Genomic DNA, 261,942 nt, shown 5'->3' with positions numbered 1-261,942 from the left:
TCCTAGAGGATAGGGAATGACACTGATGAGGCTCTTGTGTTGTTTTCTGGAGGCACTTCATCCAGATTCTTCACTCTGCCAGTGGGGAGGTTCTACCTTTTTCATTATCAATGTCAGCCATATCTCTGAAGAGGGCATTAGAGAGTATGTCCTCCTGAGCAGCTTTCTGAAGTTGGGGACACAAAGATCTTTTTACGTGTACAACAGTCACAGTCTTGGTTTTGGTTTTGGTTTTGTTTTTTTGAGACGGAGTCACTGTGTTTCCCAGGCTGAAGTGCAATGGTGCCATCTCAGCTCACTGCAACCTCCACATCTCAGGTTCAAGGGATTCTCCTGCCTCAACCTCCTGAGGAGCTGGGACTACAGGTGCACACCACCATGTCTGGCTTTTTTTTTTTTTTTTTGAGACAGAATCTCACTCTGTTGCCCAGGCTGGAATGCAGTGGCACAATCTCAATCTCAGCTCACTGCAACTTCTGCCTCCTGGGTTCAAGCCATTCTCCTGCCTCAGCCTCCCAAGTAGCTGGAATTATAATCAGGCATGCGGCACTGTGCCCAGCTAATTTTTGTAGTTTTAGTAGAGACAGGGTTTCACCATGTTGGCCGGACTGGTCTTGAACTCCTGACCTCAGCTGATCCATCTGGCTTGGCCTCCCAAAGTGCTGGGATTACAGGTGTGAGCCACCATGCCTGGCCCGGCTAATTTTTTTGTATTTTTAGTAGACATGGGGTTTTACCATGTTGGCCAGGCTGGTCTCAAACTCCTGATCTCAAGAGATCTGCCTGCCTCAGCCTCCCAACATGCTGAGATTACAGGGATGAGCCACTGTCCCCAGGCTTGCAGTAGATATATTATCTATGTGGTTTTTTTTCTTTATATGGAGTAGATACATTTTCTAAGGCCAGAAAACCTACCCATGGATTATATTCTACAAAAAGGACAGAAGAACTAACCTGCTAAGATGACATCGTATCACTAACAAACTCAGTGATCTGGGCATGGTGGTATGTAGTCCCAGCTGCTCAGGAGGCTGGGGCAGAAGAACTGCTTGAACTGGGGAGTTTGAGGCTGCAATGAGCTATAATGGTGCCAGTGTGCTCCAGCCTGGGTGACAGAGACCCTGTCTCAAAACAAAAACTGGGTGCAGTGGCTCACGCCTGTAATCCCAGCACTTTTGGGAGGCTGAGGCGGGCAGATCATGAGGTCTGGAGATTGAGACCATCCTGGCTAATACGGTGAAACCTTGTCTCTACTAAAAATACAAAAAATTAGCTGGGTGTGGTGGCGGGCGCCTGTAGTCCCAGCTACTCCGGAGGCTGAGGCAGGAGAATGGCGTGAATTCGGGAGGCGGAGCTTGCAGTGAGCCGAGATCGTGCCACTGCACTCCAGCCTGGGTGACAGCGAGACTCCATCTCAAAAAACCTCAGTGGTAGTTATCTGCTATCTAAGGCTAACAATAAAAGGCTGTTACAGAGCTGTATGGCAGGGCCACCCCTGTATGGAGGGCAGACTCCAGACCTGTAGAGCCATCAGCATGCAATACTTGCCTGAGAGAGCCCAGGTACCTCTCTTCAACTGCTGAGAGCTGCTGGGTTGGAACTGTGCCCATCAAAACCATGGGGTAGGGCTGCCCCGGGGCTTTGGGGGTCCAACCCCCAGCCCAATGCATCCTGAAGGCAAGATACTGAGTCAAGAATTATTCTCAAGCTTCAAGAGTTAATGTTGTTTGCCCTGTTGGGTTTTTAACTTACTTGGGACCTATTACTCCTTTCTTCTTGCCTATTTCTCCCTCTTGGAATGGGAATGTCAGTCCTGTTCCTGACCCATCATTGTGTTTTGGAAGCACATGTATTTGATTTCACAGGCTCACAGCTGCAGGAGAAGTTGCCTCAGGATGAGTCATGCCTTGAGTCTCATCCATATCTGATTTAGGTGAGACTCTGGACTTTATAGTTTTGAGTTGGTGCTGGAATGAGTTGAGACTTTTGGGGCTACTGGGATGGATAAATGTATTTTTGGGTTTTTTTTGTTTGTCTTTTGAGACAGTGTTTCCCTTTGTCCCCCAGGCTGAAGTGCAGTGGTACGATCTTGGCTCACTGTGAACAACTTCCGCCTCCCAGGTTCAAGCAATTCTCATGCCTCGGCTTCCAAGTAGCTGGGATTATAGGCATACACCACCACGCTCAGCTAATTTTTTTTATTTTTAGTAGAGACAGGGTTTCACCGTGTTGGCCAGGCTGGCCTGGAATTCGTGACCTCAAGTGATCCGTCTGCCTCAGCCTCCCAAAGTGCTGGGATTACAGGTGTGAGCAACAAGTGTCCGATAAATGTATTTTGCATGTGAGTAGGACATAAATTTGGGGGGCCAAAGGCGGTAAACTATGGTCTGACTGTGTCCTTCAAAATTCATCTGTTGAAAATTGCTAATGTGACAATACGAAAAGGTATTGGAAATGATTAAATCATGAGTACAGAGCCGTCATGGATGAGATTAAGGCCCTTAAAAAAAGGTTTGAGGGCCAGGCACAATGGCTCACACCTGTAATCCCAGCATTTTGGGCGGCCAAAGTGGGCCGATCACCTGAGGTCAGGAGTTCAAAGCCAGCCTGTCCAACATGGCAAAACCCCATCTCTACTAAAAATACAAAAATTAGCTGGGTGCGGTGGAGGGCGCCTGTAATCCCAGCTACTTGGGAGGCTGCAACAGGAGAATCGCTTGAACCCAGGAGATGGAGGTTGCAGTGAGCCGAGATTGTGCCACTGCACTCCAGCCTGGGTGACAGAACAAGACTGTCTCCAAAAAAAAAAAAAAAAAAAAAGGTTTGAGGGAATGGGTTCCTTCTCTTCTGCCCTTATGCCATGTGAGCACACAGTGTTAAACCCCTCGGATGAAGCAGTGTTCAAAGCACCATCTTGGAAGAAAAGACTGAGCCCTCACAAAACACCGAAACTGCTGGTACTTTGATCTTAGACTTTTGAGCCTCCTGAACATGAGAAATAAATTTATGTGGTTATAAATTACCCATACTAAGGTATTTTGTTACAGTAGCACACATGGACTAACAGAGGAGCTAATCAACATTTATAGAAAACTCCACCAAACAACAGCAGAACACTCTTTTCAAGTGCTTACAGAACATAAACAACATAGACCATATCCTGGATGACAAAATATCAACAAATATAAAAGAATTGAAATTATACAGACTGTGTTCTGACTACAAGGGAATCAAATGAGGAATCAGTAACAGTCAGATAACAGGAAAATTTCCAAATACTTGGAAACTGAACACACTTTTAAATGAGGCATAGGTCAAAGGAGTCTCAAATGAAAATTTTTTAAAAAGCATTGAACTGGGCCAGGTGCAGTGGCTCACACCTGTAATCCCAGCACTTTGGGAGGCCAAGGTGGGCGGATCACCTGAGGTCAGGAGTTTGAGATCAGCCTGGCCAACACGGAGAAACCCTGTCTCTACTAAAAATACAAAAATTAGCTGGGCGTGGTGGTGGGCACCTGTAATCCCAGCCACTCAGGAGGATGAGGCAGGAGAATCAGTTGAACCCAGGAGGCAGAGGTTGCATTGAGCTGAGATCATGCCACTGCATCCAGCCTGGGTGTCACAGCGAGACTCTGTCTCAAAAAAAAAAAAAAAAAAAAAAAAAAATTATCGGCTGGGCACGGTGGCTCACACCTGTAATCCCAGCACTTTGGGAGGCTGAGGCGGGCAGATCACGAGGTCAGGAGATGGAGACTATCCTGGCTAACACGGTGAAACCCTGTCTCTACTAAAAATACAAAAAAATTAGCCTGGTGTGGTGGCGGGTGCCTGTAGTCCCAGCTACCTGGGAGGCTGAGGTGGGAGAATGGTGTGAACCAGGGAGGCGGAGCTTGCAGTGAGCCGAGTTGGCACCACTGCACTCCAGCCTGGGTGACAGAGCAAGACTCTGTCTCAAAAAAAAAAGAATTACCACAGATGAATGGATAAGCAAAATGTGGTATACACATATAATGGGATTTTTTCAGCCTTAAAAAAGAAAGAAATTCTGACACATTCTACAACATGAATGAACTCTGAAGACATGCTAAGTGAAACAAGCTAATTACAAAAGGACAAATACTGTTATGGCTCCACGTACATTAAGTACCTACAGTAGTCAAATTCATAGAAAGTAAAATGATAGTTGTCAGAGGCTGAGGGAAGGAGGAATAAGTTTTTGTTTAATGGGTACAGTTTCTGAAGATGGTAACAATTGCCCAACAATGTGAATGTACTTAATGTGACTGAACTGCACATTTGAAAATAATTAAAATGGGGCCAGGCGCAGTGGCTCACGCCTGTAATACCAGCACTTAGGGAGGCTGAGGTGGGTGGATCACTTGAGGCCAGGAGTTGGAGATTAGTCTGGCCAATATGGTGAAACTCTGTCTCTACCAAAAATACAAAAATTAGCCAGGCGTGGTGGCGGGTGTCTGTAATCCCAGCTACTGGGGAGGCTGAGGCTGGAGAATTGCTTGAATCCAGGAGGCAAAGGTTGCAGTGACCTGAGATCACGCCACAGCACTCCAGGCTGGGCAACAGAGCGAGACTCCGTCTCAAAAAAAAAAAAACCACAAAAACAAAACAAAACAAAACGGGTTAATGGCCTCTCTACAGTCACTGAATCCCAATAGACCATACCTGGGTTCAGTAATTTATATTTCTAAAAAGATCCCAAGACTTAGAAATCACTGATGTATATCATCAAACACATTGGTCAAGCTTACAATACTATATATAACCTAAGCATTATCACAGAACGTAATGTAACTGTTTTTTTTTTTTGAGACGGAGTCTCCCTCTGTCGCTCAGGCTGGAGTGCAGTGGCACACTCTCGGCTTACTGCAACCTCTGCCTTCTGGGTTCAAGCAATTCTCCTGCCTCACCTCCTGAGTAGCTGGGACTACAGGCGCCCGCCACCACGCCCGGCTAATTTTTGTATTTTTAGTAGAGACAGGGTTTTACAATGTTGGCCAGTCTGGTGTCGAACTCCTGACCTCAAGTGATCCGCCCGCCTCAGCCTCCCAAAGTGCTGGGATTACAGGCGTGAGCCATAGCGCCCCGCCCGTAATGTAACTTTGGGGGAAAGATATGAGTGGCTTACGTTTCAAATATTTCTGAATTTTTGAGTTATCTCAACTTGAAGCAAAGGCCCAGCAGTTCGATATCAGGAGTAATAAACGGTAAAGAAAACAGAAACAAATTACAATCAAGCAATGCCAATGAGCAAGAGAGTGTGACATGGCCCTTTTTAAGCCAGAGTAAACTCTTGTGAGCTTGCCACTAACTCCCATTTTAACAAAATTATTCGTTTTAGGAAACCGCAAGGTTTTTTTTTTGTTTTTCTTTAATTTTTTTAATCTTTGCAAGAGCTGTCAGATAAGAAGGTTGTATTATTTATTTGGTTCCAGATAAAATTTTGAACTATATCGAAATTATAGACTGGCTTTCTGGAAAGGAAATGGTCCTAGACAATTTATAGGCTAATGAGCAGAGACCCACCTTAACAAAATTTTGTCCCCAAAACGAAACAATAGAACACACGTGGGTGGATCCTAGTAGGGAGAAGGGGTGGGCGGGGTCAGGCACAGGGGGCGGAGCCAGCGCCACGGCGGAGGAGAGCCCAGTCCGGTCTCCGCCTCCGTGACGTCCCGGGAAGCACCGCCCACAGCTGCCCGGGACTCCAGTGATCGCCGCGGCTCGCTCGCGCCCCGGAAACTGCCCCTTCTCGGGGGTCATGATGGGCAGCAAGATGGCGTCTGCTAGTAGGGTCGTTCAGGTAAAGCAATTTGTCGCGTTTCCGCATCTTGGGCGGTAGGGACGGTGCTGACTATGGCGACGGCGTCGGGGAGTAAAGGCGGTGGCAGAGGCAGAGCGGTGACCGCGCCTCTGCGGAGGGCCAGTGACGGCGCCCGCGGGTGTGTGTGAGGATGGGACTTTGAGCCTGTTGGACCGGGCAGTGAGGTGGGTCCGGCGCCGAGGGTTCGAGCCTTGCGGCAACCGTGCAGCATCTTGGCAGGTAGGTCCTGTACCTACTGCCGGGATCCCCCGCTCCTCCGCCAGGACCTTGTTAGTCTTAGGCGTGTGCGGGTGAGGCGACCCTGGCGGTAGCCTGGCCAATCGCCGTCTAGGATTGGCTGTGGTGCCCCCGATCAGCCAATCGGAAGGAAGGCGGTAGCGGGGCGTGGAAGGAAGCGAACCCTGGATCTGACCCACTGTCCCTTCAAGGTCTCGGGAATGGTCGGGCAACTGGCCCCGCGTACTGCGTCCTCGCCGGAGCGGGTTCTCCCCAACCTCTCCAAGCGTCTGGCTACAGGCCAGATGAGGGAAATAGAAAAGTAAACTTAAGTTTAATTAGTATGTGTGTATATTAATGTGTGTGTGTGTGTATAAGCGTTGGTTTCACAAGCCTATTTTCCCCTGGTTTAGATAGACAGCTAAAGTAACTGTTAATCCACCTATCAGCTACTAACTCCTGATAGCCTTTTTATTTGTTTCTTCAGCTGTGGTTCTAACTTAGGTAAAATTATTATATAAGTGGAACACAACCTCCACTTTTGTGGTTGGTTTACATAGTCTTTGAAACTATATTATTTTATAATTGACTTTTATCTTTGATATGAGAAGTACATTCCGCTTTATATAAGTACATCTCTTAAAAGACCTTTTTCTAAATTCCTGAAATTGTTGTCTGAATGATAATCCTAGATCCCAGTCTTTGGTCCCATTGCAATGAATGATCCTTACTTATTCAGTGGGTAGTTACTGAGCATCAACTAGTTAAAGATTCTGTAAGGACTGAGAGACTGACAAAGGTCTGTTATCCATAATATATAACCATATGTATCAATAATATATAACAATTTAAAAATGGGTAAAAGACTTGGCGTGTTGCACAAAAGATACCCAAATGAGCAATGAACATTTTAAAAGGTGCTCAATATCATTACTTGCCAGGAAAATAAAAATTAAAACCATGAGGTCCTACACATCCACCAAAATGACTAAAATTTAGACGTCAGTGGTGATGAGAATGTGAAGCATCTGAAACCCTCAGTATTGCTGGTGGGAATATAAAATGTTATAGCCACTTTGGAAAGCTGTCAGTGTCTAATAGTTAAGCATGTATCTACCGTATGACCCAGCAATTCTACTCATAGGTTTATTGCCCAAGAGAAGTGAATGCACATACTGTCTCTGTACGTAAATGTTCACAGAAAAAAAAGAGTTACTAGCAAAGAACTGGGGTCCAGAGCTGAGGGGTTCCAGCCTGGCAGCAGGAGTGTGGCATCTCAGCAGGCAGGTACTATATATACTGCCATGGGGTCCCTGGCTCTATTTCTGATAGCCCCCAAACCACAAACAATCTCTATGTCTGTCTTTTGCATAAACAAATTGTGGTAGTTTGTTAAAATAGTACAGTCCAAAGCAATACTAACAGCTGATGTGTGCAAACAAATGAAGAAACTGTGAGATATACAGTAAGGAATGGTCTGTGCCCTTCTAACATAGGAACAAAGACCTGTACTCACCTATTTAGAATTCAAATCAGGTTCGTGATTGCGCTCTTAAAAAAAAAGAAAAAAGAGAGAATACAACCAATATGCTAATATAATATCACTTGAGCCTAGGAGTTTGACGCTGCAGTGAACCACAATCACCCCACTGCACCCCAGCCTGTGTAACAGAGCAAGACCTGGTCTCGAAAAATAAATAATAAAGTATGTGCTAATATTATGTAATAATTACATATAACATTAGCAAAATTTGTTGAGTATCTCTGTGACAGGCCTATAAAGCTAGGACTACAGTGCCAGTTAGAGTTTAGGCCAGGCTCACTGGTGCATGCCTGTAATCCCAACACTTTGGTAGTTTGAGGCAGGAGGATGGCTTGAGCCCAGGAGTTCAAGACCAACCTGGGCAACATAGCAAGACCCCATCTCTATAAAAATTTTAAAAAATTAGCTGAGCATGGTGACGTGCACCTGTGGTCCCAGCTACTCAGGAGGCTGAGGTGGGAAGATTGAGCCTGGGTGATCAAGGCTACAGTGAGCCATAATCATGCCACTGCATTCCAGCCTGGACAGTAGAGCTAGACCCTGACTCAAAAAAAAAAAAAAAAAACATAGAGCTTAGAATTTGGTTGTTGATCCATATCTTGAAGGAAGAGAAGAGTGCCAAAAGACTGATTGGTACAAACTGATAGGAAGTCACAAAGCGTGGTCTCAGAACATTAAGTAAAGACAAAGCCAGCTGGGCACGGTGGCTCACACCTGTACTCCCAACACTTTGGAAAGCCAAGGTGGGAAGATTGCTTGAGCCAGGAGTTCAAGATTAGCCTAGGCAACATAGCAAGACCCCATCTCTATAAAAATTAGCCAGGCAGCCGTCCCGTCTGGGATGTGAGGAGCGCCTCTGCCCGGCCGCCACCCCGTCTGGGAAGTGAGGCGCGCCTCTGCCTGGCCGCAGTGCAATCTTCCAAGTGTGAAGTGACAGCCTTTCTGCAGGTGTACCCAACAGCTCGGAAGAGACAGCAACCATCGAGAACGGGCCATGATGACGATGGCGGTTTTGTCGAAAAGAAAAGGGGGAAATGTGGGGAAAAGAAAGAGAGATCAGATTGTTACTGTGTCTGTGTAGAAAGAAGTAGACATAGGAGACTCCATTTTGTTCTGTACTAAGAAAAATTCTTCTGCCTTGGGATGCTGTTAATCTATAACCTTACCCCCAACCCCGTGCTCTCTGAAACATGTGCTGTGTCAACTCAGGGTTAAATGGATTAAGGGCGGTGCAAGATGTGCTTTGTTAAACAGATGCTTGAAGGCAGCATGCTCGTTAAGAGTCATCACTACTCCCTAATCTCAAGTACCCAGGGACGTAAACACTGCGGAAGGAAGGCCGCAGGGACCTCTGCCTAGGAAAACCAGAGACCTTTTTGTTCACGTGTTTATCTGCTGACCTTCTCTCCACTATTATCCTATGACCCTGCCACATCCCCCTCTCCGAGAAACACCCAAGAATGATCAATAAATACTAAAAAAAAAAAAAAAAAATTAGCCAGGCAGGAGGGGTAGTGTGTGGGTGTGTACCTGTAGTCCTAGCTACTTAGGAGGCTGAGGTGGAAAGATCACTTGAGCCCTGGAGTTTGACGCTGCAGTGAACCACGATCACTCCACTGCACCCCAGCCTGTGTAACAGAGCAAGACCTGGTCTCAAAAAATAAATAATGAAGTAAAACATTTTCAGACTGGCTAACAAATGAAAATCCAGTGCTATGCTGTTTATAAGAGGCATAGCTAAAACTAAGATTTGGAAAGGTAAAAATAAAGAGATAGTCAACTGATCTTTGACAAAACGAGCAAAGGGAATACAATGGAGAAAAGATAGTCTTTTCAACATAGTGCTGAAAAAATTGGATATCCATCTAGACACAGACCTCATGTTCTTCACAAAAATTAACTCAAAATGGATCCTAGACCTAAATGCAAAATGCAAAACTATAAAACCCTTAGAATATAACATAGGAGAAAATAAAAATAACCTTAGGTTTAGGAATGACTCTTTAGATATAACACCAAAGGCATGATCCATGAAAAATTAATTGATAAGCTGGACTTCATTAAAATAAAAAATTCTGCTCTGTGAGACACTGTCAAAAAAAGGCAAGCCACATATTGGGAGAAAATACTTTCAAAAGACATATCTGATAAAAGACTATTATAGAAAACATAAGGCTGGGCACGGTGACTCATGCCTGTAATCCCAGCACTTTGGGAGACCAAGGCGGGCAGATCACCTGAGGTCAGGAGTTCGAGACCAGCCTGGCCAACATGGCAAAACCCCATATCTATTAAAAGTACAAAAATTAGCTGGGCGTGGTGGCAGGTGCCTATAATCCCAGCTACAGGAGGCCAAGGCAGGAGAATCACTTGAACCTGGGAGGCGGAGGTTGCAGTAAGCCCACTGCACTCCAGCTGGGTGACAGAGCAAGACTCCATCTCAAAAAAAAAAAGAAAAGAAAAGAAAACAGAAGAACTCAACAATAAGAAAATAAATAAAAATAAATGACTGAATTTTAAAATGGGCAAAACAGCTGAACAGACACCTCATCAAAGAAAATACATTTTGGGAGGCTGAAGTAGGTGGATTGCTGGAGTCCAGGAGTTCAAGACCAGCCTGGCCAACATGGTGAAACCCTGTCTCTACAAAAAATACAAAAGTTAACTGGGTGTGGTGGTGCACCCCTGTAGTCCCAGCTACTTGGGAGGCTGAAGTGGGAGGATCGCTTTAAGTGGGAGGATTGCTTGAGCCTGGGAGGTTGAGGTTGCAGTGAGCTGAGATCATACCACTGTACTCCAGTCTGGGCAACAGAGTGTAACCTTGTCTCAAAAAAAAAAAAAAAAAGATATATTTAGATGACATATAAAATAGGTGTCATGAGTGACACCTAGGTCTAATGAAAAGATACTCAGCCAGGCATGGTGGCTCATGCCTGTAATCCCAGCACTTTGGGAGGCCGAGGTAGACGGTTCACCTGAGGTCAGGAGTTCGAGACCAGCCTGGCCAACGTGGCAAAACCCCATCTCTACTAAAAGTACAAAAATTAGCCAGGTGTGGTGGTGTGCACCTGTAATCCCAGCTACTTGGGAGGCTGAGGCAGGAGAACTGCTTGAACCTGGGAGGCGGAGGTTGCAGTGAGCCGAGATCATGCCATTGCACTCTAGCCTGGGCGACAGAATGAGACTCCGTCTCAAAAAAAAAAAAAAAAAGTTAGATGGATAGTTTGACCTTTTCTAGAATGTCGTATGGTTGCAGTCATACAGTGGGAGCCTTTTCAGATTGTCTTCTTAGTTATCCAGCTAATATACAGTTGGAGTTATTTTTTGTCATATTTGTATTTAGAATCTAAAAAGACAATTGAGAAGGGGAAATTTTTGTTTTGTTTGAGACAGGGTCTCACTTTATCACACATACTGGAGTGTAGTGGCATGATCATGGCTCACTGCAGCCTTGACCTCCCAAGGTTCAAGTGATCCTCCTGCCTCAGCCCCCCAAATAGCTGGGACTGAAGGTGTGCAGCACCACTCGCAGCTAAGTTTTTGGTATTTTTTGTAGAGACAGAGTTTCGCCATGTTGCCCAGGCTGGTTTCAAACTCCTGAGCTCAAGAAATCCACCTGCCTCAGACTCCCAAATTGCTGAGATTACAGGTGTGAGTCACCACACCCAATCAAGAAGGGGAAATGTGAGCATAAGCTAAATATCAGATGATAGTAGGAATTATTGTTAGTTAAGTGTGGCAAAAGTATTGGGGCTCACCTGAACAAAAACTAGGATGAACTAAGGTGTCTACCATGATTATATTTGGAATCTTGTTAGTTAATAAAGTGACTTTTTTTTTTTTTTTTTTGAGATAAGATCTTGCTGTTTTCCAGGCTGCAGTGCAGTAGCATGATCTTGGCTGATTTACTATAGCCTCAACCTCTCGGGTTCAAGTGATCTTCCCACCTAAGCGTTCCAAGTAGCTGGGACTACAGGCCCACGCCACCATGCCCGGCTAACTTTTTAAATTTTTAGTAGAGACAGGGTCTGACTATATTGCCCAGGCTGGTCTTGAACTCCTGGGCTCAAGTGATCCTCCTGCCTCAGCCTCTCAAAGTGCTGGGATTACATGCATGAGCCACTGAGCCTGGCTTCACTGCTTTCAAATTGGAAAAAAAAAAAGTATTGGAGTTATGATTTAACAAAAATTCTGTTTGTCAGTAATGTGTGGAAGATATTAACAGATGAGATGGGATTAAATGTATGGGATTTGTTTAATCAGGGAAGGGATGATGAAATAAGATTGACTATATTATTGTTGAAGTTGTGTGATGAATATATCAGGGTTTATTGTATTTATTTATTTATTATTAATTTTTTTTTGAGATGGAGTCTTGCTCTGTCACCCAGGCTGGAGTGCAGTGGCGCCATCTCGGCTCACTGCAAGCTCCGCCTCCTGGGTTCACGCCATTCTCCTGCCTCAGCCTCCCAAGTAGCTGGGACTACAGGTGCCCGCCACCACGCCCGGCTAATTTTTGTATTTTTAGTAGAGATGAGGTTTCACCATGTTAGCCAGGATGGTCTCAAACTCCTGACCTCATGATCCACCCACCTCGGCCTCCCAAAGTGCTGGGATTACAGGCGTGAGCCACTGCGCCCGGCCTATATCAGGGTTTATTTTATACCATTCTACTTTTTTGCATTTAAAACACTTTCTAGGGCTGGGTGTAGTGGCTCATGCCTGTAATCCCTGTACTTTGGGCGGCCAAGGCAGGAGGATTGCTTAAGCCCAAGAGTTCAAGACCCACCTAAGGAACATAGGGAGATCCCATCTCCACAAAAAATTTTAAAAATTAGCCAGGCATGGTGGTGCACACTTGTAGTCCCAGTTACTTTGGAGGCTAAGGTGGGAGGATCCCTTGAGCCTGGGAGGTTGAGGCTGTAATGAGCTGTGATCATACCACTGCACTAGGTGACAAGAGCAAGACCCTATCTCAAAATAAAAATTTTTTTTGTTAAAAAGTAGGGATACCAAACAGTGGGAATTTAATTTATAGGACCGTATTATTATTATTATTGGTTGTTTTTTGTTTTTGTTTTTTGTTTTTTTAGATGGAGTCTTGCTCTGTTGCCCAGGCTGGAGTGCAGTGGTACAGTCTTGGCTCACTGCAACCTCCGCCTCCTGAGTTCAAGTGATTTCTCATGCCCCAGCCTCCTGAGTAGCTGGGATCACAGGCGTGCGCCACCACACGCAGCTAATTTTTGTATTTTTAGTAGAGACGGGGTTTCACCATGTTGACCAGGTTGGTCTTGAACTCCTGACCTCAAGTGATCTGTCCACTTCAGCCTTCCAAAGTGCTGGGATTACAGGTGTTAGACACCGTGCCCAGCCTATAAGGCCATATTAAATCATGTTTTTAAGTATATAAAAGCAATGTTGCAAATGATTCCTTCTCTGCAGTGTATGTACATTTGTATAAGTATATAATACATATTTACATGCCTATACAGTTAGACCTAACTTACAAATGGTTTATTCACGTATTTGGCAACTGTTACTTGGGCATTTACCATGTAACAGGAGTGCTACTGCAGAAGTGCTTAGTTTTCTGTCTCTGACTGTCCAGGAGCTTAGTGCTCTTCTATAATCATTGGCTAACTTATCTGTCCTCTGAAAACATAAGGAGAGTTTTTAACTCAGACTTTGGAATTTGGGAAAGGTTCTTAGAGAAGAGTGACATTTGAGCTGTTGCAAAGGATAAGCAGTCAGAAGGATAGGCATGGAAGTGGAATGGGATGGGAGGGAGATTTCATGGCAGAGGACGTAAGCTGTAGATGGAATGAGGATAAATAGGATGAATTGGGGAAAGGAAAAATACTTCAGAATACTTGGAGCAATAGGTACATAAGAGAGTAGGGGAGAAAGGCTGGCAAAGTAGGGAGAGGCCAGATCACAATGGGTGTTGTGAGTGCCAGATAAGAGTTTGAACTTTATCCTAAAAGCTGTGGAACATTTTTCAAACTTCTTTTTTTTTTCTTTTAAGTTGTAGAGAGGGAGTCTCATTTTCTTGTTCAGGCTGGTCTCAAACTCCTGGGCTTAAGCCATCTTCCCAAAGTGCTGGGATTACAGGCATGAGCCACTGACCTCAGCCAGTTTTCAAACTTCTAAATAGGGGAGTGATGATAGGATAGATAGAACATTCTCTTAAGAAGCTTGGCTATGAAAGTGAAGAAACAGTTAATAGGGAAGTTTTTTTTTTTTGAGACAGAGCCTCTCTCTGTCACTCAGGCTGGAGTGCAGTGGCTCGATCTCGGACTTCCACTCCAGGGTTCAAGCAATTTTCTGCCTTAGCCTCCCGAGTAGCTGGGATTACAGGCGCCCACCACCACGCCCGGCTAATTTTTTTATTTTTTTAGTAGAGACAGGGTTTCACCGTCTTGGCCAGGCTGGTCTTGAATTCGTGACCTCATGATCCACACGCCTTGGCCTCCCAAAGTGCTGGGATGATAGGTGTGAGCCACGGTGTGCAGCTTTTTTTTTTTTTTTTTTTTTTTTTTTTTGAGACAAAGTCTTGCTCTTTCACCTAGGCTGGAGTGCAGTGGCACAATCTCGGCTCACTGCAACCTCTGCCTCCCAGGTTCAAGCGATTCTCCTGCCTCAGCCTCCCGAGTACCTGGGACTACAGGTGTGTGCCACCACGCCTGGCTACTTTTTTTGTATTTTTACTAGAGACGGGGTTTCTCCGTGTTAGCCAGAATGGTCTCGATCTCCTGACCTCATGATCCACCCACCTCGGCCTCTCAAAGTGCTGGCATTACAAGTGTGAGCCACCATGCCCGGCCGAGAAGTTTTTTAGCATGGAAGACTTGAGCATGATTTTATGGTGAGGGAGAGAACACATTCCAGCATTTTCTCACAGCCACAGAATTACAGTGGTGAATTTTTAGGCCAATCCCATACCTATTTGCTTCTGTGCCCACATAAAATGCATAATATGTACTACAAATATATAAATATATTGCAGATAAACCCACCTCAGTCTCATTCGTTACATAGCAATTTATAGATTAGTTGAAAATAGTACTTTGTTCATTAGATTCTTAGCATTGTATATTCAGAAGATTTCATATTGACAGGTCCATTTAAGGTCCTCTGTACCACTATCTGGAATTTTACGGACAAAAATGTTAATACTTTTCAAACATCTGTTCCAAAAACAGTATTCCAAAAATATGTATTCCAGGCCAGGCATGGTGGCTCATGCCTGTAATCCCAGCACTTTGGGAGGCCGTTCGAAACCAGCCTGGCCAACATGGTGAAACCCTGTCTCTACTAAAAATATAAAAATTAGCCGGGCGTGGTGACGGGCACCTGTAATCCCAGCTACTCGGGAGGCGGAGGCAGGAGAATCACTTGAACCCTTGAGGCGGAGGTTGCAGTGAGCCGTGATTGCAGCACTGTACTCCAGTCTGAGTGACACAGCAAGACTCTGTCTCAAAAAAAAAAAAAAAAAAAGTATTCCTATGGGTATAGGAAAAAGACTAAAATAAAGTGCTATCAAATGTTTTAATTTGGGCCGGGCATGGTGGCCCATGCCTGTAATCCCAGCACTTTGGGAAGCCGAAGCAGGTGGATCATTTGAGGTCAGGAGTTCAAGACCAGCCTGGGTAAAATGGGGAAACTCCATATCTACTAAAAATACAAAAATTAGCGGGGTGTGGTGGCGCAGGCCTGTAATCCTGGCTACTCAGGAGGCTGAGGCAGGAGAATTGCTTGAACCTGGGAGGCGGAGGTTGCAGTGAACAGAGATTACGCCACTACATTCCAGCCTGGGTGACAGAGGGAGACTCCATCTCAAAAAAAAAAAAAGTCTTTTATTTGTTTTACGTGGGTCTTGGGATTATAGTGTTTTCTTCTTTGTGCTTTTCTGTGTTCTTCCAAATGTTTTACACAGAATTTGTGTTACTTTTGTAGTCAAAAAAAGTATTCTTTAATTTTCTAATTTTCAAAATGATTGTTTTTTCTTCCCTGTTAGGTATTAATATAGTAGGGAAATAACACTCAAAACAAGTCAGGAGGCCAGGTGCAGTGGTTCATGCCTGAAATCCTAGCACTTTGGGAGGCTAAGGCAAGAAGATTGCTTGTACCTAGGAGCAGGAGGCGGAGGTTGCGGTAAGGCCACATCATGCCAGTGCACTCCATCCTGGGCAACAAGCCAGACGCTGTCTCAACAAAAAATTTAAAAAGTCAGTAAATTTCTGCCGGGTGCGGTGGCTCACACCTGTAATCCCAGCACTTTAGGAGGCCAAGGTGGGCGGATCATGAGGTCAGGAGATTGAGACCACCTTGGCTAACACGGTGAAACCCCGTCTCTACTAAAAGTGAAAAAAACTAGCTGGGCGTGGTGGCACGTGCCTATAGTCCCAGCTACTCGGGAGGCTGGGGCAGGAGAATCGCTTGAACACAGGAGGTGGAGGTTCCAGTGAGCTGAGATCGTGCCGCTGCACTCCAGCCTGGGCGACAGAGTGAGACTCCGTCTGAAAAAAGAAAAAAAAAAAAAAAAAAGGCAGTAAATTTCCAGTGTTTTTTCTTTGAGATGGGGTCTCACTCTGTTGCCCAGGCTGGAGTGCAGTGGCAAGATCTGAGCTCACTGCAACCTCTGCCTCCTTGGTTCAAGTGATCCTCCCACCTCAGCCTCCCAAGTAGCTGGAACTACAGGCACATAGCACCACATTTTTTTTTTTTTTTTTTTTTTGAGACGGAGTCTCGCTCTGTGGTCAGACTGAAGTATGGTGGCACTATCTCTGCTCACTGCAACCTCTGCCTCCTGCGTTCAAGCGATTCTCCTGCCTCAGCCTCCTGAGTAGCTGGGATTACAGGTGTGCACTACCACCATGCCCTGCTAATTTTTGTATTTTTAGTAGATACGAGGTTTCACCCTGTTGGTCAGGCTGCTCTCGAACTCCTGACCTCGTGATCCACCTGCCTCGGCCTTCCAAAGTGCTGGGATTACAGGTGTGAGCCACCATGCCCAGCCACCTTTTTTTTTCTTTTTTTAAGATGGAGTCTCACTCTGTAGCCCAGGCTAGAGTGCAGTGGCACGATCTCAGCTCACTGCAACCTCTGCCTCCGGAGTCCCGGTTGGTTCAAGCAGTTCTCCTGCCTCAGCCTCCCAAGTAGCTAGGATTACAGGCACGCATCACCATGCCCAGCTAATTTTTGTATTTTTAGTAGAGATGGGGTTTCACCATGTTGGCCAGGCTGGTCTTGAACTCCTGACCTCGTGATCCGCCCGCCTCGGCCTCCCAAAGTGTTGGGATTATAGGCGTGAGCCATCACACTGGGCCTTGTTTTTCTTTTTGTTTTTGTTTTAATTTTTGGTAGAGACGGGGTTTCACCATGTTGCCCAGGCTGGTCTCAAACTCCTGCACTCACGCAATCTGCCCGTCTGGGCCTCCCAAAATGTTGGGATTACAGGCATAAGCCACTGCACCCAGCCAGCTTTCATTCTTACCGATCTATAAGTCATGCAACATAAACTCTACATCATCTCCTCCATTGGGTTGCTTTGAAGTGAAGTACACCTTCGATAGTACAATGAAAGTCTTGTGATATATAAAGTACAAAGTTGTGTTTACCAGGTAGACCAGTTAATAATTCATAGACCAGCTTTCCTGGTTGGGGAAGAGTATAATTTAAAGTTGCTGTAAAATAGTAATTTTAACAAAAGTATCTACTTATGAGGTTTAGTAGATCATTTCTTTTAGTTAATGAGATTGTTTTTCATGCATATTACTTTTCATTTAGGTAGTCAAACCACACACTCCATTAATAAGGTTTCCTGACAGAAGAGACAATCCTAAACCCAATGGTGAGTTGTATTTTATTTAAATTTCTTTTAAAATTGTGTACATGAATATTTATAAATGAGTATTTTATTATAGGCAATATTTCTCATTTTAAAATCAGTTAAGACTATTGTAGCTTAGATCAAAATAGTGCCTTATGTAGCATGCAAGTAGAAATTAACTTATGGCTGGGCGCGGTGGCTCACGCCTGTCATCCCAGCACTTTGGGAGGCCGAGGCAGGCGGATCACCTGAGGTCAGGAGTTCAAGACCATCCTGGCCAACATGGTGAAACCCTGTCTCTACTAAAAAATACAAAAAATTAGCCAGGCGTGGTGGCGGGCTCCTATAGTCCCAGCTACTCGGGAGGCTGAGGCATAGAATTGCTTGAACCCACGAGGCGGAGGTTGCAGTGAGCCAAGATCATGCCACTGCACTCCAGCCTGGGTGACAGGGCAAGACTTTGTCTCAAAAAAAAAAAAAAATTATTACCTCTATTTTATTTTATTTTTTGAGACAGGGTCTTGCTCTGTCGCCCAGGCTGGAGTGCAGTGGTGCTATCTTGGCACACTGCAGTCTCCCCCTCCCGGGTTAAAGCAATTCTCATGCTTCAGCATCCTTAGTAGCTGGGATTACAGGCATACACCAGCACGCCTGGCTAATTTTTGTATTTTTAGTAGAGACAGGGTTTCACCATGTTGCCTAGGCTGGTCTCGACTCCTGATCTCAGGTGATCTGCCTGCCTCCGCCTCCCAAAGTGCTGGGATTACAGGCGTGAGCCACTCACCTGGCCTTTATTACCCCTATTTTAAAAGGTAGTGACTCAACAGAAGATGTCTCTGAATTTCTAGTGAGTTTATATGGGCAAAATTTTGTCCTACCTTTATTCTCTCCTATCCTTTAGAAGATTCTCCCATGCTTACATTTGCAGAGACTGGGAAAATAATAACCATTCCTGTTTCTCTCCTCACCAACCATCTTTTCTTTCATTCATTCATTTATCTATTCATCTAGTCAGTAAATATTTTTTGGATTGCCTTAATCCTTAGCATTTATTCAAAATTAATGGGAGAAGATTCTGAAAGGGTTCTGTTTTTCTTTGATTCCCGCCCTTTTTTAAAAAAACCAGATCCTCTGTGCCTCTCTTGATCTTTAATTCAGGCAATTTTAACACATTTTATAGGTATATTTTTAGCTTATTGTAACTATTGAAGAATTAAGATGTTTAAACAAGTGTAAAGATATTGAGAAAACTACCCTCATTTACATTTACTGACTTTCTTATTCCTTATTGTAAGATATTACCTGTAAACTCCACCATGTGTTGGCCTATGAGGGGTTATGTGACATAAGCTTAAGTAGTGTAGGTTCCCCTAAAGGGTTGAATTCCACTAACTAGAAATTTCATTATTTTACATTTTTGTAATTCATTTACTTAAGACTGCCCCTTAGCTGGGTGCAGTGGCACATGCCTATAATCCTGACTACTCACAGGCTGAGGTGGGATGGCTGGCAGGATGTTTGCTTGAGCCCAGGAGTTCAAGATCAGCCTGGGCAACAAAGCAAGACCCCATCTGTAAACAATAAATGTATAAAAATTTTAAAGCTACCTCCTTATTTGTTTTTAAAAACCTTTATGAAATTATATATAGCCAACTGAGTTACTCTACAATATTTACCTTTTGGAATTATAATACTTCAAGAGTTATTTGAAGAATGACTTCATTTCAAGAATGACTTGATTATTTGATAGTATTTTAAGACTCAGTATTTTGACATCTGAACAATTTCTCTAATAAGGTCTTTTTTTTTTTTAATTTCAGTATCAGAAGCTTTGAGATCAGCAGGGCTACCATCTCACTCTTCTGTAATTTCACAACATTCTAAAGGAAGTAAATCACCAGATTTGCTGATGTATCAGGGTCCACCAGACACTGCAGAAATAATAAAAACATTACCTCAGAAATACAGAAGGAAACTTGTGTCTCAAGAAGAAATGGAATTTATCCAAGTATGTCGTTGCTCTTTATCCCAAGACTACGCAAAACACCATAACATTTGGGCTTTGGGGATTTCATTTGCTGATTTACATGCTATTCCTATTGTCTTGTCAGAGTGTGGTCAGAGCTAAGACAGGATGGTCAGGTAGGCCAAGACTATGAGAAAGAAACCATAGTCAAATCCCTCTGTAAATATGCATGATATATCAATATCAATAGATATAATCACATAAAAAACAGCTCTTTGGGGTCCTGAATAATTTTTCAGAGTGTAAAGAGCTTCTGATACCAAGAAATTTAAGGACAGGTCAACCTTGAGTCCCTTCCAGGTCTGAAATTATAAGAATTGATAAGAGGGCTGGGCATGGTGGCTCACGCCTGTAATCCCAGCACTTTGGGAGGCCAAGGCAGGTGGGTCACCTGAGGTCAGGACTTGGAAACCAGCCTGGCCAATGTGGTGAAACCTCGTCTCTACTAAAAATACAAAAATTAGCTGGGTGTGGTGGCGGGTACCTGTAATCCCAGCTACTCGGGAGGCTGAGGCAGGAGAATCTCTTGAACCCGGGAGGCGGAGGTTGCAGTGAGCCAAGGTCACGCCACTGCACTCTAGCTTGGGCAAGAGTGAAACTCTGGAAACTCCATCTCAAAAAAAAAAAAAAAAAAAAGAATTGATATGAGTGCCCAAAAGTTTTGACTAATTCAAAACTATTTTTTAAAAACCAAAGATTACTTACTGAAGATTGTATAAATTTGTAAAATTGCCATCAAAACATTTCCTGAGTCAATTTAACATCTAATCTTACTGCTTTATTTTTTCCTTTTCAGCGTGGAGGTCCTGAATAACCATGGTGGCTGCTGTTTGTCATCAGACAATAGAATTGTCTTTACAATAAAGGACTTCCAAAATGACAGATGAGAAACTGTATATTAAACACCTTTAATAAATATTATGAAAAAAATGAAATATAGAAAATTTAGATGGACACTTGTATTTGCTAATTTATGTATCTTGGTCAGCTTCTCCACAAGCTTACCTAATTGTTTATATACTTTATACTTATTAAAGTATACATTTTTAAATGTTAGCCTATTAATTTACTCTTGATTATCAAACATTACCAGTGTTGAACTATTAAAAGCACACAATGTGTAGTAAACTATCATAGGATTCCCATAATTTCACTTTACTTTCTGTTTAGGCATGGAAAAATTTATCAGTCAGAATTGCTGTTTTAGGGACATGATTTTCCTGAAATTGGGTGAGGATCAGTGAAATAATTACTCTATTACTTGTTCTTAATTCTCTGTTCTCTAATGTTTTTTCATTCACAAGTTTACTGGAGTATAACTGGCTTAGTAAGTATATCCTACTCTGAATGATAAAAATATAGTCAAGTTAAAATAGGTGACTATACTATTAAGATAGAGATCATACAAAAGATTCCAAAGAAAGTCAAAAAGTGTAAAATGGAAAATAAGAGAGCAAAATGAATATAGCATAGGAATAAAGATTTCACTAGAAATTGCAATTTATTATGTTTTGGAGGTTGTAAGGAAGTCTTGTTTTTTGGTTTGTTTTACTGTTTTGTGATCTTGTATGCAAATCCTGATAACCATTAACCTTCTCAAACTTAATGTCTGAGAGCCTCATAAAATCAACATAAATATTTACTTATTAAGCAGTTTATGAAACTTTAATGGGGCCCCTCCTGTGCCAAGGGTACGTATATTGTGAATTAAAGCCTCACAAAGCTAAATAAATTCTCTTCCATACCTTTAATGATTTCTAGAATATGCTTTAAAGAAGTCCTCCCTGAGAGTTAAGGGTAGGTCATGAGCAAGAAATAGAATTGGCTTCGAGTATGCTTCTGTATTTACTCAGTTGACTGTGGGTTAATTTTTACTTATTTCTACTACTCCACAGAGTTGATCTACTTCTCTTATAAATTTTTTGCTGTGGCCTAGTGTAAATGTTGTTCAGCACAAATATGAGAGTTTGATGCTGGCAATAAGCTGTTCAGGTGACTCATTGAAAAACATGATTCAGGCCAGGTGCAGTGGCTCATGCTTTGTTAATACCAGCACTTTGGGGAGCCAAGGCAGGTTGATCACCTGAGGTCAGGAGTTCAAGACCAGCCTGGCCGACAGGTGAAACCCCGCCTCTACTAAAAATACAAAAATTAGCCAGGCAATGTGACACACCTATAATCTCAGCTACAGGGAAGCTGAGGCCAGAGAATCACTTGAACCCAGGAGGCAGAGGTTGCAGTGAGCCAACATTGTGCCACTGCATTCTAGCCTGGTCAACGGAGTGAGACTCCATCCAAAAAAAAAGAAAAGAAAAACATAATTCATTTCTTTTTTTTATTATTTAAAAATTTATTGCCAGGCACGGTGGCTCACGCCTGTAATCCCATCACTTTGGGAGGCCAAGGCAGGTGGACCACCTGATGTCAGGAGTTCAAGACCAGCCTGGCCAACATGGTGAAACCCCATCTCTACTAAAAATACAAAAATTAGCTGGGCATGGTGGCAGGCACCTGTAATCCCAGCTACTCAGGAGGCTGAGGCAGGAGAATTGCTTGAACCCAGGAAGTGGAGGTTGTAGTGAGTGGAGGTCACACCACTGCACTCCAGCCTAGGCGACAGAGCAAGACTCTGTCTAAAAAAAAAAAACAATTATTTGGGAAAATTACTTTAGCAAAAGAAAGCCCAGGGCCGGGCCGGGTGTGGTGGCTCATGTCTGTAATCCCAGCACTTTGGGAGGCCGAGGCGGGCAGATCACCTGAGATCAGGAGTTCAAGACCAGCCTAGCCAACATGGTGAAACCCCATCTCTACTAAAAATACAAAAAATCAGCTGGGCATGGTGGCGGGCGCATGTAATCCCAGCTACTCAGGAGGCTGAGGCAGGAGAATTGCTTGAACCTGGGAGCTAGAGGTTGCGGTGAGCTGAGATTGCACCATTGCACTCCAGCCTCTCCAGCCTGGACAATAAGAGAAAAACTCCGTCTCAAAAAAAAAAAAAGCCCAGGACCATTATTTTGCTTTCAGAAACACATTCGGATTCAGGTAGTGAAGAGTGGTATGAGTAATACTGTGAGCCAACAGTTAGAAATCCTAATACCGAACTGTGGATGTATATCTGAGGGCAATCTTTACTACAGCTGCTGCCGTGAAAGTCAGAATGAAGAAAATCTGTCACTGTTACAGAATTTGTGAGTATAGGTAAGGCAAAAGGTACGCCAGTGGGAATTGCTGTCACAGGATGAGCTCCCAAGGAGAGTATTATAGACTTCTGGTGAGGCTTACAGTTAAATAGCCTGTATTTTCATTTAGAGGTTAGGCACTTAAATATATGTAATCAGCCAATTGCTTAATTTGTCCAAGTTTCCGTTTTTCTTTCCAGTACTACACAGTGGGATAGTCAGGATCAAATTAGTGTATTATCTATTACTTTGTAACAAATGACCCCAAAATTAAGTGGCTAAACTCTTAATTTCTCTGGTTTCTCTGGGTCAGGAATTCAGAAGCAGCTTCACTGGGCAGTTTTGACTTAGTGCCTAATGCGGTTGCAATTAGAAGCCACTGAGGCTACAGTCATCTGAAGGCTTGGCTGAGGCTGGCTGATCCACCTCCAAGATGGCTCACTCACAGAGCTGACAAGCCGATGCTAGCTGTTGGCAAGAGGCCTTAGTTTCTCTCCACATGGTTGCCTGAGTGAATTCATGACATGGCTGACTTTCACCAGAGCAAATAATCCAAGCATGCCAGTCAACAGCATCCTTTTATGTTCTAGCCTCATAAATCACACTTCAGCCATATTCTATTGGTCACACAGAACAACCTGTTTCATTGTGGGAGAAGACCACACAACAGGATTAATACCGGAAGGCAAGGATCATCATGGCCATCTTACAAGCTGGCTAATACAGATGCATGGAAGTGCTTTAAACTGAAAAATGCTTTGCAAATGTGTAATGCTATTTTCTTTTTTTTTCTTTTGGTTCAAAGTGCTCAAATGATATTTTATATATACAGTATCTCACTGTCTCAGAATATCATCTAAACGCTGTCTTCATTATCCTATTTTAAATGTCCCAGAATGGGAATTTACTTGTCAGCAGCACGCTGTAATACACTGATTATCAACTCATACGCCATGGCACACTTGGGGACCTCAAGTCTCACAACGGCATCATCAAATTTAGCTCACTAGCTTCTCTCTCTCTCTTTTCTTCCTTTCTTCCCTTCTTTCTTTCTTTTGATGGAGTTTTCACTCTTGTTGCCCAAGCTGGAGTCCAATGGTGCTATCTCTGCTCACTGCAACCTCCGCCTCGCAGGTTCAAGTGATTCTTCTGCCTCAGCCTCCCTAGTAGCTGGGATTACAGGTGCCTGCCACCACACCCAACTAATTTTTGTATTTTTAGTGGAGATGGGGTTTCACCATGTTGGCCAGGCTGGTTTGGAACTCCTGACTTAAGGTGATCCACCTGCCTCGGCATCCCAAAGTGCTGGATTACAGGTGTGAGCCACTGCACCTGCCGCTCACTAGCTTATTTCTACAAGTGAGGTTAAATTATTATTTCAATGATACCTGTCAGAAGAAACTATGACAACAGCATCACTAGGTATGACTTGCCTCAAGAGAGATGGTGTCTTTTCTGCAATGTGTGAGTTTTGCCTAGACCCAAGTAATGACAAGGGACTGAAAGATAATGGCTAACATATAGTAAACACTTAACTGTCAAACATTATTCTAAGGGCTTTGCAGGTGTGAGGTCATTTAAGCCTTGGAACAATCCTTTGAGTAGATCCTATTAGGGATGAAGAAACTGGAAACAAAGTAAGTAATTTGCCCTAGTTGTATCTAGTGGCTGAATACTGATAGGGCCACTATTCAAATGCAAGCAGTCTGATTCCAGAGTTAAAAAAAATAACTAAATTATTGGCCTTGGTATTTTGCTACTTTCTTCAACATATCTCTGAAACTTAGGATTTTCAACTCTTAGAAATATCAAATGTAGGCTGGGCGCAGTGGCTTACACTTACAAATACCAGCACTTTGGGAGGCCGAGGAGGGTGGATCACCTGAGGTCAGGAGATTGAGACTAGCCTGGCCAACAAGGTGAAACCCCGTCTCTACTAAAAATACAAAAATTAGCTGGGTGTGGTGGAGCAGGCCAGTAATCCCAGCTAATCGGGAAGCTGAGGCAGGAGAATCGCTTGAATCCGGGAGGCAGAGGTTGCAGTGAGCTCAGATCGGGCCAGCGTACTCCAGCCTGAGCAACAGAGTGAGACTGTCTCAAAAACAAACAAACAAAACAAGGCAGGGGGAGGGGGGCACATTTCCATGTTGACAGCTGCTCTGGCTCAGAAACTTTTAATTATCCACTAGTAGAGCCATCTGGATTACTGCAATAGTTCTCTAATAGGCCTTCTTTCTTTTTCTTGTCCCTCAAAATCTATAATATAGTCTCCCAACAGCAAGAGTGAACCTTTTAAAAGCGAGTCAGGTCATATCAGTTGTCTGCTCCAATCCCTCCAGTGGGTTTTCAGTGATGACTTTCTTGTACCACCCTATTTAAAACCTCCAACCCTGCCCCTGCCCTGATTTGTTATCCTTTATCTGCTTTATTATCTCTATAGCACTTATCACCTATGTATCATAACACATATTTGACTTATTTTTTTATCTCCTCCCATTGGAAGGTAGGGATCTTTGCTCCCTGCTATCTCAGATTCTACAATGGTGCTTGGCACATGGATAACACTCAATATCAGCATCCTAAGAGAGAGAAAAATGAAAAAGGAAAAGCACTCAATATGTTTTTGAATAAATGAATTAGTGTGTTTGTTATGACAATTTATGATAATCAAGGGGTTGGGTACTCATTACTGCTAAGTTAATAGAGCACTGTCTCAATTAATTGAGTTAATGTCTAAGCTTTCTGCATGTTTCATTTAATACCCACAATCTCCTGTGATGTAGTTCATTATTTTTTCCATTCTACCGAGTAGAAAACTGAGGACTAGAAGCTGATTCCCACAGCACGTTTCAGTTGAGTTGGATTTTGTTTTCCTGGGCCTGCTTCTTCATAAAGGGACTGGACTAAGAATACTCTTGACCAGCCCGTAAGAACTTGGCACTCGTCTCAGTAATCTGAGATAGCAGGGTTTGGCGTCCATAGCAACCACGGCGACAGGACGCGCTCGAGCAAGAACCAAAAAGCGAGAACAGGTACAAGGCCAAACCTTCTACATTCACAGACACCTACCAAACCCCGAACATGGAACACCAAATTAGAACGCTGAGCAGTCCCTGGTAATGTAGAAAACACTCAAGTTAAAACGGCAACAGAGTGACACAGCAGCCATTGAAGATGCCCCACTTCAGGCACCGACAGGCGTCACGTGACGGGTGGGGAACGCCAACCGCCTGGGCCTAGCGCAGCTTCCTCCGCCCACCACGGAAGTGAGGCGGGGATACTAAAGCGACGGAGCCCGGTGGACGGAAGTGGGTGTTGGAGGCTTTAAGGTAGCTTTAAATTCGTGTTGTCCTGGGAGCTCGCCCTTTTCGGCTGGAGTCGGGCTTTACGGCGCCGGATGGCTCTGGACGTGAAGTCTCGGGCAAAGCGTTATGAGAAGCTGGACTTCCTTGGGGAGGGACAGGTGAGGCTCTCTGGAAGGACGGGGAGGGCCCCAAGCGGACAGCCCCGCGCCGCCTCCACCTTTGCGGGTTTTCCCGTGGAGGCCAGAGGTCTGGCTTGGCTGCTCGTTCTCGTTGGGGGAAACCGTCCAGACGCACTTGCTGCCCATTCTTTACATCCTGGGGGTGAATCCTTGAGGGGCCTCTCCTTGCTGAAGAGTAGCCTGGAGCTGGACGGAGACTGACCCGCCACGTTTCCAGCCGCCGCGAGTCTGCTCAGGAACTCTGGGCTCTTTGCTTCGCGAAATGTAAAAATGCAAAAAGGCAAACACAAAAACTCCCATAAACTTATGTTATTTCTATTTTTCTTTCTAGTTTGCCACCGTTTACAAGGCCAGAGATAAGAATACCAACCAAATTGTCGCCATTAAGAAAGTGAGTTACCTTTTTATGTTGTTTTTAAGTCTCCTTGAAGATGTCTGTATTATTAATTGACTGATAGCCATTTTATTAGTCTTGACCGTACTCTGATAATGAGTTACTCATGTCATTTTCAGAGACAAAATAATTAATTAGTGCTTTGTGTTCCCAAACGGAACTCTAGGGTTGAACCCGTTTTAATTTCTATTGAAATGAAGAAGAAGCTGTATGTTATTTTCACTGCATAAATTCATATGTTGTGGGCAAGTACTGCCCATCTTTTCGGTCCTCAGAACTATTGGATACCATGATCTTTCTAGGTCACTGTTTATACCTCACCTGCATCCACTCAGTGTGTCGTATCTGTATTTTCTGTGTAAGGATTTACCATGAAAGACTTTCACTAGCATTAACAACATTGATGTGAAGTCTAAAATGAGTTCAGTAGCTTCTTATATTCATTCAAAAGACCTGGGTCGGATTCGGTAGCTTCTTATATTCATTCAAAAGACTTGGGTCGGGCCGGCCGCGGTGGCTCACGCCTGTAATCCCAGCACTTTGGGAGGCCGAGGTGGGCGGGTCACTTGGGGTCAAGAGATCCAGACCATCCTGGCCAACATGGTGAAACCCTGTCTCTACTAAAAATACAAATATTAGCTGGGTGTGGTGGCACCTGTCTGTAATCCCAGCTACTCGGGAGGCTGAGGCAGGAGAATCACTTGAACCTGGGAGGTGGAGGTTGTAATGAGCCGAGATGGCGCCACTGTGCTCCAGCCTGGTGACAGAGGGAGACTCCATCTTAAAAAAAAAAAAAAAAAGATTTGGGTCATAATTACATAACTCACGTTCACCTACATTGTTTCTTTTAACCTTCAAAACAATCTATAAAGTGGTTAAAAGCAACCCTATTTTATACTTGAGGTACCTGAGACTGAGTGATTAGGTGACTTGTCAAGATCACACAGCTAGTGATTGCTGAAGCTGGGATTTAAATCCAGGTGTCCTGATGTTGCTTTTGTTACTGTTGCTACTTTGAATCTGCTTCTCCTGCTTCAAAAACCCTAACTCCTTGGAAGTTATCCATATTTAACATTAATTCCCCCTTTTTTTGGTCATCTTCCAGCCTCCAAGTACTGTCTTGCATTCATTTAAAACCTGGCTGACTACTTCTTCTCAATTATTCCTGCCATAATTTTTTTATTTTTTATTTTTATTTTATTTTATTTTTTATTTTTTTTGAGACAGAATTTTGCTTGTTGCCCAGGCTGGAGTGCAATTGTGCGATTTCGGCTCACTGGAACCTCTGCCTCCCGGGTTCAAGCACTTCTCCTATCTCAGCCTCTCCATTAGCTGGGACTACAGGAACCTGCCACCACACCCAGCTAATATTTGTATTTTTAGTAGAGACAGGGTTTCGCCATGTCGGCCAGGCTGGTCTCGAACTCCTGACCTCAGTTGATCCACCCACTTCGGCCTCCCAAAATGCTGGGATTACAGGTGTGAGCCACTGTGCCTGGCCTTTTTTTTTTTTTTTTTTTTTTTTAAACTTTTTTACTTTTTTTATGTCCGTGTTTTCTGGTTTATGTTTTATGATCCACCACTACAGCCACTCCCTTTAAAACCCTTAACTCTACTGAATCTTTCTTCATCTTTCTTTCTTTTGTGGTAGCGGGGCAGGAGGAGGTCTCACTCTGTCGCCCAGGTGGAAGTGTTGGAGTGCAGTGGCACAGCCATAGCTCACTGCAGCCACCAACTCCTGGACTAAAGTAATCCTTCCACCCCAGCCTCCAAGGTAGCTGGGACTATAGACACATGCCACCAAGCCTGGCCTAGTCATCTTTTTAATTCTGTCTCTGGTTCACTATATCATAGCCACACTGACTTTTCTGTCCCTGTACAAATTAAATTTATTCCAGTCCCAGAATCACAGGATCATTGCATTTGGTCTGGCTTCTTGGTTGGTATATTTTCCATCTAGAACATGGCATGGCTGATTCCTTATCATCCAGGCTTCACTCAAATGCCTCCTCCATAGAGGCCTTCTTTGTTCATTCCAGCTACATGTATGCCTCCCTCCTTCCCTATGCTTTGCTATATTTCTGTCATCGATGTGGCATTTGTCGAAATTTGAAATCCTCCTATCTATGAGTTTATTGTCTGTTTAATTCCATTCACACTGTACCTAGGGCCATGGCTAGTACATTTGTAGACACTGTTAAAAATGTATTGGCCTTTCAGCTGGGCGCGGTGGCTCATGTTTGTAATACCAGCACTTTGGGAGCTCGAGGCAGGCGGATCACCTGAGGTCAGGAGTTCAAGACCAGCCTGGTCAACATGGCGAAACCCCTGTCTCTACTAAAATACAAAAATTAGCCAGGCATGGTGCCCCTGCTAGTCTCCTGGCCTCAAGTGATTGTCCTGCCTAGGCCTCCCTAATTGCTGGGATTACACGTGTGAGTCACTATGCCTGGCCTATTTCTTGAGGTGTTTTTTCTCCCCCAGTTTTAGGCGTTGTCTATACTTTCTACTATGAACATTGAGGATTTGGTGTTGTAGACCTTATTCCAACACTCATAATTTCTACTCCCGTTCATTTGCTAGGATGTGTTTAATTTTATAAAAAGGGAAGGAATCAATAAATGAGTTACTCTGTACTCATTCACCTGTTGAGTCTTGGACTTTAGAAATACTGATGTATCTCATCCTTTTAAAAAGATTATGTGGAATTTGTTTCCCAATTTATTTAACCAATCACCTATTGATGGCCTTTTGGGTTATATCTCATTTTTCAGTGTGTGTCTTAAATCTGTGTATCTCAAAACAATATATAGTATTGCATACTTTTTTTTTCCTTTTTTTTTTTTTTTTTTTTTTTGAGACAGCAACTTGCTGTGTGTTTCCCTGGCTGGAGTGTAGTGGTACAATCATAGCTCACTGAAGCCTTGACCTCCTGGTCTCAAGCATTCCATCTGCTTCAGCCTCCCAACCAGCTAGGAGTACAGGTGCATGCCACTGTGCCCCACTAAATTTGTTCTTCTTCTTGTAGAGACAGGGTCTCACTATGTTGACTAGGCTGGTCTTCAACTCCTGGGCTCAAGTGATCCTTCCACCTTAGCCTCCCAAAGTGCTGAGATTACAGGTGTGAGCCCCTGTACTCAGCCAGTATTGCATACTTTAAGCTATATATGTATATTTGGTATATTCTTATGCAACTTGTTATTCTTTTTTTTTTTTTTTTTTTTTTTGAGACAGGGTCCCACTCTGTCGCACAGGCTGGAGTGCAGTGGCGTGATCTCGGCTCACTGCAACCTCCACCTCCCCAGGCTCAAGCAGTTCTCCTGCCACAGCCTCTCAACTGCTGACCTCAACTGATCTGCCCACCTCAGCCTCCCAAAGTGCTGAGATTACAGGCTTGAGCCACCACACCCAGCCTGCAACTTGTTATTCTGAGTCAACATTATTTCCGAAATCCTCTATATCGTATGATACATGTAGATCCAGTTGATTCATGCTTGTTGATTATTAGATTCCATTATATGACTACACTGAAATTTTCTATCCAAACTCTCGTTGATAAACATTTAGGCTGCTTTTTAATGTTTTCCTTTAATACATTCCTTCTCTGGATAGTCATCTGTGAGTCATCTTGTATGCAGGTTTGAGTTTCTCTAGAGAATGTATCTATAATTGAAACAAATTATGAATTGTTGCTTCAGAGTATCACAACCATCAGCTTTACCAGATATGGTCAAATTGCTCTCCAGAATGATTGGACCAGTTTACTGTCCCACCACATTCTCAACATCATTTGCATTGTCAGACTTTAAAACATTTGTCAATTACGTAGATTGAAAATGGTATGTACTTATTGTTTCAATTAACATTTCTCTGATTACTGGTAAAGTTCATCATCTTTTCTTACACTTACTGGCTTCTTAGATTTTCTCCTGTTTTCTGTTGGATTACGTACTTTTTTTGTCCTATTGATTTATTGGACTTATTCATACTTTTTATTTTTTTTAATAGAGACAAGGTTTCACTTTGTTGTCCAGTCTGGTGTCAAACTCCTGGCTGTAAGCAATCCTCCAGCATCGGCCTCCCAAAGAACTGGGATTACAGGTGTGAGCCACAGCAACCAGCCAGAATTCTTTTATATTCTGGATATTGATCCTTTGTCAGAAATACACATTGCGTATATCATTTCCCAGTCTTTGGCAAGGCTTTTAGTTTATTTATGGTATCTTTGAGGTACTGAAAGTTAAATTTTAATATGATTGAATTTGTTAATTTTTTTGAAACCTTTAAAGGCTTCCTTTTTATGTGCTTTCCTGTTTCTGGATTACAAAGAATTCTGTACTTCTAAAATTTTTAAAATATTGATTTTAATACTTAGATCTTTATTCCATCAACAAGTTTTTCCTTTGTTGTATGATATGAGGATCCAGTATTTTTTTTTTTTTCAATAGAGACAGGGTCTTTCTATGTTGGCCAGGCTGGTCTTGAACTCCTGGCCTCAAGCCATCCTCCTGCCTCAGTCTCCCAAAGTGCTTGGATTACAGGCATGAGACACTGTGCCTGGCTAAGATTGAGTATTTTTTCTTCAGTTGTCCCAGTACTATTAATAGTCTGTCCTTTTCCCAATGAGTTGTAATGCCAAATTCCCCATACCCTTGCAATACCAAGTTCCAGTATTGGAACTTGGGTCCAATTTCTGGGCACACTATTCTGTTCCAGTGGTGGGTTTGTTTGTTTTTTTTCCCATTGCTGTTGAAATACTACAGTGACTTTAATAAGTCTTAAAATCTGTCAACTTCCATACACCTTGTTTTTCTTCTTCAAAATCATTTTGGCTACTCTATGAGACAGTTGGGAAATGTGAATCAGGAAAATTTGAATAGCAACTAGATATTAGATGCTACTGTGGCATTATTGTTAATTTTGTTAGGTGTCAAAGTGGCATGGTTATGTAAGAATGTCTGTATTTTAGAGATGCTTAAGTACGTTGGAGTGAAATGACATGAAGTCTGGGGTTTTAAAATATTTTAGGCAACAAAAAGGAGAGGCTGGATGAATGAAGTAAGTGTGGCAAAATATTGGTCACTGTTGAATCTGGGTGATGGAGTAGAGGGCTTTATGAAATTACTCTATTTTTTATTATGTGTGGAAAATGTTAAGAATTTTAAAATCAACTGTTCTTAGCTCCTTCCTTTTTTTTTTTTTTTTTTTTTTTTTGAAGCGGAGTCTCCCTCTGTCGCCAGGCTGGAGTGCAATGGCGCGATCTCGGCTCACTGCAACCCCCGCCTCCCAGGTTCAAGCAGTTCTCCTGCCTCAGCCTCCCAAGTAGCTGGGATTACAGACACATGCCACCACACCCAGCTAATTTTTTGTATTTTTAGTAGAGACGGGGTTTCCATGTTGACCAGGATGGTCTCTATCTCCTGACCTCAAGTGATCTGCCTGCCTTGGCCTCCCAAAGTGCTGGGATTACAGGTGTGAGCCACCGCACCTGGCCTCTTTTTTATTTTTGAATGGTACTCTTTGTGTATATGCACCACATTTTCTTTATTCATTCATTTGTTGACGGACGCATAGATTGCCTCCAAATCTTGGCTATTCTGAATAGTGCTGCAATAAACATGGGAGTTCAGATATCTCTTGGACATACAGATTCTGTTGGCATATATACATAGCAATGGAATTGCTAGATCAAATGATAGTTCTATTTTTAGTTTTTTGAGGAACCTCCTAACTGTCCTCCATAGTGGTTGTACTAATTTACATTCCCACCAACAGTGTACCTAGGGTTCCCTTTTCTCCACATCCCTCACCAGGATTCATCCTTATCTTTTGGATAAAAGCCATTTAAACTTAGGTGAGATGCTCTCTCATTGTAGGTTTTTTTTTTGTTTTTGTTTTTGTTTTTTGAGACGGAGTCTTGCTCTGTCACCCAGGCTGGAGTGCAGTGGCGCAATCTCGGTTTACTGCAACCTCCGCCTCCCGGGTTCAAGCAATTCTCCTGCCTCAGCCTCCTGAGTAGCTGGGATTACAGGTGCACACTGCATCACCACACCCGGCTAATTTTTGTATTTTTAGTAGAGACGTGGTTTCACCTTGTTGGCCAGGCTGGTCTCGAACTCCTGACCGTGTGATCCGCCTGCCTCAGCCTACCAAAGTGCTGGGATTACAGACATGAGCCAACGGGCCCGGCCCTCATTGTAGTTTTCATTTGAATTTTTCTGATGCTCAGTGATGTTGGCACCTTTTCTTATGCTGTCTGCCATTTGTATGTCTTCTTTTGAGAAATACCTACTCAGATCTTTTGCCCATTTTTAAATTGGATTATTAGATTTTTTTCATATAGAGTTGTTTGAGCTTCTTATATATTCTGGATATTAATCTCTTATCAGATGGATAGTTTGCAAATATTTTCTCTCATTCTGTGGGTTTTCTCTTCACTGTGTTGTTTCCTTTGCTCTGCAGAAGCATCTTGATGTGATCCCATTTGTCCATTTTTGCATTGGTTGCCTGTGCTTGTGGGGTATTACTCTAGAACTCTACCCAGTCCAATGTCCTGGAGAGGTTTTCCACTGTTTTCTTTTAGTAGTTTCATAGTTTGAAGTCTTCAACTTAAGTCTTTAATCCATTTTGATTTGATTTTTGTATATGATGAGAGATATGGGTCTAGTTTCATTCTTCTGCATATGGATATCCAGTTTTCCCAGCACCACTTATTTATTTTGTTTGCAACAAAGAAAGAGTTTAATTGTCACAGGGCCAACCAAGTGAGGAATACAGTAGATAATTCTCAAATCTGCCTCCCTGAGAATTAGGAGGCTAGGGTTTTTCAAGGATAGTTTGGTAGGCAGTGGGCTAAGGAATGGGGAATGCTGATTGGTTGGGTCTTGGATAAAATTGTAGGGAGTTGAAACTGTCTTCTTGCCCTGACACAGTTCCTAAGTAGTGGTCACAGAACCAGTTGAGTCAGTTTCTTCATACAGGCTCCTGGTCCAAGTGGCACCAGTTGGTCCATCAAAATGCAAGGTCTGAAAGATACCCCAACCACCAGTTTTACGTTTTACAATAGTGATGTTATCTATAGGAGCAATTGTGGAGGTTGCAAAATTCTTGTTACTTTTGGCTACATAACTCCTAAACAATAATTCTAACCTCATGTAATTTTACAAAGATGCTTTTAGTCTCTGAGCAAGGAGTGGGTTAATTTTGGGAAAGGAGTGTTAATCATCTTTGTTTTAAAGCTAAACTCTAAACTGAATTTCTCCCATAGTTAGCATTGCCAACACTCAGGAATGAGCAAAGAGCTTGTGAGATTAAAAGCAAAGATAGGGCCAGGCGCAGTGGCTCATGTCTGTAATCCCAGCACTTTGGGAGGTGGAGGCAGGCGGATCACCTGAGGTTGGGAGTTTGAGACCAGCCTGACCAACATGGAGAAACCCCGTCTCTACTAAAAATACAAAATTATCCGGGCGTGGTGGTGCATGCCTGTAATTCCAGCTACTCTGGAGGCTGAGGCAGGAGAATTGCTTGAACCCAGGAGGCGGAGGTTGCAGTAAGCTGAGATTGCACCTTTGCACTCCAGCCTGGGCAACAAGAGCAAAAACTCTGTCTCAAAAAAAAAGCAAAGATGGAGTCAGCTATATCACGTTTTACTCACTGTCGTAATTTTTGCAAAGGTGGTTTCAAAAATATGCCTTTTTGGCATGTTGATTGTTGTGAGCTGGTTATCCTGAGAAACTGCAGATACAGGAGTAGTTCTGAAAAGTTGCCCTTTTTTAAGGGAAGTGTACATTTGTAAAGGAGTATCTCTTTGACAGGGTGTCTCCCTCTGCACCAGGAAGAGAAGAAAGACTAGAAAGACTAAATCTCTAGAGACTATCAATGCAGAAGGCATCAACTTAAGTCTGTACAGCAAACCTAACCTCTGCTTAAGGCACAGCACCATTTATTGAAGAAACTGTCTTTTCCTCATTGTATGTTATTGGCACCATTGTTGAAAATGAGTTTGCTGTAGATGTATGGATTTTTTTCTGGGTTCTCTATTCTGTTCCGTTGGTCTGTGTGTCTGTTTTTATGCCAATATCATGCTGTTTTGGTTATTATAGCTTTGTTGTATGAAGTCGGGTAATGTGATTCCTCCCTTTTATTCTTTTTTCTTAGGATAGCTTTGGCTATTCTGGGTCTTTGTGGTTCTACACAAATTTTAGGATTGTTTTTCCTATTTCCATGACGAATGTCATTGGTATATTGATAGAGATTACATTGAATCTATAGATTGCTTTAGGTTGTATGGACATTTTAACAATATTGATTCTTCCAATCCATGAATATGAATTATCTTTCCATTTTTTTGGTGTGTTGTCTTCAATTTCTTTCACCAATGATAGTTGTTGTTGTCTTTTTTTTTTTTTTTTTTGAGATGGAGTCTCGCACTGTTGCCTGGGCTGGAGTTCAATGGTGCGATCTCAGCTCACTGCAACCTCTGCCTCCCGGGTTTGCACCATTCTCCTGCCTCAGCTTCCTGAGTACCTGGGATTACAGGCGCATACCACCACAGCCGGCTAATTTTTTGTATTTTTAGTAGAGACGGGGTTTCACTATGTTGGCCAGACTAGTCTTGAACTCCTGACCTCGTGATCCGCCTGCCTTGGCCTCCCAAAATGCGGGGATTACAGGCATGAGCCACCGTACCCGTTCAGTAGTTTTTATTTTAGAGATCTTTCACTTAATTTGGTTAATTCCTAGATATTTAATTTTATTTGTAGCTGTTGTGAATGGGATTACTTTCTTGATTTCTTTTTCAGATTGTTCACTGTGGGCATATAGCAGGGCTACTGATTTTTGTATGTTGATTTTTGTATCCTGCAACTTTTGTGAATTATCAGTTCTAGTCGTTTTTTGGTGGAGTCTTTAGGTTTTCCCAAATATAAGATCATATTGTCACCAGGTGTGGTGGCTCATGCCTGTAATACCAGCACTTTGGGAGGCCGAGGTGGGCGGATCACCTGACCAACATGGAGAAACCTCGTCTCTACTAAAAGTACAAAAAAAATTAGCCAGGCTTGATGGCGCATGCCTGTAATCCCAGCTACTCCGGAGGCTGAGGCGGGAGAATTGCTTGAACCTGGGCGGCGGAGGTTGTGGTGAGCCAAGATCACACCATTGCACTCCAGCCTGGGCAACAAGAGCAAAACTCCGTCTCAAAAAAAAAAAAAAAAGATCATATCGTCTACAAACAAGAAGAATTTCACTTCTTTGCTTGCTCTTGCTAGGACTTCCAGTACTATATTGAATAACAGTGGTGAAAGTGGGCATTCTTGGTGTGTTCAAGCTCTTAAAGGAAATCAGTTTTTCCCCATTCTGTATACTGACCGTGGGTCTGTAGTATATGGCTTTTATTATGTTGAGGTATGTTCCTTCTATACCCAGTTTTTTAAGAGTTTTTATCATGAAGGGATGTTAGATTTTATCAAATGCTTTTTCAGCATCAATTGAAATGATTATATAGTTTCTGTCCTTCATTTGTTGATATGATGTATCACGTTGATTGATTATAGCATATGTTGAACCATCCTTGCATCCCCAGGATAAATCCCACTTGGTCATGATGATCTTTTTACGTATTGTTGAATTCAGTTTGCTAGTATTTTTTGAGGATTTTTACATGAATGTACATCAGGATATTGGCCTGTAGTTTTCTTACTTTGATGTGTCTTTGTCTGATTTTGGTATCAGGGTAATACTGGCCCCATAGAATGAGTTTGGAAGTATTTACTTCTCTGTTTTTTTGGAATAGTTTGAGTAGTATTGGTATTAGCCCCCTCCCCTCCCCCGTACTCCCTCCTTTTCCCCTCCCTTCCCCCTCCCCTTCCCCTCCCTTACCCTACCCTCTTATTTTTTTAATTTTTTTTCCTCGCTCTATTGCCTACCCAGGCCCTGGAGTGCAGTGGCGTCATCTCAGCTCATTGCAACCTCCACCTCCTGGGTTCAAGTATTCTCCTGCCTCAGCCTCCCAAGTAGCTGGGATTACAGGCATGCACCACCACGCCTGGCTACTTTTTATATTTTTAGTAGCGATGGGGTTTCACTATATTGCCCAGGCTGGTCTCGAACTCCTGACCTCAAGTGATCGGCCTGCCTCAGCCTCCTAAAGTGCTGGGATAGCCACTGTGCCCAGCCTAGCCCTTCTTCAAATGTTTGGTAAAATTCAGCATTGAAGCCATCAGGTCTTGGGCTTTTTGCTGGGAGATTTTTTATTATGGCATCAATCTCATTACTTGTTACTGGCCTGTTTAGGTTTTCAGTTTTTTCATGGTTCAATCTTGGTAGGTTGTTTGTGTCTAGGAATGTATCTGTTTCTTCTAGGTTTTCCAGTTTCTTGGCGTATAGTAACTCATAGTAGCCACTAATGATCCTTTGGATTTCTGCGGTATTGGTTGTAGTGTCCCCTTTTTTCACATCTGTTTTTATTTATTTGCATCTTCTCTCCTTTTCTTTTAGTCTAAAGGTTGGGTAAGTTTTTTAGTGGTCAGGGTTTTTATTGGGACTGGTCATGCAGGCATTTTCTGCCTGGCATGTACCAAAAATCCAGACTTAATCATGGCGAAAGGTGAAAGGGAAGCAAGGCACCTCTTATGGTGGCAGGAGAGATTTTTTTTTCTAGAGCAGGAGTGGAAGTTTGTTTGTTTGTTTGTTTATTTTTTGAGATGGAGTCTCGCTCTGTCGCCAGGCTGGGAGTGCAGTGGCGCGATCTTGGCTCACTGCAATCTCCGCCTCCCAGGTTCAAGTGATTCTCCTGCCTCAGCCTCCTGAGTAGCTGGGATTACAGGCGCATGCCACCACGCCCGGCCGATGTTTGTATTTTTAGTAGAGATGGGGTTTCACCATGTTGGCCAGGATGGTCTCAATCTTCTGACCTCGTGATCTGCCCACCTCCGCCTTCCAAAGTGCTGGGATTACAGGTGTGAGCCACCGCACCCGGCCAGAAGTTTATTAAAAAGCTCTAGAAGAGTAGGAAAGAAATGAAAGTGCACTTGGGAGAGATCCAAGTGGGCAACTTGAAGAACATGTGTCCAATTTTGATGGTCTTTTCAAAACACCAACTTGTTATTTTGTTGATCTTTTGTATTTTTTTGTTTCAATTTCATTTATTTCTGCTCTGATTTTTATTATTTTCTTCTAACTTTGGGATTGGTTTGCTCCTGCTTTTCTAGTTCTTTAAGATGCATCATTGTTTATTTGAAGGTTTTGTTTTTGGTTTTTTTTTTCATGTAGGCAGTTACAGCTATAAACTTCCCTCTGAGTACTGCTTTCCCCGTATCCCAAGGTTTTTGGTATGTTGTGTTTCCATTATAATTTCTTTGAAGAAATTTTTCAGTTTTCTTCTTCATCTGTCCATTGACCCACTGGTCATTCAGGAGTGTATTGGTTAATTTTCGTGTATTACATAGTTTCCAAAATTCCTCTTGTTATTGATTTCTGGTTTTATCCCATTGTGGTCAGAAAAGATACTTGATATGGTTTCAGTTTTTTGGAATGTTTTAAGACTTGTTTTGTGGCCTAACATATGGTCTGTCCTTGAGAATCATTCATTTGCTGAGGAGAAGAATGTTTAATCTACAGCCATTGGATGACATTTTCTATAAATATCTATTAGGTCCATGTGGTCTGTAGTGTGGATTAAGTCCAATGTGTCTTTGTTGATTTTCTGCATTGATCTGTCCAATGGTGAAAGTGGGGGTGTTGAAGCCTCCAGCTATTATTGTATGGGGTCTGCCTCTTTAGTGCTAAAAATATTTTATATATCTGAGTGCTCCATTGTTGGGTGCATATATATTTTCAATTTTTATATCCTCTTACTGAATTGACGCCTTTATCATTATATAGTGACTTTGTCTTATTTTACAGTTTTTGCTTGAAATCTATTTTATTTAATATAACTACTCCTGTTCTTTTTTGGTTTCCATTGGCAGTGAATATCTTTTTTCCATGTCTTTCAGTCTGTGTGTGTCTTTATAGTTAAAGTGTGCTTCTTGTAGGCAACAGATCTTTGGGGCTTTTTTTTTTTTTATCCATTCAGTCACTCTGTGTCTTATGATTGAAGCGTTTAGCCTATTTATATTCAGTGATATTATTGATAAGAACTTTTATTCCTGCCATTTTCTTACTTGTTTTCTGGTTGTTTTGTGGTCTTTTCTTCCTTCTGTCCTTCCTTCCTGTCTTCCTTGTAGTAAAGGTGATTTTCTCTGGTGGTATGTTTTAATTTCTTAATTTTTATTTTTTTGTGTATCTATTGTTATGTTTTTAGATTCGAGGTTACATGAGGCTTGCAAATAATATAACCCATTATTTTAAACTGATGACAACACTGATTACATAAACAAACCAACAAGCAAAAAGAAAACTAATAAAACTCTACGTTTTAACTTTGTCTCCCCACTTTGTTGTACTATGTCTTGAAAAATTGTTATTGTTTTTGATTGGTTCATTTTTTATCTTTCTGCTGGATATGAGTAGTTTACATACCACAATTACAGTGTTATAATATTATGTGTTTTTCTGTGTACTTACTATTACCAGTGAGTTTTGTACCTTCAGATGATTTCATATTGCTCATTAACGTCTTTTCTTTCTGATTGAAGAACTCCCTTTAGCATTTCTTGTAGGACAGGCCTGGTGTTTATAAAATCTCTCAGCTTTTGTTTGTCTGGGAAAGTCTTTATTTCTCCTTCCTGTTTGAAGGATATTTTTGCTGAATATACTATTCTAGGTTAAAAGTTATTTTCCTTCAGCACTTTATATCATGCCAGTCTCTCCTGTCCTGTAAAGTTTCTACTGAAAAGTCTGCTGCCAGACATATTGGGGGCTCCATTATATGTTACTGGTTTCTTTTTTCTTCTTGCTGCTTTTAGGATCCTTTCTTTTTCTTTTCTTTTTTTTCTTTTTGAGATGGAGTTTCATTCTTGTTTCCCAGGCTGGAGTGTGGAGTGCAATGGCATGTCCTTGGCTCACCGCAACCTCCTCCTCCCGGGTTCAAGCGATTCTCCTGCCTCAGCCTTCCCAAGTAGCTGGGATTACAGTCATGTGCCACCACGCCCAGCTAATTTTGTATTTTTAGTAGAGACGGGGTTTCTCCATGTTGGTCAGGCTGGTCTTGAATTCCCTACCTCAGGTGACCCACCCTCCTCGGCCTCCCAAAGTGCTGGAATTACAGGTGTGAGCCACAGTGCCTGGCCTAGGATCCTTTCTTATTCCTTGACTTTTAGAGTTTGATTATTAAATGTGTTGAGGTAGTCTTCTTTGAGTTAAACCTGCTTGGTATTCTATAACCTTCTTTTCTTTTTTTTTTTTTTTTGGAGACGGAGTCTTGTTTTTCTTGCCCAGGCTGGAGTGCAGTGGCACAGTCTTGGCTCACTGCAACCTCTGCCTCCTGGGTTCAAGTGATTCTCCTGCCTTAGCCTCCTGAGTAGCTGGGATTACCGGCGTGAGCCACCGTCCCCAGGTCCCAGTGTTCCATAACTTTCTTGTACTTGAATATTGGTACCTATTTCTGCATTTGGGAAGTTTCCCATTATCCCTTTGAATTAACTTTCTTCTTTGCCTCTCTCTCTCTACCTCCTTTTTAAGGCCCAAAACACTTAGATTTGCCCTTTTGAGCCTGTCTTCTAGATCTTGTAGGCACGTCTCATTTCTTTATTTTTTTTCTTTTGTCTCCTCTGTTTTCAAATAGCCTGTCTTCAAGCTCATTAATTCTGCCTTCTGCTTTATCAATTCTGCTATCAAAAGGCTGATGCGGCTGGACACAGTGGCTCATGCCTGTAATCCCAGCACTTTGGGAGGCCAAGGTGGGTGGATCACTTGAGCTCAGGAGTTTGAGACCAGCCTGGGAGACATGGTGAAACCCCATCTCTACAGAATATAGAAAAATTAGCTTGACATGGTGGTTTGTGCCTGTGGTCCCAGCTTCTTGGGGGGGTCTGAGTGGAGAGGATGGCTTTAGCCTGGGAGGCGGAGGTTGCAGTGAGCCGAGATTGCACCACTGCACTCCAGCTTGGGTGACAGAGTGACAGAGCAAGACTCTGTTTCAAAAAAGGGAAAAAAGTTTGGGTATGGTGGCTGACACTAGTAATCCCAGCACTTTGGGAGGCCACGGTGGGTGGATCATTTAGGTCAGGAGTTCGAGACCAGCCTGACCAACATGGTGAAGCCTCATCTCTACTAAAAATACAAAATTAGCTGGGCATGGTGGTTCATGCCTATAATTCCAGCTACCTGGGAGGCTAAGGCAGAAGAATTGCTTGAACCCAGGAGGCAGAGGTTGCAGTGAGCTGAGATTGTGCCATTGCACTCCAGCCTGGGCAATAAGAGCAAAACTCCGTCTCCAAAAAACAAAGACTGATGCATTCTTGAGTATGTCACTTGCATCTTTCCACTCCAGAATTTCTGCTTAATTCTTTTTAATTCTTTCAAGTATTTGTTGAATTTACCTGATAGGATTCTGAATTCCTTCTCTGTGTTATCTTGAATTTCTTTGAGTTTTCTGAAAACAGCTATTTCGAATTCTCTGACTAAAAGGTCACATATCTTTCTCTGCAGGATTGACCCTTAGTGCCTAATTTAGTTCATTTGGTGAGGGTATGTTTTCCTGGATGGCCTTAATGCTTGTGAGTGTTCACTGCCATCTGTACATTGAAGAGTCAGGTATTTATTATAGTCTTCACAGTCTGGACTTGTTTGTACCATTCTTATTGGAAGGTATTCCAAGTATTCAAAGGGAATAGAGTGTTGCAGTCTATGTCTTTGGTCACTGTAATCGTATCTGCATTAGGGGGTACCCCGAACCCAGTAATGCTGTAGTTCTTCTAGACTCATAGAGGTACCATCTTGGTGGTCTTGGATAAGGTCCAGAATTCTCTGTATTACCAGACTCTGTATTACCATTCTTTCTTCCCCTTTCTTCAGGCAGAGGAGTTGCTCCTGTGTCCATCAGCACCACAGGCCCATGAAGAGGGGATTATTGCCAGGGTACCACCAGTGTTCACTTAAGGCCCAGGGCTCCTCAGTCAGCTTATGCTGGATGCTGCCAGGCCTGGGACTCATCTTCAGGGTAGTGGGTTCCCCTCTGTTCCAGGGGTAGGTCCAGAAATGCCATCCAAGAGCCAAGGCCTGGATTCATGGACCCTAGTAGCCCACCTGGTGCTCTTCCCCAGGGCAACCAAGCTGGTCCCTAAGCTGCAAGACAGAATCTCCTTTACTATTCCCTCTCATTTTCTCAAACAGGAGTCTCTCCTGGTAGCCACTACAGCTGTGAATGTGCTGTGTCATACCTGAAGCCAATATGTCTCGGAGTTTCACCTGAGGCCCATGGTGAGGCCCTGGTTACCACTGCTGATTATTCAGGGCCCAGGGGCTCTATAGTGAGCAAATCATGAATCCTAAATGGTCTACTTTAAGAAATTCTGTGGGTTTTTTTGTTTGTTAGAAGTAGAATCGCCTGTTCTGTTGCCCAGGCTGGAATGCAGTGGTGCAATCATAGCTCACTGCAGCCTCGAACTCCTGGGCTCAAGCAATCCTCCCACTTCAGCCTTCCAAGTAGATGGAACTACAGGCACATGCAACCATGCCCCGGTAACTTTTTTTTTTTTTTTTTTTCGAGACAGAGTCTCGCTCTGTCACCCAGGCTGGAGTGCAGTGGCACGATCTCAGCTCACTGCAAGCTCCGCCTCCTGGGTTCAAGCGATTCTTCTGCCTCAGCCTCCCAAGTAGCTGGGACTACAGGCGTGTGCCACCATGCCTGGCTAATTTCTGTGTTTTTTTAATAGAGACGGGGTTTCACCATATTGTCCAGGCTGGTCTTGAACTCCTGACCTCGTGATCCACCTGCCTCGGCCTCCCAAAGTGCTGGGATTACAGGCATGAGCCGCTGCACCCAGCCAATGCCCCAGTAACTTTTTACATTTTTTGTAGAGACAGGGTCTTGCTATGTTGCCCAGACTGATCTTTAACTCCTGTACTCAAGCGATCCTCCTACCCAGACCTCCCAAAATACTGGGATTGCAGGCATGAGCCACTTGTGTTTTTGTTTGTTTGTTTGTTTGAGACAGTCTCTCTCTGTTGCCTAGGCTGGAGTACAGCAGTGTGATCATGGCTCACTGTAGCCTGGGCTCAAGCAATCCTCCTGCTTCAGCCTCCTGAGTACTTGGGACTGTAGGCACGTGCCACCACTCCTGGCTAATTTTAAAAAATGTTTAGTAGACACAAGGTCTTGCTATGTTGCCCAGGCTGGTCTTAAACTCCTGGGATCAAGCGATCCTCCCACCTTGGCCTGTCAAAGTGTTGGAATTTACAAGTGTGAGCCACTACACCCCGCCAGTCTTTTCTTGATTACTGACAGTTTTCTAAAAAGCAGTGAGAGAATGTTCTTTACCCAGGTAATTTATTTTGTGTAAGACTAAACCTGTTAATGTAATTTGTTATGTTTATTCAGAGTAACAACATTTTAACCATCACAATTTGTAATTTTGCTTTTTGAAAAATGTGGTGTCTAAGAGCATATTATTGGGCTTATTACCAACTATACAGCATGATATTTTCTGTATCTTTCCTCCCAAGTAGCCTAATTTGAAGTTACGTATTTATTTTTAATCAGGATACCCTTAGTTATTTGGTCCACATTGAACCTTGAAAAGGTAAAATAGATTTTTCTTAATTTTATTATTTGAATGTGTAGTTCAGAAACGTAAGGGACAAGGGTAGGTATTTGATTCTCTCTTATATTGTTAATTTTATCTTTCTGATCATGATTCCTACTCTCTTTTTGCCTAGTAGGTACATATCGGTTGCTAATTGTTTTTTTTCTGTGGCGAAGTATTTGAAGTATTTACACATTATTCATTGATTCTAAATAATTTAACACATTTTTAATATATTTGGGTTTTTTTCCGTTTCTACCAGATCAAACTTGGACATAGATCAGAAGCTAAAGATGGTAAGTATTTCATGTAATCTGACAGATAGGAAAAGTTTTCTCCTTTTTTTTTTTTTTTAAAAAAAAAAGACAGGGTCTTGCTCTGTCACCCAGGCTGGAGTACAGAGACACAATCGTAGCTCACTGCAGCCTCAGACTTATGTACTCAAGCAGTTCTCCCACCTCAGCCTCTTGAGTAGCTAGGGCTGTAAACATGTGCCACCACTTGTGGTTAATGTTTTATTTTTTGTAGAGATGAGGTCTGGCTGTGTTGCTCAGGCTTCTCTCAAACTCCTGGCCTCAAGCTGTCCTCCCACCTCGGCCTCCCAAAGTGCTGGGATTACAGGCTTGAGCCACCATGCCCAGCATAAAGTTTTCATTCTCACTGAAGAAACGAGCAAAGTATGAATTAATAAGTTAGTAATGGTTCTGGATAGAGTTACTGCAGGGTCCCCGAAGAGTAAAGATAGACTCAGCATAGAGAAGGAGTATTTGGTGATTTTTACCTACTGGATATTCAGAGAAACATTCCAAATCACCCACATAAATGGAAGGCAGCAAGCTTAATTAGTTTGTCTTTCTGTCTTCATTACTGTTTTAGGTGTTACAAGCCATTGTTTTTTCTGTTTCTGAGTTTCTAATTACTTTGAAAATTCAGGATACATTTTCATGAAAGTACATAAAGCTTACTATGGAATAGATACATGAGGAAATTATTTCATTAAACTTTCTTCCAAAGTCTTATTTATTAGGAGTCATCATATAATAGCTCTTACAAAAGAGACCCATTGTCTGTGTAAGTGCCAATACTATATCTTATTTTTATTTTGTTCATTTTTTTTGAGACAGAGTCATGCTCTGTTGCCCAGGCTGGAGTGCAGTATCGTGATCTCGGCTCACCGCAACCTCTACCTCCCGGGTTCAAGCGATTCTCCTGCCTCAGCTTCCTGAGTAGCTAGGATTACAGGTGCACATCACCATGCCCAGCCAATTTTTTGTATTTTTAGTAGAGATGGGGTTTTGCCACGTTGGCCAGGCTGGTCTCGATCTCCTGGCCTCAAGTGATCTGCCCACCTAGGCCTCCCAAAGTGCTGGGATTACGAGCCACTGCGCCTGGCCTGTATCTAATTTTTAATTTTGAAATCTGTCATTTGTATTGGAAAATATACTATCTTATCACTAGTTTGCTTTTAGCACAAACAATATGCCACTAATATTTGTAGGGCAAGAGTAGGGAAGCTTATCACCTATATGCTGCACACTTATATATGTTGTTAGTCTAGTAGTGGTGTTCAGATCCTGGTATAGATAAGGTGAAATATTTTTCACCATTTGTTGTAGTCTTTGTTAAGCTATTTTAAAAGTAAAGCAATGTAGGCCTGGTGCCATGGCTTACGCCTGTAACCCCAGCACTTTGGGAGGGTGAGGTGGGTAGATCGCCTGAGCTCAGGAGTTCGAAACCAGCCTGGCCAATATGGCAAAACCCCGTCTCTAACGAAAATACAAAAAATTAGCCAGGCGTGGAGGTGTGCACACCTGTGGTCCCAGCTACTCGGGAGGCTGAGGTGGGAAAATTACTTGAGTCTGGGAGGTGGAGGCTGCTGTGAGCCGAGATCATGCCACTGCACTCCAACCTGGCTGACAGGGTGAAACCCCATCTCAAAAAAAATAAATAAATAAAAATAAAGCAATGTAAAAGAACAACAGATTTGACATAAAAATTGTCAAAGTAGCCCTTATTTTTGTGTGTAATGTTCACTATTTTCTGAGATTACTAACCTTTCTTTAAAAATATGTGTTTGTGGCTGGGTGTGGTGGCTCACGCCTGTAATCCCAGCACTTCAGGAGGCCAAAGCGGGTGGATCACGAGGTCAGGAGTTCGAGACCAGCCTGACCAACATGGTGAAACCCCGTCTTTACTAAAAATACAAAAATTAGCCGGGCGTGGTGGCGCGTGCCTGTAATCCCTGCTACTCTGGAGGCTGAGGCAGGAGAGTTGCTTGAACCCGGGAAGCGGAGGTTGCAGTGAGCCGAGATCACGCCACTACACTCTAGCCTGGGCGACAGAGCGACTCCATCTCAAAAAAAAAAAAAAAAAAGAAGTGTTTGTAAGGTTTGAGATTTCAGAATTATTCACTTCTTGCTTTGCCTTTTTATATAGGTATAAATAGAACCGCCTTAAGAGAGATAAAATTATTACAGGAGCTAAGTCATCCAAATATAATTGGTGTGAGTATGATCAAAACTGTTACTGGGATTTGGGACTCTGCCTTTTCTTGATATAATGGATGTTGATTAAAGGCTCAGCAAGATGACTTGTTCTAGATGAGCCTTGTAGAAGCTTAAAGGAAATACATTTTCTATCCCAGTTGTTTTGGTAGGCATTGTCTTCAAAACTATACCACTGATTAAATAAATGAAATATTGACATGTAGGCTAATTTTGTCGGAAATAATTTTGAAGTCTAGGGAGCTCTAGCATGTAGTGGCTGAGAGTGTCAACCTGAATTCAAAACCTTTCTTTCTGCCTGTGTGAGACCTTGAGTGTGTTCACTCACAACTCCCCAGAGTCCCTGCCTCATAGGGAAGTTGTGAGACTAGCCAATTGAGTAGATGTAAAGTATCTGGAATAGTGCCTACCATAGAAAATGTATTCATTCATTCAGTGATAGCTGCTGTTATTTAGAGGATTTCTTAAGAATCACATTTGGGACTTTTCTTTTGAGTTGGAGACTGGAATGAGGTTTTCATTGGTTAATTTCTTAATTCTAACTCCAAATATTTGGGGAAAGAGGTTGGGTATTTTTTTTAAGTAAAATTTAATATTTTTATGCTTCAAAATACTAATTCCTTTAGTACTGTCCAAAAAAGGACAAATGTCAAATTTAATCAAATGATTTAAGCTTTATAGGGAATTACCAACAGTTTAAATGCTTTTTAAATTTTTAAAAATTGCCTCAGTTGCTATGATACTGTCAGGTATTAAATAGTGAATCACATTTTAATTTTTTAACTTTGCAGCTCCTTGATGCTTTTGGACATAAATCTAATATTAGCCTTGTCTTTGATTTTATGGAAACTGATCTAGAGGTAAGATTAAGATTCCTGGAGAAATTCCTTTGTCCCAGTTTATCAAACAAGAACCTAAATATTTGTTTTCTACCTAAGAAGATACTGGTAGTAAAATAAAAAAAGCTTAATTTTGTTGAAATTTGGATGTACTCTGAGGCAAAAGGATCTCGAGTTATTTTCTTCTAATCATTTAGTGATATCCCCAGTGTTACATACAAAGATTTGGATTTCATTGGCATTTCTGCCTTCTAAGTTCCCATAGCTAGTTGACGTCATTTTTGGAGAAATGAGCATTAGACCTATAAGATTTGTTTGCTTTTTTTTTTTTTGTGATGGAGTCTCAGTCTGTTCACCCAGCCTGGAGTGCAATGGCGTGATCTCGGCTCTCTGCAGCCATCACTTCCTGGGTTCCAGTGATTCTCTCACTTCAGCCTCCCAAGTAGCTGGGATTACAGGTGCCACCACGCCCGGCTAAATTTTATATTTTAAGTAGAGACGGGGTGTCACCATGTTGGCCAGGCTGGTCTTGAACTCCTGACCTCAAGTGATCTGCCCGCCTCAGCCTCCCAAAGTGCTAGGATTACAGGCATGAGTCACCATGCCTAGCAACCTATAAGAATTTAAAATTTATTTCTGGCCAGTGCAGTGACTCACGCCTGTAATCTCAGCACTTTGAGAGGCCAAGGCAAGAGGATTGCTTAAGCCCAGGAGTTCAAGACCAGCCCGGACCACATAGATCCTGTCTCAACTTTACAAATTATATTAAAAAATAAAGAAACTTATTTCCATATAATCAGAGTAATGTCATTCTTTTGAAAGCCAAGTTTTTTTGTTTGTTTTTGTTTTGTTTTTTTGAGACAGAGTCTTGCTTTGTTACCCGTGCTGGAGTACAGTGGCGCGATCTCAACTCACTGCAACCTCTGCCTCCCAGGTTCAAGCAATTCTTGTGCCTCAGCCTCCTGAGTAGCTGGGATTACAAGCGCCCATCACCATGCCCAGCTAAAATAGAGATGGGATTTCACTATGTTGGACGGGATGGTTTCAAACTCTTGACCTCTGGCGATCTGCCTGCCTGAGCCTCCCAAAGTGCTGGGATTATAAGCGTGAGCCACCGTGCCCGGCCTCTTTCTTTTAGATAAATACCTAGCAGTGGTATTGCTAGATCACAAGATTATTGATTAGTGGTATCGATCACAATATTAGTGATGCTGTTATAGATCACAATACTAATGGTATTGATCCTGGAAGGACCTATCATAATAGGCTATGGGCTCACCACTAGGCTATGGATTGCACCACTGCACTCCATCCTGGGTGACAGAGTGAGACTCCCATCTCGAAAAAAGAAAAAAAAAAGAAACAAAAACGTATGCCAGAATTCAGTTGGTACACAGATGTTTGGCTTTATTAATAATTGTCAAAACTGGAACAATCCAAACATCCCTCATTCTAACTGTACAAACAAACTGAAATACTACTCAGGAATAGAAACACACTATTGATAAATGCAGCAACATAGATGAATCTGAAATGCATTATACTAAGTGAAAGAAGCCAGGCTAAAAAGACTATGTATTGAACCATTTCATTTATATGATATTCTGGAAAAGGCAAAATGAAAGGAACCAGAAACCAGATCAGCGGTTATGGGGGCTTTGGGGTAAAGGAAAGGAGTAAGTACAGAGGGGCCTCAGGGAATTTGGGGAGGTTACGGAACTATGCTTTGATTATAGTGGTGGTTACATGACTGGATGCATTTGTCAAAACTCATGGAACTATACACTAAAAAGGGTATGCTTTACCTTAAATCTGATTTTAAAAAAAGAAAAGGGGAACTTTTAGTTCCTAACTGATAAATCTAGAATAAACTGACATTAGGCACAGCTCATAAATATTGCCATCAAAACTCAGTCTTACGCTTTAACTAAGCTCCATTTTCTTCTCTGTTGCATTCTTCATGTGTACAGTTCTCAATATGGTGTTCCAGATGCTTCTAGGTATATGTTTGTAGAGTTTAATAATACGTGAGGAACGAAAGTGCTTTCTTTTCTTTGATTCTAGCACAAGTACTTGGCCTGGTTGATTGACTTGTCTTGTATCCCTGAACCAATCACTTGGCCAGGAGACTGCAGTGTGATAATGGGGATGCCTGGGTCATGTGCCTACCTCTGGAGGCCTTAGGTTGACTCAGTCCTACCTTAACCATGTGGACTAAGCTGAGAAGAGATGGCTTCCCAAAGGAACACTAACTGCTATTGTCAGAAGATGCAAGCAGAAACAACAGGTGTTTGCTACTTTCATGCGAAAGCAGTAGAGGACAAAGCACTGCTTTCTTTGCAAACCAGAAATGCTCTCCCTACCCATCTAACTCTGGAGATTTTGACAGGGCTTCCTGAGGAAACTTAGATAACCTCTCTTGAGAGTCTCCTGTATTGATACTTAACATTTTAAGTCTGTAAATTGTTTTATGTGGTAGAGTTTATTTGAAATAATAAAGGGTACCTGTATATTGTATACTTGCTTTACAGGTTATAATAAAGGATAATAGTCTTGTGCTGACACCATCACACATCAAAGCCTACATGTTGATGACTCTTCAAGGATTAGAATATTTACATCAACATTGGATCCTACATAGGGTAAGGTTTTTAATATTGCTTCTTTATACTAGTCAAGTTTTATATAGCCAATTTGGTACATAGTGGTCTGAATATGTAAATTGTTTAACAATGAATTTATAGCTGACCGTTTTATCCCATCTTTTTCCTATATATTGTTCCCTTCACTTGTTCTAGCAGTTGGTGCTGTAAGGACTCCATATTACTTTGTGAAATTTAGAACTGGAAGAGATCCAGTCCCTCATTTTTATTTTTATTTTTTTTTTGAGATGGAATCTTGCTCTGTCACCCAGGCTGGAGTGCAGTGGCGCGATCTCTTGCTCACTGCAAGCTCCGTCTCCTGGTTTCATGCCATTCTCCTGCCTCAGCCTCCCGAGTAGCTGGGACCACAGGTGCCCGCCACCACGCCCAGCTAATTTTTTGTATTTTTTTTAGTAGAGACGGGGTTTCACCATGTTAGCCAGAATGGTCTCGATCTCCTGGCCTCGTGATCTGCCCATCTTGGCCTCCCAAAGTGCTGGGATTACAGGCGTGAGCCATTGCGCCCGGCCTCCTCATTTTTTAATAGATGAAGAGCTAAGTTGCTAAGTGACCTGACCATGGTTATATTTTTTTTCAAGGTTGGCTGCTGATAATGGACAGAGTATTAAAACATAGGTTTTGACCCAGGCATGGTGGCTCACTTTTGTGTTCCCAGCACTTTGGGAGGCTGAGGCAAGTAGATATCTCGAGCCCAGGAGTTCTAGACCAGCCTGGGCAATATAGTGAAAACTCATCTCTACAAAAAATACAGAAATTAGCTGGGTGTAGTGGTGCACACCTGTAGTCCCAGCTGCTCAGGAGGCTGAGGTCGGGGGATCACCTGAGCCCAGGAGGTGGGGGTTGCAGTGAGCTGAGACCTCACCACTGCACTCTAGTCTGGGTGACAGAGTGAAACCCTGTCTCAAAAAAAAAAAAAAAGAACATAGGTCTTTTGGCTTTAAGTTCAGTATTCTTTGTGCTACAATGTTGTTGTGGGGAAAAAAATATAGTGATGGTCTTGGATTAACTCATACAATGCCAAAATACTAGAAAAGTAATGTTTCTTGTAGCTCTAAACTTCAAGGTACAAAATACAGTTTATGAAATAGTGGGAACATTCAGCTTTTAGAACAAAGCTGATAATTTAGCTAGGTAGATGCTAGCTACCTAGCTATTTAGATAAGTAGCTAAGAATATATAACTTATAACTAGTAATTCTCATATCATAAGTTTGGAATCCCTCTTAGGTTATTGCTGATGTCTTTTTAGCATGGATTTTGAAGAATGTCATCCTCATTCTTATATTATACATTAACCACGTATACTATGAAAGTTCATATTTATTATTAATAGTAGGAACCATTTATTGAGTGCCTACTATGAGCCAGTTATTACACTAGACTACAGAAAATATCAGATTTAATCCTCACAGAAACTCTATGAAGTATGTAAATTATGGCTTAGTGAAATTAAGTTCCTTACCAAGGTTATATATTATAACCAATCCAATTTTGCTTTGATGGGATTTTATATCAGTGGAAAAAAAATTGATTGTTTAGATTTCAGGTGTTACCTTGTTTTTGCTAAGTTTAAAGTTATGCCAACTAAATGTAGCACTACAGTGTTGTCCCCTACCCTGCTTATTTGTTTGTTTAAAACTTCCGTCATATAGGATCTGAAACCAAACAACTTGTTGCTAGATGAAAATGGAGTTCTAAAACTGGCAGATTTTGGCCTGGCCAAATCTTTTGGGAGCCCCAATAGAGCTTATACACATCAGGTTGTAACCAGGTAAGAATCTCTTAAAGCTACATGTGCAGGAGGTTGATCAGAAATGAGCATCAACTGGCTTCTCTGAACTATCTTGGCAGAGTTAAGGAATCATTGTTGATAGATATCGTCTTAAAAAATACTGCCATTTGGCCAGGCGCGGTGACTCATGCCTGTAATCCCAGCACTTTGGGAGGCCAAGGCAGGCAGATCACGAGGTCAGGAGTTTGAGACCAGCCTGGCCAACATGGTGAAACCCCGTCTCTACTAAAAATACAAAAGAATTAGCTGGGCATGGTGGCGCACGCCTGTAATCCTAGCTGCTCAGGAGGCTGAGGCAGGAGAATTGCTTGAACCAGAGAGGCAGAAGTTGCAGTGAGCAGAGATCGCACCACTGCACTCCAGCCTGGGCGACAGAGAAAGACTCCCTCTCAGGAAAAAACAAAAAACAAACAAACAAAAAAACTGTCGTTTTTATGTTAGGTATACTTTACCACGATGAAAAAATACATAGCCCCTTTTCCAACAGAGTTTAACTCAATCCTAAGACATTTACCTTGTAAATGGGAACAATTTATACTTTAACATTTTAGTTAGATAATCTAGAATTTCAGTGGATATTCTTCTACCTAATCATCTGATTTATTGGACCCATTTTTATTATGTTGGTCAGTGCTGATTCTGTATCCTTCTATGTAAATGAAAATTCTCTAAACAGCAATGTCTTAATATTTGAATTTTTCATATTGGTAATTATATTTTCCATTTGTATTTTTGATGTGAAAAAACAGAAAATCACATTAAATAGGAATGATAGATTTTATAATTTTTGTCCCAGTGGCATTTTGTTAATTTCCAAGACCGTTTTAAGGATCTGCAAAGATTTTCAAATTCTGTATTTTTTCTTTTTCTTTTTTGAGACAGAATCTCGCTCTGTTGCCCAGGCTGAAGTGCGGTTGTGCAAACAGTACTCACTGCTGCCTTGACCTCCTGGGTTCAAGCAATCCTGCTACCTCAGCCTTCCAAGTATCTGGGGCCACAGGCACGCCCCACCATGGCTGGCTAATTTTTTAAAGTTTTTATAGAGATGGGTTTCGCCATGTTGCCCAGGCTGGTCTCAAAGTCCTGCACTCAAGCGATCCTCCCACCTCAGCCTCCAATAGTTTTGGGATTACAGGTGTGAGCCATTGTGCCTGGCCCCAAATTCTCTATTTTAAATTATTTTGCCACCTTCTTCCAAATAGATGTCACTGAGTATAAATCACCTAAGCCCTGAGTAAGAAGTAGGGGATGTGAGTAATTGTTTATGTAATTACTAGAGCAGTTAAGCTCAACATTCAGGAACTCATAGAAACAGGGACCTGTGTACAAGAGCATTGTTAACAGAGCTTTCTCATCTACCAGTTTCTTATATTTTCTCTGTCTGTAAATCAAATGCTGCTGGTAAATCAAATTAAGATGAAGACTCTGGGAATTGACAATGGGATTTAGCAGTGTGGACGTGACTGATAAGCTTGATAAGAGCAGTTTTGATGGAATGGTAAGGATGAAAGCCTGATTGAAAAGGTTCTGTGTGTGTGTGTGTGTGTGTGTGTGTATGTGTATGTGTGTGTGGTGTTTTGTTTTGAGACGGAATCTGGCACTGTCGCCCAGGCTGGGGTGCAATGGCGCGATCTCTGCTCACTGCAACCTCTGCCTCCCGGGTTCAAGCAATTTTCCTGCCTCAGCCTCCCAAGTAGCTGGGATTACAGGCGCCCACCACCACGCCCGGTTAATTTTTTGTATTTTTAGTAGAGACGGGTTTCACTATGTTGGCCAGGCTGGTCTCAAACTCCTGACCTCGTGATCCGCCCGCCTCGGCCTCCCAAAGTGCTGGGATTACAGGCGTGAGCCACCACACCCGGCCTGAAAAGGTTTTAAGAGAGGATGGAAGAAAAGGAATTGGAGACAGTAAGAATAGACAATTCTTTGAACTAGGCAGAGAATGAGGAGGCACCTATTAGGGGAGGTAGGGTCCAGAGAAGTTTAAGACTGGAAAAATACTAGTATGTTTGTACATTGTTGGGAAAAGTCTAGTAGAAAACAAAAGACTGCTGTAGGAGAAAAAGGAGAGAACTGCAAGAGTATTATATTTAAAACTTCATGAAAGAGTATGGTATCTGGTCCTTAAAGTAAGGGATTGCCTTTAAAAACAGAAAACAGACAAGGATCGTTCATCTCTAGAGATAGAAGTGCTTTGATAATTTCATGCTAAAATGATACTAATTCTTTTTGTTCTTTAGATGGTATCGGGCCCCTGAGTTACTATTTGGAGCTAGGATGTATGGTGTAGGTGTGGACATGTGGGCTGTTGGCTGTATATTAGCAGAGTTACTTCTAAGGGTAAGTCTAAATTAATGTATGCACTTTAATATTGTTGTTGCAGTTATTTGTTCTGACAGTTTGTATAAGAATTCTTGTCCTAGGCCAGGCATGGTGGCTCACGCCTGTAATCCCAGCACTTTGGGAGGCCGAGGCAGGTGGATCACTTGAGGTCAGGAGTTCGAAGCCAGCCCGGCCAACATGGTGAAACCCCATCTCTACTAAAAATAGAAAAATTAGCTGGGCGTGGTGGCGGGTGCCTGTAGTCCCAGCTACTCGGGAGGCTGAGACAGGAGAATCGCTTGAACCTGGGAGGCAGAGGTTGTAATGAGCCAAGATTGTGCCACTGCACTCCAGCCTGGGCAACAGAGCAAGGCTCCATCTCAAAAAAAAAAAAAAGAAAAAAAGAAAAGAATTCTTGTCCTGCCAATGTCATTACAACAAAAAGCCTACAAATAGTCCAATTTTTAAAAAGCCAAATGTCGCATTTTTTAATGTTAATATGAAATGAGAATATCTTCCATTTAGGACAATACGAACTTTATTGTAGAAGTTTTATACTTCAGAACATAGAAATTCACTTGTAATATGGCAGTATCTCTATAACAACTAAATATGTTCAGATAAACTTTTGTCCTCCTGAGGGTTTTTTTGTTTGGGTCTGTTTTAAGTGCGCTTTAGGAGATGTATAATACCAACCACTGCAGCTACTACTCTGTATAACTTAAACCTTGTGTGAGACCATTATTTTAGTCTGTTGAAACAGAACAGATACAATGTTACTATAGCATTTCTGTGACTGAGACCATCATCTTACAGTAAAAAAATTCCCTGCTTCCCCTCACCAGAGAGAAAGATGCTGACTTGGAAACTTCTCTTTAGCTATGAAGTTTAGATCTCCAGAAAGACTAGCCCTTACGAATGATGAAGGTAAAGGGATACAGGGGAGTCCTTCTGAAGCTAGTTTTTTTCTCTCCATATTCTGACCCCTGCTCTCCTTCTCCTTAAGCCATATGTATTTAAAGAAATTCAAACCAAGATTGAATAGCTTTTTTATCTCCTTGAACACAGAAAACAACTTCTGTACACCAAAGAGAAAAACACTAAACTAAAAATGTTTAGTTTAAGCATAGTGGTGGCTCACGCCTATAGTCCCAGCTACTTGGGAAGCTGAGGTGGGAGGATCACTTGTACTCAGGAGTTTGAGGCAAGCCTGGACAATATAGCAAGACCCCAATCTCTTAAAATAAAAAAAAGTAAATTCTGTGCATCATTTTGAGAAACTTACCCAATGGGCATTTGTAGAAGAAACCCACACATTCAAACTTGGAAGGTAATATGGGAATCACAGTGCTAACGGGGGGTCCTGTGAATCAGCTGGCATGATAACTGCTACTTACCTGAACATAGAGTATACCAGAAATTCACACTGAGAATTTATCAACCACCACAATCCATTCATGGCCAAGAAGAAAACAGAATTCCATAGCCCCTAATGTTATGACTGATCACTCCATTGAGAAAGCAAGTGAAGAGAGACAGCAGTTGAGAGTAGACAGGTTAGAGATTGTGGACCTGTTAACAATCATACTTGGAAATTTATTAGCCATTGGCATTGTTGCTGGAATCATCTTTAAAGTTATAAGGAAAATGACATGCAGGCTAAAGAATTGTACTCTTCTGCCATACCTTTTGTCCTATTTTAAGCTGTTCTTGTGCTCAATTGAAAAGGTAGAAATGTTGCCCATATGAATGCTTAGCCAGGGATCACCAGATAGTTATTAAGGATCTTCAGATAGTAATGAATACTTCCAAAATGAAAGGCAGACTGAAACAAACTAAAAAGAAACTTGGAAAAAATGGAAACAACCAAAGCAGAAGAAAATTCACTGCCCCCAGCCCCCTTTCCAAATATTCAGAGATCTAAGAGATTATAGTGCATCTATAGAATAAGCACACCATACTTTTTTAAAAGGGGAACAATCAAATAAGAGACACTTGAACTATTAAAAATAGAAGATAGCCAAAAGCAAACAAAAACAGTGAAAGGAATGGGAAAGTAAGCTGCAAAACTCTTTCATTAACCAAAATCAAAAGATGAAGAGATGGCTAGGCACAGTGGTACATACCTGTGGTCCCAGCTACGTGCGAGGCTGAGGCAGGAGAATCTCTTGAGCCCAGCAGTTCAAGACCAGCCTGGATAACATTGTGAAACCCTGTCTCAATAAAAAGATAGATGGACTATAGTAGAGAAAAGATAAAATTAACAGATTGATCCAGGATTCTAGAATGTACCAAGAGAAGGAAAATGGAAGGTAGGAAATCTCAAAATAGTGAAGCACTGCTAGATGTGAATCGTCAGACTAAAAGTGCCATGAAGAGTACAATTATGAGGCCGGGCGCAGTAGCTCATGCCTGTAATCCCAGCACTTTGGGAGGCCGAGGTGGGTGGATCACCCGAGGTTGGGAGTTTGAGACCAGCCTGGCCAACATGGAGAAACCCTATCTCTACTAAAAATGCAAAATTAGTTGGGTTTGGTGGCACATGCCTGTAATCCCAGCTACTCAGGAGGCTGAGGCAGGAGAATCACTTGAACCCGGGAGGTGGAGGTTGCAGTGAGCCGGAGATCACACCATTGCACTCCAGCCTGGGCAACAAATGTGAAATTCCGTCTAAAAAAAAAAAGGCCAGGCGCGGTGGCTCACGCCTGCAATCCCAGCACTTTGGGAGGCTGAGGCAGGCAGATCACGAGGTGAGGAGATCGAGACCATCCTGGCTAACACAGTGAAACCCCGTCTCTGTTGAAAATACAAAAAAAAATTAGCCAGGTGTGGTGGCGGGCACCTGTAGTTCCAGCTACTCGGGAGACTGAGGCAGGAGAATGGCATGAACCTGGGAGGTAGAGCTTGCAGTGAGCCAAGATCGCACCACTGCACTCCAGCCTGGGTGACAGAGCGAGACTCCGTCTCAAAAAATAAAAAAAATAAATGAGTACAATTATGAAAATTACAAAGAAAACTTTCAAAAAAAAATTCTAAAGGCTCTGCATAAATACATGAAAAAAAAAACCTGTGCCAAGACACACTGTTGTGAAATTTCAGAATACGAAGGGATAAGAAAAATATTTTATTTCCACAGAGAAGAAAAGCAGCATACATAGAAAAGAAAATAAAGTATTAGGGAAAAAGAATGGCATGAGCCTTCTCAACAGCAGCACTGGAATCTGGAAGTGTTCACATTGTGAGGGAAAATGATGCTCAACCTAGAATTCTTTGCCTGTTCATATTTTCAGTTTGCTCTGAGGGTAACTACAATTTATTACATCAGAAATTTACATCTAGGCCAGGCAGGGCAGCTCACTCCTGTAATCCCAGCACTTTGGGAGGCCAAGGCGGGTGGATCACTTGAGCTCAGGAGTTTGAGACCCACTTGGGCAATGTGGTGAAACACTGTCTCTACCAAAAATATAAAAATTAGCCGGGCATGGTATTGAGTGCGTGTTTTCCCAGCTACTCAGGAGGCTGAGTTGGCAGGATCACTGGAACCTGGGAATTTGAGGCTGCAGTGAGGTGATATCGTGCCACATCACTCCAGCCTGGGTGACAGAGCAAGACACTATCTAAAAAAAAAAAAAGAAATCAAGAAATTAGCCAGACATGGTAGTGCATGCCTGTAGTCCCAGCTGCGTGGGAGGATTGCTTGAGCCTGGTTGTCAAGGCTGCAATGAGCCACGTTTGTGCCACTGCATTCCAGCCTGGGTAACAGGCTGGGGTTCACCTTTAATTGGGCTCTGCAGGCGCTTCCGCACTCTCCACCTGGTGTGTATAGGGCATTTGGGGCCTTTAGAGGGCGCACTTGCGGTCAGCAGGCTGAAGAGGCTGCGGCGGCAAAGGCTGGGGAGCTGAGCTGAGCTGGTGCAGAGACAGCACAGGAGAAAAACAGAACCGAAAAATTCGCACCGAGTTAGAGGAGACAGACCTTGTCTCAAAAAAAAAGTTTAGGGCTGGGTGCGGTGGCTTATGCCTGTAATCCCAGCACTTTGGGAGGCCGAGGCAGGTGGATCACCTGAGGTCAGGAGTTCGAGACCAGCCTGGCCAACATGGTGAGACCCGGTCTCTACTAAAAATACAAAAATTAGCTGGGCATGGTGGTGGGCGCCTGTAATCCCAGCTACTCGGGAAGGTGAGGTGCTTGAACCCACAAGGCAGAGGTTGCAGAGAGTAAACCAACGGGAAGACATGAGATGCAGGGAACATAAGATTCAACACAGGAAAAAGGCAGTTCAAATTCTCATTTAATAGTGAAGGAAAGTTCTGGGAAAGCAGGTATGCATCAGGCCTGGAGAGTAGCTAGTCCAGATTGGAGCAGGTGGGGTGAGGACTTCAGTAGGGGTGGCTTCCAGGAAAAAAAAAAAGGAACCGATGGATATGATTGGTTTAGTCATATAGAAATTGATATTTAATAACTGGAATATTTAGCTTTTATATAAACCAAGTTGTCAAAGAGCAGGCATTAGGAGTTGGTGGCGGAGGGCTAGGAAATCATTACCTTTAGGAAAACCAAATTGTATAAGAAGGGGAATTAATCTTAATTTTGGCTCTGCACTGAGCAAAAGTTATGTAATTATCAAAAATGAGAGGGAGATGATGGGTCAAAGAACCAATTTTTATTATAAGTCTTTAGTACTATTTAGCGTTTTAACAAGGTTCATGTATTTAATACAAATAAGACATTTTAAACACACAGCTTAAGTCCCAAAGCAGCTCTTTCTTTAGGGAAAAATAGTTTTTTTAGTATGGATATTTTCAAACATGCAAAAGCAAAGACTAGTAAAATGAGCCTCTATCTATACTCATCAACCAGTTTCAATAGTTTCAACATATGATTCATTTTATCAGTACTCTCCCACACTAGATATTTTTGCCACAAATCCCAAACATGTAATTTTATCCATGTTTCTTTAGTATTTTTCTCTATAAGGATTCCTTTTTTTTTTTTTTTTTTTTTTTTGAGACAGAGTCTTTGTCGCCCAGGCTGGAGTGCGGTGGCGTGATCTCAGCTCACTGCAACCTCTGCCTCCCAGGCTGAAGCGATTCTCGTGCCTCAGCCTCCCAAGTAGCTGGGATTACAGCCATGCACCATGACACTCGCCTAGTTTTTGTATTTTTTAGTAAAAATGGTTTTGTGATGTTGACCAGCTGGTCTCAAACTCCTAGCCTCAATTGATCCACTCGCCTCACCCTCCTAAAGTGCTGGGATTACAGGAGTGAGCCACCACACCTGGCCATCTATAAGGATTCTTTAATCATAACCACAATACCATTGTCATCTGAAAAAAGTGAACATTAATTCCTTAATAAAATCAAGTCTGTATTCAGATTTTCCTCCTTTTTCTCATAAATGTCTTTTTACATAGGCTTGTTCAAATTGGAGTGTGAAATCCATACATCAGACAGCTTAGTTTCATTTTTACATCATACAAAAGCACACCAATTCTTAAAATTTGTTTAAATTACAACCTTGTCCACAATTTGGCCTGCAAAGTGAGGGTACAGGTGCCCTACAAAAAACAAAAGATAATCCTTTTGGGTTTAAGAAGAAAATTAGCATGTCTAAAAATAGTTGTAATATTATTTAATATCCTTTTAGTTTTTTTGTTTTTTGTTTTTAAGATGGATTCTTTTTCTGTCGCCCAAGCTGGAGTGCAGTGGCTCCATCTCTGCTCACTGCAGCCTCCATCTCCCAGTTCAAGTGATTCTCCTGCCTCAGCCTCCTGAGGAGCTGGGACTACAGGCATGCACCACCACGCCTGGCTGATTTTTGTATGTTTGGTAGAGACAGGGTTTCAGCATGTTGGCCAGACTGGTCTTGAACTCCTGACCCATCTAGAGTAAGTTAGGTGCTCTTTCCATGTGGTCTAGGATCTCATACTTACTCAACACACCGAATTGTAAATGCTTGTTTATGTGTATCAGCACTGCTTACCACCTCCACCTAAGGGGAGGGCAGGAATGTCTCGTTTTCCTCTTTTAATTCCTGAGGCTTAGCACAATGCCTGTTATATGGGGAGTGTTTATTAAAATTTGGAGTGAATAAAATGGATAGTAAAGGTGCTGTTTTGTTGGTTAGCAGTGGTAGGATCTAATAACGTACCTAATACACTTCGTACTAAATTTTCAATATTCGTTGCAGAGTTTTTAAGTTTTTCTTATTAAATTTATAGTATTTGTCTAACAGGTATCAAAAACCACCTTGAAGGCCAGGCATGGTGGCTGACGCCTGTAATCCCAGCACTTTGGGAGGCCGAGGCAGGCAAATCACAATGTCAGGAGATCGAGACCATTCTGGCTAACACGGTGAAACCCCATCTCTACTAAAAATACAAAAAAAAAAAAAAAATTAGCCAGGCGTGGTGGCAGGCGCCTGTAGTCCCAGCTACTCTGGAGGCTGAGGCAGGAGAATGACCTGAACCCAGGAGGCGGAGCTTGAACTCCTGCACTCCAGCCTGGGCAACAGAGTGAGACTGTCTCAAAAAAAAAAAAAAAAAAAAAAAAACCCATCTCTAAGTCTGGCGTGGTGGCTCACGCCTGTAATCCCAGCACTTTGGGAGGCTGAAGTGGGTGGATCACTTGAGGTCAGGACTTCGAGACCAGCCTGGCCAACATGGCAAAACCCCATCTCTACTAAAAATACAAAAATTAGCCAGGCATGGTGGCATGCCCCTGCAGTCCCAGCTACTCGGGAGGCTGAGGCAGGAGAATCGCTTGAAGTGAGGAGGAAGTTGCAGTGAGCCAGGATTGCATTACTCACTGCAGCCTGGGTGACAGAGCGAGACTCTGTCTCTCTAAAAAAAGAAAAAAATTAAAAAAAAAAAACCCACCTTGAAAAGTCTCCCTCTTACTTTCTTTCAGGTTCCTTTTTTGCCGGGAGATTCAGACCTTGATCAGCTAACAAGAATATTTGAAACTTTGGGCACACCAACTGAGGAACAGTGGCCGGTAAGCCTTTATGCATTTTCTTTGAAATGTAATTAGGACTCTGTAAAGTTCTTAAACTGTCATATACTTTATATAGTGCTGTCACGTGAATATTAAAGACATTCATTATAATATGTACTCAGAACACTTTAAATGATAAAATATATAAAGTAAGAAGTTACAATTGTGATATACCATCAACCTCTTGTATACATGTAGTCCTTCCCCCCACCCCAGTAATCCTGACCTCAGGGTAATCACTATTAACAATTCATTATAAAGTCATGTTAGGAGTTTATAAGCACACTACGAACATAAAAGGGTTGCATGTTCTTTGACTCCTTGACAAAAATGGGTTCATGTCGTATATATACACGGTGTGAAGCCATTATATATATAAAACCCATTACACACACATGCACACACGTAGGTGTACATATATGTATATATGATGTTTCTCTTAGATTTTTTTAAAATTAATTTTTTTTTTTTTAATAGAGATGGGGTTTCACCGTGATGCCCAGGCTGGTCTCAAACTCCTCGTCTCAAGCAGTTCTGCCTCGGCCTCCCAAAGTGCTGGCATTACAGGCATGAGCCAGCACACTTGGCTAACATGATTTTCTAAATAGTAATTGCTTACTGATGTTTCTCTTTGATTTTTTAAAAATTAAACTTCTTGGTGGGTGCAATGGCTCACGCCTGTAATCCCAGCACTTTGGGAGGCTGAGGCGGGCAGATCATTTGAGGCCAGGAGTTTGAGACCAGCCTGGGCTACAGAGTGACACTCTTGTCTCCAAAAAAAAAAAAAAAAAATTAAACTTCTTACTTTGAGAATATTATTCACGTGCAATTGTGAATATATAATTCACAATTATATATTGTGGCTGGGCACAATGGCTCACACCTGTAATCCCAGCACTTTGGGAGACTGAGGTAAATGGGTCACTTGAGCCCAGGAGTTTAAGACCAGCCTGGGCAACATAGTGAGACTTCGTGTCTATAAAAAACAAAAATTAAAAAAATTTAGCCAGGCTTGGTGGTGCACACATTATGGTCCCAGCTACTCAGGAGGCTGAGGTAGGAGGATTGCTTGAGCCCAGGAAGTCAAGGCTGCAGTGAGCTGTGATTGCACCACTGCGCTTTACCAGCATGAGTAACTGAGTGAGTCCCTGTCTCAAAACTATAATAGTAATACTACAGACATATTTCACGGACCCTTTACCTAGCTTTTACAAGATGGGAGCATCTTATAAAATCAGTACAGTATCACACCAGGATGCTACAGTCAAGATACAGAATATCACCACAAGAATCTCTCATGGTATTCTTTTATAGCTATGCTTACTTTCCTTCTACCTACTCCTTAACTCTTGGCAATCACTAATTTGTTCTCCAGCTCTGTAATTTTGTCATTTCAAGAATGTTATGTAAATGGATAAATGGAATCACACAATATATAACTTTGTGGGATTAACTTTTTCATATCCATCATAAATGGAAGTTCATTCAGGTCATTGCATGTTAATAATTCATTCTCTCTTTTGTTAACTGCTGAGTATTGTGTGGATTTATTTCAGTTTCTTCAACCGTTCACCCATTGAAGGACATCTGTATTTGTGTTGTTTCCAATGTGGGGCTATTACCAATAAAACTGCTCTAAACATTTATGTACAGTTTTTTATATAAGAATATATTTTTATTTCTCTGGGATAAATGCCCAGGAGTTCAGTTCTTGAGTCATATGGTAGTTACATATTAATTTTTAAATAACCTGCAAAACTCCAGAGCAGCTATACTGTTTTACATTCTCATCAGCAGTAAATGAATGCTCCAGTTTCTTGGAATCCTCTCCAGCATTTGGTGTTGTCACTTTTTAATTTTAGGCATTCTAATGAGTGTGTCATGATAGCTCATTTTGATTTTAATTTTCACTGCTCTAATGGTTAATGGTGTTGAATATCTTTTCTTGTGGTTATTTGCCATCTTTAGTTAAATGTCTCTTCCCCATTTTCTGATTGGATTCTTTGATTTTTGACTGTTGAGTATTGAGAGCTCTTCATATATTCTAGATAGTAGTCCAAAAAGTGTATGTAGTTTGCAGATGTTTTCCCTCGTGCTGCCTTTTCATCCTCTGCAAAATTGTAATCAGGTTTGTCACTTTTTCTTTAATTGATCATCCTTTTGGTGTCAAGTCAAAGAGCTCTTTTGCCCAGCCCAAAGATTTTTTGACAATTTTTTTTTTCAAGACAAGATCTGGCTCTGTTGCCCAGGCTGCAGTGCAGTGGTGTGATCTCAGCTCACTGCAACTTCCACTTCCCAGGCTCAAGCCATCCTCCCACCTCAGCCTCTTGAGTAGCTGGGGCTGTAGGCGTGCACCACCACGCCCAGCTAGTTTTTGTGTTTTTTGTAGAGACAGGGTTTCTGCATGTTTCCCAGGCTGGTCTGAAACTCGTGAGCTCAAACGATTTGCCCACCTTGGCCTCCCAAAGTGCTGGGATTACAGGCATGAGCCACTATGCCCTTGGCTGTGACAATTTTTTTTGTATTTTTTTCTACAAGTTTTGTAGTTTTATACTTAAGTCTAAGATCTGTTTAGAGTTTACCTTTATATGATGTGTGAGACTTAGGGCAAGGTTCAGTTTTTGTTTTTTTTTTTCTTTGAGACAGTCTCACTCTGTTCCCCAGGTTGGAGTGGGGTCTCACTTTCTTGTCCAGGCTGGTCTCGAACTCCTGAGCTCAAGTGACCCTCCTGCCTCAATCTCCCAAAGTGCTGAGATTACAAGCGTGAGCTGCCACACCCAGCCAAGTTCAGATTTTTGCACATGTATGTCGAAGTGCTCCAGCAGTATTTGTTGAAATGACGGTCTCTTCATTGATTTAGTTTTTCACTTTTTTCAAAAATCCTTTTGGCAGATTTGTGTGGATTTCTAAGTCCTTTACTGAGTTCCATTGATTTATGTATCTCTCTCTCTGCCAATACAACAGAGTCTTAATCAAAGTAGCTATATGTTAAATCTTGAAATCAGGTAAAATGAGTCCTCCCACTTTATTGTTCTTTTTCAAAATCATTTTAGCTACTGTAGTCCTTTGCCTTTCCATGTAAATTGTAGAATAATTGGTCCTATATCTAAGATAATTTTGCTAGGATTTTGATAAAAATTACATTAGACTTGCAAATCAATTTGAGGATAATTAACATCCTTCCTCTGTTGAATATTCCAATATGTGAACATGATATGTTTCACCATTTATTGAGATCTTTTGATGACTTTCATCAGCATTGTATAGCTTATAGTATATTACCCTATACATGTTTTGTTACATTTTTCACCTGTTTCATTTTTCTTTTTGGGGTGATTATAAATAGTACTGTGTTTTTAATTTTGATGTCCACATATTTATTGCTAGTGTACAAAATTACAATTGATTTTTAAATTTTCAATTTATATCCTTTTCAGCCTTGTCTTACTACTAGTTCTAGGACTTTTTAATAGATTTCTTGGAATTTTCTATATAAACCATCATATCACCTGAAAATGATTTATTTCATTTGCAATCTATATGCCTTTAATCCTTAAGTTTGAATTACAAAATTATTTTTACAGGACATGTGTAGTCTTCCAGATTATGTGACATTTAAGAGTTTCCCTGGAATCCCGTTGCATCACATCTTCAGTGCAGCAGGAGACGACTTACTAGATCTCATACAAGGCTTATTCTTATTTAATCCATGTGCTCGAATTACGGCCACACAGGTATTTTGGTGTATCTTTTTTATACTAGGAAATATAAAAATAATCTTAACTGTAGCATTGATAAAAATAGAATTTCATAAAATTAACATTTTTTAAATACTGGAAAGATGTGTTTTTGTTTTAAGAAATAACAAACTTTGTATCTTTTCCCCAAACTACAAACACTATTAAGACTGAGATTAAATTATATGCACACAGAGATACAGGAGAGTTTACACTTATTACACTTGCTTAGGGACATTTAAATACATGTCTATTTCATATAATTGGCTTGTAAATACTTTACTTAGAAAAAGAAAACCAAGGCTTTTTATTTGTTAAGAAACTGGTATATTTCAGTTGAGCTCTTACAAATTCATTTAAATCTTGTAGCAATGCTGAAAGTAGTTTGTTCGGCTTATTTTTTCTTCCCTATATAATGCAATCCAGGTATGCATGCTGATCATTTTCACATTCAGAACATGGTAATGGGGAGGAAATGGTATAGTCAGATATAATTGTATGCTTACAAAAGCTTGAAAAATATTTGAAATAAAACAAAAACTGAAACTAACTGCTGTTTAAAGGAAATAAACAAACTCATGAAAAATTTGGAAGACCTAGAATAACTTAGGGTAGAGCACTGTACAACACAGTGCAGTGATTTTACCTCATGAAGGGAGAGACTAATGAAAGTGAGATCACAGGTCTTTGTGGAAACATATTAATGTACAGTAATATTAAGCATACAAAATAGATTTTTTTCTCTTTAGGTTTGTTCCAGGCTACAAAATCATTGTTTAATGCATTTGCTTGTATAAGCCTTCTCTTTTTAGCAATATGTGCTATGTGAATATATATGGAGATAGATGGATGGATGGATGGATAGATAGATATAGATGGATAGGTAGGTAGGTATATGCTGGGTATTTACCATTAGAATTATTCTTCTAATTTCTTTTTTAAAAATTTTTCTTTATTATTTTTATGTCCATGTGTACACGTACTCTTTTAATTTCAAACAAGTAATTTGTTGCCTTTTCACTCATACTTCTATGTATATTATTTCCATCATAATAAACTTGAGACCACATTTAATTATCTAGAAAGTTGTTTTCATTGGTAGTATAGTTTGAAACTTAACAGAAAAATACTAGTTGTTGTATTTGGGTTGTATTTTAATAGAATGAAGTTTTTAAAGTGAGTTTTGTTTCATGGATGTCTTTATTAAAGTTGGAATGAGGTATTTTCTTAGATCTTTAGCCCAGAATTAGCCTAATTTGCATATAGAACTGCTGTGATTTAGACGTAATGCTTTAAAAATGCAGCTGTAGGCTGGTGCATCGGCTCACACCTGTAATCCCAGCACTTTGGGAGGTGAAGGAGCAAGGATAGCTTGAGCCCAGGAGTTGGAGCCCAGCCTGGGCAACATGACAAAACATCATCTCTACAAAAAATAAATAAATAAAAAATGAAAATGCAACTGTTGAAGTAAGGAATCTCTAAATTACTGCAAATAATATTGGGAGTGGTGAGGAATGCTTGCAAAGTTTATATGGGCTTCATCTTTCTTAAAGGATTATCCTAAAGGAAGTATTTATTTATTTATTTATTTTTGAGACGAAGTCTTGCTCTGTCACCCAGGCTGGAGTGCAGTGGCACGATCTTGACTCACTGCAACCTCTACCTCCCAGGTACAAGTGATTCTCCTGTCTCAGCCTCCCTAGTAGCTGGGATTACAGGTGCACACCACCATGCCTGGCTAATTTTTGGATTTTTAGTAGAGACAGGGTTTCACCATGTTATCGAGGCTGATCTCGAACTCCTGACCTCAGGTGATCCATCTGCCTCGGCCTCCCAAAGTGCTGGGATTACAGGCATGAGCCACCCCGCCCTGCCAGAAGTATTTTAAATCATTGTAGCCACTGGACAGCACTATGCTGCTGATGTAAATAGACAAGCATGTGAACCCGGGAGGTGGAGGTTGCAGTGAGCCAAGATTGTGCCACTGCACTCCAGCCTGGGCAACAGGGTGAGACTCTGTATCCAAAAAAAAAAAAAAAATAGACAAGCATGACCTGACAAACTTGTCATTTAGGATATAATTATTTTTATCAGAATTGTGGACCCAAGTCAAGAAAATGTATTGTATCTACAGCACTGTAGTAGGGGGGAAAAAAGAGAAAATGTATTATAGAACGTTGGCCTGGTAATTAATAGAAATAATCTTGGAGAAGCCCTTCCAAGTAAAATTTCTGTCCATTTGCAATGGATTGTTGAATTAGAATCCATTGGTTCCAACCTACTGTATTTTTTAAAAAGCCTTATTTTTTAAGAATTTATATTTTACATGACTTGGAATTTGAATATATATGGATAGTGTGGCCAACTTGTAAGTTCTTTTTAAGTTTCTCTCTTTGCATTTTGAACTGTAGAGTTCAATATGTAGAGAATGGAAATGTACAATATTTCACTAAGGATAGCTCATAATTAGTATAGGTTGAGCATCCTTAATCCAAATATCCGAAATCTGAAATGCTCCAAAATCCAAAGCTTTTTGAATGATGACATGATGCCACAAGTGGAAAATTCTACACATAAGGACATTAACACAAACTTTGTTTTATGTACAAAATTAAAAATTTTGTCAAATTAAAAATATTTTATAAAATTACCTTCAGCCAGGCGTGGTGGCTCACGCCTGTAATCCCAGCTCTTAGGGAGGCGGAGGCGGGAGGATAGCTTGAGCCCAGGAGTTCAAGACAAGCCTGGCCAATATAGCAAGACCCCATTCTCCACAAAAAATAAGTGTAAAATTACCTTCAGTTTATATGTATAAGCTGTATATGAAACATAAGTTTCATTTTTAATCTTGGCTTCCATCCCCAAGGTACGTCATGTATATGCAAATGCTCCACAGTCCAAAATCTGAAGCACTTCTGGTCCCAAGCATTTTAGATAAGATATATTCAGCCTGTATAGGCTATTTAATTATGGAAAAATTAGAAGGGAGTCTTTTTTTCTTTTCTTTTTTTGATATGGAGCCTCGCTCTGTCGCCCAGGCTGGAGTGCAGTGGTGCGATCTCGGCTCACTGCAACCTCTGCCTCTGGGTTCAAGCGATTCTCCTACCTCAGCCTCCCGAGTAGTGGGGACTACAGACATGCACCACCACGCCCAGCTTATTTTTGTATTTTTAGTAGAGATGGAGTTTCGCCACGTTGGCCAAGCTGATCTCGAACTTCTGACCTCATGTGATCCACCGGCCTCAGCCTCCCAAGGTGCTGGGATTACAGGCATGAGCTACTGTGCCCGGCCAGTCTTTTAATGGAATTATCAGCCAATCTTAGGATCCTAGGTATTTATTTGTAGTAATTTCCATTTGCAAATACTTGACATTAATTTTGTTTTGTTGGGAATGAGGGCATTCACATAGTATTTTTAATGCTTCCTATAATCTTGAAGGTAAGATTTTCCTTAACACATTTCGGATACTCACCTACCTTACTTTTGGTATCTTTTCTTTTAAAAGGCACTGAAAATGAAGTATTTCAGTAATCGGCCAGGGCCAACACCTGGATGTCAGCTGCCAAGACCAAACTGTCCAGTGGAAACCTTAAAGGAGCAATCAAATCCAGCTTTGGCAATAAAAAGGAAAAGAACAGAAGCCTTAGAACAAGGTAAGATTCCCACTTTTATAAGAAATTAAATGAATTTAGAAAACTCCAAATAGCTCATGTATGGCTAGCGACTGAACAACAGCAAAGAAATGTAGCTTGCTAGCTATTTAATTTTTATAAATTTAATTGTATAAAGTAGAGAGACTGTGCTGTTTTAGGTATGTTTACTTTCATTGTGAATACTTCGGAAGCTTTTGTGTATACCTCAGAATTATGGGAACTATGTATGTGTACCTTGTTCCCTTCATAAATTCCTTCTGTAAACTACATGCTAAATGTTTAACAAGTGCTACTGGAAAAAATGTGTCAGTGAAATAATGTAGTTGGAATGCAGTGACTGGTTAAAATTGCTATGAGAATGTGAACTTTGTTAAATGTGAACAACTTTTTTTTTTTCTTGTTCTTTTTGCTTCCTAGGAGGATTGCCCAAGAAACTAATTTTTTAAAGAGAACACTGGACAACATTTTACTACTGAGGGAAATAGCCAAAAAGGCAAATAATGGAAAAATAGTAAACATTAAGTAAATGCTGTAGAAGTGAGTTTGTAAATATTCTACACATGTAAAATATGTAAAACTATGGGTTATTTTTATTAAATGTATTTTAAAATAAAAATTTAATTCTGGTTTTTCTGATTAGAGTGCAAAAGTGAGAAAAGTTCAATACTCTTGAAATGTAGAACTGAAAATGCATTAGGGAAAACTTAATAAAAATTATTACCAGTTATTTGGAAGATCTGACCCATATAGTATCACAAATCTGTAGTAGCATGGGTAGTGTTTAAAAATAAAAATGTTGGCCGGGCGCGGTGGCTCACGCCTGTATTCCCAGCACTTTGGGAGGCCGAGGCAGGCGGATCACAGGTCAGGAGATCGAGACCATCCTGGCTAACACGGTGAAACCCCGTCTCTACTAAAAATACAAAAAAAATTAGCCGGGCGTGGTCATGGGCGCCTGTAGTCCCAGCTACTCAGGAGGCTGAGGCAGGAGAATGGCGAGAACCCGGGAGGCAGAGCTTGCAGTGAGCCAAGATGGCGCCACTGTACTCCAGCCTGGGTGACAGGGCAAGACACAGTCTCAAAAAAAAAAAAAATGTAGTAGTGGTGTAGTAAATACTACCCAAACTTAACAAATATTAATATACGGAATGTACTAAAAAAAGAAAACATTACAGATAAAATTGAGATTCCCCTCAACCTTTTTTCTGAGGCGGGGGACAAAGTCTCACTCTGTCACTCAGGTTGGAGTGCAGGGGCACAATCCCAGCTCACTGCAAACTCTGCCTCCCAGTTTCAAGTGATTCACTTGCTTCAGCCTCCCGAGCAGCTGGGATTATGGGCACGCACCACTACACCTGCCTAATTTTTTTAAATATTTTTAGTAGAGACAGGATTTCACCATGTTGGCCAGGCTGGCCTCTAATTCCTGACCTGAAGTGATCTGCCCACCTCGGCTTCCCAAAGTGCTGGGATTACAGGCATGAGCCACTGCACCTGGCCAGAGGTTCCCTCTTAATAATTCACTTTATTTTATTTTATTTTTTTTTGAGATGGAGTCTCGCTCTGTCACCCAGGCTGGAGTGCAGTGGTGCGATCTTGGCTCACTGCAACCTCCACCTCCTGGATTCAAGCAGTTCTCCTGCCTCAGCCTCCCAAGTAGCTGGGGTTACAGGTATGTGCCACCACGCCTGGCTAATTTTTTTTTTTTTTTTGTATTTTTAGTAGAGATGGGGTTTCACCATATTGGCCAGGCTGGTCTCGAACTCCTGACCTTTTCATCCACCTGCCTTGACCTCCCAAAGTGCTGGGATTACAGGTGTGAGCCACCGCGCCCAGCCAATACTTCACTTTATTTCTATTTTTTCCTTTTCACTTTCCCCAGAGGGAAATGACTCTATGAAATTGGTGTGTATCTTTCCATGATTTTATGCTAGTATTCTGTAAGAGTGCATGTAGTGAGATGCATAACAATGTACAGCATTGTTTTGGGTCTCAAAATTGTATATAAATTGATAGAATCTCTCTCTCCTTTTTTTTTTTTTTTTTTTTTGTGAGATAGTCTCTGTTGCCCAGGTTGGAGTGTAGTAGTGCAATCATGGCTCACTGCAGCTTCGAACTCCTGGGCTCAAGCCATCCTTCCACCTCAGTGTCCCCAGTAGCTGGGACTACAGGTGCATACCACCATGCCTGGTTAATTTTTTTTTTTTTTTTTAATGGGACAGAGTCTTGCTCTGTTGCCCAGGCTGGAGTGCAGTGGTGCAATCTCAGCTCACTGTAACCTCTGCATCCTGGGGTTCAGGTGATCCTCCCACCTTAGCCTCCCAAGTAGCTGGGATTACAAATGTGTACCACCATGCCCAGCTAATTAAAGTAACACAAATGTATTAGCTCACAGTTCTGTAGGCCATATATCTGGCTCAGCTGTGTTTTCTGCTTAGGGTCTCACAAGGCCAAAATCAAGGTGTTAGTCAGACTACAGTTTTATTTGGAGGCCCCTGGAAAGAATCTGCTACCAAGCTCATGCAGGTTTTGTTTTGTTTTGTTTTGTTTTGTTTTTGGAGATGGAGTCTTGCTCTGTCGCCCAGGCTGGAGTGCAGTGGCTCAATCTCGGCTCACTGCAACCTCCGCCCACTGGGTTCACCCATTCTCCTGCCTCAGCCTCCCGAGTAGCTGGGACTACAGGTGCCCGCCACCACGCCCGGCTAATATTTTGTATTTTTAGTAGAGACGGGGTTTCACTGTGTTAGCCAGGATGGTCTCTATCTCCTGACCTCGTGATCCACCCGCCTTGGCCTCCCAAAGTGCTGGGATTACAGGTGTGAGCCACCGCGCCCGGCCGCTCATGCAGTTCTTATAGTTGCAATTCTTGTGCTCCATTGCCCCCATTTCCCTTTTGACTGTTAGCCCAGGGCCTGTCTCAGCTTCTTAAGGAAACTTCCATGCCTTTGTCCTGTGGCACTCACCGCAGGACAGCAGCAGTGCATCAAACCCACTTGTGCTTCAAATCTGTCTGATTTCCTCCTGTGTATGTGTGTGTGGTGTGTGTGTGTGTGTGTGTGTGTGTGTGTAGACAGGGAGCTGCCAAGGGAGAAGCAGCCAAGCAGCTAAGAGTCCAGGAGATAATAGCGCCAAAGGGATCTGAGGACACTCAAAATGTGTCTAACACGTGAGGCAGGATAGGAGTGTATTATTCCGTTCTCAAACTGCTATAAAGATACTACCCAAGACTCAGTAATTTATAAAGGAAAGAGGTTTAATTGACTCATAGCTCCACATGGCTGGGCAGGCCTCAGGAAACTTACAATCCTGGCAGAAGGGGAAGCAGTCATGTTTTACATGGCAGCAGGAGAGACTACCATGTATAAAACCATTGGATCTTGTGAGAATTCACAATCATGAGAACAGCATGGGGGATACCACCCCCATGATCCAGTCACCTACCACCAAGTCCCTCCTTCAACATGTGGGAATTATGGGGATTACAATTCAAAATAAGACTTGGGTGGGGACACAGCCAAACCGTATCAGGTAGTCAAGGAAATGACCATTTTCTCATGACCATACAGCCAACACAATAAACCTCAGCATTCACATTGTAATTGAGCTCATTTAAGCAAAGCTATCTTCAGTAGGGACTTTCCCTTCTAGAGAGCATGCACATTTTGATTTTACCTGTCCTCAAACTGATCCTTTGCACATTATAATAATAAAAAACACACCTTTAGGTGGAAATTTAAGATGCTATTGAGACATGTGATGTATGAACAAGCATTAACAGCTACTGCACCTGTGCAGAGGACCACCCAGGACATGATTACTAGCAACACCTCACCTCCTTATGAATAATAATGCAAAACTCCCATAAAGGGAGTTTCTCCAGCAATAATCAATGCTGTCTCACCCTTACGAGCAGCCAGCCCTGAATTCTCTCTCTCAGGTGTACTGTCTGTTCTGCACCTAACTTTCAAAATACTCCTTTTCTTTTGCAATAAATTATGCTGCATCTCCTTTGCTGTCTCATTTAAATTCTTTTAAACCAAGAAGACAAGAACTGAGGTATCATAACAGCTGTCAACACATGCATTTTGCTTTATTCATTTGCTTTATCTTATGGATCTCTCCATTTTGTAGAGTATTCCATTGTATAGCTGTACAGTAATTTAGATAAACTTTTGTATTGATAGCCTTTTCTTTTGGAGATGGGGGTCTCACTCTGTCACTCAGGCTGGAGTGCAGTGGCACAATCACAGCTCACTGCAGCCTCAAGCTCCTGGGCTCATGCCATCCTCCTGCCTCAGCCCCTGAGTAGCTGGGACAAGAGGTGCATGCCACCATGCCTTGCTGAGTTTTTGTATAGATGGGGTTTCACCATGTTGCCCAGGCTGGTCTTGAACTCTGGACTGGTCTGGACTTGAGATTCAGACCAGATCTGTGAGCCACTGCACCCGGCCTTGATAGCCATTTGTTTTCATACACAGCAGCAATTAGTAGCCATTTAAGATATCTGTGCACCAGCCTACAAGAAATACAAATGTACAGGGTAAAATCCTAGCTGGATCAAATATGAGCTTTGTAAATTTTTAAAAACTTTTTTATTGAGTTGTGGTGGTTTACGCCTGTAATCCTAGCACTTTGAGAGGCTGAGGCAGGAGGATCCCTTGAGGCCAGGAGTTTGGCACCAGCCTGAGCAACACAGTGGGACCCTGTCTACACACACACCCCACCCCCACACACCCCAATTCACATACCACAAACAAAAAAACTCCTAGAAATCACCTTGGCTCAGGCAGCTTCTTCAGATTCCTGAGACCCCATTTCCTGGATCATCACAACCATCTCACAGGATGCAATGAAAAGAGCTGTTAAGCACTTTGTAGACTTGGCTACAAATCTGTGCAGATTTGGTTGCAAAATGTTACTACCCTGACAAGAAGCCATGAACGTAGCCGGCAATGACTCAATATACTTCTGCCAAGGTCCCACCATCAAAACTGTCTTATTGAAGTTAACTTAAGGAAATTGTTATTTCTAAACTTCATATGGTAAATGAAAAATACTGAACAAGGCAAATAAAACAAGATAAATGAATTCCAGAAATTAACATTCAGTCAGTCCTAGGTATTGTTACTTTTTAGAGCATTAAGATACATTGCTATATTGTTGATTTAGCCAAGCTAAGATCCCTATAGTCAATCAAAATAGTTAAATAATTTTTTGTTTTTCCCAAAAATCATTATTTTTTGTTTTAGGATGTTGGCAAACACTGTAATGTGTGTTTTTTTTTTTTTTTTTTCTTTTGAGACAGAGTTTCGCTCTTGTCGCCCAGGCTGGAGTGCAATGACACAGTCTCGGCTCACCACAACCCCCGCCTCCCAGGTTCAAGCGATTCTCCTACCTCAGCCTCCCAAGTAGCTGGGATTACAGGCATGCACCACTATGCCTAGCTAATTTTTTGTATTTTTAGTAGAGATGGGGTTTCTCCATGTTGGTCAGACTGGTCTTGAACTCCAGCCTCAGGTGACCCACCCACCTTGGCCTCCCAAAGTGCTGGGATTATAAGCATGAGCCACCATGCCCAGCCTGTAATGTAATTTATAAATACAGTAATGTAATTTATAAATAAAATGTCAACACAGAATACTAATTTCTTGTAGAAAATGTAGAAAATAGGCTGGGTGTGGTGGCTCACGCCTGTAATCCCAGCACTTTCGGAGGCCAAGGCAGGCGGATCACTTGAGGTCAGGAGTTCAAGATCAGCCTGGCTAACATGGTAAAACCCCGTCTCTACTAAAAATACAAAAATTAGCTGGGCGTGGTGGCACATGCCTGTAATCCGAGTTACTCGGGAGGCTGAGGCAGGAGAATTGCTTGAACCGGGAGGCGGAGGTTGCAGTGAACCGAGATCACACCACTGCACTCCAACCTGGGTGACAGAGCAAGACTCCATCTCAAAAGAAGAAAAAGAAAATGTAGAAAATATTTGATTTAAGCGACCTCCTAAAATTTAGAAATACCTAGGAAACATACAACTTCTCAAGATGCAGCAAAATTTACAAAATCATTTTTCAAAGTACCTCGATATAAACAACTCTCAGTTCCAATTTCAACTGGCTTGTCTTTAAAATATGATACTTGATGGCAAAGAATGGGATCTTTTAAGAGTTCTATAGTTTGGATCTATTTGAGAGTGCTGGATTGAACAAATACAGCCCACAGAATTTAAAATGCAGACACTTGAATGTATAGGATCACCCAAAACAGAGAATTCTGAAGTCTTACGCCAGGGGTTGTTGAAAGGGAAATTCTCTTTTATAGGATTTTTTTCTTTATTCTCTTTTGAAGCAGTGTCTTTGTCTTCCAATGCCCGAGCAAGCATGTAGCTAACTTTTCTTTGATGAGCCAAAGCTTCTTCTTTATCATTAAGCTGCATGCACAGAAATTAAACATGTACAAGTTAGTCAATAAATCACAGAATATATTCAGAGAAAGGAGTATTGTACTATTTTATCAAGATATTCAACCCTAATATTCATATTGATCTGTCCATCAGTATGAATAAATTAGGTATCACCTGATCCCCAAACATTATACTACATGTTATTCATGAATCTTTTTTTTTTTTTTTTTGAGACGGAGTCTGGCTCTGTCACCCAGGCTGGAGTGCAGTGGCACTATCTCCACTCACTGCAAGCTCTGCCTCCCAGGTTCACACTATTCTCCTGCCTCAGCCTCCCAAGTAGCTGGGACCACAGGTGCCCACCACCACACCCAGCTAAATTTTTGCATTTTTTAGTAGAGACGGGATTTCACTGTGTTTGCCAGGATGGTCTCAATCTCCTGACCTTGTGATCAGCCCACCTTGGCCTCCCAAAGTGCTGGGATTACAGGCGTGAGCCACCGTGCCCGGCCAATTCTTTTTTTTTTTAAGACAGGGTCTGGCTCTGTTGCCCAGGCTGGAATGCAGTGATGCCATCTTGGCTCACTGCAGCCTCTGCCTCCCAGGCTCAAGTGATTCTTGGGCCTCACCCTCCCGAGTAGAGTAGCTGGGACTACAGGCGTGCACCACCACACCTTGCTAATTTTTGTAGGCTGGTCTCGAACTCCTGGCCTCAAGTGATCCACTCGCCTCGGCCTCCCAAAGTGCTGGAATTACAGATGTGTGCCACCATGCCAGGCCGACAATTTTTTTTTTTTTTTGAGACAGAGTCTCGCTCTGTCACCCAGGTTGGAGTGCAGTTGCATGATCTTGGCTCACTGCAAGCTCCGCTTTCCTGGGTTCACACCATTCTCCTGTCTCAGCCTCCCATGTAGCTAGGGACTACAGGTGCCAGCCACCACAACTGGCTAATTTTTTGTATTTTTAGTAGAGACAGTTTCACCGTGTTAGCCAGGATGGTCTCGATCTCCTGACCTCATGATCCACCCGCCTCGGCTTCCCAAAGTGCTGGGATTACAGGCATGAGCCACTGTGCCCAGCCCTGACGACTATTTTTTAAAAATAATTTTTTTTTAAAAAAGACAGCATTGAAAATTTTGCAAGTCATCTGGAAATGAAGGGAAAATATAGATCTATATGAAGTGTGTATATATAGGTATATAATATCAACATATAAAAAATATATCAACGTGCATATTTATAAAATAATGTTGAAGTTATTTGTATATAAAATTGCTTTCATATATTTGTATGCAAATATATAACAGTCTAGAGATAAGTATGTTCATATAACCTGAGTCTCAGTGTCTTAGTTTAGTCATTCCATGTGGAATGTGGGTAGCAGGACTGTAAAGGATATAATGTGTGAGGAAATGCCTTGAACACTTTAAAAATGCCTCAATAAACAGGCAGACTTGTCACAAACTGTATATATATAAATGTGGATGGCAAAGCTGGCTGGAGTTAACTACAGGAGCCCCCTGTTTTCCAAGATGGAGCCTTTAAACCTGCACAGAAAGAATATGAATGACGAGAAAAGATGAGCTGAGGGAGATAAAGATCATGAAGGTAGAGTCTGGTACTCCAACTGGGAAAAGGACATAGAAGGCAAGTGCAAGTCTAGAGAGATAAAGAGTTGAATTAACAGGAAGCAAATAGATTAGCTTAACCTAGGGGTGTCCAATCTTTTGGCTTCCCTGGGCCACACTGGAAGAAGAAGAACTGTCTTGGGCCACACATAAAATACGCTAACACTGGCTGGGCACGGTGGGTCACGCCTGTAATCCCAGCACTTTGGGAGGCCGAGGTGGGCAGATCACTTGAGGTCAGGAGTTCGAGACCAGCCTGGCCAACATGGTGAAATCCTGTCTCTACTAAAAACACACACACAAAATTAGCCAGGCGTGGTGGTGGGCGCCTGCAGTCCCAGCTACTCTAGAGGCTGAGGCAGGAGAATTGCTTGAACCAGGGAGGTGGAGGTTGCAGTGAGCCGAGATCGCGCCACTGCACTCCAGCCTGGGTGACAGAGACTCTGTCTCAAAAACCAACCAAACAAACAAAAAAACCAAAAAACAAACAAAACAAAACAAAAAAATACACTAACACTAATGATAGCTGATGAACTAAAAATATATATATATATCAAAAAGATCTCATAATGTTTTAAGAAAGTTTACGAATTTGTGTTGGGCCACATTCAAAGCTGTTCTGGGCTGCATGCTCCCCACGGACCGTGGGTTGGACAAGCTTGGCTTAACCATAACCTGCAAAAAAAAGCAAAGACACTAACCAAATCTATGAGCATCTTAAGGACCTCTTGAGGACTGTCCTGGTCTTCCATCCTCTTAGAACTGTTTTCTGAAGGGAGCATACCCAACAGTCTCTGCCCGAAGGTCTTCTTACTCCTTGGTGATGGAAATCCTAAAATTGAACATGAGAATCCAGCTGAGACATTAAAATATCCTCACTGATATACTTCCAGCAAAAGAGGTAACTTGATCTCTAGGACAAGTGAGTCCAGGAGCACACAGTGGAATGTAGTGAGCAGAGCACAGCCTTCAGAGCCAGGAGCAATGCAGGTGAGAGGCAGCAAGAGTGCCACCCTGCCATGCGGCACAGCCACCCCTCTGTGCCAGCTGACACACAGGCCACACAAGAACACAGTCCATGTCACTGGATCATCACAGTCTTCAAGAGCAGCCAGAAATGCAGATCTGTCATGACATCTTCCAATTCTAAATGTCAGCCACTAGTCTTATTGTTTGACTACACTAAGCCAACCTAACAAAACATGTCTGCAGGCCACAGGGGGCCTCTGAGCCATGCAAACTCTGCTTCCGAACCGCAAAGACCTGGACTTGAATCCTCATTCAGCCACTTACTAACTGTATGACCTCGGGTGACTTTTCTCAGCTTGATTTCCTCATCTCTAAAATGAGAATAGCATTACCTTCTTCTCAGGGAACTGTGCCATTAAATAATAAATCACACGGGCTGGAGAAGGGGAAGTGAGGAGTTACTGTTTCATGGGACAGGGTCTCTGTAGAGAAAGATGAAAATGTTCTGGAGCTGGATGGTGATGAAAGTTACATTACAATGTGAATATACTTAATACCACTTAAAAACAGTTCAAATGGTAAACTTTTTATATATATATATATATATATATATATATTTTTTTTTTTTTTTTTTTTTTTTTTTAGATGGAGTCTTGTTCTGTCGCCCAGGCTGGAGGTGCAGTGGTGCAATCTCGGCTCACTGCAAGCTCCGCCTCCTGGGTTCACGCCATTCTCCTGCCTCAGCCTCCTGAGTAGCTGGGACTACAGGCACCCACCACCACGTCCGGCTAATTTTTTTGTATTTTTAGTAGAGATGGGGTTTCACTGTGTTAGCCAGGATGGTCTCGATCTCCTGACCTTGTGATTCACCCCCCCTTGGCCTCTCAAAATGCTGGGATTACAGGCGTGAGCCACCGCGCCCGGCCAACTTTAGATATATTTTACCACCATCACAACAACAACAAAAAATACCACAATTGTCAAAGGCCCTGCCCAGGTATTAGCATAATATTTAATATTTCACGTGCTGACATCATTGATGTCCTTCTTCATCCATTGAAGGAAAGTAATTTGCAGAAGTTACAAAATCTCAGATTGTACAAGGAAAATTTCAAGAATGTTTTTGGAATATTCTCCAAAAGTGGTTTAGTGGGAAACTGAGAGCAGATGAGGGGAGATCCCCTTCCCACCAATCCTGACAGACCACAGTGACGAGGGCGGCCCTGACCCCTTCCACGAGGAGCTGTGGCAAACAGAAGTCAGAGAAACTGACACTTTGATGAGTAGATGAATCTGTGTCCCTATTTTCAGTCTAAAAAAAGAAATAGCTTGGTGTGATGGCTCAAGCTGGTAGTCTGGAGGATTGCTTAAGCCCAGGAGTTTAAGATAAAAAAAAAAACAAACCCAAAAGCAAAAATACAAAGAAAGAAGTATGGCTATAAACTACTTCCGGAAACTTGTCTAAACTGCCATATCAAAAAGAAAGTTGATATTAAGTGTTACTAAACATAAAAATAATCTGTATCACCCTGTACCTCTTAAGATTATTGAAATATACTAATAAAATGAATTAAAGTCTTGTCACTGAGAAACTGAGAAAGAACTACTCAAACTTGTATAGATTTATAAAAGCTGTGCGAGATTAATCAAATTTTTTTTTTTTTTTTTGAGATGGAGTTTCGCTTTTGTCGCCCAGGCTGGAGTGCAACAGCGCAATCTTGGCTCACCACAACCTCTGCCTCCCGGGTTCAAACATTTCTCCTGCCTCAGCCTCCCGAGTAGCTGGGATTACAGGCTTGTGCCACCACACCCAGCTAATTTTATATTTTTAGTAGAGACAGGGTTTCTCCATGTTGGTCAGGCTGGTCTCAAATTCCCGACCTCAAGTGATCCACCCGCCTCAGCCTCCCAAAGTCCTGAGATTACAGGCGTGAGCCACCGCACCCAGCCATCAGTTTTTTTTGTTTTTTTTTGTTTTTTTTGAGACAGGGTCTTGCTCCATCACCCAGGCTGGACTGCAGTGGTGGGATCATGACTCACTGCAGCCTCAGCCTCCCAGGCTCAAGCGATCCTCCCACTTCAGCCTCCCTAGTAGCTGAGACCACAGGTATCTACCACCACACTTGGCTATTTTTTTTTTTTTAATAGAGACAGGGTCTCCCTATGTTGCCCAGCCTGGTCTCAAACTCCTGAGCTCAAGCAATCCTCCTGCCTCAGCCTCCCAAAGCGCTGGGATTACAGGCATGAGCCACTGTGCCCTGCCTATATCAATTTAAAATTCTGCCTTCAGTCTCTCTCAGTGCCTTACTGGAACTCAGAGATTGGGAGCTATACCCCTCTGAATTGCATTTTTTGTGGGACTCTTCCTCAGATTTGTCAATAGCTGAGTGTGATATTGTAATATAAGAAATATATATTTGGTCTTTGCCCTCAGTTCCTGACATAGAGCTCCTAAAATCCTAGTAGATAGGGGTGTTAGGTGAATCTTTTCTCATAGTTGGTCTTTGACCCCAGTTCCTAACACACAATTCCTAAGACTGTAATTTCCTCAGTGCTAGGAGCATCTGACACAGAGCCCCTAAATCCCTTGGAATTTCCTGGGTAATAGAAGCATCTTTTGTTCTAATGAGGCTCTTGGTGGGCTCCTGGATAGCCTCAGGATGGGGGCTGGTTGCCAGGGGAACCAATCTTGTGATTAGAAAGCTGGAACTTTCAGCCCCAGCCCCCAAACTCCAGGGAAGCGAGAGGGGCTGAAGGTTGAGTTGATTACCAATGGCCAATGATGTAATCACCAATGGCCAGTGATGTACCATGTCCATGTAATGAAGCCTCCATAAAAACCCAAAAGGGTCTGGGGAGCTTCCAGATAGCTGAGCATGTGAGGTTCCTGAGGGGTGGTACGCCAAAGAGAGCATCCCTTCCCACGTGCCTTGCCCTGTCCATCTCTTCATCTGGCTGTTCATCTGCATCCTTTGTAAGATCCTTTATAATAAACTGGTAAACGGAAGTGTTTCCCGGAGTTCTGTGAGGCATCCTAGCAAATCAATGGAGCCTGAGGAGGGCGTCATGGGAGTCCCAATGTACATACAGCCAGTCAGTCAGGAGCAGCAGAGACAACTCTGTGCTTTTGACTGGCATTTGGAGTGCAGGCCATCTTGTGGGACTGAGCCTTTAACTTATGGGATCTGACTCTAACTCCAGGTAGACAGTGTGAGAATTGAGGGAAATGATAGGATACCCAGCTGGTGTGTGGGGAATCCCCCACCCCCAGCATCTGGTGTCAGAAGCACTGAGCTGAGTGGTAAGTGCTGTGTGAATAGGAAAACACTTTGGTTTCTCCTGTCTCTTACACTGAGGAAGGTAGGAATTATGGAACATCAAATGCACATATTCTCAAGTGCTGAAATGAGTATGAATCTAGCTCTTGAGAAAAATGCAGCTTTGTCTACACTGCACTATCCTAATGGCCAAGCTCCACACAGGGTTGCAGGCCTTGCAGGCAGGTGACAGGGTCTGACAGGCATTTGTAAGATTAAGATTAACCCTGACTTTCCCCTTCATCTCTTCTTTTTCCCATCACTTTTCTTTCCACCTCTATCAAAACAAACAAATATTTACAATCTGACTTTCTAAGAAGATCTGCCTTCAATTAGCACAAAACACCAGGGCTGTCCTCAAAGAGGATTTTACAATCCAGCTGCTATTAAGGGCTTAGCTGAGAGAGGAGGTATCTGAGGAAGATTATCTACACATAGCTGTGGTCCGTGGTAGAACCAGGTATTCTTAGTGTTTTCCACTGGTTCCTAAAAGGCTAAATACATGGACCATGTTAGCTTTTTCCCTGGCAAAATCACCTAACCTGGATTGAACATTAAAGTTGTACCTTCAGCTTTTATCAAGAGATTATTATAGAAAATGACCATATTATCTAAATACATTATTTTGTATTTATTATAAGACATTGTTGGCCAGGTGCAATGGATCACATCTGTAACCACAGCATTTTGGGAGGCCGAGGAGGGAGGACCGCTTGAGCCCAGGAGTTTGAGACCAGCCTGGGTAACACAGTGAGACCTCATCTCTATAAACAAATACAAAATTTAGCCTGGCATGGTGGCACGTGCCTGAAGTCCCAGCTGCTAGGGAGGCTGAGGTGGGAGGATTGCTTGAGCCCATGAGGTAGAGGCTGCAGTGAGTCATGATCACACCACTGCACTCCAGCCTGGGCAACAGGGTAAGATGCTGCCTCAAAAAAAAAAAAAAAAAAAAGCTACTAAAACACTGTCGGGAATTTAGCCATTATATTTTCTCAAAAGTTTCGTGTCAGAAAACATTTTTAGAAATTAATTTCAAGATAATATGAATGACTTTCTCAGAATAAGTGTTACAAAACATTATATTTTCCTGTTTTGTCCTGGCTTCCATCTAATGAACACTCCAAACATGTAGCTTCTATGATCTGCATTTCCCTACTCTGTAGTTCTGATTTACTGCTTCTATTTCTATCATCCCTCTGCATCACTTCTTACCCTTTTCAGCAAAGAAAAGGAGGAAAGCTTAGTTAATGAAACTAAAATTCATGACAGCTGACTCCTATACTATTAGTAATATATACTGTTTGAAAATAAATATTTCAAACAAAATGGCTATCTACTATAAAGCTTTCATATTATTATTATTATTATTATTATTATTATTATTTTGAGACAGAGTCTTGCTCTGTCACCCAGGCTAGAGTACAGTGGCGCAATCTTGGCTCACTGCAACCTCTGCCTTCCAGGTTCAAGCGATTCTCCTGCCTCAGCTTCCCGAGTAGCTGGGATTACAGGTGAGTGCCATCACACCCAGCTAATTTTTGTATTTTTAGTAGAGATGGGGTTTCTCAATGTTGGCCAGGCTGGTCTTGAACTCCTGACCTCAGGTGATCTGCCTGCCTCAGCCTGCCAAAGTGCTGGGATTACAGGCGTGAGCCACCGCACATGGCCAGGTTTCTTTTTTTTTCTTTTTTTTCTTTTTTTGTTTGAGACCGTCTTGCTCTTTCCCCCAGGCTGGAGTGCAGTAGTGCAATCTTGGCTCACCGCAACCTCCACTTCCCAGGTTCAAGTGATTCTCCTGCCTCAGCCTCCCAAGTAGCTGGGACTACAGGCGCCTGCCACCAAGCCCGACTAATTTTTGTATTTTTAGTAGAGGCAGGGTTTCACCATGTCGGCCAGGCTGGTCTCAAACTCCTGACCTCAAATGATCCACCCACCTCGGCCTCCCAAAGTGCTGGGATTACAGGCATGAGCCACGACGCCCAGCCAACAGGTTCCATTTTAAATATTTTCTATGATGGTGTTCCCCTAAGATCGTTTTAAATATTACAAGATGTGTATTAGTCTTTCTAAATTCACCTGAATATAAGAGATGTTAGAATTATAGATCTGACAGATAAGAAAATATTTAGAAATACAGTCATCCTAGAATTTTTCTACAAAACATTTAAAATTCTTATAAACTTCACTTGATTCTTTCTCAACTGATAAATGGTTTCAAATTATAATTTGACATTTTAAATTGAAGCAATATGAATTCTACAGAATAATACTGATGAATAAAAATTGGTATGAACTACTTAGAGAAACAGATTTCTAAAAAATAACAGCTACTTTGTTTATACTGGAAGATCTACTTCAATTCTCTCATGCTATTTTAATATATTTTTTAATACACAGATATAATAATACTCAATACTGATCATTAATTTTTTTTTTTTTTGAGATGGAGTCTCATTCCGTCGCCCAGTGCAGTGGCGCAATCTCAGCTCACTGCAACCTCTGCCTCCTGGGTTCAAGCGATTCTTCTGCCTCAGCCTCCTGAGCAGGTGGTATGACAGGCGTGTGCTACCACGCCCGGCTAATTTTTGTGTTTTTAGTAGAGATGGGGTTTTGCCATGTTGGCCAGGCTGTTCTCGAACTCCTGACCTCAGGTGATCCACCCTCCTTGGCCTCTCAAAGTGCTAGGATTACAGGCGTGAGCCACCACACCCAGCCTGGCCATAAATTTTTGATGGGTTCATGAACCAAAACCTAAACCTAAACTTCTGCTTCATTTTTCCTAAGAATATTTTATTAATTTGTCCAACTTAAGGTTTTTCCTCTATTCCTCAATTTCCTTCTCAAAAGCATACATTTCAATAAAGTTTAATTAGATAGATACATTTAATGTCATGTTTAAGTGACATTTTTCACATTACTTCCTTCTTGGCAGTTTCCTTTTAATCACCTAGCACTTTTATTGTAAAGTTTTTTCACTAAACATGGTCTTATTTAAATGAAACAGAAGAGTACTAGAAAAGAGATATTCCTGTTATGTTATGGTTTATGGATTCCAGTAGTTCACCTGCACATGTAATATCCAATGACTCCTTTTTTTCCGTAGTTGCTAAGTTTTTAAGTAAACCACAACCATATGTGAAGTTTCAATTATTTTTGCCCACATTGGATTAAGTGTGCTTCATCAACTTGGATTATAAACAAAACAACTAAAATTACACCCACTTATTGCCATTATAATTCATAGTTACCATCCTCTTTAAGGTGCTTCCAATTCATCCATTTTGTTGCTTTTTTATGCATTTTATCCAGTTGTGTCAATTGTAGTGCCTGGTCATTTTTTCTCATTAATTGTTGCTCAAATGCAATTCTGAAAGCATCTGCCATCACGTAAGCTTCTTCTTTACTCTTCTGCAAAATTTCCAACTGATTTTGAAAGAAAGTTTGGGAGGTGTCAGAGGCAAAACCAGAACAATTCTTGCTGAATGGGGAATCAAATTAACATATGCAATCTCACTGCCTAGCACTGGTTTATTGCCTGTGGTCTGATCTAGTTTATCTGATTACGCTAATTAATGCTTGCTATTTCTGCAGTAGCAACTTACTCTGATCCAGATTATCAGTTTCCCTTGTGGTGCCTGTCAACTGCCTGCTAACCTAACCCCTGGACCTCACTACCCCATGTAGGCCCTGTGTGTGTGTCCTGCTCAAGTCCTGGGACAAAGGGCCCAGCATGAAAGATAAGAGGATACCAAAGGCTGCATTTCAACTCAGCTTTGGGCCATTCCAGACCACACCACTGAAAATAATGATGAATACCACCTTTCAAATACGTCTTATAGATGACCTTAACTTTGATCAATGTAATCTCATGTTTTTCTTTTCTTCTATTTTTTTCTTCTTCTTCTTTTTTTTTTCTTTTGATGGAGTCTCGCTCTGTCGCCCAGGCTGGAGTGCAGTGTCGTGATCTCGGCTCACTGCAAGCTCCGCCTCCTGGGTTCAAGCAATTCTCCTGCCTCTGCCTCTCGAGTAGCTGGGACTATAGGCGCATGTTGCCACGCCTGGCTAATTTTTTGTATTTTAGTAGAGATGGGGTTTCACTGTGTTGCCCAGGCTGGTCTCGAACTCCTGAGCTCAGGTAATCCACCCGCCTTGGCCTCCCAAAGTGCTGGTTTACAGGCATGAGCCACTGCGCCCAGTTTTTCTTTTTTTTTTTGGAGACAGGGTCTCTCACTCTGTCACCCAGGCTAGAGTGCAGTGATGTGAACACGGCTCACTGTAACTGTGACGTCTTAGGCTCAAGTGATTCTCCCACCTCAGCCTCCCAAAGTGCTGAGATTACAGGTGTAACCCATTGCCCCCTCATGCTTTTCTTAATGAATGGCTACTGTCCAAATGTTGGCTTTCCTATATACTTTAAAGATTTTATTTTGGCTGGGCTCAGTGGCTCACGCCTGTAATCCCAGCACTTTGGGAGGCCAAGGCGGGTGGATCACGAGGTCAGGAGTTCAAGACCAGCCTGGCCAACATAGTGAAACCCCGTCTCTACTAAAAATACAAAAATTAACTGGGAGTGGTGGCAGGCGCCTGTAATCCCAGCTACTCAGGAGCCTGAGGCAGAGAATCACTTGAACCAGGAGGTGGAGGTTGCAGTGAGCCGAGATTGCACCACTACATTCCAGCCTGGGCGACAGAGCAAGACTCCGTCTCAAAAAAAAAAAAAAAAAAAAAAACCCAAACACTTTAATTTTTTTAAATTTAATTTTGTCCTATTTTATTCTATTTTAAGTTCTAGGATACAGGTGCAGGATGCAGGTTTGTTACCTAGGTAAATGTGTGCCATGGTGGTTTGCCACACCTAAGGACTTTAAATTCCATACCTTCAATAAAGGTAAAACATTTTAGAATTATGGTCCATGTACTACTGTATTTGTAAGTAAAGACCAAATATAATGGCAGCTATCATTTGAATTAATGTCTGGCATGTTCATGGTGCTGTGCTAGACATTTTATGTCTATTTCCTCACAACAATCATCCAAGGTAGTTATTACCCTCTACTTAATATAGTAGGAAAACTGAGACCTACCCTGTCCAAAGCCACACAGCTAGTAAATGGTGGAGCAAAGATGCAAACCTAGGTCTGGCTGGGACAAAGGTTCCTTTCACTGTGCCTTGCTGCTGTTCAAATACATTCCATGCTTATCTCTCCATTAATCAGTGTTGCTGATCCTAGTGATTTTAAGCATAAATGTACATTTTCCTTCTATTATATAGTAATTTTAGGGACATGTATAGATGAGAACATATAAATTTTAGGAGTATTAATTATGAACTTAGGCAAATGACTTTAGGTAGCTTCAAATATCATGCCAAGTACTTTTTTTTTTTTTTTTGGAGATGGAGTTTCACTCTTGTTGCCTAGGCTGGAGTGCAGTGGTGTAATCTCGGCTCACTGCAACCTCCGCCTCCCGGGTTCAAGCGATTCTCCTGCCTCAGCCTCCCAAGTAGCTAAGATTACAGGTGACCGCCACCATGCCCGGCTAGTAGAGACGTGGTTTTACCATGTTGGCCAGGCTGGTCTTACCATGTTGGCCAGGCTGGTCTTAAACTCCTGACCTCAGGTGATCTGCCTGCCTTAGCCTCCCAAAGTGCTGGGATTACAGGCGTGAGCCACAACACCCTGCCCCAAGTACTATTAATATTTGTATTTTGGAACCAGGTAAACAAAATCCAGTTGATAAGTTGATGCTATCACATAAAAACTAAGCATAAGTTCCATAGTCAATAACTACTAAAATGAAGTTAATTATTGCAAACATGTCCATTTATTCTACTATTAACAGAGAAACAAAACTAAAGCTTTTGCTGTTGCGATAACGCAATACCTCTTGTTTGAGCTGAAGAAGCAGTTTCCGAGTGGATGCTGCCATTCTGGCACAAGAACAGGGGTTCCCTCCGGGCCCATGACAAAGGCAGGCTCCGAGGACCGCAAGCTTTAAATTGAAAAGCATTGCTCCTGTTATTAAGTGTCGCACTGTTTTAGCTGCACACAAACACAGGGGCATTTACACACATACCCATGCACACTACTACTCAGGCATCTGATCCAAAAAAACTGGAAAGGAAAAACAAAATAGAAGAAAGCTGAGACTGGGATCTCAGAATACAAATAGAAATTAACTACAAACGACAAAAAGAATGTCATGACTTGGAACACAAACAAAAGGGAATTTTACTTTCCTTCATCTCACTCTTAAAACCTTTAATCCTGGCGCCACTCTCCTATAGGTCTGAGTCCTTGGCAGGAGTTTAGCCTAACAATATGGTTAACGCTAACATCCACAGCATACCTTTCCTGTAACAGTGTGGCCCTGATGCCCGGCATTCACTACTGCCAGTTTCCTCTAAGCTGAGTCATCTACTCAGAAATGACGAGGGAATTTTAATATATAATGAGAAAAACAGTCATCCCTCCACTGCTAAAAAAAATTAAAAAATACGATTGATTCCTGTGTAAAAGAATAAAACTTTAGCACCATCCAAACTTATGCCAAGGGTGAAGTTAAGCCCTGGAGACTCAGTCAGGTAGCATGTTTGAAATGCTGCTTCTAGATTAGAGAGTAACCCTCTTCCTCGTTGCTCTTGTTCTGTAAATGAGGAGGAGAGACCAGAGACCAGACCTTTCTGCTTCCATCACTGACCTCCGTTACAGATTAGCTGTCTTATCTTCTTATACCTAACTCAGAGCAGATGACTTCGGAAAGAACCCCATGGCTGCTACATCTTCAGTGTGGAATGTTAAATATACCTTCCCCAAAAGAAAACGATCACCTCAACTAATATCTCTGTAACTATGCACTAAACCATACCATCAAAAGATGTTGAAATTCTGTTAAACTTCCCTAAACATTGTCCATACTTCCCTAAACATTGTCCATATAAGCCAGCACAAACTTCTACACTTTAGAACACTGACTTCTTTTTTTTTTTTTTTTGAGATGGAGTCTCGCTCTGTCACCCAGGCTGGAGTGCAGTGGCGCGATCTCGGCTCACTGCAAGCTCTGCCTCCTGGGTTCACGCCATTGTCCTGCCTCAGCCTCCCGAGTAGCTGGGACTACAGGCACCACCATGCCCGGCTAATTTTTTTGTATTTTTAAAGTAGAGACAGAGTTTCACCGTGCTAGCCAGGATGGTCTCGATCTCCTGACCTCGTGATCTGCCCACCTCAGCCTCCCAAAGTGCTGGGATTACAGGCATGAGCCATCGCACCCGGCCTAAAACACTGACTTCTTTGGAATCTGTGGCTCCTTGGGTGATCCATCCTCAACTTTTGTGCTTGAATAAACTCTTTAAACTAGATTCTGGCCAGGCGCGGTGGCTCATGCCTGTAATCCCAGCACTTTGGCAAGCCAAGGCAGGTGGATGATCTGAAGTCAGGAGTTCGAGACCAGCCGGACCAACATGGTGAAATCCCATCTCTACTGAAAATACAAAAATTAGCTGGGTGTGGTGGCTCATGCCTGTAATCCCAGCTACTTGGGAGGCTGAGGTAGGAGAATCACTTGAACCTGGGAGGCAGAGGTTGCAGTGAGCTGAAATCATGCCTTGCACTCCAGCCTGGACAACAAGAGCAAAACTCTGTCTCAAAAATAAATAAATAATAAACTAGATTCTGATTCCTTTATTTTTATACTTGGTTGACCACTGTAGTTGGAAGAAAAGAAGTAGTATAATAATTTTACTTTTTAAAACTCCACTTTAAAAGCTAACCACAAGTGGGCCAGGCAGGGTGTCTTATGCCTATAATCCCAGCACTTTGGGAGGCCGAGGCAGGTGGATCACCTGAGTTCAGAAGTTCGAGACCAGCCTGATCAACATGGTGAAACCTGTCTCTACTAAAAAATATAAAAATTAGCTGGGCATGGTGGTGGGTGCCTGTAATCCCAGCTACTCGGGAGGCTGAGGCAGGAGAATCGCTTGAACCCGGGAGGCAGAGGTTGCAGTGAACTGAGATTGCACCATTGTACTCCAGCCTGGGCAACAGAGCAAGACTCTGTCTCAAACACAAAGCTAACCACAAATACTTTCCCAACATATTCCAGTATGTACCAATTTCACAGGGGCAATCTACACAACATAGTGTGCCATATATTTTATTTTATTCTTATTTATTTATTTTTGAGACGGAGTCTCGCTCTGTCACATAGGCTGGAGTGCAGTGGTACAATCTCGGCTCCCTGCAACTTCTGCCTCCCAAGTTCAAACTGAGATTTCAGGCATATGCCACCACACCCAGCTAATTTTTTTTTGTATTTTTAGTAGAGATGGGGTTTCACCATGGTGGTCAGGCTGGTCTCGAACTCCTGACCGCAAATGATCCACCTGCCTCGGCATCCCAAAGCGCTGGGATTATAGATGTGAGCCACTGCGGCTGGCCTGTGCCATATTTATTTATTTATTTTTCTGAGACAGAGTTTTGCTCTCATTGCCCAGGCTAGAGTGCAATGGCGTGATCACAGCTCACCACAACCACCGTCTCCCAGGTTCAAGCAATTCTCCTGCCTCAGCCTCCCAAGTAGCTGGGATTACAGGCATACACCACCACGCCCAGCTAATTTTGTATTTTAGTGGAGACAGGGTTTCTCCGTGTTGGTCAGGCTGGTCTCAAACTCCCAACCTTAGGTGATCCACCTGCCTCAGCCCCCGCAAAGTGCTGGGATTACAGGCGTTAGCCACCGCACCTGGCCCATATATTTTAAAGTTTCATGTGGGCTAGGTATGGTGGCTCACGCCTGTAATCCCAGCATTTTGGGAGGCTGAGGCTGGCAGATAGCTTGAGCCCAGGAGTTCAAGACCAGCCTGGGCAACATGAGACCCTGTCTCTACAAAAAATAAAAAAAAAAATTAGCTGGGTATGATAATGGTGTGCACCCGTAGTCCCAGGTACTTGGCTGGGAGGCTGAGGTCAGAGGATCACTTGAGCCCAGGAGGTCTAAGCTGCAGTGAGCCATGATTGTGCCACTGTACTCCAGCCTGAGCTACAGAGTAAGGCCCTGTCTCAAAAACAAAACAAAACAAAAAAATAAATAAAATTAAACTAAAAATAAAGTTTTTTTTTTTTTGAGATGGAGTCCCGCTCTGTCACCAGGCTGGAGTGCAGTGGCACAATCCCGGCTCACTGCAACCTCTGCCTCCCGGGTTCAAGCAATTCTCCTGCCTCAGCCTCCCGAGTAGCTGGGATTACAGGCGTGCGCCACTACGCCCAGCTGATTTTTGTACTTTTAATAGAGACGGGGTTTCATCATGTTGGCCAGGATGGTCTTGATCTCCTGACCTTGTGATCCACCCGCCTCGGCCTCCCAAAGTGCTGGGATTACAGGCGTGAGCCACCGCGCCCGGCCCCTGTTGCTGTACTTTCACATGGATGAGCTGACATAAAATACAATCCTTTTTTAGAGGCTTTTCAGAGAGGAAAATTCCACTGCCTCCCTTAGTGTAAAGGCCATTTCGGAACATTCTTTCTCACATCAGTGATAACCGTGAAGCACAGAGTGAGCTTTCAGTTGAGCTGAATGTACAAATGGTGGATCTGTGGCAGAAAGGTCTTTTCCCTTTTCATTTTCCTACTCCTGATAATCTCCCATGCCTAAGTTGCCAAAAGCAACTAAGACCTGGGAAGGGCCAATATCAATCGCAACAGGTTTCGGCCAGGACCCCTGACTCCCGGTGCTACTTCCTCACCTCAGTGCTCCCTCACCAGCTGTGTCGGGGCCCTTGTTCCTGCCTGGCTGGAGGTAAGGCTGGCCCATAGTCTACTCGAGACTATCATAAAACACCCTGTCCCTAAACTTTCTTTAAGCTGTTTCTTGCATTTTTCCCTTTTGCTATTATACTAGTTTTCCACCCATGGCAGTAGAACATGGTGCTCAAAAGCACAGACTCTAAGCTCTGTCTACAGGCTGCAAATCCCAGCTCCACCACGCACTAGCTGTGTGACACCAGGCAAATTACCTAACCCCGCAATGCCTCTGTTACCTCATTTGTGAAGTGGGGATTATAACAGTACCCACTTTATGGGGTAGTTGTGTAGACTAAATATGTCAATGTATGTAAAGTTCTTAGAACATCATCTGAACTTGCTCAGGACTATGCAGGTATTTGCTATTATTATTACCAATTTTTCTTAAGTTCTTTCTTTCTTTTTTTTTTTTTTTGAGACGGAGTCTCGCTCTTTCGCCCAGGCCAGACGGCAGTGGCGCGATCTCTGCTCACTGCAAGCTCCGCCTCCTGGGTTCACGCCATTCTCCTGCCTCAGCCTCCCAAGTAGCTGGGACTACAGGCGCCCGCCACCGCGCCTGGCTAATTTTTTGTATTTTTAGTAGAGACAGGGTTTCACCGCGTTAGCCAGGATGGTCTCGATCTCCTGACCTCGTGATCCGCCCGCCTCGGCTTCCCAAAGCACTGGGATTACAGGCGTGAGCCACCGTGCCCGGCCTTCTTAAGTTCTACAAGAAGTGCATGGCTGCCCCCTATCACTCTACTGCTCCATTATTTTTTTGTGAGGCCCCTTCTGACCTCATTAGCCAAACTCCCACATTGCCAGCCATTGGCATTGCACCAGCAGATTTTTGTTCTGAACCTGGCTTTACCACAGATTGACCTTGCCACCTCAGGAAAGTAACTGAACTAATTTGAGCCTTAGTTTCCTCTCCCCTAAAATGGGGATAATATCTGCTTTGCAGCCCTCACAAGACTCCGATGAAGATCAGATACAACAATTTGTATGAAAGCACTCAAACGGTAAGCCCCGACCCACATGTGAGACATTACCCAACACAGCATCTGCTAGAACTGTAAAGATGAGAAATAAACGGGGCAGAAGTGGCCAGCACATTCCCTCATGTCCAAGAATGTCCTGTATGAAGGGCATGGAACCAGCAGAACTGGAAGAACCAACCTGGGCCCAGGGGCGTCTCTCACTCTCATCCTCAAATTGCTAAGTATGTGCTATCCTAGAATGTGTACACAAGGGCAATGGGAGAAAGAAAGGAAAGTAGCAAATGTCCCTTCTGTTCAGCTTTCCTGCATGCTTACCTACCTCAAGACCTGAAGCCTCTGCAAAGCCACTTTTATCACAGCACATGTTTTCCTGAGCCATCTTCTGCTGTTTGATATCAAGCATGGCGAGGGCCTCCAAATACCGTTGATTCAAAACTAGGAAGGGCCATATGAGAAAGTATTCATTATGAAGCCTAACTCCACCCTCATCCAATCTAGTTACCCCAACATGACATATTCATTTCGTACAAGCAATACACTACCCACAAGATCGGGCTCCATTCAGAAAACCTATCTGATAGAATAGTGAGTATCACGTAAGATCATATATATGTAATACTAGATGAGATGGTGTCATTTTTAATGGAAAAGCATCTTAACTTTGCAACTGAAGTCGGATTCCTGTTTCCTCTTGGAAAATTTGTAGGATTTTCCAAAAGGGAATATGTAAAAGCAAATTATTCAGAGACTTTATGGTTAGTGAGAAAACTGGATAGTGAGATCTCATATATTGTATCCATATCAAACATACCAGCTATCCAAGCTCTATCAGGTTTTTGTATTAGGAGTTTTCACAAGAAGATCTCAAACCAAACATTTAGAGAGGGGTCCTGCTGTCTACTGGAGAGCAGAAAACAGTATCTTTTCCCTGTCACTGCAGGGTGGAGTGGTAGGACAGAAGAGGAGGACTTATGATCATGAGCAGCTTCTGTCCTGAACTTATCTCACACAGGAGACATCTTTATCAGCTGGAGTCCCTGGTGCTGAGAAGCTCCAGCTGTGTGTGCAGATCTCAGCTGGAGGCGTTTATACAACTCAGCTAAGACACAGCATAAAGTGCCGCTCTCAGCCCCAGGGACTAATTTAGAGCTTTTTTTTTGTCCTTTTCTTCTTTTTTTCCTTTCTTTTCTTCATTTTTTCCTTCCTTTTCTTTGTGTAAGAGACAGAGTCTTGCTCTGTCACTCAGGCTGGAGTGCAGTGGTCCAATCATAGCTCACTGCAACTTCAAACTCCTGGGCTCCAGGGATCCTCTCACCTTAACCTCCCAATCAGCCAGGAAGTTGCAGTGAGGTGAGATTGCGCCATTGCACTCTAGCCTGGGCGACAGAGCAAGATTCCCTCTCAAAAAAAAAAAAAAAAAAAAAACCAGGTGCATGCTACCATGCCTGGCTAATTTTTGTTTGTTTTTTGTAGAGGAAGAGTCTCGTTATGTTGCCCAGATTGGTCTCAGACTCCTGGCCTCAAGCAATCCTCTCCCCTTGGCTTTCATAGCACTGGCCATTACGGGCATGAGCAACAGCGCCTGGCTTGTGATTTGTCCTCTTCAAGCCACCTCTTTAATTTCTGCTAAGAAGGAAGAACTAGCCTCTTCTCTAAATTTTTAGGGCTGGGTGCAGTGGCTCACACCTGTAATCCCAGCACTTTTGGAGGCCAAGGTGGGAGGATTGCTTGAGCCCAGGAGTTGAGCCCTCACAAAGTGAGTCACCCCCATCTCTACAAAAATTTTTTTTTTAATGTTGCACTTTGGGAGGCCAAGGCAAGCAGATCACCTGAGGTCAGGAGTTCAAGACCAGCCTTGTCAACAGGGTGAAACCCCGTCTCTACAGAAAGACAAAAACATTAGCTGGGAATGATGGCAGGTGCCTATAATCCCAGCTACATGGTAGGCCAAGGCGGGAGAATCCTTGAACTCGGGAGGAGGAGGTTGTAGTGAGGTGAGATTGCACCATTGCACTCTACCCTGGGTGACAGAGTGAGACTCTGTCTCAAAAAAAAAAAAAAATCTGGGCATGGTGGTGGGTGTCTGCAATCCCAGATACTCAGGAAGTGGAGGCAGGAGAATCACTTGAACCTGGGAGGCAGAGGTCACAGTGAGCCGAGATTGTGCCACTGCACTCCAGCCTGGGCGACAGAGATTCTGTCTCAAAATAATAATAATAATAATAATATATTTTTTAATTAGCTGGACATGGTGGAACATGCCTGTAGTACCAACAACTTGGGAGGCTGAGGTGGGAGGATCTCTTGAGCCCAGAAAGTGGAGGTTGCAGTGAACTGAGATTGTGTCACTGCACTCCAAACTGGGCAACAGAGCAAGACCCTGTGTGAAAATAAATAAATAAATAAACAAATAAATAAATAAAATATGTAAAAAGTTAACATCAGTTTGGACGTGGTGATTCACGCCTGTAATCCCAGCACTTTGGGAGGCCAAGGTGGGTGGATCATTTGAGGTCAGGAGTTTGAGACCAGCCTGGCCAACATGGTGAAACCCTGCCTCTACTAAAAATACAAAAATTAGCCAGGTGTGGTGGCGGGCACCTGTAGTCCCAGCTTCTTGGGAGGCTGAGGCAGGAGGATCACTTGAACTGGGAGGTGGAGGTTGCAGTAAGCCAAGATGGCGTCACTGCACTCCAGCCTGGGCAACAGAGTGAGACTCCATCTCAAAAAAAAAAAAAAAAAAAAGGCCAGTCGCAGTGGCTCACACCTGTAATCCCAGCACTTTGGGAGGCTGAGGTGGGCGGATCACGAGGTCAGGAGATTGAGACCATCCTGGCCAACATGGTGAAACCCCTGTCTCTACTAAAAATACAAAAATTAGCTGGGTGTAGTGGCATGCACCTGCAGTCCCAGCTACTCAGGAGGCTGAGGCAGAAGAATTGCTTAAACCCAGGAGGCGGAGGTTGCAGTGAGCTAAGATTGCACCACTGCACTCCAGCCTGGCGATAAAGTGAGACTCTGTCTCAAAAAAAAAAAAAAAGTTAACATTAAATATCTTATTATCCTTGCATCAACTTTCATCGTAAGGTAGACCATTATATAAGAGATATATAACATATAAATTATATACACACATATATATCATTTCTACTTAGGTTCTTCAAATATCAGGTGCTCTACCATTTTGCTTTAAGTGAAAACTAAATAAAAAGGAGAAAATGGGGAGAAATTGCTTAATAGGTAGGAGATTTTACTTTGGAGTACTGGAACTGTCTGGAACTAGACAGAGGTGGTGGTTAGGCAACTTTGTGAATGCCACTGAATTGTTAACTTATTTTTTCGAGACCGAGTTTCGCTCTGTCACCCAAGCTGCAGTGCAGTGGCACAATCATGGCTCACTGCAGCCTCAACCTCCTGGGCTCCAGCAATCCTCCCACTTCAACCTCCCAAGTAGCTGGGACTACAGGCCAGTGCCACCACATCTGGCTAATTTTGGTTTTTCTGTTGTTGTTGTTGTTGTTTGTTTGTTTGTTTGTTTGTTTCTAATAGAAACAAGGTTTTGCTATGTTGCCCAGGCTGGTCTCAAACTCCTAAGCTCAAGTGATCCTCCTGCCTTGGCCTCCCAAAGTTCTGGGATTACAGGCATGAGTCACTGTGCCTGGCAAGAATTGTTCACTTTTTTTTTTTTTTTTTTTGAGATGGAGTCTCACTCTGTTGTCCAGGCTGGAGTGCAGAGGCACAATCTTGGGTCACTGCAACCTCGGCCTCCAGAGTAAAAGCGATTCACCTGCCTCAGCCTCCTGAGTAGCTGGGACTACAGGTGCGCACCACCATGTCTCGCTAATTTTTGTATTTTTGGTAGAAATGGAGTTTCATTATGTTGGCCAGGCTGGTCTTGAACTCCTGACCTCAGATGATCTGCCCGCCTTGGCCTCCCAAAGTGCTGGGATTACAAGAATGAGCTACTGTGCCCAGCCAGGAATTGTTCACTTTTAAATAGTTTTATGTTATGTGAATTTCACCTTGATAAATTTTCTTAAATTTAAAAAACCTAAATGATACATTTCTCCCCTCTATTATACTTAATATATATTATTTCAAAATACTAGCATGTTATCTTTATTGATACATGTGCTCTTAATACAAAAATCATCATTACCTGCATTGTCAGACTTCAGCATTTTAATTTCTTCTGTTTTCACTTTCAAATTCTCTTTGAGGACTGCATTTTCACAGTTTAGCCTGGAAAAAAGTGGCTTTCAAATAACTAAAACATTAATATTTCCTTGCTGAGTGAGAATATTTTTATTGCCATAATTGGAACACAAAAATCTAAATATAGTTTTTCCTACTTCAAAATAGTCTGGAATTTACATGTATCACAAAAATAAAAACAATTTAAAGGAATGTAGTACGAATTTTTTTTTTTTTTTTTGAAATGGAGTCTCACTCTGTCACCCAGGCTGAAGTGCAGTGGCACAATCTCAGCTCACTGCAACCTCCACCTCTTGGGTTCAAGTGATTCTCCTGCCTCAGCCTCCCAAGTAGCTGGGATTACAGGTGTCTGCCACCACACTTGGCTAATTTTTGTATTTTTAGTAGAAACGGGATTTCACCATGTTGGCCAGGCTGGTCTCGAACTCCTGACCTCAAGTGATCAGCCCGCCTCAGCCTCCCAAAGTGCTGGGATTACAGTTGTGAGCCATCATGCCCGGCCAAGATTTTAAACATACCCTTTTTTTTTTTTCCTTTTTGAGACGGAGTCTTGATCTGTTACCTAGGCTGGAGTGCAGTCATGTGATCTCGACTCAGTGCAACCTCCGCCTCCCAGGTTCAAGTGATTCTCCTGCCTCAGCCTCCTGAGTAGCTAGGATTACAGGCGCCCGCCACCACGCCCGGCCAATTTTTGTGTTTTAGTAGAGAAGTGGTTTCATCATGTTGGCTGGGCTGATCTCAAACTTCTGACTTCAAGTGATCTGCCCACCTCGGCCTCCCAAAGTGCTGGGATTACAGGCGTGAGCCACTGCGCCTGGACTAAACATACTCTTAACCCTTCTTAGCTGAGACATAATCAGAACCAGAAATATTTTTAAACCATCCATTTTGCATACTCATTCTCTTTACTTAATAACCATTTGAATTTCAACTATATGCTTAGGTCACCTTCAGAAACTTACATACATAGGTCCTCATGTAAACTATGGACTTCGGGTAATAATGATGTATCAACATTGGTTATAAAAAATGTACCACTCTGGTGGGGGATGTTGTCAGTGGGGGAGGCTGTGTATATGGGAAATCTCCGTACCTTCTGATCAATTTTGTTGTGAATCTACAACTGCTCTAAAAAAAAAAAAAAAAAACCAACAAAGTATTTCATGGGAAAAAAAGATACATAGGGTACACCCATGTTCATAGCAGCATCATGCAAAATAGCCAAAAGGTAGAGTTAACTCAAGTGTTCATCAGGAATGAATGGATAAACAAAATGGCGTACATACATAACATGGAATATTATTCAGTCTTTCTGGTTTTTTTTTTTTTTTTTTGGGATACAAGGTCTCGCTCTGTCATCAAAGCTAGAGTACAGTGGCCCAGTCTCAGGTCCCTGTAGCCTCTACCTCCTGGGTTCAAGCGATTCTCCTGCCTCAGTCTCCTGAGTAGCTGGGATACAGGTGTGTGCCACCACGCCCAGTTAATTTTTGTATTTTTGGTAGAGACAGGGTTTCACCACATTGGCCAGGTTGGTCTAGAACTCCTGGCCTCAAGTGATCCACCTGCCTCAGCCTCCCAAAATGCTGGGATTATGTAGAGAGCCGAAAGCCAGAGGATCGTGACCAACTTAGCATTCCACTGAGGCTATATGATCAAACAGCAAACTGTTTATCATGAATGCAGGATGTAGGCAAACTCACATCTGCACCTGCCGCCAGAAGGTTTGCTGAGGGCAGTCACTCTCTGGCGCCGTGCTCCTTGAGGTTATCTACTGGAACATCTGGAGACTACTGTTCAGAGAATGCAGTTGTGCAAGCCTGCACCGAGTCAAGCAGCTGACTGACAACCACCTCCTCCCTATCTCCTTTACTCAATAAATACGAAGGGTGCTAAAAGCTCAGGACCCTTGTTCACTAGAGCAAGGAGCCCCCTGACCCCTTCTTCCAAATATACTCTTTTGTCTTTATTTTTATTCCCACGTTCGTCCCCCTTTGTTCAGTCCAACAGGGATTGGGGCCGCGATAGGATTGTGTGAGCCACCATACCCAACTGAAATGACTGACTTTATAGTAAGTGTATAATTTAAAGTTATTAAATAAACTCACACAAATAAAAGTTGTTCCAAAGATATTTTTTCTCTCTTTGGAGCTGATTGTCAGAACATAAAAATTTACCATCTTAACCATCTTATTTTTCATCTTTTTTTTTTTTTTAACAAGATGAGGATCTTGCTATGTCATCTAGGCTGGTTTTGAACTCCTGAACCAAAGCAGTCCTCCCACCTCAGGCTCCCAAAGTGCTGAAATTACAGGTGTGAGCCATCATGCCCAGCCCCTCAAAAGATTTTGTTTGAAAAAAACAAATAGTTCCAATTCTAAAATAATTCTTACACTGTATTTTAAGATAGAGTTTATATTATTTTTGTTTTTTTTGTTTTGTTTTGTTTTATTTTTGAGACACGGACTCACTCTATCATCCGGGCTGAAGTGCAGTGGCGCAATCATGGCTCACTGCAGCCTCCAACTCCCAGGCCCAAGTGATCTTCACACCTCAGCTTCCCATGTAGCTGGGGCTACAGGTGCAAGCCACCACACCCAGTTACTTTTTGTATTTTTGTAGAGATAGGGTTTCAACATGTTGCCCAGGCTGGTCTCAAATTCCTGGACTCAAGTGATCCTCAGATCCAGGTGCCTCAGATTCCCAAAAGTGCTGGGATTAAAGGTGTGAGACACCACACCCAGCCTATGCTATTTTTTTTCTTTAAGGCAAATTAACACTAACAAAAATATGCGACTAGTAAGTGGATAAGCAATAAAAATTTTGTAATATTTTGCACTTGGCTCAAAGAAGAAAGCATAAATTACTTTTGAATTACATAGATTTTAAAGGTTGTCAAAGAAAAATAATGGAGTAATATACAAACCTGTCATATTTTTGGATCCAAGATTCCTCTATATTTTTAAATCTATTATGATCAAATTCTATTTCCCACTGCAAGGCATTTATTTCCTATGGAAAGAAAATAGTACCTTCATGGCAAATTACTACAAATAAATCATTTCAGGACATTGTGAATAGCTGAAATAAATCATATAATCAGTTCTCAGAAATGGTTTAAAGAGAAAAAATTAATTATTGCTCTAAAAGTATCTCTGACATTTGCAAACACATATAACATGCCTCTTTAGCATTCAAAACAACTCTGCCAAAACTCACTTAATATAGAAAAAATTTCAAATTGTTTGCCTTCAAAATTTGCTGAGCTGCTACACCTAGATTTCTCAGTGCCCACCTCCGCTGCATGTAGAGACCTCAAGCAAAATCCACTCCTGGAAATCTTAACTCAATGGTCCCATCAAGGGAGAACACACCAAGCACAGGAGACATGACCATCTAGGATGATTCCTAACTACCTTTATAGTGAAGATGAGATGGTCAGAAAGACGTACGTCCTGCCAGGCAAGGATAAGGATTTAAAAAAAAAATTTTTTTTTAAGAAGAAAAATGGGCTGGGCACGGTGTCTCACTCCTGTAATCCCAGCACTTTGGGAGGCCAAGGTGGGTGGATTACAAGGTCAGGAGATCGAGACCATTCTGGTTAACACGGTGAAATCCTGTCTCTACTAAAAATACAAAAAATTGGCTGGGCGTGGTGGCGGGCACCTGTAGTCCCAGCTACTTGGGAGCCTGAGGCAGGAGAATGGCGTGAACCCGGGAGGCAGAGCTCGCAGTGAGTAGAGATCGCGCCACTGCACTCCAGCCTGGGCGACAGAGCAGGACTCCGTCTCAAAAAAAAAAAAAAGAAGAAGAAGAAATGAGAAGTACCAATTTGGCAGGCCTCCTACTACCTTAACATGGGGAAATAAAAATAACCTGAATTCATTGTGCACATGACAATCTGTTTTAGATTGTAAACTCCAAAAGGGAAGACCATCAGAACTGAAGCACACCTAGCAGAAGGTAGGCACAAATGACAGATCCATTAGTATGGTGAGTTTAGGGAAATTATATTTAACAGCTTATTGGATTCAATAAGTCTACACTAAAAGCACCAAATACCTTCTCCAAGGATCTGTTTTGTTCCATAGTTTTTTGAAGCACTGCCTGCGTATGACTTGTGGCTTTGCCCAGTATTGCCTAAGAAAAATAAAACTAGCATCAGTATAAATTAAATTTGTAATCACTCCTATGTACATCATGAAGTTCTCTTTTATTTTAAGGCAATGGAAAATTAAGATGAATTGACATAAGAATTTCACAGTGACCACCTTTTATGGAGAGTCTGATAGTTCAAAAGTCAGGAGATCTTGGTTTGGCTCTTTTCCAATGAATGTGGGAATTAATGGATGAATTTTCCACACAAAGAAAGTGTTCAGAACAGTACTATTCATCAGTCAAAAAGTGGAAACCATCTGATATGGTTTGGCTCTGTGTCCCCACCCAAATCTCATTTTGAATTGTACTCTCATAATTACCACATGTTGTGAGAGGACCCGGTGGGAGATAATTTGAATCATGGGGGTGGTTTTCCCCATACTGTTCTCATGGTAGTGAATAAGTCTCATGAGATCTGTTGATTTTATCAGGGGTTCTGCTTTTGCATCTCTCTCATTTTCTCTTGCTGCTGCCATGTTATAAGTGCCTTTCGCCTCCCACCATGATTCTGAGACCTCCCCAGCCATGTGGAACTGTAAGTCCAATTAAACCTCTTTTTCTTCCCAGTCTTGGGTATGTCTTTATCAGGAGCATAAAAATGGACTAATACAGTAATTTGGTACCAGTAGAGTGGGGCATTGCTGAAAAGATACCCAAAAATGTGGAAGCTACTTTGAAACTGGGTAACAGGCAGAGATTGGGACAGTTTGGAGGGCTCAGAAGAAGACAGGAAAATGTGGGAAAGATTGGAACTTTCTAGAGACTTGTTGAGTGTCTTTCACAAAAACACTGATAATGATATGGACAATGAAATCCAGGCTGAGGCGGTCTCAGATGGAGATGAGGAACCTGTTGGGAACTAGAGTAAAGGTGACTCTTGTTATGTTTTAGCAAAGAGATTTGTGGCATTTTGCCCCTGCCCTAGAGATCTGTGGAACTTTGAACTTGAGAGAGATGATTTAGAGTATCTGGTGGAAGAAATTTCTAAGCAGCAAAGCATTCAAGAGATGGCTTGGGTACTGTTAAAGGCATTCCATTTTAAAAGGGAAGCACAGCATAAAAGTTCAGAAAATTTGCAGCCTGACAATGCAATAGAAAAGAAAATCCCATTTTCTAAGGATAAATTCAAGCTAGCTGCAGATATTTGCATAAGTAATGAGGAGCCAAATGTTAATCCCCAAGATAATGGGGAAAATGTCTCCAGGGCATGTCAGAGACCTTTGCAGCAGCCTCTCTCATCACAGAGCCAGAAGTCTCGGAGGAAAAAATGGTTTCGTGGGCAGGGCCCAGGGTCCCCGTGCTGTGTGCAGTCTAAGGACTTGGTGGCCTGCGTCCCAGCCACTCCAGCGGTGGCTGAAAGGGGCCAAGGTACAGCTCCGTCTGTGAATATAGAGGGTGCAAGCCCCAAGCCTTGGCAGCTTCCACGTGATGTTGAGCCTGCGGGTGCACAGAAGTAAAGAATCGGGGTTTGGGAACCTCCACTAGATTTCAGAAGATGTATGGCAATGCCTGGATGTCCAGGCAGAAGTTTCCTGCAGGGATGGGGCTCACATGGAGAACCGCTGCTAGGGCACTGCAGAAGGGAAATGTGGGGTTGGAGCCCCCACACAGAGTCCCTACTACAGCACTGCCTAGTGGAGTTATGAGAAGAGGGCCACCATCCTCCAGACCCCAGAATGGTAGATCCACCCATGGCTTACACTGTGCACCTGGGAAAGCTGCAGACACTCAATGCCAGCCTGTGAAAGCAGCCAGGAGGGAGGCTGCACTCTGCAAAGCCACAGGGGCGGAGCTGCCCAAGGCCATGGGAACCCACCTCTTGCATCAGTATGACCTGGATGTGAGACCTGGAGTCAAAGGAGATCATTTTGGAGCTTTAAAATTTGACTGCCCTGCTGGATTTTGGATTTGCATGAGCCCAGTAACCCCTTTGTTTTGGCCAATTTCTCCCATTTGGAATGGCTATATACCTACATCCCCATTGTATGTAGGAAGTAACTAGCTTGCTTTTGATTTTACCAGCTCATAGGCAGAAGGGACTTGCGTTGTCTCAGATGAGACTTTGGACTGTGGATTTTTGGGTTAATGCTGAAATGATTTCAGACTTTGGGGGACTGTTGGGAAGGCATGATTGGTTTTGAAATGTGAGGACATGAGATTTGGAGGGGCCGGAGTGGAATGATATGGTTTGGCTCTGTGTCCTCACCCAAATCTCATCTTGAATTGTATTCCCATAATTCCCACGTGTTGTGAGAGGGACCCAGTGGGAGATAATTTGGATCATGGGGGTGGTTTCCCCCATACTGTTCTGGTATGTGAATAAGTTTCATGAGATCTGATGGTTTTATCAGAGGTTTCCACTTTTGAATCTTCCTCATTTTCTCTTGCTGCTGCCACGTAGGAACTGCCTTTCACCTCCCACCATGATTCTGAGGCCTTCATAGCCATGTGGAACTGTAAGTCCAATTAAACCTCTTTTTTTCCCCCAGTCTTGGGTATGTCTTTATCAGCAGCATAAAAATGGACTAATACACCACCCAAATGTCCATCAACTGGTGAATGCATAAGCAAAACATGGTGCATCTACACAATGGAGTATTACTTGGCAATAAAAAGGAAGAAAGTACTGATACATGCTAGGACATGTATGAACTTCTAAAACATGCTAACTTAAAGAATCTCAATGCAAAAGAATCCAGTCACATATCTTATGATTCTATTTATATTAAATAGAAAAGGCAAATCTACAAACAGAAAATAGATTACTGGGGATAGGGGTGGGAATGAGGAATGACTGCTGATGGGCACCAAGTCCCTTTTCTGGTGTTGGAAATGTTCTAAAATTAGATTATAGTGATGGTGGTACAACGCTTATATCTAGTAAAAATGAATTGTAGTGCACATTTACATGTGAACTTCATGATATATAAATTATAAAGCTCTTAAAAATATACATACCTAAAAAAACCCTCAACTATATTAAGTCCTTCTGCCTTGGTTTTAAAAGTTAAAACCATACCAACATTATTATTGGAATGTGTAAATGGTGAAAGTTTAAAAACAACTTCTTACCATGCTTTGAAGAATTTTCAATGCTTCCTCTTTACCTCTGAGTTGTCTTTGAGATGCCTCAAGTTCAGTTTTTAACATTTCTACCTCCTGAGGACAGAAAGAAAATTAGAGCTCCTATCTGCAAGATATGCAACCCTAAAATTATCAGTTTGGCTAGTCTACATTTACCCTTGGCTCAAACCACTTACAAATGAGGCTGAAAATTCTTCTAGACTTAGTTAGTGAACCAGACATACTAAAATTGAAAGCCTCGGCCGGGCAAGGTGGTGTGACCTGTAATCCCTGCATTTTGGGAGGCCAAGGTGGGTGGATCACCTGAGGTCAGGAGTTCACGACCAGCCTGGCTAACATGGTGAAACCCCGTCTCTACTAAACATACAAAAAAATTGCTGGGCGTGGTGGTGCATGCCTGTAATCCCAGCTACTCTGGAGGCTGAGACAGGAGAATCGCTTGAACCCGGGAGGCGGAGGTTGCAGTGAGCCGAGGCTGAGCCACTGCACTCCAGTCTGGGTGACAGCAAGACTCTGTCTCAATTAAAAAAATAAAAAATAGCTGGGCATGGTGGCTCACACCTGTAATCCCAGCTACTCCGGAGGCTGAGGCATGAGAATTGCTTGAACCAGGAAGGTCTCTGAGACAGAGTCTCACTCTGTCACCCAGGCTGGAGTGCAGCGGCGTGGTCTCAGCTCACTGCAACCTCTGCCTCCCAGGCTCAAGCAATTCTCCTGCCTCAGCCTCCCGAGTAGCTGGGATTGCAGGCACGTGCCACTACTGCCCAGCTAATTTTTGTATTTTTAGTAGAGACGGAGTTTCACTATATTGGCCAGGCTGGTCTCGAACTCCTGACCTCAAATGATCCACCTGCCTTGGCCTCCCAAAGTGCTGGGATTACAGGCATGAGCCACTGCCCCCAGCCTCAGTTGGCTTTCATGTTGTTTACATACTGAGGTTGTAGTTCCTTATGTAGGGACTCAAGGTGAGGAGGCAGCTACAGGCCCCAATCCAATGACTAGTGTCCTTATAAATTGAGGGAAATTTGGACCCAGACTCATAGGGAGAAGGCCATGTGACAGGCAGAGGCTGGATTTCTGCAGCTACCAGCCAAGGAACACCAAGGATTGCAGCAAGCATCAGAAGCTAGGAAGAGGCAAAGGACTCTCCTCCAAAGCCTTCAGAGGGAACACGGCCTGCTGAAACTTTGGTTTCAAACTTCAGCCTCCAGAACTAAAAGCAAACAGATTTCTGCTGTTTTAAGCCACCAGTTTGTGGTACTTTGTCTCGGCAGCCAAATACAGTAGCTTTCACGGGAAGAGTCCCAAACACACAGTAAGGTGGGCTTCCTATTTCCCAAAGGACAGACACCCCTCGCAGAAACTGCTATTTCCACCAAGGCAGTGGGCTACTCAGGCCACCTGAGACTATGGGCTTCTGACTTTAATGAGGTTAAATTAAGTCAGATTGTTTGAAGCCACACATACGGGGAAGGCCGGTGGAAGGAAGTGATAACTTACTTTCTCAAGGAGGAGATAAGAGAAGTGGGGTGGAAAGGAGAACCGGTGGGCATGTTTACATAAGTAGCTTCTTTTAAGGGATGAGGTGGATAAGAAACAGAGGAGGCCAGTTGAAAAAGATGAGCTCTCAAGTTCAGCAAGAATGTCTGGAAAGCCAAAATTTGCCTTCCACACAGATTTGGTACCATTTAAACAAAATATCTATCAATGGACTTTATTCACTTGAGAATTTTTTTTTTGTAATCGAAAGTCTCTTACTGGTCCTGCTTCCATGAGTAGCAGTGACCAGGGGAAAAGGGAGAGGAACCAGCCAGCACAGGGAGGGGTCATCTCCACAACATTCCATTTATATACAGAACTAAACAGACAAGCACAGAGTCACTATTGCAGTTACAAGTCAGCAGCAAGGGAAGAGGGGGAGGAACAGGTGGGGAGTGGGGGTGTTGTTAAAGAAAATACAGGCCCCCCCATAACTGGGGTGCCTGGGGGGAACTTGGTCTTCTTCAACCCAAGAGGAATCAGAAGATCAAAAGCAGTTTGGGAAGGCCAGAACCATCAGGGATGGAGGGAGGAGGAAAATCCAGGGGGTGGGGGGTCTGTTTGGCAACTGGGGTGAAGGGATTGCCCTTCCCCTGCTGGGATTCCCCCAGCCCCTCCTATCTGGCAGGAAGGAGGCAGCCTGCAACCCCCCGAGGACAGGTGTGGGGCTGCCAGATGCTCTAGGCAGGGGGCCAGAAGGGGCTCACAAAGGCTTGCCCTCCAGGGAGATGATGGCACTGCCCCCCAGCTTCTCTGCCAGGGTGCAGTGGTCCTTGACCTCTTCATAGTAGTTTGCTTGTAATTCTTGCTTGATTCCTGTCAGCTTCTTGTTGATGGCGTCCTTGGAGCTGGCATTGATCATTTTGCTCTTAAGGGGCACAGACTCAGTGGCCCAGAAGATAAACACCAGGTCCTCCTTCTTGCTCTCTTGGTCTCATAGGTTGCGTCATAGAGGGCGTAGAGGCAATCCTTATCCGGTAGCATCTTGACAAAGGTGGCATAGGGGTCGTCGATGGTCTGGTCCACATTGCCCACCAGTATCTCCTTGCCCTCCCCTTCAGGATGATGTTCTTCTTGTCTTCACTCAGGCGGAAGAGCACCGCCTTCTTGCGCTTCTTCAACTTCTCTGGTGTTGAAGACTTACACACCTTCATGTCGTTGAACACCTTGATGACACCATCAGAGACAGACACAACGAGGCCATGTTTCCAGAAGCAAAAAGGAGAGGGCATGGAGAGCTGCAGAAGACGAGAGCACTGCAGCCGCTGCTGGGACCCAGCTAAACCGATAATTTTTATATTAGCCAGAGTACTTACCTCTAAAGTTTCATTAAGACATTGCCTTAATTCTTCATTTGACAATTCTGAATTCGAATCTACTTGGGAGGGAGGAGAAAAGAATCTATTAGGGGAAAAATTTTGAATATTTTAACTAATTAAACATAGGACATTTGTTTACAAATTACCAAATACAGGTATCCCCTAAATTGCAAAGAGAAGAGAATTATAATAGACCACCAGGTGCGGTGGCTCACATCTGTAATCCCAGCACTCTGGGAGGCCGAGGCGGGCAGATCACTTGAGGTCAGGAGTTCAAGGCCAGCCTGGCCAACATGGTGAAACCCTGTCTCTACTAAAAATACAAAAATTAGCTGGGCGTGGTGGTGCCTGCCTGTAGTCCCAGCTACTTGAGAGGCTGAGGCAGGAGAATCACTTGAACCCGGGACATGGAGGTTGCAGTGAGCGGAGATCGTGCCACTGTATTCCAGCCTGGGTGACAGAGTAACTCTGTTTCAAAAAAAAAAATTATAACAGACCAAATTATGGTAAAAATAGGAGTGTAAAACATTTCACAAATGAAAAGACATATACTGTACTTTTGAATAAAAAAATTTTTTGAATAGACTCTAAGGCTCGCTTGAGGCCAGGAGTTAGAAACAAGCCTAGGCAACACAGACCTCCGTCTCTACAAAATATAAAATAAAAAATTAGCTAGATGTGGTGATGTGCCGGAGTCCCAGTTACGTGGGAGACTGAGTTGGGAGGATCACTTAAGTCCAGGAGTTCGAGGCTGCAGCGAGCTATGACTGTACCACTATACTCCAGCTTGAGCAACAGAGCAAGACCATCTAAAAAAAACAAAAAAGGACTCTAAAATAAAACTGATGTTAATGAGTTGGTTAATTACTGCATTCAAACAAAAATAAAGAAAAACATGAATATTGGTGAGTAAAATAAATAGATTTTGGTGTTTTGGCTTAAGCTTGAATGATGTAGTGGTATAAATATGTAAGAAATAACTTTGGCCAGGCACAGTGGCTCACACCTGTAATCCCAGCACTTTGGGAGGCCAAGGCGGGTGGATCACTTGAGGTAAGGAGTTCAAGGCCAGCTTGGCCAACATGGTGAAACCCCATCTCTACTAAAAACACAAAAATTAGCTGGGCATGGTGGTGCCTGCCTGTAGTCTCAGCTACTCAAGAGGCTGAGGCAGGAGAATTGCTTGAACCCAGGAGGCGGAGGTTGCAGTGAGCTGAGATTGCACCATTAGACTCCAGCCTGGGAGACAGAGCGAGGCTCTGTCTCAAAAAAATAAAAAAAATAACCTGAAGGCTGGGCACGGTGGCTTACACCTGTAATCCCAGCACTTTGGGAGGCTGAGGCAGGCAGATCACCTGAGGTCAGGAGTTCAAGACCAGCCTGTCTACATGGTGAAACCCTGTCTCTACTAAAAATCCAGCCTAGGTAACAGAGCGAGATTCTGTCTCAAAAAAAAAAAAAAAAAAAAAAGGCCAGGTGTGGTGGCTCACACCTGTAATCCTAGCACCTTGGGAAGCTGAGGAGGGTGGATCATCTGAGATCAGGAGTTCTAGACCAGCCTGGCCTACATGGTGAAACCCCATCTCTACTAACAAATACAAAAATTAGCCAGGCATGGTGGCGGGCGCCTGTAATCCCTGCTACTCAGGAGGCTGAGGCATGAGAATCGCTCGAACCCGGGAGTCAAAGGTTGCAGTGCACTGAGATCGCACCATTGCACTCCAGCCTGGGCAACAAGAGCAAAACTCCGTCTCAAAAAAAAAAAAAAAAAAAAAAAGAAACCAAAAAAAAACCTAAATTTAATTTCTTTCCAAAAAGAATGACTAGAAGAGTCCTGTAACTTCAATTATTTGCTCCTTAATGTGATCAATTGAGAATTTAAATTGAGCTTCCTAACAGCTTCATTTTCCTTTCTGCCTCAACGGCAGTAAAAAAAAAAAAAAAAAATTAAAGTGGCAAGTTATAAGCAAGAGTATAGGAAGTAAAAAAAAAAAATTATTGAGAAGAATGTTTGCTTTGAAAAAATATTTCTCAAAACAACTTTCTTTGCTATTCTGAAATTTCATTAACATGACAGTATCTAAGGCAAAACCTAATTCATGTTTGTACTGTGATTGATGATACAGGCTTCCAAGGAGGGCAGAGTGATTCTGGGTTGGCAGTGACAAGTTCTGTTCTATTAATACTTGTGGTAGGCAGAATATGATGTCCACATGCCAATTCCCAGAAGCTGTGAACACATGGCAAAAGGAACTTTGCAGATGTGATGAGATTAAGGATTTTGAGACGGGAGAGTACTCTGGATTATCCAAGTGAGTCCAGTGTACTCATAAGAGTCCTTATACATGAAAGAGGGAGACGAGAAGGTAAATGTTAGAGTGATATGATGTGAGAAAGACTCAGCCGTTGTTGGCTTTGAAGATGGGGAGGGGGCCATGAGCCAAGGAATGCAGTAGCCTCTGGAGCTAGAAAAGGCAAAGGAGTAGAGTCTTCCCACTGAACCTCCAGAAGGAACGCACCCTGCCAACACCCTGGCTTTAGCCCACTGAAATTTATTTGGGACTTTTTTTCCCACAGAGAGAGGGTCTTGCTTTATTGCTCAGGCTGCAGTGCTCCTGCATCAGCTTCTCAAGTAGCTGGGACTACAGGTGCACACTACTACACCTGCTAATTTTTAAACTTTTTTTTGTGGAGTGTGGTCTTTCTATGTTGACCAGGCTGGTGTCGAACTCCTGGCCTCAAGTGATTCTCCCACCTCGGCCTCCCAAAATGCTGGGATTATAGGCATCAGCTACCACACGTAGCCTGTTTGGGACTTCTGACCTACAGAACTGTAAAATAATAAATTTGTGTTGTTTTAAGCCATTAAATGTGTGGTATTTTGGAAATTATCTATTAGTGATAGGGCCAACTTTAATAAAAAGAAAAGTTCATAACCCAACAAAATGGGAACTCATACTATTACTATTTAAATCTTATTTATACCCCAGTGTTTCTTCATGCTGTTTGTTTGTTTGTTTGAGATGGAGTCTTGCTCTGTTGCCCAGGCTAGAGTGCAGTGGTGTGATCTTGGCTCACTGCAACCTCCGCCTCCCAGGTTCAAGTGATTCTCCTGCCTCAGCCTCCCAAGTAGCTGGGATTACAGGCACCTGCCACCATGCCCAGCTAATTTTTTTTTGTATTTTTAGTAGAGACGGGGTTTCACCATCTTGGCCAGGCTGGTCTCAAACTCCTGACCTCATGATCCACCCACCCCAGTCTCCCAAAGTGCTGGGATTACAGGCATGAGCCACCGCACCTGGCATCTTCATGTTTTTATAAAGGCATCTTAGCATCATGCTCAGTTTCCAACATTTTGCTTTCAAAACAGTATCCATTCTCTATATACAATAAGGAATTGGAAGAAAAATATAAAAATAATCCCATTCTGATTTCAAGAGGGATTTTGAAGGATGGGGATGAACCCTGAGCTACCACGTATTTTTGTAAATCTGAAACCATGTTTCTTAAATCACTCTCATGTTGTTCTAATTTGTGTTTGTTCAACTTTGAAGGGAAGTTTCAGAAGAGGAAGTTTTACAACATAGATTACAAAATATTTAGCCAGATAAGAGCTGGTGCCATGGTACAGGCATGGGCTTATCCACAGACTCCCGATCATTTTGGAGTTGTAACATTTTATCACAATACGATGCTAAATTTTATTATTTCCATAAGGTAAGGTATAATTTCTTTTTGGTTATGATAAATTAAGACGAACTGTTTTGACAATTTTTGAGAGTTTCATGACCTCCTAAAATAACCAGAAGCATCTCTGTTCTTCCTGGAACACTCCTTTCCCAAAGATCCACTGCCTTACTCTCCCCTTCATTCTGGTGCTCAGGCCAAGGTGGGAGGACTGCTTGAGGTCAGGAGTTTGAGACCAGCCTGGGTAACATAGTGAGACCTTGTCTCTAGAATTTTTTTTTTTTTTTTTTTGAGACGGAGTCTTGCTCTGTCGCCAGGCTGGAGCGCAGTGGTGCGATCTCCACTCACTGCAACTTCCGCCTCCCAGGTTCACGTGATTCTCCTGCCTCAGCCTCCTGAGTAGCTGGGATTACAGGTGCACGCCACCATGCCTGGCTAATTTTTGTATTTTTAGTACAGATGGGGTTTCACCATGTTGGTCAGGCTGGTCTCAAACTCCTGACCTCGTGATCCACCCGCCTCAGCCTCCCAAAGTGCTGGGATTACAGGCGTGAGCCACAGCACCTGGCCGAAAAAATTTCTTTTAAATTAGCCGGATATGGGGGAACATGCCTGTAGTCTCAGCTACTCAGGAGACTGAGGCAAGAGGATTGCTTAAGCCCAGGACTTTGAGGTTGCAGTGAGCTGTGATCATGCTACTGCACTCCACCTTAGTGACACAGTGAGACCGTCTCTTTTTAAAAAAGAAAAAGGCCAGGCACGGTGGCTCATGCCTGTAATCCCAGCATTTTGGGAGGCTGAGGTGGGCGGATCACTTGAGGTCAGGAGTTTAAAACCAACCTGGCCAACGTGGTGAAACCGCATCTCTACTAAAAATACAAAAAAAAAAAAAAAATTAGCCAGGCATGGGGGCGGGCACCTGTAATCCCAGCTACTCAGGAGGCTGAGGCAGTAGAATACCTTGAACCCAGGAGGCGGAGGTTGCAGTGAGCCAAGATTGTGACACTGCACTCTAGCCTGGGCGACAAGAGTGAGACTCCACCTCATAATAAATAAATAAAAATAAAAAATAAAAAGAAAAGTAAAAAGAAAAAAAATGTCACCTCCTTACAGAAGCCTTCCTAACCCTGGCCTGAAATACTAGCACCCCATTCCCCATAATCACTCACTATCCCTTCACTTACCACTGCCCAATGTTACACATCTGTTGATTTGCAGGGTTTTGGTTTTTTTTCTTTTTTTTTTTTTGAGACAAAGTCTTGCTCTGTTGCCCAGGCTGGAGTGCAGTGGTACAATTTTGGCTCCACCTCCCGGGTTCAAGCAATTCTTGTGCCTCGGCCTCCCGAGTAGCTGGGACTACAAGCACGTGCCACCACACCCAGCTAATTTTTATACTTTTAGTAGAGATGGGGTTTTGCCATGTTGGCCAGGCTGGTCTCAAGCTCCTGACCTCAAGTGATCCACCCGCCTCGGCCTCCCAAAGTGCTGGGATTACAGGCATGAGCCACTGTACCCGGCCTGCAGGTTTATTTTCTATCTCCTCTATTAGAATGTGAAATCTATGACATTAGGGCCTTCGTCTATTTTGTTTACTGACATTATTCTCAGAAATTGGACCTGTGCCTGACACCTAATGATGCCCAGTAAATATTTGACTGCAAAAAAAAGTACTTCACAAAAAAGGCAAGGTTGGTAATCATTTATAGATATCATTAATATATTAGATGCATAACTACTGTACTGTACAATATTTAGAAATACAAACATCGACTACTTTTTTTTTTTTTTTGAGATGGAGTCTTGCTCTGTCGCCCAGGCTGGAGTGCAGTGGTGCCATTTTGGCTCACTGCAAGCTCCGCCTCCCGGGTTCATGCCATTCTCCTGCCTCAGCCTCCCGAGTAGCTGGGACTACAGGAACCTGCTACCACGCCCGGCTAATTTTTTGTATATTTAGTAGAGACAGGGTTTCACCATGTTGGCCAGGATGGTCTCAATCTCTTGACCTTGTGATCCACCTGCCTCAGCCTCCCAAAGTGCTGGGATTACAGGCGTGAGCCACCACGCCCGGCTATCAACTACTTTTATACTACCACCAATCCCAAGAGATGAATAAAGATAAATTTCTAAAAGCTGGGTGCAGTGGCTCATGCCTGCAATCCCAGCACTTTGGGAGGCCGAGGCAGGCAAATCATTTGAGGTCAGGAGTTTGAGACCAGTCTGGCCAAGATGGTGAAACCTCGCCTCTACTAAAAACACAAAAATTAGCCAGGTGTAGTGGTGCATGCCTGTAATCCTAGCTACTCCAGTGGCTGAGGGAGGAGCATCGCTTGAACCCGGGGGGTGGAGGTTGCAGTGAGCCGAGATCGCGTGCCACTGCACTCCAGCCTGGGTGACAGAGCAAGACTCCGTCCAGAAAAAAAAAAAAAAATCTAAAATCCAATATGGTTATTTATTTTAGATTTTGGAAGGGTTATAGCTTTGATACTATGCACAGGAGAAAGAAAGGAGAGGAAATTCAGCATTCTTACCAGTGCTACTTTGTCGTCTGTAATTGGAAATTCTGGACACTTGAGGGAATGTCTCTTGCTGGCTCTTATGCTTGGAATACTGAAAACTCGCTTCATTTCTTTCTTCTCCCTTTCTCGGAAATGGAGGAGGGCTAAAGTTCTTTCCATCTGATCTTTTTCTAGACCTATGTGAAAATTCTATTTCATAAATCCCACCAGGTTTCCTTCCGAGGCCATACCCTAAATCACCTTCTGTCATGTCATCCTCTTCTGTTTCCCAGAGCTGCACGTCTGACTCACTTGATGATCTTGCCACCTTGCTCATGAGCCAAATGCCGTCTTTATCATAAGAAAAAATGGGCTGTCTGTAGTTAAGAAAAACAGTAGTTAGGAAAACATCAGTAGATCCAGCAACCCCACCTCTCGATATTTACCCAAAACATTTGAAATCAGTATGTCAAAGAGATGTCTACATTCCCATGTTTGCTGTAGCACTGTTCACAATAGCCAAGATATGGAATCAACCTAAGTGTCCATCAAAGATGAATAGGTGAAGAAAATATGGTGTGGGGTGTGTGTGTGTGTGTGTGTGTGTGCGTGTGTACACAATGAAATACTAGTCAGCCTTGAAAAAGAAGGAAATCCTGTCACTTGGGACATCATGGATGGAACTAGAAAACATTATGCTAAGTGTAATACGCCAGACACAGAAAGACAAATACCACGTTCTTCCTTATGTATAAAATAAAAAACAATCAAACTCAAAGGAGCAGAAAGAAAAATGGTGGTTACCAGAGGCTGGGGGATGGGAGGAATGGGGAAATGATGGTCAAAGGGCACAAAGTCCTAGTTAGACAGGAAGAATAAGGTTTTTTCTTTTGCAATACATTGCACAGCATGGTGAATATAACAAAAATGTATTGAACATTTCAAAATTGCTCATAGAATAAATTTCAAATATTCTCACCACAAAAATGATAAGTATTTGAGATGATGGATATGTTAATCAACTTGATTTAACTATTCCACATTGTATTCATAAATCATAACATCACTTTGTACCTCATAAATATAGGCAGCCATAATCTGTCAATTTTCAATTAAAAAAACAAAAAACCTAACAAACAAAATGAAGAAAACCCATCAGTAAAGTCATGTGTCACCTAATGATGGGAATATATTCTGAGAAATGTGTTGTTAGGCAATTTTGTCATTGTGTGAATACCATACAGCATACATACACAAACCTAGATGGTATAGCCTACTATACCCCTGGGCTACATGGTAGAGCCTATAGTTCCTAGTCTACAAACCTGTACAACATGGTATAGCACTGAATACTGTAGGAAATCGTTACACATGGGTCAATATTTGTGTATGTAAACATACCTAAACATAGAAAAGGAAGAGTAAAAATACAATAGTATCTTATGGGACCACCACTGTCTATGTGGTCTGTCATTGACTGAAACATAATTTGGTGCATAACTGTATAATAAAGCTGAATTTTTCAGGGAAAAAAGTTTCTTTCTGTATTATACAGACATTAATATCCTAGCAATGCGCTCGCACATAAATGCCCTTGCAATCCAATTATAAGTATTTAACATTTCAGAACTCTTTTTTTTTTCTTTTAGATGGAGCTTCACTCTTGTTGCTCAGGCTAGAGTGCGGTGGCGCAATCTTGACTCACCACAAACTCCGCCTCCCCGGTTCAAGCGATTATCCTGCCTCAGCCTCCCAAGTAGCTGGGATTACAACCATGCGCCGCCATGCCCGGCTAATTTTCTATTTTTTTTTAGTAGAGACGGGGTTTCTCCATGTTGGTCAAGCTGGTCTCGAACTCCTGACCTCAGGTGATCTGCCTGCCTCAGCCTCCCAAAGTGCTAGGATTACAGGCATGAGCCACCGCGCCCAGCTGGGTTTTTTTTTTCATTTGTTTGTTTGAGAGATGAGGTCTAACCATGTTGCCCAGGCTGGTCTCCAACTCGTGGGCTCAAGTGATTCTCCCAGTTAAGCCTCTGGAGTAGCTGGGATGACAGGAGTGAGGCACCACGTGGGGGTGGGGAGCAGATATACTCTACATTCAATAAATACTTGTTTAGTAACTGAATAAAGGAAGAGAGGAATAAAGAAACAAACTGAAATACAATCATCCCAAGGAATTCAAGGGGAACTGGTTCCAGGACCCCTGTGTATTTCCTTGGATCCTCAAATTCTTAGCCAGGCATGGTGGCTCACACTTGTAATACCAAGGCTTTGGGAGGCTGAGGCTAGAGGATTGCTTGAGCGCAGGAGTTTGAGACCAGCCTGGGCAACACAGTGAGAACCTGTCTCTACAAAAAAAAAATTTTTTTTTTTTGAGACAGTCTTGCTCTGTCGCCCAGGCTGGAGTGCCGTGGCGCAATCTCAGCTCACAGCAACCTCCGCCTCCTGGATTCAAGCAATTCTCCTGCTTCAGCCTCCTGAGTAGCTGGGATTACAGGCACGTGCCACCACACCCGGCTAATTTTTGTATTTTTAGCAGAGACGGGGTTTCACCATGTTGGTCAGGCTGGTCTCAAACTCCTGACCTCATGATACACCAGCCTTGGCCTCCCAAAGTGCTGGGATTACAGGTGTGAGCCACCGCACCGGCCCAAAAAAATTTTTTTAAATTAGCTGGTGGCACACGCCTACTCAGGAGGCTGAGGTGGGAGAATTGCTTGGCTCTGGGAGGTGGAGGCTGCAGTGAGCCATAACTGTGCCTCTACACTCCAGCTTAAGCTACAGAGCAACATTCTATCTCAAAAAATTTTTTGTTCGGCCTGGCGCGGTGGCTCATGCCTGTAATCCCAGCACTTTCAGAGGCCAAGGTGGGCGGATCACTTGAGGTCAGAAGTTCAAGACCAGTCTGGCCAATATGGTGAAACCCCATCTCTACTAAAAATACAAAAAAATTAGCCGGGCATTGTGGCGTGTGCCTGTAATCTCAGCTACTCAGGAGGCTGAGGCAGAAGAATTGCTTGAACCTGGGAGACAGAGGTTGCAGTAAGCTGAGATTGCACCACTGCACTCTAGCCTGGGCGACAGAGAAAGACTCCATCTCAAAAAAAAAAAAATTTGTTAATTTGTTAATCAAAAAGGTATCATATTTGCATATTATCTAGGCACATCCTCCTGTGTACTTTATATATATTTTCAATTGTCTCTAAATTACGTATAATATCTAATACACTGCCTATACATCACTTCATTCCCGTGGATTTAACCTTGTACTCTGAGTGCTGCAAATTCGTCTTTGTTTTTGGAACACTGTGGATTTTTTTTTCCAAATATTTTCAACCCTGGTTGGTTGAATCAACCAATGTGGAACTCACGGAGCTCCTATCCCACCTCAGGCCACGCACAGCAGGTTTGGTTAGACTGTACTTGCTTTTAGGGCAGAAAAACAAAACCGGCACCCTAGCAGGACTCCACAGCAGATACAGAGGAGTTATGCCTGCCTTTCTTCCCAGCAGAAAACTTCTCCTGGCAAAAATGCCTACAGATCAACTAGTATCACTGAGCCCTCCCCATGTGGAGACCACCCCAGTCACCTACCTGGTGACAGTGAAGCAGCCGGGAGAAGCAGAAATGCTCAACCTTGTGCCTCCAGGACAGAGTGCAGTTAAGAGGGACTTTCACCACCAGGCATTTCAAAACAGCTGCTTTGCTATAGCTATTTAGAAATATTTCATCCTTCTCTCAAGACTCATTAAAAAAAAAAGTGGGGTGTGGGGGTATAAACATGTCTAACATTTTTCTCTAAATATCCTGCTGTTTAAGTAGTTGCTTCCAAAACTTCGAAAGACATTTAATCTCAGTCTTGCATTTGTTGTGGAGATCTCTCTATTCTTCCACTATTAAACCTTATGTAGATACCAAATAAATCTGACCATGTATTAAGGAATTTCTGTCATTTTTAGGGTCAAAATGCCATATATTTTCAATGTTAAAAACAAATACCCTTAAAAGATTTGAACAGATATGTCATCAAAAAAGATACATGGATGGAAAGATGCTCAGCATCATTAGTTATCAGGCAATTATAACTTAAACCACAGTGAGATTCCACCTCACCGCACTGACAATTCCAAGTGCTGCTGAGGATGTGGAGTAACTGAAACTCTCATACATTGGTGATGTGAGTAAAACACGGTACAACCACTGTGGAAAACAATTTGATAGCTTCTTACAAACATGTGAACTAGCAACTGCATTCTTCAGGATTTACTCAAGAGAAACAGAACCCTATGTCCATACAAAGATGTGTGCATGAATATTCATACATCACTCAATTTGTCAAAAATTGGAAACAACCCAAGTGTCCATCTGCAGTAAAACAAAGAAACTGTGGTCTGTCCATACAACAGAATATATTTGTCAGTAAAGAACAACGCATTTCTGACATATGCATTACACATGCAATGCATTTCCGATATATGCAATGAATTTCCCAGACATTACGCTAACAAAAAAGCACATACTAGGCCGGATGTGGTAGCTCCCACCTGTAATCCCAGCATTTTGGGAGGCTGAGGTGTGAGAATCACTTGAGACCAGGAGTTCGAAACCAGCCTGGGCAACATAGCGAGATCCCCATCACTAATTAAAACAATAAATAAATAAACAACAGCACATACTGTATGAAATACTGGGAAAACTAACATACAATGACGGTAAACAAATTAATGGTTGCTTGGCATGGGAGAAATGACCACAAAGGGCATGAGGGAAGTTTTCTGGGGTAATGGAAAACTTCTATATCTTCACCAGAGTGGCCACTTATCAAAACTCATTAGGCTGGGTGTGGTGGTTCATGCCTGCAATCTCAGCAGTTTGGGAAGCCAAGGTGGGCAGATCACCTGAGGTCAGGAATTCAAGACCTGCCTGGCCAACATGGTGAAACCCCATCTCTACTAAAAAATACAAAAAATTAGCCAGGTGTGGTGGTGCATGCCTGTAGTCCCAGCTACTTGGGAGGCTGAGGCAGGAGAATGGCTTGAACCCGGGAGGCAGGGGTTGCAGTGAGCCGAGCTTGCACCACTGCACTACAGCCTGGGCAACAGAGTGAGACTCTGTCTCAAAAAAAAAAAAAAAAAGATGTAATAATACCTAGCACTTGTTGCCTGCTTTCCATGTGCTAGACAGTTTTAAGTGCCTTAGATTATATTTATTCTTTACAAACACTCTGCAAGAAAATACCATTATTAAGTACGAAAATTAAACTGAAGCAGACAGAGACTGAGTAACACAGTCAACCAGAAGTGGAGATGGATTTTTTTTAAGAGACAGGGTCTCGGGCTGGGCACAGTGGCTCACGTCTGTAATCCCAGCACTTTGGAAGGTCGAGGTGGGCAGATCACGAGGTCAAGAGTTCAGGACCAGCCTGGCCAACATAGTGAAACCTCATCTCTACTAAAAATACAAAAATTAGCCAGGTGTGGTGGCAGGTGCCTGTAATCCTAGCTATTTGGGAGGCTGAGGCAGGAGAATCACTTGAAACCAGAAGGTGGATGTTGCGGTGAGCCAAGATCGTGCCACTGCACTCCAACCTGGGTGAAAAAGCGAAACCCTCTGTCTCAAAAAAAAAAAAAAGAGAGACAGCATCTCACTCTGTTGCTCATTGCTTAGGCTGAAGTGCAGTGATGGCATCCACAGCTCACTGCAGCCTCGACCTCTTAGGCTCAAGTGATTCTCCTACCTCAGTCTCCAAAGTAGCTGGGACTACAGATGTGTACCACCTTGCCAGGCTAATTTTTAATTCATTTTGTAGAAACAGGGTCTCGGGCCAGCCAGTCTTGAACTTCTGACCTCACGGGATCCTTCCACCTCAGCCTCCCAAAGTCCTGGGATTATAGGCATGAGCTACCACCCCTGGCCCAGAGACAGATTTTTAATCCAGATATCTGATGTCAGAGCCAACACTCTTAGCCACTGTTTTGTATTATTTGGAGAATTTCAATGAAATTAACATCAGAGTATACCAAGTTTCTATTATTTATGACTTCAAATAGAACTTAAAGTAAAAGTCTAAAATATCTAGTTTGAGCAACATCTAACAGATTCTGGATCCATTTTTTCCCAGATTTTTATAAAATCATCTTGGTTCTTTTACAAGATTATTTCCTTAAAAAGGAGATTTACCTATTTTGTCAAGGTAGATAAGAAGATACTTATTGAATCAAAGAATAATCCCTTGAGAGGCTGTGTTTTACCTCTAGTGCTGTAGACTCCTGCTTGTTAAGGGCAACCTCTGGCCTGTGTTAAGAAGGGTGTGGTCAGGATTAGGCAGGCAGCAGAGAAGAAAATGGAATTGGTCAATATAAGGGGGGAAAGCTGTAAAAGGAAAGAGTAAGCAATTGTAGAGTTAGCTAAGAATATTTTTCAATGCACCACATAAATTCAGGCATCATGGGTACGGCTTCCTGCTATTCAGAGTTGAATAGAATGAGGTTTTGTTGTTGTTTTGTTTGTTTTTTATCCCTGCCTACTGTTTCTTAAACTTAACTTCAGGCTGGGAATGGTGGCTCACGTCTGTAATCCCTGAACTTTGTGAGGCCAAAGAAGGAGGACTGCTTGAGCCTAGTAGTTCAGACCAGCCTGGGCAACACAGTGAGACCTCATGTCTACAAAAAAAGGAAAAAAAGAAAATTGCTGGGCATGGTGGTGGCACACCTGTAGTCCCAAGCTACACGGGAGCCTGAGGTGGGAAGTCAAGGCTGCAGTGAGCTGTGATCACGCCACTGCACTCTAGTCTGGTCAACAGAGCAAGACCCTGTCTCTAAAAATAAATAAAATAAAATGTAACTTCAGGGACTGCTGACTGTATATTCTCCCACTTTTTTTTTTTTTTTTTTTTTTTTTTTTTGAGACAGCGTCTTGCTCTGTCGCCCAGGCTGGAGTGCCCTGGCGAGATCTCGGCTCACTGCAAGCTCCGCCTCCCAGGTTCATGCCAGTCTCCTGCCTCAGCCTCCTGAGCAGCTGGGACTACAGGTGCCCACCACCACGCCCGGCTAATTTTTTGTATTTTTAGTAGAGATGGGGTTTCACCGTGTTAGCCAGGATGGTCTCGATCTCCTGACCTCATGATCTGCCCGCCTCGGTCTCCCAAAGTGCTGGGATTACAGGCATGAGCCACCCCGCCTGGCCTATTCTCCCACTTTTTATATGCTGATAGTAAGGTAACATGAAATACCATACAAATTAAACTTCACTTTTGAAACACATTACTTCCAAGAAAGTGAAAATATTTGAAGTCACTAAACTATGCAACCAGTTTAATGTATTCAGGGTTGATGACCAGGGAAGCAGCAGGATGTGTTAACGGAGAAGGCACTGACTCGAGAGGTCTGGGTTCAAATCTCACTTCACCACTTGCCACTTTTTGATCTTGGGTAAGTCATTTAACTTCTTAGAGCCTGTTTTATTTCTTAACAGGGGTTTAAGCATAACTACTTTATCGGGACATTTTTGGGCAACACTGATATATTTGAAATCAACTATGGTAGCCAAATCAATGTTTATTGAATTTGAATACTATTTTCTTCAATTGTCAATTTAGGGGACTAGATTTTTGGTTCTTCAGAGCTCTAAAATTGTTTCTGTATCAGCATTTTCCAAAGTGTGCTCCATGGAACATGTTCTCCAGACTATTAGGTTTTGCTAGGAATAAAAGTGTCCTTTTGGTTTTATTGAGGGCTGGAGTGCAATGGCGCAATCTCAGCTCACTGCAACCTCCGCCTCCCAGGTTGTAGCAATTCTTGTGCCTCAGCCTCCCAGGTAACTGGCATTGTAGGCACCTGCCACCATGCCCAGCTAATTTTTGTATTTTAGTAGAGACAAGGTTTCACCATGTTGGCCAGGTTAGTCTCAAACTCCTGACCTCAGGCCATCTGCTCACCTCTGTCTGCCAAAGTGCTGGGATTATAGGCGTGAGCCACCAAGCCTGGACTTTTTTTGTTTTAATTTTTTAAATTAAAATGAGTCTGTATTTATGCCTGTTTTATGTTCAATCCATTCAGCAATTTACTCTACCATTTAATTTCTAATTGGAAAAAATTAGAAAATAATAAAATATGTTGAACAATAAAGAAATAGTTAAATCTTGGGTTAACAACTTTATAAAATACTATGTAATTAAACAAAATTAATTAAATAAGTATTAGAGTTATAGTGTATTTAACATAGTTTAAGAATAATCTCCAGCCTGGGCAACAAGAGTGAAACCCCATCTCAAAAAATAAAAATAAAAATAAAAATACTATGTAGTATAGACTAGGCAGCAACATGATAAATGCTCACATATACAAGTGTAAAACATAAAAAGCAGAATTCAAAGTTGTCTGTACTAGGAACAAAGATTAGAAGAAAAACAAAAGATAAAAATAAATTAGTAGGATTAGAGTATTTTTCCATATACCATTTTTATAATATTGTATTTTAACAGTACCACAAAATCTAAGAATATCTACAGCTGATTCTGTACTATATGGTAATCTTGAATAGATAAACACGGAGGTTCCTTCATACTTTATACGTTTGACTTTTTTTTTTTTTTGAGATGGAGTCTCGCTTTGTCACCCAGGCTGGAGTGCAGTGGCGCCATCTCAGCTCACTGCCAGCTCCGCCTCCTGGGTTCACACCATTCTCTTGCATCAGCCTCCTGAGTAGCTGGGACTACAGGTGTCCGCCACCACGCCCGGCTAATTTTTTGTATTTTTAGTAGAGACGGAGTTTCACCGTGTTAAGCAGGATGGTCTCAATCTCCTGACCTCATGATCCGCTGGCCTCGGCCTCCCAAAGTGCTGGGATTAGAGGCGTGAGCCACCACGCCTGGCCTACCTTTGACTTTTAAAAGACGACTTGAACCAACATATCAATATATGCTGTCTAAAATAGATGTGTCAACTTTTAGGATTAAAGTATTTATTTTTATATGGACAGAGTCTCAGTCTGTTGACCAGGCTGGAGTGCAGTGACAGCTCACTGCAGCCTCGACCTCTGGGCTCAAGTGACCCTCCCATCTCAGCCTCCCGAGTAGCTGGGACTAGAGGCATGTGCCACCACACCTGGCTAGTTTTTTTGTTCTTGTAGAGGCTAATTTTTGTATTTTTTGTAGAGACGAGGTCTCCTTATATTGCCCAGGCTGGTCTCAAACTCCTGGGCTCAAGCAATCCTTCTGCCTCGGCCTCCCAAAGTGCTGAGATTACAGGTGTGAGCCACCATGCCCAGCCAGGATTCAAGTCTTTTTTTTTTTTTTTTTTTTTTTGAGATGGAATTTTGCTCTTGTCACCAAGGCTGGAGTGCAATGGCGTGATCACGGCTCACTGCAACTCTGCCTCCTGGGTCAAGTGATTCTCCCACCTCAGCCTCCTGAGTAGCTGGGATTACAGGTGCCTGCCACCACACCCAGCTAATTTTTGTATTTTTAGTAGAGATGGGATTTCACCATGTTAGCCAGGCTGGTCTCGGACTCCTGACCTCAGATGATCCACCTGCCTCGGCCTCCCAAAGTGCTGGGATTACAGGCATGAGCCACCGAGCCCGGCTCGGATGTATTTTTTTCTATTCCAGCCCAGGCATACATGACTTGCCCCAAATACAATGGTAATTAGCAGCAGAGCCAGGACTAGAAACAATATTTCTGGCGCTTTGTCCAGTCCTCTGGCCACTTGGGAAAGGCTGTAGGATGAATAGATTACAGTCTGTTAGCAGTCATCTCACTTTTCCACTAAAATAACTCTTTAAAAGATGACCAGTGACTTCCTCATAGATAAATCCAAGATCAAGTTTCATTCCTCAGTCTCCTCTACTTTTGCAGGACCTGTGACCCTACTGACTCACTAAGTCCAGGTCCACCTGACTCCTGAAGCCCCTAGAAATAGAAATCTGATCCTCCTCCTTCCCTGATGCATATCTTCTCATATCTGTCCTCTAAGGCTCTTTTTCTTTTTCCTGTCCCTTTTGTAAATGTTTGGCTTCTTTTACTACTCTTAAATACACATCTCCAACTGGACATTCCACCAGCAATCCAAGCACATCTTGCTCAAAAACAAATTCACCGCCGGGCACGGTGGCTCATGCCTGTAATCCCAGCACTTTGGAGGCTGAGGTGGGCGGATCATGAGGTCAGGAGTTCGAGACCAGCCTGGCCAACATAGTGAAACCCCGTCTCTGCTAAAAATACAAAAATTAGCTGGGCATGGTGGTGTGCACCTGTAGTCCCAGCTACTCGGGAGGCTGAGGCAGGAGAATCGCTTGAACCCGGGAGGCAGACATTGCAGTGAGCCGAGATTGCACCACTGCACTCCAGCCTGGGTGACAGAGCAAGACTCCATCTAAAAAAAAAAAAAATTCACTATCCTCCCAGCCCCCAATCCAGGTTTCCCTCTGAGTCCTCTATTTCTGCAAATGCATCAACTATGCTCCAAAACACTCAGGAGCAAAACTTTGGAATTGTTTTTTCCTCTTTGGTCTTCACATGCCTTCAGTTGCTAGGTCTTCTAGACCCACAAAAATCTCCCCAAACCACGTCATTCTTTGCACATTAATTTCACTGCCCTGGTGGAACTTCTCTTCAATTCCCCAAGGCTAGCCTGATAATTCCCTAATTGGTCTACTTCAAGCCAACCTACATACTGCTGCCAAGTCAATAATATCCAAGTGCAAACCGAATGATGCCTCTCTCTTGCTGTAAAACATTCCATGGCTCCCAAGGCATGTATAATTGTAGTCAATGTCACCCTGTTTTCCTTTTTAAAAAAAATTTAGGCTGGGCACAGTGGCTCACACATGTAATCCGAGCACTTTGGGAGGCAGATCACCTGAGGTCAGGAGTTCGTGACCAGCCTGGCCAACATGGTGAAACCCCGTCTCTACTAAAAATACAAAAATTAGCCAGGTATGGTGGCGGGCGCCTTTAATCCCAACTACTTGGGAGGCTAAGCAGGAGAATCGCTTGAACTTGGGAGGTGGAGGTTCCAGTGAGCTGAGACAGCACTATTGTCTGTCACCCACGCTGGAGTGCAATGGTGCGATCTCGGCTCACTGCAACCTAGACCTCCTGGGTTCAAGCGATTCTCCTGCCTCAGCCTCCCCAGTAGCTGAGATTACAGGCGCCCACCACCATGCCCGGCTAATTTTTGTATTTTTGTAGAGACGGAGTTTCACCATGTTGGCCAGGCTGGTCTAGACCTCCAGACCTCAGGAGATCTGCCCACCGGTCTCCCAAAGTGCTGGAATTACAGGCGTGAGCCACTGCACCCAGCCGAAACTCCATTTCAAAAAAATAAAAATAAAAATAATGTATCCAACTGAAGTGTCACCCTGTTTTCTACAACAAAGCTACAGTTTTCACCTCCAGTTTCATCTGGCAGTACTCCCTGGATGTACTCTGCGCTTCCACGTAAGAGGAACTGCACTTGCTCCCAGGGCTCCTCCCTCAGCTCAGCTTGGTCACCTGCAAGCCTCTATTGGCGCCATTCTTTACCCCAGGAATGCTGTCTCCTCTCAGAGCCCCTTCAGTTCAGGACAGCACTCCCTCCAGTAGCCTTCCTGACTCCCTTGGACCAGATGTGATTTCTTCCACATCTGAGTCTTCCCAGTTCTGGGAGGTTTTACTGAATCTTTTTAATAGTGCTTACTTCCTACCTGACCTAGACTGACTGTATATTCCCTTATGCAGAGACTGTGTGTCTCATTTGCTTATGCACAACAGGTGTTCCAAAGATATTTGACAGAATCGAAAGAGAAAACCGATTCCTGCTCGGAAACCTTTGGACAGAAGAATCTACATTCAGTAGCCTGACAACTCTGCCTTAGCAAACAAGTTGGTCAAACATGCCTAACTCCCTGACAAAGAGGAACTAACTTGAGCCCTCCCTGGTGAACAATGGCCTGCTGCACTTTGCTTTAGGATTTTGTTTCTTAACTTTTCATTTTAGAATAATTTTAGATGTACAGTAAATTGCAAAGATAGTACTAAGAATTCCTGTGTACCTTTTACCCAAATTCCTCTAATGTCAACATTTGTGTACAACTTGTCAAAATTAAGAAATTAACATGGGTACGTGCTATTAACTAAACCACAGCCTTTATTATTTTTTCCACTAATGTTCTTTTTCTGTTTCAGGATCCAAACCAGGATACTGGCGCTATAGTTTTGTAAGGCTCAAAATTAACAGAAGATAAAAAAAAGTAAAGCAGGTGGAGAGGCAGAGAGAGAGAAATAGGGTCTCTGAAATCTATTTCTTATTTTTTTCTTATCAGACGAGGCCACTAAACTGGCATTCAGGGAAAAGGATTTGGGCAGTTTGTCCACAACCTGCAGAGTTTCCACGAATATGCGCATCCCGCCCCTGCCCTGGGTCCTCCCCACTCCCGGTTCCCACCTGCCAGGTCTGACCCCGGGTACCCTCTGAAGGTCCGTGGCGGGGACCGGAGCCCGGACTCCAGCTCAGCGAACAGCGCCCTCCTACCGCCCCGGCGCCCCACTCAGCTCGCTCACCTGGCAAGTAGCCTCCTCTCCGTGCGCGTGCGCCGCTGCCGCCGCGCGTCCTCCGGGCCACCACGTGACCGCGTGGGCGCAGTCCCAGACAGGAAACGCCGGTGAGGTCGCCCTGGGCCCTCGAGGCAGCTCGCGCTACTTTTTCGCGACCTCACTCTGTTCCTGTGTGCAACCTGATGTTAGCTCTGTCCACCTTCAGCTCCAAAGCCAACCACAGGTAACCAATATGCAAACAATGACATGAGATTTAGAAAAACAACAAGACGGGGCCTGTGTCAATACAGGTAAAATTTGGTGGTTCAAACATTGAGGTTCAGACCGGCGCGGGGTTTCACACCTGTAATCCCAGCTTTTGGGAGGCCAAGGCGGGAGGATCGCTTGAGGCCAGGAATTCGAGACCAGCATGACCAACATAGTGAGACCCCGCTCTACAAAAAATTTAAAAAGTAGGGCCGGGTGCGGTGGCTCACGCCTGTAATCCCAGCACTTTAGGTGGCCGAGGCGGGCGGATCACGAGGTCAGGAGATCGAGACCATCCTGGCTAACACGGTGAAAACCCTTCTCTACTAAAAATACAAGAAATTAGCCGGGCGTGGTGGCGGGTGCCTGTAGTCCCAGCTGCTTAGGAGGCTGAGGCAGAATGGCGTGAACCCGGGAGGCGGAGCTTGCAGTGAGCCAAGATCGTGCCACTGCACTCCAGCCTGGGCAACAGAACGAGTCTCCGTCTCAAAAAAAAAAAAAAAAAATTAAAAATTAAAAAGTAGCGGGTGTGGTGGTGCGTACCTGTAGTCCCAGCTACCCAGGAGGCCGGGAGGCCGTCAGGTGGGAGGATCCCGTGAGCCTGGGAGATCCAGGCTACAGTGACCACTGCACTCCAGCCTGGGCGACGGAGTGGAGACCCTGTCTCAAAAAAGAAACAAACCAAAACCAAAATATTAAGTCTCTAGGAATCCTGTAAGAGAAGGGTAGATCGGGCCGGGTGCGGTGGCTCACGCCTGTTAACCCAGCAATTTGGGAGGCCGCGGTGGGTGGATCACCTGAGGTCAGAAGTTTGAGACCAGCCTGGCCAACATGGTGAAACCCCATCTCCGCTAAAAATACAAAATTTAGCCGGTCGTCACACGTCCGGAGGCCGAGCCGTCGCGTACCTAGGATGCCGCGTGGAAGCCGAAGCCGCACCTCCCGCATGGCCCCTCCGGCCAGCCGGGCCCCCTCAGATGAGAGCTGCACCCAGGCCAGTACCAGTCGTTCAGCCACCAGCAGCGGCACCCCCATCTGTAGTTGGCTCTTCTGCTGCTGCGCCCCGGCAGCCAGGTCTGATGGCCCAGATGGCAACCACCGCAGCTGGCGTGGCTGTGGGCTCTGCTGTGGGTCACGCCATTACTGGGGGCTTCAGTGGAGGAAGTAATGCTGAGCCTGCGAGGCCTGACATCACTTACCAGGAGCCTCAGGGAACCCAGCCGGCACAGCAGCAGCAGCCTTGCTTCTATGAGATCAGTTTCTGGAGTGTGCCCAGAACCAGGGTGACATCAAGCTCTGTGAGGGTTTCAATGAGGTGCTGAAACAGTGCCGACTTGCAAACGGATTGGCCTAATCAAGAAGTTCAACCTGGAGCGATGGAAAATCAGCTCTCATAACTAAGTTAATTTAGTATAAAAATAGAATTGATAGTGAGGGTATAAAGTGTAACCATGAGTTAAACCTCTCCTGTCATTCCTAGCTTCCTTGCTTCAGAATTGAAATGGAAGGGGAGTGTTCCTACTCTGTAGAATCTGTGACAGGGCAAATGTTTGTGTGGCCTCCTTAAACTAGCTGTTATGATTTTATTCTTTGTGAGTTAATTAGAATAAAGTCATTTTCTTCCAAAAAAAAAAAAATTAGCCGGTCGTGGTGGCAGGTGCCTGTATTCCCAGCTGCTTGGGTGGCTGAGGCAGGAGAATCTCTTGAACCCGGCAAGCGGAGTTTGCCGTGAGCCGAGATCGCGCCACTGCACTCCAGCCTGGGTGACAGAGCGAGACTTTGTCTTAAAAAGAGAGGGGGGGGTGGGAGAGAGAGAGAGAGAGGGAGAGAGAGGGAGAGGGAGGGAGAGAGAGAGAGAGAGAAATCTAAGCTGAGGTTCAGAGGTAGAGGCAGTCATTGAAAAACAGGCTTTTGCGGGCGGGCGGCGTCCACTGCAAGGATGCACTGTCTGGCTCCCTCTGGAGGCGGGAGCACGAAGGAGCGACCACGGAGCCCTTGAGCCTGTGGATGGTGGCCTCGGCGGCCTGCAGGCCATGCTGGAGTATCTGCCAACCTGATGAAGACGTCCCACAAGTTCCGGACAGACGTGGCCGCCAAATTAATGAGGAAAGAAAAGGAGTCTTTTTTTTTTTTTTTTTTTTTTTTAAAGACAGAGTTTTTCTCTTGTTGCCAGGCTGCAGTGCAGTGGCGAGATCTCGGCTCACTGCAATCTCTGCCTCCCGGGTTCAAGTGATTCTCCTGCCTTAGCCTCTGGAGTAGCTGAGATTACAGGTATGCACCACCACGCTCAGCTAATTTTGTATTTTTAGTAGACAGGGGGTTTCTCCATGTTGGTCAGGCTGGTCTCGAACTCCTGACCTCAGGTGATTCGCCCACCTCGGCCTCCCAAAGTGCCGGGATTACAGGCGTGAGCCACCGTGGCTGAGGTCTTAAGCTTAGAAAAATGATAAAAGATATAAAAGCTGCCTAGGAATGAAACTACTGGGTCATATGAGGCTCCTTCAGGGTGCGCAAAGTCCTGGAAACCAGCATGCAGATAAGGAAAGAAAGAGACCATCAGTCCATGCAGTTGTCAGCTGGCTGGGAGCTGAGGAGAGTCACTTGTGGAGGCACCTGATCTTTGTCCCCCACGTCCCAGACAAGCCCATATCTCACTTTCAGAACTAAGATGCTTGGGAAACCAAGACAAGGAACTGTGTATTGCAAACAGCATTACCCTAGAGAAGAGGTGGCAGGAGATGACCTACAAAAAAATGGAGCAATAGCCTAGAGCAAGAAACAGAACAAAAGAGAACTGAGTCACCTCCTGGAAGGTCACACAAGACAAGCACATATTCAGGGGCCTCCTAACAGACTAGACTTCCAGCATCCTCAGTTGGGGCTAGACACTTTTTACACAGACATTCAATACTAGAGAACTCAGGGACATCTGATTTATACCATGAAATACATACACAGCAGATGTGTGCCTGTGGAGCAGAATTCTGGAAAAGCTCACAGCCCAGAACATAATGCAGACTCCCCCAGCCACAGCACCTTCCAATCCTGAGAAGAGTGCTGATTCTCCATCTGAGCACCCATTCTCCTGCAACATCAGGGGAGAGGAGTTCACCTAAGGATCAGACCAGTATCTCCAAATCCAGCTCCCCACCTCTGCCTGTTGGTGGCACTTGTGGGTGAAGGGGAGATGGTATGAAAAGACTCACAACAGGAGTCACCTGAACAAGGTGGGGCTTGGTGGAAACTGACATTTGTTCCTCTTGGAGGCAAATGTGGAATTTGGCATCTTGCCTTAGCATCAGACACATGAAATTCTCCAGTGCCCAGGACTTTTGACAGTGACTTCAAAGCACAGCTGGGAGACCCATGTGGCCCAGGCTCTACCCAGGCAGGAGCTCAGCTTCACTCACAGCAGGATTCCTAGTGCCAAGAACACCATGGGTGCATAGCAGGTGATCAAAATAATTGTATGTGGCTGAATCAGTGAGAGGTAAGAGAGAGGACTTGAGGCCGGGCATGGTGGCTCATGACTGTAATCCCAGCACTTTGGGAGGCTGAGGTGGGTGAATCACAAGGTCATGAGATCAAGACCATCCTGGCTAACACAGTGAAACCCCGTCTCTACTAAAAACACAAAACATTAGTCGGGCGTGGTGGCACGCACCTGTAATCCCAGCTACTCGGGAGGCTGAGGCAAGAGAATCGCTGGAAGTTGGGAGACGGTGGTTGCAGTGAGCTGAGATTGCACCACTGCACTCCAGCCTGGGCCACAGTGCGAGACTCCGTCTCAAAAAAAAAAAAGAGAGAGGACTTGATCCTAGCGGCAAACTAAGAGACCTCATTAAAACCTAACATGTGAGGCCCAGCATGGTGACTCATACCTGTAATCCCAGCACTTTGGGAGGCTGAGGCTGGAAGATTGCTTGAGCCCAGGAGTTCAAGACCAGCCTGGGCAACACAGTAAGACCCTGTCTCTTAAAAAAAATTGGATGAGCATAGTTATAGTCCTAGCTGCTTGGGAGGCTAAGGCAGGAGGACTGCTGGAGCCCAGGAGTTTGAGGTTAGAGTGAGCTATGATTGCACCACTGCAATCCAGCCTGGGCAACGGAGTGAGCCCTGTCTCTCTCTACAAAAATCATATATATATATAAATATATACATAATATATAATATAATATACCATAATATACATAATATATACATTATATATTATATATACATTATATATTATATATAATGTATATATTATATATTATATATACATTATATATAATATATAATGTATATATTATATATTATATATACATTATATATAATATATATTTAGTGTGTGTATGTGTGTGTGATATCAGAAAAAAAAACTATTCATCGTGAAGTAAAAAAGAGCCTGACTTTGGAGGTATATAAGCATGGCATTGGGTTCAAATCAAGCTCTGACCATTACCAAGCTCAGCCTCAGCGTCTCTACCTGTGAAATTGGCTTGATTCAGTACCTACCACACAGGGCTGCTATATGAATTGTTTGTGAAATATTTAGAATGGTGCCTGACACATGGTTCACAGTAAGAAACAACTATTGCTATTATTAAGTGCTTTGCACTTTGGTTTTCACAGAGCTAATGGTTTTCACAGAGCTAACAATTTTTACTGTCTAGCTTTGTGTCTTTGAAAGATTTTTGAGGTCTAAGAATGCCCTTTTAAAACCTCTCAACACTCCTAGAAGAGGTCACACTTTGAGCTTCAATAACTGCCTTTTTTTTTTTTTGAGACGGAGTTTCGCTCTTTTGCCCAAGCTGGAGTGAAATGGCGCGATCTCGGCCCACTGAATCCTCAGCCCCCTGGGTTCAAGAAATTCTCCTGCCTCAGCCTCCCGAGTAGCTGGGATTACAAGTGCCCGCCACCACGCCCGGCTAATTTTTGTATTTTTAGTAGAAACAGGGTTTCGCCATGTTGGCCAGATTGGTCTCAAACTCCTGACCTTAGGTGACCTGCCCGCCTCAGCCTCCCAAATTGGTAGGATTACAGGCGTGAGCCACCGTACCCGGCCAATAGCTGGCATTTTTGTCAATTAGTTAACAGTGTGCTTAGAGCAAGTCCCTGTAGAGAGTGTCCACGGGCATGAGCCACAGGGAATACAGTGCGAGGCCTGTGGAGGTAGGAGCTGAGGATGTCAACAGGGAAAGCACAGAGTACCAAAGACAAAAGTCACCCAGGACATTTCTTTGTTAGCTACCCGGTGGCAGCCTGGACACCTGAAGATAGAGTTGAAGACACCTCTAATGCAAGAGGTGGATGCCCCGGAGATGTGGCTGATTCCTCCAGCCCCGCCATCGTGCAGCTTCGTGACTTCCTGGAGAGCCTTATATGCAAGCAGAACAGTCCCAGAATAAAGCAATGTGGATATTGCACACATTTTTTTTTTTTTTTTTTTTTTTTTTTTGAGATGGAGTCTCTCTGTGTCACCCAGGCTGGAGTGCAGTGGCTCAATCTCGGCTCACTGCAAGCTCCGCCTCCCAGGTTCACACCATTCTCCTGCCTCAGCCTCCCTAGTAGCTGGGACTACAGGTGCCCGCCACCACACCCAGCTAATTTTTTGTATTTTTAGTAGAGATGGGGTTTCACCATGTTAGCCAGGATAGTCTTGATCTCCTGACCTTGTAATCCACCCGTCTTGGTCTCCCAAAGTACTGGGATTACAGGTGTGAGCCACCACGCCTGGCCAATTGCACACATTTTTAAAAGAACTAGAGGGGTGAAGAGGACCAGCTGTCCCTACTGGGCCAGGACTGCCCTGGTTTTAACACTAAATGTCCCACATCCTGATAACCCTCAATCCCAGGCAAATCAGGCCAGATGGTCATCTACTTGCAGGTTATCAAAGGAGGTGGGTTTTAGCATCCCTTCCCTTTCCTGTTACATTGAGACCATGGGGTGCTGTTAACTTGATTTAGTTTCTTCAAAAATGCCAGAAATTTACCTAATAGGTTTTCCTTATATTTGTTAATTGAATTAGACTATATAGAGTCTGCATGTTTACCTTATTTTCTATTATATAATGGCACCAAATATTGCAATAATTTTTTTAAATTAATGTCTTTAGTAGTGGATTGCTAGGTGTTGAAATGCTTTAATATATTTATGAAAACATTTGTACAAATAATTTTATCTTCCACATGACATTTAGAAAAGTTTAGTCTGGCTGGGCGTGGTGGCTCATTCATGTAATCCCAGCACCTTGGGAGGCCGAGGTGGGTTGATCACCTGAGGTTAGGAGTTTGAGACCAGCCTGGCCAACATGGTGAAATCCCGTCTCTACTAAAAATACAAAAATTAGCTGGGCATTGTGGTGCGGACCTGTAGTCCCAGCTACTTGGGAGGCTGAGGCAGGAGAATCACTTGAATCACTCCGGGAGGTGGAGGTTGCAGTGAGCCAAGATTGCACCACTGCACTCCAGCCTGAGCGACAGAGTGAGACCCCGTTTCAAAAAAAAAAAAAGGAAAAGAGAAGAGAAGAGAAAATAAGAAAATAAAAGGAAAGGTTTAGTCTGAAATTCCATTACTGAAAGTTCTTGGGGTTGGGGGAGGTGGAAGGCAGTATCTTTTTGCTGTTATATTTCTTATACTGCAGTGTCAGTGAAACTACATCATCCTTTGTAAAATCAATAAAATCCCTGATAATTAAAAAAAAAAAAAAAGAACAAAAGAAAAGCAGGCTTTCATTACTGAGAAACCAAGCAGGCATTGTAGGCCAAAGGAATTCCTGGAGCAAAGTCATGGAAGTGGAAACCAACAGGAATGGCCCTGTGGGCTTAGAAAGCTACTACTGGGGACTGTTACCTATTCCTGGTGGTTTTCTGAGATGAGTGCTACCTACCTATAACCCCATGAAAACATGCTGCATCATAACTTCATAACCTTGGTGAAATAATTTTGGTTTTATTTCCTAATATCCTACAACCTTGGAATAACCGAAGGGACATGGTAGTGGTCAAAAAACTGCTGGGTCTAAATATCATTCTGCATTAACAACAAAGACAAGTAATAAACACTTTCCTCGCAGTGACAAACCTCTTTATTCTTTCTCTTCTCCAGATCCAGCTCACATTTGCCTTAACCACTTATACCCCAAAAGTAAACATATCTAGGTATACTGGGAAATATACAAGACTTAAAATTGAGGCTCTAAAATTTCTCCTGATTATAAATAAGGTCAATGCTATGTGCACATTAGATGCTCAAGGATTTAAGATTATTTTAAAAGATTAATACATAGTCTGGGTGAAGTGGCTCACGCTTGTAATCCCAGCACTTTAGGAGGCCGAGGCAGGCAGATCACAAAGTCAGGAGTTCAAGACCAGCCTAGCCAACACAGTGAAACGCCGTCTTTACTAAAAATACAAAAATTAGCCAGGCGTGGTGGCAGGTACCTGTAATCCCAGCTACTCAGGAGGCTGAGGCAAAAGAATCGCTTGAACCCAGGAGGTGGAGGTTGCAGTGAGCCGAGATCACACCACTGCACTCCAGCCTGGGTAACAGAGCTAGACTCCGTCTCAAAAAAAAAAAAAAAAGATTAATACATTTATAATTTTAAAGTCAGTTTGCCTATTATCTATTATGGTAGAGTAGGCACATCAAATAGCTTTTGCAAACCAAAAATAATTTTTCTTCACTTAAAACTCTAACATGTATTTAAAACAGCAGTCTTCACCCTAAAAATATTTCAAGGTTTACTCCCACCTGTCCTCTTTAAAAAACTTTAAGATAACCTTTAAGATAACCTTAATTTCTTTGTCAGAACTTTTCCAAAATTTAGAACTGTGGAGGCATGGATATAAAATTTATTTTTGGACCGGGCACGGTGGCTCACACATGTAATCCCAGCACTTTGGGAGGCTGAGACGGACAGATCACCTGAGGTCAGGAGTTCAAGACCAGCCTGACCAACATGGGGAAACCCTGTCTCTACTAAAAATACAAAATTAGCCAGGCATGGTGGTAGGTGCCTGTAATCCCAGCTACTTGAGACGTACTCAAATTGTACATACAGCTTTTAAAGACTTTCGGCATATATTTGTTAAGCAATAGTTTAGCAGCATTGTACATGTATTTTTTGTCTTTTTTTGTTACCTGAGCACATGTTTTTTAAAAATAAGTTTTATTTTAATTTTTTTTGAGACGGATTTTCAATCTTGTTGCCCAGGCTGGAGTGCAATGGCACAATCTCGGCTCACCGCAACCTCTGCCTCTTGGGTTCAAGCAATTCTCCTGCCTCAGCCTCCCGAGTAGCTGGGATTACAGGCATGCGCCACCACATCTGGCTAATTTTGTATTTTTAGTAGAGATGGGGTTTCTCCATGTTGGTCAGGCTGGTCTCGAACTCCCGACCTCAGGTGATCTGCCCACCCCGGCCTCCCAAAGTGCTGGGATTACAGGTGTGAGCCACCACGCCCAGCCAGTACTGCATTCTTTTTATGGCCAAATAATATTTAGTTTTATGGACATACCACAATTATCTTATACCATTCAGGCCGGGTGCAGTGGCTCACGCCTGTAATCCCAGCACTTTGGGAGGCTGAGGTGGGTGGCTCACCTGAGGTCGGGAGTTTGAGACCAGCCTGGCCAACATGGTGAAACCCCATCTCTACTAAAAATACAAAAATTAGCTGGGTGTGGACGAGTGCCTGTAATCCCAGCTACTCAGGAGACTGAGGTGGAAGAATCGCTTGAACCCGGGAGGTGGAGGTTGCAGTGAGACAAGACCGTGCCACTGCACTCCAGCCTGGGTGACAGAGTGAGTCTCCAACTCAAAAAAAAAAATTATACCATTCATCAGTTGATGAACATTTGGATTGTTTCCAATTCTGGGCAATTATGAATAATGCTATATACAGTCATGGACAAGTTTTTGTATGGGCGTATGTTTTCATTTCTCATGGGTATAGAACTAGGAGTGAAATTGCTGGGCCATATAGTACTCTATATTTAACATTCTGAGGAACTGCCAAGTGGTTTTTCAAAGTGGCTACACCATTTTATATTAACACTAGTTATGTGTAAGGGTTCCAATTTACCCACATCCTCACCAACACCTGTTATTGTTTGTCTTTTTGCTTTTAGTCATTCTAGTGGGTGTGAAACAATCTCTCATGATGGTTTTAATCTGCATTTTTCCTAATGACTAAAGATGTTGAGCATCTTTTATGTGCTTATTGGCAATTTGCATATCTTCTTTGAAGAAATGTCCATTAAATTTCATTGTCCATTTTTCAATAGGGTTATTTATCTTTTTATGATTAAGTTATAAGAGTTCTTACTACTACTAGACTCTAATCAGATATAATTTACAAATATTTTCTACCATTGTGTAGGTTGTCTTTTCACAGTCTGAAGGGTGTCTATTGAACCACAAAAGTTTTTAAATTTTGGTGAAGTCTGATTTATCTATTTTTTTCTTTAGTTGCTTATGCTTTTGGTGTCATACCTAAGAAGGCTTTGCCTCACAAAGGCTGATGAAGGTTTACTCCTATATGTTCTTCTAAGAATGTATTGTTTTAGCTGTTACATTTAGATCTGTGATCCTTTAGAGCTTTAGAGTTACTTTTTGTGTATGTGTGAGGAAAGGATTTATCTTCATTCTTTTTTTTTTTTTTTTTTTGAGATGGAGTTTTGCTCTGGTTGCCCAGGCTGGAGTGCAGTGGCATACTCATGGCTCGCTGCAACCTCCACCTCCTGCGTTCAAGCCATTCTCCTGCCTCAGCCTCCTGAGTAGCTGGAATTACAGGCATGTGTCACCACGCTCAGCTAATTTTGTATTTTTAGTAGAAACGGGGTTTCTCCATGTTGGTCAGGTTGGTCTTGAACTCCCGACCTCAGGTGATCCGCCCGCCTCAGCCTCCCAAAGTCCTGGGATTACAGGCGTGAGCCACTGCGCCCGGCGTCATCTTTATTCTTTTGTGTGTAGTTATCCAGTTGTTTCAGCACTATTTGTTTAAAAGATTGTTCTTTCAGGCATTAGGAGAAATACCTAATGTAGGTGATGGGTTGATGGGTGCAGCAAACCACCATGGCACATGTATACCTATGTAACAAACCTGCACGTTTTGCACATGTATCCCAAAACTTAAAGTATAATTAAAAAAAGAAAAAGACAAACACACAAAAAAACAAAAAACAAAAACAAAACACAACAAACAAAAAAGATTGTTCTTTCTACATTCAGTTGTCTTGGCAAGCTTATGAAAATTAATCGGTCATAAATATAAGGGCTTATTTTTGGTCTCTCAATCCTATTCCATTAATCTATATGTCTATTCTTATGCCAGTACTACCCTGTCTTAATGTGGCATTAGTAGTAAGTTTGAAAATCAAGAAATGTGAGTCCTGCAACTTTGTTTTGGCAGTTCTGAGTCCCTTGAATTTCCGTATGTATTTTAGGATTAGCTTGTCAGTTTCTACAAGGAAGCCAGCTGGGAATTATGATATGGATTGTGCTAATACCGTACATCAATTGGCAAGTATTGCCATTTTAGCAATGTTAAGTTTTCTGATGCATGAAGATGGGATAGCTTTCTTTTTTGTGTGTGAGATGGAGTCTTGCTCTGTTGCCTATGCTGGAGTGCAGTGGTGCGATCTTGGCTCAATGCAATCTCTGCCTCCTGGGTTCAAGCAATTCTCCTGCTTCAGCCTCCTGAGTAGGTGGGATTACAGGCATGCACCACCATGCTCAGCTAATTTCTTTTCTTTTTCTTTTTTTCTTTTCTTTTGAGACGGAGTCTCACTGTATTGCCCAGGCTGGAGTGTAGTGGCGCAATCTCGGCTCACTGCAACCTCCACCTCTCAGGTTCAAGCAATACTCCTGCCTCAGCCTCCTGAGTAGCTGGGATTACAGGCATGCACCACCAGGCCCAGCTAATTTTTATATTTTTAGTAGAGACAGGGTTTCACCATGTTGGTCAGGCTGGTCTCGAACTCCTAACCTCGTGATCCACCCACCTCAGCCTCCCAAAGTGCTGGGATTAAAGTCATGAGCCACTGCACCCGGCCGGGTCTTTTTTTTTTGAGACACAGTCTCATTCTGTCACCCGGTTGGAGTGCAGTGGGGCAATCTCAGCTCACTGCAACCTCCACCTCGTGGATTCAAGCGATTCTCCTGGATCAGCCTCCCAAGTAGCTGGGATTACAGGCTCCCACCACCACACCCAGATAATTTTTGTATTTTTAGTAGAGATGGGATTTTGCCACGTTGGCCAGGCTGGTCTCGAACTCCTGACCTCAGGTGACCTGCCTGTCTCAGCCTCCCAAAGTGCTGGGATTACAGGCATGAGCCACCGTGCCCAGCCTTATTTGTTTGTTTATTTTTCAACTTAACAGAATTCATCCTTTTTTTTTTTTTTTTTTGAGATGGAGTCTTGCTCTGTTGCCCAGGCTAGAATGCAGTGGCACAATCTCAGTTTACTGCAACCTCCACCTCTCGGGTTCAAGCAATTCTCCTGCCTCAGCCTCCAGAGTAGCTGAGATTACAGGCGCCTGCCACCATCCCTGACTGATTTTTGTATTTTTAGTAGAGATGGGGTTTCACCATGTTGGCCAGGCTGGTCTCGAACTCCTGACCTCAGGTGATCTGCCTGCCTTGGCCTCCCGAAGTGCTGGGATTACAGGCATGAGGCATTGTGCTGGGCCAACAGCAATTCATCCTGAATGTAAACTTTTTAATATATGTTGGGAATTATTCCCTTATCTTCTATTTGTTGGGAGAAATTTTAAAATAATTGGTATTGGCTCTTTTTTAAACATTTAATAAAATTCACCAGTGGCTCTCTCTTCTTCCTGCTCTAGCCATGTAAGACGTGCCTGCTTCTCCTTGGCCTTCTACCATGATTATAATTTCCCTCAGGCCTCCCCAGCCATGCTTCCTATATAGCCTGTGGAACCATGAGCCAATTAAACCTCTTTTCTTTATAAACAATAAAAAAAATCACCAGGTGTGGTGGCTCACACCTGTAATCCCAGCACTTTGGGAGGCCAAGGTGGGCGGATCACCTGAGGCTGGGAGTTCAAGATAAGTCCGGCCAATAAGGTAAAACCCCGTCTCTACTAAAAATACAAAAAATTAGCTGTGTGTGGTGGTGGGCGCCTGTAATCCCAGCTACTCGGGAGGCTGAAGAAGGAGAATTGCTTGAATCCGGGACGTGGAGGTTGCACTGAGCCAAGATGTCACCATTGCACTCCAGCCTGGGCAACAAGAGTGAAGCTCCATCTAAAAAATAATAATAATAAATAAATTAATTAATTAATTTAAAAAAATCACCAGTGAAGCCATCTGTGCCTGGACCTTTCTGTGTAGGAAGTTTTAAAATTACTAATTTATTATATTTTCTTGTTATAGGCCTATTCATAATTTATACTTCTTCTTGAATCAGTTTCAGAAGTTTGTGAATTTCTAGGAATTTGTCCATTTAATATAAATTATCTAATTTGTTGGCATACAGTTGTTTATAGTTTTCCTTTATAATCCATTTGATTTCCGTAGTCAGTAGTGATATCCCCTCCCTTCTCTTTTTTGTTAATCTAGATTAAGGTTTGCCAATTTTGTTGATTTTTTTAAATCAAGTTGTTTTATTATTTTGATAATTCTGTACATATTCTAGATACACACCTGATATCAGATATTCATTTTGCATTTTCTCCAATCTGTGGTTTGTGCTTTCATCTTCTTTCTCTTTTTAAAAATTTGTAGAGATGGAGTCTTGCTATGTTGCCCAGGCTGGCATGCAGTAGCTATTTGCAGGCACAGTCATACCTCACTACAACCTTCAACTCCAGGGCTCAAGTGATCCTCCTACCTCAGCCTCCCTAGTAGCTGGGAGTAGTTTGGACTAGGGTGAGCACTGCTGCCCTGGCTCTTTGTGCTTTTATTTTCTTAACATTGTCTTTTGAAGAGAGAAAGAGTTATGAATTTTGCTGAAGTCCCATGTATCAGTCCCTTTATTGTTTGTGCTTTTTGTCTCTTATCAGAAAAATCTTTTTTCTAATCCAAGACACTAAATTTTTTCACTTGTTGAAAGATTATTCTTTCCCCCATTGACTTGCCTTTGGACTTCCATCAAAAATTGCCACAGAGCTCGGTGGCTGTCGCCAGTAACCCTAACACTTTGGGAGACTGAGGCAGGAGGATTGATTGAGCCCAGGAGTTCCCGACCAGGCTGGGCAACGTGGTGAAATCTTGTTTCTACACGAAGTTAAAAAATTAGCCAGGTGTACTGGCGAGCACCTGTAGTTCCAGCTACTTGGAGGCTGAGGTGGGAGGATCACCTGAGCCTGGGGAGATAGAGGCTGCAGTGAGCAAAGAGCATGCCATGGCATTCCAACATGGGTGACAGAGCAAGACCCTGTCTCAAAATAAAAAAATGGCCCATCAACTACTGTCAGCTTCAGGTGGGGGGCGCGGGGGAAAAACTTTAAAAAGAAAACATTTTTAAAAATGTGCCCATATGTGCAGATTTCTTTGCTTTTTTTTTTTTTTTTTTAGACAGGGTCTGTCTGTGTTGCCCAGGCTGGAGTGCAGTTGTGCAATCTCAGCTCACTGCAACCTCCACTTCCTGGGTTAAAGCAATTCTCATGCCTCAGCCTCCGGAATAGCTGGGATTACAGATGTGTGCCACCATGCCCGGCTAATTTTTGTATTTTTAGTAGAGAGGAGGTTTCACCATTTTGGCCAGGCTTTTTTTTTTTTAGACGGAGTCTTGCTCCGTCGCTCAGGCTGGAGTGCAGTGGCGTGATCTTGGCTCACTGCAACCTCCGTCTCCCAGGTTCAAGCAATTTTCCTACCTCAGCCTCCTGAGTAGCTGGGATTATAGGCACCCACCACCACGCCCAGTTAATTTTTGCATTTTAAGTACAGACAGGGTTTTACCATGTTGGCCAGGCTGGTCTCAAACTCCTGACCTCAGGCACCAGCCTTGGCCTCCCAAAGTGCTGGGATTACAGGCGGGAGCCACCGTGCCTGGCCTTTTTGAAAATTTTAAGATGGTGTCTCATTCTGTCACCCAGGCTGGAGTGTAGTGGTGCGATCTCAGCTCACTGCAACCTCGAGTTCCTGGGTTTAAGCGCTTCTCCTGCTTCAGTCTCCTGAGTAGCTGGGATTACAGGCACATGCCACCACACTCAGCTAATTTTGTTGGTTTTTCTTTTTTCTTTTCTTTTTTTTGTGATGGAGCCTCACTCTGTTGCCCACATTGTAGTGCAGTGGCATGAACCACTGGCCTAATTTTTGTATCTTTTGTACAGGCAAGGTTTCACTAGCTACTTGGGAGGCTGAAGTCAGAGGATCACTTGAGCCCAGGAGGTCGAGGCTGCAGCGAGCTATGATGGTGCCACAGCATTCCAGCCTGGGTGACACGGCAAGAGCCTGTCTCAAAAAAAAAAAGAAAAAAAATTAGTCTACTAAATGTTAAGCTTGCGTACAATTTGTCTTTGGGAATTTACTCAACAGATAAACTTGCTCATATGCATAACGCATATGCATTAGGGAACACAACTTAGTGAGTGAAAGCCTGCCTAAGATAGAACACTGAAGCTAATACTTTTTAGCTATTATCTTGGATAAGCCACTTAACTCTTCTGTTCCTTGGTTCCTGTAATGGAAATAATAATAACATCTACCTCAGAGAGTGGTCATGTGGATAAAGAATTCACTTTTGAAATGTGTTTAGAAGTTTATGTCATAGTAATATATTTACTCTTTATTATTCTTGCATCATTGTAATAGTAAAAAGCTGGAAACAGCCTAAATGTCCATTAGTGAAAGGACTGATTAAATCAAACTTGGCATGTCTTTTTTTTTGAGACAAGTTCTCACTCTGTCCGCCCAGGATGGAGTGCAGTGGCTCAATCACGGCTCACTGCAGCCTCGACCTCCTCAGGCTCAGGTGATCCTCCTGCGTCAGCCTCCTGAGTAGCTGGGACTATAGGTGCATGCCACCACTCTGGGCTATTATTTTATTTTTATTTATTTATTCATTTTTTTGGAGACAGTGTCTCACTCTGTTGCCCAGGCTGGAATGCAGTGGCACAATCTGAGCTCACTCCAACCTCCGCTGCCTGAGTTAAAGCGATTCTCCTGCCTCGGCCTCCTGAGTAGCTGGGATTACAGGCATGCACCACCATGCCTGGCTAGTTTTTGTATTTTTGGTAGAGACGAGATTTCACCATGTTGGCCAGGCTGGTCTCGAACTCCTAATCTCAAGTGATCCACCTGCCTTGGCCTCCTAAAGTGCTGGGATTACAGGCATAAGCCACTATGCCCAGCCTCTTTTTTCTTTTTTTTAAATAGAGACGAGGTCTCACTATGTTGCCCAGGCTGGTCTCGAACTTCTGAGCTCAAGTGATCCTCCCACCTAGGCCTCCCAAAGTGCTGAGATTACAGGAGTGAGCCACCATGCCTGACCTATTTTTTTTTTTTTTTTTGCGACGGAGTGTGGCCCAGCCTGGAGTGCAGAGGCACTATCTCAGCTCACTGCAAGCTCTGCCTCCCGGGTTCATGCCATTCTCCTGCCTCAGCCTCCCGAGTAGCTGGGACTACAGGTGCCTGCCATCACGCCTGGCTAATTTTTTGTATTTTTAGTAGAGACGGGGTTTCACCGTGTTAGCCAGGATGGTCTCAATCTCCCAACTTCATTATCTGCCTGCCTCGACCTCCCAAAGTGCTGGGATTACAGGCGTGAGCCTCCGCGCCCGGCCTGGCCTATTTACTTAATTAATTAATTTATTTATTTATTTTTAGGAACAGTGTTTCACCATGTTGGCCAGGTTGGTCTCAAACTCCTGGGCTTAAGTCATCCGCCCGCCTTGGCCTCCCAAAGTGCTAGGATTACAAGTGTGAGCCACAGTGCCTGGGTACTTGGCATATCATTAATGGCTTTTTTTTTTTTTTTTTTTTTTGAGATGGGAGTTTCACTCTTATTGCCCAGGATGGAGTGCAATGGTGCAATCTCGGCTCATTGCAACCTCCACCTCCTCGGTTCAAGCGATTCTCCTGCCTCAGCCTCTCAAGTAGCTGAGATTACAGGCACCCACCACCACGCCCGGCTAATTTTTGTATTTTAGTAGAAACAAGGATTCACCATGTTGGTTAGGCTGGTCTCAAACTCCTGACCTCAGGTGATCCACCCACCTCGGCCTCCCAAAGTGTTGGGATTACAGGCATGAGCCACCGGGCCTAGCCTCATTAATGCCATTTTATGTAAACATTAAAAAGATGAGGGATCCAAAGAAGATAAACCAATAGGCACATGAAAAGATGCTCATCATAAATCATTAGAGAAATGTAAATCAAAACCAAAATGTGATATACTACTCACCCACTAGTATGGTTATAATAAAAAAGATGGGAGTTGCCAGGCAAGGTGGCTCACGCCTGCAATCCCAGCACTTTGGGAGGCTGAGGCGGGCAGATTACCTGAGGTTGGGAGTTCGAGGCTAATCTGACCAACCCGGAGAAACTCTGTCTTTACTAAAAATACAAAATCAGCCGGGTATGGTGGCGCATGCCTGTAATCCCAGCTACTTGGGAGATTGAGGCAAGAGAATCGCTTGAACCTGGGAGGTGGAGGTTGAACCCTTGAACCTGCAGTGAGCTGAGATCACGCCATTGCACTCCAGCCTGGGCAACAAGAGTGAGACTGTCTCAAAAAAAAAAAAAAAAAAAGGCCAGGCGCGGTGGCTCACGCCTCTAATCCCAGCACTCTGGGAGGCCAAGGTGGGCAGATCACGAGGTCAGGAGATCGAGACCATCCTGCCTGGCATGGTGAAACCCTGTCTCTACTAAAAATACAAAAATTAGCCAGGCGTGGTGGCAGGCGCCTGTAGTCCCAGCTACTTGGGAGACTGAGGCAGGAGAATGGCGTGAACTCGGGAGGTGGAGCTTGCAGTGAGCCGAGATTGCGCCACTGCACTCCAGCCTGGGCGACAGAGCAAGACTCCGTCTCAAAAAAAAAAAAAAGATGGGATCAAGCAGTCATGGTGTTCTCGATGCTGGAGGGCCTACTTGACCCATCACCAGAAGGTGTTGCTGCTTTGTAAGCAGGCGCTGCACCACCTCAAGCCATGGTGCATCCAGAGATAAATAATGGTATATTTTGCCTGTTTGATGAGAGCCCAGTTTGAAGAGCATAGGAAAAAAAAAAAAAGGATATGATGGAGGCTACCCCACTGCTGAGGGAGGCAGAGGAATTCTGGTATCGTCAGCATTCACAGCCATTCTCTTCCCTGACTCTCTGGGGGTACTTCCTATGAGAGATACGAGTGATATGCTACAAGTCTCTGGAGTGGTGCTTAGATGACTGGAATCCTTCTGAGAAGGCAATGTACACTGATTACTTAGCCAAGAGAGAGCAGTGGAAGAAACTGCTGAGGCAAAGCCAGGAGTGAGAGGTTAAGCAGCTGCAGGAGGAAATCCCAACTGGTGGTCTAGGACTGAAGCTTTGCCCCCTGTGGTGGTATATTGTGACCAGACCCCGGGAGTGGCCCATGTAGAGAGACAGACCTCACCCTGTCATGCCTGCAAGTGAAGTAAGTTACAGAACATACACACACTTAGCCTAATAAAAATCGCTGAAATGGTAAAAATCAACAAAGATAGATCGTAACAAGTGTTAGCAAGAATGTGAAGAAACTGAGTCCCTAATACATTGATGGTGGGAACATAAAATGCTGCAACCACTTTGGAAACCAGTTTGGCATTTCCTCAAAAAGTTAAACATGGTTGCCCTATGACCCAGCAATTCCCCTCCCAGGTATATGCCTAAGAAAACTGAAAACATACATCCACACGGAATCTTGTACATGAATGCTCATAGTATGCTACTATTATGTATTCAACTTCACAATACCCAAAGTGGATACAACCCAATTGTGCAAGTGATGGAAACATAAGCAAAATGTGGTAAATCCATATAATGGAATATTATTCAACCATAAAAAGGAATGAGATATTGGTACATGCTATAACTTAGATGAACCTTGAAAACATTACGCTAAGTGAAAGAAACTGGACACAAAAGGCCACATACTGTATAATCCCATTTATATGAAATATCCAGAATTTGCAAATCCATAGAGACAGAAAGTAGACTAGTGACTGCAAGGGGATGAGGAGGAAAGAATAGAGAGTGACTGCTAAAGGGTATAGGATTTCCCTTTATCATCACTGCTTCCTCCACAGTGGTGACAGTTACATAACCTTGTTAATAAGCTAAAAACCAATGGATTATAAATTTTATTTATGTTTATTTTTAGAGTCTAAGGTCGCACTATGTTGCCCAGGCTGGTCTTGAACTCCTGCCTCAAGCGATTCTCCACCTCAGCCTCCCCATTTGCTGGGATTACAGGCATAAGCCACCATACCCGGTTCTGATTATACACTTCAAAATGGTAAATTTTATTGTATGATATGTATATCTCAACTAAAAAAAAGAACAGGGAGGTCTGTACTGAGATGATATAATCTTCAAATATAGTAAGTGAAAAAAGAAAGGTACAGAATAGTGTGCATAATATACTGTTATATTCTTTAAAAAATGTACACATGTACATATACACTGTGCAGGCATAAAACCTCTAAAAAGACATATAGGAAACCAGTAACATTATTTCCTAAAGGGAAGGAACCTGGGGTGCCTGGGGATAGGGTGGTCTGGAAGGGAGACCTAACTTTTCAACATGCTCTTTTGTACCTTTTGAACTTTGTATCGAGTACAACACTTAACTTTTTGTCTAATTTAAAGAAAGAAAAAAGGAATACTCTGTTGCTTTATCTTTAGTTTTATTTTAAGAGATCATCTGCATTTTTTTCTGTAATAAACTTAAAAGACATCCACCCATTTTGTCAGATTCATTTATTCTTTAGCAATTTAAGTATTAAAATCACAGTTTTTGTCTCAATCCTTAATAATACTATATTCATTATATTTCATGTTTAGCTTTCTCATGGAGAAAAAGAAACACAGGCATAAACCTATATACTATCCACCTGCTGGTTCTGCAACATGATTTTAATAAAGTGTTACTGACACTTGAACAATTTCTATGATGTCGGCAGAGATATCAACAAGAGTGATTATTAAGTAGCTAGCCTTATAAGTCAAGAGTTATGATCTTTGATCCACTGCTCAATCCATTTCAAGATCTGATCTACATTATTTTCTAGCTCTTCTGGTTTATTACTGGGCAGCTGATGCACGATTTCTTCCTTGTAGGATGCTGTGGCTTCTTCATAAAGAACTTGAAAAATCTCACACTGAATATTGTCTGTTAGTTTCTTCTCATTATAACCCCTAGAAGGCAGGGAGGTTAAGCAAACAAAAAGCAAAATAAATGGCATTAACTGGAGTTTTAGAAACATACCAGAAACTGGACACTTTTCAATACGTGAAAAATTACAGAAATGGTCTCTTCACCTAGAGAGGAGTGACTGGTACCTGTTTATATGACAGAGTTTCTTGACACTAGGGTGAAACTAAAGATCACCAAACCAGCATTTAGGTTTGTTTGAATTTTTCCCCCCACAATTTGTCAGCTACTCAATAAATTCCCAATGAATTAGTAAATTAGCAAAACTCTCATAACTTAGTAATAAAAAGATTTGTAACCCAATTAAAACTTAAGCAAAGAATCTGAGTAAATATTTCTCCAAGGAAGATAAACAACTGTCTAATAAGGACATGAAAAGATGTTCAGCATCTCTAGCTGTGTAGGAAATGCAAATCAAAATTACAATGAGATATTACTTCACATCCAGCAGGATGACTACAACCAAAATATGAACAATAACAGCTGTTGGTGAGGATGTGGACAAATTAGAACCCTCATACACAGAGAGTGTGAATATGAGATGATGCAGCCACTATGGAAAACAATCTGGCAGTTATTGGAAGGGTCAAATACAAAGTTTCCATATTACCCAGCAATTCAATTCCTAGATATATAAACAAGAGAAATAAACACATGATGTCCACACAAAAACATGTGCAAGAATGTTTATGGATACAATATTCATAACAGCCAAAAAGTGAAACAACCCAAATGTCCACAACCTGATAAATGTATTTTAAAAATGATACATCCATACAATGGAATATTATTTGGCAATAAAAATAAATGAAGTACTGGTATATGATACAATATGAATGAACCTTGAAAACAAACTAATTTGAGAGGAGACAGGCATAAAAGTCCACATCCTGTATGATTTCATTCATATGAAATATCTAGTATAGACAAATCCATAAAGATAGAAAGTAGATTATTGGTTGCCTAGGGCTGGGGAACTGAGGGTAAATGGGGAGTGACTACTACTGGGTATGGGGTTCCTTTCTGGGGTGACAAAAATTTTCTTTTTTTGAGACGGAGTCTTGCTCTGTCGCCCAGGCTGGAGTGCAGTGGTGTGATCTCGGCTCACTGCAACCTCCACCTTCCGGGTTCAAGCAATTCTCCTGCCTCAGCCTCCTGAGTAGCTGGGATTACAGGTGCAAGCCACCACGCCCAGCTAATCTTTGTATTCCTAGCAGAGACGGGGTTTCACCATGTTGGTCAGGCTGGTCTCGAACTCCTGACCTCATGATTCAGCCACCTCGGCCTCCCAAAGTGCTGGAATTATAGGCGTGAGCCACCGTGCCCACCCCCAAAATTTTCTAAAATTGGTTGTGGTAATGATTGTACAACTTTTTGATATACAAAAAAACAAATGAGCAACTGATATATACACCTACTATGTACCCATAAAACTAGAAAAAAATCTGAATTATGTACTTTAAATGGGTGAATGTAAACTAAATCTCAATAAAGTGGCTATTTTTGTTTTTTGGTTGCTTTTGAGACAGGGTCTTGCTTTGTCAACCAGGCTGGAGTGCAGTGGTGCAATCACAGCTCACTGCAGCCTCAACCTCCCAGGCTCAAGCATTCCTCCCACCTCAGCCTCCAAAGTAGCTGGGACCGCAGGTGCATGCCACCACACTTGGCTAAATTTTTTATTTTTTTGTAGAGACCAAGGTCTTGCTATGTTGCCCAGGCTGGTCTCAAACTCCTAGGCTCAAGCAATCACCTTGCCTCAGCCTCCCAAATTTCTGGGATTACAGGTGTGAGGTGTGAGCCGTCCTGCCTCCCCCTCACCACCCAACCATGCCCAGCCTAAAACTGTTACTTTTTTACAACCTTTTCGATAGTTAAAAATACTAACTAGCTCTCTCATAGTTTTTTCATACCTTAGTCATACCCCTTGGCTATATATGTAAAACAGTAATTTTTTAATCAAAATTTTAAATTGTCTTGATTGAAAAAAAGCATATGTACCATATAGTCTCTATTACTTCTCTGCCCCAAAACTTTTAATGGCTTTTCACTGCCTAAAAAAGATAAAAGTTTTAGGTTTAGCCCCAATTTAACTTTTTCTATATGTATATTTGCTGCCATACTATTCTGTGCAAGGATTTACAAGTATCGCAAATAATAGTGGTTAGTCAGAGTTGACTATAATCAGTGAAAACCACACATTCTGACCCCGACCTTAAGCAAAATTCGGGAGCTTTCCTTTCTGAGATTGCTCTCTAATTTCTCTAGAATCTCCATATTCCCACAGCTTTGATCAAAAGACAGTGGGGATAAAAGACTTCCCTAAAAGTTTCTCTTTACTGGTTCTTCCGCATTAAATCTGATGCTCTATTTGTGGGTTTAACTCTGTATCTATTGAAGACTGTGAAATGCTGGTTTATTTTGTTAGTTTTTCATAAGCTTTCCCATTCCTGATGCAGGGATAATTTGAGTGAGTAGTGTTCAGTCAATAAGCAAAGAATATGTTAGGGGCTTGGCTGTTTTCCTAGCAAGGGTTTACATCAAAGAAAAAGCATGGCTAAATAGGGTTTCTTTTTTTTGTTTGTCTGTTGCCCAGGCTGGAGTGCAGTGGTGTGATCTCAGCTCACTGCAAGCTCCACCTCCCAGGTTCACGTCGTTCTCCTGCCTCAGCCTCCAGAGTAGCTGGGACTGTACAGGTGCCTGCCACCATGCCCGGCTAATTTTTTTTTGCATTTTTAGTAGCGACAGGATTTCACCATGTTAGCCAGCATGGTCTCGATGTCCTGACCTTGTGATCCTCCCACTTTGGCCTCTCAAAGTGCTGGGATTACAGGCATGAGCCACTGTGCCCAGCTGACTAAATTGGGTTTCTACACAGTATATTTTACTCAGATTGTCAGTTGAGATATTAATTTACTCAAAAAGTACTGCCCATATTTTAAAGTAGTCATATTTTCAAATAAAACCCTTTATTAGCTGGGTGCTATGACTCACACCTGTAGCCCCAGCACTTTGGGAGGCCAAGGTGGGCAGATTGCTTCAGCCCAAGAGTTTGAGACCAGCCTGGGCAACATGGGAGACCCCCATCTCTACAAAAAATAAAAAAATTAGCCAGACAAGGTGGCATGTGCCTGTGGTCTCAGTTAGTCAGGAGGCTGAGGCACAAGAATTGCTTGAACCAGGGAGGTGGAGGTTGCAGTGGACCGAGATCACACCACTGCCCTCCAGCCTGGGTGACAGCGAGACTCTGTCTCAACAAAACAAAACAAAACAAACAACAGCAATCTTTTATCATGGTCAATTTCAGGAACCCGAATAAAAGTTAACATTATGCTTTAAGAATCTAATGTTTTTCCTTTCTTACCTTGTTTCAAGTCTTTCGTACAATACATTGGTATCTGTTCTCAGCACAAAAACTATATGAAACCAGCGTTCAGGGAAGAAATCACAACCATGGTAATCAACAATAACTCCACCTTCTCTCATTTGGTTATCTAACTCATCAACTACCTGTAAGAAAAGTTTAAAAAAAAATGCTTCTTAAGAAAACTGAAGTCAACTTTCCTATGAAATTCAACAAATGCATACTTTATGAAAAAGTCATACTTACTCTGTCTTCATCTAAAATGGGACAGTCATACTCTTCATCATAGCCATCATACAATTGCTCTAAAAGAGATTTAGAATTGCTTGTTGAAATATTTTCTAAGTAACTTTAAGTAATTTTCAATTAACTCTAGACTTCAGGAAAGGAAATGTATCATCAATTATTCTTTTAGATACAAGGGTGGATACTAACAAAATAAATGTCACATAAACACCAAATATAAAGGAGCCATACTAACTGATAAATTGGAATTTTGTCTAGAGGGAAACTTGGATAGCAATATATCTGAAACTGCTTTAAATATCAAAACTGAAACCAACTAAAAAGAGTGAATAACCAACTTCAGAATTTGTGGGGCTACTAGAAGAGGACTACACTATTTTTGTTGAACTACAGATTGGCGGGAAGAGGAAACACCTGAACAGATACAAACACACTCACATACATTTAAAAGCAGATTAATTTATCAAAAGCAGTAACAGGCCAGGCATGGTGGCTTTGTGCTTGTAATCCCAGCCCAGTACGAGGTAGGAGGATCTCTTGAGCCCAGGAGTTCAAGACAGCCTGGGCAATATGTTGAGAACCTGTTTCTACAGAAAAAAAAAAAAAAAAATTAGGCAGGCATGGTGGTGCACACTTGTAGTCCCAGTTACTTGGGAGGCTGAGGCAGAAGGATTGCTTGAGCCTGGGAGGTGGAGGTTACAATAAGCTGAGATCACACCACCGTACTCCAGGCTGGGCGACAGAGCAGGACCCTGTCTCCAAAAAGAAAGAAAGAAAGAAAAAAGCAATAACAGATTCTTTATTCCAGAAATGAACCCTCTGTCACTGAGCTCACATCCTCATGGGGATAGAGAAGGGTCAGGACCCAAATGCTCCTGAACAGTATCTTTACTTCTAGATTTCCAGCATCCCAAACTGCCGTTCCTCATAAGAGTTAAATAGTCTCATTTCAGAAGGCAAAACAAAAATAATGTTCAAAGTTACAAAGGAGGCAAATTTAAATTTAACATAAGAACTTTCCAACAAATCACAGCTGGTTTTCAAAAGAAGTATTCTTTCAGGAGGTAAGACATACCATCTTACCCTTAGCCCCAGCCCTTAGGAGGTATTAATCTAAGGCAAGCTTAGATCATCCATTAACCATCTCTGAGAGCATGTTATATAGCAGTCTTCCCACCTCTTTCCCCTTAATATTTTGGTACGGGTTGAAATGAGGTTAAAATGAACATAAATTCTGAAGGGACACAGGAGTAGTCTGATGGTCACTGGGGGGGGCAGTCTGATGGACACTGGAGGGCACAAAAGCAGTTGTAACTCCTTGTCTTGCCTGGAGGGTCTGTGGACTGATTCTAGGCACATAAACCACCTTTCTAGCACTCTAGTGTGGCCTCTGCCTCCTTGGGCTATTGCTCACCTACCAGGAACTCTACCAACCTAAAAAATTAAACTGTCTTGGTATGAAGAAAACTGGTTAACAATTTAGAAAACAATCTAAATCCTTACTTTATACCACAAACCCCAGATGGAGCTATAAAGGAATGATTCATTTGAGTTTGTTGAGTAGCAGAAGAAATAAAAAGACTGATCCAGTTATTTAAAATGTTGACTCTCTGTTCCTTGAGAAATAATCAAATTCTAAGAAAAGTAACAGAATGGGAGAAATAACAAAGGACTGAAATGTAGATAATATAAAGACCTTAAAACCAAAATAACAATTGCTCAATAAACAAGAAAAGAATTCACACAAGATGGAAGAGTGGAAAAAATCAGTAAACGTACATGAAAAAATATTGAATTTTCCTAGCTATTAAAGAGATGCAAATTAAAATGAGTCTATATTTATGCCTGTTATATGTTCAATCCATTCAGATATTTACACTACCATTTAATTTCTAATTGGACAAAATTAGAAAATAAAAAATGTTGAACAATAAAAGTTAAATCTTGATTTACCAACTTTATAAAATATTATGTAATTAATTTTGTAAAAATTATGTAATTAAAATTAATAAGTATTAGAGTTATAGTATTATAGTTAACACAGTTTAAAAATACTATGTAGTATAGACTAGGCAGCAACATGATAAATGCTCACATATACAAGTGTAAAACACAAAAAGCAGAATTCAAAGCTGTCCTTACTAGCGACAAAGATTAGAAGAAAAACAAAAGCTTTGGAGTATTTTTCCATATACTATTTTTACAGTATTGCATTTTTTTTAACAGTACCACAAAATCTAAGAATACCTACAGCTGATTCTGTACTGTGTGGTAATCTTGAATAGATAAACACGGAGGTTCCTTCATACTTTAAATCTTTGACTTTTAAAAGATGACTCTGGCCGGTGCGGTGGCTCATGCCTGTAATTCCAGCACACTGGAAGGCCGAGGTGGTTGATCACCTGAGGTCAGGAGTTGAGACCAGCCTGGCCAACATGGTGAAACCCCATCTCTACCAAAAATACAAAAGTTAGCCAGGCGTGGTGGCGGGTGCCTGTAATCCCAGCTGCTTGGGAGGTTGAGGCAGAAGAATCGCTTGAACCCGGGAGGAGGAGGTTGCAGTGAGCCGAGATCGCGCCACTGCACTCCAGCCTGGGTGACAGAGCAAGACTCTGTCTCAAAAAAAAAAAAAAAAAAAAGAAAGATGACTTGAACCAATATATGCTGTCTAAAATAGATAAATAGATGTGTTAACTTTTAGGATTGAAGTCTTTATTTATTTTTTTTGAGACGGAGTCCCAGAGGCTATCAAGTCTACTGCAGATTTTTAGGTAAGTGATGATTGTAGCCTGTACCAGAAAAATGAACGGATCCCAAACTTCATTTCAAATTTCAAAAAAAGAATAAATTTTATGCTACTTTAGAAAGTTTCAATTGGAAGCCAAATTTATACTTGCCTATACATAGGATCTTAAGCAAAGATCAAAAAGGTTGATTTGTTTAAGGACTGAGAGATTTGAAAATTAAATCAACTTTCTAAACAAAGTTTTGCAGTTTATTTTTTTAAATTCCAAGTACAGATATATTGCTTGCAGAAAAAAAATCAATTGTGGGGCCAGAGTTAAAAGGGTGAGCATGGTGGTTCACGCTTATAATCCTAGCACTTTCAGAGGCCGAGGTGGGAGGATTGCTTGAGCCTAGGAGTTCGGGATCACCCTGGATAACATAGCAACACCCCAACTCTACCAAAAGAAAAAACAAAAAAATTAGCCCAGCATGGTGGTGCCAGCCTATAGTCCCAGCTACTCTGGAGGTTGAGGTGGGAGGACTGCTTGAGGCTGGAGTGAGCCAGGATTGCACCACTATATTCCAGTTAGGGTGACAGTGACACCCTGTCTCAAAAAAAAAATTTTTTTTTTTTTAAATTTTGAGACAGAGTTTCACTCTCGTCACCCACGCTGGAGTGCAATGGCATGATCCTGGCTCATTGCAACCTCCGTCTCCTGGGTTCAAGCAATTCTCCCGCCTCAGCCTCCCAAGTAGCTGGGATTACGGGTGCCCACCACCACGCCTGGCTAATTTTTGTATTTTTAGTAGAGATGGGGTTTCACCATGTTGGCCAGGCTGGTCTTGAACTTTTGACCTCAGGTGATCCACCCGCCCTGGCCTCCCAAAGTGCTGGGTTTACAGGTGTGAGCCACTGCGCCAGGCCCCACAAAATTTTTTAAAGCTCATTCCTACCTTAAAAAACCTTCCCAGCTGCTGCTGTTTGTCAAACTGTAAAATCATGACATTATGTTTAACTGCCATCCTAGAACTTATATACACTCAAGTGAAAGCTGTTCTTTAATCATATTGGGATGCTGGTTGTTTTGACACTGCTGCCAATACTTAAAATTTTTATTTTCATATTTCTTCTTTTGAAAACATATTCACCATATTTACCTCAACTCAACAAGAAGCTGATAACTCTAAAGCAATTAGAACAAGAAATTAACTGGTTTAGAGTGACTGGGTGCCTTTAAAATAGCTGGCTTTTTATGCGAAAAGAAAAGGGCAATTAATTCTGCATAGTGAAGTTAGACAGCCAAAGATATGACATTGGAGTTGGGCCTCCAAGGAGTTGTAAGGAAGATAAGGAAACCTATAAAGAGAACAGCATGCATAAATACTCGAGGTGGAAAATTCCTAGTGTGAGAACAGGGTATGATGGCTGCACTGAAGGGGACATAGGGGAGAGAACGGCTGCAGGTAAACTGTGGCCATTTTATAAAGAATCTCCTATATTTCCTGAAGGAGAATGGACTATGTGAGTAAAAAGTTCAAATCATGTCATTCTCCTTCCCCACTTTTAAGAAAATGATAGTGTAGAAGAGGGAAGAAAGAGATACTGAAGAAGTCAAACAGGAGATTCTAGGTAGGATTCTAGGCACAGCACCAGGGGTCTTGATGAAATAGGGGTACTGTAGGGATGTGTCGGAGAAACCGTCAAGATTTAAAGGCCAAGTGGATCTGTGTGGAGAGAGTGAATGTGTATTTATATGCTTGGGAGGCAGAAATCAGAGGAGTGGGCAAGTATAGTCAAGGATGCTTTCAGAGCACGTGCTTTAAACATACTAATTTAGAGCTGTAAACATCTGGGAACTATCCAGATGGTTGTCTAATAGGTGTCTAGAAATAGGGCTGTTTTAATTATAAATTTAAGTCATCAGCACAAGGGAGTGAATAGTCCTGAATGAGTGAGATTACTAGTGGGAGGGGCAGAATTACAATATGGCTGCAATGAAATCATGGGGCAAACAGGTGGAAGGCGAAAGACCAGAGGCAAAGATGGGGAGAGAGCAGTGTCAGAGAGGTCAATAGAGGAGTTAGTTTCCAAGGCTTCCAGTGGGAGTTGATAAGGGGAGAGAAAAATGGGATTCAGAAAAGGATAGAACAGGGATCAGCATTTTTTTTTTCTGTAAAGGGCCAGGTAATACCTTACGCTTTGCAAGCTAGTCTTTAGCTCAGAAGTCATACAAAAACAACAGTAGCTTGCCAACCCCTAGGTTAGAGATATATCAAGATTCTAAGTGTTCAAAGCCAAGCTATGCTTTACAATTTCTACTGGAAATGGATCCAATGTCAATATATTACTTCGTCTAGACCTATGGGCATCCTGCAGTTAGGAACAGAGGCTGAAGACTGAAAAACTGCTGCCAGGAAAATTAAGGATGCTAGTAAGAGTATAAGAATGATTGTATATAGGAAAGGGTATCAAGTGAGGAGGAGTCTTGAGACTGGAAGAATAGCAATAAGAGAAGCACTCTTATAGTCATACCACAGTAAGACTCTTTTTTTTTGAGATGGAGTCTCGCTCTGTCGCCCAGGCTAGAGTGCAGTGGCGCGATCTTGGCTCACTGCAAGCTCTGCCTCCCAAGTAGCTGGGACCACAGGCATCTGCCACCACGCCCAGCTAATTTTTTGTATTTTTAGTAGAGATGGAGTTTCACCGTGTTAGCCAGGATGGTCTCAATCTCCTGACCTCATGATCTGCCCACCTCGGCTCCCCACAGTGCTGGGATTACAGGCGTGAGCCACCGCACCCGGTACACAATAAGACTCATAATAGTTTTTTTTTTTTGAGACGGAATCTCTCTCTCTGTCACCCAGGCTGGAGTACAGTGGCATGATCTCGGTTCACTGCAACCTCCACCTCCCAGGTTCAAGTGATTCTCCTGCCTCAGCCTCCTGAGTAGCTGGGATTACAGGCACCCTCAGCAACGCCGGATTTTTTTTTTTTTTTTTTTTTGAGACTGAGTCTTGCTCTGTCTTGCCCAGGCTGGAGTGCAGTGGTGTGATCTCGGGTCACTGCAGCCTCCGCCTAACGGGTTCAAGTGATTCTCCTGTCTCAGCCTCCCGAGTAGCTGGGATTACCGGGGCCAACCACCATACCTGGCTACTTTTTTGCATTTTTAGTAGAGATGGGGTTTCACCATGTTGGACAGGCTGGTCTTGAACTCCTGACCTTAGGTGATCCACCCGCCTCGGCCTCCCAAAAGTGCTAGGATTACAGGCATGAGCCACCGTGCTGGGCCAAAGTGCTGGAATTTACAGGCATGAGCCACCACCCCCCGCCAGTTTTCTTAAACTTGATTCCCATCTTTTTTTTTTTTTTGCCTTGGTTTTGGGAGTGAAGATGACCTCTCTCAACTACTACTGCAATTCCACATGATCACCAGGATGATACTAAACTTTTAGAAATACGTTTAAAATAGGGTTTTCTTAAAAGCCTTGTTTCTTTTTTTCCGACTTTAGTGAGCATCAGAATAAGCCTTATTTCTTTACAGCAAGATTTCTCAACCTTATTACTAATGACATTTTGAGTCTGGTAATTGTTACTAAGGCAGACAGGGGACTGTCCTGTGAACTACAGGATCTTTAGTAGAATCCCTGGCCATCACCTCCCCCTCCATGTGACAACCCAAAACGTCTTCACACATTGCTATACCCCCAAAGGGCAAAAATCACCTAGTTGAGAATCACTTCATTATAGATGATTGCCTGGTTTCCCTTAAAAATATATCCCCACTTGAAATAAAAATGAGGTTGGTTGCCCCAGAATATTTCCAGATATATTCAAACAGGATCTGGGTTAAAAAATCTGGTATGTCAAACCTTACAAAGTACCTCATCAGGCTGGGCGCAATGGCTAACACCGGTAATCCCAGCACTTTTGGGAGGCCAAGGTGGGAGGATAACTTGAGCCTGGGGAATTGGAGACCACCCTGGGCAACACAGTGAGGCCTTGTGTCTGTAGTCCCAGCTACTGGGGAGGTTGAAGCAGGAGATCACTTGAGCCCGGGAGGCTGGGGTTGCAGTGAGGGGAAACTGTGCCACTGCACTCCAGCCTGGGCCACAGAGCAAGACCCTGTCTCAAACAAACAAACAAACAAAACCCACAAAGTACCTCCATCAAACTCCATGTCAAGTCAGACCAGAAATCTTTTATCTGGCATTACAGGAGGGGGAAAAAAATACTTTTCCTTTAAGACTTAGATCCCATTTCATGAAATAATCTCACTAATAACAAACAGGATGGTTGGGACTATACACAACTGACTAAAATGGTGTTGAGTACTTGAGGTACAGTGGCTCTCGTCTGCAATCCCAGCACTTTGGGAGGCTAAGGCAGAAGGATCATTTGAGCCCAGGAGTAAACCAGCCTGGGGAACAAAGCCAGACCCTGTCTCTGCAAAAATAATTTTAAGTTAGCCCGGCAGGATGGTGTGTGCCTGTAGTCCCAGCTACAAGGGAGGCTGAGGCAGGATGATCACTTTAGCCCAGGAGTTCAAGGATGCAATGAGCTATGATCAGGCTACCACACTCCAGCCTGGGCAACAGAGCAAGACTCTGTCTCAACCAAATGAAATGGTTTAAGTACTGGTAGGAGAGGACCCAAAGAAGAGGAAGACAAGTGCCTTATACTGGATTGTCCTTGGAGTGGTGTCACCATTGCTCTCAATGCTATTAATGCTCTAATTAGTTTAGAAATGTTAAATTGAGTGAAAGTAACATTGGAATGCATGAATGAAATTGACTATTATGTGACTCAGAAATCACTTGTCAAAAATGGTGGTGTTCAACAGTGAGGAACAAAACCACATTTCATATAGATATAAAACGGAAAGGCCGGGCTGGGTGCGGTGGCCCACGCCTGTAATCCCAGCACTCGGGGAGGCCAAGGCGGGTGGATCACGAGGTCAGGAGATCGAGACCAACCTGGCTAACACGGTGAAACCCCGTCTCTACTAAAAATACAGAAAACTAGCTGGGCGTGGTGGCAAGTGCCTGTAGTCCCAGCTACTTGGGAGGCTGAGGCAGGACAATGGCGTGAACCTGGGAGGCAGAGCTTGCAGTGAGCCGAGATTGCACCACTGCACTCCAGCCTGGGCGACAGAGGGAGACTCCGTCTCAAAAAAAAAAAAAAAAGGAAAGGCCAGGTGCGGTAGCTCACACCTGTAATCCCAGCACTCTGGGAGGCCGAGGTGGGCAGATCACTTGAGGCCAGGAGTTCAAGACCAGCCTGGACAACATGGCAAAAGCCCATCTCTACTAAAAATATAAAAATTAGCCAGGTGTGGTGGTGCACACCTGTAATTCCAGCTACTTGGGAGGCTGAGGTGCAAAGATAGCTGGAACCTGGGACATGGAGTTGCAGTGAGCTGAGATTGTGCCACTGCACTGCAGCCTGGGCAACAAAATGAAATTCTGTCTCAGGAAATAAAATGAAATGAAATGGAAAATGAGTAGTTGTATGATAGCAAATAAAAATCTAGGTTTTAGAAACTATAACCTTGATAAATTGACGTTCTTTTGGACAAAAAAAATTTTTAATTAAAAAAAAAATATATATATATATACAAACACTATAACCTAATTATCAGCCCTGGATCAAAAATGAACATGATACTGGCTTATAGTATCAGGAATATGAAAAACAAAGATGCTCAAAATTAACCTGCAAAGAGAGACACTTATAAATTTTTTTTAAAAAAGTGGAGACATACTGGGAGACACGAAGGGTCCTTAATATAACCAAAAGGACAAAAAAATGGGACCTAGGAAGTTGGGCAATTGAGGAAGATAATCAAAGCAGGTTAAGAATTCACTATGAATAAAAATCCTGAGCAACTGGTCTCTCCAAAGGGGAGTCATGGTTATACTTCAGCAATCTGAGACAACAGATCACAAGAGTGACGTACACACCAGAGATCATACTATGATCTATGTATCTGAAGACGCTTAAGGTGACACCCTAGTGGTCAAAAATAGACTGCAGTACTGCAAATTGCTGCAACTGCCAACTGTTACTCCTCTTGGTGACAACAAGGAGAAAATTGCTTTTAAAAACATAACTGCCAAAGCACCAACAATCGAATGAATGACAACTTTATTTTTCTTACACTTTTAAGGCTGATGAAAAACCTTCATTTCAAATGAAAAGTATGGTAACTGTGTTTACTCATTATTATTAGTTTTCTAAAACACAACTTGAAAACATCCAGCATGCATGTTTAATATCAGTACAATGAATTCAAGACCAAGTATACATGTTACATTCAGCAAGGCTAGATTACAAATTATCATAGTCATCATCATCATCGTCATCATCATCATCGTCACGTTTTCTTTTCAGTGCATTTGATGATTCATTGGCAGTATTTTGTGATGACACCATATTAGTGGTAATAAGAATGTTTTTGGACCCAATTAATGATGGATTAATCAGAACATTCTGAACTGCTGAGGTTGCAGGAATTGAAGCTTTTACAGCTGGAGACTGAGAAGTAGGCATCTGTACTGTAAACCTTTGACCTGTGAGGGACATGGGAGTCCCTACTTTAGTTGAAACAGACATGGTCTGTGGGGTTGGTGTGCCTAGTGTGGGAGTACTTGGTCTGCTAGTAACTGAACCAACACTTAACCGCGGGACTGTTATTCTTCCCGCAGAAGTTGATGCCTTTTTCTGTAAAGATTTCAGCCTATAGTTTGGAGCTGTTAAGCAGTATCTATCAGGTGGCAACCTAGGACCTGAATATGGCTTGATCAATGGCAAAGGGGTTTGATTTCTTTGCCTTGCAATATCTAATAAAAAATCTCTTGGGGGAGGAGAGGTAAAAGACTGATCAGCGCGGCACTGGATTGCCAATCGCACATCATCTGCATCAACAGTAGCTTTCTTAGCATGGCTTGAATAAATTTTTGCATCATCTAGAATTGTGGTCACATATCGGAAGGCAAACTCCAACATCTGATTTATAACTCTTGGCTCATATTCTGTAATCCCCATATCCTTCAGGATTTGTGCCATCATCTGTGCATCTTTCGGCATGCTCTTGGGAGAAGCCATCTTGCCAGACTCCATGATATCCGATGATCAGACTTTAGATCATTTGAAAAAAATATGTACATTAGATCAATCTGAAATAGTTACTTTAGTAGCAACTGTCAGGAACTTAAAAAAATTTTAAATCTATGTTAAACTGTAAAAAAATTTTTAAAATTTAAACCATATGTTTTCTTAATTTTAATGAGGCATACTTAAGGTCGCTTTAATTTATTGAGTTCCTATCATGTACAAATCATTGTCGACTATAAAAAGATGAAGACACAAATAAGGGAGCGATAAAAGATTAGGGGAAAACAGGGTAAAATAAATAAAAACAATGATCATCTTAGAATATATGCAGTTGCATGCAAATCTCACACTAATCTAAGATACCACAGCATAGTCAGGTCCCACACCTGAGCTCAAAACAGTCTCTTTCCAGTGAGACCAATATACTCACTGTGCTCGTATATATGTTTAGCAGTACCAAACCTTTGTTTGCTCAACTTAAAAACATTCTCCTTATTCACATTCTACCTATCCGAAAGCCAGTCTCTTTATAGGAGCCTTCCCAACTATTCACAAGAATTGCCAGCCATTTTGAAGGCGGAAGGGAAAATGGTCAAAATAACCAGGACATAGCATTAGACACTTAATATTTCTGTGGTTTCCCTAACAGAGTATATATCCTTTAATGGCAATCTCTGTTTTTTTGTACCCTATGACAATACCCAGCACTAACACTCCACTTACCAGACCTTAAAACAAAACAAAACAAATCTAACACCAAAGTGTCCCTTACCTTCTCGAGCTAAATCACCCACATTAATGTATTTCAGTCCTGATTTTGACGCAAGTTCTTTGCCTAGTGTGGTTTTTCCAACCCCTGGTGTACCTGTAAGACAAGCCACAGAAAAATACTGTTTGTGAAATACTACTTATCACACTCCAGTCCACCTTCTGTCCTTCCTTTTATTTTTGAGACAGAGTCTCACCTGGCCTCTGCCCTTAAAAGTTCTTGACGACTGAAATGAAAAATTTCCTAATTAGCAATCATATGTAAAATTTTTTTTTTTGAGACAGAGTTTCACTCTTGTCGCCCAGGCTAGAGTGCAGTGGCACAATCTTGGCTCACTGCAACCTCCACCTCCCAGGTTCAAGCGATTCTCCTGCCTCAGTCTCCTCAGTAGCTGGAATTACAGGTGCCCACCACCATACCCAGCTAATTTTTGTATTTTTAGTAGAGACAGGGTTTCGCCATATTGGCCAGGCTGGTCTTAAACTCCTAACCTCAGGTGATCTGCCCGCCTCGGCCTCCTAAAGTGCTGGGATTACAGGCGTGAGCCACCATGCCTGGCCATATGTAAATTAGCATGTACTACGATCTAATAAAAATTTTCCAAAGCTAACTGAATGTCAGAATATTACCCAGTGTATTGATTCTCCAGGGGTGGGGCTCAGCAGATTCTGACGCCAATTCAAACTGCCTGCTGCTACCGGGGAACTGCTGAGAATAAAATTAGCCACCTCGTGCTGGGCGCAGTGGCTCATGCCTGTAATCACCGCACTTTGGGAGGCCGAGGAGGGCAGATCACAAGGTCAGGAGATCGAGACAATCCTGGCCAACATAGTGAAACTACATCTCTATTAAAATACAAAAATTAGCCGGGCGTGGTGGCGCGTGCCTGTAATCCCAGCTACTCAGGAGGCTGAGGAAGGAGAATCCCTTGAACCAGGTAGCTGGAGGATGCAGTGAGTCGAGATCGCGCCACAGCACTCCAGCCTGGCAACAGAGACTCCGTCTCAAAAAAAAAAAAAAAAAATTAGCCACCTCGAATCAATTACAATAATTTATTCACCTTTTTCTTTTTTTAAAGACAAGATAGCTCTTTGTTACCTAGGCTGGAGTGCAGTGGAACTTGGCTTACTAGAGCCTCTACCTCCTGGGCTCAAGCAATCCTCCCATCTCAGCCTGTCCGGTAGCTAGGACCACAGGTATGCACCACCATGCCCTGGTTAATTTTTGTAGAGACGGGGTTTGGCTATGTTGCTTAGGCTAAGCTCAAACTCCTGAGCTCAAGCGATCTCCCCATCTCCACCTCCCAAAGTGCTGGGATTTACAGGCATGAGCCACCCACCTGGCCTATTTGCTTTAATTTATAAAGATTTAAAAACTGTTCATGGCCACGTGTGGTGGCTCACGCGTGTAATCCCAGCAATTTGGGAGGACAAGGCGGGAGGATAGCTTAAGCTCAGGAGTTCGAGACCAGCCTGGCCAACATAATGAGACTGTCTCAAACAAAAACAAAAACAAAAACAAAAACTGTTCATGTTAAAATTAAGCAGTCTGAAAGACACCGTATTACCTCTACTGACCCCTTGCGCCCTTCCCTAGAGATAACCACTGTAAACCAGTTTCCTTTCCCAAAGAAAGCCTATTTATGTTTGCATATAAATGTACATATATGTACATACTCTTTGTTATATAAATACAACACATATTCCCTTTTACATAAATGACAATACTATATACATTGTTCTTTACCTTCCCCTTCTGATACCTATTAAAATTACATTTCAAGATCATCAAATTCATAATTTTCAGCTATTCAGATTTAACATCCCTGATATTAAACTTGAGCATAAAGATAACAGGGATAATCCAGTTCCCATACCCAGGAGAATAACGGTCACCTCAAGTCCACTATAATACACCAAGTCTGAACCCTGGACTCCACGTTTTCAATAAAATGTTCACTTTAAAGTTTTGACAATGACTTAATAACCAGGGCACTATGTTTCATCCATGCAAAAAGATGTAAAATCTTCCGCTTAAGGAATCTAAAATTCTAAACGTTATTTGTGGGGTGGCTAATCTGCACCTCTCAAAAACAGACATGTCTTGTGCGCTGCCAACAATTTTACGTTTGGGTGAATGCTGTAACTTTACTGTTCCCACAAAGAGTCTTAATTTTTCTGTACCTTGCAATAAAATCTACATGCATTAGATTTTTCCACGAATGGCCTACAATTTGATAAACACTTTCAGGACTAAACGGCTAGCAAAAATATTCGTTAAAGTCGTTATGCAGCATTTTAATACCCTTCACTGATAACACGCACCCTGAGTATGGCTTCAAAGACCCACTCCTACGCGAGAAACGACCCGAAATGCTCACTATATGCCTTCCTTTTAAGGGGCGGGGGGATCCTTTGATGTAACTCAACAAAAGCATACAGCAATTTCGTCACGTCACAAACATCTGAACTCGTTTACCGAAATCTAATCTGAGGCGTTTATCAGAAGCAAAGAAAAAATAAAATACGGCCCACGGAGGCCTAAGGAGTGAGGCATCCACCATTAATGACTACCGGGAAGCAGATATGGCCTTACGTTATTTCGCTAAAAATCCCAAGGCCAACCCTGCCAAAGAATCAACAACCCATTTTACAAACGAAATACCAGATTCAGAAAGACTAAGCAGGTTGCCAAGCTGGAAAGCTGGATCTGCCGACCTCTCTCCATTCCCCCCCCCGCCCCCCCCGGAGCCTCAGGCCAACGGAATTAACGTTCCGCGTCCCCTCCCCCGCCTCCCGCAACGCCCGCGAGGGTCGGCTCCCGGGGCGCTGACAACCGCCTCGTGGCCCTCGGCCGGCCTCCGAAGAGGGCAGTGAGGGGCCCCCACCTGGGCGCCCGATGCCCAGAGCACTCTGCGCCCCCAGCCTGCCCCAGCCCAGTCCCTCCCGGCCGCGCGCCCTGACCGGTGAGCAAGATGTTCGGAAGCAACATGGTCCCCGCCGCGACGGCTTCGGGCGCCTCGCTCACGTGCCCTTTGCACTACTGGGAGGAGCCGGAAGGGGCGGGCGGCAGCAAAAGCCCACAGCCCCAAAGGCCCCGAGGCCCACCGCGGCGCCCCTAGCCTGCCCCGGCGGCCCAGCCGCGGCCCACTGGTTACGTGGCTTTCGATGACACATTTCCGTCGCAAAGTTGGAGGGTGGGCGTAACTCGGGTCGGTACTTCGGGTCAGGCAGTGCGCTGGATGCCTAAGTCACACACTCCTTCGGCGGTCCCCGCCCTTCGCTTGCGCCGACCAGTCTGGAAGGTCCCAGGGAGGCCGTACCTCCGAGAGGCTCGGCGTTGAGCCCGGGTAGGGCCAGGTGGCTGCCCTTTCACCTAGGGTAGACCCTGGTCGCCTCCGCTCTTCGCCCAAAAGGGGATGCAGCTCCGGGAAAGTAAGGCCGCCGCGGTTGCGGCTATATTATGTATATGTCTTAGAGACGCGAGTCTATCTCTACCTTCAAGCTTTCCTGGGCTCTCGTCGCTCCTCCTCCCGACCCGCCCATCCCATCTGGGGATGAGAAGATTGAGGGTGCAGAGCCCTGTCCTGCAGCGGGGATTTGCGAGCTCAACCCGGCACCCCACTGATTACAGGATTACGTTGGACGAATATTTGAGCTTAGTATTCCCTGTTCACTGTGTGGGGTGGTGGGGGGTCGGCTAGGAATAGTCTTGAAGGTCTACCTCTGACATCTCATTTCAGTAACCTGGCATCTTCAGGGACAGTTATCTGCTTTTCAAAGGAGGTAATTGTCAATCTTGTTTTCAAGAGTGAATACAGCCCTGACCGTGACAACAGTCTGCACCTTTTTGTTTGTTTGTTTGTTTTTGTTTTGTTTTGTTTTGAGACGGAGTCTCACTCTTGTCGCCCAGGCTGGAGTGCAACCTCCGCCTCCTGGGTTCAAGTGATTCTCCTGCCTTAGCCTCCAGAGTAGCTGGGATTACAGACGCCCACCACCACGCCCGGCTAATTTTTGCATTTTTAATAGAGACGGGTTTTCACCATGTTTTGGCCAGGCTGGTCTCAAACTCCTGACCTCAGATGATCCGCCCGCCTCGTCCTCCCACGGTGCTGGGATTACAGGCATGAGCCACCGCGTCCAGCCCCTGGTCTGCATCTTTTATTTCGAGCTACAAACTATATTTACTGAAATAGGTGTTTTTTTTTCCACCTGTATACCTTTTGAAACGTCACAGTCTCTAATCGTGAACGATTTGGGGCGGAGGGCTGAACAATGTGTTTTCTAGTGTGTCGGGGTGTTTATATGCTATGTGTGCCTCCAAACTGTAAAGTAGTCCAGTATACTTTCCAGTGTATAAGTTTGTAGACCTTAAAATTTTCTTCTGGCTAACTTAAAATCGTTGAATTCACTAGTTTGCATAAACATTTAAGAATTTGAAAACACGGTTGAAAAACACAGTGTTACCAAGAAATTTTCTAATAACATGTTCAAATGAAAACAAAAATTTTACAGTTTAAGACTTAAATTCTTCGTCCACAGCAAGTGAATTCATGGTATTTTACTCTTTTGGGAAATATTGGAAATGAAGAACTGCAACTGTAATTTGAAATAAAGAAAACTTTAATTTTCAGTATAAAAATTGCTCAAATAGAATTGCCTAATTTTAATGACAAAAGGTAAGTACATAGTATGTGTGGTTTTTTTTGGGTTTTTTTTCCTAATACATCATTGAGTTCATGTGAAAAACTCTGTAACACCACAAGTAGATTATTTGATACAGTTATAGTCATTAAAATTATTTTAGAATTTTGATTTCTTGTATCACTTAAATTTACTGTTCTTTTTCACTAGTTCTTGAGCCTTTATTGTGTTGTTGATTATATCAGTATACATTTATTACTATAATTGGGCATTTACAGTTTTTCTTCATTTGAGGGCTTCTTTTTTTTCCCCCCCAGGTGAATTATAGTTTAATGTACTACAAGTCCTAAACTACGGATGGGAACTATTGCAGTTTATAATGTCAAAAACTTTTCTTAGACCAAAGGTATCTTCCACAAAGGTATGATACCCTAGAATGGCCATGTAATAATTGCCTTAAAATAATTAAAAATTTTTATATATATTCTTAATAACTTATTACTGCTATCAAAGTAATAGAGCCCAGTGTCTATTGTAATTAATGATTTAAGCAAGTCTGATATTAAGTTGTGAAACAAGTGTTCTCTAAAAGCACAACCTAAATTTTGAAAAAGTGTTTTACAGTCCCAGTCACAAAGGCTGAAAACATTTGAATGAAAGAACATAGAAGAGAGAAATATGAGTGGTAGTTGGTGTTATAGCTTAACCAAAAGCACTACTTCTTAGAAGTATTGTAATTCAGTGTGTGAGTTCTCAGCAAGATAGGGGTTAAGGTGGGATGGGGGTCAGACAGTTTCATGCATGCAAAGTAGCTATTTCCCTAAGTGGTAGCTCTAAATTTTCTTTGATGTTAAGTAAGTTACTTAACTTTGCTGTTTATCTTTCTCTTTTTTTCAGTATATGGGAGTCCACATTTATGTAAGAAATGAAACTATAAAATGTATAAATAATTTGCAAATCAGAATTGCTGTCGAAAGTTTTACTATAATGAAAGATATTTTCATACTCTCAAAAATATAGAGGAAAGGGGCCAAGATTATAGTACCAGTCACAATCTTTTGATGAGGACGAAATGAATCAGGTAGCTATGACTAAAATTTTTTCCAGTGGTCTTCCTTTTTTAATCCACTGCCGATAATATTCCTAACTCTCTGTCTTAAAAGAAGAGTGAAGTGTGACTTAGCATTCGTAAAGTATTTATAAGCCCCAAATTGTCTCCCCTAAGCCTACTTTCAGCTCCAACTTCTGGTTCATTTTCTTCAAGAGAGGAACATTGTCTAATAAATAGCTCACAACTGTGGCTGAGTATTCTTGAAGGAAATATATAACTTGGTTTCTTTTTGTTAGCCAGGCAGTAGATTCTACAACCAGATCTGAAGCTATATTTTTCTAGATTTATGCTATTAGAGTGTTAAAAAATCTAGTAAAAATTTCTAATTTCTAATTATTTGTAATTATTAGCTAATAATTTCTAATTATTAGCAAAAAAAATTTTTTTTGAGACAGGGTCTCACTCTGTTGCCCGGGCTGGAGTGCAGTGGGGTGATCATGGTTCACTGCAACCTTGACCTCTCGCGCTCAAGTGATTCTCCCACCTTAGCCCCCCAAGTAGCTGGGAATACAGGCGTGTGCCACCATGCCTGGCTAATTTTTTATTTTTTGTAGAGTTGGGGTCTCCCTATGTTATGCTAGCTGTTCTCAAACTCCTGGGCTCAGCAATCCTACTGCCTCTGCCTCTGAATGTGCTGGAATTATAGGTGTGAGCCACCACACCCAACCATTCCTAGGCATTTCTGAGTGACAGTTCCCCCTCTGGAAAGCCTGCCTCAATTATAAAAATATTAGTTGCTTCATACACTGAAGAAAAATATAATCCAGTCATAATTACAGATTACGACGTTATGATCTTTGGCCTATATCTTCACTAAGTCTTCAAGCTGATACGGATTATTTGGATGTATGAAATGGTTCTTAGTTTGTGAATGTATTAACCTGGCCAAGGCAGATATGTTACTCTTATTGCTGTTTCTGTTAAAATATTATCATTTGTTTATTTTGTTTTGCTTTTTTTAATAGGTAATTTTAATATTTATGTTTCAATCCTACAGAGAGTTTAAAAAAATCATTCTAGTGTTTATGCTGGGAAGGTTACAATTAATAAAAATAAGTTTGTGTTCTTTACTCCTTTAAGGTCAAGTAGACAAGTATGCACTTGCACTTACTGTAAAGTAGAAAAACAACTATTACAGACAGAGTTTTATTTAAAAAGAGTTAATTTGTAAGATTTTTAGGCCGGGTATGGTGGCTCATACCTTTAATCCCAGCTCTTTGGGAGGCTGATGTGAGAGGATCACTTGAGCCCAAGAATTGTTTGAGACCAGCCTGGGCAACGTGGCAAAAACCCATCTCTACAAAAAATACAAAAAAATTAGTTGGGCATGGTGGTGCATGCCTATAGTCCCAGTTACTCAAGGGGCTGAGGCTGGAGGATTGCTTGAGCTGAGATTATACCACTGCACTCCAGCCTGGGTGACAAAGTGAGACCCGGTCTCAAAAAAAATTTTTTTTTTTTTTTTTTTTTTAGTTTTAAAGGTTATAAATTTATGAATATGTTGTTTCCAGAGTAGTTCAGTTATTTGGGGGAATAGATGGGAGAAAATGTGATTATATTTACATGATTTCTTTTTTTTCAGGTAACAGACTGGGTTGACCCATCATTTGATGATTTTCTAGAGTGTGGAGGCGTCTCTACTATTACTGCCTCATCATTAGGTGTGAATAACTCAAGTCATAGAAGAAAAAATGGGCCTTCTACATTAGAAAGCAGCAGATTTCCAGCGAGAAAAAGAGGAAATCTATCTTCCTTAGAACAGATTTATGGTTTAGAAAATTCAAAAGAATATCTTTCTGAAAATGAACCATGGGTGGATAAATATAAACCAGAAACTCAGGTACTGAAAAGCATGCAGACATATCTACATAATTTAATTTCAGGGTGCATAAGGGTAGATGGGAGGCAGAGGGATGTACATTTTCAGATTTTTTACTCATAAGAATCTTTCTAAGTGTTAGAAAAAATTCTGGATTTTTTTATTTTCCAAGGCTTAGATTTTTCTCAATAGTTATTCTAAAGTTGTATGATTAGTTGTCTTAGATTTAATTTAATCCCAACATAGAATTGATCTTTTTAAAAATTTTTGTACTAAATGTAATACTCCTCTCTACTGTCTTCTCAAAGTATATTTCTGAATTTTAAAAAATGTTATAACTGCAAACTTGCCAAAATTATCATACAGAGGTATCAACTTAAGAATATAATTTTTCCATAATAGTATAAAAATTCAAGTATAATCAAAAGGATCATTTTATTATATAGATTGTTACTGATTTGCTACTTCTTTTCGTTAATAATGCTTAGGTTCATATGTGCTGATGTACCAAAAAATCTTCAGTTAAGTTTTGTTTTAAATTCGAAATTTTTGTTGTAGCATGAACTTGCTGTGCATAAAAAGAAAATTGAAGAAGTCGAAACCTGGTTAAAAGCTCAAGTTTTAGAAAGGCAACCAAAACAGGTAACTAAGAAATGTGTTTTTAAATATTTAACATCAAATATTTTTCTGACTTACAGTGTGTTGTTAGAAGTTAAAGTTTTATGATGATTTTGTTCAAAATAAGTCTAGATCTCCTGCAGTAGAAAGCTCCCTAGTGGGGCATGGTGACTCATGCCCGTAATCCCAGCACTTTGGGAGGCCAAGGCAGGAGGATCACTTGAGCCCAGGAGTTTGAGAGCAGCCTGGGCAACATAGGGAGACTGTCTCTACAGCTAATTAGCTGGGCATTGTGGTGCATGCCTCTGGTCTCAGCTACTTGGGAGGCTGAGGTGGGAGGATCGCCTGAGCCCAGGAGGTGGAAGCTGCAGTGAGCTGTGGTCACACTAGTACACTCTAGCCTGGGCAACAGAGCAATACCAAAAACCGTAAAAAGCAAAACAAAACAAAAAGCGAAAAAGAAAGCTTCCTGACTTTACTACTTCCAACTTGACTGAAAGACTCAGAGACTTTGAGTTTTCCCCTTTATTTGTAACTCTTTTTCTTTATGTCTTATTGTTAGCATAAAGAATCAGTAAACCAATTAGGGTGCTAGTATATTTAGCACATCAGATTATCTCAGGCTGAGGAAAGCAGGCAAATTACATGTTAGTTTCTCTACTAAATATAGCCAAAAACAGTCATTATTTATTTTAGACTGATATTTTTTGTTTCACTTCCTTACTGCACAATTACCTTGAACCCCCAAGGTAGAATATTCTCTCCTTCCATCAGTCTCCCTTTTTAAATGTTTTTTATTTTGAGATTTTTTCAAGCATAAAAGAAAATAGAATAATAAAAAAATATATAGAATATACTCATTGTTTCCCCCTTAAGTATTTTAAAGTAAATTATAATCATTGTGACATTTCAGTTAGACTTTTAGATACTTCAGTATGTCTCTGTGTTTTTTTAAAAAATGATTTTCCTAATTAATTATGCATACCATTATTCTCTCTAACAAAGTTAACCAGGATGCCGTAATGCTGTCTAATGATCAATTCATATTCACGTTTCTGCATTTGTCCCCAAAATGTCTTTTGTAGCTGGTTTGTTTCAAACAGGATAGGATCACACGTTGCATTTGGCTGTTATATATCTTAGGCCTTTTTTTTTTTTCCCTGAATCTAATAATAGTTTACTAACCCTTTCCTTTCTCCAAGGCACTGACTTATGAAGGAGACCAGGCCGGTTGACTTGTAGAAGTCTCACACTGGATTTGTTAGGTTGTTTCCTCCTAATGATGATTAACTTGTTCGTCTATCCTGCATTTCCTATAACCTGAAATTTTGAATCAAGGGCTTGATTAGACTCAAGCTGAACATTTTTGCAAGAATAAAGGTCATGTTGTATGTTGTATAGGGCGTCAAATTGGAAAGTATTTGTGGTTCTCCTACTGTCTTAAGTTTGGTCACTAGATCAAAGAGATGAAAATCAAAAATCTTCATTGTAGAGTAACTTTCCCTCACAACTGACACATAATCCATGGGGAGATACCGTGGCAGCATGTGAGTGCCCAGTTCTCCATCAGTCGTCCACCTAAGTGCTGTAGCTTCAGTTTTTCAATCCTTGCCTGAATCACTTATTTTATTAGAGTTGTACAGTAGTGACTTTTTTATAGTTCTGTTATTTCTACAGTTATTACTGGCATTTTTCTACAAAGAAAAGTTTGCCATCACTAGCTAGGGTTGTTTAGTTACCTTGAAATCCATTTCCAACTAGAAAGGCAGGATAAGTTTTGTATCTTTTCCTTTTTTAAAAAATAGACTTATTTTTGGAGCAGTTTTAGGTTCACAGCCAAATTGGGTAGAAGGTACAGAGATGTACCTCATATGCCCTGCCCCCACACATGCATAGCCTTCTCCCGTTACTAACCTTCCCTCACCAGAGTAGTACATTTGTTAAAATTGATGAACCTACATTGACACATCACTAACACCCAGAGTCCATTGTTTACATTAGGTCTTTCCTTTAGTTTTCAACCTTGAGATGAAGGAGTTGGTGTTTTAGTTGCTTTGATGGTAACAGATCCTTCTCTCTTTTTTTTTTTCTCGAGAGAGTCTTGCTTTGTCACACAGGCTAGAGTGCAGTGGCATGATCTTGGCTCACTGCAACCTCTGCCTCCTGGGTTCAAGCGATTCTCCTACCTCAGCCTCCCGAGTAGCTGGAATTACAGGCATGTGCCACCACACCCAGCTAATTTTTGTATTTTTAATAGAGACAGCGTTTCACCATGTTGGCCAGGCTGGTCTTGAACTCCTGACCTCAGGTGTTTTACCCGCCTCGCCTTCCCGAAGTGCTGGGATTGCAGTTGTGAGTCATAACACCCAGCCAATCCTTCTCTCTTGAACCAAGCTGCTTTCTCTCTGGCCTGTGGATCTAAACCTTTTGGTTTAGGGCTAAGATCATGAATTCAAGATGGATTTTCAGTGTCAGCATTGGTATTCCTCTGATGTTTCATAGAAATCTCATCTCTCGTCTCCGAATACAGATTTTTGGGCAGTCTATCTGAGACACCTCTTACATCCAGGCTTTTTCTCATTGATTTGTTTTTGGTCAGCTTAGCTAATAGTTTTTATTTTTCAGTGTCCATTGTGTTTTCTCACTTAGCAATACTCTGTCGGTATAAACATTGTCACATCATAAACCTACATTGGTGTTACTATTATTATTCTACCAGCTGGATAAACTTAGGTATATATGTACATATATATATATATATGTATATATGTATATATGTACATATATATGTATATATGTGTATATATATATGTATATATGTGTGTGTGTATATATATGTATGTATGTATGTATGTATTGGGAAAAGTATTTTCTTTATGTTTTCAAAAGTTTTCCCCCTAAGGAGTTGGACTTTAATCATATACTCTGTTTATTTGTTTATTAATTTTTTAGAGACAGGGTCTTGCTAGAGACGGTTGCCTACACTGGATTGCAGAGGTGCTGTCATAGCTCACTGCAGCCTTGAACTCCTGGGCTCAAGCAGTCCTCCCACCTTAGCTTCCTGAGTAGCTGGGGACTGCAAGCGTGTGCCACTGCATCTGGCTAATTAAAAAAAAATTTTTTTGTAGAGATGGGGTCTTATGGTGTCGCCCATGCTGGTCTTGAATTCCTGGCCTCAAGTAGACCTCCCACATTGGCATCCCACAGTGTCAGAATTAATAGGCATGAGCCACACCATGCCTGGCCCAAATCACTTACCATTTATTTTACAGAAGTTTCAGTGATGTCAGTAATTAGAAAATGTTTTTATTCAAAAAAATTGGTAAGATCTAGGTTTATCAATGGGCAAATGAAATTTACTTTTCAAAATTTATTTTAAATACGATATACCAAATATTTGCAGAGTTTAATTTTTCAGGACAGCTTCTTTCCTTCAAAATTCAGTAAAATTCTGTTACAGTGTAGACAAATGGGATTAACAAGATTCTTCACATTATAATGTCCTGATAAGAAACTACCTCCTAGTTCTCTTACTGGAAGGGAAACTTGCTATGTGGCTCTACCCACTCTGTCAGAAAACAGTCACTTAAGTATATTATTACATGAGAAAAATGTATAATACCTGTGCATAGGCTTCTTTTTCTTTGTAAAGAAGTGATCTGTCTGGTATTGTAGTTCTCATTATTCAAGGTAGTTATGTTCTGTAAAGTTGCTGAATTAGCAAATACTGAACTATTATTTCTAAGAAAAACACTAAATTAGGTTTTTGCAAACCTCTGGTAATAACATTTTTGTCAACCCATCAATATATAGCCTTGTTTTATATGTGTTTTTATTTAAAGTTATTTAATGTTCAGTCATGCTTCAATTAATAATGGGGACACATTCTGGGAAATGTGTCATTAGGTGACTTCATTGTTGTGAGAATATCATAGAGTGTAGTTACACAAACCTCCACCTAGGCTATATGGTATGGCCTCTTGCTCCTATGCTACAAACTTGTATAGCTTGTTACTGTATTGAATACTGTAGGCAATTATAACACAGTGGGAACTATATGTGTAAATAAACATACCTAAAGCATACCATTAAAAAGTACAGTAAAAAGGCCGGGCTTGGTGGCTCAGGCCTATAATCCCAGCACTTTGGGAGGTCGAGGTGGGTGGATTACCTGACGTCAGGAATTCGAGACCAGCCTGGCCAACATGGTGAAACCCCATCTCTACTAAAAATGCAAAAATTAGCCAGGCATGGTGGTGTGTGCCTGTAGTCCCAGCTATATGGGAGGCACAAGAATCACTTGAAACCGGGTGGCGGAAGTTGCAGTGAGCTGAGATAGTGCCACTGCGCCCCAGCCTGGGCAACAGAACAGAGACTTTGTCTCAAAAAAAAAAAAATTTTTTTTGGTGAAAACATGGTTATAAAAGATTAAAAAAAATGCTATTATACATTTATATAGGGAACTTACCATGAATGGAGCTTGGACTGGAAAATGGTTAAGTCAGTGACTGTGAGTGGTTAGTGACAGTCCAAGGACATTACTGTGCACTATTGTAGACTTTTATAAACATTGTACACTTAGGCTACACTAAACTTAAACAGTTTTTTATTTAATAAATTAACCTTCACTTACTGGAACTTTTTGTAAAGGCCATGTGAAGGACTTTATGTAGCTTTTTTACTTTATAAACTTTTAGATTCTTTGATAATAACACTTAGCCTAAAACACAAATAAATGGTACGGCTGTACAAAAATATTTTGTCTTTATATCTTTATTTTATAAACTTTTTTGTATTTAAAAAAATTTTTTTAAGCTTCTTTTAAAATTAGAAATGAAGACACAAACACACTTATTAGTCTAGGTCTACACAGGATTAGGATCATTAATAGCACTGTCTTCCACCTCTACATCTTGTCCACTGGAAGGTCTTCAGAGGCAACAACACGTAAGGAGCTGTCATCTCTTATGACAACAGTGCCTTCTTCTGCAGTACCTCCTGAAGGACTTGCCTGAGGCTGTTTTATAGTTAACTTCTTTTTTTTTTTTTTTGACAGAGTTTCACTCTTGTTGCCCAGGCTGGAGTGCAGTGGCGCGATTTTGGCTCACTGCAACTTCTGCCTCCCGGGTTCAAGCGATTTTCTTGTCTCAGCCTCCTGAGTAGCTGGGATTACAGGAGTTCACCACCACACCCGGGTAGTTCTTGTATTTTTAGTAGAGATGGGGTTTCTCCATGTTGGCCAGGCTGGTCTTGAACTCCTGACCTCAGATGATCCGCCTGCTTCGGCCTCCCAAAGTGATGGGATTATAGGCGTGAGCCACTGTGCCCGGCCAACTTTTATTTTTTAAAAACAAGTAGATTCTAATAATAAAGATGGGCACTGTAAATACATAAACCAGTAAGATAGTTGTTTATTATAATTATCAAGCATTATGTGTTACACATAATGAGATATACGTGTTACACTTTTATACAGCACAGTAGGTGTGTGTACACCAGCATTACCACAAACATGAGTGATGTTTTGCATTATTGTTACTGGGAATTTTTCAGCTCCATTATAATTTTATGAGACTACTGTTTATATGTGGTTCATCATTGACTGAAAGTTGATTATCTGGCACATGACTGTATATTGTTGATCCATATAGTTTGAACTCATGGTGAACAGCGCTATAACTCATGCACTGCCCCTTTCAAAAGTGGAGCAGGTTCTCTTTGTCCAAGTACATAGGTTCTTATTAAAGGAAAACAAACAAGAATTACAGCCTACCATTGTATGTAGGAAATCTTTTGATATTTCGGTAGCTTTAACTTTTTTTTTTTTTTATCAAATTTACGGTATGAGGGAATGTTACTGGGATCCACAACCTCTAGTCTCTCGTTAGAGTCCTATCTCTGGTAAATATGTTTCTTTTTTTTCCTTTTTTTTTTTTTTGAGACAGGATCTTACTCTAATGTGCAGGATGGAGTGCAGCGGCACAGTCTTGGCTCATTGCAGCCTCCACCTCCCAGGCTCAAGTGATTCTTCCACCTCAGCCTCCTGACCAGCTGGGACTATAGGCGCACACCACCATGCCCAGCTAATTTTTTGTATTTTTTTTGTAGAGACAGGGTTTTGCCATGTTGACCAGGCTGGTCTCAGACTCCTGGGCTCAAGGAATCCGTCTGCCTCAGCCTCCCAAAATGCTGGGATTACAGGTGTGAGCCGCCGTGCTCTTCCCAAATATGTGTCTTAATATGCATTTCTTAAAGAATCTAATAACCAAACTGAGGTCTTTCCATAAGAATATTGTATTTGTATAACAGTAACTTATATCATCCAATGAGATGTCTATATTAAGAATAAATTTTGCTGGGAGTGGTGGCTCACATCTGTAATCCCAGCACTTTGGGAGGCCATGGCGGGCAAATCACGAGGTCAGGAGATCGAGACCATCCTGGCTAACACGGTGAAACCCTGTCTCTACTAAAAATACAAAAAAATTAGCCAGGCGTGGTGGCTGGCGCCTGTAGTCCTAGCTACTCGGGTGGCTGAGGCAGGAGAATGGCGTGAACCCGGGAGGCGGAGCTTGCAGTGAGCCGAGATTATGCCACTGCACTCCAGCCTGGGTGAAAGAGCAAGACTCGTCTCAAAAAAAAAAAAAGAATAAATTTTATGAGTTCAGGTAACCTCTAAAAATCTTTGTTTCAGACATCACCTCCCTAATTTAGCCAAAGTTTAGTGTTTGGCTACTAAATAGTCCTTGGGAGGGACATAATGCAAAAATTGAGAAATTATCAGAAGCGGAATTGAGAGTTGAAGAATTAAGATTCTCTTATTTCCATATTTGCAGATGTTTTTGTATGGAAAAGGGGGGAAAAGGGCAATTTTAAAAAAAGAAAAAAATAAAGCTGGTTTATTCCAGCAAGCATTATTATGAAATTTAATGTGCTTATATGAGACATTCAGCAAATATTTATAGAAGTAAATATGTTTAGAATGAAAAGTCAGAAATAATATTCTAGCATTCCAGTGATTTTGTTTTTTAATTAATATTTGTATTTGATTTTAGGGTGGATCTATTTTATTAATAACAGGTCCTCCTGGATGTGGAAAGACAACGACCTTAAAAATACTATCAAAGGAGCATGGTATTCAAGTACAAGAGTGGATTAATCCAGTTTTACCAGACTTCCAAAAAGATGATTTCAAGGGGATGTTTAATACTGGTAAGATTTGCTGTGAAGGTAGTGGAAGTAGTGGGGCAAACCTGTGCTTAAGGGAGCTTTCAGATAAAGTTCTATGAGTGCATTTTTTCCCATACTTCTCGCTTTCAGAGGGATGGAATTTCACAGGCCAGGTGCGATGGCTGTCACATGGGAGGCTGAGGCAGGAGGATTGCTTCAGGCCAGGAGTTAAAGACCAGGCTGGGCAACATACAAAGACCCTGTCTACAAAAATAAAAAAATTAGCTAGGTATAGTGTTGTGTACCTGTAGTTCTAACTACTCAAGGGCTGAGGTGTGAGGGTCACTTGAGCCCATGAGTTCAAGGTTGCAGTGAGCTATAGTGGTACCATCGTGCTCCAGCCTGGGCAACAGAATGAGACATTGTCTCAAAAAATAAATAAATAAAAGTTATTTCAGGAGAAGGAAAGAAAGCATGTCTCCAATGGAAGACAATGGAATTTTTTGAAGATTAAGTCTTAACTGTTTTGTTAACATATTCTTCTGTTTGCATTATTTATCTGCTTTTTTCTAAGATCTGGCTAGGAGGTTAGACAGTATTAACTAAGATATTTTATTTGTTAAATCAAGCCTTAAGATGTGTTAAAAAGAACTTGCCCCCCAACAAGATAGCTTAGATCAGTAAGTACCTGTTAGAACAATATCAAATGAAAGCAAAAGACAAAGATGTCTTTGGAATTTGGAAGGAGACCTTAAGATAACGATTTAAAAATTGATAATAGTAACAATTTTATTTATTTTTATTTTTTTTGAGACAGAGTCTCACTCTGTCGCCCAGGCTGGAGTACAACGTCTGCCTCCCAGACTCAAGCTATTCTCATGCCTTAGCCTCCTGAGTAGCTGGGATTAGAGGCATGTGCCACCACACCCAGCTAGTTTTTGTATTTTTAGTAGAGATGGGGTTTTGCCATGTTAGCCAGGCTGGTCTCGAACTCCTGGCCTCAAGTGATCCACCTGCCTCTGCCTCCCAAAGTGCTGGGATTATAGGCGTGAGCTACCATGCGTGGCAATAGTACCAATTTAAAGATGTAATACGTTATAAGTTCATGCATATGCTTATGTACCTTAGCACTATCATTTTTATCTTTCATAGTTTTTCATATTGCAACTCTAGGTGATGAAACTAGGGATAGCCAAATCTCCTAGGCCATTTTGAAGGGAAAAGGGTTCTGTAGAAGGATAATTTTAATGTGGAGTGTTCCTCAAAATCCCTTCTCTGGACTCTTCTTTAATGTACTCCCTTGTGCTACTAGTATCCCAGCCTGCTGGGGCTTTTACTGTTTTCTTTTCTTTATTATTATTATTACTATTATTATGATTATTATTTTTGAGATGGAGTCTTGCTCTGTCACCCAGGCTGGAGTGCAGTGGTTTGTCTCACTGCAAGCTCCGCCTCCTGGGTTCAAGCAATTCTCCTGACTCAGCCTCCCAAGTAGCTGGGATTACAGGCGCCCACCACCATGCCCGGCTTATTTTTGTATTTTTTAGTAGAGATGGGGTTTCACCACGTTGGTCAGGTTGTTTTCGAACCCCTGACCTCAGGTGATCCAACCATCTCGGCCTCCAAAAGTGCTGGGATTACAGGCGTGAGCCACCACGCCCGGCCCATTATTATTATTATTTTTTTAAGAGACAAAGTCTCACTATATTGTCTAGAATGAACTTCTTAAGTGTTTAAGGGATTCTCATGACCCAACCTCTGGGGTAGCTGGGACTACAGACGTGTGTTCCTGCATCTGGCTTTTACTGCTTTCTAAATAGTAGCATTACTTTTGACAGTCTGATAAGCTTTAACTTAAACAGTCTTCAATATGAAACGTGCCTTCAGAGAGCTTCCCTCATTCTCAAGTTCACTAATCAGTTATTCTGTTTTTGTTGTTAAACCTTTATCACTCCAGCCTGACCAACATGGAGAAACCCTGTCTCTACTAAAAATTCAATAATTAGCCAGGCGTGGTGGTGTGTTCCTGTAATCCCAGCTACTCAGGAGGCTGAGGCAGGAGAATCGCTTGAACCTGGGAGGTGGAGGTTGCAGCGAGCCAAGATTGCGCCACTGCACTCCAGCCTGGGCGACAGAGCGAGATTCCGTCTCAAAACAAACAAACCAAACCCTTATCACTGAAGGTAATTCATTTATAGGCTTGAACTCATTTAGAGATTCTTCATTGGGTAGGCCACAGTCATAAATATTTTTACCAATTATATGAATGTTATACCAACAGCTGTGTTCTTAGGTCAGTTAACTCCATATTACACAGGGTCTCACTCTGTCACCCAGGCTGGAGTGCAGTGACACAATCTTGGCTCACTGCAACCTCCACCTCCTGGGCTCAAGCTATTACCTCCACCCCCTGCCTCAGCCCTGCAAGTAGCCAGAACTACAGGCACAAGCCTCCACACCTGGCACCTGGCTAATTTTTGTATTTTTTTGTAGAGACCGGGTTTCACCATGTTGCCCAGGTTGCTCTTGAATTCCTGACGTCAAGCGATCCACCTGCCTTGGCCTCCCAAAGTGCTGGGATTACAGGCGTGAGCCACTGCACCTGGCTACATGTTGACTCTTGTCTTTTGAAAGGAATATCCTATTTTAAATTTAAATGATTTTTCCTAATTAGGAAACAGTCTACAGTATTGTGAGATGCATCAAGTATGTGTGTGTGTACATACAGATGTATAATATTAATGTATATCATTTGTTGAAAATAAAAGTGGTTATGTGTTTCCTTTCAGAATCAAGCTTCCATATGTTTCCCTATCAGTCTCAGATAGCAGTTTTCGAAGAGTTTCTACTAAGAGCGACAAAGTATAACAAGTTACAAATGCTTGGAGATGATCTGAGAACTGATAAGAAGATAATTCTGGTTGAAGTAAGGACAACTTTTAAAATCTTTTTTTTTTTTTTTTTTTTTTTGAGATGGAGTCTTGCTGTGTCACTGTCACCCAGGCTGGAGTGCAGTGGCGCGATCTCAGCTCACTGCAAGCTCTGCCTCCCAGGTTCACGCCATTCTCCTGCCTCAGCCTCCCAAGTAGCTGGGACTACAGGCGCCCACCACCACGCCCGGCTAATTTTTTGTATTTTTTAGTAGAGACAGGGTTTCACTGTGTTAGCCAGGATGGTCTCGATCTCCTGACCTCATGATACGCCCACCGTGGCCTCCCAAAGTGCTGGGATTACAGGCGTGAGCCACCATGCCTGGCCTAAAATCTTTTTTTTTTTTTTTTTTTTTTGAGACAGAGTCTCGCTTTAACCCCTAGGCTGGAGTGCAGTGGTGCAGTCTTGGCTCACTGCCACCTCCGCCTCCTGGGTTGAAACAATTCTCATGCCTCAGCCTCCCCCGAGTAGTGGGGATTACAGGAACCTGCCACCATGCCGGCCTAATTTTTGTATATTTAGTAGAGATGGAGTTTTGCCACGTTGGCCAGGCTGGTCTCAAACTCCTGACCTCAAGGTAATCCTCCCGCCTTGGCCTCCCGAGTGCTGGGATTACACATGTGAGCCACCACACCCAGCCAACTTTTAAAATTTTGCTGTAGCTATTGACTAAGCAATTGTGAGATATATCTTACATGATAACGTTAACTTGTCTCTATAGTAGTGATATTGGTAAAATACAACACAAAGGCTTTGTAATAGTAGAAACCTAAAGTCTCTTCTAGTAAACTTGAATGGAATAGCTGTAGGATAAGGAATGTTATAAATTTTAATGGTTTAAGTATAGAAAAACAAAAGAAAAGTTTGGAAAATTACTTCCTAGTGAAAATACTGTAACTGGAAAGCAACCCAAAGAAATTTGATCTAAAAATTGGGATCCCCATTGATGTATATTACTGTTTTGGATATCATCTATTTCATGTTTCCTATGAAAGTTCTGTTTAAAATACATTGAATAAATATATTTTTGCCTATCTCAATAAATATAAATTTGAAAAATAAATTTGCAATGGAATAAAACTATACTATTATTTATTTTTTATTTTCAATAGGATTTACCTAACCAGTTTTATCGGGATTCTCATACTTTACATGAAGTTCTAAGGTAGGTTTCAGTGAAGTATTCTAAAACTCCAAATTAAATGAGAAGTGGCTTAAATTTCAACATTGCTGTATTTTGTTATTTTAGGAAGTATGTGAGGATTGGTCGATGTCCTCTTATATTTATAATCTCGGACAGTCTCAGTGGAGATAATAATCAAAGGTTATTGTTTCCCAAAGAAATTCAGGAAGAGTGTTCTATCTCAAATATTAGGTAAGAAAGAAATTTCTGCTTATAAAGGTCACATACATGTTATATTTTTAAATTAATCATTTAACTGCTATCTTTCTTTATAAAACTTAGTTTCAACCCTGTGGCACCAACAATTATGATGAAATTTCTTAATCGAATAGTGACTATAGAAGCTAACAAGGTAAGTCTCTGATTAATTAAACCTTACTTGATAACTATAGAAAGCCTAGCTTAAATAGTATTATGTAAACTGAAGGAGTGTTATTTTAATTTTTTAGAATTAAAACATTTTATTATACTCATAAGGCATGTCATTTTAGCAAATGTAGGAAATACTGATTTTAAAAATCTTTAACATTTTTCTACTATTAAACTTTCACTTTCACATTGAGGTAAATTTTTCCTTTGCTTGGTTTACTGTTCTAAATTGTGTCTGTCATCAAGAAAATGTTTTCTGGCATGTAGGTATGGTAGTTATCAACAATTCAACTCTTCCTATTGTCCTGTTGTCACTTTTTTATTTTCACATTTTTTTTAATTGTGGTGAAAAACATGTATCATAAAATTTATCATCTTAACCATTTTCAAAGATACACTTCAGTATTGTAAAGTCTATTTACATTCATATACAGCTGTTGTCACTTTTTTTTTTTTGGAGACAGGGTCTCACTCTGTTGCTCAGGCTGGACTGCAGTGGCATAATCATGGCTCACTGCAGCCTCGACCTCTTGGGCTCAAGTGTTCCTCCCACCTCAGCCTCCCAAGCAGCTGGGACTACAGGCTGGTACCACCATGCCTGGCTAATTTTTAAATTTTTTTTAGAGACAGGGTCTCTCTGTGTTGCCCAGGCTGGTCTCGAATTCCTGGCTCAAGTGATCCTCCCTCCTCAGCCTCTGAAAGTGCTGAGATTTCAGGCATGAGCCTCTGTGCCCGGCTTCTTTTCACTTTTAGTACGTCATTTTTTCTGTATTTCAAATCAAAATGATGTTTAAAAAAATTGATGGACCTTCTGCTCCCAGCGTCATGGTTTTAGGGAATCCTATTGGTATAAATCAACCAAATCTTGTATGAAACATAATTTTTGTTGCACTGCTAGGACCACAGGAACTGACGGAAATATCCAAGGGAGAGGTTGTTTTGAGGATTAAACACGTTAGTGTAGAGCACCTAACTGAATAAATACCAGATATTAATAGTGAAAAATGAGAAACAAACTGAGTCCAATAATACAGGTAGCAATTACTGTGATGAATTATTATGCCATTAGTGTTTTGAAAATATTTAATGGGTCAGGTGCGGTGGCTCACGCCTGTAATCTTAAGACTTTGGGAGGCCGAGGTGGGTGTATCACCTGAGGTCAGGAGTTCGTGACCAGCCTGGCCAACAGGCGAAACCCCATCTCTAATAAAAATACAAAAATCAGCCGGGTGTGGTGGCGGGTACGTATAATCCCAGCTACTCAGGAAGCTGAGGCAGGAGAATAGCTTGAACCCGGGGGGTGGAGGTTGCAGTGAGCCGAGATTGCGCTACTTCACTCCAGCCTGGGCAGCAAGAGCAAAACTCTGTATCCCAAAAAAAAAAAAAAAAATTACCTGGGCATGATGGTGTGCTCCTGTAGTCCCAGTTACTCAGAAGCCTGAGACAGGATGATCGCTGGAGCCTAGGAGTTTGAGGCTGCAGTGATCTAGATGACATGACTCTAGTCTGTCATGGACAGAGCTAGACCCTGTCTCTAAAAAAACATCTACCTTCTCTACTATAAGCATGAGAACTGCAAATTGAGCCATGGTGCATGCCTGTAGTCCCAGCTACAAAGGCTGACAGCGGTGGGAGGATTTGTTGAGCCTGGGAGCTCAAGACCAGCCCAGGTGTGATATAGTAAGACCTTGTGTCAAAACAAAAATTTTTTTTTTTAGTGAATTGGTTAGTTCAAGTGGCTCTGGTTTAAAAAAGAAGAAGAAGAAATAATTGGTGTAATTATGGCTTTTTCATCCTCACCAGACTGTATAATGTATAACCCCAGTAAAGGAATTTTCATGTAAATTTCATAAATTAGTTAGATTATTTTGTGTATATTTAATTTTATCACAGTCTGTTGCATTTTGAGGGTTTTTTTGTGTGTACACGTATATGTTGTTATATATCTGTGTGTACGTAGTGAGAAAGAGTAAAAACTTCAAAATACAACCTGGTCAAAGAGAAAAAGTAAAATAATACAGTATTTAATATTTCCTGAAAGTATACCTTAAACTGTAATAAGTCATTGAAGCTTGTACCATTCATAGACCAGTGTTTAGCATGAAGGCTTTTTAGTTTTTTATTATTATTTTAAGATAATTTTTTTTTTCTGGCTCTATTGCCCAGGCTGGAGTGCAGTGGCAAGATCATAGCTCACTGCAGCCTTCATCTCCAGGTCTCAAGTGATCCTCCCATTTCAGCCTCCCAAGTAGCAGGGACTACAGGCGCATGCCACCATGCCCAGCTAATCGTTTTGATAAGGTCTTACTACCTTGCCTAGGCTGGTCTCAGACTCCTGAGCTCAAGTGATCCTCCTGCCTCAGTCTCCCAAATTGCTGTGATTATAGGAATGTGCCACCGTGCCCAGCCCTTTTTAGTATTTAAGTTTAAAAGAATCTAATTTACGTTAATTAAGTTTAGAAAATAGGTTGGGGTTTTTTGTTGTTGTTATTTTTAAGAAAATACCTTTTTTTAAATTTAATTTTCTTATTTTAGAATGGAGGAAAAATTACTGTCCCTGACAAAACTTCTCTAGAGTTGCTCTGTCAAGGATGTTCTGGTGATATCAGAAGTGCAATAAACAGCCTCCAGTTTTCTTCTTCAAAAGGTAACTATGGAAGATACAGTCATGTGGCATTATATAGGTGACTGACTTTCTCTTAATTCATTCAATGAAATCAAACATTTTAACTTACATTTGGTCTATACCTATTTATCCTTCTTTATTACTGAGACAGTGGCTTAAAATTAAATATATACACATGCATACATACCCTTCTATGAATATGTCATAGTATATATCCTTGTTTCTGTTTGAGATAGTTTACCTTTCAAAGTTAACTTAGAATCAGATTTCCTGGATAAAAATTCTGCCTCTGCCACTTACCAGTTATATAGGCCTATGCAGGTGACTCTTATCTTTCTGTGCCTCTGTTTTCTCACCTTTTATGTGAGCACTTACCTCTTAGGGTTCTATGAAGAATATGTGAGGTGACACTATTATAGAGTGCTTCTTACAGTACTTGATTCATATTAAGTGTTCAATAAATGGCCAGCCATTAATCAGTTTAATAATACTGTGCCGAGGTAGGTTTACTTTTGGAATTATTATTATTTATTTTGAGACGGAGTCTCGCTGTGCCGCCCAGGCTGGAGTGCAGTGGCATGATCTTTGCTCACTGCAAGCTCCGCCTCCCAGGTTCACACCATTCTCCTGCCTCAGCCTCCTGAGTAGCTGGGACTACAGGCAGCTGCCACCACGCCCAGCTAATTGTATTTTTAATAGAGACAGGGTTTCACCGTGTTAGCCAGGATGGTCTCGATCTCCTGACCTCGTGATCCGCCCGCCTCGGCCTCCCAAAGTGCTGGGATTACAGGCGTGAGCCACCGCATCTGGCCTGAAATTATTTTTATAATAATTTATGAGATATATTTAATAAATTTATTTCCTGTTAATGTTAAACATATAAATTTATGAGATATGTTTAATAAATTTCCTGTTAACATGTAGAAAGATGTAGTAAAAAGATAGTTTCACTAATGGCAGTGAGTTACATTTTTACTGTAATGGTCATCGTTTACTGCATAGTCCTCCTTCAGAAGGCATTTAGCAGACTACTTAATGCTTAACGTTGACAGTTGACATCAAAGAGTGGGCCAGGAACTATGTTAGCAATTATGTTTTTTTCATTTAATTCTCATATCAACCTGATGAGATAGACAGTATTTTGATTCAAATCCAGATCTGTGCTCTTTCTGCTGTTCAAGGTAGCTTTTAAGCCATGCACTCTTGAGTTCTAAATATTAGACTTAAAAATGAAACTTGGGGCAGGCATGGTGACTCATGCCTGAAGCCAAGGTGGGTGGATCACTTGAGCCTAGGAGTTTGAAACCAGCCTGGGCAACATAGCAAGACCTTGTCTCTACAAAAAAATTAAGGAAAAAAAATAAAAACCCAAGAAATTTGATCACATGCATATTCATAAATTGGATACTCTCAACATCAGTAGAGAGGTTGTTAAACATAGATTGCAGAACCAGGCTGCCTGGATTCCAGTCATTCACTCACTGATGACCTTGAGCCAATGACTTCACCTCTTTGTATCTCATTTCATTAACTGTCTAATAATAATTGGTCAGGTGCAGTGGCTCTCGCCTGTTATCCCAACACTATAGGAGACTGAGGTGGAAGAAAGCTTCAACCTCAAGAGTCTGATACCAGCCTGGGCAACATAGCGAGGCCTCGTCTCTAATTAAAAATATATATATATATCGCCAGCATGGTGGTGCATGTAGTCCCAGCTACTTGAGAGGCTGAGGTGGGAGGATCGCTTGAGCCTGGAGGTTGAGGCTTCAGTGAGCTATGATTGTGCCACTGTACTCCAGCCTGGGTGATAGAGCCAGACCCTGTGTCAAAAAAAAAAAAAAAAGGCCGGGCATGGTGGCTCATGCCTATAATCCCAGCACTTGGGGAGGCCAGTTTGTGTGGTTGGGAGGTTGTGACCAGCCTGGCCAACATGGTGAAACCCCATCTCTGCTAAAAATACAAAAATTTAGCCGGGCATACACCTGTAATTCTAGCTGCTCGGGAGGCTGAGACAGGAGAATCGCTTGAACCCAGGAGGCAGAGGTTGTGGTGAGCCGAGATCACACCACTGCACTCCAGCCTGGGCAACAGAGCGAGACTCCATCTCAAAAAAAAAAAAAAAAATTCTCCCTTCACAGGGTTGTTATGAAGATTAAATTCGTATGTATCACATGCCAAGAACAGTATCTTGCACATAACACAATGAGAAACCAAGGCGATGTGACTGTACAGGTTGAATATCCTTTATTTGCAATTTTTGGGAATAGAAGGATTGCAGATCTTTTTAAGATTTTGGAATATTTGCATTATACGAATTGAAAATCCCTTGTCTGAAAATCTGAAATACAGAGTGCTCCAATGAGCATTTCCTTTGAGCATCATGTTGGCACTGCAAGTTTCGTATTTTGGAGCATTTTGGAGTTTGAATTTTTTGGATCAGGAATGTCAGCCTATATTAGAGATTGTGCTATTGTGCATGTGAAAGTTTGAAATCTGCATTATGAAATAACTTTCAGATAATACTTTATTCCATTTTAATGTTAGTAACCCAAAGAGGATTCCAACTCAGTTAATGTCATTTATAATTTTTGTTTATTAGGAAAACATATTGTAATTAGAATATTTAGTGTAACTGTATCTGAAGTGTTCTTAGCTTTAATTTTCATATTTTAATTTAAATATTGTCACTTGGATGTATATTATTCAGGAGAAAACAACTTACGGCCAACGAAAAAAGGAATGTCTTTAAAATCAGATGCTGTGCTGTCAAAATCAAAACGAAGAAAAAAACCTGATAGGGTTTTTGAAAATCAAGAGGTCCAAGCTATTGGTGGCAAAGATGTTTCTCTGTTTCTCTTCAGAGCTTTGGGGAAAATTCTATATTGTAAAAGTAAGAAATTTTTACATTTTTAAAATCTGTTGGATATCACATAGTCTTAAAATGGAAATAAAATGTCACTTTTAAAAAAATGTCATGTATTTTGGTTCTGCTCTAAGAGTTAGAGCTAGGTCAGATACTGTTTGCCTAGGCCTAAGACATAGTAGGAAATCAGAATATTTTCTGACCGTAAGCAGGATTAAAAGTAAAAACATGCTATTGCAGGCCATATCCATGTGTGTAAATCTTTAAAATTATAGTTTGCTGAAGGTAAGAGAGCAGATCATCTAGACTTGTAGTGGCAAGTGTTGGTAGCCTAAAGCCCTCTTAACACTGGGCTCCAGCCAACAGAGCCTTAGACAAATTACCAGGTAGTTTAAGGTTTCTTTCAATCCTCTTGTATTTCTCTAATTTACAAGCTTTCTGTCTCCCCAACCAGATGTTTATCGCCTTTTCTGTCTTTTTTGATGACTGCTCCCCCTCAGTTCTTTCACTCCCTATTGCCCATTTTAGTGTCCCAAATAATCCCTCCTTTTGATAGCAAATGCCTGTTTTCAGTCTGATGACCCTAAAGGAAAGAAATTGGGATTTCTAAATGGAAACCTTCATACCCTCTGAGGAAAATGGGCATCACTTAGGTGGCAGTGAGGACACTCCTCTGTCACTGGATCCTCTTACTTTGAACCTGAGTGACTATTCCCACCTGATTCTTTGCTTTCTCTCCTTTCTTTTCCTCCCCAACATACGTTTATCGTCTCTTGCATTAGTGAATGGAATTCGTATTCTTTCATGTAGAGAGCAACATCTTCCTACATAGTAAATAAAAGAGTAAAGACCACTGTATTGAGATGAGAAATCAAGGGAAGAAAGCAACCCAAAGCTGAAAAAGGTGAAATGGGAGTGCATTAGGAAATGGAATATTTTAAGTCTAGAGAAGCCATAATCTAAGCATCAGAATTGTTAATTTAGTTCTTGCTAATATGGAAAAAATAGGTGCTTGCTTCCAGTTGTTTTTTATTTATTTATTATTTTTTAACAGTTTGCTTACTGTGTTGGTATTGTATGTCTAAAATTTTCAAACTCTTCAAATGAGAGGTGCTATATAATTATAAAGAAGGTATTATCTTTAATAATTCCAGAAATTTTTTATAGGAGCATCTTTAACAGAATTAGACTCACCTCAGTTGCCCTCTCATTTATCAGAATATGAACGGGATACGTTACTTGTTGAACCTGAGGTAAGTTCTTTGATGACACTTAGTATAGGTTACAAAGGATATATTATTCGTGTGCATATATATTTGACCATTGCATTTTTACCAAATTTATGTATATATGCTTCTTTTTATAGGAGGTAGTAGAAATGTCACACATGCCTGGAGACTTATTTAATTTGTATCTTCACCAAAACTACATAGATTTCTTCATGGAAATTGATGATATTGTGAGAGCCAGTGAATTTCTAAGTTTTGCAGATATCCTCAGTGGTGACTGGAATGTAAGACCATTTGACTTAAAATGTTTATGTTTATAGTATTTCCTTAGAATTAAGAAAAGAAAGTTTACTTTTATCCCTAATTGCCTGACATTATTTTATGTGACTGTTCTTCATAACTATGCTAAAGTTAATGTAACCAACTCAGTGTTTATAATGAAGCTTCAGTAGCAAATCTGATTTTTCTGCTGATAATATAGCACCAATTGTTTCTAAAGTTATTTTCTTTTTTTCTTTTTTTTCTGTGTGTGTGTAGAGACAGGGTCTTACTATGTTGCTCAGGCTGGTCTCAAACTCCTGGGCTCAGACAGTCCTCTCACCTGAGCCTCCGAAAGTGCTGGGATTACAAGCGTGAGCCACCACGCTCCTGTCTAAATTTTCTGATTTTGTGTTATGGTGGTGTTTTTTTTTTTTTTTTTTTTTTTTTTTTTTTTGAGAAGAAGCTCTATCTACAGCTATGTTACCCAGTCTGGTCTTGAACTACTGGGTTTAGGGAATCCTGTCCTCTCTGCCTTCCAAGTAGCTAGAAATACAGGCACACACCACCATGCCCAGTTTATTTTCTTTTTTTTTTTTTTTTGAGACAGTGTCTTACTTTTTTGCCCACGCTGGAGTCCAGTGGTACAAACACGGTTCACTGCAACCTTGACCTTCTGGGCTCAAGCGATCCTCCAACCTCAGGCACTCCCCATCGAGTAGCTGGGACTACAGGCAAGCACCACTATCCTTAGCTAATTTTTTTTCTTTGTTTTAGAGACAGGGTTTCACCATGTTACCCATGCTGGTCTCCAACTCCTGAGCTCAAGCGATCTGCCTGCCCTGGCCTCTCAAAGTGCTGGGATTACAGGAGTGAGCCACCATGCCCGGCCCCAGCTTATTTTCTGATTTTAAAATTAATACATACTCAAAATATGACAACCATTAAGAAGTAGATACAAGAGAAAGAACTGTACATGTTGCTACACTTTCTGCTAGTTTTTAAAATTTATTTCTTTTACATATTTGAAACTATTTACCATAAAATTTGTATTTTGTTCTTAACATCTTAACACTGCCCTTACCAGTACAACAGCCACCAACTACATGTAGCTATTTACATTTAAATTTAATTAAAAATTCAGTTCCTCAGTCATACTGGCCACATCTCCAGTACTTGATAACTGCATGTGGCTGATGGCTACTTTATTGAACAGCCCAGATACAAAACATTTCCATCATTGCAGGACGTTCTGTTGGACGACACTGTTTTGATACGTTAATATTTCTGTGTATTATAAATATTAAAATAAGGCCGGGCTCAGTGGGTCACACCTGTAAACCCAGCACTTAAGGAGGCCGAGGCAGGTGGATCATTTGAGCTCATGAGTACGAGACCAGCTGGGGCAATGTGATGAAACCCCATCTCTACAAAAAATACCAAGAAAATTGCTTGGGTGTAGTGGTCCCAGCTACTCAGGAGGCTGAGGTGGGAGGATGGCTTGAGCCCGGGAGGCAGGGGTTGCAGTGAGCTGAGATCACACCACTGCACTCCAGCCTGGGCAATAGAGCTGGACCTTGTCTCAAAAAATTAAAAAATTGAAATAGCAGTAATAAGTAAAATTAGGAAAGACACAGAAAAACCATTTATGATATAGAGCTTCATTACTTAGCAGTTGAATTTGCTTAACTTTTAAAATAATTGTTTCTTTCTTATTTTGAAATTTTCCATCCTATAAATAAATTAAAAGGATAGTACAATGAGCCAGGAGTGGTGGTTCCTGCCAGTAATTCTGCACTTTGGGAGTCCAAGGCAGGAAGATCACTTGAGGCCAGAAGTTTGAGAACAGCCTGGGAAACACAGCAAGACCCCATCTCTAGAAGAGATTTTAAAAATTAGCTGGATATGGTGGCATGCACCTGTAGTCCTAACTACTTGGGAGGCTGCGGTGGGAGAATCACTTGAGCCCAGGAGTTTGAGGTGATAGTGAGCTGTGATCGTGCCACCACATTCCAGGCTGGGCAACAGACTGAGACCCTATTTTAAATAATAATACAAAATAACGAAAAGAGTATAATTGACTTGTTTGTGACACCAAGGATAAATGCTTGAGGTAATGGATACCCCATTTAACTTAAGGTAATTATTACACATTGTATGCTGGTATCAAAATGACCCCTGTACCTCATAAATATATACAGCTACTAGGTACCCACACAAATTAAAAATTTTAAAAAAAATGATAGTACAATGAATAGCTGCATATCCTTAACTTTTGTTTAGCAGTTTGCATATTTTGCCACTTTTTCTTAATCTCTCTATATATTTACGTATTTGTTTCTGGCTGAATAATTGGAAAGTATTAGTAATTGCGAACATTGTGACACTTAAGCAGCATAAGGACATTGTTCTATTACAACTACCATAGCATTATCATACCCCATTGAAACTAAAATATAACTAGTTGATATAACTGGCCTCTCAAAGTGCTGGGATTACAGGCGTGAGCCACTGCGCCCAGCTGCATAGTCATATTTTAGTTTCAATTATATTTTAGTTATATTAACTAATTAGTTACATTAACTAATTAGTTATATAATTAAGTTAACTTTCCAGAGAAACTTGACACTAATCTAGCAATATATTGTCCCTATTCAGATTTCCTCATTTGCCTCAAAAATGTATTCAAAGTTGTTTCCTCCACCCCTGTCCAAGATCCAGTCAGGGTTTACACATTTAATTTGATGGATATGTCCCAGTGGAATTTGCTTTGGATAAGTTTATAGTGCTGTTATTTATAGGGCTGTAGTGATGTTGAAGAAAGTGAACACATAGAAACTAAATACGGTTAGTATTTTTGTATATATCAGGAATACCAGTAATGCTCTTTTATAAATCTATTTTCTTTCACATCTTGTCTCATTTGTTAGACACGCTCTTTACTCAGGGAATATAGCACATCTATAGCTACGAGAGGTGTGATGCATTCCAACAAAGCCCGAGGATATGCTCATTGCCAAGGAGGAGGATCAAGTTTTCGACCCTTGCACAAACCTCAGTGGTTTCTAATAAATAAAAAGGTAAAAAAAAAAAAAAAAGAATTCTGTACTTTCAATATGTGAACTTTATGGTACGTGAATTATAACTCAAAGCAGTTATTTTCTTTAAAACATAACAAAGGAAAAAATATTTCATTTTTAATAAAATAGTTGCTAAGGTCCACAATTAGAGTCTGAGTTTTTATAAAACATAAAAAGGTGACTCTTAAATGTTTGTACAATTTTTTAAGGGAAAAAAGACCATCAAAATTTGAAAACATTAGTTCAGTTTTATTGGAATCAAAGCGTAGTTACATTTTATTTTATTTTTTATTTTTTTATTTTTTGAGACGGAGTTTCGCTCTTTTTGCCCAGGCTGGAATGCAATGGCGTGATCTCGGCTCACTGCAACCTCCGCCTCCCGGGTTCAAGCAGTTCTCCTGCCTCAGCCTCCCAGGTAGCTGGGATTACAGGCGCCAGCCACCACGCCTGGCTAATTTTTTGTATTTTTAGTAGAGACAGGGTTTCACCATGTTGGCCAGGATGGTCTCGATCTCTTGACCTCATGATCCTCTTGCCTTGGCCTCTCAAAGTGCTGGGATTACAAATGTGAGACACCATGCTCGGCCATATTTTATTTTTTATTTTTTATTTTTATTCAGACAGAGTCGTTCTGTTGTCTAGGCTGGAGTGCAGTGGTGCCATCTCTGCTCACTGCAACCTCTACCTCCTAGGTTCAAGCAATTCTCCCACCTCAGCCTCCTGAGTAGCTGGGATTACAGGCATCTACCTCCATGCCCAGCTAATTTTTGTATTTTTAGTAGGGATGGGGTTTTGCCATGTTGGCCAGGCTGTTCTTGAACTCCTGACCTTAAGTGATCTGCCCGCCTTGGCCTCTCAAAGTGCTGGGATTACAGGCATGAGCCACTGTGCCCAGCTGCATAGTTATATTTCAGTTTCAATTAAAAACAAACTTTAGGGCCAGGCATGGTGGCTCACACCTGTAATCCTAGCACTGTGGAAGGCCAAAACAAGGGGATCACTTGAGCCCAGGAGTTTGAGACCAGCCTGGGCAACATAGTGAGATCCCATATCTACAAGAAAAAGAAAAAAATTGTAAATAAATAAACCCTAGTTCAACCTGAGAATACTGATTGGAAAATAGAAATCCCTAGTGTATAAAATTTCAGTTAGGCAGGAGGAATAAGTTTTTTTTGTTTTTTGTTTTTGAAACAGAGCCTTGCTGGCCAGGAGGAATAAGTTTTAAGTTCAAGAGATATGTTGTATAACGTGGTGACTATTAAGAACAATGTGTCGTGTATTTGAAAATCATGGCCGGGCATGGTGGCTCACGCCTGTAATCCCAGCACTTTGGGAGGCTGAGGCGGGCAGTTCACGAGGTCAGGAGATGGAGACCATCCTGGCTAACACGATGAAACCCTGTCTCTACTAAAAATAAAAAAACTTAGCCAGGTGTGGCGGCGTGCGCCTGTAGTCCCAACTACTCTGGAGGCTGAGGCAGGAGAATGGCGTGAACCCAGGAGGCGGAGCTTGCAGTGAGCTGACATGGCGCCACTGCACTCCAGCCTGAGAGACAGAGCAAGACTCCATCTAAAAAAAAAAGAAAATCACTAAAGCGGTAGATTTTAAATGTTCTCACCACACACAAAAAATATATGTATGTAAGGTAATGCATATGTTAATTGGCTCAATTTAGCCATTCTACCATATATACATATTTCAGAACATCATGTTGTATACCTATAAATACATACAGAGCTTATTTGTCAATTTAAATTAATCAAAGAAAGGAGAAGAAATCTTGGCCTTGCCTCTATGTGGACAAGGTAATTCACCTAATGTGTTCTTACTCTCCACAGCTAAAAATGTAGATGATTGAATTATTTAGAGGTAAAAAATGGGAGGCACACAAGTTGAAAACAAAATACACAACAGTTTTCAAAATGAATTGCCAATCTTTAAAAATCAGACTAATGATTAAAAGTCAGATATGAATTTCGGCCCGGCCGGGCGCTGTGGCTCACACCTGTAATCCCAGCACTTTTGGGAGGCTGAGGCGGGCAGAACACAAGGTCAGGAGTTCGAGACCAGCCTGACTAACATGGTGAAACCCCATCGCTACTAAAAATACAAAAGTTTGCCGGGTGTGGTGGTGTGCTCCTGTAATCCCAGCTACTCAGGAGGCCGAAGCAGGAGACTCGCGTGAACCCGGGAGGCAGAAGTTGCAGTGAGCCGAGATCATGCCACTGCACTCTAGCCTAGGCGACAGAAAAAGACTCTGTCTCAGAAAAAAAAAAAAAAAGTTAGATATGAATTTCTAGCTTCAGAATTTCTGGAATCTCCTGGTTAAAAAAAAAAAAGAGGCCAGGTGCAGTGGCTCACACCTGTAATCCAAGCACTTTGGAAAGCTGAGGTGGAAGGATCACTAGAGCCCAGGAGTTTGAGACCTGCCTGGGCAATATGGTGAAACCCCATCTGTATAAAAAAATAAAAAATAAAAAAATTAGCTGGGAGTGGTGGCAAACACCAGGAATTTGAGACCAGCAATATAGTGAGATCCCATATCTACAGGAAAAAGAAAAAATTTTTTTTTGTTTATCCTACCTAGTCCCAGCTACTTGGGAGGCTGAATTGGGAGGATTGCTTAAGCCTGGGAGGCAGAGTTTGCAGTGAACAATGATTGTGCCACTGCACTCCAGCCTGGGCAACAGAGTGAGACCCCCATCTCTCAAAAAAATAAAAGGAAAGTGAAGTATAACACTGGCTCATATTTCTGCGTAGCAACAATCACCTCGCCATGTAGCATCTGCCCCTTTGAGATGAGAGTAGTAGGCACCACTGTCCCCAGCTGGTTCATTCACTTATATTGCCTGCTTGACTTCTGTAATATCTGAATTCATGACTCCTGGACTGGGTCATCTCTGAGATGTCTTCCAGTTCTAAAATCATACAGCTGAAAATTACCCTATAATTTATTACCTAGGACATTTTTTCCAACAGATTTCTTGGAGAATTTAATGACTTTTAAGCAATTTATATCTCATTGACTTGCTTTGTCTTTTATAGCATATATATTAATTTTGCATTGTAGCTGCATATAAATTATCTAAGACTGTTAGCTTCTTGAAGGCAGGGATTATGCTTTTCTCTTGCTCAGCATAACGTTGTGTTGACTAAAGAAAACAAATTATTTCATTGAAAACTATTTTCGTGTAATTTGTGATGTGTGTGTGCTCATAAACAATTCCTTTGAGTTTTAAATTTGGTTTTCTTATATATTCAATGTCTTTTAAAAATTGTTTATCAAATGTGGAATAGTTGTGTAGGTAAAATACTTTATTAAACGATGCTAAAAAAACTATAAAGGACTACTTAAATAAGCTATTAAAAGTATATTTGTGGTATATAAACCCACAAGTTAATATAAACTTATCGTGTAAGTTTATATAATAAACTTAGTTTGTCTAGGAATACATATTTTTAATTTCATTTTTCCTTTCATCTTTTTTTTTTCTTTTCTATACAGTATCGGGAAAATTGCCTGGCAGCAAAAGCACTTTTTCCTGACTTCTGCCTACCAGCTTTATGCCTCCAAACTCAGCTATTGCCATACCTTGCTCTACTAACCATTCCAATGAGAAATCAAGGTAATAACATAGGTTTTTCTTTTCTTTTAAGAAGTAGGGTTTATTTATTTATTTATTTATTTATTTTATTTTTTTAGGTGGAGTCTCTACTGTCCAGGCTGGATTGCGGTGGCACTATCTCGGCTCACTGCAACCTCTGCCTCCTGGGTTCAAGCAATTCTGTTCCCTCAGCCTTCTGAGTAGCTGGGACCACAGGCACGCGCCCCCACACCTGGCTAATTTTTGTATTTTTAGTAGAGATGGGGTTTCACCATATTAGCCAGGATGGTCTCGATCTCCTGACCTTGTGATCTGCCTGCCTCGGCCCCCCAGAGTGCTGGAATTACAGGTGTGAGCCACCGCACGCGGCCAGAAGTAGGGTTTTATAGCAATATCTTTTTGTGGGCCAATTTATTGCTATATGCAGTGAGATACTTTTTTTCCTTTTATTTTTTGATCTGGATAATTCTGGATCCTTTATGTTTTTTTTTTAAAAAAAAGCATCAAACAGGCCAGGTGCAGTGGCTCATGCCTGTAATCTCAGCACTTTGGAAGGTCAAGACAGGGAGATCACTGGAGGTTAGGAGTTTGAGACCAGCCTGGCCAACATGGTGAAACCCTGTCTCTACTAAAAATACAAAAATTAGCCAGGCGTGGTGGCATGCGCTTGTAATCCCAGCTACTCGGGAGGCTGAGGCAGGAGAATCACTTGAACCCAGGAGGTGGAGGCTGCAGTGAGCCAAGATCGCACACCTGCACTCCAGGCTGGGTGACAAAGTGAGGTCTGTCTCAAAAAAACAATAAGCATCAGATGATATAGAAATATATAAAGAGCCGAACGTGGTGGCTTATGCCTGTAATCCCAGCACTTTGGGATGCCAAGGCTGGGAAACCCCATTTCTACTAAAAATACAAAAAATTAGCCAGGCGTGGTGGCACGCGTCTGTAATCCCAGCCACTCGGGAGGCTGAGGCAGGAGAACCTTCAACCCGGGAGGCGGAGGTTGCAGTGAGCCAAGATCAGGCCATTGCACTCCAGCCTGGGCGACAGAGCGAGACTGTCTCAGAAAAAAAAAAAAGTTTCTAAAGTAAAAATTGAAAGTACTTCCCCTACAACCACAGGTTGCTTTGACAGATTAATGTAAATTCTTCCAGATACTCTTCTGTGGATGTAGAAACATGCAGAATGAGGCAAGCTTTAATTTGCTTATGTCACTTACTGTGGATAGCCTTTCATATCTTATAAGTTAATGTCAGAGCAGCAATCTAATTCATTTTTTTCCAATTTATAAACATTTTATTTAACCTTATGATGGATATTTTGGTGGATTTCAGTATCACAAAAATGCCTATTAATAGTATATTTTCATTATATTTCTGTTACGAAATTATAATGCTACAAACATTACTATGCCTGTGGCAGTATACATCTGCACAAGTTTTGAAAATGTTATGCATTCATAGGCAAAAATGGGATAACTTTTGGGCGGTGGTCATGATTAATCTGTTGATCAGAATCCAGAGATTGCCCTTCTCCTTGCCAATTGCTTTAAGAGTACACTAGTTTTTGGCCGGGTGCAGTGGCTCATGCCTGTAATCCCAGCACTATGGGAGGCCAAGACGGGCGGATCACAAGGTCAGGAGATCGAGACCATCCTGGCTAACATGGTGAAACCCCATCTCTACTAAAAATACCAAAAAAACAAAAAAAACCAGGCCTGGTGGCGGGTGCCTGTAGTCCCAGCTACTCGGGAGGCTGAGGCGGGAGAATGGCATGAACCTGGGAGGCGGAGCTTGCAGTGAGCCGAGATTGCGCCACTGCCCTCCAGCCTGGGCGACAGAGCAAGACTCTGTCTCAAAAAAAAAAAAAAAAAAAAAAATTACACTAGTTTTTAAACTTTTTGTTTTTTTTTTTTTTGAGATGGAGTTTCACTCTTGTTGCTGAGGCTGGAGTGCAATGGCATGATCTCGACTTACTGCAACCTCTGCCTCCCAGGTTCAAGCGATTCTCCTGCCTCAGCCTCCAAAGTAGCTGGGATTACAGGCATGTGCCACAACACCCGGCTAATTTTTTTTGTATTTTTAGTAGAGGTGGGGTGTCACCATGTTGGCCAGGCTGGTCTCGAACTCCTGGCCTTAAGTGATCTGCCCACCTCGGACTCCGAAAGTGCAGAATTACAGGCGTGAGCCACCGCGCCCGGCCACTAGTTTTTAAACTTTATTTTGAAATTATTTCAGGCTGGGCGCAGTGGCTCACGCCTGTAATCCCAACACTTTGGGAGGCCGAGGCGGGCGGATCACGAGGTCAGGAGATCAAGACCATCCTGGCTAACCCCGTCTCTACTAAAAATATAAAAAATCAGCCGGGCACGGTGACAGGTGCCTGTAGTCCCAGCTACTCAGTAGGCTGAGGCAGGAGAATGGTATGAACCCGGGAGGTGGAGCTCGCAGTGAGCCGAGATCACGCCACTGCACTCCAGCCTGGGAGACAGAGTGAGACTCCGTCTCAAAAAAAAAAAAAATTATTTTAAATGTAAGGATGCAAGAATAGTACAAAAAAATTCTTGTATATCCTTCACTGTTTCCTCATTATCACATTTTTTACCATATTTGCCTGATTATATTCTCTCTCTTTATAAGCATGCACATATATGTATTATTTTGCTAAACTAGTCTTGAGTAAATTTGCAGGCATGATATCCCATTATTCTTAAAAACTTAAGTCTGCACTTGCCAAAAACAAGGACATTTTCCTGCATAACCACAGTGTGCAATCAAATCAGGAAATTAATATTAATACCGTTTATTTTATAGTCCCCATTCAAATTTTTCCAATTGTCCTAATAATATCCTTTTTTTATTATTTTTAATTAATAGAGACAGGATCTCGCTTTGTTGGCCGGCTTGGTCTTGAACTGCTGGCCTCAAGCAATCCTCTTGCCTCAGCCTCCCAAAGTGCTAGGATTATAGGCACAGGCCACCGCACCCAGCCCTAATAATCTCCTTTGTAAAATGATAACTCCCCATTTCTTGTCCAGAATCCAGTGAAAGATAACCTGATGCAGTTAGTGATTTAGTTTCCGTGTGTTTTTAGTCTCCCTTGATCTGGAACAGTTTTGTAGTCTTTCTTTGTCCGTGACATTTTAGAGGGATATAGGACAGTTACTGTATATACGATCCCTCAATTTGGGTTTGTCTGGTGATTCCTCATTATTGGATTCAGGATATGTATTTTTTTGGCAGAAACACCACAGAAGTGATCTTAAAAAAAATTGGCAAGGAGAGGAAAGATATCTGGATTCTGACCAACAGATTCATCATGTCCACTGCATAAACGTTATTTTTGCCTATGAATACACAACATTTTAAACACTTTTAAGTATCAGTACTTACAAAAGCTGTAAGATAAAACACTTCATTGTATCAAAGTAGATATTTAGTCTTTAATCCTTTCTTCTGATCACTGATAAGGTCAACTCTATCTTTAAAATTTCTGGGCCAGGCATGGCGGCTCATGCCTATAATCCCAGAACTTTGGGCGGCCAAGGTGGGAAGATCGCTTGAGCCCAGGAGTTTGAGACCAGCCTAGGCAACACGGTGATACCTTGTCTCTACAAAAAAATTTAAAAATTAGCTGGGTGTCATGGCTTGCACCTGAAGTCCCAGCTACTCGGGAGGCTGCAGTAAGGGGATCACTTGAGCCCGGGAAGTGAAGGGTGTAGTGAGCTGTGATCACCCCACTGCACTCTAGCCTGTCTAGCTTGGGTGACAGGGCGAGACCCTCTCCAAAAAAATAAAATAAAATTTCTGAGATGTTTTGATAAGTTATATGGTAGATTACTAACATTTTTAATATGACACAAATTCTGTTTTCTGTTTTGAAGATTAGCACCACAGACAGGTGATCATTAATGAAATATGGCCCTTAAAATACACATTACAAAAGAGAAACTGATGGTAAAATTGCTGGTGAACTTAACTTTTATCATTTCTCCACTAATTAAAAATTCAGATTCTGGGATCACATCTCTAAGCTGTTCATATCAAAGAGCTATTTTTTAAAGATCCTGATTATAGGCAACAAAAGCAAAAATAAACAAATAGGATTACATCAAAACTGAAAAGCCTCTGCACAGCGAAGGAAACAACAGAATGAAGAGCCAACCTACATAATGGGAGAAAATATTTGTAAATTATACATCTGATAAGGGGTTAATAATCAAAATATATAAGGAACTCAAAGAATGCAATAGTAAGAAAACAACCCAATTAAAAAACAGGCAATTCCAGCCTGGGCAACATGGTGAAACCCTGTCTCTACAAAAAATAGATTAAATTGGCCGGGCACGGTGGCTCACGCCTGTAACCCCAGCACTTTGGTTGGCCGAGGTGGGTGGATCGCCTGAGGTCAGGAGATCGAGACCAGCCTGGCCAACATGGCAAAACCCCACCTGTACTGAAAATACAAAAAATTAGCTGGGTGCAGTGGCGGGCGCCTGTAATCCCAGCTACTCAGGAGGCTAAGGCAGGAGAATTGCTTGAACCCGGGAGGCGGAGGTTGCCATGAGCCGAGTTTGCACCATTGCACTCCAGCCTGGGCAACAAGAGCAAAATTCTGTTTCAAAAAAAAAAAAAATAGATAAAATTAGCCGGGTGTAGTGGCACACACCTGTAGTCCCAGCTACTTGGAGGCTGAGTGAGAGGATGGTTTGAGCCTGGGAAGGGAAGGTTGCAGTGAGCCGAGATCACGCTGCTACATTCTAGCCTGGGGGACAGAGTGAGATGCTGTCTCAAAAGGCAAAGGACCAGATAGACATTTCTTAAAAGAAGACTGGCCAAAAGGTATATGAAAAACTGCTTAACATTAAGGCTTAACACTAATGAGCAGGGAAACACACTTAAAACCACAATGAGATATCATATTACACCAGTTAGAATGGCGTTACCAAAAGATAAATGATAACAAATGTTGGCTAGGGTGTGGAGAAAAGGGAATCACAGAGTTAGTAAGAATGTAAATTAGTACAGCTGTTTTGAGGAACAGTATGGAGGTTCCTTAAAAAACTGAAAATAGGCCGAGCGCAGTGGCTCACGCCTGTAATCCCAGCACTCTGGGAGGCTGAGGCGGGCGGATCACGAGGTCACGAGTTTGAGAGCAGCCTGGCAACATAGTGAAACCCCATCTCTACTAAAAACACACACACACACAAAAAACACACCAAAAAAACTAAAAATAGGCCAGGCGTGGTGGCTCACGCTTGTAATCCCAGCACTTTGGGAGGCCGAGGTGGGTGGATCACCTGAGGTCGGGAGTTCGAGACTAGCCTGACCAACATGGTGAAACTCTGCCCCTACTAAAAATACAAAAATTAGCTGGGCGTGGTGGCACATGCCTGTAATCCCAGCTACTTGGGAGGCTGAGGCAGGAGAATTGCTTGAACTTGGGAGGCAGAGGTTGCAGTGAGCCACGATCACGCCATTGCACCCCAGCCTGACAACAAGAGCAAAACTCTGTCTCAAAAAACAAACAAAAAATCTCTAAAAATAGAACTACCATATGATCCAGCAGTCCCACTACTGGACATATATCCAAAGAATATGAAGTCAAGGCCAGGCGCGGTGGCTCATGCCTGTAATCCCAGCACTTTGGGAGGCGAGGCAGGCGGATCACTTGAGGCCAGGAGTTTGAGACCAGCCTGGCAAACATGGTGAAACCCCGTCTCTACCAAAAATATAAAAAATTAGCCAGATGTGGTGGTGTACTCCTGTAATCTCAGCTATCCTGGAGTCTGAGGCAGGAGAATTGCTTGAATCCAGGAGGTGGAGGTTACTGTGAGCTGAGATTGTGTTGCTGCACTCCAGCCTAGGTGACAGAGCCAGACTCCATCTCAAAAAAAAAAAGAGAATATGAAGTCAGTATGTTGAAGAGAGATCTGCCCTCCCTCCCAATTTTATTGCAGCATTATTCACAATAACCAAGATATAGCGTCAGTCTAATTGTCCATTGGATGAGGAAAACATGGTATATATACACAGTGGAATACTATTCAGCCATAAAAAAGAACAAAATCTTGTCATTTGCAGTAACATGGATGAACCTGGAAGACCTTATCTGAAATGAAATAAGCCAGGCACAGAAAGACAAATATTGCATATTCTCACTTATATAGGAGCTAAAAAAGTTGATCTCATAATAGTAGAGCACAGAATGGGATTACCATGGGCTTGGATGATAGGGGAGTTATTGATCAAAGAATACAAAATTTTGTTATGTAGGAGGAATAAATTCAAGAATTCTATTTTACAACATGGTGACTATAATTAATAGTATTCTGTGTGTGTGTGTGTGTGTGTGTGTGTGTGTGTGTGTGTGTGTGTGGTTTTGTTTCTTTTTTTTGAGTCAGAGTATCACTCTTATCACCCAAGCTGGATTGTGGTGGTATGATCACGGCTCACTGCAGCCTAAACCTCCTTGGCCCAAGTGATCCTCCCACCTCAGCCTACTGAGTAGCTGGTAACCACAGGTGCGCACCACCACACTTGGCTAATTTTTGTATTTTTTTTTTGTAAGGACAGGGTTTTGCCATGTTGCATAGGCTGGTCTTGAACTCCTGGGTTCAAGCAATCCTCCCACCTCAGCCTCCCAAAGTGCTGGGACTACAGGTGTGAGCTACCACACCCAACCAATATATTGTATTCTTGAAAAATGCTGAGAGTGAATGTAAAGTGTCTTTGCCACAAAAATAATAACTCTGTGAGGTAATATATATGTTAATTAGCTATAGTCATTCTACAATATATATATTAAAACAATATGTTGCCCACAGTAAATATATACAATTTTGTTTGTTAATTAAAATAACTCTGTTTGTAGTAGATTTTTTTTTTTTTTTTTGAGATGGAGTCTTGCTGTATCTCCCAGGCTGCAGTGCAGTGGCACCATCTTGGCTCACTGCAACCTCCACTTCCCAGGTTCAAGCAATTCTCCTACCTCAGCCTCCTGAGTAGCTTGAATTACAGGCGCATACCACCACACCCAGCTAATTTTTGTATTTTTAGTGAAGATGGGGTTTTACTATGTTGGCCAGTCTGGTCTCAAACTCCTAACCTCAGGTCATCCACCTGCTTCGGCCTGTGTAGTAGAATTTTTAACAGGTAAGTATCCAAAGGTCCTCATAGTGTTAGATGTGCAAACTTTAAAAGGTTTATAAAAATTAGTAAAAGTAAGATGTTTTGGTTTTTCTTGTCAATTTTTATACTGTTTCTTCTGCTTTTATTTACTATGTCATTTTCAGCCATTATTTCTTTAAATATTTTTCTGCTTCTTTCTGTCCTTCTAGTCTTTCATTAGGGTATGTTCACTTGAAAGTGTTCCACATTTTTCTGAGATTTTGTTCATATTTCTTCTGTCTTCTATATGTCAATCTATGTCCAAGTTTTTTTTTTTTTTTTTTTTGAGACAGAGTCTCCCTCTGTTGTCCAGGCTGGAGTGCGGTAGCACCATCTCAGCTCACTGCAATCTCCACCTCCCGAGTTCAAGCAATTCTCCTGCCTCAACCCCCTGAGTAGCTGGGAATACAGGCATGTGCCGCTATGCCCGGCGGGGTTTCGCCATGTTGGCCAGGCTGGCCTTGAACTCCTGACCTCAGGTGATCTGCCTGCCTCGGCCTCCCAGAGGGCTGGGATTAGAAGCATGAGCTACCACGCCTGGCCTATGTCCAAGTTTGATGATACTTCTGGTTCAAATCTACTGTTGAGCCCCTTCAGTGAATTTTTCATTTTAGTTATTGTACCTTTTGACTCCAGAATTTTCATTTGGTTCTTTTTATAATTTTTGCCTTTTTGTTGATACTCTTTTTCATGAGACATTGTCATTACAGCTTTGTTTACTACTTTGAGCATGATTTCCTTTTCTACTTTGAAAATATTTATAATGGTTTATCTGAAGTCTTTTTCTGTTAAATTTAATGTCTGAGCCCTCGCAAAGGCAGTTTCTTTTACCCACCTTTTTCTTGTGTGTAGGTCACACTTTCCTGTTTCTTTACATGTCATACTTTTTTGTTGAAAACTAGATGTTTTAGGGATATATTGTAGCAATTTTGGAGAATATTGAATCTCCTCCTCTGGGGCTTGTTTTTATTGTTGTGTGCTTGTTTATTTGTTTAGTGACTTGGCTAAACTCATGTAATGAAGTCTGTCTTTTGCAATATGAAGCCTTTCTCCCTCTTCAGAGAGCTCATCCTTGGCTGTGCCCACAGTTTACTTGGGATGATGGTGGTTTTAGCAGAGCTCACTTTGTCTCTTTCCCTGATATGTCTGTATAGCTCTTTGCTTCCTTTGTTATCACACTGTTGGCTACCCTAATTACTTTTTTTTTTTTTTTTTTGAGGAAAGAGTCTCGCTCTGTCACCCAGACTGGAGTGCAGTGGTACGATGACTGACTGCAACCTCCACCTCCTGGGCTCAAGCAATTCTTAAGCTTCAGCCTCCTGAGTAGCTGGGACTACAGGCGTGTGCCACCATCCCCAGCTAATTTTTCTATTTTTAGTAGAGATGGCGTTTCACCATGTTAGCCAGGCTGGTCTTGAACTCCTGACCTCAAGTGATCCACCCACCTTGGCCTCCCAAAGTGCTGGGATTACAGACGTGAGCCACTGTGCCCGACTACTCCCTAATTACTATCTAATTGCTCTGTTTTCAGCAGTGCTCTAGGACAAAAATTTCTCCACAAGCTGATCCAATTTAATTTGGGCAGGTGTAGGCTTTCAAGCCAGTTTCTGAGGGTTGTTCTGAAACCAGGAGGGCTCTTCTTAGTTGTCTCTTTCCCTGGTTTCTTATGAACTAGTTGGCTTATGTTTAGCTTGTTCTTATTTAAGAGGAGCTGGTTTCTGGGGTGCCCTTTAGGCTTGAACTTCCCCACACTATGTTTCAAATAAAGTGAGTTCCTTTGGGGAAGGCTTCGGAGCTTTTTCCTATGGACTGCCTCTCTGGGCAAAATCTCTAAGCCACTTAGTCTGGGTGGGTGCCCAGCTGCAGAGGTAGCCTCTGATTATTTTGGCTTGCCTCTCCCAGTGTGGACCCTCTGCTATGTAACAAGCTGGGGTAAGGGAGACTGCAGTTGGGACAGGGGACAGTGCCTTTGGGTTAGAACCTCTTATCCTATGAGTAGGGCCGGGTGGAGAAAGGAAGCCCCAAACACCCTGCTGCACTCCAGTAGGAAGGAGTCCTTAGTTCTTGGCTGTACCCACCTGGAATGAAATGTTCATCAAGCTGAGCCCTCTCAGCTCAGGGTTGGGAATGGGAGGGAGGAGATAGTGGCTCAGATGCCTCAGATTCTTCCTGTTTGATTTTCTTGAATAGATCTTTTCTCATTTGCTGTATGCTATTAGGACAATTTCCAGAGACTTCAAATGATTGATTTTTAAAAGTTTTCACCGATTTTGATTATCTTTGGGAGTGGGTACACAAGAGCTTATGCTGTCATCCTGAAAGTTTACTATGTCATTCTTTTTCTTTTTGCATTTTTAATTGTGATAAAGTATACAAAGCATAAAGTTTATCATCTTAACCATTTTGAATTCTACAGTGCAGTAGTGTTAAGTATATCCACCTTGTTCTGCAACCAGTTTCCAAAACTTTTGCTTCTTGCAAAACTGAAATTCTATAACTATTAGCATTAATTCCCCATTTTCCCTTCCCCCGGCAGCCACCATTCTGCTTTCTGTCTCTATGAATTTATGACTCTAAATACTTCATATAAGTGGAATCATACAATATTTGTTCTTTTGTGACTGGTTTCACTTAGAATGATGTCATCGCAGTTCATTTGTGTTAGAGCATGTGTCCTTTTTAAAGCTGAGTAATATTCCATTAGATGTATATACCATATTTGGTTATCCATTCATCTGTTGATGGACACTTGGGTTGCTTCCACCCATTGATTATTGTTAATGCTGATATGAACATGGGCATACAAATATCTTTTTGAGACTCTGTTTTTAATTATTTTGGGTATATACCCAGAAGTGGAATTGTTAGATCATACAATAATTCCATTTTTAATTTTTTGAGGATGCACTATACTGTTTTCCACAGCAGCTACACCATTTTACATTCCCATGAGCAATGCACAAGGGTTCCAGTTTCTCTACATCCTTACCCACACTTCTTGTTTTCTGGTTTTTTATAACAGTCATCCTAATAGATGTGAATTGGTATCTCACTATGGCTTGGATTTGCATTTCTGTAAAGATGAGTGATGTTCAGCATCTTTTCATGTGCTTATTGGCCATTTGTGTATTTTCTTTGGAAAATTGTTTACAACTTTTAAAAAATCTGTTTCAGCTCAGATTTCTTTTATCCAAGATATTGGAAGGCTCCCTCTGAAGCGACACTTTGGAAGGTAAGCTGATCATCTCAATTTCCAAAAAGCTGATAATGAAATGTCTACTGAATATGTTCAATATGAATCAATAACTGTTACCTGTAACATCCAAGAAAGACATACTGTACCTAGTAATTTATAAACATAATTGTATTGTAGACCCTTCCTTTTCTTAAATATAACAGCATATCTTCACCCACTCCCAATGGACTATACCAGATTAAATGGAAGCATGGAATCACAAAGGCAGAGGAATCTTTAAAATCCTCCAACTCAACAAATCTAGAAACCCCTTGCCAGCTTTCCTGTTGAGAGATGTTCTTAGCCTATGCTTGAAGACCTGCAGTGACTAGGAACTGCCTCAGAAAGTAGAAGAGTCCTTCATATTTTCTTATTTTAGAAAATTTAAACAAGCAAAAAATAGATGTCTATCTGTCTATACATATATATACATATATATACATATATACATATATATACATATATATATACATATATATACATATATATACATATATATACACACATATATATACATACATATATACACATATATACATATATATACATATATATACATATATATACATATATACATATATATACATATATATATACGTATATATATATATACTGTTCATTTTATTGGAAAGTAGCTTCTGTGCCATTATCAGTGATTAACACAAAACTTATATTTCACTTTGACTTAGCTTATTTGTAAGATCAAATTAAGCACTCAGGAATTGTTTAAAGATTTTAAAAATGGCCGGGCGTGGTGGCTCATGCTTGTAATCCCAGCACTTTGGGAGCCCGAGGCAGGTGGATCACCTGAGATCAGGAGTTCAAGACCAGCCTGGACAACATGGTGAAACCCCATCTCTACTAAAAATACAAAATTTAGCCGGGTGTGGTGGCACATGCCTGTAATCCCAGCTACTCAGGAGGCTGAGGCAGGAGAATCACTTCAACCCAGGAGGTGGAGGTTGCACTGAGCCAAGATCACACCATTGCACCCCAGCCTGGGCAACAAAAGCAAAACTCTATCTAAAAAAAAGGATTTAAAAAAATCTTGCTTACTGAATGCATGGACAAAAGTAAGTGATAGAAATGGCACCTCTGACTCCTCCTACCTTTTCTCCTATTTCTGGTCCCAAATGGAAAACTCCTGTGATGTGAGCTTTTTTCCCCCTCTTTACCTCCAAGATTCATTAAGGCCTTTGTAGTGTTAATGTTTTTTTCTGTATACTGGCTTAGCTATGTGGGGCCCATCTTTCCTATCGCAGAAAGACCATGATGGATGGATCTTGAAGCATCGTCCCACTGGGATGTGATCAGGGCTTACACATTTCATAAACACTGCTTTTCTTCTCACATCCCTCTGAATGAAAGCAGGACCAAGTCTCTTTGATGGCTTCTCTCCCCAACCCCCTAAGATTATGGCATCAAAATAAAGACAAGTATGTTCTATTGTATTGCTCCTGAGATGTATTGAGTTGCTGCAATTTACACAAGCCTAAATTGAATGAGAATCTTCACTATTTTATTATTGGTTCAACTACCTACTTGATGTGACTTGAGAGGCAGTATTTTCTTTTTTTTTTTAGACGGAGTCTAGCTTTATCGCCCAGGCTGGAGTGCAGTAGCACGATCTCGGCTCACTGCAAGCTCCGCCTCCCAGGCTCACACCATTCTCCTGCCTCAGCCTCCCAAGTAGATGGGACTACAGGCGTCTGCCACCACGCCCAGCTAATTTTTTGTATTTTTAGTAGAGACAGGGTTTCACTGTGTTAGCCAGGATGGTCTTGATCTCCTGACCTCGTGATCCGCCCACTTCGGCCTCCCAAAGTGCTGGGATTACAGGCGTGAGAGGCAGTATTTTCAGTGCTATATATTACAATGACTGGTACTATCTTTTATTTATGTTGACCATATTTAAAACCATCGTTCATATGTTTAGTATTCAGTATTAAATACTAATACTTAATATTTAATAGATGTTTAATTTCCTGTAATTCAACCTACACGTTATTTTTGCCCATTTAGCTTTTTTTCAGCTTTTACTATCCCAGCCTTATAGATAAGTCATCATGCACTTCAAATACTATTTACCTAGGGTGAATTCCTACAAATGAAATTGCTGGATCAATAGGTATATACCTTTTGGGGCTTTTCCTCTTTATTGCCAAATTGTTGGCAAGAATATTTTGCCAGTTTTATATCCACTTACAGTGTATCAGTATGTTCTTTTCTCCTAACCCTTCCCACCACTGGATTTTAAAAGTATCTTTGCCAGTTTAGAAGATGACAGTAATAGGCCAGGCGCAGTGGCTCATGCCTGTAATCCCAGCACTTTGGGAGGCTGAGGTGGGTGGATCATCTAAGGTCAGGAGTTCGAGACCAGCCTGGCCAACATGGTGAAACCCTATCTCTGCTAAAAATACAAAAACTAGCTGGGTGTGATGGTGCCTGCGTGTAATCCCCGCTACTCCAGAGGCTGAGACAGGAGAATCGCTTGAACCTGAAGCGGAGGTTGCAGTGAGCCAAGATCGTGCTACTGCCCTGTAGCCTGGGCGACAGAGCAAGACTGTCTCAAAAAAAAAAAAAGATGACAGTAGTAGCTCATTATGTTAATTTTCATTTTTAAAATTACAAATTAGATTTAACAATTTAGGAACCATTTGTATTTGTTTTATAAGTTGTCCATGTTTGTGCCCATTTTTCTATTATATTTCATTTTTTCCTTTTTAATTTGTAAAAATTCTTTACTGAAGGCTGGGTGTGGTGGCTCATACTTGTAATCCCCGCACTTTGGGAGGCGGAGGCAGGTGGATCACCTGAGTTCGGGAGTTCAAGATTACCCTGGCCAACATGGTGAAACCCCATCTCTACTAAAAATACAAATTAGTTGGGCATGGTGGCATGTGCCTGTAATCCCAGCTACTTGGGAGGCTGAGGCAGGAGAATCGCTTGAACCTGGGAGGCAGAGGTTGCAGTAAACTGAGATTGCACCACTGCACTCCAGCCTGGGCGATAGAGAAAGACAGTCTCAATAAAAAAAAAAAAAAGAAAAATTCTTTACTGAAGACATTCTTTCTTTTTATTTTTAGGTGTTTTTGTTGTTGTGGTTTGGTTTGGTTTTTTTGTTTGTTTGTTTGTTTTTTGTTTGGAGACAGAGTCTTGCTCTGTCGTCCAGGCTGGAGTTCAGTGGCACGAGCTTGGCTCACTGCAACTTCTGCCTCCTGGGTTCAAACAATTCTCCTGCCTCAGCCTCCTGAGTAGCTGGGATTACAGACGCGTGCCACCACGCCTGGCTAATTTTTCTATTTTCAATAGAGATGGGTTTTCGCCATGTTGGCCAGGCTGGTCTTGAACCCCTGGCCTCAAGCGATCTGCCTGCCTTGGCCTCCCACAGTGCTGATAGTACAGGCATGAGCCACCGTGTTCAGCTCCTTTTTGTATTTTAAGTTGTAGGAACTTATTCAGTTTGTCATTTACCTTGTAGTTTTGTTTTTATAGTTAAAGGGACTAGCTAAACAGCACAATGTAGGTAAATGAAAGATGGCTTCATAATCATCACACTCATGGTGTAATTTAAAAATCTTCTCCTTTGGTTCTTATTAATGCCTGCACTGTGAATCTGACAGATTGAAAATGGAAGCCCTGACTGACAGGGAACATGGAATGATAGACCCTGGCAGCGGAGATGAAGCCCAGCTTAATGGAGGACATTCTGCAGAGGAATCTCTGGGTGAACCCACTCAAGCCACTGCGCCGGAAACCTGGTCTCTTCCTTTGAGTCAGAATAGTGCCAGTGAACTGCCTGCTAGCCAGCCCCAGCCCTTTTCAGCCCAAGGAGACATGGAAGAAAACATAATAATAGAAGACTACGAGAGTGATGGGACATAGAAGCCAGCCTGCTAATCAGATTGCTACTTCACAGCTTCATTTTTGTTTCATTCAGTGGTACTTCAGCAGAGTTAATATGCTTTTCTGATGAATTACACAACAGTTCGTTAATTCTTCATTCTTGTAGTATTTCATCATAAGAAACCTACTCTTCTGTCATCTTGAAGTAAATAGAAGATCAAGCCTTCAAATCTCTTAATTTTTTCGGTATTTATTAAAGCTGTGAGTGGTTTAAGGAGCGGTCAGTGTGTATAAAGTGTGTTTGAGGCCGGGCGCGGTGGCTCACGCCTGTAATCCCAGCACTTTGGGAGGCCGAGGCGGGCGGATCACGAGGTCAGGAGATCGAGACCATCCTGGCTAACACGGTGAAACCCCGTCTCTACTAAAAATACAAAAAATTAGCCGGGCGTGGTAGCGGGCGCCTGTAGTCCCAGCTACTCAGGAGGCTGAGGCAGGAGAATGGCGTGAACCCGGGAGGCGGAGCTTGCAGTGAGCCGAGATCGCGCCACTGCACTCCAGCCTGGGCGACAGAGCGAGACTCCGTCTCAAAAAAAAAAAAAAAAAAAAAGTGTGTTTGAACATTATGCCAAATATCAAAATGTGAAGGACTAATTCAGGATGCAAAAACGTTATTGGGGGGTTGTAAATATCAACTATTCAACAGTTTAGGATGCAATTACGAGTGTAAACTGTGTGCCTTATTTACACTTTATTGTCTCCCGCTTCTCAGATAGTTTTGATGTGTTGTACAGTGGAATATCTTAGATACTTTTTGGAAAGTATTTACATAAGTTATATCACAATTAAAATGTTGAATTTAATTTTGTTTTTCCTGTCTTTTAACATTATCTAGCACGCACTGTCTGCCATGGGTCCTTAGGCACAGTGCACCAATCTCCCTCCCCCATTGTCAAACTTTTCAAAAGATAGGGAAGAGGATGACAACTTTGCGATGAGAACTGTAAACTGTCTTTCCAAAAGAGCCCAGTGTGTAGTCATTGCCGCGAGGTGCCGGCTGGTGGCACCGAGCAGCCTGGGCCCAGAGCGGTTGTCGGGCCGACAGATCCGGGCGGGGCAAAGCCGGGCGGGGAAAGCTGGGCTCGTCCCGTCCCGGCCCCGCCCCCACCCCGGGAGCCCGATACCGGTTTCAGAGTCCTGGGCGGCGTGCGCGCTCTTCCTGGCGGCTGCGCAGGTAAGTGGGACCGGGGTGGGGCCACGTGACCGGGAGAGGAGGGCCCGGCGGTCCCCGGCCCAGGTGTGCGGGGACGGAGGGGTGCCCGCGCTCGGCGCTCAGCCTGCCATAGCCCGCGGGGGAGGCCGGAGCCAGGGATCCGGGGAGGCCCGCGTCCCGCCAGGTTTCGCTCTGCGGACGCAGGTGCGGCCGAGCCGCCGTCCTTCCGGGCGCGGGGCGGGGCGCGCACCTCGGGGCGATCCCGGTGCTCCTTACCTGGGAGGTCTCCCGGCTTAGTTTCGGCCTCGTTGGGGCGGAATCTCCAAAGACAGTGGGTTTCAGCCAGAAACGCGAAGACGAACGCCTTGCTGGCGCGGGCAGAAGCGAGGACACAATGAGATTTGTGGGACCGGGCGCCCAGAGGCTGGCGCGGGGGAGACCCCACAGCGAAAATGCTCGGTACCCCCGGGCAGTCGTGGGTTAGTTAGAACCGCGAGCCTTTCCCGACCCCTCGGAAGCGCAGAAGTATCCGAAATCTACCCGTTTCTTAGGTCCAGCAAAACTTTTAAGCCAGGTAAACCGGTGGTTCTGTTTGTGTAAAGGTGACCAGGCATGATTCCTGTGACATTTTGCTGGGGGAGCCATTTCTCCTGCCATTGCCGCGGCTTTCCAAGATGAGTGTCCAAGAATGGAGTAAGGGTCCGGGGCCTGAGCAGGACAAAGACACGCTGCCGCGACCTGCGGGACCAGAACGAACTCTCAGTGACATCCTGAAAGACATTAGGGTATCCAGATATTTAAGATGTAATGAAATACAGCTAACCATTCCCTTCTAAAAATCACATTATCTTGCTTTTCCACAACTCTTTAATAATTGCTTGTTTTTTCTTTAAAAATGGATAGGGTGGTTTGATTCAAATAAGCCACTTAACAGGTGAAGAGTTAAATCCATTACAGTGAATCGTATTTTTACCAGTGAGTTGAATTAAGCATAGCGTATCCTGTAAATGCTGTGTAAAACTTGCTAAAATCATTTGTTGTGCTTTTGCTTCTACATTTCTTAGGAATGTGTTTCAAAAACTAGAGTCGTAATAGCATTTCTAGAACTTACACTTTTTTAGAGAAAGAAAGAGAAAGGTACAAAAATAACTGATCGTTATAATATACAGAGCGGCTTTGCATTGGGCACCCTGCTGGGGCCATCACAGTTAATCCTCTAAGGTCGGAGTGCCCTATTAGAAGACCCTGGGTTTCCACCCCATTCCCTTGTCTCCAGTCTGTACATACCCTGTGTGCCTTGCTTGCCCTCTTAACGTCTCTACCTGGATTTTTAACGCATCTGAAACACTCTTCAGTCTGCTGCTCCCCAAGGCTAAGCTGGAGGGGTGGAGAATGAGGTACAGATAGATAAAATGATCAGATGTCTGGGGTTTACTTCAGAGGACTCTATTGGCAGAGGAAATAGTATGGGGAGTATAAATGAAACAAGTTTGGCCGTAAATCGATAAGTGTAGAAGCTGGATGTGGGTACACAAGGGTTCATAATGCTATTCTTTCTACTTTTTATTATGTTTGAAAAATTCTATAATAAAAATTTTAAATACCTGTCTAGCATTTGACCTCTTCTCAAGATCTCAGTGATCCATTGGATTATTTCAATGGCCTAGCCAGTCTTCCTGTTTTACCTCTTGCCTTCTGGAGTGTACTCTCAACACAGCATCCATGGTGATACTGTTAAAACAAGTCAAATCATGTCACTCCTTTATTCAGAATCCTCCAGTGGCTTCTCATCTCACTCCTAGCAAAAGACAAAGTCCTTTCTTTCCAGTGGTTTTCAAGGCCCTACATGATTCAGATGGCCTCAGTTCTACTATTCACCTTCTTACCCACTTTGCTGCTGCCACAGTAGCTTCCATGCCTAAATATTTCTTGAACATACCAGGCACTCCTGCTTCAGGGCATTTGCGCTAGCTATTCCATCTGCCTGAACACTTGTCCCTGATAATGGCCTGGCTTCCTCCTTCACCTTCAGTTCTATACTCAGATATCCCTTTCTCTATGAAGATTTCCCTGCCCGCTCGGTTTAAGATGGTAACATCCTGTCCCCATTGCAGTCTTTACCCCCTTTCTCAACTTTGTTCTTTAGCATACTGTATATTTCATTTATCTATCATCTGTCAATCTGCCCGGCACTCCCCCGGTTAAAGCATCATGAAGGCAAGGATTTCAGTGTGGTTTGTCCACCAGTATACTTTCAGCATGCCTGGTGCAAGGCAGGTTAAATGAAGGGTCTTCGTTTTCCAAAGTAAAATAAAATAAAGCCTTAGGAATTTCCAAATTGTTCAACAGTATAAAGATGGGGTTATCAGACCAGGTGCAGTGGCTAACGCTTGTAATCCCAGCACTTTGGGTGGCCAAGGCAGGAGGATCGCTTGAGCCCAGGAGTTCAAGACCAGCCTAGGCAACATAGTGATACTTAATGTCTACTAAAAATTTTAAAGAATTAGCGGCCGAGCGTGGTGGCTCACACCTGTAATCCCAGCACTTTGGGAGGCCAAGGCGGGTGGAGTATGAGGTCAGGAGATCAAGACCATCCTGGCTAACATGGTCCCCATCTCTACTAAAAATACAAAAAATTAGCCGGGCATGGTGGCGAGCACCTGTAGTCCCAGCTACTTGGGAGGCTGAGGCAGGAGAATGGCGTGAACCTGGGAGGCGGAGCTTGCAGTGAGCCGAGATGGCACCACTGCACTACAGCCTGGGCGACAGAGTGAGACTCTGTCTCAAAAAAAAAAAAGAATTAGCTGGGTATGGTGGCATGCACCTGTAGTCCCAGCTACTCAGGAGGCTGAGGCAGCTGGAGTGCTTGAGCCAGGGAGATTGAGGCTGCGGTGAGCTATGATTGTGCTCCTATGCTCTGGCCTGGGAAACAGAGTGAGACCCTGTCTTAAAAATATTAAATAAATAAACAAAACAATAACAAAAAAGATGGGGTTATCCATTTTAATTTTGAGACCTTCATAGTATCAAGTACAATACCATGTGCCCAGTTTAAGTCTTCAATAATGAGACTTGGCAGGGTGTGAATGAAAAAAATTTTTTAAGTCTTCAAACAAAATACTTATAAACAATTCGAGAGAGAAATTCAGCATACCTTAAAACTAGTAGTTAATTCACAAATGGTTTCCTTCTTTCTGTATATGGGTGCAGAGCATTGATTTCATGAATCAACAGGCTTAGTAAAAGTGCATTTTCTATGCTTTATTTTTGAGGTGGATTGAATACCTTCTGACTTGAGTCTCTCCTTGGGAACAGTAAATCACCTGAATTGCTCTCGAAAGAGTAATAGTAATGGTCATTGCTGCCATTCTCTATTGTGCCTTGGGGGAGCCTTAGCCTTTGGTGATGTTGTCTCTGAGATTCAATTTTTTTACATCTAGTTTCAATTGTTAATATTTTAGACTGGAAGAAGCAAGTCCTCTAAAATGACTTTGTTGATTTAGGAAGGGGAAGGGCTGTGCACACCCTGTATTTTAACAGACTGCCTCTCCTAGGCTATTCCAAGTGAAAATGAAGAATATTTGCTGACCCATCAAATTTCGCTACACTCAAACTCTTAGTATTTTGATTTAGATGTTTGAGGAAATGACTCTACTTGGGAGTGTGTTCGCGTTCTGTTTTGTTAAAGTTTTGTCACTTTTGTTTTTTATTTTATTGTTTAATAGGGCTCACAGATAAATTAGATTTATAAATCATTTTTCATTTCTTTTTTTTTTCTTTTTTTAGAGACAGAGACTCACTGTGTCACCCAGGCTAGAGTGCAGTGGTGTAATCATAGCTCACTGTAACCTCAAACTCCTGGGGTCAGGTGATTCTTTCCACCACCTCAGCCTCCCAAGTAGCTGAGACTGTGGGCACAGCACCACACACGGCTAATTTTAAAAAAATTTTTGTAGATACAGGGTCTCACTATGTTGCCAGGCTGGTCTTCAACTCCTGGCCTTAAGTGATCCTCCTGCCCTGGCCTCTCAAAAGTACTAGGATTACAGGCATGAGCCATCATGCTCAGCCTAAGATTTTAAATCTTGATTGCACTTAAAATGGCATAGAGTGATGACTGTATCCCTGGGTAATATAATTGTTTAAAATACATAAAATCTATAGTTTTAAAATATACATATTTATCTTTTTTTTTTTTTTTTTTTTTTTTTGAGACAGGGTCTAGCCCTGTCAGCCAGGCTGGAGTGCAGTGGTGCAATCTCGACTCACTGCAACCTCTGCCTGCTGGGTTCAAGCGGTCTATACCTCAGCCACCTGAGTAGCTGGGATCACAGGCACATGCCATCACGCCTGGCTAGTTTTTGTATTTTTAGTAGAGATAGTGTTTCACCATGTTGGTCAGGCTGGTCTCAAACTCCTGACCTGAAATGATCCGTCTGTCTTGGCCTCCCAAAGTGCTGGGATTACAGGCATGAGCCACTGTGCCCGGTATCATATTTATCATTTTTGTATATCATAATAATTAGACATGGTCCTGTTGGTCTCCTAAATACTTTTTGCTACTACATGAATAAAATCAGCATCATTGAGAGGATAAGTAACTAATCATAAGTGATAACTTTAAATTTGGCCACAGGTGTGAAAATCACAAATGTCGTCAAATGATGGAAGATCCAGGAATCGGGACAGGCGCTACGATGAGGTCCCAAGCGACCTGCCCTATCAAGATAGCACCATAAGAACCCACCCAACTCTTCATGACAGTGAGCGGGCAGTGAGCGCTGATCCCTTGCCACCACCCCCTCTCCCATTACAGCCACCATTCGGCCCAGACTTCTACTCAAGTGACACAGAAGAACCAGCTATAGCGCCAGATCTCAAACCAGTAAGGCGCTTTGTCCCTGACTCCTGGAAGAACTTTTTCAGAGGGAAGAAAAAGGACCCCGAATGGGATAAGCCGGTGTCTGATATCAGGTACATCTCCGATGGAGTGGAGTGTTCACCACCAGCCTCTCCAGCAAGACCGAACCACCGTTCGCCCCCCAACTCCTGCAAAGATCCCTACGGAGGGTCAGAAGGAACCTTTAGTTCCCGGAAAGAGGCTGACGCAGTGTTTCCCCGGGATCCCTATGGATCTCTAGACCGACACACACAAACAGTTCGAACATACAGTGAGAAGGTGGAGGAGTATAACCTGAGATACTCCTACATGAAGTCGTGGGCAGGCCTGCTGAGAATACTGGGTGTGGTGGAGCTGCTTTTGGGGGCCGGTGTCTTTGCTTGTGTCACAGCTTACATTCACAAGGACAGTGAGTGGTACAACTTGTTTGGATATTCACAACCGTATGGCATGGGAGGCGTTGGTGGACTGGGCAGTATGTATGGGGGCTATTACTACACTGGCCCTAAGACCCCTTTTGTACTCGTGGTTGCTGGATTAGCTTGGATCACCACCATTATTATTCTGGTTCTTGGCATGTCCATGTATTACCGGACCATTCTTCTGGACTCTAATTGGTGGCCCCTAACTGAATTTGGAATTAACGTTGCCTTGTTTATTTTGTATATGGCCGCAGCCATAGTCTATGTGAATGATACCAACAGAGGTGGCCTCTGCTACTATCCGTTATTTAATACACCAGTGAATGCAGTGTTCTGCCGGGTAGAAGGAGGACAGATAGCTGCAATGATCTTCCTGTTTGTCACCATGATAGTGTATCTCATTAGTGCTTTGGTTTGCCTAAAGTTATGGAGGCATGAGGCAGCTCGGAGACATAGAGAATATATGGAACAACAGGAGGTAAGTGATTTCATAATCCCTCATTTGTGTGTGTATGTTTGTTTTTTCTGTTGTTTGCTCCCTTGTTAAAAAATGTATAGTGCTCAAAACAGAAAGCTTTCACAGAAATCTTTTCTTTCTTCCTTTTTTTTTTTTCAATGGTCTGAGATTCAAAAGTCCTAGTGCAATATCTGACATGCTTTGACTGGGATAACCCACTCTGGTGTTTGGCTGTTATATAACATTGCAAGTAGACACCAGATGTGTAATATATAGTTTGTTGGCTGCATTATTATGTCTGTCTGAAGCTTAAGGGAAAGATACAGCTACCGAATTTTTGCGAAGAAGAGGAATATACTCAGTAAAATAAGTGTCTCATCATTAAAGTAAGTTTGAGAACAATCTTAATTCTTTAATAAAAGCTCCTAATTTTTCATTTAAATGTTACAATTTACTTTCTCCCAGTGAGTTGAATAAAGCCAAATAAGAATGTGGTAAACCATGTTTGATTTTTTTTAAGTATTGAGGGATTGAATTGTAATGAACATACTCTGAAAACTTGCCCAGTGGTTTTGATAATTTGTCTTTATTTGAGGAAGATGTATGGTCCAAAATGAGAATGGAAGTCCTACATTGTTTTTATATTTCTAGAACTTAATAGGATAATAATGAGAATAAATAATAATGAGAACAATAAGAAGAATAAAATAATAATAACTGAAGGATGAGATAAAAGCCCTACCTAAAATTATTTTGGTTGAACAGTAGCAAATGTTAGAGTATGTTCCACTGGCTACATTATTCTCTGAAGTAAGTTGATATTTTGCCTTCTTCCAAGGATATGTGTGTAGTAGACTCTCCTATGCCACTGAAATTTTCAGTATTTACCTTAAAATTTTTTGTAATTTTAAGTTAACTATATTATGAATTTTTGCTTTTCCACTTTTCCTAAGACTTCTTAGATGCTATACAATTGCACATGGTATATATTGGGCAAAACTATAAATAAAAATTAAATCCTGTCCTTATAAAAGCACACACTGACATATGTATTTTGTTTTTAATCTTTTGCTTGAATCTGATGCATAGCAACAAATAGCGCTTTGGTTTTAAAATTTTTTTAATTTTTTTTTTCTTTAGAGATGAGTATTTGCCATGTTGTCCGGGCTGGTCTCAAACTCCTGGACTCAAGCAATCCACCGGCCTTGGCATCCCAAAGTGCTGGGATTACAGGTGTGAGCCACCATGCCTGGCCCGTTTTTTGGTTTTTTTAATTTTTTTTTTTTTTTTTTTTTTTTTTGAGACGGAGTCTCACTCTGTTGCCAGAGTGCAGTGGCACTGTTGCGGGAAGTCAGGGACCCCGAACAGAGGGACCGGCTGAAGCCATGGCAGAAGAACATAAATTGTGAAGATTTCATGGACATTTATTAGTTCCCCAAATTAATACTTTTATAATTTCTTATGCCTGTCTTTACTGCAATCTCTGAACATAAATTGTGAAGATTTCATGGACACTTATCACTTCCCCAATCAATACCCTTGTGATTTCCTATGCCTGTCTTTACTTTAATCTCTTAATCCTGTCATCTTCATAAACTGAGGAGTATGTATGTCGCCTCAGGACCGTGTGATGATTGAGTTAACTGCACAAATTGTTTGTAGAGCATGTGTGTTTGAACAGTATGAAATCTGGGCACCTTGAAAAAAGAACAGGATAACAGCAATGTTCAGGGAACAAGGGAGATAACCTTAAACTCTGGCTGCCTGTGAGCTGGGCGGAACAGAGCCATATTTCTCTTCTTTCAAAAGCAAATAGGAGAAATATCGCTGAATTCTTTTTCTCAGCAAGGAACATCCCTGGGAAAGAGAATGCATCCCTGAGGGTAGGCCTCTGAAATGGCCGCTTTGGGGATGGCTGTCTTTTACAATCATAGATAAGGGATGAAATAAGCCCTGGTCTCCTGTAGTGCTCCCAGGCTTATTAGGACGAGGAAATTCCCGCCTAATAAATTTTGGTCAGACCAGTTGTCTGCTCTCAAACCCTGTCTCCTGATAAGATGTTATCAGTGACAATGCATGCCTGAAACTTCATTAGCAATTTTAATTTTGCCCCGTCCTGTGGTCCTGTGATCTCGCCCTGCCTCCATTTGCCTTGTGATATTTTATTACCTTGTAAAGCAGGTGATCTCTGTGACCCACACCCTATTCATACACTCCCTCCCCTTTTGAAAATCACTAATAAAAACTTGCTGGTTTTACGGCTCAGGGGCATCACAGAACCTGCTGACATGTGATGTCTCCCCTGCACACCCAGCTTTAAAATTTCTCTCTTTTGTACTCTTTCCCTTTATTTCTCAGACTGGCCGACACTTAGGGAATATAGAAAAGAACCTACGTGAAATATCGGGGATGAATTTCCCCCAATATCTGGCACCAGGCTGGAGTGCAGTGGCACAATCTCTGCTCACTGTAACCTCCACTTCCCAGGTTCAAGCGATCCTTCTGCCTCAGCCCCCCTAGTAGCTGGGATTACAGGCACATGCCACCATGCCCAGCTAATTTTTGTATTTAGTAGAGACAGGGTTTCGCCATGTTGGCCAGGCTGGTCTTGAGCTCCTGACCTCTGGTGATCCATCTGCCTTGGCCTCCCAGAGTCATAGGATTACAGGTGTGAGCCACCACGCCCAGCCTTAGATTTTCTTTTTACACCTAGTGGAATGGGAAACAAATCATTTTGTTGTCGTTGTTGTTGTTGATGGTTTGTTTTGAGGAAGGGTCTCACTCTGTCACCCAGCCTGCAATACGGTGGCACAATCATGGCTCACTCCAGCTTTGACCTCTCAGGCTCAAGCAATCTTCCCGCCTCAGCCTCCCAGGTAGCTGGGACTACAGGTATACACCACCACACCTGGCTATTTTTTAATATTTTTTGTAGAGACAGGGTATCACTATGTTACCCAGGCAGGTCTCGAACTTCTGGGCTCAAGCAATCCTCCTGCCTCAGCCTCCCAAAGTGTTGGGATTATAAGTATAAGCCACTGTGCTTGATGGAAAAAAATAGTTTTATAACAAGTACCTACATGTTATACAAAGGACTTTGACATGTGTCCATGTGATCTCTCTATATATATATTTTAAATTTTTTGTAGAGACGGGGTCTTGCTATGTTGCTCAGGCTGGTCTCAAACTCCTGGCCTCAAGCGATCCTCTCCCCTCAGCCTCCCAAAGTGCTGGGATTACAGGCATAAGCCACCGTGCCTAGCTTGATTGTCACAAAATAATTTTTCTTGCTAGAACTCTACATAGATTCAAGTTATTTCTAAAAATGTGTCTTAGCATTTTAAGCATATTTCTTACTTTTTTTTAATGTAACAAACCTTCACGTGTATTAAATTTTTGTTTCTTAAATTTACAATTTATTTCTTAAATGTACATCTCTGTGTACAAAGTAAAAAATGTTAATTCTAATCAGTATGAAATCCAGATAGTGAAACACATACTTCCTCATAAATTTATGCTAGTTGCATAAGTTATTAAATGTTAATATTTAAAAATTCTATATGAATAGAATGATCAACATAATACTTTTATTTCTTTTTCCTTTCTCAACAAAAACTTATGTCTATGAGACTTTTCATAATGCCTAATTAGACTTCAGTCACCTGATGTTGAAGGTTGTGCCTGTCTGTACGTTGCTATAACTTCCTAAAGGTTAGAAGATGTAATGGCCTAGGGCTTTTTTCTATTAATTTTGTAGAGTAATTGTCCTAACTCTTTAATCATGCAAAGTAATGGGAGGCAAGAATAAATAAAATTTGAGGGTAATTCAGAGTGTTTTATCTAACAGTTTCCATCATCCCTGTATTCCCTACTCCTCTCTATGCCCTGATTGACAGGGAATTACAGTTATCCCTCTTCTTAGTTCTCCGCTGGCCCTTCAAAACCTAGGCAAAAAGAGGATGAGAAACACCCATCAAGTAGAGGATCAATCTCTTAAAATTGAGGTTGGGCTATAAATGCAAATGGATGAAAATATTTGCAAAGTAGCTTCACATGCCTTTGAAAAACTATTTGAACTCTTTTTGTTCCAGATAAATGAGCCATCATTGTCATCGAAAAGGAAAATGGTAAGAATAAAGTTTACTTCATATTATACTTTAGATTTGTTAATACTTTTCTCTTAGGTCTATTTATCTACATAGTAGTATCGTACATCTGTGAAATGTAGCTATTGGCCAGGTGCGGTGGCTTACACCTGTAATCCCAGCACTTTGGGAGGCTGAGGAGGGCGGAGCACTTGAGACGAGGATTTCAAGACCAGCCTGGCCAAAATGGTGAAACCCCGTCTCTACCAAAAATACAAAAATTACCTGCACGTGGTGGCACACGCCTGTAATCCCAGCTACTCTGGAGGCTGAGGCACGAGAACCACTTGAATCTGGGAGGTGAAGGTTTCAGTGAGCCGAGATCATGTCACTGCACTCCAGCCTGGGTGACAGAGTGAGACTGTTTAAAAAAAAAAAGAAAAGAAAGTGTAGCTATTACATCGAGTTCATATTAGGACTTTGAGCTTTTTTCCAGATACTAAAAGGACCAAATTAAACAATCATATCTATAGCTTCTTTTAATTTTGTTAGATGAAAATTTATGCAAGTAAACAAACCAACATATGTTTGAAATTTAATTATTTTTTAAATGAAAGTGATTCTCTGAAACTTTCTTCACTTGTATTTAAAGTTCTGTGCTGTTCTTTGTATCCTTCTCACCTTGCTTTCAGATGCCAAATTTTTTACTACACAGGACAGTTAAAAAAGAAATTAATAATAATAATACTTTTTTTTTTCTTTGAGATGGAGTCTCTGTCACCCAGGCTGGAGTGCAGTGGCGCTATCTCGGCTCACTGCAAGCTCCGCCTCCCAGGTTCACACCATTCTCCTGCCTCAGCCTCCTGAGTAGCTGGGACTACAGGTGCCCGCCACCGCGCCCGGCTAATTTTTTGTATTTTTAGTAGAGATGGGGTTTCACCATGTTAGCTAGTTTCACGAGGTCAGGATGTTCTCGATCTCCTGACCTCGTGATCTGCCCGCCTCGGCCTCCCAAAGTGCTGGGATTATGGGTGTGAGCCAGCATGCCCGGCCAATAATACTTTTTTTCAAAGATGCCAAATTTTGTAGTGTCAGGGAATTTCTATTCCACAATTTACCAACTGTGTGGCGGTAGACAAATTATTTAACCTTTCTATGCCTGCATTTCTTCATCTGTGAGATTGCAATAGTAATAATTCATACCTCTCAAGTTTGCTGAGAGGACTCAGTGAGATGCTGTTATCATTATTTACATATATGTAATAATTTATTTTAATAATCATAATTTTACCCTCATTGAAAATTTTACCCTCATTTTTTGAGATACTGGACATTATTATTATTATTATTATTATTATTATTATTTTTAGACAGAGTCTTGCTCTGTCACCCAGGCTGGAGTGCAGTGGTGTGATCTCGGCTCACTGCAACCTTTGCCTCCCAGGTCCAAGCAATTCTCCTGCCTCAGCCTCCTGAATAGCTGGGATTACAGGCGCCCGCCACCACACCCAGCCAATTTTTGTATTTTTAGTAGAGACAGGGTTTCACCATGTTGGTCAGGCTGGTCTCGAACCCCTGACCTCGTGATCCACCCGCCTTAGCCTCCCAAAGTGCTGGGATTACAGGCGTGAGTCACCGCGCCCGGCCTGCACATTATTTCTTAGCAAGGAGTTGAGAATTCAGTCTTTGGATTTGTTTCTCTGAAAAGAGAGCATATTTACTTGGTTGAAAATTCAAAAGGGTCTGTCACCCAGGCTGAGGGCAGCCGCAAACTCCTGGGCTCAAACAATCCTCCCACCTTAACTTCCCAAGTAGCTGGGACTACAGGCATGCACCACCATGCCAGTTAATTTTTAAATAATTTTTAGTAGAGAAGAGGTCTCACTATGTTGCCTGGGCTGGTCTTAAGTGATCCTCCTGCCTCAGCCTCCCAAAGCACTGGGATTACAGGTGTGAGCCACCTCACCCAGCCAGCAAGTGAACTTTAGAATCAGGCAATCTAAATTTGAGTACTAGGTCAGCTACTTACTAGTTCTGCGATCCTGGGGAAATTGCTTACTTTCTCTGAACTTCAGTTTCCTGTCTGTTGTTTGGTTTAATACTAGGGGGTGCCTTCTTATTTTGTGTTTTAATTAATATAATTTTTAAAAGCAAATAAGACCACTTTTAAAAGAAATAATAGATATAAGATAAGATCACATAGAGACAGCAACAAATTCTGAAGGCTGTGCTTTAAGTGCTGTGCAGGTTTATATTATAAGCTAGAAAAGCCGGAATCTAATGTGGGCATGGAACGTGATGGTATGGGTTTGAGGTCAGGGGCCTGTGCATTATTATATTATACACTCAAAGGGAGAGAGAATCAAGAATTGGAGAAATAAATGCATACTGAAACACATAGCTAGTTCTCTCTATATCTTTTCCTTTTTTTTTTTTTTTTTTTGGTTTGTTTTTTTGAGACAGAGTCTCACTCTGTCACCAGGCTGGAGTGCTGTGGCACGATCTCGGCTCACCGCAACCTCCGACTTCCTGGTTCAAGCAATTGTCCTGCCTCAGCCTCCCTTAGTTCTCTCTATTTCTAACCTGACAGATATTCATTCAGCCCATTTTTAAGTTGAAAAGTTTAATAATTATATTCATAACATTACTTAGACTAGTTTTTGCTGGAAGCAAAGAACGGTCATGTTACTCTGGGGCACTGGGCCATTTTCCCCTTTCCTTTGACATGTCTGTCATCAAGAGTACTGTCTAAGAGTGGCCTTTCCCGTGCTGGAGCTTAATGCAGTCTTCCCACAAAAGCCTGACAAGGATTTAATTCTTTGTCTCATATGTGGTTTTAGATTTCTTCCCAATAGAGAACAGGTGCAGTGGCTCACGCCTGTAATCCGAGCACTTTGGGAAGCCAAAGCAGGTGGATCTCTTGAGGCCAGGAGTTTGGGACCAGCCTGGCCAACATGGTGAAACCCCATTTCTACTTAAAATACAAAAATTAGCCAGGCATGGTGGTGCATGCCTGTAATCCCAGCTACTCGGGAGGCTGAGGCAGGAGAGTGGCTTGAACTGGGAGGCAGAGGTGGCAGTGAGCAAAGATCGTGCCACTGCACTCCAGCCTGGGTGACAGAGCGAGACTATGTCTCAAAAAAAAAGTTTTTTCCCAATAGAGTTTTCCAAACTGATGATCGGGAAGGTTCATCCAAAAAGAGCAGAAAAAAAGTTAAGACCATAAAAATAAAAAAAAATTTAGGCCGGGCATGGTGGCTCACACCTGTAATCCCAGCATTTTTGGAAGCCAAGGTGGGTGGATCACCAGAGGTCAGGAGTTTGAGACCAGCCTGGGCAACATGGCAAAATCCCATCTCTACTAAAAATACAAAAAATTAGCCGGGTGTGGTGGCGCAAGCCTGTAATCCCAGCTACTTGGGAGACTGAGGCAGGAGAATGACTTGAACCTGGAAGGTGGAGGTTGCAGTGAGCTGAGATCCAGATTGTTACCACTGCACTCCAGCCTGGGCAATAGTGCGAGACTGTCTCAAAAATAAATTAAGTAATTAAAATAAATTTAAAGCAGATGAAATGTCTACATGGAAATATTCTGATTTCTTCAGGCTCCCTTTCTATATTAAAAGGTAAGTCTTACAATTAGGGATGGGCAAGTAAGAAAAATGATTAGTTCTTCCTTAAAAAAATTTTATGTAGAAAACAAATTAATGATGGACCTTCTGCCCAAAGCAGCTTTGACCAGGAGATCTGAGATTGATGCTGGGACTGCTGCTGAGATCCAGAGGATCAACAAGCTCATAGCAGCTTCCTCAGCACCACGAGATCTGGATTGTTAAACATTTAGGAGTTAAACCATGAGTCCATATGGGGGTCAAAAAAAATAAAACAGAAGTTAAAGAGAAATAGAAATTCATTTATTAAAGCCAAAAAAGCTCCCCCTAATGTTTAATACCATTATTCGTTTTCAAGACTAAGTATATAGGAATTCATTAGGATGAAGAAATGGCATCCTAATCAGCAAGAAGTACAGCAGAATAAATACTAACTTCAAAATGTGTTGCCTAAAAATATCCTGGCTTAATTTCATTTCCTCGGGGTACTCTGCTCGCCACTCATGCTTTTGCAGATTTGGAGACCAAGTGGCGAGGCATGCTTTCTACATCTAGGTGATCTGGCTTCTGTCCCACCTAGAGCCATGGTTGGAGAGCTTTTCCTTTTCATAACCTTCCCCTAGGGCTGGTTAGCAGCCTCCACACCTAATCCAATCTAAAGGGTGTGCTATTTGGTGAGTTAAAGTGCTAGTGGTTTTTAGAATGAGCTAATATTAAACCAAAGCCAGTTTCAGGGTAAGGAAATCAGGAAACAAAGGATTTTTAAAGCTTCCTGGCAAGATGAAGATTAAGGTTTTAAAATCCTGTTTGGTTTTTTATTTGCGGTGAAGTAGGGGCCCTCCCAAGCCACTCTCAGTTTAGTTCAGCAAGCATTTCTTGAAGGCTTAAGGGGTCAGTAGAGGGGAGGGAGGTTACTGCTCCAAAGAGGAATCATGTTCCCAAGCACCATCTTACTTTCCAGTAGCAGTATGGCATTGCTTGCCCCGTCCATCACAAGCTCACTTCTAGTGTGCTACTAGAACTCCATGCAACTTTAGGATATGAACAATATACATTTAAGCTAACAGGTTTCTTTATGTTATTCATTTGAAGTATCAATGAACCAGGTCAGGCACCGTGGCTCACACCCGTAGCCCTAGCACTTTGGGAGGCCAAGGAGGGAGGATAGGTTGAGCCCAGGAGTTCGAGGCTGCAGTGAGCTATATGATCTCGCCACTGCACTCCAGCCTGGGTGGCACAGTGAGACTGTATCAAAAAAAAAAAGTATCAATAAACCAAATAGTTCTGGGTTATTTATTTATTTGTTTGTTTGTTTGTTTTTTGAGACAGGGTTTCACTCTGTCACCCAGGCTGAGTGGAGTGGCATGATCACGATTCACTGCAGCCTTGACCTCCTGGGTTTAAGTAATCCTCCCACCTCAGACTCCCAAGTAGCCTGGACCACAGGTGCATGCCACCACACCCAGTTAATTTTTTATTTTTTGGCCAGGCACTGTGGCTCATGCCTGTAATCCCAGCACTTTGGGAGGCTGAGGTGGGTGGATTGCCTGAGCTCAGAAGTTTGAGACCAGACTGGGAAATATGGTGAAACCCCATCTCTACTAAAATACAAAAAATTAGCCAGTCATGGTGGTGTGCACCTGTAGTCCCAGCTATTCAGGAGGCTGAAGCAGGAGAATTGCTTAAACCTGGAGGCAGAGGTTGCAGTGAGTCGAGATCATGCCACTGCACTCCAGCCTGGGCAACAGAACGAGACTCTGTCTCAAGAAAAAATATATTTTTTTAATTTTTTTTATAGAGACAGCATCTCCCTATGTTGCCCAGGCTGGTCTCAAACATCTGGGCTCAAGCAATCCTCCTGCCTTGGCCTCCCAAAGTGCTAGGATTACAGGAATGAGCTACTGCACATGGCCTAGTTCTGGGTTTTATTTATTTATTTATTTTTGAGACAGAGTCTCGCTCTGTCACCCAGGCTAGACTGCAGTGGCACAATCTCAGCTCCTTGCCACCTCCGCCTCCCGGGCTCAAGCCATTCTCCTGCCTCAGCCTCCTGAGTAGCTGGGATTACAGGCGCACACCACCACGCCCGGCTAATTTTTGTATTTTTAGTAGAGACAGGGTTTCACCATGTTGGCCAGGCTGGTCTTGAACGCCTGACATTAAATGATCCACCCCCCTTGGCCTCCCAAAGTGCTGAGATTACAGGCGTGAGCCATCTCGCCTGGCCCAGTTCTGGGTTTTAATTGTGGCTTTTCTACTTAATAGTTATGTGACCTTGGAGAATTGACTTGACCTCTCTGAACCTCACTTCTGTTTTTAATTTTTTTTTTTAAGAGACAGGGTCTTGCTCTGATGCCCAGGCTGGAGTGCAGTGGACCATTCACAGCTCCCTGCAGCCTCGAACTCCTGGCCTCAAGTGATCCTCCCACCTCCCACCTCAGCCTCCCAAAATGTTAGGCTTACACGTGTAAGCCCCTGCACCTGGCCTCAACCTCATTTCTTTTCTTTTCTTTTCTTTTTTTTTTTTTTTTTTTGAGACAGAGTCTCACTCTGTTGCCCAGGCTGGAGTGCAGTGGCGTGATCTTGGCTCACTGCAAGCTCCGCCTCCTGGGTTCACGCCATTGTCCTGCCTCAGCCTCCCAAGTAGCTGGGACTACAGGCGCCCGCCACCATGCCCGGCTAATTTTTATATTTTTAGTAGAGACAGGGTTTCACCATGCTGGCCAGGCTGGTCTTGAACACCTGACCTCGTGATCCACCAACCTCGGCCTCCCAAAGTGCTGAGATTACAGGCATGAGTCACCGCGCCCGGCCAACTCATTTCCTTTTCTAATCCACTTAGTGGTTACTTACAATTAAATCATCCCAAATTGCCATTATCATTACTTTCTCTTTCCATTTAAGTAGCCTTGTTCCATTTTTATCCTTGAATTTATTTTGAATTACATTTTTTATTCCTTTACGGTTAGTTGGAGTGTAAATTCTAAATAGGTAAGTTCTTAAGACTGCGTGTTTGGCATTGCATCATCCACCTTTGACATGTACACGATTGGGGCTGGAGTGTGTTTTACCTACTGTGTATTACCATATCCCAAATGTGATTCCCTTAGCTATTACAGAAACGTTCAGAACAACTTTGTGACTATAAAACATATAATTGTGATGTGAAATGTTAACTCTTATTTCCACTTTTCTTCCTCCTGTCTTCCTCCCCATTTTCTTCTTCTTTTTTTTTTTTTTTTTTTTTTTTTGAGCCAGAGTCTCACTCTATCACCCAGGCTGGAGTGCAGTAATGCAATCACAGCTCACTGTAACCTCTACCTCCTGGACTCAAGCAATCCTCCCACCTCAGCCTCCAAGCCTCCCAAGTAGCTACTAGCGGACTACAGACACACACCGCTGCATCTGCCAGATTTTTTTTTTTTTTAAACAGAGTCTCAGTCTGTCTCCCAAGCTGGAGTGCAGTGGTACAATCTTGGTTCACTGCAACCTCCACCTCCTGGGCCCAAACGATTCTCCTGCCTCAGCCTCCCGAGGAGCTGGGATTATAGGCACCCGCCACCACTCCCAGCTAATTTTTGTATTTTTAATAGAGATGGGGTTTCACCACGTTGGCCAGGCTGGTTTCAAACTCCTGATCTCAAGTGGTCAGCCCACCTCGGTTTCCCAAAGTGCTGGGATTACAGGCGTGAGCCACTGTGCCTGGCCTTAAACTTTTTATAGAGACAGGGCCTTGCCATGTTGGCCAGGCTGGTCTTGAACTCCTGGCCTCATGTGATCCTCTGGCTTTGTCCTCCCAAAGTGCTAGGATCACAGGTTTGAGCCACCCCACCTGATCTTCTTCCTCATTTTGTAAGAATGAATTCAGAGGGTTTTTTTCTGCCTATGTTTATTTAAAAATCCTCTTTTTCTCCCTAACTGCAGTGTGAAATGGCCACCAGTGGTGACAGACAAAGAGACTCAGAAGTTAATTTCAAGGAACTGAGAACAGCAAAAATGAAACCTGAACTACTGAGTGGACACATCCCCCCAGGCCACATTCCTAAACCTATCGTGATGCCCGACTATGTGGCGTGAGTGTCAGTCTGAATTCTTCCTCAAGGTAGAAGTTGAGGGGCCCCATTTGGTCCTTTCATTTTCCAGTTTGTCTCCAAGTTAATACTCTGTGCTTAAAATCATGTATGTAAATAGTTGTTATCTGAGAGGTAATGTATTGAATTGAAGGTACAATATGATCAGTAAGGAATAAGATAAGCTGATTTCCCATTCAGCTTCTTTTAGTGAAACAGTTATATCTTTGGCTTATGTTTTTCCCCTAGAAAATACCCTGTGATTCAGACAGATGATGAGCGAGAACGCTATAAAGCTGTGTTCCAAGACCAGTTTTCAGAGTACAAAGAGCTGTCTGCAGAAGTTCAGGCTGTCCTGAGGAAGTTTGATGAGCTGGATGCAGTGATGAGCAGATTGCCACATCATTCGGAAAGCCGACAGGTTAGTATGTGCAGCTGCCTAGGAGGAGCACTGAAATCTAGAGGATGAATAAAATCTGGCATTTTTTTTTTTTCTGTGAGACAGAGTCTTGTTCTGTTGCCAGGCTGGAGTGCAGTGGCACAATCTTGGCTTGCTGCAATCTCCACCTCCTGGGTTCAAGCAATTCTCCTGCCTCAGCCTCCCGAGTAGCTGGGATTACAGGCACATGCCACCACACGTAGCTAATTTTTTTCTATTTTTAGTGGAGATGCAGTTTTGCCATGTTGGCCAAGAGTGGCCTCAAGTGATCCACCTGCCTTGGCCTCCCAGAGTGCTGGGATTACAGTCATGAGCCACCGCATTTGGCATAAAATCTGGCTTTTTTTTTTTTTTTTTTTTTTTTTTGAGGCTAGAATCTCACTCTGTCACCCAGGCTGGAGTGCAGTGGCATGATCTTGGCTCACTGCAAGCTCCACCTCCCGAGTTCATGCCATTCTCCTGCCTCAGCCTCCCGAGTAGCTGGGACTAAGGCACCTGCCACCACGCCCAGCTAATTTTTTTGTATTTTTAGTAGAGATGGGGTTTCACCATGTTAGCCAGGATGATCTCGATCTCCTGACCTCGGGATCCACCCGCCTCGGCCTCCCAAAGTGCTGGGATTCAGGCGGGAGCCACCACGCCTGGCCCCCAAAATCTGGCTTTTAAAAAAATTTATAACCATTTACATCTGCTTTCTGTGTCTAGGAAAGCATTTGAGATCCTCAAGGTGTCTAGTCAAGATGACAATTCAAATTATGTAACTTAATATCTTTTGTCTTCAATTATTAAACAGTATTTCTTTTTTTTTTTTTTCACTCTGTGCTTACCCATATTTTATTTTCTTACTTAAGTAAAATACAAATTTGCCTAAGATAGATACTGAGTCAGTCAGGGTCCCAAAGTAGACAGATAGCACATTCAAATTAGGATAATTCACAAAGGTTTATTCAGAAAGGGAATGTAGGGAAGCCACCAGGGGCATTGCATTCCCCTGCTAAGCCAGAGCCCAGCAGTTAGCACCCCAGGCCCAAAGGCAGAGCGCCCACTGAGTAAGAGTAGAGAGCAGAAATGGCCAGGCGCAGTGGCTTATGCCTGTAATCCCAACACTTTAAGAGGCCAAGGTGGGCAGATCGCTTGAGCCCACGCATGCAAGACCAGCCTGGACAACATGGTGAAACCCCGTCTCTACAAAAAATATAAAAATTAGCCGGGCATGGTGGCATGCACCTGTAGACCCAGCAGGAGGCTGAGGTGCGAGGATTGCCTGAACCCAGGAGGTGGAGGTTGCAGTGAGCTGTGATTTTGTCACTACACTCCATCCTGAAGGACAGAGTGAGACCATGTCTCCAAAAAAAAAAAGCAGATATGAGATATGCTACAAATGTGAGCTGCTGGACACACATATCAGACAGGTAGCTGTGATTATGACAAAGAGGAAAACCAGGAGTAGATATGGTAGTTACAGAGGCTTAAGCTTTTTCGTAGTGCTCTTCCCCACCCCCCACATTTTTCACATTTTGAAATAGGAATGCCTTATAACCTGTGCCATTTTTTAATTTTTATTTTATTTTATTTTTTTGAGATGGAGTTTTGCTCTTGTTGCCCAGGCTGGAGTGCCATGGCGCGATCCCGGCTCACTGCACCCTCTGCCTCCCGGGTTGAAGCGATTCTCCCACCTCAGCCTCCCAAGCAGCTGGGATTATAGGCATGTGCCACCATGCCCAGCTAATTTTGTATTTTTAGTAGAGACAGGGTTTCACCATGGTGGTTAGGCTGGTCTCAAACTCCTGACCTTATGATCCACCCGCCTTAGCCTCCCAAAGTGCTGGGATTACAGGCGTGAGCCACCGTGCCTGGCCACCTGTGCCATTTTTTAATCAGATGTACTCTTTTTTTTTTTTTTTTTTTTTTTGAGATGAAGTCTTGCTCTGTCACCCAGACTGGAGTGCAGTGGTGCAATCTCGGCTCACTGCAACCTTTGCCTCCCAGGTTATGCAATTCTCCTGCCTCAGCTTCCTGAGTAGATGGGACTATAGGTGCACACCCGGCTAATTTTTGTATTTTTAGTAGAGGCAGGGTTTCCCCATTTAGGCCAGGCTGGTCTCGAACTCCTGACCTCAGGTGATCCACCTACCTCAGCCTCCCAAAGTGCTGGTATTACAGGCATGAGCCACTGCATCCGGCCCAGATGTACTCTTTTTAATTGAGATCTCATTCACATATAATAAACCCACCCTTTTAAAGTGTACAATTCAGTGAATTTTAGTATAGTTACAGAGTTTTGCAATCAGCACCACTCAAATTCCACAACAGTTTTATCACCCCAAAAAGAAACCCTATATTGGCTGGGGGTGGTGGCTCATGCCTGTAATCTCAGCAGTTTGGGATGCTGAGGCAGGCAGATCACTTGAGGTCAGGAATTCGAGACCAGCCTGGCCAACATGGTGAAATGCTGTCTCTACTAAAAGTACAAAAATTAGTTGGGCACGTTGGCAGGCTGAGTAATCTCAGCTACTTGGGAGGCTGAGGCAGGAGAATCACTTGAACCCAGGAGGTGGAGGTTGCAGTGGGCCGAGATTGCGCCACTGCACTCCAGCCTGGGCAACAGAGCGAGACCCTGTCTCAAAAAAAAAAAAAATATATATATATATATATATGAAACCCTTTACGAATTAGCAGTTATTTCCCATTCTCAGCTCTGTCCAACCATTGACAACCACTAATCTACTTTCTGTCCGAATGGATTTGCCTAGTTTGAACATTTCATGTCAATCTTTTGTGTCTGGCTTCTTCATTTTCCATAATCTTTTCAAGGTTCATCCATATTTTAGCATAAGTCAATACATATTCCTTTTTGTGGTGGAATAATATTCTGCTATATGGATATACATTTTGTTTATCCATTTATCAAGAGATAGACATTTGGTCATTTCCAAATGTCTATATAGTCATTTCCACTCATTGGCTGTTACGAATAATGCTGGTATAAATATTTGTGTAATATTCTGTCTTTTTAAAAGAGGCTGTATTAATCTATTACATGTATGATTAAATTTTAAAAACACAGCTTTGTAAAAACTAAATGTCGGTCTGGCTGTGGTGGCACATGCCTGCAGTCCCAGCTACTTGGGAGGCTGAGGCAGGCAAGTCGTGTGAACCCGGGAGGCGGAGGTTGCAGTGAGCCAAGATCATGCCACTGCACTCCAGCCTGGGCGACAGAGCCAAAAAAAACCAAAAAACAAAAAAAAAAACTAAATGTCAAATTTATGTATGGGAACACACACACACACACACACACACACACACATATATATATATATATTTTTTACCTGAGAAGTTAGGTGTCTTTGTTTCAATCACAGACTCTTTGCTAAGTGTGCATTTAAATCACTTATCATTATGAGTTAACTAAGCCAAATGTGTATTACAGTAACATTTTCCTAATCCTGGAGCAATGGAATGGTGTTGGCTAAGAGACGCCAGTACCAGGAAGCAAGAGAAATTCAGCAAATATTGAGGTTGAATGTCAGTACCATTTGGAAAATAAGCAAGGCCCACAGGTCTAAGAAGGGTGACCTAGTCTCTCAGAGGCCGTCAGAGGAGTGCAGGAAGGCATGAGGCCCCAGGAATCTGGATCAGCACAGGTTGGGAAATGCAGGCTTGTTGGGAGAAATAATGAAGAAAATCCTGACCTGTAAGGCCGGGCGTGGTGGCTCACACCTGTAATCCTAGCAGTTTGGGAGGCTGAGGTGGGCAGATCACCTGAGGTTGGGAGTTCCAGACCAGCCTGACCAACATGGAGAAACCCCATCTCGGCCAGGCACGGTGGCTCATGCCTGTAATGCCAGCACTTTGGGAGGCCAAGGTGAAACCGCGTCTCTACTAAAAATACAAAAATTAGCCAGGCATGGTGGTGTGTGCCTGTAATTCCAGCTACTCAGAAGGCAGAGACAAGAGAATTGCTTGAACCCGGGAGTCGGAGGTTGCAGTGAGCTGAGGTCGTGCCACTGCACTCCAGCCTGGGCGACAGAGCGAGACTTCATCTCAAAAAAAAAAAACAAAAAAAGAAACCATCCCAACTAAAAATACAAAATTAGCCGCGCGTGGTGGTGCATGTGTGTAATCCCAGCTACTCGGGAAGGCTGAGGCAGGAGAATCGCTTGACCCAGGAGGCGGAGGCTCTGGTGTGCCAAGATCGCGCCATTGCACTCCAGCCTGGGCAACAAGAGCGAAACTCTGTCTTAAAAAAAAAAAAAAAGCTGGGCGCGGTGGCTCACACCTGGAATCCCAGCACTTTGGGAGGCCGAGGCAGGCGGATCATGAGGTCAGGAGATCGAGACCAGCCTGGCCAGCATAGTGAAACCCCGTCCCTACTAAAAATACAAAAAATTAGCCGGGCATGGTGGTGGGCGCCTGTAATCCTTGCTACTCGGGAGGCTGAGGCAGGAGAATGGCTTGAACCTGGGAGGCGGAGGTTGCAGTGAGACGAGATTGTGCCATTGCACTCCAGCCTGGGCGACAGAGTGAGACTGTCTCAAAAAAAAAAAAACAAAGAAAATCTTGACCTTGACCTGTAATCTTTGAGCCAACACCCAGTGGTATCTGGTTTGTGTGCTTTGTATGAATGGACAAGGGCTGCAGCACATGGTCTGCAGTTGGGAAATCAAGAGGGTCCTGATGACAGTGCAGGTTGAGAGACCAAGTCTTCCCATGATGTTTCCACACAATATCAACAACAGCCATTACCTGTGATTTTTAACAAGACAGGGCTTGTAAGTAACCCAATGGCAGGCCCACGGTTATTATTATCAGTGTATCCTCCAGTCCTTATCTAAAGTAGAAATACTAACCATATTACAAAAGTTAGCTTCTCCTTGGCCACAGGCCGAGCTTTGTCCTGGGCAGGAGTCCACAGGCTCATTCGTTTTCCCACCATGTCCCCATGGAAGCATGTGAGGCATTTCAAAGCCCAGTGGGCCTGTTTGGAGGCAGGTTCTCCCACAGACATGGTTGTGCACCACTGAAAAATAGTCACATGACTTTTCTGAGCCCATAAAGTAGAAATATTGCCCCAAACAATCCCTCTGGTCCTCACCACTCCTTAAATTCAGTGACAGACTCTAGATGGATGTTACAGCTCATCTCTGACTGCATCTCCAGCACAGCAGTGCTAACCCCAACAGCAAGTTTATTCCTTGTCCAGGATCTGTTATTACAGATTACAATTAAATCACCAGGTTTATCTTCACTGCTGGCAAGCATTCAAAACACAAACATACTCATGATCTCAGTATGTAAAAGAGATTGAAGAATTAAAATAGTTCAGGCAAGGGGGCTCATGGCTGTAATCCCCACACTTTGAGAGACAAGGCAGGAAGAGTGCTCGAAGCCAGGAGTTCAAGATGAGCTTGGGCAACATAGCAAGACCACATCTACACACAAAAAAGTAAAAGTTAGCGGCCGGGCATGGTGGCTCACACCTGTAATCCCAGCACTTTGGGAGGCCGAGGTGGGTGAATCACAAGGTCAGGAGTTCGAGACCAGCCAGGCCAACATGGTGAAACCCCATCTCTACTGAAAATACAAAAAATTAGCTGGGCGTAGTGGCAGGTGCCTGTAATCCCAGCTACTCGGGAGGCTGAGGCAGGAGAATCACTTGAACCTAGGAGGCGAAGGTTGCAGTGAGCCAAGATCGCACCACTGCACTCCAGCCTGGGTGACAGAATTGAGACTCCATCTCAAAAATAAAAAATATATAAATATAAATAAAAACTGGCCAGGCCTGGTGATGTGCCGTATAATCCCAGCTACTTGGGAGGCTGAGACAGGAGGATCACTTGAGCCCAAGAAGTTTTGGTTACAGTGAGCTATTACACCACTGCCTTCCAGCTTGGGCAACAGAGCAAGACCCTGTCTCAAAAAAAAAAAAAAGAAGAAAATATACTGGGAAAAGGATATGGATCAGTGATAGAAAAAGTTCTCAGGCCAAGCTTTTATTTTATTAGTTTTTTATTTATTTATTTATTTTTGAGACAGAGTCTCTGTTGCCCAGGCTGGAGTGCAGTGGCGTGATCTTGGCTCACTGCAACCTCCGCCTCCTGGGTTCAAGTGATTCTACTGTCTCAAACTCCTAAGTAGCTGAGATTACAGGTGCCCGCCACCATGCCTGGCTAATTTTTGTATTTTTAGTAGAGATGGGGTTTCGCCATGTTGGCCAGGCTGGTCTTGAACTCCTGATCTCAGGTGATCCACCCACCTCAGCCTCCCAAAGTGCTGGGATTACAGGTGTAGGGCAAGCTTTTAGAACTATAAATTACTGGCTGGGCACAGTGACTCATGCGTGTAATCCCAGTACTTTGGGAGGCCAAGGTGGGCAGATCACTTGAGGCCAGGAGTTCAAGACCAGCCTGGGAAACATGGCAAAACTCCGTCTCTACTAAAAATACAAAAATTAGCTGGGCATGGTGATGCACACCTGTAATTCCAGCTACTTGGGAGGCTGAGGCTCAATAACAGCTTGAGCCAGAGAGGTGGGAGTTGCAGTGAGCTGAGATCACACCACTGTACTCCAGCCTGGGCGACAGAGGGAGACTGTCTTAAAAAGAAAAAAAAAATGCTGTAAATTATTATATTTATTTATTTATTAGGTTTGCATTGTCTGACAATCTCTATGCATAGGTTTGCATGGATGAACGAGGGCATTGCTATAGTAATGTGTTCCCTTTGGATAGGCCGTTCAACTCCTTAACAAAGTTCGTATTTATTATAAAACTTAGAAAAAAGTTACAAGGAGCCTTATATTAGCTATTTTCAAAAGTTGCATACTCTCAAACTTCTTAATCCCAACACCTAATAACTCAAAAAAGAACTTTCCAAAAAGGATGAACATAATCATAGCTAATGTGGTTATTATGTGGCAAGCACTTTATAAGGATCATTTCAAATAAGTGAACCTTCTTACAACCCTTTGAGATCATTATGGTTTTATTTCCATTTTACCAATAAGGAAACTGAACTTGCCAGCTGTATGACCCTGGGCAAGCTATGTATCCTCCCTAAGGGCCTGGGGCTTGGGTCTGGTTGCATGTGGTCAGGGCCCTTTCTCTCTTTTATCGCCTGGGCCTAGCAGATAGTAAGCCTTCAAATATTTGCCTGTGAATTGAATTTTTGTGTGTGAATGTTTTCATTATTTTCTTAGGTAAAAATTGTTTTTTGTTCTAATTCTCAGTGTGCTTTGAGATATGATTTGAGTAAATGCAAATGTTTTAAGTATACAATGTATTATTTTTAGGAACATGAGAGAATTTCAAGAATCCATGAAGAGTTTAAGAAAAAAAAGAATGTGAGTAAAACAGTTTTCTTCAAACTGTATTCTTATCCAAGTACATATGTGATAATTTACAGACTCTAGATTCTGTTAGCTAAAATAGTTCCTTTTTGTATTTCATGAGATGCTCCTTTTAAGAGAAAATGGCTGCTGGATGCCATTTCTTCTCATGTCTGCTCTGAATACATTTTGCTGTGTCCTGATTTAGCAACCTAGAGAAATGAGCATTGATCAGGAATTCTCCACCTGTTCCTTCAAAAAGATGAACTGATTTTACATCTTTCCAACTCTAACTTAATCTCAAAATCAGTAGAGGTGGCTGGACACTGGCTCAGGCCTGTAATCCCAGCACTTTGGCAAGCCAAGGCGAGTGGAATGCTTGAGCCCGGGAGTTTGAGACCAGCCTGGGCAACATGGCGAAACCTTGTCTCTACAAAAAAATACAAGCATTAGCCGGTAGTGGTGGCACACGCCTGTAGCCCCAGCTACTTGGGAGGCTGAAGTGGGAGGATCACTTGTGCCTGGGAGGCAGAGGTTGCACTGGGAGACAGTACGCCACTGCACTCTAGCCTGGGCAACAAAGTGAAACCCTGTCTCAAAAAGAAAAAAAAAATCAGTAAAGGCTGGAGAGACCATTTATTAATATTTTCTATACTTATTACTTTTTTTTTTTTTTTTAAAGAGATGGGGTCTTGGCATGTTGCCTAAGCTGGCCTCAAATACCTGGGCTCAAGCAATCCTTCCACCTCAGCCTCCTGAGTTGCTGGGACTACAGGCACATGCCACTGTACCTAGCTTTATCAGATATTAAAATGAAAGGTGTCTCAGCACTTTGTACTTCTGCTTGATTTTGCTGTGAACCTAAAACTGCTCTAAAAAAAAAAGTACATTTAAAAAATATGTAGAGAGCTTAACTGTTACCCTGAGTTCAGAATCTGCTGTAGAGACTTTTGCTATGTATGATCATTTCCTGGGTGACAATGTATGTTTCTGTGTTTTTCACTGAGGAAGCCAGGAGCCAAAATAATACTTATATTTCTTTTACAGGATCCTACATTTCTGGAAAAAAAAGAACGCTGTGATTACCTAAAGAATAAACTTTCTCACATAAAGCAAAGAATTCAAGAATATGATAAAGTAATGAATTGGGATGTACAAGGTTATTCTTAACCCTTATTTGAAACCACTTTATTTTTTTATTTTATTTTATTTTTTTGAGATGAAGTCTCTCTCTGTTACCCAGGCTGGAATGCAGTGGCACAATCTCGGCTCACTGCAACTTCCACCTCCCGGGTTCAAGCAATTCTCCTGTTCAAGCAATTAGCCTCCCCAGTAGCTGGGATTACAGGCGTGCGCTGCCACACCCCGCTAATTTTTGTATTTTTGGTAGAGACGAGGTTTCACCATGTTGGTCAGGCTGGGAAACTACTTTTTTAAAAAAATAGCAAGTTTACTATTTATTTACTGCCTTTTTAATGCTAGCCTCTGTGGTAGAGAAGCAAGCGCTTCCCAAATCAGCTTCCAATTGGTTTAACCAGTGTGCAACATTAAAGATTTTACTCAGACATTTTTAAACGAATTCAAATGTTCTAAGGGCCTTTACTAAGAATGGAAAAAATCCTGTGTTCATCTTTCATCTGTGACCAATTTCAAATTCATCTATCTCATTTAAATGTGTCATCATTTTAGAGATCGTATCCTGGCAGTGTGATGGGCAAGTGGACCATCAATTCTGGTGCTACTTTTTCCTTTTTTACTCAGGCAGGTTCCTAGGATTTTTCTGGGACAAATTTCTCTTCCTAGAGAAATTCCTAGGGGATTTCTAAAGGATTTTTCTAAGGGAAAAAGGGTGACATCTTTCAAAGGTGTCATTTATTCCCTTGAAAGGTGTTGGAATCCCAGATCAACATTTTCAGACATCCTGATCTTGGGCAAATTGCTTAATCTCTCTGTGCCTGTTTCCTCTTCTGTAAAATGGGGCTAATAATAGTCCCTTCCTCATAGAGTTGTTAGGATTAAAGGAGTTACTAATATGGTAGGAACTATATTAGTGTTTGTGAAGTCTACTGAAGTGTTTGTGAAATGAATAAATTATAAAGAATGAGTCTCAAGAAAAGGTCCTTAATGAGCAAGCCCAACCTACTTAACCAAAAGCTCAAGTGTCTGGTGCCTTTCTGGTTTGTGGTGTTAACTCATGGCCTTAGCCTGGTGCTTCACTGTGGCTCTGTGGCCCCTGGGGTTCCACATGGCCTCCCTGTCTTTCATCAGTGTGACTGTACATCTCTCCATCTCCCCATAGTCCAGCCTGCCCTGGACACATTGAATTGTATGAATGGTATTGCTTTTTTTTTTTTTTTTTTTGAGACAGAGTCTTACTCTGTTGCCCAGACTGTAGTGCAGTGGCACGATCTCGGCTCACTGCAAGCTCCGCCTCCCAGGTTCACGTCATTTTCCTGCCTCAGCCTCCCGAGTAGCTGGGACTACAGGTGCCTGCCACCACGCCCAGCTAATTTTTTTGTATTTTTAGTAGAGATGGGGTTTCAACATGTTAGCCAGGATGGTCTCAATCTCCTGACCTCATGATCCACCCGCCTCAGCCTCCCAAAGTGTTGGGATTACAGGCATGAGCCACCATGCCCAGCTGGTATTGCTTTTCTATCCCCTTTGGACATACATGCTACAGTCCCACAATGTAGCATTTCCTTGGAAACTCCCTTTGAATTTTTGGATTTTGGGGATGCTTCATCTTTCTTTTTTTTTTTTTTTTTGAGATGGAGTTTCGCTCTTGTTGCCCAGGCTGGAGTACAGTGGTATGATCTTGGCTCACTGCAGCCTCTGCCTCCTGGGTTCAAGCGATTCTCCTGCCTCTGCCTCCCAAGTAGCTGGGATTACAGGCACCCACCACCATGCCCAGCTAATTTTTTGTATTTTTAGTAGAGACAGGATTTCACTATGTTGGCCAGGTTGGTCTTGAGCTCCTGACCTCAGATGATCCACCAGCCTCGGCCTTCTGAAGTGCTGGGATTCAGGTGTGAGCCACCGTGCCCAGCAGGGATGCTTCATCTTTCTAAGAATTATCTTGGCTTTGGACTTTATTCATAAATGTTTTATTTCTGTTAGTATGAACAATAGACTGCCTTAACAAAGTTTTTTTTTTAAACAAAATCGTTCTTGTTGGATTTTATTCAGCAGCATCTATCATGTAGATAAATTCCCAGGTGTAGCATTACAGCTTCTGACTAATATAGCTGCCATTCAGACAATTAATGTTCAAAGAGTTTTCTAAAGTGATAAAACCAAAGAAAAGCATGTGGAAAAGCAGAAGCTTAGAAAGTTGTGGTCACTGAATGCACTCCCTGGTTTTTATTTGTCAGTGAAATCTTTATGCATTCATTGTTAATATTTTAATTCCATGGCTTTGTAGGCTGTGCTGTGTCTGAAGGGGTAACACCTAGGGAAACATGAGGCCCCATATGGGACCCCCCAAATGGAGCAACTTCACTTTCTCTTTTATATATTGAGCCCTGTGTTAACATTTCACTTAAGAAGAGCACCAGTGCTTTAAAAAAAAAAAAAAAAAAAAAAAAAAAAAGGTAAAATATTACCATTTTAATAGACTGTAAAGAGTTAGATTCCTGTTGAAGTGTTAAGGAAATTTAACTTTGTGAAACTTTTAAAATAAAGTTTATAAATGTAGCTAATCTTTGAAAAACCAATGCAGTAACACTGATTTGTAAATGTTGTGGTCAATCCCTAGGTGCATTAAAGTTTCAGTCACCTGCCGTGTGTGTGTGTGCCCTTTTATGTTTGCCTTCCTAGCATTCCTGTGTTCACTGTGCATGTTCTTGAAAATATTTTCACCTGTCAGAAAATAAACTGGAAAGTCATTGAAAACCCGTAGGTCACGATGCTCAGGTGACTCACTGTTTCTCCTTCCCCCATTATTTGCAATAATTCAAAGTCCAGGCCACTGTATTAGTTTCCTAGGACTGCCATGACAATGTACTACAAACTGAGTGGCTCAAAACAACTGAAATGTGTTGTCTCACAGACCTGCAGCCTAGAAGTCTGGAAGCAAGGTGTCAGCTGGGACATGCTCCCTCAAAAACCTGTAGGGGAGTCCTCTTCTAGTTTCTGGTGGTTTGCTGGCCATGTTTGACGTTCCTTGGCTTGTAGATGCATCTCTCCAATCCTCCATTCTCGCATGGCCTTCTCCCTGTCTGGCCATACCAGTCATATTGAATGAGAGGCCCGCCTTCTCCAGCACGATCTCCTGTGAACTCATTACATTTGCTAGGACGCTATTTCCAAGTAAAGTCACGTTCTGAGGTACTGGAGGTTAGGAACTTCAACGTTATCTTTTTGAGAGGCCACAGTTTAGCCTGTAATAGCTACCTTTGGCAAGTTACAAGATTCAGAAGGAAAAGTACTTCCCTGTACATTTTCTTTCTTCCATATTATTTTTTCTTTTATTTTTTGTGATGGAGACTCACTCTGTCGCCCAGGCTGGAGTGCAGTAGTGTGATTGGCTCACTGCAACCTCTGCCTCCTGGGTTCAAGCTAGTCTCCTGCCTCAGCCTCCCAAGTAGCTGGGATTACAGGCACTCACCACCACACCCAGCTAAATTCTATATTTTTAGTAGAGACGGGGTTTCATCTTATGTTGGCCAGGCTGTTCTCGAACTCCTGACCTCAAGTGATCTGCCCGCCTCGTCCTCCCAAAGCAATCCCCCTGCCTCAGCCTTCCAAAGTGCTGGGATTACAGGTGTGAACCACTGCACCCAGCCCTTCCATATTATTTTAACATGTATTCTAATTTGAAAATTAGTATGAGGATATGTCAGTATATCTAAAACTTGAAAAAAGCATATGCCAGTTATATGTCAAATGCTTTTATTGTCCCAGATATGTTAGCATTAAAGATACTGAAATCAGTGAAACAGGTAGAGACTTTGGGGGTGGTAATGAAGTACATATTTCTAGAAATTGTTTCTGATATTGAGATGCACCGACATTTGAAAGATACAACACAGGAAAAGTCTACAATTTTTTCTGACCATCTTTTTTTAACTATTATAATTTTTAAAAATAATGAGTATAAAAGCTTAGAAATAGAAAACAAAAGTCCTACCAGTACCAATTCTATTCCCTGGCAGTATATACTGTTTGCAGTATACCCTCCCAGACCTTTGTGGTGTGTATAATCACCTTTATTTATTTATTTATTTATTTTTACAAAAATGGCTTTAGACATTTTATTTTATTTTTGAGATGAAGTATCACTCTGTTGCCCAGGCTGGAGTGCAGTGGCATGATCTTGGCTCACTGCAACCTCCCCCTCCTGGGTTCAAGTGACCCTCCCACCTCAGCCTCCTGAGCAATGAGGACTACAGACGCACACCACCATGCCCAGCTAATTTATGTATTTTTAATAGAGATGCGATTTTGCTGTGTTGGCCAGGCTGATCTTGAACTCCTGACCTCAAGTGATCTGCCCACCTTGGCCTCCCAAAGTGCTGGGATTACAGGCATGAGCCACCACACCTGGCTGTAAAATCACTTTAAAATTGTCTACTTTAATGCTTTCAATGGGTTTCTTTTTTGGGATTGTTGTTGTTGTTGTTGTTTTGATATGGAGTCTTGCTCTGTTGCCCAGGCTGGAGTGTAGTGGTGCTACCTCCGCTCACCACAACCACCACCTCCTAGGTTCAAGCAATTCTCCTGCCTCAGCCTCCTGAGTAGCTGGGATTACAGGCGCACACCACCATGCCCAGCTAATTTTTGTATTTTTAGTAGAGACAGGGTTTCACCATGCTGGCCAGGCTGGTCTTGAACTCCTGACCTCAAGTGATCTACCTGCCTTGGCCTCCCAAAGTGCTGGGATTACAGGCATGAGCCACCATGCCCGGCTGCTTTCAATGGGTTTTTAAAGGAGAGTATGACAGACCTGCTCAAGCATGTAATAGACCGCTTGTCCTATAATAGACAAACTGGGGATAGGCAGAAGGCAGGAGGGATGGTTTAGCCCCGCAGAAGGAGAAGAAGGTGAACTTCTGAGCTCATCACAACCAAGACTCCATTTCTTACTATGTGGCCTTGACAAATTAACATCTCCAACCATCAGCCTCCTTAACTGTGATGTGGCGATAATACCACCTGACGAAATTGTTGTGAAAATTAAATAATGTAAAACACCACGAAGATACTTGCTCAATAACTGGTGGCTAGATACTCAAAATATACTTTTCATTGTGTTAAATAATAAGGTGGCTATAGACTATCAAAATGACTTCTTTTGAATAATAAAAGTTATAAAAAGCTTTTTAAAAAAGTATATAGGTAATATATTTATTATAGAAAATTGATTAGGTCAGGGGTGGTGGCTCACGCCGGTAACCCCAGCCCTTTAGGAGGCTGATGTGGGTGGATCACTTGAAGCCAGGAGTTTGAGAACAGCCTGGCCAACATGGCAAAAACCCTTCTCTGCTGAAAATACAAAAATTAGCTGGGCGTGTTGTTGCACAATGTAGTCCCTGGAGGTAGTCCCGGGAGGCTGAGGCACGAGAACCGCTTGAACCTCAGAGGTGGAGGTTGCAGTGAGCTGAGATCATGCCACTGCACCCCAGCCTGGGCGACAGAGCAAGACCCTGTCTCAGGAAAAAAAAAAAAAAGTACAAAAATTAGCCTGGTGTGGTGGTGCACGCCTGTAATCTCAGTTACTCGAGAGGTTGAGGCATGAGAATTGCCTGACCCCAGGAGGTGGAGGTTGCAGTTAGCTGAGATCATGCCAATGCACTGCAGCCTGGGTGACAGAGTAAGACTCTGCAGAAGGAAGGGAAGGGAAGGGAGGGGAGAGGAGGGGAGGGGGAAAGAGAAAGAAGAAAGAAAAAGAAAGGAAGAAGGAAGGAGAGAAAGAGGAAGGGAGGGAGGGAGGGAAAGAGAAAAGAAAGAGAAAGAAGAAGAAAGAAAAAGAAGAAAAGAAGGAAGGAAGGGAAGAGAGAGAGAGAGAAAGGAAGGAAGGAAGGAAGGAAGGAAGGAAGGAAGGAAGGAAGGAAAGAAGAGAGGCCAGGTGCGGTGACTCATGCCTGTAATCCCAGTACTTTGGGAGGCTGAGGCAGGCGGATCAAGAGGTCAGGAGATCGAGACTGTTCTGGCTAACATGGTGAAACCGCGTCTCTACTAAAAATACAAAAAATTTAGCTGGGCTTGGTTGCGGGCACCTGTTGTCCCAGCTACTCGGGAGGCTGAGGCAGGAGAATGGCGTGAACCCGGGAGGCGGAGCTTGCAGTGAGCCGAGATCGCGCCACCACACTTCAACCTGGGCAACAGAGCAAGACTCAGTCTCGGAAAAAAAAAAAAAAAGAAAGAAAGTTATTTTAAAACTCCAACCTCTGATGATAGAATTCAGAATAGGGGTTACCTGTGAGAGATGTTTATTGGCTGGGAAGGAGCATGAGGGAGCTTTCTGGGTACTATACCTTCATCTGGTTCGTTGCTTACCAGGATATATACATATTTAAAAATCCATCAAGCTAAGCATTTAAAATTGGTGCATTTTACTGTACATATATTATACATGTATTTTACCTCAATTTTTTTTCTTTTTTGAGACGGAGTCTCTCTCTGTTGCCCAGGCTGGAGTGCAGTGGCGCAATCTCGCCTCACTGCAACCTCCACCTCCAGAGTTTAAGTGACTCTCCTGCCTCAGCCTCCCGAGTAGGTGGGATCACAGGTGTGAGCCACCACGCCCAGCTAATTTTTGTATTTTTAGTAGTGACGGGGTTTCACCATGTTGGTCAGGCTGGTCTCGAATTCCTAGCCTCAAGTGATCCACCCACCTCGGCCTCCCAGAGTGCTGGGATTACAAGTGTGAACCACTGCGCCTGGACAGGGTCTTGCTCTGTCTCCCAAGCTGGAGTGCAGTGATGTGATCTCAACTCACTGCAACCTCGCTTTCCAGGCTCAAGCAGCCCTCCAGCCTCAGACTGGAGCAGCTGGGCAGCTGGGACCACAGGAGCAAGCTACCACGCCCAGCTAATTTTTTTTTTTAAGAGATGGGGTTTCCATGTTGCCCAGGCTGGTATATCTCAATTTTTTTTTTTTTTTTTTTTTTTTTGAGACGGAGTTTTGCACTGTTGCCAGGGCTGGAGTGCAATGGTACGATCTCAGCTCACTACAACCTCTGCCTCCCAGGTTCAAGCGATTCTCCTGCCTCAGCCTCCCGCGTAGCTGGGATTACAGGCGCCTGCCACCATGCCCGGCTAATTTTTTGTATTTTTAGTAGAGACAGGGTTTCACTATGTTGGCCAGGCTGGTCTCGAAGTCCTGACCTCCAGATCTGCCTGCCTTGGCCTCCCAAGTGCTGGGATTACAGGCGTGAGCCACCGTGCTTGACCCTCAATTTCTAACAATTATACTGTATACATGTTTGAACAAAAGTATGTTCCCAGTTTTTTTTTTTTAAGTAATGTTGTTGTTGTTGTTGTTGTTTTGAGACACTGTCTCACTCCCTCGCCTGGGCTGGAGTGCAGTAGTGTGATCTCGGCCCACTGCAACCTCTGCCTCCTGCGTTCAAGTGATTCTCCTGCCTCAGCCTCCTGAGTAGCTGAGATTACAGGTGTGAGCCACCACACTCGGATAATTTTTGTATTTTTAGTAGAGATGAGGTTTCACCATGTTGGCCAGGCTGTTGTCGAACTCCTGACCTCAGGTCATCCACTCACCTCAGCCTCCCAAAGTGCTGGGATTACAGGCGTGAGCCACTGCGCCTGGCCAAAAAAATGTAAATTTAAGAATACAATGCTTTCATAAATTGGGAACTGCCTGTAGTGTTCTAGTGATCTTTGGAAAACATTTACAAAGTTCTGGAGAAACAAAAATCTTACAAATATTGGCTTCATGAGCCATATTTGAAACCCAAGCCTGTGTGTGTGTGTGTGTGTGTGTGTGTGTGTGTATGACTTGAAGCCAAACCCCACATCTAAGATGGTAGATAAAACCATTTCGTCCCCTTTTCCCCTATGAGTGGTTCTAAAACAAAAAAGTCTGCAAGTGAATGGGCCTGATTTATACCTGTTTAAATGCTTTTATTCAACATAATTGCATTCATGCCTATGAATTCCCTTTGTGTATAGGGCAGGAGGCTGAAGGATGTATGACACGTGGGGAAAATGCTGTTAGTTAATGTGTGAACAATAGTAGCCCTTCCCAATTTAAATCTTGTTTGTGACCAGTAAGCCTGCCAGTGTTAATATTCAAGGGTACTCTGCAGATTGCTATTGCTGAAGGGCAAAGCCAAGTTAAAAGACAAAGTTACTCAGAACTAGCTTCCCAAGTATTTGGAAGGTGCCTGCCATGTGATATAGCTGCCCAGATGCAGCAATGCGGTGGAAACAGTCGGCCACTGTTCTTAGAGTTTATAGTGATATCCAGGATTTTCTTAGAAACCCTCAGGGTTGGCCAGGCGCGGTGGCTCATGCCTGCAATCCGAGCACTTTGGGAGGCTGAGGCAGGCGGATCACAAGGTCAGGAGATCGAGACCATCCTGGCTAACACAGTGAAACCCCGTCTCTACTGAAAATACAAAAAAAAAAAAAAATTAGCCAGGTGTAGTGGCGGGTGCCTGTAGTCCCAGCTACTCAGGAGGCTGAGGCAGTAGAATGGCGTGAACCCAGGAGGTGGAACTTGCAGTGAGCCGAGATCACGCCACTGCACTCCAGCCTGGGTGACAGAGCAAAACTCCATCTCAAAAAAAAAAAAAAAAAAAAAAAAAAAAAGAAACCCTCAGGGCTAAGGGTTTGAAATTAGAGAATATGAGAGATTACATACTGGAAGAACAACATTATGGTAGGTGTTTGATGTCAATGTGCCAAATGTCCATGAGTAACTCATGAGTCAATTTCAGAGTCACTGTTTCCCTATAGTTCCTTGATTTCTGCCTATTCTCAAGAGGAGGAATTGGTACTGAATGACTGTACTGTAGAAATTCCTCTTCCTCTTTGTGACATTCCCACCAGCAATGCATGCGGGTTTCAATTTCTCCACATCCTTGCCAACACTTGTTATTTTCTCTTTCTCTCTTTTAATAAATAGCCATACTGCCAGGCGCGGTGGCTCATGCCTGTAATCCCAACACTTTGGGAGGCCGAGGTACGCGGATCACTTGAGGTCAGGAGTTTGAGACCAGCCTGGCCAACACGGTGAAACCTCGTCTCTACTAAAAATACTAAATTAGCTGGGCATGGTGGTGCATGCCTGTAATCCCAGCTACTCAGGAGGCTGAGGCAGGAGAATCACTTGAACCTGGGAGGCAAAGGTTGCAGTGAGCCTAGATTGCGCCACAGCACTTCAGCCTGGGCGACAGAGCAAGACTGTCTCAAAAAAAAAATAAATAAGTAGCCATCCTAATAGATGTGAAGTGGTATCTCATTATGGTTTTGATTTGAATTTCCCTAATGATTAGTGATGTTCAGCATTTTTTTCACGTACTTACTGGCCATGTGTACATCTTCCTTGAAAAATGGCCATTCAAATCCATTGCCCCTTTTTTTTTTTTGAGGTGGAGCCTCACTCTGTCACCCAGGCTGGAGTGCAGTGGCACGATCTCGGCTCACTGCAACCTCCGCCTCCTGGGTTCAAATGATTTTCCTGCCTCAGCCTCCCGAGTAGCTGGGCCTACAGGTGTGTGCCACGACACCCAGCCAATTTTTTGTATTTTTGGTAGAGATGGGGTTTCACCGTGTTAGCCAGGATGGTCTCGATCTCCTGACCTTGTGATCCACCCCCCTCGGCCTCCCAAAGTGCTGTGATTTATAGGCGTAAGCCACCGTGCCTGGCTGGTCATTGCCCATTTTTAAATTGGGTTGTGGTCGTTTTGTTGTTCAGTTGTAGGAGTTCTTTATGTATTTTGAATTTGATTTAGTTTTGAACTTGGCTAAATCCATCTGTTTGTTCATCAGAAGAGTTGTAAAAATATATGCCAGAAAATAATCTCAGCTAAATTATCTTTGGATACAAAAATAATATAATCTGATAGGGGGCTTAATGATGGTGGAGTTTAGGTCAACAGATGTTACTGTTGGACTGCTGGTTGGGCTGGCCAGATAAGTATAGTAGGTCACAAAAAAATTAAAAGTATAGAAGTCAAGCAACAAGGCCAAGACTCCTTTGAGACCTGCAGCTGTGTTTTCTGGGTACCCAGTACCCAAGCCTTGTGCTTGGTACTTGTCCTCTGTACTCCAAACCTGGGTGTCCATAAATTGGGTAGAAAATGGCAGAAACAGCTGGGTGCAGTGGCTCATGCCTGTAATCCCAGCACTTTGGGAGGCCGAGGTGGATGGATCACCTGAAGTCAGGAGTTAGAGACCAGCGTGACCACCCATGTTGGTCACTCTGGTCTCAACTAAAAATACAAAAATTCGCTGGGTGTGGTGGCAGATGCCTGTAATCCCACCTACTCGGGAGGCTGAAGTAGGAGAATCACTTGAACCTGGGAGGCAGAGGTTGCAGTGAGCCAAGATCATGCCACTGCACTCCAGCCTGAGAGACAGAGTGAGACTCCATCTCAAGAAAAAAAAAGAAAGAGAGAGAGAGAAAAAAAGGAAGGAAGGAAGGAAGGGGAAGTTAAGGGAAAGAAGGAAGGAAGGAAGAAAGAAAATGGAAGAGACAGGTTTCACACGTGTTTTTGGTTTGTAGCAGTGGGTAGGGAGTGCTTCAGTGAATCATTCACAGATCCTCTAGGTCAAAAGATTCTGAAGAAAATAGAACACATACTTGGTGAAACTGTTGTGGGACATGTGAATGAAATTAGGAATATATGATGGGAGAGCTCATTCAGAGAACTGGGAGAATGGGGATTCAGGTATAAATATTGAGTAAGAAAATAGGAAAGTAGTTATCAGAAACAAATACTTGGGACAACGGTATTAAAATTATTATAAAACAAACCTCCTGATTATACTTTCCATCTCCAGAGCTGGTTTCGGTATCACTATTTTACAGGAATATTACACCTGGCAGAGTTAAGAGGCAATCTAAATATTTACTTTCATGCCGCAACCTTTGCCCTGTTTGCAGTCTAGTTTCCCTGAGCTTTTAGAAGATAAGATACAAGCATTTGAATTTTGAGATACTTTCATAAATATCGCAAATAACTGAAGCACCATGCTAACAAAACCTGACCTTTCCAAAACAGCAACACAAAGATTGGTTATATCTAATGTTATAGAAAATTATTTTTATCTAGTTATCTCATTATAATAATTCAACATATATTCTGAATAAGAGGAAGGAAAAGTACTTAAAATTTTACCAAAATAAATCAGTTAATAAGCCTTTTAGCTTTTTTTCTTTTTCTTTCTTTCTTTGTTTTTGTTTGTTTGTTTTTGTTTGTGGCTATTTCAACTCCAGATAAGCCCTTTAAATAAAATAATAAACACTTTCGGAGGCTGAGGTGGGAGGATCACTTGAGCCTAGGAGTTTGAGACTAGCCTGGGCAACATGGCAAGACCCATCTCTAAAAAAAAAAAATCATTAAGGCCGGGTGTGGTGGCTCACACCTGTAATCCCAGCACTTTGGGAGGCTGAGGCGGGTGGATCACGAGGTCAGGAGATCAAGACCATCCTGGCTAACACGGTGAAACCCCATCTCTACTAAAAAAAACAAAAACAAAATTAGCCAGACGTGGTGGCGGGCGCCTGTAGTCCCAGCTACTTGAGAGGCTGAGGTGGCAGAATGGTGTGAACCCGGGAAGTGGAGCTTGCAGTGAGCCAACATTGCACCACTGCACTCCAGCCTGGGCGACAGAGTGAGACTTCCTCTAAAAAAAAAAAAAATCATTAAAAATAAGTTGGGTGTGGTGGCGCATGCCTGTGAGCCCAGCTACTGGGGAGACTGAGGCAGGAGGATCACTTGAGCTCAGGAGGTCCAGGGTGCAGTGAGCCGTGTTCATGCCACTGTACTCCACCCTGGGTGACAGAGGGAGACCCTGTCTCAAAATAAAAAACCAGAAAGAAACCAAACTTTGTTATGTTGCTTACCTTTCTTTTCTGAGGGGCTAGGGTGGTGTGCATTGGAGGAGTGGCCCACAAGTTCAAAAGACCAGGAGGGATGTTACTTCCTTTTCTTTTCTTTTTTTCTTTTTTGAGACAAAGTCTCGTTCTGTCACCCAGGCTGGAGTGCAGTGGTGCAATCACGGCTCACTGCAGCCTCAACCTCCTGGGCTCAAGTGATCCTCTCACCTTAGCCTCCCAAGTAGCTGGGACCACAGGTGCACCTCACCATGCCTGGCTATTTTTAAAAAATTTTTTGTAAAGACACCGTCTCCCTATGTCAGCCAGACTGGTCTTGAACTCCTGGGCTCAAGTAACCCCCTGCCTCTGCCTTCCAAAGTGTTGGGATTATAGGCGTGAGCCACTGTGCCTAGCCCCTTCCTTTTTTCTTTTTTTTTTTTTTAACAATTTTTAAAAGCTGTGGAAAGCTAAGACCAGTGCCCAATAATAAAAGGAAGATGTGGCTTTAATCTCTTAATATAACTTTGAGGCATGACCAGAGAAGTTGGAAGTGCTAGATTCAGTCTATAATTAGTATTTATTTATTTATTTATTTATTTATTTATTTATTTTTGAGACGGAGTCTCACTCTGTCGCCCAGGCTGGGGTGCAGTGGCGCGACCTCGGCTCACTGCAAGCTCCGCCTCCTGGGTTCATGCCATTCTCCTGCCTCAGCCTCCTGAGTAGCTGGGACTACAGGAGCCCACCACCACGCCCAGCTAATTTTTTGCATTTTAAGTAGAGATGGGCTTTCACCGTGTTAGCCAGGATGGTCAGTCTATTATTATTTTTAATCCCGGAAGAAGGAAGAGGAAAGAGTCCGTGGCTCTGATTTGCAGCTCTGAATTTCCAAGGACATAACCTAACAAACTCAGCCACCATGCTCTTCCTTCTGTCGTGAAATCTGTTTTATTTTCAACTGGCTTGTGGCAGCTGACTCTGCCTCCTCTCTTCCAGGCTCTGAGATGCCCCTTTTCCCGGAATGACTGTCTTAATCCCATCCAAATATTCAAAGAGGAGGGTGGAGAGGTCTCAGAGAAGCTAATTTTTCGCTTACATTGAAAAACTGGGGTGGGGTTGGAGCTATTGTTCTTCCTGAAGCTTGCTTCTGCTAGACTTTGGAATTGTCCTCCCAGTGAAAAGGTTTTAAGTTGTAAAAGCCAGCTCAGCAGAGCCCCACCCACATGAATAAAACATTCGTGCAGAAACATAGACTCTTGGTTTCTTCTCAGTCAGAAACCTATGCATGTACTTCACTCTCCCCAGCATCCAATTCATGACCAGGTTCTTTCTTCCTAAACAGCTCTCAAACACTTACCTCCAGGATGCCTTCCATTCATTTTTTTCAACAAATTTGTTGCCCATCTGCTATATGTCAGGCACTGTGCTAGCTATTGGGAACACAGCAGCAAGCCAAACCTAGTGAAAAAGCCAGGGGAGTTTATCTTCTGGCTAACCCCTCCCCAATCAAACCAAACCAAACCAGCTGGGCCAACCCGCACAGCACTCCTCACTGCTCGCTGTTAACTCTCAGCATTTTTTTTTTTTTTTGAGACAAGCTCTTGCTCTGTCACCCAGGCTAGAGTGCAGTGGCGAAATCACAGCTCACTGCACCCTTGACTTCCTGGGCTCAAGCGATCCTCCCACATCAGCCTCCCTGGTTGCTGGGACCACAGGCACATGCTGCCGGCCCCAATGGCTTTTTTTTTTTTTTTTTTTGAGACAGGGTCTCACTGTGTTGTCCAGGCTGGTCTTGAACTCCTGGGCTCAAGTGATCCACCTGCCTCAGCCTCCCGAAGTGCTGGGATTACAAGTGTGAGCCACCGTGCCTGGCCTCAAATGGCTTTTAAACATAAGAAAATGTGCTCAGCCTCACTCATATAAAGTAAAATGCAAGTTAAAATTATACCAAGGCCAGGCACAGTGGCTCATGCCTATAATCCCAGACTTTGAAAGGCTGAAGTGGGAGGATTGCTTGAGGCCAGGAGTTAGAGAGCAGCCTGGGCAACAGAGCAAGACCTTATCTCTACAAAAATTGAAAAAAATTTTTTAATTAGCCAGGCATGGTGGCATGTGCCTGTAGTCCCAACTATTCAGGAGGCTGAGGTGGGAGGATTGCTTGAGCCCAAGGAGGTCAAGGCTGCAGCTAGCTGTGATTACACCACTGCACTCCAGCCTGGGCAACAGAGCGAGACCCTGTCTCAAAAAAAAAAAAAACAAAGTCTTGCTCTGTCGCCCAGACTAGAGTGCAGTGGTGCAATCACAGCTCACTGCAGCCTTGACCTCCTTGGGCTCAAGTGATCCTCCGGCTTCGCCCTCCCAAAGTGCTAGGATTACAGCCATGAGCCACCATGTCTATATTATATATAATGACCACGTTTTCTTTCTGGCTACATTGTATATAGAGAGCACATATTCTTCATCCTTTCATCCACCGATGGACACTTGGGTTACTTCCACTTTAGCTATTGTGAGTAATGCTGCTATGAACATGGGCGTACAAATATCTTTTGGAGTCCCTGTTTTCATATATTTTTTTTTTGAGACGGAATTTCATTCTTGTTGCCCAGGCTGGAGTGCAATGGCGCAATCTCGGCTCGTTTAAATCGTTTGGAAGTCATTCAATATCACCATATCTAGATCAATGTTGTTTTTGAAATTGTTGGATATTTCAGGGATAATTATGGTTTATATAACCAATTGCTTCCTGTTGGATATTTAAGATTTTTTTTGCTATTAACAAATAATGCTTATATCTATATTTTTGAACACTTGTACAAGTATAAATGCATGGTAAATTCCTAGAGGTAAAATTACTGAGTCAAGAGTTTTACATGTTTTGTGAATTTTGATAGATTGTAAAGTTGTTCTTCAAAGAAGTTTCATTTATTGTTTTCCCACATTTAGCCAATATTAGGTATTATGAAACTTTTTTATATTGGCCAAAACTCACATGCAAAAAAAAAAAAAAATCTCATTGTTTTAGCTTGGTATTTATTTGCTTGTGGTTGAGGTTAAATATAGTAGAAATGAAAAACCCAGTACTATAGAAGATAGAGTTGAAGAAATATTCCAGAAAGTACAATAAAAGAAGTAAAATAAAGACGTTCAAATAGGAGAGTAAAGATAAGAATACTGCTGGATTTATCCAGAAGGTCTAATATGAGAATGATATGAGAAAAAAAGAAAAAAGAAAACGTAGGATAAAAAAATCATCAAAGACATAGTTCAAAGAAATTTTATATTGAAGGACAGAACTTTCTAGACTGAAAGGGCCTGTTGGCTGGGAAGGGTGGCTCGTAGCTCTAATCCTTGCACTTTGGGAGGCCGAGACTGGGGGATCACCTGAGGCCAGGAGTTCCAGGCCAGCCTGGGTCACACAGCAAGACCTCACCTCTACAACGAAGATAAAAGAAAGGGACTGCCAAGTGCCTAATATATTGAAGGAAGGCAGACCCCATAATTGTGAAATTTCAGAATACACAATAAATCATTAACCCTAAACATTTCCAGAGAGGAAAAACTAGGTCACACACAAAGGATCTGGAATTAAAATTGTTTGGTTTCTCATTAGCAACACCGGATGCGAAAGGGAGCAGTCACCTTCAACGTTTGTGGTGAAAATTGTTACTAAGTTAGATACCCAGCCAAGCTATCAGTTAAGTGTAGGTAGAATAAAGACATTTTCAGACTTGTAAGGTATCAAAAAGAGATTTTTCTGGGGAAGGTCTGGAAGAGGTAGGTGACTCAAAGGAACTGAGAAGGAGAATGACATGGGATCTAGTAATACGCATCTAATTCAAAACAGGCTGAAGAACGGCCTAGGATGATGGTAAGGAGAAATTCCAGAATGATACCTGTGTGTCACATATGGGAAACCGTCCAGTTTGGAGACAGTCAGAATGCTCCAGGAGAGAGATCACCAAGGGGATGAAAACTGCAGAACTCCTGATGTATTTGAACATATTGAGAGGACAGTTAGACTATTCTGGAGAAGACTGGGCCTGAATTAGTGTCAATTATATAGGAAACTAACCTTGGGAATAGCAACACAGTATTTCCAGGAAAAAAAAAACGTTTTAAATAGGGGAAAACTTATGGCTTAGCTGAGAATATTTTTATAGGCATAGTAAACTAAACATTGATTATTGTTCTATTCAAAAGGAAGACTTAACATGTAGAAAGAATTGAGAATGACATTAGTTACATATTTATGCATTACTGGGTTCAAGATGGTTGAAAGATAATTAAATTCTCTTCTTTCATAGTTGGAGGTTCATAGCCAATAACTGTGAAGAACCACGAAGTAGCACTTATTAGAATATGTGACTATCAAACAAAAGTTTTGAAAGTGCTTCTGGCTGGGCATGGTGGCTCGTGCCTGTAATCCTAACAATTTGGGAAGCCAAGATGGGAGGATTGCTTGAGCCCAGGCGTTTGAGACCAGCCTGGGCAATATAGCGAGACCCTGCCTCAATAAAAAATTAGCCAGGCATGGGGATGCATGTCTGTAGTCCCAGCTACTTAGGAGGCTGAGGCAGGAGGATCACTTGAGCCCAGGAGTTTAAGGCTGTAGTGAGCCATGATAGCACCTCTGCACTCCAGCCTTTGAGCCAAAGCAAGACTCTGACGTGAAAAAAAAGAAAAATAAAGCATGCTCACATTTAACCTTAATAAAAATAAAAACTAATGATGACGTTGTATATACTGTGGAATTTTTAAAAATTATTGGTATTCTTTTTTTTTTTTTTTTGAGACGGAGTTTCGCTCCTGTCGCTCAGTGTGGAGTGCAATGACACCATCTCGGCTCACTGCAACCTCCGTGTCCTGGGTTCAAGCAATTCTCCTGCCTCAGCCTCCCAAGTAGCTTGGATTACAGGCACCTGCCACCACACCCAACTAATTTTGTATTTTTAGTAGAGACGGGGTTTCACCATGTTGGTCAGGCTGGTCTCGAACTCTTGACCTCAGGTGATCCGCCCGCCTCAGACTCCCAAAGTGCTGGGATTACAGGTGTGAGCCACCGCACCCATAGCCTGCTTTCACTTCTTTTGGGTACAAACCCAGAAGTGGAATTGCTGATATATGGTAATTCTATGTTTAATTTTTTGAGGAGTCAATATACTTTTTTCCACAGTGGCTACATCACTGTATATTCCTATTGGCAATGCAGGAGGGTTCCAATTTTTCCACATCCTCACCAATACTTATTTTCTGTTTTTGTTTATTTGTTTATTTAATAGCAGCTATCCTAATAGGTGTGAAATTGTATCTCATTGTGGTTTTGATCTGCATTCTCCAGTGATTAATAATGTTGAGCATCTTTTCATCCACTTACTGGCCATTGTATATCTTCTTTGGAGAAATGTCTACTCAAGTCCTTTGTCTATTTTTGAATTGGGTTGTTTGCTTTTTTGTTGAGTTGCAGGAGTTCTTTATGTATTGTGGATAAGCACTGCTTATTAGATATACAATTCACAAATATTTTCTCCCATTCTGTGGGTTGCTTTTTCACTGTTGATAGTGCCCTCTGATGCACAAAATTTTTAATTTTGATATGGTCCGAATTACCTATTTTTCCTTTTGTTGGCTGTCCTTTGGTGTCATATCCACGAAATCATTGCCAAACCCAATGTCACGAAGCCTTTCTCTATGTTTCCTTCTAAGAATTGTATACTTCTAGCTCTTACATTTAGGTGTTTGATCTATTTTGAGTTAATTTTTGTATATGGCGTGTGTTAGGGTTCTCCAGAGAAACAGAAGCAATAGGATATTCATAGACAAATAAGAGGGGATCTATTATGGCAGTTGGCTCATGCAAATATAGAGGTCATGAAGTCCCAGAGTGTGGTGTCTGTGGGCTGGAGCTGGAGAACCAGGAAAGCCAGTGGTATAATTCAATCTGAGTCTGAAGGCCTGAGAACCTGGAGCTTTAATGTCCAAAGGCAGGAGAAGATGGATATTCCAGTTCCAGAAAAGAGAGCAAGTTTGCCCTTCCTCTGCCTTTGTGTTCTATCCAGGTCCTCAACGACGGGAAGATACTCATTCACACAGGTGAGGGTGATCTCTACTCAGTTTGATTCAAATGCTAATCTCTTCTAGAAACACCCTCACAGATGCATCCAGACATGATGCCAGCTATCTGGGCATCCCTACGTCCAGTCAAGTTTAACACATAAAATTAACCACCATATGGTGTAAGTAAGGTAAGGGTCCAATTTTATTTTCTTGCATGTGGATATCCAATATTCCCAACATCATTTGTTGAAAAAAACTGTCCTTTCTCCATTGAATGGTACCCTTGTTGAAAATAGCTATATATTTCTAGCAAAACAATAAACATGTTCTCAATGTCATATCACAATATGATACCATGATGTACACTAGGGATACAATTGATACGCTTTTACCCATAAACAAATTGGGGTGGATATGTTGCTGGATACAAAATATACAATCACTTGGTATTTACTTGATAAAAAGAATATGAGCTGGTCCACATGGTTTTATATTGTACAAAGTGCCTTATACATTTAAAAATAACCCAGTCGTCGGCCGGGTGCAGTGGCTCACGCCTGTAATCCCAGCACTTTGGGCGGCTAAGGCAGATGGATCACTTGAGGTCAGGAGTTCAAGACCAGCCTGGCCAACATGGTGAAACCCCTTCTCCACTAAAAATACAAAAATTAGACAGGCATGGTGGCACATGCCTGTAATGCCAGCTACTTGGGAGGCTGAGGCAGGAGAATCACTTGAACCCAGGAGGCAGAGGCTGCAGTGAACCAAGATCGCGCCACTGAATCCAGCCTGGGTGACAGAGCGAGACTCCCTCTCGAAAAATAAATAAATAAATAAATAAATAAATAAATAAGAACGCAGTCATTTCATTACACCTACCTGGCTTCCATGTTATATAAATAGCACAAATTCATGAGAAGCACATAACCAATGAAGTGTCATAGTGCAAGCATATTTTTAGGAAATTATACAAACCTCTGATTTAGCAATATGGATATAAAAGAATCCTATTAGAATATCAAACCGGCTGGGCATGGTGGCTTACACCCGTAATCCCAACATTTTGGGAGGCCGAAGCGGGCCGACCACCTGAGGTCAGGAGTTTGAGACCAGCCTGGTGGTGGGCGCCTGTCATTCTAGCTATTCAGGAGGCTGAGGAAGGAGAATCTCTTGAACCCAGGAGGCAGAGCTTGCAGTGAGCTGAGATCACATCACTCAACTCCAGTCTGGGAGACAGAGCAAGAGTCCGTCTCAAAAAAAAAAAAAAAGAATAACAAACTAACACATCTTGAAGTCGAATTCCTTGAAAATTATGGCCTAGAAAGCCTACTTGGCTGGGCCTGATGCTCACACCTATAATCCCAGCACTTTGGAAGCCGAGGCAGGTGGATCACCTGAGGTCAGGAGTTTGAGACCAGCCTGACCAACATGGAGAAACCCCATCTCTATAAAAATACAAAAATTAACTGGGCGTGGTGGCACACACCTGTAATCCCGGCTACTCAGGAGGCTGAGGCGGGAGAATCGCTTAAACCTGGGAGGCGGCGGTTGCAGTGAGCCGAGATCATGCTATTGTACTCCAGACTGGGCAACAGAGCGAGACTCCGTGTCAAAAAAAAAAAATGCTCATGCAAATGAGCATCACAAAAATTATACAGTTGGCTAAAGGAAACACCAAATTGATAATAATGAAGCTAAACTAATAATTGACATTTTAAAGGAAAGACTAAGCCAAGCTAATACCTAACGAGCTGTCTGAGTCAACACATAAAGTGCTGATAACATACCTATCTAACTAGAAAATTGAGGAATCCCAAGGATGTAGGTATTTGCATAGTGGGAGCTTCACATAGTTACCAGCAATTCAACTTTTCAACTTTTCTTTCCTTTTTTTGAGACGGTGTCTCGCTCTGTTGCCCAGACTGGAGTGCAGTGGCATGATCTCAGCTCACTGTAACCTCCACCTCCTAGGTTCAAGCAATTCTCCTGCGTCAGCCTCCCGAGTAGCTGGGATTCCAGGCGCCCGCTACCACACCCGGCTAATTTTTTTATTTTTAGTAGAAACAGGGTTTCACCATGTTGGTCAGGCTGGTCTTGAACTTCTGACCTCAAGTGATCCACCCACCTCGGCCTCCCAAACTGCTAGGATTTCAGGCGTGAGCCACCACACCCGGCCAGCTCAACTTTTCAGTACAATGCCGAATCAATTCCTCTGTCAACTTAAGTGCTAATACCCCAGGGTTTTAGTTTTTGTTTTTGTCTTAGAAACGGGGTCTTACTATGTTGTCCAGGCTGGTCTTGAACTCCTGGGCTCAAGTGATCTTCCCAGCTTGGCCTCCCAATGTGCTGGGATTGCAGGCATGAGCCACCACACCCGGCCTAATACCCTAGGTGTTGGATAGCAAAGACATGTTATCCTTAATAACTCCTGAAGAAAGTTACTAGGAGTCCTTAGTGCAATATAAAAATTTACTTACAGAAAAGAAAAAACTCCTGCATTTGTTCATAAGAACCAAGGAAAGCACTTCCAATTTGGAATCAGTGGGCTGCCCCTTGAGAGGTGCACTCGGAGAACATAAAGCTAACCCTGAGAAGGATAAGGGAGGTGCGTCCTCCAAGATTTCGAAATCTGAGTGTACAATGTGAGGAGAGGGAGCAGAGGATGTAAGAGGAGAGGGATGACTCCACAGATCCTTTGAGAGAGAGGAAAGTGATCTACATTTTCTCAGCAAAAGCAGAGCTATCTTCAGCCAAGTTAGAAAGACTGTGAGGACCAGGGCAGTTTGAGATTTATGAAGTGCCCTTTAAAATTTTAAAATTTTTAAAATTTTTATTATTTATTTATTTATTAAAATTTAAAATTACACAATTTAAAAATTTTTAAATTTTAAAAATTTAAAAAGTATTTTTGGCTCTTGAGGAATTTTCTGCTGCATTAAAGACAAGGGAAAATTTACATTTAAATAACAACTCAAGAAATACTAAGGCAGGGCACAGTGGCTCACATCTGTAATTCCTGCATTTATGGGAGGCCAAGGCAGGAGTTTCGCTTGAGCCAAGAGCTTGAGACCAGTGTGGACAACAGAGCAAGACCTGGCTCTACAAAAAATGTTTTAAAAATATTAGCCAGAGGCCGGGCACGGTGGCTCACGCTTGTAATCCCAGCACTTTGGGAGGCTGAGGTGGGTAGATCACGAGGTCAGGAGTTCAAGACCAGCCTGACCAACATGGTGGAACCCCATCTCTACTAAAAATACAAAAATTAGCTGGGCGTGGTGGCGTGCACCTGTAATCCCAGCTACTTGGGAAGCTGAGACAGAAGAATCGCTTGAACCCGGGAGGCAGAGGTTGCAGTGAGCTGAGATGGCACCACTGCACTCCAGCCTGGGCAACAAAGCAAGACTCCATCTCAAATATATATATATAATATATATTATATATATAAATTATATATCTATATAAAATATATTTATATTATATATAATATATATATTATATATATTATATATATATATTTTATATATCTATATAAAATATATTTTTATATATATATTAGCCAGATGTAGTGGAGCAAGCCTGTAGTCCCAGCTACTCTGGAGGCTGAGGCAGGAGGCAGAAGGATCACTTGAGCCCAGGAGTTCCAGGTTGCAGTGAGCCATGATCTCACCACTGCACTCCAGCCTGGGCAACAGAGCAAGATCCTGTGAAAGAAAGAGAGAAAGAGAGAGAGAGACAGAATGAGAAAGAGAAGGAAGTACTATACTTTTACATGTATATAGTCCTTAGTTCTTATCATTTTTTTTTTTTAAGATGGAGTCTTGCTCTGTCACCCAGGCTGGAGTGCAGTGGCACAATCTCGGCTCACTGCAACCTCCGCCTCCCAGTTTCAAGTGATTCTCCTGCCTCAGCCTCCCGAGTAGCTGGGACTACAGTTGCCCACCACCATGCCTGGCTAATTTTTTGCATTTTTAGTAGAGACGAGGTTTCACCATGTTGGTCAGGATCGTCTCGATCTCTTGACCTCGTGGTCCACCCGGCTTGGCCTCCCAAAGTGCTGGGATTACAGGCGTGAGCCACCGCTCCCGGCCCTATCCTTTCTTAAATACTTTCACATAACTCATCTCAGGATTGACAGACCTTGATAGCGCCTTAAATCCTGGAGAGAATTCTGAAGAGGCTACAATAGGATGGAATGGTCAGAACATTTTTGAAAAAAAGCAGGTAAGACTGCAACCAGGCATGGTGGTTCATGCCTGTAATACCAGCATTTTGGGAGAACAAGGCGGGAGGATCACTATAACCCAGGAGTTCAAGGCTGTGGTGAGCTATGATCACACCACGGCCCTCTAGCCTGGGTGACAGAGTCAGACTCCGTCTCTAAAAAAATAAAAATAAGGCCAAGGCGGGCGGATCATCTGAGGTCGGGAGTTCAAGACCAGCCTTACCAACATGGAGAAACCCTGTCTCTACTAAAAATACAAAATTAGCTGGGTGTGGTGACGCATGCCTGTAATCCCAGCTACTCGGGAGGCTGAGGCAGGAGAATTGCTTGAACCCGGGAGGCAGAGGTTGCGGTGAGCTGAGATCACGCCATTGCACTCCAGCTTGGGCAACAAGGGCATAACTCTGTCTCAAAAATAAATAAATATTAAAAAATAAAAATAGGCCGGGGTGCAGTGGCTCACGCCTGTAATCTCAGCACTTTGGGAGGCCAAGGTGGGTGGATCACCTGAGGTCAAGAGTTCAAGACCAGCCTTCCCAACATGGTGAAACCCTGTTTCTACTAAAAATACAAAAATTAGCCAGGTGTGGTGGCGTGCCCCTGTAATCCCAGCTACTCAGGTAGCTTAGGTGGGAGAATTGCTTGAACCCAGGAGGCGGAGGCTGCAGTGAGCCGAGATCTTGCCGCTGCACTCCAGCCTGGGTGACAGAGCAAGACCCCATCAAAAAATAATAATAAATAATAATAAATAAAAACAAAGGTAAACAAATATCTCATTTAAGTTTACTCTGTTACCTAATATATTAGAAAGTCTTATCTCAAAGTTTTGTTGTCTGGAATCTTTTCTGTGGGGTCATAATTAAAATAAATCTTCCAACCCCTAAGTAAGTTCATACCTCCTATTGTTCAGGTAAGATAATTTTGAAGTCAACAGATTGTTGCTCTCTTACCTGACACAGCTGGGATCAGTAATTAGAATGTCAATTCAAAAAAGTAGATTAAAGCTAAACGTCAAAAAGTGACATATGGGTGCCATAGTTTGTCTTAATTTTTTTTCATTTTTCATTAATTAATTTTTTTTAGAGACAGAGTCTCGCTCTGTTACCCAGGTTGGAGTGCAGTGGTGTGAACACGGCTCACTGCAGCCTTGACCTTGTGGGATTAAGTGATCCTCCCACCTCAGGATCCTGAGTAGCTGGGACCACAGGTGTGTGCCACCACGCCTGGCTAATTTTTAATTTTTTCATAGAGAGGGGGGTCTTGCCATGCTGCCCAGGCTGGTCTCAAACTCCTGGGCTCACAGGATCCTCCAGCCTCAGCCTCCGAAAGTGTTGGGATTACAGGCGTGAGCCACCCTACCTAGCCAACATTTTTTTTTTCTAAAGCAACATCATTATGAGTCTTTTAACAATTAACTTGATTTTTAAAGAAATACCTTTTTGTTTGTTTGTTTGTTTGTTTGTTTGTGACAGAGTCTCACTACGTCGCCCAGGCTGGAGCGCAATGGTGCGATCATAGCTCACTGTAACCTCTGCCTCCCAGGTTCAAAAGATTCTCCTGCTTCAGCTTCCTGAGTAGCTGGAATTACAGGTGCATGCCACCATACCTGACTAATTTTTGTATTTTTAGTAGAGACAGGATTTCATCATGTTGGCCAGGCTTGTTTCAAACTCCTGACCTCGTGATGCACCCACCTCCACCTCCCAAAGTGCTGGGATTACAGGCATGAGCCACCGTGCCCAGCCTAGAAACACCTTTCTGTTGGGGTCATCATATTTTATTTTATTTTATTTGTGTGGTTTTTGTTTGTTTGTTTTTATGGCAGGGTCTCACTCTGTAGCCCAGGCTGGAATGCAGTGGCATTGAGAAGTGAAGCCAGCTGGGCTTCTGGGTTGGGTGGGAACTTGGAGAACTTTTCTGTCTAGCTAGAGGATTGTAAACACACCAATCAGCACTCTGTGTCTAGCTAAAGGTTTGTAAACGCACCAATCAGTACTCTAAATATGCACCAATCAGCGCTCTCTGTGTCTAGCTAAAGATTTGTAAATGCACCAATCAGCACTCTGTAAAAACGCACCAATCAGTGCTCTGTGTCTAGCTAAAGGTTTGTAAACACACCAATCAGCACTCTGTAAAAATGGACCAATCAGCACTCTGTAAAATGGACCAATTAGCACTCTGTAAAATGGACCAATCAGCAGGACGTTGGCAGGGCCAAATAAGGGAATAAAAGCTGGCCACCCGAGCCAGCAGCAGCAACCCGTTCGGGTCCCCTTCCAGGCTGTGGAAGGTTTGTTCTTTTGCTCTTCACAATAAATCTTGCTGCTGCTCCCTCTGGGTCCACACTACCTTTATGAGTTGTAACACTAACTGCGAAGGTCTGCGGCTTCGCTCCTGAAGTCAGTGAGACCACGAACCCACCGGGAGGAACAAACAACGCTGCATGCGCCACATTTAAGAGCTGTAACACTCACTGCGAAGGTCTGCAGCTTCACTCCTGAAGTCAAGCTAGACCGCGAGCCCACCGGAAGGAAGAAACTCTGGACATATCTGAACATCTGAAGGAACAAACTCCGGACACACTACGTGTAAGAACTGTAACACTCACCACGAGGGTCTGCAGCTTCATTCTTGAAGTTAGCGAGACCAAGAATCCACCGTAAGGAACCAATTCCGGACACAGCATGATCTCAGCTCGCTGCAACCTCCACTTCCCAGGTTCAAGTGATTCTCCTGCCTCAGCCTCCTGAGTAGCTGGGTTTACAGGTGCATACGATCATGCCTGACTAATTTTTGTGTTTTTGGTAGAGACGGGGTTTCACCATGTTGGCCAGGCTGGTTTTGAACTGCTGACCTCAGGTGATCCACCCGCTTTGGCCTATCCAAGTACTGGGATTATAGGCCTGAGCCACAGCAGCTGGCCCGCATCATATTTTATCATTTAAATAATATTTAATTAAATCGTACACACACATACATACATGTAGTAGCAAGTACAAGTGGGAATAACAGGTTTAGGTACAACACAACTATTGCTAACCACCCATCTCCACTATTGAGAGCAGAAGTAGTGTTCTCTAGAAACAGGCCTTCTAGGGTGCTGAGGGCATCATAAGATGCTTAAACTGAGCTTGTATGTTTCACAATTAGCTGATATTTTTTAAATGGTCTTTTATTAAGTAAATATCAAATTTCATAAGATATGAATTTGAGGACTGAAACTGTATTAGTCAGAACGGCTTTGGTTTCTAATAACAAACTCAAATCAGCTTATGCATACAAGGGACTCTTGAATTAGAGAACTGAGAAGTTTAGGAGCTGACTTGGCTTCAGGGTTCCCTTTCAGTCTGTTTCTCTCATCTTCACTGCTTCTCACAGCATATTTAGTCTCATGCTGTCATGTTTAGACTTTCTCTGTGTAACTGCGGAAGATGCCTGGTGTCAGCTCCAGTACATAAGCACGTAGTGGGTTACAGGGAAGTGGCTGTCTTCCAGCAGCTTTCTATCATGTCTCTGGAAGCCTCTGATAGGTCTTGGTTTGGGTTATGTGTCCATCTTTGAACCTATCACCACATCAGATGAGGCAGCCTGGATCTCATATCCGCTAATGTGTGGGCAGAACACAATCCCGTCAGGACCTCATGGAGTGGAAGAAAGATAAGGTTTTTTTTTCTTTTTCTTTTTCTTTTTTTCTTTTTTTTTTTTTTTGAGATGGAGTCTCACTCTGTTGCCCAGGCTGGAGTGCAGTGGTGCGATCTTGGCTCACTGCAATCTCTGCCTCCCGGGTTCACGCTATTCTCCTGCCTCAGCCTCCAGAGTAGCTGGGACTACAGGCGCCTGGCACCACGCCTGGCTAATTTTTTTGTATTTTTAGTAGAGACGAGGTTTCACCATGTTAGCCAGGATGGTCTTGATCTGACCTCGTGATGCACCCACTTGACCTCCCAAAGTGCTGGGATTACAGGCATGAGCCACTGCGCTGGGCTGAAGAAGGGTGAGTTATAAATGAAAAGCTGCATGTGTGCTCTAATAGAAGCTAGACATGCAAAAACCGCAGATGCCTCCAGCATAGACCATGCCTTTGTTACCATAATAGCAGGTATTCAGTCTAAGTCCTGCTCCTCATAGCACAGAAAACCAATCACTGAGACAATGAGTATTGCCAAGGAAGAAGGTTTTAATTGGGTGCTGCAGCTGAAGACATGGGAACTAGTCTCAAATTCATCTCCTTACTGACTATAATTAGGGGTTGATCTAGCAGGGAAGAAATGTAACTATGCATGGGAAAACAGGAACTCAACTTGAGAGGGGTAAGGAAGCAATCATGATGAATGAAGGGCCTGGATGCCATTGTCTGGATGCCACGATCTGGTGAGTTTCAGTTCTTTTTATTCACGTACTTTTTGAGAGGCTTTTGAGAGTCCTTTCCTGAGGAAGGAACTCAGATAATACAAATGTAAGGTTCAAGCTTAAGACCAGAACTGTCTATGGGACTATTGAGTTGGTTTCACCTTAGCTATTCTTTAATTCCCTCCTAAGACCAAGCCCATGGAAGCAGCTTGCCCTTAAATATTGAATGGCTCAACTGCTAGTAGCACTTTATTCTTGCAAACATTTTCACAGACTGATAAGGTTTGGATGTTTTGTCTCTTCCAAATCTTATGATGAAATGTGATCCCCACTGTTGGAGGTGGGCTAGTGGGAGGTGTTTGGGTCATGGGGGCAGATTCCTCATGAATGGGTTAGTGCTGTCCTCACAATAATGAGGGAGTTCTCGCTCTGAGAGCTCTTGAGAGCTCTGGTTGTTTAAAAAAGTGTGGCACCTCCTCCACCTCCACCACTCACTCTCACCTTGTGACATGTCTGCTCCTGTTTTGCCTTCTGCTATGAGTAAAAGCTCCCTAAGGCCTCACTAGAAGCCAAGCAGATGCTGGTGCCATGTTTCCTGTACAGCCTGCAGAACGGTGAGCCAATTAAACCTCTTCTTTTTCCTCTCTCCTTTTTTTTTGAGACGGAGTTTCACTCTTGTCGCCCAGGCTGGAGTGCAATGGTGCAATCTCAGCTCACTGCAACCTCCGCCTCCCAGGTTCAAGCGATTCACCCGCCTCAGCCTCCCAAGTAGCTGGGATTACAGGTGCCCGCCATCACGCCCAGCTAATTTTTGTATTTGTAGTAGAAATGGGGTTTCACCATTTTGGCCAGGCTGGTCTTGAACTCCTGACCTCAGGTGATCTGCCCACCTTGGCCTCCCAGAGTGCTGGGATTACAGGCATGAGCCACTGTGGCCGGCCCCCTTTTCTTTGCAAATTACCCAGTCTTTTTCCAGCGGTGACGACCTACCCAGGAGAACATGCCTCTCACAAAGGATCTCCTTCATCCCTTTCCAGAATAGGGGAAGAGGAAACACAAGAAGCAGTGCCTGATGCAGAGCCCCAATTCCTACTTCATGGGTGTAAATGCCCAGGATGGTACAAAATCACTACAGTCTTTAGCCATGCACTAACAGAAATTTTGTGTGTTGGCTGCTCCACTGTCCTCTGCCAGCCTACAGGAAGAAAAGCAAGGCTTACAGAAGGATGTTCCTTCAGGAGGAAGCAGCATTAAAAAGCACTCCGAATCAAGATGAGTGGAAAATCATCTCAATAAACACTTTTTTTTTTTTTTTTTTTTTTTGAGACTGAGTTTCACTCTTGTCGCCCAGGCTGGAGTGCAGTGGTGTGAGCTTGGCTCACTGCAACCTCCGCCTACCAGGTTCAAGCAATTCTCCTGCCTCAGCCTCCTGAGTATTTGGGATTACAGGCATGCGCCACTATGCCCGGCTAATTTTGGGGTTTCATCATGTTGGCCAGGCTGATCTTGAACTCCTGACCTCAGGTGATCTGCTCACCTCGACATCCTAAAGTGCTGAGGTTACAGGTGTGAGCCACTGTGCCTGGCCTCAATAAACACATTTTGGATAAAAAATAAATAAATTACCCAGTCTCTGGTATTTCTTTATAGCAATGCAAATGGACTAACATAGAGACATTATTTTATTGTGAGTGGTAAAGGCAGATTAAATGTCTTGCTTAGAATTACACAGCTGCTACTTGACTTCAAATTATACTATGAGACTACAGTAACCAAAACAGCATGGTACTGGTACCAAAACAGATATATAGACCAATGGAACAGAACAGAGGTCTCAGAAATAACACCACACATCTACAACCATCTGATCTTCGACAAACCTGACAAAAACAAGCAATGAGAAAAGGATTCCCTATTTAATAAATGGTGCTGGGAAAACTGGCTAGCCATATGGAGAAAACTGAAACTATACCCCTTCCTTATAGCTTATACAAAAACTAAGTCAAGATGGATTAAAGACTTAAACATAAAACCTAAAACCATAAAAACCCTAGAAGAAAACCTAGGCAGTATCATTCAGGACATAGGCATGGGCAAAGAGTTCATGACTAAAACACCAAAAACAATTGCAACAAAAGCCAAAATTGAGAAATGGGATCTAATCAAACTAAAGCGCTTCTGCACAGCAAAAGAAACTATCATCAGAGTGAACAGGCAACCTACAGAATGGGAGAAAATGTTTGCAATCTATCCATCTGACAAGGTCTAATATCCAGAATCTACAAGGAACTTAAACAAATTTACAAGAAAAAAACAAAGAACCCCATCAAAAAGTGGGCAAAGGATATGCACAGACACCTCTCAAAAGAAGACATTTATGCAGTCAACAAAC

General features: G+C 42.4%; 8 protein-coding genes and 1 pseudogene across 24 annotated transcripts in view; 6 read left to right on the top strand and 3 right to left on the bottom strand.

Annotated features, from left to right (window-relative positions):
* The first annotated feature begins 5,636 nt into the window (after positions 1-5,636).
* On the top strand, positions 5,637-21,207 carry KGD4 (alpha-ketoglutarate dehydrogenase subunit 4). The gene is made up of 4 exons (XM_034960006.3): positions 5,637-5,818; positions 17,388-17,451; positions 19,251-19,438; positions 20,253-21,207. The coding sequence occupies exons 1-4, from the start codon at positions 5,777-5,779 to the stop codon at positions 20,268-20,270; spliced, it is 312 nt and encodes a 103-aa protein (XP_034815897.1). The 5' UTR covers positions 5,637-5,776; the 3' UTR covers positions 20,271-21,207.
* A 2,107-nt stretch (positions 21,208-23,314) lies between these two features.
* CDK7 (cyclin dependent kinase 7) lies at positions 23,315-68,323 on the top strand. 5 transcript variants are annotated; one of them, XM_003806788.6, is made up of 12 exons: positions 23,315-26,098; positions 26,451-26,510; positions 43,464-43,497; positions 45,638-45,705; positions 46,497-46,565; positions 49,076-49,186; positions 50,859-50,977; positions 53,239-53,338; positions 60,230-60,316; positions 63,901-64,050; positions 67,560-67,707; positions 68,125-68,323. In XM_003806788.6, exons 1-12 carry the CDS (start codon positions 26,033-26,035, stop codon positions 68,151-68,153), a joined length of 1,041 nt encoding a protein of 346 aa, XP_003806836.1. In that variant the 5' UTR covers positions 23,315-26,032; the 3' UTR covers positions 68,154-68,323. The 5 variants fall into 5 exon arrangements, with proteins under 5 accessions (XP_003806836.1, XP_054968304.1, XP_008955684.1 ...); XM_055112329.2 differs by lacking the exons at positions 45,638-45,705; positions 46,497-46,565 and adding an exon at positions 30,522-30,614 and having other exon boundaries at positions 25,890-26,098; XM_008957436.6 differs by lacking the exons at positions 45,638-45,705; positions 46,497-46,565 and having other exon boundaries at positions 25,890-26,098.
* Positions 68,324-68,448: 125 nt separating this feature from the next.
* Positions 68,449-123,941, bottom strand: CCDC125 (coiled-coil domain containing 125). Of its 5 annotated transcripts, none has more exons than XM_063604212.1 (12): positions 123,831-123,941; positions 111,323-111,666; positions 105,105-105,166; positions 102,238-102,324; positions 99,070-99,147; positions 97,934-98,019; positions 94,955-95,037; positions 91,115-91,230; positions 85,902-86,009; positions 83,267-83,441; positions 76,434-76,564; positions 68,449-74,131 (listed from the first exon to the last, which is right to left on the bottom strand). In XM_063604212.1, exons 2-12 carry the CDS (start codon positions 111,624-111,626, stop codon positions 73,826-73,828), a joined length of 1,536 nt encoding a protein of 511 aa, XP_063460282.1. In that variant the 5' UTR covers positions 111,627-111,666; positions 123,831-123,941; the 3' UTR covers positions 68,449-73,825. The 5 variants fall into 5 exon arrangements, with proteins under 5 accessions (XP_063460282.1, XP_054968302.1, XP_063460281.1 ...); XM_055112327.2 differs by having other exon boundaries at positions 105,105-105,163; XM_063604211.1 differs by having other exon boundaries at positions 123,715-123,868.
* A 1,042-nt stretch (positions 123,942-124,983) lies between these two features.
* Positions 124,984-125,471, top strand: LOC129397769 (coiled-coil-helix-coiled-coil-helix domain-containing protein 2-like; annotated as a pseudogene).
* A 17,402-nt stretch (positions 125,472-142,873) lies between these two features.
* Positions 142,874-160,922, bottom strand: AK6 (adenylate kinase 6). 3 transcript variants are annotated; one of them, XM_003806786.6, is made up of 5 exons: positions 160,792-160,922; positions 157,638-157,730; positions 147,025-147,083; positions 146,779-146,924; positions 142,874-143,401 (listed from the first exon to the last, which is right to left on the bottom strand). In XM_003806786.6, the coding sequence occupies exons 1-5, from the start codon at positions 160,808-160,810 to the stop codon at positions 143,209-143,211; spliced, it is 510 nt and encodes a 169-aa protein (XP_003806834.1). In that variant the 5' UTR covers positions 160,811-160,922; the 3' UTR covers positions 142,874-143,208. The 3 variants fall into 3 exon arrangements, with proteins under 3 accessions (XP_003806834.1, XP_003806833.1, XP_034815890.1); XM_003806785.6 differs by lacking the exon at positions 160,792-160,922 and adding an exon at positions 160,598-160,735; XM_034959999.3 differs by lacking the exon at positions 160,792-160,922 and adding an exon at positions 160,113-160,285.
* On the bottom strand, positions 155,880-160,616 carry TAF9 (TATA-box binding protein associated factor 9). The gene is made up of 3 exons (XM_008957371.4): positions 160,598-160,616; positions 157,638-157,730; positions 155,880-156,888 (listed from the first exon to the last, which is right to left on the bottom strand). Exon 3 carries the CDS (start codon positions 156,869-156,871, stop codon positions 156,080-156,082), a length of 792 nt encoding a protein of 263 aa, XP_008955619.1. The 5' UTR covers positions 156,872-156,888; positions 157,638-157,730; positions 160,598-160,616; the 3' UTR covers positions 155,880-156,079.
* On the top strand, positions 160,387-206,249 carry RAD17 (RAD17 checkpoint clamp loader component). 6 transcript variants are annotated; one of them, XM_055112326.3, is made up of 18 exons: positions 161,272-161,419; positions 162,176-162,312; positions 162,595-162,698; positions 164,971-165,228; positions 165,766-165,849; positions 172,881-173,037; positions 175,785-175,921; positions 177,039-177,091; positions 177,176-177,301; positions 177,392-177,461; positions 180,014-180,125; positions 182,812-182,994; positions 184,135-184,220; positions 184,334-184,480; positions 187,385-187,534; positions 191,040-191,160; positions 201,483-201,540; positions 205,167-206,249. In XM_055112326.3, exons 3-18 carry the CDS (start codon positions 162,657-162,659, stop codon positions 205,426-205,428), a joined length of 2,046 nt encoding a protein of 681 aa, XP_054968301.1. In that variant the 5' UTR covers positions 161,272-161,419; positions 162,176-162,312; positions 162,595-162,656; the 3' UTR covers positions 205,429-206,249. The 6 variants fall into 6 exon arrangements, with proteins under 6 accessions (XP_054968300.1, XP_008955639.2, XP_054968301.1 ...); XM_055112325.1 differs by lacking the exons at positions 161,272-161,419; positions 162,176-162,312 and adding an exon at positions 160,387-160,599; XM_008957391.5 differs by lacking the exons at positions 161,272-161,419; positions 162,176-162,312 and adding an exon at positions 160,932-161,068.
* A 281-nt stretch (positions 206,250-206,530) lies between these two features.
* On the top strand, positions 206,531-235,690 carry MARVELD2 (MARVEL domain containing 2). 2 transcript variants are annotated; one of them, XM_003806783.5, is made up of 7 exons: positions 206,531-206,620; positions 211,236-212,399; positions 216,470-216,505; positions 223,999-224,147; positions 224,394-224,565; positions 231,875-231,925; positions 232,958-235,690. In XM_003806783.5, exons 2-7 carry the CDS (start codon positions 211,251-211,253, stop codon positions 233,078-233,080), a joined length of 1,680 nt encoding a protein of 559 aa, XP_003806831.1. In that variant the 5' UTR covers positions 206,531-206,620; positions 211,236-211,250; the 3' UTR covers positions 233,081-235,690. The 2 variants fall into 2 exon arrangements, with proteins under 2 accessions (XP_003806831.1, XP_008955606.1); XM_008957358.5 differs by lacking the exon at positions 206,531-206,620 and adding an exon at positions 206,730-207,173.
* Positions 235,691-260,357: 24,667 nt separating this feature from the next.
* The window catches only part of LOC106634773 (uncharacterized), a 2,198-nt gene continuing 613 nt past the window's right edge, over positions 260,358-261,942 (top strand). Inside the window, exon 1 of the mRNA XM_055112324.1 lies at positions 260,358-261,942. This exon is cut by the window's right edge and continues 613 nt beyond it. Coding sequence (XP_054968299.1) covers positions 260,379-260,804 — 426 coding nt within the window. The 5' untranslated portion in view covers positions 260,358-260,378 and the 3' untranslated portion in view covers positions 260,805-261,942.

This window comes from Pan paniscus, chromosome 4, assembly GCF_029289425.2.
Source record: "Pan paniscus chromosome 4, NHGRI_mPanPan1-v2.0_pri, whole genome shotgun sequence".
NCBI lineage: Eukaryota > Metazoa > Chordata > Mammalia > Primates > Hominidae > Pan > Pan paniscus.
Note: the sequence above shows the minus strand (reverse complement) of the source record. Positions and strands in the feature narration are given on the sequence as shown.

What these genes read in the sequence shown, in the direction of transcription:
- TAF9 (XM_008957371.4), bottom strand. Translation starts at nt 156,871, where the DNA reads ATGGAGTCTGGCAAGATGGCTTCTCCCAAGAGCATGCCGAAAGATGCA.
- AK6 (XM_034959999.3), bottom strand. Translation starts at nt 160,197, where the DNA reads ATGGTGGATGCCTCACTCCTTAGGCCTCCGTGGGCCGTATTTTATTTT. An exon ending in ACGCCTCAGATTAGATTTCG is followed by an intron (nt 157,731 to 160,112) that starts GTAAACGAGTTC and finishes CTTGTCTTACAG; the next exon opens with GTACACCAGGGGTTGGAAAA. An exon ending in TACGAAAGACTTGAAACAAG is followed by an intron (nt 143,402 to 146,778) that starts GTAAGAAAGGAA and finishes CCTGCCTTCTAG; the next exon opens with GGGTTATAATGAGAAGAAAC.
- KGD4 (XM_034960006.3), top strand. Translation starts at nt 5,777, where the DNA reads ATGATGGGCAGCAAGATGGCGTCTGCTAGTAGGGTCGTTCAG. An exon ending in CTGCTAGTAGGGTCGTTCAG is followed by an intron (nt 5,819 to 17,387) that starts GTAAAGCAATTT and finishes CTTTTCATTTAG; the next exon opens with GTAGTCAAACCACACACTCC. An exon ending in AGACAATCCTAAACCCAATG is followed by an intron (nt 17,452 to 19,250) that starts GTGAGTTGTATT and finishes TTTTAATTTCAG; the next exon opens with TATCAGAAGCTTTGAGATCA.
- MARVELD2 (XM_003806783.5), top strand. Translation starts at nt 211,251, where the DNA reads ATGTCGTCAAATGATGGAAGATCCAGGAATCGGGACAGGCGCTACGAT. An exon ending in TGTCATCGAAAAGGAAAATG is followed by an intron (nt 216,506 to 223,998) that starts GTAAGAATAAAG and finishes CCCTAACTGCAG; the next exon opens with TGTGAAATGGCCACCAGTGG. An exon ending in GTGATGCCCGACTATGTGGC is followed by an intron (nt 224,148 to 224,393) that starts GTGAGTGTCAGT and finishes TTTTTCCCCTAG; the next exon opens with AAAATACCCTGTGATTCAGA.
- RAD17 (XM_055112325.1), top strand. Translation starts at nt 162,657, where the DNA reads ATGTCAAAAACTTTTCTTAGACCAAAGGTATCTTCCACAAAG. An exon ending in CAAGGGGATGTTTAATACTG is followed by an intron (nt 173,038 to 175,784) that starts GTAAGATTTGCT and finishes GTTTCCTTTCAG; the next exon opens with AATCAAGCTTCCATATGTTT. An exon ending in GAAAATTCTATATTGTAAAA is followed by an intron (nt 182,995 to 184,134) that starts GTAAGAAATTTT and finishes AATTTTTTATAG; the next exon opens with GAGCATCTTTAACAGAATTA.
- CDK7 (XM_003806788.6), top strand. Translation starts at nt 26,033, where the DNA reads ATGGCTCTGGACGTGAAGTCTCGGGCAAAGCGTTATGAGAAGCTGGAC. An exon ending in GTCATCCAAATATAATTGGT is followed by an intron (nt 45,706 to 46,496) that starts GTGAGTATGATC and finishes TTAACTTTGCAG; the next exon opens with CTCCTTGATGCTTTTGGACA. An exon ending in TTATGGAAACTGATCTAGAG is followed by an intron (nt 46,566 to 49,075) that starts GTAAGATTAAGA and finishes CTTGCTTTACAG; the next exon opens with GTTATAATAAAGGATAATAG.
- CCDC125 (XM_063604212.1), bottom strand. Translation starts at nt 111,626, where the DNA reads ATGAGCAAGGTGGCAAGATCATCAAGTGAGTCAGACGTGCAGCTCTGG. An exon ending in CAGACGACAAAGTAGCACTG is followed by an intron (nt 105,167 to 111,322) that starts GTAAGAATGCTG and finishes CTCCCTCCCAAG; the next exon opens with TAGATTCGAATTCAGAATTG. An exon ending in TTAAGATGCTCATAGATTTG is followed by an intron (nt 74,132 to 76,433) that starts GTTAGTGTCTTT and finishes CTGTGCATGCAG; the next exon opens with CTTAATGATAAAGAAGAAGC.